General features: G+C 40.8%; 9 protein-coding genes across 16 annotated transcripts; 4 read left to right on the top strand and 5 right to left on the bottom strand.

Moving 5' to 3' along the window:
• Positions 1-66,198: 66,198 nt before the first annotated feature.
• On the top strand, positions 66,199-112,840 carry rapgef1b (Rap guanine nucleotide exchange factor (GEF) 1b). Of its 4 annotated transcripts, XM_053340383.1 has the most exons (26): positions 66,199-66,452; positions 91,661-91,806; positions 92,450-92,628; positions 94,369-94,525; positions 94,613-94,701; positions 94,787-94,945; positions 96,612-96,726; positions 96,849-97,035; positions 97,177-97,698; positions 98,336-98,538; positions 100,931-101,092; positions 103,712-103,858; positions 104,396-104,488; positions 105,476-105,561; positions 106,239-106,344; positions 107,121-107,196; positions 107,625-107,713; positions 108,293-108,381; positions 109,386-109,571; positions 110,158-110,242; positions 110,342-110,436; positions 110,571-110,649; positions 110,739-110,840; positions 110,991-111,088; positions 111,179-111,307; positions 111,563-112,840. In XM_053340383.1, exons 1-26 carry the CDS (start codon positions 66,425-66,427, stop codon positions 111,711-111,713), a joined length of 3,558 nt encoding a protein of 1,185 aa, XP_053196358.1. In that variant the 5' UTR covers positions 66,199-66,424; the 3' UTR covers positions 111,714-112,840. The 4 variants fall into 4 exon arrangements, with proteins under 4 accessions (XP_053196358.1, XP_053196357.1, XP_053196356.1 ...); XM_053340382.1 differs by lacking the exons at positions 100,931-101,092; positions 103,712-103,858; positions 104,396-104,488 and having other exon boundaries at positions 94,790-94,945; XM_053340381.1 differs by lacking the exons at positions 100,931-101,092; positions 103,712-103,858; positions 104,396-104,488 and having other exon boundaries at positions 96,852-97,035.
• Positions 112,841-112,909: 69 nt separating this feature from the next.
• Positions 112,910-115,970, bottom strand: uck1 (uridine-cytidine kinase 1). The gene is made up of 7 exons (XM_053340387.1): positions 115,816-115,970; positions 115,132-115,291; positions 114,400-114,496; positions 114,171-114,313; positions 113,989-114,083; positions 113,839-113,887; positions 112,910-113,749 (listed from the first exon to the last, which is right to left on the bottom strand). The coding sequence occupies exons 1-7, from the start codon at positions 115,903-115,905 to the stop codon at positions 113,556-113,558; spliced, it is 828 nt and encodes a 275-aa protein (XP_053196362.1). The 5' UTR covers positions 115,906-115,970; the 3' UTR covers positions 112,910-113,555.
• Positions 115,971-116,922: 952 nt separating this feature from the next.
• dnlz (DNL-type zinc finger) lies at positions 116,923-118,921 on the bottom strand. The gene is made up of 3 exons (XM_053340389.1): positions 118,597-118,921; positions 117,915-118,054; positions 116,923-117,101 (listed from the first exon to the last, which is right to left on the bottom strand). Exons 1-3 carry the CDS (start codon positions 118,900-118,902, stop codon positions 116,951-116,953), a joined length of 597 nt encoding a protein of 198 aa, XP_053196364.1. The 5' UTR covers positions 118,903-118,921; the 3' UTR covers positions 116,923-116,950.
• Positions 118,922-121,884: 2,963 nt separating this feature from the next.
• Positions 121,885-137,852, top strand: lrrc8aa (leucine rich repeat containing 8 VRAC subunit Aa). The gene is made up of 3 exons (XM_053340384.1): positions 121,885-122,025; positions 131,377-133,501; positions 134,989-137,852. The coding sequence occupies exons 2-3, from the start codon at positions 131,387-131,389 to the stop codon at positions 135,262-135,264; spliced, it is 2,391 nt and encodes a 796-aa protein (XP_053196359.1). The 5' UTR covers positions 121,885-122,025; positions 131,377-131,386; the 3' UTR covers positions 135,265-137,852.
• Positions 137,853-142,702: 4,850 nt separating this feature from the next.
• Positions 142,703-148,464, top strand: phyhd1 (phytanoyl-CoA dioxygenase domain containing 1). Its single transcript, XM_053340386.1, has 11 exons — positions 142,703-142,827; positions 143,705-143,863; positions 144,199-144,274; positions 144,376-144,423; positions 144,511-144,566; positions 144,651-144,713; positions 144,831-144,852; positions 145,191-145,319; positions 145,483-145,599; positions 146,682-146,808; positions 148,136-148,464. The coding sequence occupies exons 1-11, from the start codon at positions 142,795-142,797 to the stop codon at positions 148,182-148,184; spliced, it is 879 nt and encodes a 292-aa protein (XP_053196361.1). The 5' UTR covers positions 142,703-142,794; the 3' UTR covers positions 148,185-148,464.
• A 140-nt stretch (positions 148,465-148,604) lies between these two features.
• dolk (dolichol kinase) lies at positions 148,605-153,364 on the bottom strand. The gene is made up of 2 exons (XM_053340385.1): positions 153,231-153,364; positions 148,605-152,070 (listed from the first exon to the last, which is right to left on the bottom strand). Exon 2 carries the CDS (start codon positions 151,903-151,905, stop codon positions 150,334-150,336), a length of 1,572 nt encoding a protein of 523 aa, XP_053196360.1. The 5' UTR covers positions 151,906-152,070; positions 153,231-153,364; the 3' UTR covers positions 148,605-150,333.
• Positions 153,365-154,721: 1,357 nt separating this feature from the next.
• Positions 154,722-175,126, top strand: nup188 (nucleoporin 188). The gene is made up of 43 exons (XM_053340379.1): positions 154,722-154,747; positions 161,880-161,934; positions 162,234-162,307; positions 162,400-162,484; positions 162,594-162,674; positions 162,842-162,886; positions 162,985-163,077; positions 163,207-163,326; positions 163,437-163,648; positions 164,191-164,305; positions 164,670-164,870; positions 165,541-165,621; positions 165,708-165,800; positions 165,904-166,023; positions 166,112-166,238; positions 166,398-166,556; positions 166,857-166,983; positions 167,076-167,163; positions 167,253-167,329; positions 167,443-167,557; positions 167,708-167,828; positions 167,936-168,002; positions 168,257-168,382; positions 168,520-168,760; positions 168,847-169,053; positions 169,162-169,331; positions 169,445-169,514; positions 169,600-169,667; positions 169,769-169,964; positions 170,090-170,167; positions 170,276-170,361; positions 170,461-170,606; positions 170,696-170,874; positions 171,259-171,459; positions 171,798-171,890; positions 172,021-172,173; positions 172,536-172,673; positions 172,796-172,870; positions 173,005-173,220; positions 173,349-173,480; positions 173,572-173,645; positions 173,745-173,874; positions 174,254-175,126. The coding sequence occupies exons 1-43, from the start codon at positions 154,722-154,724 to the stop codon at positions 174,431-174,433; spliced, it is 5,241 nt and encodes a 1,746-aa protein (XP_053196354.1). The 3' UTR covers positions 174,434-175,126.
• A 59-nt stretch (positions 175,127-175,185) lies between these two features.
• Positions 175,186-213,504, bottom strand: cdk5rap2 (CDK5 regulatory subunit associated protein 2). Of its 5 annotated transcripts, none has more exons than XM_053340374.1 (51): positions 213,395-213,504; positions 207,999-208,054; positions 206,156-206,217; positions 204,156-204,266; positions 203,600-203,676; positions 203,318-203,441; positions 202,121-202,293; positions 201,871-202,018; positions 201,460-201,513; positions 197,554-197,673; positions 197,343-197,462; positions 197,095-197,191; positions 196,758-196,972; positions 196,470-196,640; positions 196,207-196,317; positions 195,988-196,125; positions 195,667-195,846; positions 195,342-195,536; positions 194,956-195,147; positions 194,600-194,729; positions 194,363-194,502; positions 194,126-194,242; positions 193,834-193,977; positions 193,625-193,737; positions 193,358-193,497; positions 191,520-191,660; positions 191,308-191,417; positions 190,976-191,119; positions 190,014-190,115; positions 189,731-189,918; positions 189,266-189,617; positions 187,584-189,174; positions 187,317-187,421; positions 186,725-186,873; positions 186,223-186,626; positions 185,867-186,099; positions 185,485-185,536; positions 183,850-184,025; positions 182,697-183,026; positions 181,986-182,111; positions 181,779-181,895; positions 181,461-181,650; positions 180,412-180,530; positions 179,096-179,311; positions 178,904-178,996; positions 178,531-178,793; positions 178,242-178,394; positions 178,021-178,159; positions 177,348-177,394; positions 177,145-177,199; positions 175,186-175,682 (listed from the first exon to the last, which is right to left on the bottom strand). In XM_053340374.1, exons 1-51 carry the CDS (start codon positions 213,445-213,447, stop codon positions 175,576-175,578), a joined length of 8,883 nt encoding a protein of 2,960 aa, XP_053196349.1. In that variant the 5' UTR covers positions 213,448-213,504; the 3' UTR covers positions 175,186-175,575. The 5 variants fall into 5 exon arrangements, with proteins under 5 accessions (XP_053196349.1, XP_053196350.1, XP_053196351.1 ...); XM_053340375.1 differs by having other exon boundaries at positions 179,096-179,308; XM_053340376.1 differs by having other exon boundaries at positions 190,014-190,112.
• Positions 213,505-215,807: 2,303 nt separating this feature from the next.
• On the bottom strand, positions 215,808-281,916 carry col27a1a (collagen, type XXVII, alpha 1a). Its single transcript, XM_053339497.1, has 60 exons — positions 281,859-281,916; positions 278,099-279,618; positions 274,174-274,227; positions 267,336-267,389; positions 264,848-264,901; positions 264,649-264,702; positions 257,872-257,916; positions 255,404-255,457; positions 254,787-254,831; positions 253,488-253,541; positions 252,641-252,685; positions 249,018-249,071; positions 247,173-247,217; positions 242,322-242,375; positions 242,002-242,046; positions 241,021-241,074; positions 240,585-240,638; positions 239,851-239,904; positions 239,714-239,767; positions 239,547-239,600; positions 239,354-239,398; positions 237,324-237,377; positions 237,171-237,215; positions 237,006-237,059; positions 236,855-236,908; positions 235,330-235,383; positions 234,545-234,598; positions 228,734-228,787; positions 228,425-228,469; positions 227,704-227,748; positions 227,486-227,539; positions 225,879-225,932; positions 225,523-225,576; positions 225,280-225,333; positions 225,126-225,179; positions 224,894-225,001; positions 224,731-224,784; positions 224,541-224,648; positions 224,384-224,437; positions 224,217-224,270; positions 223,696-223,752; positions 223,539-223,592; positions 223,399-223,452; positions 223,220-223,273; positions 222,529-222,582; positions 222,131-222,238; positions 221,718-221,825; positions 221,381-221,488; positions 221,239-221,292; positions 220,103-220,165; positions 219,972-220,025; positions 219,827-219,862; positions 219,679-219,696; positions 219,546-219,581; positions 219,420-219,446; positions 219,257-219,307; positions 218,973-219,141; positions 218,780-218,889; positions 218,438-218,653; positions 215,808-218,335 (listed from the first exon to the last, which is right to left on the bottom strand). The coding sequence occupies exons 1-60, from the start codon at positions 281,914-281,916 to the stop codon at positions 218,189-218,191; spliced, it is 5,235 nt and encodes a 1,744-aa protein (XP_053195472.1). The 3' UTR covers positions 215,808-218,188.
• Positions 281,917-288,358: the final 6,442 nt, after the last annotated feature.

Here is a 288,358-nt window from a genome sequence, read left to right as displayed (position 1 = left end):
AATTTATTTTAACTTTTAAAAACAGTAAAACTGAAGTCCTGACATGTGGGCCCAGTGGTGCCTGTGAGGCTCTGGAACCATATGTAAGACCCACTGTAAAAAATCTGGGTGTGATAATGGACAGTGATTTCAAATTGGACAAACACATACATTTATCTAACTGAGGCTCCTAACTAAGGTCAAATCCTTTTTATAGTTTAATGACTGTAAAAGGGTTATACAAGCTTTTATATCTTCCAACTTGACTACTGCAACACCCTTTAGCTCATCTTTCAACTGGAACATGCCAGTGAGAGCACATTTCCCCCGTACTGGCCTCCATTAGTTTTGTGGTTGATTATAAGACTTTACTGTTTGCCTACAAATCATTAAATCAGCAAACTCCAACTTATCTCTCTAACCTTTTGCAGCCACGTGTCCTATCAAGGTCACTCATGTCCGCTGACAAATTGCTTCTTGTTGTCCCAAGGTCAAGATTGAAGCATAGGGGTGATCACGCCTTTGCAGTCATGGCTTCCAAACTTTCTTTTTTTTTTAAAGATTTATTTTTGGGCTTTTTGCCTTTATTTAGTCAGCATCTTGGCAGATAGGCCAACAGGAAACAGGGAGAGAGAGAGAGAGAGAGAGGGTTTGAACCCTGCATGTTTTAATGTCACAACTAAAACCACATCTTTGTTCCTGGGAATTTAACTATTGTGTTGTTTGCTTTATAAATAAATCTGACTCAACATCCTACAAAGCCCGTAACGCGACCCCAAACTGAGCTAATTGATGACATCACTATTATTTAAGTAGTGATTTTTTCTTTTTTTTTAGACGGAACAAAGCTGAACAAAGGAGACATTGTGTTTTTGTTTGCTGTTTTTACAGGCTGAGTATTATTGTTTTATATCCACTTTGAAATCAATTAAAAAATAATTTATTAACCTCCTTAATTACTTACTAACCACTTCACTGCAGTCTTGGAGTCTTCTTTGAAAACTGAGTGAGTCATTATTAATGGGTTCCCTCCTCTTAGGGTAAAGTATTGAAGAACCGTCTTCATCATTTCATGTTTGTTTTATTTATCATAAGGATTATGCCTCTGTGTTTGTAGTGTGGGGTCTTTAGTAGCAGATTAGTGTAGGTTATACTTCTGTAATCAGTTTATAAACCTGGAAACAGTTGCCCAATATTCCCTCTGATGATATTTGTTGAATATCCGAGCTAACTACTGTGACTAACACATTACTCTTTCCAGCAGAAGAGACGTCTCTTTTCTCTTGTTCTGTTTCTCTACTTTGCTTTTCTCTCCCTTTTGTCTCTCAGTACAGAGCTGTAACATTGTCACATTTTAACATATTGGTTGTGATGAGAGTGGGTGGGAGCGCCGACTTTTCTTAAGAACATTTTTTTGGGGGTTTTATTTTTCATTTGTGTATTTGTGTGGTGATGTTTGTTCTCGGTGTGTTAATCTAGCAGTCAACAGTGGTAAAGCTGAAGCTCTGTATTTCAGAGACCCGGGGATCGTTTGATCAGACCGGCGCTGCCTGCTGAGCCCCTTCGCAACCCTACTGAGGCTTGTTTGCAGCTGCATACACTGTGTGTTCAGGCTGCTTCTGTTGCTGCTGGAGTAGTCGCTCGCACACAGGGGTTCATACCGTATGCTTTCACACACGTTCACACACACACACACACACCTGTCTATTAACATTTCTCACACGGGAAGAGAAAAATATCTTTGTCCACATTCTGGTAATGAAAGCAAAAAGCATTATGGCACATATGGCCCACACACCCACATACGTCCATTCAGTTTCTTGGAAAAAAAAACATACTATGGTTTAAGTTTAACATGTACAAATCCGCTCTTTGTGGGGTTTCGTACACACACACACACACACACACACATTTGAGCCCACTCACTGACACATGAAAGCAGACACAGAGACGAGCAGCCTCCGCGGGCCTCAGGGAGCTCTAATGGCCTTGTAGAGTGCAGTCAGGGAGAGTGAGGGTGAAGAGCAGAGCAAGGTGAAGGCGCACAGCTCCATTTCCAGCTAAACACACACTAACACACACACATACACACAGATGCACGTGAACATCTGTGTGCTTAGACACATTGTACACAAGCGCAGTGAAAAGTACAGCGTGCAGAGAAAGCGCGCAACTAACAAACATGCCACTACAAGCATATTTCAGTGCACTCTCACACACACACACACACACTAGACTGCATTGCTACAGTCAAGCGGCCCTGTCCTGATGAAGCTGCTGTTTCTAAAAGGAGCAGAACATGAATTATGCAGGTTCGTCTTCACATGAGGGGGTTTTTCTCCTTCTCCGCCGCATTCCTCTAAGCCAGCTGTTTTCTATTTCTCCTCTGACTTCCTACATTCCCTCTTTCACTCCTTTAAACTCATCTTCTCATCTCAAATACTTCTATCGTTTTCACTTTAAATCATGTCTCCCCAAAAAACAGCAAGTCTCTCCCTCCCGCTCCTGTATGCTGCCCCCGGGGCTCCTCACGCCTCTCCTTTTCGGCTCTCTGCTGCACCCACTAACCCTTTTTCCATCTCTTTATCTTTGTCTTCATCTTCCCCTTTCTCTCTCCCTCACCATTTCTCTGTACTTCTACTCGCTTATACCCGTGGATTGAGTGCTGAGCAGAGGAAGGGAAGAGGGCCAGTGCTGCTCCAATGGTATCAGATTCTCTTAAGTGTGTGAAAGAAGAGAAGCGGAAGTCTTATGGTTTGTCATCTGCCCCCGTGGCTCTAGTTTCCCTATTAAAGACTTCTGTGACACATGTCCAGAGTGATCTATGACCATCAAATTGTGCAATGTTTGTTTGTTTGTTGTTGTTTGTGAAGATAGCAAGCGTGGGTTGTGTTTGCGTGGTGAGAATTGAGAGAAATTTTGACAACAATAACTTGTCAGCTACAGTGCATGCATCTATATGTGCGTGTATGAGCAATAAAAGGTTGGTTAACCTCTTCCATTGTTGGAAAAAGTACCTTTTAAAGCATTCCAACAGCATGTCTCGTTCCAAGAACATGTCCTTGTTACTCCGAATAATCTACTGAATAAGGACATCTACACAGTGAATTATTGTGATTGTACCCAGTTTAGTTCATATTTATGGTTGTGAGTTAAGGGGCATTATTGTTAACTGTAGAAACTGTCGTCGGTCACCTTGTGTTTTCCCTGCTGGTTTATTATGCCAGTTGAAATTGTTGAGGACAAAAACAACATGAGAGAATTGAAAAAAGACTTGATAATAGTCTCCTTTTCAGGGACACGCAGCAACAAAAGCCATTTTCACTGCAAACCCTCAGCTCATTGCAGCCTCAGCTCTTTATCACTGTGAATCAAAGAACATAAATAGTACAGAATATTCAAATATACAGTAATGAGACGGGACAAAACATGCTGTATATCACAAAGTGATTGAAAGAATATAGACAGTTACTGTGGGGAATATAATTAAAGCATGATATGACCTGATTACATACTATACATAAATCTAATGTGGAGTTGGTGAACATCAACAGGTGAACAACATGGTTTCTATCAAGCTTCTGCAGCAAGTATACATTTAGCTTAACAGGGACATTGTTTCTAAAAAGGTGTATCTCCATTTAAGTATTTTAAAGGATTCTATATTTTTTTTATTGACAACAATAAACAACAGTATGTTAATCCATCTGTCAATACTTTCGGAGTTCCCTAACCTGTTTGTGGCACGCAGCTCCATGTTCATCTATCCTCCACTAAATCTTTAGTTCACAAATACATAGTTTAATTTTTTTGTTAAGATAAGTATTTGTAAGTAAGCTGGTCACTAGCTTTTTGAAAACAATTCTAAAACAGGAATAAATACTATATTTGACAGGGACTATTTTTAGCTGTGGATTAATACACATTTGTTGCTCTAGTAGTTACAGCAGCATGACGATGTGTTTTGGACAGACAAAGAATTAACTGCAGAAACTGATATCAATCAGTTAAACAGTGAGGCTCACTGATGTGTTTTTAATTCACTAGAGGTCTAAGGACAAACTTGTTAGCAGCATACATTTGTTGCTGTCTTTTGTCTCCTCATAGGATTTGCTCTCTGTATGGAAAACATATCACTGGCCTTATTTCATTTTTTTTTCATTTTTCTAAAGCTGTGAGAACTAAAAGAACGTCATTCACTTCCATTTTATTGCATTGAAAGGAGGAATCTCAGAAAGATCAAGGCTGCTGCTTGAATCCTGAGACACACAAGGTCACCTCCCTCCACAGTGGTGTGGTGGGAAATCACCAGAGGACCAATCACCGGGGCCATTTTCATCTCCCTCTCAAAGCAGCTGCTTTGTCCTTGCGGGATCGATCCGGAGTGGCATTGTCGGGTCGGTTCTGCTGCGCCCCTGTCAGCAGAGAATCCAGGCGTTCCTAACAGGGGCACGTCACTTGTCCTCGGTCCCCTTCAGGGTCCACCCATCTCCAGAACACATGTGGTCTGGCCCACTGCCATCTCTACACTGGCAGTACACATATGATGTGACCACAGTACTTAGACTGTGTGTGACAGTGTGTGTTTGTGTATGTGTGTGTATCCATGCAGCAGGAGTTTATGACCTTGTTTTTACCTGTGGGATGACATAAGGCTCTCTCATTGGGGAGCTTTTCCATCACTACTTGCGACAAAAAGTTTACACTCTCATATTCTTCAAGGGCAATATTTGAGTTTGGACAAGATTTTCATTCAGCCTGTGCACCTGGGGTTGTTGTCGTTACAACATAGAGGTCTTTTATACAAAGAATGATAAAGATGTTGAACAGAGAGTTTCTTGATGGTCTGATTTTTGCCCTGCCTTCTTAAGCAGGGAGGAGGGTTAAAGGGATAGAGAGATGAAAGACTAGTGAGTGATGGTGAAGATCTCTTCATTGTTAACCTCATGGCAGCCTGTTCTCCTCTGCTGGAATACAGACATGGAGCTTCCCACTCAATCCCATTACCTCAGCTGACCCTCTGCTGCCCCAACAATACTCATATAGCCTCCAACTCTGGGGAGACAAACGTAGATAAGGTGTTTACACACAGGTGAGATCAGCTGTACTGATGTACAGATCATGGAATTAACCCCCCTAGGATAAAACCTTGTTTTGTTTTCTTTCTCCACTCTTTCCCCTTATATTCACCCCTCCACTCTCCTCCCAGAGAAACCATGAAGCATGTTGCGCAATAGGCCGTAATTTTTCCAGCTCTTGTTCGGACATCTTTTTGTGTTTAATCGTGGGAGATTGAGAGGATTAAGCTGGAGATTACGTATGGCAGGATTACACTGACCCCGATATCGGAAGGCCTCTGGGATGGGATGAGGGGGAAGAGGTACTGTGAGATGAACGAGGGTGGGGGGGTGAGGGGCATGGGAGAACCATGGGACCTGTCAGGGTAGATGAGGGTGGTTAAGTGACGAGACATAGAGATGGGGGAAAAAAAGAAGAGCAAATACGGAGTTGGGAAGTGATCTGGGAGACAATTGTGTGGGATCTGTGTGAGGAATGGAAAAGCTGATGAGGTAACAGAGTAAGATTTCACTGGATGGGGGCATGAGAAAGGATTGGAGGTATATAAAAGGACAAAGTGTTTTTTGGAGGAGTGTAGCACACACAGAAAGTTAAAGGATAACTCTGCTTTATTACAACTGTGGTCTTATTTTTGAATGAAGCGACATTGTAAAGTCAGACAAGAAAAGGAGTACGAGCAGCCAGGCGGAGAAGCAGGTTTAGTCAAGCTTATCATTGTATTTGAGAATATAACAATAAAACTTATTTATACAGCATATTCCATACAAAACAATGTCATATAATGGGCTTCACAAATCAAGAACAAATGAAGGCAAATGATAAAATTATTACTCAAGCTGTCACAGATGTATTAAGACAGCTGGATACAGTCCAACAAATCAGTCTTGCTGCCAACTTGCCCCAGTGGCTAACTGCAGTACTGCAGTAAAAAAAATAATCTTTTTTTTTCTTCTTTTCTTTTTTTCTTTTTTATCCCAAAAAGCATTTTCTAGGTAGGCACTGGATTTGAAACTGACCAACTGTGCATTTGGAGATTATTACAGACATTTTGCATGCACTCACTATTAAGTAAGCCATGGCCCTGTTTTTCCAGATCTCAGAAATTACTTTTGTGAGTATAGTATTAAAAAAAGTGATAAAACTGATGGCTAAAACCACAAAAATAAATTTTAGTGAGCAAAAATAATTACTTTATAATCTTAATGATTGTCATGATTACTATTATTTATTGATGGCATTTTTATAAATAGCTATTTCATGTATTTACAATCAGTAATTACCTTTTTAGTCCACCACTCCCATGCTGGATTGGCCTACCTAAACACAGGGGAATAACAGGAAACATTACAGCTTGTAATTATGACCGTTTATCTTATTTACATCAGCTTCACTGTTCGCTGTCCACTCTTTACACCATGTCAGAGCTGTATTAAGTTACCTCTAATGCCAAACGAACACTTATGTACACACTGCTGCAGCTTAAAAGCATTGAACTGGCAACACACCAGGTGGCTGTTACTGTGAAGCAACCAGAGGAAATGCAATGTATTTGTCACCAAGGTCAGGACTGACCATGATCGATCATCATCATTTTCAGCACTTTTTCGTCAGCAGATCAGTTTTAAATATTGTTGGGAGTTATGGAAGAGCGAGCTGTTGAAGAGCTGCAGGCGACAGGCTGCACACCTCCAACTCCTCAGCAAGGTAACCAACTGTCCTGTTACTGTGCCCTGCTGTTGAGAGGAAATTACTTGCACAGTTTGCTGTATGAAATCTGATCTTGGTTGCAATTACTGAATTGGTCTGAATATAACACCTACAAGACACTTTCACAGTCATCCTGTTGAGAGTGTTTCTCTGAGGTACTGTTAATCCAAGAAGAAGAAAAAACACTTCAATACTTTCAGTAAAAACATACTCACATTAAGATAAGATGACACTTTATTGATCCCATAAAGGGAAATTTATGCATTCCAGCAAAAACGTCACAAGTAAGAATCGGACAACACACACAACATAAGAGTGCAACATACAAATGTCTATATAAACAATGCACACAAACACATAGCACCCTAAAATGTGGAAACCTGAGATGTACTACTAATGATACTGCTGTGAGAAGTAATGACTGATGTTATAGAGGCTGATTACTGCAGCATCAAAAGTTCTGTGGAACCGTTTCTTAGAGCAGGCTGTTGCTGAGGGAGCTGCCTGGGTCACACAGGTACTTGTACAGGGGGGTGGGAGGTGTTGTCCAAGATGCCCCAGAGTTTAGCCATCATCCTCCTCTCACTCATATCCTTCAAGGTGTCCAGGGAGCACTCTAGGACAGATCCAACCCTGCTGATCAGTTTATTCAGTCTCTAATTATTCATTGCAGCAGGCAACCACATAAAATACGGCTGGTGCAACCACCTACTCATAGTATGACTTTAGAAGTGGTCTCTTTGTTCCAAAGGATCTCAGTCTCCTCAGTAGGTAGAGTTGACTCTGGCCCTTCTTGTACAGGGATGTGATGTTGTCTGTCCAGTCCAGCTTGTTATTAGGATCCACACCCAGGTATTTATAGGGCTGAATACACATTTGTTTACTTTGTCTATCAGTCATGCTATCACAATCAATCCACTGAGGCTCTTGGAAGTGGTCAAAATGTTCTCAGGCAGTATTTTTCTGTCCGTTTACCTCCTTACATCATCTGTGACAGCAGTAAATCTTACCTGCATGACAGACGATTCAGACCTTGATCCATTTCTGCAATAAAGATGTCAGAGGATGCTTTCAACTTGTTTTCACTCATCATTAACTTATTTTCTTTGAGGCAGTAAAACGCGGTACACAGACCTTTAGATACTCCTGTAGGTTAAACTGACCTGACCAAGCACTTTTACTTACTACTTAACAACATTAAGGCTACAAACAATCCATCATGGAGCACTCTTTGTCGGTACTCTCTCTATTCAAGAGGACCATGTATTGTCTAGTTGTCAAATACTACAAAGCCAATGACCCCCACTTTTTCAATTGTAATTTCTAGAATGAAACGTGGTCCTTTATCCTGGCCAGTACAGTATTAACATTTTTATTAAAACAATGTGAATGTGTTTGCCTGCACTGTGAATATATACACCAGTCGCCCCTTTTTTGTATGTCTGAAAAAGTAATTGCTCCAGGAGTGTTTGCTGTCGTATTAAACCACACTTGCCATTAACATGGCAACCGCAGGTGTTACCTAATTAATCAGGACTGAAATGTTGAGGAAAGCCTGACATTAGAGATACTTAGACTGTTTCACTATCATTTAAAGCCTAAATGCACTGAAAGTGATAAATGACACGCATCATCTGATGCTCCTGTGGTGCACTGCAGGCATCAGATTTGAAATACCAACACCACAGAAGCAACAGATTTGTCCTGTTGTTCTTTGTATTCACTGCTGCTTGAGTTGGATGTAATGAATGAATAAAAAGGAGAAATGCAGAGAAGGAATATGAAACTGAAGCTTAAAGCATCTTTCTCTACAGTAAATCATCTGTTGAGTGATTATTTGGTCATTTCTCATTCTCCTCGCTTAACCAAAGTGCTGTGTCTCTCTCTCTCTCTCTCTCTCTCTCTCTCTCTCTCTCTCTCTCTCTCTCTCTCTCTCTCTCTCTCTCTCTCTCTCTCTCTCTCTCTCTCTCTCTCTTTCTCTCTGTCTCTCTCTCTCTCTCTTTCTCTCTTCCCCACTCTCTCTAGCTCGCTTGCCATCTCTCTTTTTCGGCTGCAGAAAAAACAGCTTTGGTTGGTGGGTCCTCCAAAATTGAAACAGGGTCAGAGAAGGTGATATATAACGCTTTTGGTGCACATTCGTCCATTTAGGACAATAGGTGACACATTCAATGTATTTAGCCCTTCAATTATTTTTCAGCATTTAGTGGTACATGTTAATCTGTCTTTTTCCAAAAATGCTAAAGTGTTGCACACATGCAACACTTTAGCATTAACATCGGCACTAGCTTATGAATGCTAAAAGCCTTTAATGAACTTTGTCTTTATGGGATCAAGCTAGATGGAAATGTTCGGTTTTGTGCTCTGCGTTAACATCTTAGATTAGAAGTTCTACTGGTGAACTCGTAAATGCTCTCGTAACCAACACATGGAAAACCATGTTCACACTTTTCATGTTCACACGTAAGCAATAACACATGCACAGACACTTACATGCACAGACAAACACATACGCCCATACAGAGTGGCTTATTACAAACCCACATCCCATATTGAGGGATTTATTCATCAGATTCTGTGTCATCTCTGCTTATCCATGTTTCATTCATTTATAAGTGCCAGTTTTGGTTTAACTGGAAGTCAGAACAGATTTATTGAAGCTATGGATGAGAGTCATTATAATGTGTCTGGACAAAGAGCGAGAAAGTGAGAGAACAGAGGTAAATGTGGGGATACAGTGGTTGGAGATCTTGTGTTTGCATCATTTCGCTCAGAATTGCTGCATTATATCACACTCACTGTACTGACTAATGAATAAGAGTCCATTCATAAAAGCTACCAGGTGTTTCCATTGTAACATGTTGATGATAACAACGTTCATATTTATTATTTTATCATGGTGCAATAAAACATTTCCTTTGACCAAATTAAAACCAAAAAAAACCTCCTCATGCATATTCCACTGGACATTAAATGCAAATGTGAATATCCTGTAGCATGCAGACATTGGCCATTACGAAAGCGAAGGCCACACAGGGAGACTGGCAGGCACGTCTCCTGCATCCACATCCTGTCCTGCTTGTTTACTCCGGAGGCTCTCTTTTGCATTGGCTACAATACCTTGATGTCACCCATCGATTGTCAGCAGTTAGAGAGACGTGCGCAATGCCCTGATTAGCATACAATTAGGACTGACCTGCTGCCCCTGGGACCGGACGGAGCGAGGGATGGATGGAGGGCTTTAGAGGGAGGGAGGGAGGGATGGAGGGACGGAGGGAACAGCAGCCTGACACAGTGGCTTCTGTTTCTGCTGACACACGCAGGACAGTGGTGGGGTCTCAGAGGGCACCGTGGGCCAAGGTGTGCCAAACCTGTATTGACGTCTGGGAGAGTTGTCTCGAGCCGCGCTAACGGACGCCACTATGAGGGCTTAATGACCGTCACAGCCGGGGAAAAGGTGTATAAGTGTGTGTGTGTGTGTGTGTTTGCGTCAGTGTGGAGAGTAGAGTGTGCATGTTAAGAGAGTTGTAGAGGTGACTGAGAGCTATAAAACAACAACACTTTATCAAGCAAATATAGTTACTCATATTTTTGGGTGATTCCAGGGCTGTAGCTAATCATTCATTCATTTATTCATCTATAGGAAAAAAGTTTGATCATAGAGTCACCAATTATGAGAATTTCAGGAGGTCTGTCAACACAGCCTTTGTTATGGACTTTTATTTTGGATGAGAGGGAAGACGGGATATAAGCAGAGTCACCTGAGCTGATGACATCATTAACTCTCTGGAGTGACCGGTCACCTGGCCAGAGGGACAATGGCTGTGGGACCAGCTGCGTAGTTAGCAGAGCTGAGGAGGAGAAGAGTGTCTGGGAAGTTTGCATGTGGCCCCTAGCTCAGTTAGACTCTCAAGAGGGGTGAAGAAGTTGTACTGCAGGACCTTTGGAGTAAACAGGGGGAATGAGACCCGTTTCCCCCCGTCCTAAAAACAGACGTCCAGGAGGAAGAGTGAGGTTCAGATTGTCCAGGAATATTATCAGCAGGTGGACATTCAGAGCTGCGGGGAAAGCCCCTTGCTGCAGTGCGTCAACCCGCGAAAGGAGGAAGGTAACAACACAAAAACAGTAAAGTTCAGGGAGGGCACAGAAGGACAGCTGCAGACATTGACAATTAATATACTAATTGTGGCAGCACCAGGTGGTTTAAATTTTTTAGTCAGACAAGCAGCATGGCTCTGTGGATGGCAGTTTTTATGCGTTGGTTGGTTAGTCTACCAATTGGTGATCCACCATTGACTATTCATCCATCAAACACCAAATGTCTGATGGATTGCCATGACATTTGGTACAGATGTCTGTGGTCTGCAGAGGATGGATCCTAACGACTTTGGTGACTTTTTCCCCAGTGTCCCCAGCAGGTCAATTTTTTCACTCACCCAGTATTTCAACATCTGAGAGGTTGGATTTCCGTCACCCCAGACCGGCTATTTAATGACATTACCATCAAGTCTAAGTTGTTCTTTGTGTTCAGTGCTAATTAGCAAATGTTAGCAAGCATGGCTATAGACTCTTCCTCTTGTTGAAGAAGACTCACATGATGTAAAATAGACACCTGAAATTGAAGTTTTGACCATTAGCTTCCAATAACTACATGCCCAATAGTAGAAAAATGCTCCTATTATACAGGCAATAATTTAACTGATTCTTATCGCAGAAAAAAAACTTTTTTCAAAACCTTTTCTCAGAATTCATAGAAACTCAGTCATGTCTAGGAGTAAATTATTTGAATTTGCCTTTCTGAACTGTGTGCGGGTGAGTGACTGCACCAAGCTGAACCTGTTTAACTGTCCATTAATTCATATGAGTAGAGCGTGCTGAAATATGTTCCACTAAAATGAAGCATTGCTTTGGGAAACTGTTGTAATTCTCTTGCTGGCCTCCTAATGACCTCACATGCCTGTACTTTAATGGAGATTTATATGTTTGAAGATTTGACCTTTCTATTATCTCCTCTGGTGTGATCTGTTGTCATCTCACTCCTCTTGCTTCTCTCCTCTCCTGACACACCTATAAGCTCGGACCAGGCTACTTCTGCAGCTGCAGCAGTGAAGCCTTAATCAGAGGTGCGTATCAATAGTATCGAACCCAGAAATCCCCTTGTGTCCCGCAGCGTTTATTCTGATGCATTGATGCACTATTGACGGAAACAGGACGACGAACAGTGACAAATTAAAATGTCAGCCGTGGCAAAGGTGAGCCTCGCCTCTCCTCACCGCGTCCTTAAGGTGGGGTGACAGGCCATCGGCTGAACGATTCCTGATAAAATGCTGACACCTCACTCACACAGACACACACACACACACACACATACGCATACACACACCAACAAGGACATTGGTGACAAGGGGAGTTGCATATTGAAAGGCAGAAGTCAGGTTAGAGGAAAAGGAGGGGGACAGACTGTGACATAATGGTTTAGTAATAGAATTCGGTTTAGTGATTTTTGGTCGTTATGGCGCCCATTTTTTAAATTCAGCTCCTGAGTAACAGCTTAAATTACAGATCGGTTCTTTAGCCACTTCCTTACATCTTAGTAAAATATGATTATAGAGTCCTGATGAACACTATAATTACATAAATGAGAGCTGTTTCCAAGAATCAGACAAATTATAAAACTGGTACCCACTAGTGTCATTTAGCATGAGTAGGCCTGATGCACATTGATTTCATGCAGCGTGTTTGGAGGAGTGAGATGAAATGAAGACAGAGTGACGGAGGACACGAGTGCTAGGCATGCTGTCAACATTTAAATATCATCAGGCCTGTGTGTGCGCACCCACCCATCCACCCACACACACACGACACACAGATCGAGTATATGATATCTGTATGATACCGACAACTTCAGCCTGCTCATCTCTTTTCTGACGCTCTTTTGGTTATTTTGACAGCTGATATAGATGTAATTGCGGCTACTTATAAATGTATTCCCCTGAATGTTAATCTGTCAATGTCATTCTCCTGATGTTCCAGCTGTTCTCTGAGTTGAAATGGAGCCGCATTCTTGATGAGCACAACTTTGACAGCCAACTGTCCGACCAGCTCGGGACAACAATCGTAGCCCGGCCTCAAGAGGACTGTCATCAGCCAACCGGGGTCAAGAACTGCCACTGATTGACAGCTCCGTTTAAGTTAGATCTACATTAGGTCATTGTGTTTACATGACTTGCATTCTAAACTTGCAGGGACTAACGAGCGCCTCAATTGTAAAAAGGGTGTCTAGTTCCCCAGGCCAGAAGACAACTCTACACACATATCCTGCTGGTGTAAGTAATGGATGGAGGGAGTGGTGCTGTCGTTATCAGGTTTGTTTTATTCATGCTCTCTGTTGCAATATTAAGCCTGCTATCGAGCCATCCTTGACTGACCTGTACTGACGAGAACCTCTGCAGTATGAACAGACTGACTCCTTGCCTCGCTCCTGTGTAGCCCAGATTCAGCTTGATCAAAATAAGCTTTAGTCTAATTTATGCACCGGCATGCAATTTACAGAACAACCATTAGCATAGCATCTGCTAACAACATAGTCCGACATATCATGAGAAAATTGTTTTATATAAGGATAAATCTGCATTATCCCATCTGCAACCAGAGGATTAAAACAATGATGTGAAACAATTTGAATGTTTACACAGTTAAAACATAATATGGGCAGTAAAAGGCAAATGGATCAGTTGCTCCTGCCCCCGACTGCTGCTCTAACTCATTCTCCGATAGACAAACAAGTCTTTTTCTTTGTCTGTCAGCCACTAAAAAGTCAAAGTTTGGCATCATCTACATTAATCGATAAAATAAATATCTTACCATCATAGATTAGGAAAAGCTACGTTACCATGTCTTTATTGTATTGTAAAGTATCTGCAACATTGAAATCTTGTCATTTGTGAACATTAGACAACAATCATCTAAAGAACAGTCTGTGACAGCTTTGATTGTCATGAATGGTGTTTGTGGTTGTTTTAAGCCCCGGTCACACCAGCATTTAGCTTAATTCATTTCAACAGCATCTCTGTCTTCAGTTGATTTTCTTGCAATGGTGAAGCTTTAGATCCGTAAATCCTCCTTTCGCATCATGTTCAGCTTTGGTGAACTTTGACACACGATGACCAATAGCAAATAAACTTGGCAGCAGTATTGCCAACTATTGGCAGTAGAAATAAGCTAAAGCCTGCTGGAAAATGTCACAGAAGTAGATGACATCCTGTGCTTATTTTCATATCATAACATAACCACACAAGATTTTTAAAAAGTCAAGAAAATGAAGTCAAACTAAACTTAACAGACTTTAACTAGCTCTATCAATAGCTATTATTATTTTTATGCTGCTATCATTTCATCAATAGGCATCTAAATCTACCTCCAATATCCCAAATCTATTTAAAGCAAGCTGATGGAGTCAACTCACTCTTAAACGGTCAACTTTATTATTTATAAACAAAGGAGAAGGAGTTATCTGGATCAGCGATCAGATGTTAAGTACACACACATTCACATCTCATTCATGAGGCTGATGATTGGTTGACTGAAAGTGCTGCTGCTCTGTCCGCTTCACTGAACACAGTCAGTCCAGGACGCCGCATTAGCGCTCATTCACTGAGAAATATTGGTGACTCCGATAAGGAAAGGAGTTCATTTCTGCACAAAAAAATCTCTGGGTTTGTTGCTAGCTGCTTTTTGGAGGAAAAGGTTACTAAAAGGGTCTTCCAAGTTGCCAAATCTAGTGAGAAAGTAACTAAGTTGGCAACATTACTTGACAGTACTGACCTTTGAGGGAACAGAGAGTCCAAAACAGGAGAAGCTGTTGGCTCATAGCTTATTAGCCATGTTGCACAATGTCTTTGCTTTTTTTAACCTCTTCTGCCCGAGTATACATGTTACACAACAGAGAGACAGGGGACAGGGTTTGAAGACAGTTATGAGACAGGAGCTGATGGTATAAATGTCTTTTGGATAAACTGTGTGAACAAATTTTCCCATCAGAGACCCGAGGCCGATGGGAATAATGTCATTGGTTTTGTGAGTACCATCATGAGGCCATATCTGAAGACTTGTTTAAGCTCAGCTCAATTTTGGGGCGTAAAAATGTCCATTTTGGGTGGCCAGATGGCAAAACAGAGCAAAAAAGATGTCTTGTTAGATTTAGCCAGCTTAGTGTGGACTTGGTCTAAACACTGAAACTGGCTGCGGAGACATGCAGATGGCTGTTTTTGACTTTTATACTTGCATGGCCACAAATGTATTTGTTTTCTTGTCTATTTGGTGTCCAAAATTATTGAATTGTCTTATAGTGTGTTCAAACAAAGGACCCCACTTTATGTCATGAATGAGGATCTGTTCGCATCTTCAACAGATTCTGTTTCACTGAGAGAAAGTCTAGAGTCAGTCAACAGATCCCTGGCTCATTTGCAGAAGTCACAGCTGTGATGGAGCACCGACCACGTCTATTTCTGTCTCTGTTCTTCGTTCAGTTTCAGTCTGTCTCTCCTCCGGGTGACAAATGGACACCACAATTCCATGAGTAATTTTCCAATGATTAATTTACGTTGTGTGTTTATATATATGTATAGATATATATTTTCTTTTTTTTTCTTTTTTTTTTGCAGTAATGTTTGTGTAACAGTAAGTCATTTTAGCATTTCAGTGTTGACCAGGGTGTTTATCTTCTTTTTTGGCAGCTTGTGCTTTCTCTCGCTTACACACACACACACACACACACACACACACACACACACACACACACACAAACACACATATACACACATATACACACATATATACACACACACACACACACACAGTGCTGAGTTGTCTCTCTGGGAAACTTCTCAATACTCATGGTGATTTGATGATGTATTCATTTATTCATTTATTTATTTTTGCTCCAAGGAAAACAAAAAATTAAAAAAATAATTGTGCGCATACCAAAAAAAAACTTGTCAAAACTATCATGTAATAAAAAGGAATCAGTAATATTTGATAATTAAATCAGATTTTTGCTGTTTTTAGTCAAACACTGTGGAAAGACATGTTTCAGACTGTTTGACCGGCACAGTCCTGGATAAATATTTAGCACGCCTCTTTGAATCTCTCATTGTTAACATTACGTGCTTCCCACCTTGGCACAGTAGCCTGTACTTTTGCTAGGTTGCCAAAATGAAAGCATTATACAGGACACTGGTTCGTACATTCACATTCAACAGAAAAGTGACATCAGTACAGTCAGTCTAGAGACTAGTGAGGCTGTACTTTGCAAGTTAACATGCACACAATGACAATACTAACATGCTCATCAGGGGGTTTCATATACATCATCATATGTTAGCATCCTAACATATGCTTATTGGCACTAAACACAGAGGTACAGCTGGGTGGGGGGTGGGAATAATGTCATTTATGTTGCAAGTATTTATTATTTATTTATTTATTTGAATTCATTCGTAGGGGACCATGTACAATATTAAATAATAAATGTGACCATTTGATGTATTGTGCCAGATTAGTCATAAACAAAAGTATTTGACGAATGGGAATTCAAACCAGATGATGACATTAGATCATGAATTAAGGGATCATCAAATTTATGGCAATCCATTCAATAGTTAACTTCATGGTGGTGCAGATACATCATCTTGTAACTGTAAAGCGTCTAGCAATATCTAGAGATATTTCAATCTTGAGCAAAGTGGCCAGATTGCCAGGGTAACCATGAAAAGATAAACGACTGCAGTGTTGACACGTTGTCAGCAATGAATTTCAAAGAGCATTGTGAAAGAAACTAATCATCAAGCTTGAAATTCTGTCACCTGTTTTACAAATGGAGCTGTTCATCATTGAGTAGTTTTAGCAATTCAATTTTTCAATTTGGATCTATTAAAGCATGGGTTCAAAATATGAACACAGAAAGAGGTTTTCCTCACTGTAATCATTCCTCCTGTTCATACTAGCAATTAAAATATCTTCAAATGGTGCTTTCATGGTTTGTGATGGGGGGCCAAAGTCCTCAGTGTGTTACACAGTAATTTTGTGCAAAAATACATTTAAAAGTTTATCTGAAGCTCATATATTTACAGTAAAGCATAAAATTAATTCTTTGTGTTTCCTCGGACAGTCTTTCCCTGTTGAGCTCCAGTTAAAGTATACTGTAGTAACAAAAAGAGGGACTTTGGCACTAAAAAGACTGTAACATAAAAAGATATCTACTTGATTTGACTCATTTGGACAGCTGGAACCCTCATATTAGCTTCAGAAAAACTTTTAAGTACATTTTTGCCCAAAATGAGGCTTGTGGATTTTGCCTCCCATCACTTATGTTGTAAGTGCATTAAGAAGAGATCTTCTAATAGCCAGCATGAACAGAAGGAATGATTATGGCATGAAAAAAAAACATATTTCAATGTTCATTTGGCCAGCTGACTATTGTTTTAAGACAGACTTGGATTGAAATTGTGCAGTTATCCTTTAAAACAATTCTCACATGCCCAGTTTATCTCAAGGTAATATGAGGCTGAGTGTGACTATGATATGATTTAGTGCTGTTTAACATGTCTGACAGAACAAACTTTGTTGGCAACATACTGTAGGTAAAACATTTAACTGACTGGCTTAAAATAACTCTACAATATTGCTAAATTATCCAAGAAAGTGTTGAGTAAAATTGATGTTGTCATTCAATGATATATGGCTACTCCTCTCAATTGTTCTTAGAGATATGAAGATTAGCACTAAATAATGCAGATGTAAATGGTGAGCTACATAGAATTACACTCCCAAACATTCACACTAAATCATTTGCAGCGAAGCCGGTCGTCAGTGCCGTAGTCAAAGACCATCTCCTTTGTGTCACATGTGTAGTCCCAGCCTTGTTACAGAAAGTCGTTCCTCCCTTACTTCCCTTCATCTCCATCATCTCTCATCTATTACCGTCTTTCTCTCTCGTTTTCCTCTCTGCCTCATCTTCATTATCCCCCTCCCTCCTCGCCAGGTTCTCTCTCATCTGCATCTTTTGCTCTGTACCTACATTTTCCTCGCCACCTTCCTGGTGGTTTGTGCCGCGGCCCAAACCCTAGTGGTTGTGGGGTTCCAGATGGTTTGGCTGGCACAAGGTTCAGAACTGACCCCTGGGCAGCTGATCCTGTCCTACCTCAAACCCCAGGGGGTCCAGGAGGCAACATGTATCTCAAGCACGATAAGAGGCAGAGGACAGGAGAGGGAGAATTGTGTAACACCCAAACCTGTCATTTAGCCTGCTGCATCTCATCCTCAAACAGTCTGAGGCTGTTTCTTTGAAAGTGCCTGCACTTCGGAGTTGTTTGAAGCACAAGTATACACACTTTGCTATCACTCAAGTGCTGTGTAACCAAAAAAAACTGACTTGAATAGTAGAGGGAGGGAGTGAGGATATAAAAATAAAAAAATAGACATATCATATTACCGATAGAAGTGTGAGAGAGAATTCAAGACAATGAGGGAGGGAGAATGGAAAGGGAGACTCAGCGAGGCATGGGTGACAGCTTGTGACGCCACATTAGTCATTGTGCAAGAAGACAGAGGTGTCTACACGGCCTCTTTAACGCTGTCTCCTTTAATGGCTGTGTGTGTGTCTGTGTGTGTCTGTGTGTGTGTGTGTTTGAGGAGGTGGTGCCCACAGCCTATGGCGTGTCCCACCAATGCTGCCTGTGTTTAGACAGCGGCTGCAGCAGTGTTGATGGAAACACACAGGGGAAGGGAGGGCGGGGAGGGGGAGCAGGGCAGTGCTAATTGGGACAGAAGATCGGGGTCAGGAAGAAAGAAGGAGAAGGGAAGAGGAGTAGAGGAAAGACAGGGAGTCCTCGAGCCCTCCGGTGGCTCACTCTGCTTAATGATGCGTCTCTCTCGTAATTAGCAGACGGTAATTAACGCTCGGATCACCTGGGTCTCAGTGGGTCACATTCTCCCTCTCTGCCACTCCACATCCACGCCTCACTACAAACAAGCGTCGGTCACATCCCCGCGGCCGGCTCCGCAGACCTCCCAGCAGCCCCTGTGGCTCAGACTTAGCTAAAAAAAGCATTCCTTCCATATGGGACACACATTTTATGGATTTATCTATGTCTCTGTCTAAACCAGCTTGTGTTTATTTTCCTGTTTGTCCGTTTGTCAATGCTTCATCACTCCTCACATTTGTGTGTTTGTATGCCTGTGTGTGTGTGTCTGTGTGTGTCTGTGTGCACGGTAAGCGAGTTTATATGGGAGGCAGCCAGTGTTTTGTACACATGGTCTGTCAGGCTATGTTAGAGTGGGCCTCACCTCCAGGCTGGTTTAAATATTAAGACTTAATGTGGCTCAACATGCATATTTTAATGCAGCCCTTGTGTGGATGCAAAAAGTGGCACATTACTGGTTATTCAACACAGCATAACTTCACATACCAACGTGATTGTCATGATGTGTAACCAGTCCAATTGCATGCATTCACCTTACTGTAATGAGCCAAACACACTGTGCATGACAGAAACAGGCACTTGCACACATAAACACACATTTGGTCGCACTCAAACACATGCAAAGAAAAATACACACAGATGGTGGCGCAAGACACAATATGCTTTTGCTGGCTTGCTCCACAACCGTTAATAAAACATGGAATTGGTGAGACATTCATTCCAGACAAACCCATCTCCAAACAAGGCTTTGTGTTTATAAGACAGATATAATATTCTCCATCTCTTTTATTTCTTCACATTGTGTGCCCTGGGATTGGGTCATGTTGGGCTTGGCCCTCCAGGGGGTTGCGTCGGCTCGTGGGATGTTCATTTTCTTATTAATTGAATTTTAAAGTGACCTTGCAGTAATATTGATCTGCATTTGATGAAACACACATATATGCTCATGCACACTCAGAGAGAGAGACACACACACACGCGCACACGCATCCATCCCGCCTTTATGCATCCTTCACAAGCTCAAGGTTAGTGTAGCAGCAAAGTAAGCAGCGAGTTAGAGTGCTTCGTCGTGTAGAATATTTGTCAGAGTTCTGTGATGGCTGAAGTTTGGGAGTTGTGCTGAGCCGAGCAATAAAGGCTGGGAGGGGCCGGCAGGAGAGACAAGAGGAGAAGAAGGTGGAGGAGGGGGGGGGGGGGGGGGGGGAGTGTGCAGGAGATGGGAGCAGGAAGGAGAGAGAGGCGAGAGGGAGGTTGGAGGGGAGTATACCCAAAGTGCTTGATGGAAAGTCATTGTGCTCGTGTGGTGAGGTGGGGGGTAAAGAGGAAGCAAAGGGTGTTATTGTGTTACTGGATTTAAAGCAAGTGAAGAGGAAGTGAGCGCAGGGCACAGCCAGGTGTGAGGGTGAGAAAGACTTCTCTGACCTATTTTACAGGGTTTGGATGTTGCTTTACCCACTAGCAGCTCCCTCTTCTGGTGCAAAATAAGTAATGCGCCCCTAAACCAGCTCTATTAAGTGTTCCATTCCTCATTAGTTGCAATGAAAGTCAGCTTTTTACAAATTGCTTGTGTCTGAATGCACTCATCCATCACTTTGCCTGTTGACAGAAGCTATCAGGGTGAATTTAAGTTCTCAACAGTGAAAAATATGAAAGCTGGTGATGACAGTAATTGCAGGAAATGGCTAAGATATGCCCAAATATACCAGATATATGTGGCAAAAATCTCAATTTTGTTATTCCTAGAAGAAAATGTTGTATTATTTCATCCTCAACACTTTGATTCTGTTGGATTACATGTAAAAAACATATGGGGGTTAGTGCGTTGTGTGTAGCTGTGTCACACCCACGAGTGTGAGAGTGATCAAGCAACTGTGTGTCCATGTGTGGGCGTGCACTTGCATGCCTATATGGGAGTGTGAGGGTGCGAAGAAAGACACTGTGTAATATACAGTATCTCAGTGCAATCTCTGTTTGTTTTTCTTCTTCCAGATTCGCTCATTTCTTTATATTTGTCCAGTGGGACTGTATCCAATAATTTTTTATGTTTTCATTTTAATCTGGCAGACAGAAATATATCAGACCACTTGTGAAATATGTGGAAAAAACTGCTGCATTACTTAAACCTAACAGGATTTTTCTTTTCTTTTTTTCAATATATACTTTATGTAAAAAAAGTTTTGTGTTTTTGTATCTTTTGCTATTAGTCAAGCCGGACATGGGAGTAAGGTTAAACATACTGAATCACAGATCTGAGCTTTCTGCTTGGTGACATTTAAAGAAACAGATGGATGTTAAAGAGTCTCCTATAACGTCTGGCGTTTATCATCCATATTGAAGCTGATTGTCTACTTAACTCGTACATGCAGGGGTTAATAGCAATTGATTGGTTGCTGTTAATCACTGTGGTTTGTGATTACCTGGCAGGGTCATATTGATTGACCATTGATCAGCACATCTCCGCCACTTCTACCACTGTGTGTCTGTGAGCTCACTGTCATTTAGCGCTTTGCTGGTGCAATATTGTCGTTATGGCACCCCAGGCGTCGGTGTTGCTCAGTGACTCCCTGGTGGCAAATGTCTGCTGCATTACAGAAGCAGCATCCGGTCAGCCAAAGTTTGATTTACCTTACGCAGAGGGGGAAACCAAACAGGAGATAATGCATTATGAGTTAGGCCTCTGCTGGCTGTGGTTGTGGCAATATGCTTCTTTTCCTCAGTTCCTCACAAGAATCAGGTCTCTGGTCAAATAAAAGGTGAGGGCATGGTGTGAATAAAGAATAAAAGTTTACTCTCACCTCTCCCTTCTTTTCTATCTGTCTCTCCATCTCCTTCACATCTGTACCTCTGTGTAGCCTGGCACTAGCCTGCATTAAAAACCTTGTCTAAAGTAATGAGTTTAAAGTCAGACTACCTGTCTCAGGGAGGGAATAGAAACAGTGTGTGTGTGTGTGTGTGTGTGTGTGTGTGTGTGTGTGTGTGTGTGTGTGTGTGTGTGAGTGTGTCTGTGTGTGTCTGTGTGTGTGTCTTGCACCTTGTGCAAACATGCTAGCGCACACTCAGGATTTTGAAAGTAATTGCATGTGTGTTTGTGTGTATGCATATGTGTGTGTGTGTGTGTGCGCACTAAGGCTTTGAGGTACGCTTTGACAGCTGTGAATTTAATAAGCAAACGTTAAAGGTAGGAGGGAGGGAGTTGGGTGGGTGGGCAGGTGGGGGGTATGCATAGGGCTCCGCTTATGAAATATGAATGACTGTTTCTGCATCTTCTTCAGCAGGCTTGATATCGTCTCTGGTTTGCAATTCCCCTGCTCCGCTCAGAACAGGATGCACAGTCCAGCAGTCTTGTGAGAAGGGATGTTGTACTGTATATCTTTCTTCAGCTTGTCAAACAGAGCTGCAGAGAGTTTTTAATAGGCTGTGTCATATCTTAACTTAAAGCAGTGTTTCCCCTTTGGTGGAAGACTTTTACATTTTTAGCATGTATACCCCAGTGCGGCTGCATGAGCAGTCAGTCACCAATACTAAGTAACTTACCATTTAAAATCTGTGTCACAAACTTTGTTCCAGTTTGAAAGTTTGTATTAAAGTAACAAATTACCTGTAAACTGAAGCAAGGTAGTGCAGGTGCTAAGTAGTACACCTATTGAAAAGCTTCTGATCGATATCAGTCTAAACTTATACTGTGTGGTAAACAAAAAATGTGTTCACAATTAACCTCAAAAGTAGAAAAAAGGGAATTATATCAATTTAATTCATTAGAGATAATTTGAAGCATTACTTAATGATAAGAAAATGACCAGAATTATGTACCAGATTTGTCTAGTGAACTAAATCTATATGTCCATGCTGCTCTTTGTTGTCTTCTGGCTCACTTTTATAACAAACAAATACCAAATCTACACACTTTGTGGGTAACCAATATCTGACATTAGTAATCCTACAGTTAAAGGGGTACTCTAGGAAATTACTGTTACATTTCAATAAAGTTTTAGGACTTGCAAAAGACAGATTTAGAAGATTTCTGCAGAGAAATTCAAACAATCATGACTTTGCATCTGTGTCCCAAATTACTCCCTCATTCACTCGTTCACTGCTCTCTACAGAATAGACACTCCAGTTCAATCCATAGGCTGTAAATCAAGTTTTTAGACATTAATGAGATTGACAGATCGTGTGTTCACTGACAGGAGTAGTGATGCACAACAGTAATCGTTTTGCATTTTGGGACTGTTAGCAGAAAGCAGTTTAATAATAGTATATTGTAAATGTACTTTATTTATACAGAACTTTTCAAAAACAAGTTCACAAAGTGCTTCACAGGCATATGAACAGAAAATATACAGTGTAATTACAAATTACATACATACATACATACATACATACATAACAATATTAAAATAGATCAGTAGAGGTAAAAAATGTATTTAAAACATAAATATTTTTTATAAGAGTTTTAAAAGAGAGCTCTGTGGTTGCTTATGTGGAGCCCATGAAGAAAATATCTACCCTGTGTCTTAAACCTCACTCTGGGGACAAACACAAATCTCCAAAAGTACCGAATACTACATATTCCGTAATGCGACTCAGTAAAAAAACTGCAACCCAATTTTACTTACCTATTAGGTCACCCACGCAGGAAAGCTCCTCCAGAGCCAAAGAAAACTTTATACAATTGTTTTCTGAGGCTGAGTATTACTGCTGAGTATTACTTCTTATGACAAATAAACCGGCATTAATGTATAAACAGCAGTAGAGGCTGGAAGCATTTGGCTGTAAAACAAGGAGACCAATATTTAACATCAGTCTGTATTGTTGTGTGAATCCATCTTTAGATGCAGGAAAGAAGTACGTTCCTACAATCTGCTGAGTTTTGTGGCACATAATAATCAAGGTTGTTGCTGTAAAAAGAAAGTGCCAGAGGCCAAACAATGCCTGGCACTGAAAGTATGAGGAATTATTTTATTTCATTTTGGATAACACTGCATTTTTGAGGGGATTGGGATGTTCAGTAACTCACACACGTCAGAGTTGGATAGTATTGCCAAGTTCTGTAGTGATTGGGCTTGGGCACGGCCAGTGGGCTCCATAGCACCCCCAAACCAAGAGCCATGTTGGGATAAAGCTTCTTTGATGTTCATGAAATTCAGTGTGATCATTGGTCTCATCATTATGGACAGCATTCATTTTTTTTATTATTTAAGCATTTTTGAGGCACTAGAGATGCTTGAAAACTTACGAAACTTTGCACATACATCAGAAATGGTGAAACTAGATAACAGATATGGGTCTTGGGTTTGGGTGTGGCAAAATGGCTTAATAGCACCCCCTATAAAATTTGGTAGGCAGATGTACCATATCCAGACTTAAAACAAAATCCTGTTGGAGACCTACCTTGAGTCCAACACTCAGACATTTTGAATTTACTAGTAAAGTAATTTTTGTGCAGTTTGAAACCATTTACAGGCATTGTACTTTAACAAGCTCCTTAACCCGAGTGACTTCAAATTTGATAGGTGATATCTAAAGACCTTTGTGATGCTAAATTGCAAAGCATTTGAGGTTTTGTGGAACGCCCTTGACGTGGCATGCCGGCCAATTTTGCCCAATGACAAAATGACAGTGATTGTCATAGCGCCACCTCCTGACAACCTGAAGTGAGCCTTATCTGACAAACATCATTCAATTTACATGAAATTTACATGGTGTGGTTACATGATATGCAGAAACATGACATGTAATTAGTTGTGCTCTCTAATAATAAACATAGTAAGTGATAGTTATCTCCTACATGCAATGTCCAATATTCATGAAAATTTCAGTTTCCTTCTGGTAACAGGAAATTAAAACAAAATGTATCTTAAATGTATACTTAATTTCCAGTATGCCATCTTCAGTGCCACACAGGCAATGATGTTTTACCCATTCTCACAGTGTCCAATAATCCTGGAAATTCAGAGCCGTGTCAACCGACCTTTAGTAGTGATACCACAGCTGCCGCTCCATCCGACACACAAGGTGTGAATGCCCGTTCATCACTGCTTCCAACTTTATAATAATTATTTTCCCTGAATCGAAAGGGAGCCTCATCTAATATGGCAACAAGTCCTATAGTGTTGTTTTTCTTGGAAGGACAAGCTCTTCCCCCCTCTGTGTCTCTTCCTCTCTCTCACTGAACCCCACCGATGTGCTCTTTCCACTAGTGTTCAGTTTGTTATCATTTCTTCAGATAATAAGCTTTAGTTCTACTGCACGACAACAACAGTCCTGCTCCATTCAAAAATATCTTTTATTGATTGAATATTTATTCAAATCCCCAGAAATACACCAAAGGGAGCCTCTCCTTTCAGGTGAGACTACAGAGTCAACATAAACAGTCTTACACAAAAAAGCCGTTGTTGGAAATTGTTTCTGTAGACAATATTTTCAGAAGGTGTTGCAGTTCACACAGAGGGTGTGAATCACAGCTTAGACTACAATGTATGAACTGAAATATGAACCAATTAGGATAGCAGAAGTACCAGTGCTGGTCATGTCTCTAAGCTACACAGGGCCATATACATCATCTAATACCAGGTTCAAACTACATGATATTTCTGTCTGACAAAATGGCCACTGTCTCAAATTAGACAATTACAGAGTCATAAATTCTTGCCGATCACAGGAGAGCACTCTGTGGATCTACTGGCCAGCGTCACAGATTATATTGTGGAAGTTGACATAATAGAATTGCTAGTCCCGTTGTTGGGATGTAATTAAGTGTTGCAGATGCAGCATTAGTTGTTTTCCGATATGATATGAAACAATCAATTGTGGAGCTCGATGCCCATTTTCCGTCATGACACCCGTTGACTGTTGGGTTGGGCTGTTATTGGGCTGAATCTGGCATAAGAGTACAAGAAGTCAGAGTTCCAGTATCATACATGATACATTCTTAACAAACACTTATTAATTATCTTGTAAATTAATGAAATGACTTATTAATCATCAAAACTGGTCACATTCAAACAAATGTGGATATGATTCATAGAGCAGTATAGCAATGTATTATTGTATATGTATATTGTATTATAGTTGTAGTAACACAGCGGTGGGCCTACAGTTTAAAAGTGAGTAAGCACCCCCGAGTCTGTCTTTAAACACTTTCTCCACACAAGTGAAATAAAGGCAAACAAGGTCATGAGACAATTAACTTTCTTTGTTTTCCTCCTCTATACCACCATTTCTATTGTATATTAATTCCACCCCCTCAACCTTAAGATTAGATTCCTTTTGTCCCAACAGAGGGGTCCTCCCCTCCCTCCCCGGCCTGCAACACTAAAAGGGTGATGAAATGCGAAAGAAAAGCGCAGAAGAAAAATAATCCAACCTCTGTTTCTGCACATCACTGTCCAGAGACAGAAGCTTTCCCTCATCCGTGATTCTCCCAGATGCCATGATTCTCCACAGTGTTCAGTTTAACCCCTCCATCCTTTTTCTTCAACCCTAATTACACACAGACACACACACAGTCACACAGACCTTTTACAACTCCCATCGTAGCAGAGTGCTGGCTGCAAGCTCGATAGGCTCAATAGATGAAACTGATGGGGTTACAGGCACACACAGCAGCTCTCATTAGCAGTCTCACACCGATAATGTTGAGATGAAAAGACGCTGCACCCCTGTGTGTGCTGTGCTGTTTTCTGTGAGCTTACAATATGCATTACTGCTCCACTGAAGCCATGAGAGACACACAGCAGTGCTTATGACATTGTTTTAAACTCTCTTTGTGGAGGGCAGAGAGCATCTCCAATCCAGCCAAGGGAGAATACCTTTTGTTTCCTTTACAACACTTTATGACTGACAAAAGGGATGAATAGCTTAATGAATGAATGTTGTGACAATCAATGTGAAAGATGGTATTTTTTTCTATTAACCAATCTACATATTTTGTTAATGTAAATCTTTACATAATTCTTGGTACCAAATCATCATCTTTTGGAGGGTGCTGAATGGTAAATGTTGTTAATTTGGTCCATGAAATGTAAGATAATTGATAAACTCTTAAAAGTTACTCAAGTGTACTCAAAAAAATGGACAGTGTGTGCAACCAACATTTTCCTCAATTGTGTAGTAGATTTTTTTTAAAGAAAAAGCAACTATGTCACCAGGTTGGAAAAAACAACCTACAGTTATGTTTGAGTGACAGACGCCATCTAGCAGCCACAGTAATTATGACCCAGAGCAGTGACACAGTTCAGACATTGTCAATATAAGGTGACAAATGGTGGAGGGTTGGATGGATTGTTAGATAGATAGATAGATGGTAAAGAGTGGACTTAGCTACGGGAGACTGCTGTTCCCTTCACATTTCCAAGTGCAGGGTTGGGACAGTTTCTTTAAGAAAAGGTAACTACATTGTTAGGGCGTTTACTGTTGCCAGGACGACAATGGTGGTCTAACTTTAAGGAAGTAATAACTTTAACCAACATGACGTTTCAAGCGATCATTTAAACAAAAAACATTATCTTTTCCTAACATTGTGGACAAGTGTTTTTCTTTTCTTTTTTTTTTAAAGTGATTTTTTAATGGTTTTGAAAAGCGCTGATAGAGGCAGCATATTAGAAAATGCTCTTCTGGGTCGTGCACGGTACAGTCGACCTACAGTATGTAGTCGTTTAATTATAAGAATGTATTGCACCAGGCGCATGTGTGGTTTTAATTAACCAATTCTTTGAGGAGGCAGAAGAGAGTCCACTGACACTGCAGAGTGTCCCAACACACAAGTGGCATTACAAAATATCCCACTTTTATAATACCCACAAAAATAATAATAATAATAATTCAAACCTTCAAAAGGGCAGGCAGTCCCAGTGGCTCAGTGGTTTTAAGTGCATAGTATTCAGCCATGATGAATGTGGCCCTGGTGAATGTGGTCCAGTGAACCAGTCCAGAATGAGATTTTTGCAAAGTCGAGTCATCTCAGCAGCAGAGCCAAGAGATTTTTTTCTTGCTGGGGTTTATCTGCCTGCCAGCCAGCTAAGTTCTCCAACAGATCTCTTAGGAGTGAATAGTAACGGAAGAACAGCTGTCACAGGTGGTCTCACCACGCTATTCTAAAGGCTGGTGTTAGACTCACAGGTCACTTTGCTCATAGACACTGAAGTCGAACTCCCAGCTTTTGTTGTTAAAACTTGTTCGGTAAACAATTTTTTGAGAGCTTAGAAAAAGCCTGAAGTGCAGAATCAATCCAAAGTCTTCATATTGTGACTGTGGAAGCATGGAGACATGCAGTTCACTATGGAGGACATTGGGGAGAAAGTGTCATTTCTAGTAAAGTGTGTCCTTACAAAATGTAAGGGGTGTAGATTTATTAGTAAGCATTCTTGCCCCCGTTCAAGCACTACCATACGTTTAGAAATCCCCAGAATTCAACAGGCAGAGATCTCCGATGTCTGGTATATCATATTGAGACTAGGCTGGTATTTACTCCTCAGAACTGTTTGATAGCTTCAGAAATCTGAACCTGAAATACGTTCCTGACAATTACTTTCCTCTTGAACTTGAACTGAACTTCCTGAAACAGATGATCTATTGTTCATGTTCATCATTCACATGTGGATGTCAGAAAGTGAGTCAGCGTTTGAACTCTCTGCTTTCTCTAGTTCTGTCGTCATTCTTTACACACTAACTTCTGTCACTTTTCAGGTGTGACACCGTGAACGCCTAAATATGAAGTTTGAAATGAAGGTGACATATCTGTGGAGGCATGGAGATGTTTAAGAGTGATGACTGTGCAGTTCTTAAGTAGATTGTTTAACACAATCTTAGAAAGTGAGAGGATGCCTGAGGAGTGGAGACGAGGTGTACTAGTACCAATTTTTAAGAATAATGGTGATGTGCAGAGCTGATGGATGGATTCAAGCTGGAGGTGGGATGTTCGCCAATGGTGATGGGCAGGTTGACGGATGAGATCAGGCACGAGTCTATGTGGACTCTAATGTTTGTGGATGACATTGTGATCTGTAGTGAGAGTAGGGAGCAGGTTGAGGAGAGTGTGGAGAGGAGAAAGTCGGTAGGAGCAAGACGGGAGACTTGTGCATGAATGGGAGGGAAGGACAGTTGAGTTGTGAGGATTCACGGAGTAGAGGTGGTGAAGGTGTTTTAATACTTTGATCAACTGTTTAAAGTAACAGGGAGCGTGGAAAAGAGGTGAAGATGAGAGTGCAGCAAAAGTGAAAGGGAAGATTTGTTAGTGGGTAATAAGACCAGCTATGTTGTATGGTTTGGAGATGGTGGCACTGACGAAAAGACAGGAGGCACAGTTGGAAGTGGCTATGCTAAGATTTTCATTGGGAGGATGGTCATCATGACTGGACATATTAGAGGGACAGCTCCAGTTGGATGGTTTGGAGACAAAGAGAGATGGGAGAGAAGAGATGGACACGTGTGGAGGAGAGATGTTGGAGGATGCTGAAGATGGAGCTGCCAGGCAAGAGGAAAAGGCCAAAGATGAGGTTTATGGATAGTGTGACGGAGGACATGCAGGTAGCTGGTGTGACAGAGGAAGATGCAGATGACAGGAAGAGATGGAAACAGACGATCCACTGTGGTAACCCCTAACAGGAACTGTAAAAAGAAGACGAAGAGTGCCTGAAAATGAAGTCTGAAAATGTGCAAAATGATCCCCGTTAAACCACATCTCTATCTGCATCTTCCCCAACTCTATGATGTCGGAACCTTAAGTTTCTGTCTCTCCTTGCCTTCACCTTCTCATTATCAGTTTCTGAAAAGATACAGTATTATCACGCTGCTACTGTACCAAAGCAAACTGAGTAACAGTTGTATTTAGGAAAATTCTCTCACGTGACATGAGCAACAAGAATTTACTCAGATGATTCTAGTGGACAGACGGTTGCAATTGGCAGATGGCACTTTTGGACCTGATTAATATAAGAAACAGCAGCCGAATGAAGGAAATCGGAAACTATTTTGTATGCGTGACCACAGTAGGATTGTAATAAGTCTTGGTGGGACTGTAGTTCATCCTCTTACAAACCAGTGTAGTAGGCATCAAGGCTCCGAAGATCAAGTGACATACAGTATAGTACGTAATGTCCCTTTTCTATGTGTTGTCCCTGATCTACATTTAATCTCTCTTATTAGCAACTTGTCAATCAACTGTGAAGTACTTTGAATTACATTAACCTGTATGAAAGGTGCTATATGAATAAGGTTTGATAGATTGATTGATCTTCCTTTCTTTTTTCACTTTATTTTCTCATCTGCTTTTCTTTTCCTTTCAGAAATAGAGAATGGAGAAGCCACTGTGGTGTTGAGAGGTTGCACTTCCTCTAGTTTAGAAAGTAACCTTCCATATTAGTTGGCTAGGGTTTTGTTCGGGTTTTATGATTTGGTAAGGACTCTATTAAGAAGTATGTGTGAATACCGTACATCATACACTATATATATATATATATATATATATGTGTGTGTGTGTGTGTGTGTGTGTGTGTGTGTGTGTGTGTGTGTGTGTGTGTGTGTGTATATGTATTAAATATGTATACAGTAGTGAAATTTAGCTTTTTTTTTTACTGAATCAAACAAGGCCAAAAAGGACTGAGAACAAATCTAAATCTAGAAAATTCATTATCTGGTTTAAGTTTGTGATGATATAACGAATGCTGCGGTTCAGGCGCGTTTGATATTTTGGGTCCCTTTCAAAGCCTTCAGTAGATGGGGGTGGAAGGCACTTGATCTTCCCTTGTTCATATTAAATAAGTCAGATTCCAGCCCCCACCTTAAAACCTATACTCTCATTTACGCTGGGGCTTATTGGATGTGAATATGAGCCTGTGTGTAGCTTTCCTTTCAGCTAAGGCCAGTGAGTTTGAGTCCTTTTGAACAGGCAGTAACATGAGCCAACTATGACAGGCAGTACGACCCTTGATCACTGTTAATTATCTAAGTGGACGTGAAGCTCCCAAACCACCAGAGCTCTGCAGCATGCGCTCTACATCAGGGAGGGTCTGTGCGTATGTGAGTTCAAACCAGCGTGCGGCACACTGAGTGGGTGCACTTGGTTTGTTTTGTGCCTCTGTGTTAGCGTCGTCATCATCACTATTGAACATATTGCCCTTCAAGTGTATGTCATGCTCACAGGAAGGCAATCATGTTCTTCAATATCATATAAAAGCAAGGCAGAGTTTCTCAAACCTGTCAAACACAAAAAGCACACTAAACAGCTCTTGAGTAACATGTTTTTAATGAAGCGGGGGCCATTTAAGATTTATGAAAGACTTTTGCTACCCAACTACAATGGACTGTCATTACACTTGAATTCAAAATGGTTGCATCATCTCTTAGCAAATGATCTGTACTATCTGGAGATGATGCACTGAATTCCCCGGTGATTAAAAGTAAGGAACAGGAGGAGTGCGGTATCAGTTTTATACGTGTTCAAGAACTATTATTAAACTGTTAGATCTCGTGACATGAAAAGAAGGGAAATTTGACAGTTTTCCCCCCCCAAAAAAGAAGTTCTTCACATCAACTTTAAAAGTGTCATCAGTCTGGTGCACATTTGCATAATGAGTGGTATCAGTGAGTCATGACAGTCCGGTCGAGTGCCCACTGAAAAACCAGAGATTAGCACATAGATGGTCAAAGTGACCTTGGGCGTATTGACTGGATTACAACACATCACTGATAGACAGCAGATGTAATCCTATGGTTTCTCACAGAAGCCGATCTGCCAATAATACAAGAACAAATAATTGCCTGTTTTGCACATGAAACCGGCAACCTGTGGGCTGTTTCATTTGTACTATAAATACTCTGACTGCTTTGTGCAAATACTTGTGTTGATGTAGGTGCGTTCATTTGTGGCTGAAACAGCTGTTGATGCTTTGTTTGTCATTATTGTCTTGATTCTCCATTTAATATGATATCCATCTTTGCTGAGCCAGAAATGCCCAGCAGTCTTCAGTCTTTAAGGTCCTCTAAATAATGAGTAAGTAAATGTAGATGTAAATTTGTATGCTCATTATGCTCATTACAATTAGATCTGTAACAATTAGTCGTAGAAAATTATTCACCAACTATCGTAACTATAATAATTAATGAAATAATTGTTTTGAATTTGTTTTTTTATTAATATAATTGTTAGTTTCAGCTCCTGTAATAATCTGCTTACCTTAATTGAATAGTAGAATATTTTACAGTGAGCTTTAGAGATTCTTTTAGGACCATTGTATAAACTTTAGAGAGAGCCAGGCTAGCTGTTTCCCTCTGCTTCCATTGTTTATGCTAAGCTAAGCTAATTGCCTCCTGGCTCCCCCTCCATGTGGTATCAATCTCCTCACTCAATCTAATACTCGAAAGTAAAGAAGCTTATTTCCTAAAATGTGAAACTACTCCATTCACAGCTCTTAAAGAAAGTTACATTGGAATCAATATGAGTCTGGAGCACCTTGCAGGCTAACTGCTAAAGGCAAGAGAAGTTAAAAACTCACATTTGGTCAGAACAGCAGATGTCTTGTAGATTCAAATAACTGCAAGAACAGATGTAGTAGTATTGTATAAAGTCATCAATGCATTTATGGCACTTCTGTAACATCTGGACTGTTGTCATACTGTAAAATAGACATTTGATTTTACTCTCTACATGCTGAATAAATAGTATCTTCATTATCTGCGGCTTATACGTAATGTTTTCCTCCTTGTCTTTGGTGGGGAAATAAAAAAGTCTTGCTTTCATTCTGTCAGCTCTAAACCAAATAACAGCCATTTAACAAGTGGGAGTTTGTTGTCAGTTTTCCTAAGCAGATACGTCCTCACATTAGCTGTCAGGCTGTCTGATAGAGAGAAATAACTTCTGAGTGCCTTTACATTTATTCCCCTAAGATGTACTGAGGAGAGACCAGAGTAAACAGAAATGCTCCGTGACAGCTTACACCTGCGCCGAGGATGCTGAAGGAAGTTGTGAATAGACTATGGCTGAGGGGAGATTGCATCATGGACTTCCCATCTGTCTTTCAATGGAGGGAAAGAGGGAGTTAACTATGCCACAGGCTCAGATTTTGAGTTACAGACGCTCAAAAACCATCCTTGTCTTTTTAAACAAAAAAACAACACCTGAGGGGGAGTGGTCCACCATTTATAATACAAAGTGAAATAAATAAATCCTTACAACAAAGTTTTTGAGATCAGAATTCATTTTTTCACCTTAAACTTCCTGTTCATTTCTGGCTGGTCATAATTTTTTTTCTTCTTCTTTTGCTCTGAATGAACATAAGTGTAATAGTATGCGTGTGTAATCTCACCATTGTGTAGATTAATGTTTGCAAGATACATTGTGTATGGGAAGAAGGAAAAAGCAAGTGAAAGATAGAGGGAGAGAGATGCAGGGGGAGCGCAGAAAACAACACTATCAAAGGAGGGCTTCAAAGACTATCAGCTACGTCTCCTGGGTAATTTGCGATCCTGCATTCTTTCGACTTCAAAGAGCCGCTGTGTGTTGGAATACTGCAAGTGGGAGAGTGGGGTGGGGATGGCGGAGGGGGAGAATCTGATTTCTCTAATAAATGCTGACACCAGGCCTGTTTGATATTAGATTCAGGGAACAGTTTGATTTGTTATCGCCTTTGAAACTCTTCCGATGTCCTTCAGAGAGGCAAGCTGGCTGACTACACCACCACACCCAAAGTACAAGGAGAGGAGAGCAGAGAGCGCCAGGCTGGACGGACAATTGTCCAGCTATAAAGATGACCATTAAGAAGCTATTGATTAGGAGTCTCTCTGTCTGACTCTTTGTCTGTCTCCCTATTGAGGCCTATTTTGTACACATCAACAACTCAATGCTCCTGAAAAAAAAACATTTTAAGCAATAATTCAGTTTTATTAGAGTCTGAAGCAATATAGCTCGTGATGATGATGTGACTCAACAGTTATAGTTAAGGCCACACACTGTTTGAAAGTCATGCACTTATCTTTTACATGAAACTAACCATGATAACTTCTGCAGATTGTAAATATGAACTTGAAAGAAATCTACTTAAATCAAGAAATATTCAGTGGCCTCAGGAGATTTTTTTTCTGACCACAGAGAGCTATTAGTGAGTGCAGCAGGAAAGAATATTTTCATACCTACCACAGGCTGTAGGTGAGGAGGCGAAGAGGAGGAAACTCTCAGGGGTTGTCAGAATAGGACTTTTATCAGTATAGTTCACAGCTGCAGTTTTTGCATATTGGCAGAGTTTTAGAAAGTTTTCTAGGGGGAAAAAAGCATGCAGTTTAATGATCATTGGTGAAATTTTGCATTCATGTTCACACTCCTGACAAAACATTGAGTAGGGAAAGCATGAAACAACATGGGCCCTGGTCTCACCGTACCAGGTAATCAGAGATCTCCATCTGCTGAAGTTTGGTTATTTTTTATGTACGCTGGTTGCTTGAATGGTGGTGAGAACAGCAGTTAACAAACCTAAACACCTTACAATTTGTCACCTGGCAGATGGTCTCTATGAGGTCAGCGTTTTTAGACTGACCTGTGAGTCATTGGCCCTCACTGGTCTGAAAACAGCAGCTGAGATAAGTAAAGGATAGCTTTGTCAATTTAGATGCCTAAAATAACATACTTAGGTTTAACTGACAAATACTTGTTAGAGGAATCCTATTAATTACAATACATGTCTGTCTGTGACACACAAGTGGATGTATGATGTTAGTTGCATCACCACACCTGTTAGGGAGGAGATTTTGGAGGATGGATGGGTCGGGAAATTGTGTGAAGTTAACACGAGATCACTTTCAACTATGACCACAATCACACCAAAAAAAACGTTCTTCTTTCTTTTTCTTTTTTTAAATCAAATCTTACTGAAGTGGTGCCGAGATCTGAAATGATCAAAAAAATTAACAAAATGTAAGCAAAACAATATACACATAACAATATACACCAAACATCAAGTATCACATCACAACACAACATCCCCGCACCAACCCAGGACACCCGACATCTCTCATCAGGCCTGAAGACCTAAATAAGCTACAAAATATTCATGAATACAAACAAGATCCTACTAGATACACATAACTCAATTTCACAATTATATAGGAAAAACAATTACCAAAAGAAATATATCAATTTCATGTTTCCTACATATGATTCACTGCTCGATGAAGTTAATTGTGAAATCCATCATTTACACCTGACATACAGTCCATTAGAAGACATTATTCTCCTAAAACTGGTGGTCAAACAACATCAAACACTGACAGACTTCAGGTGGATGTTTTCCACAAGTTTTTGCTCTTGGATAAAAAACATAGAGATCCTTTTTCCAACATCATTTTCATTTTGACATCAGAACACTGTGCACACTTGAAGAGGAGCACATCAAACATATTTGAAAAATATCATCATGCCCCAGGCGTGTCCAGACAACTCCCAGATAAGGTGGTAAGTTTAAGAGCAGCAGGGCAGTGTACCTTTCCACAGCAGGATGCCAACATTTTTATTTTTTTATTTATTTAACAAGAGAGTCTCTTGAGGTGCATTAGACTGTCTCTTTTATGAGAGATACCTGGCCAAAATGGCAGTGTAAAACATTCACACATAACACAACAAAACAGGACCTGAGCGATATATGACAGAGATAAAACTAGACTATTTAACACTACTGCATTCTTCATGAAACAGGGTGACATTTTTAGAAAGTTTTAGCTTGTAAATTTTTTCATAGAATTGAAATTCAGAATTTCAACACAATTCGGGTCACATTGGGCTCTTCTCAAATCCACATTCAGCATGTGACTGTAGCTCTTTATCAGAAAACAGAGAATTATTCATTCCAGAATTGCACGGCATAAACTTTTAGTATTTATCCGCCTATTCTTATGAGATAACAAATACAACACAATGTAAAAAAATAAAATATCTAAAATGTAGATTATTTTAGTAACACAGCAGATTAGGGGTCTGCAACCTAAACCAGTCCTGTACTGGTCCCCAACTGTTCCAAATATGCAAACCAGTTTGAGCTTTATTTTTTATGACATATTTGTTTTGTTGGGTTTGATTTGGTACATTGTTTGATAAAATGTTAGTCGTTTGTGAATAAATCCTCTCATACTGCCTCCCTTGTAAGACCATCCTTCTGCAGCTTCCATTACATCATATTTACTTAAACCACCAATGTCAAACTGCAGCCTGTGCTCTCAGGGCTCCCTGCTTTTATCTTTACCAAGGGTACATACAGTACAGAGCTTGGTAAAAGAGCATTTTTATGCGTGGCTCCATCTGCTTGGGCTGATCTACAAAAAACATGTAATTATTTTAAACACAAAGGCACTGACATTGCAGGGAGTGACATGGGAATGGGTGAATATTTTACTTTATAGTTCTTAGTTATTTGTTGAGAAATGGTTTGTTATTGTCTTTAATTCAAGTTTTCCGTAAGACCTCTTTGCACTGTACAATTTTGGATGAAAGTTGACAATTGCAAGAGAAATGTGGTAAAATCTTTGATCGTCAATCCAAAATGTTGGGCCTACATCACACTGTGAGACACCGATAAGACCAACAGAGTCAGAAATTTAAGGCCAACTTCCCACAATGTGACTATTGCTACAACTCACATGTACAAACAAAGCAATCAGGTTACAACATGAAATGACACAGAATACATTGGCCAGTGTGACATTTGAGGGGGAAAACACACTTTACACTCTCTTTAATACATTCATGGCACTCAAAAACCAAATGTAATAGAAGTTTATGTGTGACTTTGCTTTTACTTTTGTCTTTTTACATCAGAGGGCTAAGATTCACCATGCATTCAGTGCACAGTCTGACACAAACTGCAACCAATCTTACACAGTTTGACAAATGCAGTAAACGTACACGATTGTTGTTGTCTCACAGTCTAAAGGTGACTGTAGTCTGTCTTACTGAGAATGTGTGTGTCTGAGTATATGTGCAGATGAAGACGTACCTAAAGGTCATTGAATAATCTTTTATCTGAATTCAAGAGAGTATTTTAATCAACAAGCTAAAACATCTGCAATAAATCACCTTTTTGTGGGAGTTCATGTTTGTGATTCATACCCAACTATACATTTATATCTTCAACCCCCTCACACACACATAAATACACAGATGCACATCAAAGTGGATGTTAGCGGAAAACACCTGCGGTGTCAGCGTCTTGTCCCGCATCCAAAGTATTCACAGACCCAAGGGAGGATTTTGGTATTTGATTATTCTGCAGGTTGATTGATGTATCGTACACTACAGTGGTTTGCATGCATATGAAAGCATGCAGCACCATTGATCTATCAGTGCATGGGATTGTGTTATGAATATGCAAAACTTCTGCGCACTGCTTGCTGTACATCCGAGCTATTGGCTATCAATGACATCATCTCCAAGTCACAGGTGTTGGGCTTCTGCTGTCCAGGCAGGACACTGGAGGCTTGTAAATGAGATGTAATCTGTACATCAGTACTAACACCCCTGTATCTGTGCCAGCTGAAAAACACCCCGTCATGCCACCCCTAAATCTCGTGCCCCTCCTCATTGCCCCTGCCAAAGTCTCTCCCCTCCTTTTCCTATCTCTCTATCTGCTCATTAGCGCTGGGTTTGGAACAAAGAGCCATCTGGGCACGGCTACCTGCCAGCTCAGGTGGGCCTTTACACAGAAAAGACAGCTTCTCTTCAACATCTGTCTTCCAGGATCAAAGACATTTCTGTTTACCCCCTTAACTCCCCCTCTCTCTTTCCCTCCTTCTCTACCTCCCAGTCTTCTCTTCTCACAGTCTTATTCTGCCACCCAAAAAAAAAATTCCCATACATTAGGTAGGAAGTAGACTAAATGCGGCACCCTCCTCCCCCTTCATGTTTCTCTCCGCCTCTTTGTCATTTCCCGGCTCTTCTCTTTGCCCTCAGGGTGTCATGAATTCTCCCAGACTGCTTTGTTTTCTGTTTTCGGCTTTTTTAAGATAATTGTTTCCCTGTATGTATAATGAGGGAGACATGATTTTTTGAATTTCTCAGCGTTTTGCATCTCAGCAGTCCCTTGATAAATATATCAAGTTGTTGTTTTTTTTCAGTTATCTTCTCTTCCTAGCCTTGGGTTCTAGGTGCAAACATGTAGAGGAGAAACAAGTTCTTCTGAGAGCTTACAGAAACTTACCACATTAAAAGTAATGCTGCTGCTGTTTTTTATGGGCTTTTGAAAAAGGTATCACAATGTCCACTAAGATCAATAAACATGCTGAGCTATCGGCTGTGTGAAAACAGTAAAAAAAAAAAAAGAAGAAAAAAAAAAGGGTCAGCCAGATTTACAGCTTGTAATCAGATGCAGATGGGTCCCCAGTCTCAGTGAGGAAAGCTTATATCATGGGAAGTATTGACGTATATATATTTTTTAGGCCATCCACTTTTCAGAGAAATGATGCCGGCCTCTTTCACTGTAGGTAACCCCCTCCTTGGTTATGAGATGGTGTATTCAGCTGGCCTGGCCCTGTAGATACAGGGGATCAGGGGAAGAGTTATCCTTTAAGCCAGGTGCCGCTGTTCAACACAGCCGGTTCCTGCTGACTGAAACACTTCCCTGCACGCTTCTGTCTGCTTGTCTGACTGTGCTCTTGCAGGCTCAGTGTGTGTGTGTGTGTGTGTGTGTGTGTGTGTGTGTGTGTGTGTGTGTGTGTGTAGAGGTTATTCAGGCCCTCAGTCTGAGCTGAGTGAGTGTGTGTGTGTGTGTGTGTGTGTGTGTGTGTGTAGAGGTTATTCAGGCCCTCAGTCTGAGCTGAGTGAGTGTGTGTGTGTGTGTGTGTGTGTGTGTGTGTGTGTGTGTGTGTGTGTGTGTGTGTGTGTGTACAGTACAGAGCAAAGACTTTCTGGAAGCCTCTTCAATATAATGCTGGTGTTTCTAATGTTGTTTCAAGCCCTTTGCTCAGAACTAATAAAGATTGATTAGTCTTCCGTTCAAGATCAATGGTGACGCTATTTTGGTTATGCCTGTTTGCCAGGATGCATTCTGATCAATGCCAAGGCTATTTTTTGTGTCGAGGGCAGGGCCCAGTTTACTTCAGGCGGGAGGAGAGAGACAGGCTTGGCTGATGGACTGTTCAAGGCCACAGGAGCTTCAGCGGCTCTCCCCTGAATAGTCTGCTGTCCTGAAAGTGTTGATCGTGAATTCATTTTGAGAGATTTTGCATGCTCTGTGTCACACGCGTTACCAGCAGGGACAATTACATCACTGTCAGATTACAACTTGCCACCCTCTGTTCTGCCAGTTGATATAAACACTTCAGGAAATCTTAGCTGGAGTGTTACATGTGCCTCATCTTCTCCCTCTCTCTCTCCACCCTTTCCTCAACCTCTCTCTACCTCTGACCCCTCTCCAGCAGAAGCTTTCTCCTGCGTTGACTTGGAACTAGAGGCGGTAGGAGGGAGAGGGGGGGGGGGGGTCATTGTCCATTTTTTCCCCCCTCCAGAATCATGTTCAGCAGGAGACAGCCAACTGGAGCGTAAAACAAGGCTACAGTCTGCAGGTAGCCACCGGCTGAGCTCACCTGCCGCTAAATTCACTGTGACAGGTGAGATCACAGCCTCATGGCGGGGCACGGCACCCGACAGAGAGGGCGAGAAGCATGTGGGTGTAGCAGCTGAGCCTCGCAGGATCTACCTCTGCACTGCACCTTGGTGGCTAATAGTGAAACATCTCATGGGTTATCAGGCGTTCTGCTGAATGGAAATGATAAGGTCTGACTGCCTCTTTGAGCTAGGCAGGCTGAAAGTTATAAGCCAGATAGATAATCACTGGACTCACCTATCAGAAGGGGCTCATATTGTTTCAATAAAAGTTAATGACTTTCATTAAAGGAATGCCCTCCTAACATGAGCATGAACCATAACATAAAAGGTGTGGGAGTCATTTAATGAGTTAGAGCCGTCCTGCGAGGGGCAGTATGCCATTTAGAATATGATACACATTAAAATTATGTTTTTTTAATTGTTCTGTAAATTACGTACAAGATATCACACACATGGTACAAGCTGTTTCTGGGTGTAAATATGATTTTGTCGGTTTAATTTGTACAGAAGGGGTCTTTAAACTTTCATGACTCAGGGGAAACTGGGGCCTTCTGGTCCTAATGAGATAGGAATTAAAGACAAAGTTTGATGACGTCGTAAAGTAACGTAGGTTCATGGGAGTTGTTGTCTTCACCGTTAAACAACCACCATCCCCGATGAGGATTGATCTGACATGACAAAAGAGGAAAAGAAGAGGACGTCCCTGGTGGTCGAGTGGTTAGAGTGCATGCCACATAAGCGGTTTGAGTCCAGCCAGGGGCTTGTTCTGCAGCTCAGTCCCCCCACTTTCTCTAGCTATTTCCTGTCAGCCTCTCTGTCAGCCAGTTACTGAATGAATAAAGGCAAAAAAGGCTCAAAATAAAAAAGAAGAGGGGAAATAATGTTAAATTTATCATTTATCATCATTTGTCATTTCATTCTAATAAATGAAATAGCTGCAAGTAACGTGAGCTAATGTAAAGTTTAAAGTTATATTAAGTAGAGCTTCTAAAGGAGATATAACACCATTGACAGATGATTAAATGAAACAGGTCATTCCCTTCATTAAAATAATGGATTTCTCTGGATTTAACATTGTTGGAAACATTTGGGATAATGTAAGTACAAAACTCAACTAAATATAATATCTATCTAGTTGTTTTTTGGCATAATAATGGGGAAAAGTTACTTATGTCTTTAAGGGTATACTAAAAATAGATTGGATTTTAGGCTCATATCATTTGTTTGCCAGCAGGAGCCTCACAGCACAGTGACCAAGTTTCAGCTCATCAATGGAGCAGAAGAGTCGCAGCATCTTTCATGCTAGTTTTATCATCCTTGAGCTCTTTCCCCAGTGATTGTCGAGTATTTTCGTCTTTTTATGGGAATGGATGACTGAAAGGAAACACGAGTTAAGTTGAAAATGGCATCCCTTTAAACTTTCAGAGGGGAAAAACAAGTGTTCTGCAGAACAATGGTGTGTATGTGTGTGTTTGTCACGTTTTCCATCGGCGAAGTGTTTTTATTTGTTTCTCTCAAGTGCAAAACACACCACAGGGAAAACACACCCCTACATACACATACACACACATACCTACACACACACACACACACACACACAGACACACACAAACCTCCCTACTCAAAGTTATCCCAGCTCCACCGCTGCAACTCAGCAAATGTGGCGGGCAGGGTTTAATTTTCTGGCCCCCCGCCTCAGCCCCAGCCTCATGCATTTTTCATCACCACCATCCTGTTCCCACCCAGCCACTGCCACTGCACAATGCTATTGATTGGTGATTAAGCCATCAAACTGTTATAAAGAGGTTAATATTTTAAAGCTGTTACACTTTTCCAACCTCCTTACATTAATGCATACCCTCTAGTGCAGTTTCAAGGGTTTTTAAGAGTTTCCGCTCTTATGCCAGGTCAGGTTATGAATGTTTGATGTAATGCAGACGGCTGCGTTTTTTTGTTTTTTTTTACCCTACTCCTATACAATGCTTACTTGAGCTCTGAGGTGGTGTGTTCGATCAGCTGACTGTGCCAAAGGTCGAGAGGAAACAGTGTCAGTCAGCAGGGACACCGGGTAGGGTCATACTCTGCTCACCCCACATGTGGGATATGTCTAGTTGTTGACCAATTTGCTTATGGTAATTCTAATAGATCTCTGGAGGCCCCCTGGCAATATTGAGGGTTCAGCGTTAATTGTGACCACTGGGCAAAGAATCTGCAGTCTCATGCTATTCTAGCAACTGATGAGCATCTTGAGTTATTTTTAGGTGTTAATCCAGTGGAGGGATTCAGCTACCACTCCTTAAAATAATGCATAAATATATAAATACTGCACACCTCTTATACACCAGCATTTTTCCTGCTATTATCACAAAGTTGCTAGATTTTATAGAGGTGCTAAACTAAAGGTGTTCTATCATCTGCACTAAATCTGAGAGAGGGGAAATTTAAAGGACCATAGGGTATGTTTGTATCTTTTAGACTTGTGGTTTCAAACCTTTTTTTTTTTTATCACACACCCTGCAGCCCCTTCATTAACACCACAGCTGTCATGCCCCAAATGTGTTTATTTGCATTGATTTTAAGCTGGATATTTAACTCTATTCATTGCTACAATTATGTTATAATGTTTTTATATAACTGAACGTCAGTGTTTAGGTGGTTTGAGTTGATATTCAGATGTTTTTTTTCCATTCCTTCATTACTTTTAGCTAAATATTTTAAGTGAGTCTTTGATTTAGCCATTTCATTCAATCATTACTTTTAACAATCTATTTAAACTGCTAACAGTTAAACATAATTAGCTTAAGGTAATAAACAGATGTATCCATTAAACTAACTGTTATTTTTTACTTTGACCTAACTATTTCAGGAGCCAGCTATAATCTTATTCATACTTTTAGTTAAGTATTTCAACCATGTATTTGTTACTTTTAACTTCTTTGACCTCTCTGCTCAATTGCAACATATAGTGTTTTTGCATTGTGACTCAGTGCTTACTGTATATGTTTATGTTTTTAATCAAGTTACATAAAATAAAACAAATTAGCTTACAGTTTTTCCAATAACAGATGTACCTCTGTTGTATTCCTGGTTTGGGAATTGCTGCTTTAGAAACATGGGTTAGGTTTAGACATGGGTGCAGGACTGCAGATTTTAAATAGTCTAAGTCCCCCATATGCAGCTATAGGGTAGTGAAAGTAAATTCTTCTAAAATGTATGTCGTTCTTCGAAAACCATTAAAAAAGACAGGATTCAAAGTTAATGGACAGAAACATGCAGAGCCACCAGTTTGGTCCTGCTGAGGAAATAAAACGGGTGTGGGGTGACGTGTGAACACAGAAGAGGGCTGAGAGAGGTGAGAATGGATTTGTTTTGTGACTCTGCTTGGGAGAAAGAGAGGAAGAGAAACAGGGAGTGTTGCTGGGTGTTAGTCCAGCAGGATTTACACCAGCAGGTCTTGGGACTATAGAGGGGAAGAATGTGATGAAAGCAAGGATAAGGTTGCAGGATGTAGGTGAGCAACTCTCTGCAGGCAACCAAAGAGTTTCTCTGTGGAGCTTTATAAGCTTTAGTTCCTATAAAGGCTTTCAGTACGGACTTTTACTTTGACCTCAAGTCAAGGTTGTGCACTAAAAGGCGCAGATTCCTCCTGACATGAGTACTCGCTTCACTGTCCATGAGGAGAAATCTACGCCATTGAGATGCTACTTCTATGCGTGTCAGTCATTTCCTCACTCTGCTTGACGGTGCAGATAAGTGACTCATATATAATAAGAGTGGTGCTCTCCATTAGTGCCAGTCAGTTTGTGCTGTTTAGTCCTTATAGCGTTCTCCTCCAGGGCAGAGCTGGATAACACGCTTGAGCAGCGTCCCAATCACTGTGATCACCTGTGACAAACCGTACCGAGGCCCAATCAATACACTACTCTCCCGAGGGCTGAGGAATTAATGTAACTCTGCTGCCCCGTGTTCCTGTTTGTGTATGTGTGTTGCTGCAGTTCCCTATGGAGCGTCATGAAACTGACAAAATTAAAGTATAAAAATGTGTTTCTGTGATAAAAAAAAATGATATCCCTCCGTACCTGGAAGACAAATCAGACAGGAAGAAAAACAGCAGTAATGAAGGAATGAAGGCGAAATGAGGACACGGGGAGAAAAATAAAAATAAAAAAAGCTCACAAAATTAGACTGGTAGAGAAAGTTACAGATAACGTACACCCAAATGAAGGCAGTGTGTGGGAAATTCGGTACAGGCAGGAGGGGAAGCGCAGAGCTCAATCGGTGACTCCTAAGGGAGAGTGTTCATAGCTATATTAATATAACACAGAGGGGGTAGTTAGAGAAGCTTTGTTTGTCTTGGGCTAAATTAACACCTCCTTACCATCATAATAGTCATGTCATTATAGGAGGAGGGTGAAGAGCCTGAAGTGAGTTTATGTCAATGTTTTTCCTTCCACTTAATGAGCTGGGTTTACTCCCTGCAAATAAATTAGCAGATGAAACTATAGAGTTGTTAGTGAGGAACAGAGTTTGTTTCACTCAGTCAAATCTTTGGTAAGAGTTGGTCTGAGATGCCTAAACATAAATATACACACACATGCATACAACCAAATGTCCAGCTGTTCAGTGTCTTCATTAATCTGTTGTTAGTTTTTTTTCTTTTACTTGTACGAAGCATTTTGTTGCTAGTCTTTGTTCCCCTCTTTCTCTCTCGGTCTACTCTTCCTCCACCTTCCTCCCGGCTCATGTTGAACCTCCTGCTGCGGTTGCCTCCAAAAACCCATCCACCCACCGCCACTACCCCCATGCCTGCAAGAGTTTGTCCCTCATTATCCGTCCTTAGTACACCCCAACCAACCTTCCCACCCAGCATGGAGTCATAGCTTCAGTACAGTATTGTCTCATTATCTCCGCCGACACCAGAGAGGCAGGGCATTACGGGACATCAGACACTCCCACTCGGTTAGAGGGCTGGGGGCTGCTGACAGAGCTGACAGGTGATTAAGACAGGCCAAAGGTTTTGTCTGTCCAGCTAAACTGAACGCTGAACGCTCTCTTCCGTCTTTGCTGGTGTATCCTGATGCATACATTTGTCATGAGCTACCCTCATCAGCATCTTGTTAATGAGTCAGCAGTCAGAACTGACACACAAAGCCAACAGGTGTTCATGTTTCAATCAAAATGTAGATAAAATGTACGTAAACCTTTTTTTAAGAAAGGACATATCATGCCTTTTGTGATTTTCTGTCGCTTATATACTGTTGCAATGTCAGTTGTCTACAGGTCAATTACTTTTTTTAGTTATGTCAGATTTAAAGGGGTTCAGATATGGAAATAAATGCATGAATAACTTGTACACATCTTTTTTAGTGGACCCAACATAAAAGTTCTACTTTTAATCCATTTTGAGGGAATATATTAAAGGATTATGACAAAAATGTCTAAGTGGTGTAACAATAAAAACTTTGTACCACATAATTAGATTGCCCTAAAAATGCTAATTTCTCAATAAAACACCATATCAACTAATTTGGCATGATTTTAGATTATAACTCGTTTATTATACAATTGTTCTTAATATTAACTTTAATCTGGGGAATCATGTAAATAAGCAACCATTTCAATTTTTTAAATGACGTAACGTATTTGTATAAGTCCACTTAAATACACACTGGGTGGATAAAATATTTAATATTTATCATTCTTTTGTGGTTACACCATTTGACATCAGGAGCATTCAGTCTTACTATTGGTTAAAAAAATGGTGCAAATGTCATTTCAAATGACCAACAAACATACAAAATGTAAATTCTGACAAACCTAATGCTGCTTTTAAAATAATTTTTAAAGATATTTTTGAATTGCTCATCTTGCCAACCCTTATTTGTCACTGACCCATATTAAGTCAGTAGTAGTCAGAATAAGATAAATTAGGAGTTTTGATAACCGTAAATCATACAAAGATATTCTAGTAGAGCCCCAGAATATAAATATAGAAACGTGCATGATATTTGCCCTTTAAATAAATGTTTTTCAGTTTTCATGACAAATTAGGTCACATTGTCAGAAAGATACAAACAGGGACAATAAAAACAAGAGATAGAAGAAAGGAAACATAAATGGATGTGTGTTTGATTGGATTGACCTCATAACCCCAATGAAAAATAGTATTTGCTGATACTGTTGTAGTTGATAAATTTCAATAATTTCTTTTTATTTCTCATGTCACAAACTGTTCTTCTTCAGTTACATTTTGTTCACAGTGCTAAAATCTTTCCACACCAACAACCAACTACCTAAAGAGTTAACATGAGGTAATGCTGGCTTGACTTTGCTCCACTCAGAAATCAGTCAGCTCTGTGTTATTAAAAGAAGCTCTGGCTTTTAAGCAAGCTGAATTTAGGTCCTTATGTATCATTAAGATGACATCATTTAGACTTTTGCCTGTAACGAATGACACTCATGACACTAAATTAATTTATCAGGTTGATTTGATATTCACAGATGGTGTTGAGGTGACAACTAGAAGCAATGTTAACAGTGAGGTATGCTGGACAAAAATGTGAAATTAAATCATCCGTATTATGTAATCTGATTTTGTAATAACCTGTGGTGGTATGAAACGTGGTTTGTCCTTAACTTCTTTACATTGTCTTACTCCTCTTCTGTGCCACCTGCAGCCTTTTCTTCACATGCTGTAAAACCAAATTATTCACAGAAAATTGTGTAGATGCAGGTTAATGTTTTTATCATAAATAAATCATCACTCCATCTTCTTGATATATGGGTTTCGATGCTTTTGGCTCTCCATCACCGCCATGAGTCATCTTTCTTCAAATTCCTTCTGTCTTCCCAGATCTCCAAAAAGCAACATCCGTGTAACTGTTGGGCCTGTTTTCTTGGTTTTGGAGATGGGGGTGGCGTGGCGGAGGAGCGGGGCTGGCGAGGACACAGCGCTGAGAAGGAGGAGGAGGAAGGAGGGGGGTTGTCTGTCCTAGGAGACAGATGGCGTGGGGGGCTGGTCCATGATGGGCTGGTGCTGGACGGGCTCCATGTGCTGTAGTGGGTAACAGGGGCCCAGGGTGGAACGTAGGCGGCACTCTGATCCTTAGCGCCACAGTATTCCTCAGGCACAGGAGTCCACTTCCCCCGCCCATCTGTTCCTTCCATCGGAGCTATGGCAAACGCTCCTGTACACACATGCACACACACACAAAAAAAAATATACACAAGCTAGCATGCACATGCGTTTGCATACACGCACGTACGTCACAGACTGCCCCCTGCTAATCTGCAGCTTTGGGTTCACTTACAGTGCACCAGCAGCTCTTCCCCCAACAGTCCTCCTCCCCATCTTACAAAATTAGCCTGCAGGTTTGACTAGATTCCACCAGTTTCGGCTCCCATTTGGTATCACACTGACTGTATCTGTTACTGAAACGCTTAAGCTCTCCTGCTTCAACTGCTTGTGTAATCCTACATAATATCAGACGACTCCCACACATACTTGTAGATGGCCACAACCTTTGCTTTTAAGTCGTCCTGGCACCGTGTTTTTAATTGGTATGTTGTCACCTGTGAGAGGTATAAAGGCAGGGGAGAGGTAGATCCACAGACTGGGAGGAAAAAAAAGCCAGAAGGGGGAGGGAGGGTGAAAAATTGGCAGAAAGAAACAGCAGAAAAACATGTTGCCATAAGGTCTGTAATGTATGCCAGAGGATGATGTGTTTCTCTGACTGACTGATGCATGTCTCCAGAGAGGTTTTTTTTTTCTCAAATCATAAATGTTTTCATAATCAGTCTGGTAATAAACGTGTTAACACATGTGCAACACTCTGAGTGATAATGACTTCAATGGGAAGGTGACATCACAGTTACGGTCAAAAGACTGTTGTTGAGTCAAGGTCAGATGGAGGCAGACTACAAGCTGTTTTCTTTCTCTTTTTTTTTCTTTCTGCAATGATTGTGGTGATCAAATGTTACAAAAGGCACCCTTGTAAACATTTTCACCTGTGCTCTGAGATTACAACTGTGCAGCAGTGACTCATTTGTTAATTGTCTTCTTCTTATTCTTCCTATCACAGATTGCACCGTGTGGCCAGAAGGGAAACACCCTGAACAGGTTGTCACACTGTTACAGGTTAAACAAAAGCACACACTTCCTCACTCATTTTCATATGCAGAGTGCAAGCGATTCGAAACTATGAAAGGAAAGCAGAACAGCAGGTGTTAATCACAAAGATGCGGAGGAAATGCAAAGTCCAGACAGAAAAGACAGAAAACATTGATTGTATATGAAGACGGATGACAGGACACCAATTCTTGAAGCCAAAATATTGCGTTTATGGTACCTGTCATTTTGTGTCTGCGCCCCCTCACTTGACTCAGAGCTGCCAGTCGCTGAGAGCCAAGTGAAACCAGGAGCCACGATGGAAAGGAACACCTGCCAAAAAACAGTCAGTAATAGCTAGCTACAGCCTTAAACCACTTCTACATTATACACTTCAGGGACAACAAGAGAAAATGTTCCTTAAAAAACTATACGGTCACACAGAGTATTGAGGGCAGCTGCTGCCACATCTGACAGATTTGAGCAGCTGTCAGTCACAGCTATCCATCATGACGTTGCACAACCTTTTTTAGCTTTAGCTTATCAGAAAAATGAACATTTGAACATACATCAACGTGATAAGAACTACCTAATGTGACAGAAACCATCTTTGGTATGATTTTGTAGTTATCTAACATAACATAGAGGGAGCAGCTTTATGACCTATAACTCTACAATCTTTTTTTAGAGTATGTAAGCCTTTGTATTTAGAGAATAAATACTTCATTAAAATTCCCCACAATTAAGTCATTTTTCTTTTTCTTTTACAAAACATTTAACACACTAACAACATATATGACATTCCACTGAGCGCAGGGCTTGACATGCTTTTAGAAAGAGGTCCTTAGCCAGCTGTCTGGATGCCAGTTAGGGAAACATTAGACCTTAAATATTAATGCAGTAATATGGCATTGTTGGAATGCTTACTGAGCTGTGGGCTCCAGGCCTGCTGGGTTATTTGTCACACTCCAGAAAGCTCACAGCAGCCGGAAAAAGAAACCTCCATGAAAGGGCGAGAGCATACACGGTGGAGAGCATAGCCTCTGTGGCTGATAAGAAAAAAAACACCACCACCTTTAATAACGAGAACATTGGAATTATGTTGTTGCTATTTTCTATCTTTTTAGTCTCATCTGTGTATCCCAAGAGCTGTCCCTAATGTTATCTTCCTTCTGCATAATGCCTCTGGACTATCTCCACATTAGTTGATACTTCTTAGTTGTCTTTTGTAAGTACTAAATTCAACCAAAACCCAAATGAAATGAAGCTATTCAGTCAGGAATCCAATTGAGAGTTGCACAATCAAAAACAGGTACAAAATGCATTGAGCTCAATAGTCAACCCCCCCCCCCCCCCCCCCCCATCTCTCTCTGTGTGAATCTTCCAGCAACAGATGGCCGATGGAGAAATCAGCAACACGTTTATTTTCTCTGTCCTTTATTTTAACAAAAATGTGTCATAATTGGATAGCTACCCGCACACACATATTTTTGTATATATTGATTCTGTTCCAGCTGAGATATTTTCATCTTACATCATCCAATGAACTGGGTATGCATGCCTTTGGGAATAGGTCGCTTTTCACCAACAATAGTTTTTTAAGTTTTAGTTTTTGTGTAAACAAAGAATATGCAAATGTGCAAAAGCTATGCATAACCACTACACACACACACACACACACACACACACACACACACACACACATATACACATAGTACAGCCGCAGCCTGAGTGTTCAGTGCTTTACTGCTTGTAATGTATTACGTTAACCTTGGAGACACCCTATGGAGCTTCAGCTAGGGCTGGCAAAGCTGCCTTAAACTCTACAGGGAATGAAGACATGAAGACACGAGGGAAAAAAAGATATGCTAACATCAAGAGTTAAACTTCAGAGAAGGATGAGATCATTTTTTGGCATATGCGTGTGTGTAGAGTGTGCAGGTGTTCGTGTGTTTTTTGTGTGCCTTTGTGTCTGTGAAGAGGTTATGATGGAGCTCTACATCTGCCTAATTAGATATGTAAAGAAATGCAAATATTAAATCAGTGATAGGATGCTGGCGCAGCCTCACCACATAGAAAGTGGTGCTGTGGGTAGTGCGGAAAAGGTCGGGGACACGGGGGGCAGGGGTGGGTTAGGGGGCGCATGTGGTGAGAGGGGGTCAATGATGTGGATTCCATTGATTGCAGGCTTCCTGACAAGTGTTCAGTGATTTCCTGTCCCTGGCAGAAATATTGTGCTTGTTAATCCATTTGAGTCAGAGCAGCAAGGGGGCTCAGTGGAAGAGGCAGAGAGTCTGTGTGTTTGCCTCAGTGTGTGTGTGTTGCTTGGAAATAGAGGAGTTGGGAGGAGGGTGAGGGGGGGGGGGGGGGGTCAACGCAAACAGGATGCTAATGAGCCTGCGCTAATCAATGTGTGCTTAATCAGCTATTCAGCTCTGAGTGGACACGGGAAGGATAGAGGAGGGAGCAGGGAGAGAGTGTTGGGAGGAGTTCATGAGAAAGTGCAGGCCCAACCTCTGATTCACTCCCTTTGTTGAGAACATTGGTTCTCAGGAACTCCTTTGTGAATGCAGATTTACTTTCCTTCAGACCGTGGAGCAGCCAATGTGCTGTTGGGCTTCTGAATGAGCAGACCTGCTGCATCTTTGGAAAATAATAATGTGTTGTATAGCATCATGGTAGGTGATTGTATGCACATAATTATATCAACACATCAGCTAATGTCTATCAAAGTGCAAGCATTTTTACATTTTACACAACAAAAAGGTGCATATTTTATTGATGATTTGTCAAGAGAGATTTGTCAACACCTAAACAAACACAGTGGCGAAAATCATTTTAATTATATCAGGTTGTATCTTGCAAAGCCTGTCTCAATAATGTAAGCAATGCATCAATATGCCAATCTTCATTCTTGCTTTGGATGATTTGTACATACCAGTTCCTGTTATTATGAAATTAATTCTAATTACAGTCAAACTATAATATATTTAACACTGACAAGTGCATCCCTAAAAATAACACCTAAACAACCACAGTGGCGAAATATTTTAATTATATCAGGTTGTATCTTGCAAAGCCTATCTCAATGATGCAAGCAATGCATCAATGTGCCAGTCTTCATTCTTGCTTTGGATGATCTGCACAAACCAGTTCCTGTTATAATTAAATTAATTCTAATTACAGCCTAACTATAATATATTTAACACTTAACTGACTGTCACAGCACGGGAAGTACTGGTAAAATGATTTATTTCGGGGGGTTGAATTGCCATTAAGTCTTATGACTGTATCGGCTACTAAGAGGCCACAACAAACACTTGATTCACAAGCAAAAGAAAAGGATGCGGTTCTTACCTGAGGCCAAACTAGCTCAACTATTACTACTCAACTGATTGGTGAGCCATCCCACTCCGGTCCTCTTCTGTCTAACCTACAGCATACAGTGTCAGTTCATTTATGTTCACAAATAGACAAATTACAACTAGTGACCAACATACTCATTAGATTAACTAAATTTAGAGTAAGAGTGACAGATTTTACCGCTCAAAATTCTTAATATCAAATGTAGTGAAACATTAACTTCACGGGTTGGTTGAAAATGCTGCTTAGTTTACATACTTTTTGTTCATTTCTTGTTTGGCAAGCTTTGGCTGGGCTTGCTAGATTGCAATTTAGTAAAGTTTGTAAGTTAGTAAATGATTTGCTTCTTGACCTTGGAAGTAGCTCTCGCTCATGTGTACTGTAGCTATGAGCTAGTTAGCTGGACATGCTAATGATTGCAGCTTACGTTAGTGCAGATAAACATAATCATTAATACATTCCTTTTGCTTGTATTGTATTACACTTTTGCCCTTGCTGTCTTGGTTTAACAAAGGCAAAAAATAGAGTTTAGCAAACAGGCACAGGTAGCTTGGCATCAGTACATGTTACCAAGCACTTATTCATAAAAAAAAAGCTATTTCTCATGATCATTTTAAAACATTGTTTCACGCCCACACTTCTATTCATGAACAGTCCTTTCCATGCATTTGTATTCCCATGAACAGATCACATCTGTAAAGAATTAATAATACATAATTCTCTTGTTCATAAACTTTCATTATTTAACCTGCTCCCAAAGGACATTTTCTCTGCTTATTTTTCTTTTTTCAACGCATTGGTTTCAAGAGTTACGCATTAATCCTGTTCTTTACCCACTCAGAAAAAGGCCACAACTCAATCAGTCTCCCGTCCTAGGGAACGGCGGCCTTTAAAAAATGACTCCATACCCTGAGTTGACAGCCCAAAGATGGGAAGAGAGGAATTAATCTCACAGAAAGACCCAGAATAAAAAGGTGGGGTTGGAGGGGGGTAAACTAAAAGAAAGGAGCTAGGGGAGGGTGCAGAAACAAGCTGTGTGTTTGGTGAATGTGGGGGCAGCTGGGGTCCGCTCACAAATTGTACACAAATTCTGCAGCACACGGTAAATGCGTGCACACACACACACACACACACACACACACACATACACACACACACACACATACACATACACATACACACTACCGGTATGTGTGAAGATGAGAGGTGGGAGGGAGAGGGAGCAGGGATCAATCCATATTACGGTCTAATCTGTATCGCCCTGGGCTGCCGCAAGACGCAGGGTTTTGGAAGACTTTATGAAGTGTCGTCAACATGTTGTGATTGCAACTGGAGCTGGCCCAGGAAAATAAGGCCACTGCATTTGGTTGTTAATATTCTGTAACAGGCCGGGTCAGTGCAGACACTCAGTTTGTGGTGTTTACTACTTCGGTTAACACAAGGACACATTATTTGACTACTTTGACTGGCCACCAAAACAGAATGTGGCATTAGGGTAGTAAACAGCTGCAGGGGGAGGATACAGTAAAATATTGAGAAGTGGGTAAGTGAAAGACAGACAGAGAGAAGCCTCAAGTGTTGATTCCTGGCAGCAGTCCATATCCATGCTCAAATGGAGTGTGTTAGTGAGTTTGCGTGCGAACTGTATTGGAACTTGGATGGAGAACAGAGGCGGATAAGGAGGCAGATTGGGGAGAGATAAATGGAGAGAAAGATAGATCGCAAAGGACCATGCCAGAATCTCAAGCCTTGGGAGGACAGCATCTCTCTGAGGCTGTCCATTGTGAATCACGAATGCCAGTAAATTCATCACATCACAGCATACAGCACTCCTCATTGTATTTCATTGCTTCTCTTGATCATTCCAGCCATTCATCCTGTGAGACAGCAGCATGTACATGGTGATGTCCAATTGATTTACTGTTCTGAAAAATACACATTAACATGCCTAACAGTTGTCACATACTAAATCCGTGACTGTAATTTAAATGGCTTGGGTCTGATGCCATGTCATTTGGCTTGTGTTGGGGAATATTTGATAAGGCTACATCATTACAAACCCCTCTATCTATCTATGTATCTATTCGGGTAAATGAGGAATGGCTCTCGTTTGAGCCGGAAAGCCGAGCTGTCATTAGTCTGTCTCCAAATACACCCACCAGCTCTAATGATGCAAAAACATGCCTGGCTATGCCTGAGCACGAGCCGTTTGAAGAGAGTGGGAAAAAAAAAAAGAAATAAAAAGATTTGAAGAAAGATGGATGTGGCGGCGTGTATGTCTTCAGGTGAAGGTAGTATTTCACCACAGAGAAATAGGGAGGATGATGGGATCGCTTTCTTGGTGTGTGTGTGTGTGTGTGTGTGCGTGTGTGTGTGTGTGCGTGTGTGTGTGTGTGTGTGTGTGTGTGTGTGTGTGTGTGTGTGTGTGTGTGTGTGTGTGTGTGTGTCTGTGTTTCAGTTTTATTTTCATTTTAAAGAGGAATGGGCTTTTAACATGCAACTCAGAATCTGTCTGTCTGTCAACCGCTCTTTGATGTCCTGCTGCTTCTGTAGCCTTTGAGAGGGCTTGGGTATCATTAAGCACTTCCAATGAGTCCCACGTAAAAAGATGATTGGATGCCTAAAGTTTTTCATCATCAATAAAAAGGCGTCTGCCTCTCCTTTAGCTGGGAACTTCAGTCAACTTTAATTCATTCATTTGTCCATAAATAACCTGCTTGTGATTAGCCAAATGATATTCCTTTCGCATTGTTAGAAAATCTATCGCTCCCCTCTCTTTTTCAAGAGATGCTTCATCACAGCAATGTCTGGTATGTGGTCTTTAATGATGTGTAGGTGTCCATTGCATGTGAGTGATATGAAGCTAATATGTAGAGAACTAATATATGCCTGTCACCAGTAGCAGAGAGCACGAGCAGAGTGCACTGCATGCTGAATTTGAACGAGGGGGGTGGGGTGGGGGGGGGGGGGGGCATTAAATATTCTTTTTGATTGCATATCCAGCTGCATATTCTCACAGAGGGATTTTGCTTTTAACTGAATGTGCTGTACACAAGCACTTTGCAGTTTAACAAATATTTTTCCCCTGGCAATGTCTCAGCCCACCGGTGGTTTAGTACTTAATCCTTCCCAACAAATCCAACTACTAGATTCACCCAGGGGTGGGCGGGGAGCTGCCATCTCTACAAAGGGAATTATTGACATTATTAAGCTTTCTGTTTACAGTAGAAAAGGCATTTTGTATCATAAACAAATGTATGGTTTCAATTCCTATAAGCCCTCTGTAGGCTATAAGTTAGCTCATAATGATGAAAGTGACCTTGCTCTGGAGAGTTGGGTGGGCAGGTTTTACTAATGTAGCTGGGAATACTTAGGGGAATACTAATGTTAGTTGAGGCAACATCTTAGGCCTGCTTATAGCAGTTTTTAGCCCAGGTCTCCCCCAGAATCAAGGGTCCTTTTGAAAAAGCCCGTCTTCTCATCTCTGGCTCTGTTCTGAAAGCTCATTAAGACCAGAGATCAAAGAGTGGGGCAGTCGGCCTGTGAACTGGACACTGTGGGCTATTTCCATCTATTTATCACTCATACGGCTATTTTGGCCGTCACTGGAGGTGATCTGCATCCAGATTGCACCACAACTTTCCTGTGTAATTGTGCCATTTTGGTGACATCCATCAGCAGCAGTGCACTAAGGGTTTTCCGAACTGAATGCCCATTTCCAACAAGTGCTGGCTTGGACATGAAAAGCGTATTCACAAGTTTGAGAAACAAACAGCTTTATCCTTGTCCACATTAGACTAACATGTAAAGTCTGTACACATTTAAAAAATATTGGAATGACATTGTTCCAGATGCTTAATTATTCCTGACCTACATTTTGCAACATTTGTAACATTAAAATAGCAACAAATATGTTTCAAAGATAGACAGACATGGAGACAAAAATACAGACAAAACAATGTAAAATGTGCCAGCAACAAGATTTATCTGAGCATGTGTATACTGTAAAAACAGACTGGTCCAAGTGGGGCCAGTCAGCTGTGTTTCAGACATTTTCTGCACAGCCAAAATATATGCCATGCCAGAAATGTTTGTTTCCAATAAGATAAACATATGACAATATGAAGAGATAAAATATCAATAAAACAAATCAAAGAACCAAAAACACATCAGTTTAAACAAGGGAATATAAGTGAGATTTGAGAAGTCTCAGTTACAAATTGTACAAAGAGTTGTCCTGAATGAGCAAAGTTTATAGTAGCTCATCATGTTTTGTTTTCTTCAATGGGCACTCAGTTTATTTGTCATTCGGTTCATAAAGTTGGAGAAGATAGATTTAGGTAATGATGGTCAATACTGAAGCAGCAGAGACTCCTCAGAGATATTCTGACTTTTATTCCTAAACCCCAGGGGGTCAATCTCCAAAAGCACAATTCCCAAAATGCAACTAAATAGAGACTTTTTTATTAAATCCTTTCTGCCTGTAATGCAGGTGTTGGGTCTGTCTCCACATCTGTATATTTTCTTGACAAAACTTCTCCAGAAGACAATATATAACTGTTTTCTTGTTCTGGTTAATTCATTTTTGATGGGTAAAATTTCTCCCTTTAATTCAAATTTGCTGTGTTTTCTTTCTCACCTGTAGCAGCTTTGTGGAGATGCCAAATCGGAACTTGATCAACGTAAAACAAACAATACGCTTCCTGTCTCAACCTTTTCCGTATTTTTATTGTCCAGAGACAAACACACCTGCACGCACACAGGGCCCTGAACACACACACGTTCATTCACATACATCAATGAATGACCTTAGACAGCTCAGAGCAGGTGATGAGCAGGACAAGCAGGCCATCTGTCTGTCTGCGTTTAGATGTGTTTAACTGACATAGTCAAACAATACAGTGATGACAAGTGGGCTGTAGAGCTCGTTCACTCTGTTCTCACTCGATGCACAGACAGGACGGGTACGATGGGGGTGGGGTATGCAACATTATAACCTTTCTCTTCCTTGGGGTTGTAGTGTCCATTTCACAAAGCAGAAGTGTGAGGAAATAGAAAAAACAGGCGTCTAAAGGGGGCTAGTCTATGGTAAAGAAACCATAAGGGATAGTGTGTGACAGACAGCGTCATATTGTATTGACCTACACATATACATTATATATGACACACTTGCAGTCCACTTGCATGTTCATCTTTTCCACTTTTACAAGTCCCCTCATTCGTGCCACAACATACCAGTGCAGTGACCCGTTCCCTGGAGCAAGCAGTTTTGCTCTCACAAGCTGTCCAAACATTTCTGCCTTTGAAGGCTTGTCTCAGTCTTCTCTGCCTTTGCATGGTACCTGGCTTCTTTTAAAAGCAACACTCTTAACTACTGATTCATACTTCAGAGAGGCTGAGACTGAGTGGGAGTGAGAAAGGAGAGGGGAAAAGGGAGTGAGTATGTGTCTGATTTGGTGTGTTCTTGTGCGTTTGCTGCAGGAGAGCGAGATGTTTCATTGCAGGATTTGTTTTTTGCCAATTAAACAGACACTAATATCAGTCACAATGCCTGAGCTGAGGGGCTTCGGGGCTCCAGGTTGCTATCTTTGCAGTGTGAAGAGCAAACTAGGTTACTCTGTCTACATAAAAAAAAGAGTTGATTGCAGCACATCAGAGCTAAAGCAGCCCGAACAACCCAATGGCTGTCATTGGGGCTCAACAGATGTAGCTTTCCTTCGCTAAATCAGCTCCTGGAAAGTTGTCAACACAGCTCTGCCAGAACTGCTGCTTCTCTTCTTCTTGTCTGTTATAGTTGCCTTTTTTCTCTTTGCCTCAGTGTTTAGTGTTTGCTGACTGACTGTGGGAGAGATAATGAGGAGGGTGTTCTTTCTTTCTATCCCCATGTCCGTGTCCTCCTTTTGCACTGCCACACAAATTCACACTTCACAGAGCTATAATACAGTTTGTTTTTGCAGGGTGTAGGCATATGTGCACACGTGTGTGTTTGTGTGTGTGTGTGTGTGTGTGTGTGTGTGTGTGTGTGTGTGTGTGTGTGTGTGTGTGTGTGTGTGTGTGTGTGTGTGTGTGTGTGTGTGTGTGTGTGCCTGTATGAGTGTGTGGGGTAGGCATTTATAAAAAAAGGTTTCGATAGACTTTAGTATGACGACAGTAGCCTACACACAATTTAGCAAAAAGAAATCCCTTTTTTAACTTCAACAGGATCTATTAAAAATAAGACTGTTCATCTCAAATAGTTAATCCAAGTTGATATGGCTAACATGTTGGCAAACAGTTAGACTTCCAGCAAACACAGAGCAACATCAACATTAATTTGTTGTTCATGTCCATCCTGTGAATTTAAATCCACTCTTCTTTTAGCTCTGGTTTGGTCTCCACCTGCTCTTGAGGGAACTATCTGGGTCTTTTGCTGCTAAATACTCCACTGTGTTCACCAGCTAGTCGCTAATTATGTCTGTCTGCAATTAATGCAGTTGAGCAGTTAGTGTGGAGTGGCTTTTCGGAGCTTTTTCTCTGATATCAGCTTCCTTCTGTGGCCGAAAACGACCCTATGAGAGTGTTGAGAGTGAACCAGAAATATCAATTATAGCTGCTTTAATATAAAATGTGATAAAATATAGAAAGAACTATATTGGCTCCACAGGACACTGATGTACTAAATATGCTCAGTATACACATGTGATTCAGATATACTCTATAGACTGTACATACAAACATATAACACAGTTACATAAATTAAGACAAACTGAAAAATATAAAGAGGGAGGTGCAACACAAGCGTGAAAATGCATAAATGAATAAACTCTGTAGAAAGGTATGTCTGTTACAAGTGTTACACATTACAACCAAAGAAAAATAAAAAAATATACAACAACTAAATCATTAAATGTGTGACAGACATAAATACAGGTATAGAAATTATTTATTTCAAACTCAAAAGATTGACATGGTTGAGCTGGAGGTTAAATGGGGGTCAAGTGAAAAGGTGATTTAACCTCTAGGAATCAATGAGGTGGTGCAGAGGCTGACACTTCACCTCACAGCTACTGTACAAGGTTCTGGGTTTGATCCTCAGCCTCTGGTGCATTCTGTGTTTGTTCTCCCTCTGTTCATTTGGGTCTCTTCTAGATACCCTGGCTTCTTCCCACAGCCCACAGACGTACAATCAGGTGGATTAGAGATTCTAAATTTCCCACAGGAAGAAAATGGGGAGTGTGTGTGTGTTTGTGTGTTTATCTGTCAATCTGTGTTAGCTCTGTGATAGACTGGCAACATGTGGGAAATTAGTACCAGTTATCAGCCAAATGTTGGTAAATTATGAAAGTGGCTTAGTAGATTTCAGAAACAAAATAATGATTTACTATCGAGTGGCTGGTTAATTTGAACATTTATCTAGCAGTGGCTGCTGGATGTTCACATTTTAAAATATTCATTTCCCACCCTGCCTTCTCCAGACTGTATGCTGCTATAGGATCCTCCCCTTCCCATTATTATTAGCCAAGAAGAGAAACAAATGAGAAAAGACAGCACTCTTTTTTCCCCAGAGAAGCAAAATTTATGTCTAAGTAATTTGGTATAGGTTTCCAGTAAGAGGTACACTATAAGCAATAATAGCAATAACAAGCAAGATGTGTGCACATATGTGTGTATGAGTGTGTAGGTAAGTAGGGCAACTCTACATTAATAATGGCCTGTCACTGTGTATTTTTTGAAGGTAGTGCGAGTAATTAGGCCTGACTTAAGCTGTGTCCCAATTCCACACTATATCCTAATATTATAACATTTATACTATGAACTCCTCTTCATAGAATACCATTTTGGAAAATATGCGTGAGAAATTCATGCACTTCACTGTTTTGTTCTAACAATGATACAAGACGTGCGCCAACAGACATCAATTGAACACTGATTTCGGAGCGCTTCTGCCAGTTTCAATTTTGGAACCTTCACAAAGAGACAGAAAAATGTTTTTTCTACACATTTAATACTTATTTAATACTCCTGGAGCTGTCTCACCACCATCCAGAATTTATGTTTGTCAAGCAGCAGCGCCACCACCATCATGATTTATTTGTATAGCCCAATATTACAAATCACAAATAATGTGTCAGGGGGGTTTTACAATCTGTACAGCAATACAACACTCAATTCAAATGAGGAGGAACCCCCCCCCCCCCCCCCCCCCCCCCCCCAAAAGAAAAAAACTTTAATGGAGATAAATTGGAAGAAACCTCAAGAAGAGAAACAAAAGAAGGGATCCCTCTTTCAGGACAGACAGGTGTGCAATAGATGTGTGTACAGAATAACAGCTTGGAAAAACAGGATGACCAAATTACAAATTTAGTATGCACACTGACATGTCAGAGTATGATTTTGGCACTCTTCCAGTGTGTATGCACCACATAGTTGAAACCCGGTTAGCAATGATATGTTGCATGAAACTGGGACACAGCTTTCCTCTCAGTGTGGGACAAGCCAGGCTAAGTCCTGCTTTCATTTTCCATTGGAACACCTTGTGTATTTATGAATGAGCATTCCCTATAGACTATCACACACAAACTACTCTACAAATATATGTGTAAATTATGCTTTAGGTTTATAGATACTTTTAAAAATAAGTTTATATGACTTTATGATGTATTAAAGTCTTTTAATAATGATTCAAAGCTGCAATCATTAGGTATCATCACCTCTTGTACTCTACCCACAAACTTCCTCATCCTCTTCCGTCCAAGTCTCTGTTAGGCTGCTTTAGCTCCGGTCTGCGCAATCCTAATTCAATTACTCACACCCTTAATCACTGATCCTGTTAAATGGCCCTTGTGCGTATTGTGAGTTTGGATAGCTAGGCAGCTGAGCCATGTCGTACGACTTTTCAGACCGGCAGTACAGTAGCCCACTTACCCAGGCAGGAACTGGCATGAACTTATCTGTGACGCCCACGGACCAGACTGTCTCACTCCACACCTAGTTCATTATAAGGTGCTCCTGTCAAAGCTGGTCTGAATTGGTGTGAATAGACAGTGACGCATCCTGGCCAGCTGCCATATCCACTGATGACAAATGACCAGGAAAATTAACTAGTATTACAAGGCAATGGCGCAGTGAGTTGCATAGAGAAGCAGTCACCCAGAGAACAAGTTTCACTAAGAGGGATTTAAAACACAAAAGAGGATGTGTGATGAAATTTAAGCACGAGGCACGTCACAGGGAAGTACTTAAAGAAGTATGAGTGATATTAGACTAAATGTGTGCAACAGAAGAAAGACCCTCAAATATCCATTAAATGCCTCTGACCCGCTGAGCAGAATAAAGGAATGGATGCACACTGACATTTAGCCCTTTAAAGTGGAAAGTAGAAGGAGGAAAGGAAGCTCAGGCTTACTGCCAAGGTGATAATCTGAAAAAAGTGTAATTGTTCTCTGTGTCACTACATCACAGGGTTGGCCTATATACTCCCATGCTCTTTGTGCTTTTACACCCACAACTGTGAGTTCACCTCCCAGGCCTTTCGGGTGCCCACAGACCCCTGGGGACTCTGGTGGCTAATGGAGGTGGAGGTGGAGGTGCGAGCTAGGGAGTGGTCAGCCTCACCGTGCACCCCTGCGGCTCATATTCTTTGGCCCTCATTGCCCTGGCCTCAGAGTTAAATGTCAATCAGGAGCACTTGGAAGGACTGGCACAGAGGAGTGGAGGGTCCCGCCACTAAGGCCGACAGACTCTGCCATTTGAAAGCGCAATGAGGAATAGAGTGGAGGGAGAAAGCAATAGAGACAGGCAGAGTTTAGGGAGTGAGACCTTCACTGTCATGGTGATAGGACAGAGTGATCTTGAAAGGCGAGCAGCTGTGCTCTCCGAAAGCCGGGGCCGCCGCCCTGTAGTGCTCCAAAGAGCAGCTCAACAATGCCTGTCTCAGCACATAAATAATTCCTGTGTGTGTGTGTGTGTGTGTGTATGCATCCACAAATGTGTGCAGTTACAGTATGTGTGTGCCCTGCCCTATAAGCCTGCCGTATGTTTACTTTCAACACTAAAAACTTGTGGCTGGTTTATATGAAGTTCATTTTATGTGCGTATCAGAAAGAGTTTGGTTCCTTGCTATCTAATTTTCCTGACCTTGTCAACATGTGTCTCCATTTGTTTGTCTGTGGCAGTGACAGAGTACTCTATTCTAATGCAGTATTGAGTAGGTTATGACCTAGACATCTTGTCCTCTTCGTCCAACGCCTCTCTGTCTTCAATCTCCACTAACTTGTGTCTAACCCCTACATTGATACCTCTAGCCGTCCATCTTAATTCCACCATGAAAGCGCTCTTGAAAAATCACTCCACGCAGTGTGTTAACAGAGGGGCCAAAGACAGAGGACCCCGACTGTTGTGGAGGTATTTTTCCCCCCTCCTTCTCAGTTAAATGTATTCAGTTGTTTAAGCCTTGCTGATCCCCTCCCTCTTTCCCCTACTCTCAGATGTGAGACAGACGGAGGGGCCTGACCGCTGGCCAAGGTTAACAGAGCCTTAAACTGTGTTTGAGCTCTGCATCACACGCCCACCACCGCAGAGATCAAACACTGTTCTTCTGCCCAGCTCCCACTGACAACTCTCAACTAACAAAACTGTCTCACTTCTCCTTTCTTTGTCCTGTCTACCTTGCGTGAACCATATGCAGCCCACACCAGACCTGATCAGTTTGTAAGCGCAGTGTGAAACTTCCCCAATGCGAACCAAAATGAATCTTCCCACGTTCATTATACATTTCGATCCTGAGCATCTGAGCTTGGTGATTGATTGATGCCTGATTGCTGTGTCAATTTAGGAGTATATTTATCACTCAAACAGCACTATAAAGTATGGTTTACAGTATATAACTACTTTTTATTCACAAGAACTTTTTTTAATATATTTGTATTGACTATCACTGTAAGACTTAAGACCTAAGTCATAATGTAATCGAAATTCCTGCTATTAACTCAACAATTTTTGTTTCAGAGAATCTCATCAAGAAAACAACAGTTTAATCAGTGTAATGCCAGATTCTGTTACATTAAGCTCACCCTCTCTTAAATTACATATCATCAGCACTCTACCTGTCCATACATTACTACAGGATGCACACTTGCTGAGCTCAAAGACACAAACATGATCAATAGTTCTTGAGCACCACTCTGTGGCGTAAAGTATAATAGCAGCATTTGGTTTGCACTGTGGTGTGTTGCCAGCAGATAGCAGCAAAGACCTGAACTGCATGACTATGATACCTGTGTAATTACAAAGACAAAATTAAAACTGATGTGGAAATAAAAGCTGTCATTCATCTGCCAAACTGGGTGCAGTCAAGAGTACAACATCATTTCTGGGTATATGTTCTATCTCAGTTCCTTGTAAGAGCTAACAAGCTGTTCTCTTTAACGACAGAAAGGTTCAAGCTGCCTTGTGAAGCAGATATTTTGAAGCCAAATTGTGTAAATGACCTTTAGGTTCGACAACTGCTAGGCTAATTCAAGGTACATGACTGGCATCCCGATTGTAGCCTGTCAAGAAAAAAGCCATAACAGACCTACTCCGACTCTGCTGTGAGGCCTATCCTGTCCTGACAAGCCTGCCAATGCTTAGGGGTTCATTGTCTTCCCTTTGTGACTTTATCACAGCCTCAGGGAAAGTATTCCACTCCTTCCACTCCCTCCCGTCTACAACACACACCCATACACTATCTCCAGCGCATGCACACACACACATGCACACATACAGCAAGTACTTCTTTGCACTTGTTATATGGGTGTGGTTTCTGCTGTGCAAGCAAGAGCACAAGGGAGCAGGCGTGATGACAGCCTGAGTAAATATGAACCCTTGACTCTCAAGGCCTCAGTTTGATAACTGATTAAATAAAGGTGATGATGAGATGAGCTGCACAATGCATGAAAAGCTTGCGACAATATGTAATGAACATCTTATCTCTGTGTTTTAATACATGCTTTGGCTTTCATGAGTGCATTGCAAGAATACAAGCTGACCCAGATCACTCAGATAATGTAGATCAATCTGTCAGTCAGATTAATTATTCATGAAAAGATGACAGGGCATGCTTGCTTCTTCTTAATATACCAGAGGTATAATTTAGATGGTTGCTCCTTAATGGTCAGGATAATGTGAAACACTAAGTAGGCAAAAGCCATAGTCAGCAGTTTATTGAAATCAGGGTTAAATCAGAAGTCAGCCTCCCCCTGCTCTCTTCTGCTTCATTCCTTTAATTTTTCGGTCATGAGAGGAAGTGGTGGTATGGGGAATGTTATTGTGGATAGGTGAATAACAGAAAAGGAACTGCCTATGTATTGAATCAAGCTTTTAATTTGTCCAACAGGGGGCTCTGTTCTATTATTTAAGTTGCACATGGCTTGAAATACTTAGCAACTGCTTGCTGATGTCAACCAAAAACTTAATGATAAACCATTATATTTCCAAATGAAATATTTTTCATCAGAAGGTCAATATGTTCAATTCATTTGTATGATGTTTGAGCTTTAAACTCAAACTCAAATGAAATGATTTATTGTAATCCTTTTTTAGTGAATTGTTTAAACTCAGTTTAGTTAAATGACAAGAACCTACACAGCGCTCTGCTTTTACATAAAGCAGTTGGAGCTGACGTCTTATGTCCAGTGATGATGCATAATATACACATAAGGATGTCCTGCAGTGTTTTTACAGCAGAGGTGGACGACCTCACCTGAAACAATGACTACCTCGGCTAACATAAACATTACACTTTACACATTACATGAAATCAAACATTAACCTTTATGGGAAAAGAGCAGAGGTCCCATTTCTCAAATAAGTTAATTGTACATATTTAATGAGTTTATATTCAGGCATTAATCTACTAACTACATTGATCATGAGATGAAATGTAGCCCAAGATGTGGCTGGCTTACCACCTCAACTTAACAATATCTTGGGGAAAACACTGCCTATACTGAAAGATAGAAAAGGAAAGTAAAAGTATCATGTTAAGGACATGGCTTAAAGTCTCATGCTGTCTTATCAATGAAAGTACTGAATGGGGAATTACCTTGACCAAACCTATCAGATGAATATGAGCTTTGTAAATACAGAAAGGGTTTATTTAAAAGAAAAAAGACGGAATATGGACACCAAGAATATCTTGAGGGGAACAACGTGTATGTTAACAAGCTCATATTGTACATCCTCTCAATATGAAGATGACTAAATCCGGCACAGTCATTGAGTATTTAAAGGTTTGATGAGACAAGTAAGACAGGAAAACAAATTGATGTTATCTTCTGACACATAGCAGCTTGTCTGAGTGAGTTTATGAGTCAAGTAGTCTTGTTTAGAGCATGACATCAACTTTAAAAAAAGACCTTAAGTAAAAATTACAAGGTCAGTTCAGTCTCAACTAACAGAAACACAGACAACACACTAATGAATCACACATAATATGAGTGACTAATGCTGTAAAAGGAAACAACGGTATACTGAAACAATACAGCAGAGTTTATGATGTCCCATAAAATGAGATGCACTGTGTTACATGAGGAAATGAAAAAAGCAGAGACACACTAACCTGTCCACAGTTGGTGAGGCTTTTTAGTCTCCTCTACTCTTCATACTGTACAGCTTCTTCACCGCTACATGCACCATTTCAAACAAATATTCTTGAGCGCCCCTTTAATCTATGTATTCATGGATCTAATAAGCAGGACATTTAATTTGATTAGAGTCAGTTATTTCAAGTCAACAGGCTCCGTCATTCCATTAGCCTCATGTTGCTGCGATCAATAATGAAGACTTAAGTGACTGTGTGATGATATGGACTGCAGCTTTTATAAGTAGATACCTGGAAACACTGCTGAAATCCTTTAAAATACTTCATTTTGCTTGTTTTATTGTTGCCTTCTTTACGTCAATGCATGTATAAATTATGCATTTGTCTCAGTATTTATAAAAAACATTCAGATTGTATGCATGCAAAAGAGGGAATATTTAATTTATGACCACATGTGCAGCCATTGTATTACTTTAGCGGCATTGAATGCTGTTTATGTACAAAGCCTTATAAAAAAAAACTGTCCAGTTACCTCTTCTCATTAATTATGTTCAAACACAACACCTATAATGTCAGATCTCAGGGTATTTTTACTTTATTTGTACCACTTGTACACACAGAACTTGGTAAACATGGTTTCAAATATAATGCTGTACACAAATAGAACAAGCTTCAGAAGATTTTAAAACGGTATTGTCTTATTTCATTAGAACATTTAAAAAGGTTGTATTTGCATGTTGTCAATCATGTTTGCACACATTTCTCTTGATGTGTAATATATATTTAACTTATTTATTGTCTGTTGTGTGAATTGCGTGTTGTTGTAAGTGTGAATTTCTTGTACACAGGTCTCTTTTGAAAAAAGAGATTCATATCTCAATGAGACTACCTGCTTAAAGAAATGATTAAATAAATAAATGACTCTTGACAAGGTGTCCACACAAACACACATGTAAAGGTTCTACATAATTTAATTACAAAATAAATGTAACTGTAATACATTACAGTTGATGAGAAGAAATGTGTAATTAAATTACAGTTATTTATGAAAATGTTGATGATTACAAAGACCAGACATCTGAAGATTTTGCTCAGGAGGGGTGTTTTTCCCTCATTTTCTAACATTAAACATGTTACTGAATACATATCCTGCTGTTTTTAATTATTTTCAAACTATATTTTGTTATATTTTGTAAATAAATCATGACGTGGGCTTAAATGGTGTCACAATTCCAATTAAGCCCACTTTTTTCATAAAATAACTTTATTTTTATTCCAAAACCAACATGAACTAATGAATACATTTTCAAATGAGACATAAATCTTGCTTTATAAGCAATTATCTCCTTATAAATTACATCAGTATCCATGAAAAACACCTGAACTTAGATTTTGGTGGGCTTAATGGGTACACTTTACCCTAACAGCTGAAAACATTGGTTAGAAAATTAGAAAAGTGATCAAATGTAATAAGTTACATTACTTTGATTAAGTAATTGAGTGTGTTACATTACTTATTACATTTTAAATAGGGTTACTAGTAATCTGTAACCTATTACATTTCCAAAATAACCTTCCCAACCCTGCACATTCATAGCATGCATGCAGCCTATAAACAGACATCTAGCTCCTGGAAGGAAAAGAAAAAGAGGGACAAACACTCTTGGCTTATTGCAACTCTTTGAATTGAAACACGCCCATCCTCTTGTTGACAGATGGAAATGTCTAATTCCTCACGCAAGGAGTCGCTGTTACACTTGGATGAGGGCTTTCTCTCTCTGCCTCTGAGAGTCTAGTAGGTTCAACACATTATCGTGTGTGTGTGTGGCTGTGTGTGTGTGGATCCAGTGAAAATCACCCGGAGACGGACTGAGACAGTTTTTTGTGACCGTACCAATGTGTGTGGCCTATAAATATATCATACACACACCCAGGCGGAATCATCTCATGGACACAACTGTGGTGTATCGAAAATGAGGGAATAATCGGGAGAGGCTCGTCTGGTAGCTGATCGTTTTGTTGAACTGCGAGTGGGATCACAGCTGCTGCTGCTGCTGCTGGCTACGAAAATGTCGGGAAAAATAGAGAGCAAGCAAGGTAAGTCCTGCCCGGCTAGACACCGCCACACTGCTCCACCTTTTTTTGTTTTGGGGGGGATATTGTGAATAACGGTATTCCTCACGCACACTGGAGGGGCTCCTGTGGATGAAATGCGGGGTTCATTCACCAATAAACAAGGAGGAGGGGGCTTCATTATAACATTGGGGCGATTATATCCAGTGTATATGGAGAGAAGGTTTTTAATTGGGCCTTATGCATTGCTCTTTTTTCCTCCGTAGTTAAAATAAAGCTAACATTAGCTATATATATATATGAGCTAATGTGACTATGTGGAGCAAAAGGCTTTTTTTTCTCCCCTCCTCTATGTGGTGTTAAAACCAAAATAAAAGATGACCAAGTGAACCGACCTGTGAACGACTAACGTGGTTAACTACTCCCAACACATTTAGCAGGGTATAATAAAAGATGTCGGGTGCTAGCCTAGCTTTTAAAAAATACACATACACACTATTTAATAAATGTGCAAAAAACCGGCTTTTCCAACCATTCAGCTCAATGGTTGTAAATATACCGTGCTTTGATTGTTTGGGAGGCTGGCTAACATTAAAGAAATAATACTATTGTTTTTTTATAACCGTAGAAGAAACACAGTATGGTGAATAAATAAAAGGGCATATGTTGGTTTAAGTTGTTTTTCTGCTGCATAGTTGGATGTAAGAGAGCCTTTTTTTATATGTGTTTAGTAATGGAGGCTAGCAGCAGCTAATGGTTAGCTTTTCACTGACTAGCACTAGCTGCGTTTGTGCTATCCAGTGTCCTGGAGTTGTAATGCGTTTACGCCCAAGACCCGTGTCTATGTGTGTGTGTATGTGTCTATGTGTGTGTGTTGTATTGATTTTCAGCATTGTGCACGTGGCATATTTTGGTTGCTTTGACCCATGTGTGTATTTTAAAGGAGCAGCTAAAAAACACAAGATAAATTGAGCATTGCAAAGGAGTATTAAGGAGAAGAGAGAGAGAGTGGAGAGAGAGAGAGAGGGGGGGAAACAGGGTGGTCTGCAGGGGTATGCTTTTTGGTAGGAAACTTTATACCCGCCAGCTACACTTGCATCCCACTCCAGCAGCTGTCTCTCTGCTTTGCTACACACAGACACAGACACACTCACACACACACACACACACACACACAGACAGTCCTGTCCATTGCTGCCTGCAGTAAATGGACACACCAAACACACACTCACAGACACACACACACACACAGTCCTGTCCATTGCTGCCTGCAGAAAATGGACACACGCACACACTCACTCACACACACCCCAACACACACATCACAGCTCCCAGTAACAGGCGGGGAGGGAGTGTCATCCACCACTAGCTCAGTCATTTTTCATAGGCGTAAAAGTTTCCGATTCCTTTCGTCTCTAGCAGACAGATGACTACATATGGTCACGGCTAAATGAAAACTAGGAGACAGTGTATTTTTTTTTTTTGGTCTATTCTTTGTATATCAGGCCAGTATATCAGGATAAAAAAAGTCACCAATCCATCACCTTTCCCTCGCATCAATTCTCCTATGTGGACCTGCCTCTCCGGGCATCCTAGTTGTGTTTACTGGGTCATTCACTTGTTGGCCTCTCTGTCCTCTTCCCCATGTACCCATCGATCCCAAATACGTCCCCCAGAGGACACACAGTATGTCAGACGCCAATGAAATGGAAAGCAAAGGGGGGCAAGGCTTTGGGATTCATGGTAACGCTGAAGCTATGCCTGCTTGCAGACAGTTTTTCAGTGTCATCCTCTTAAGCTTTTTCCTCAAAGAGAGAGAAAAAGAGAGAGAGAATATGTGTAAAGACAGGTGGAAATGGATTTTTTTAAAAAGGCTGTCTTCTTTTTTAAAGCTTGACAGAAGGAGATTATTTCACTGTTGCCTCGAGGAACAACTTTTTTTTTTAAAGGAGGAGAAAAGATTCGGAGAAAGTGAAATAAAGTTCATACCTCAAAGTTGAGTGTCTTACACGTACACACTAAAAATCACTGGATAAAAATCATACTCATTTTGAGTTATTATGACATATGATATTTATTATGAAACATTAGGTTAACTTTACCTAGTAGAATTCTGTAATTTTGACCAAGCTTTACCCAAAAACTGTCAAATGTATTGTTTATTGTATTCAGATGTGCCTATGACATACAAAAGATACACTGGTTATTTACTGGTTATAACAATTAATGACAAACTGTGACATCTAAGTTTAAAAAGGTTTAGATAGGGTAAATAACTCAAAAGTAAAATAAAAAATAAGACTAAAATTGGGTCAAAACAACCCATTTTCTTGAATGGCTTTCTGGCTAATATTAACCCAGTATTGTACTGGTGCTATATTGACTCAAATTGAGGGTGGGTAAGGGTTAAAATATGATGCTGCCAAGCTGTACCATGCAAATGGTTACCATAGCACACACAGAAAGTAGGCCTATCAATGCACAAATGGACACCAGGAGACTTATAGCCCGTGTTTCTTCCAGCTCCATCAACATACTCCTTAATCACCGTGGATACGCCGTCCCTCTGTCATTGGCTTGTCCTCTGTTGGTGGGGGGAAACACTGCTTCGTTGTTACCTGTTTTAGAGTTGCTTCTGCACCGTGGTGTGTTGTGTTGTGTTGTTGTGTTGTGTTGTTGTGTTGTGTTGTGCTGTGCTGTGCTATGCTGTGTTGTGGTGAGTTTAGCGAGGATGTCACATCTGAGGGAATCAGGTGGGTGGTTCCTGCATCTGTTTCGACACCGAACCCCCTGTTCCTCTGTACGTGCGCACACACACCCACATGACTTCATCACTCAGGCAGCCCGAACTGTAATCCATAAACAGATTCAGTGTCTGTGTGTGCTGCTGTTGCCCAAAAAGCTAATGACAACACACACACACACACACACACGCATATAGACAGCCAAACTCACATCCCAATGCTTTTCCTCAAGAGGAAAGAGGAACTGGGTGGGGAAGGCTGAAAATATGGGAGTTTTTATTTGTTAGTTCACACTTGGTGTACTGTGAGCGACTTGTTCAAATGCACTCAGAAAAGAAAGCTGTCAAGATAATTGGATTGTAAAATGAAAAGGATGGCGCTGCTAGAACCTGAGGAGATTTTAAGATGTGCATCTAAACCCTTGATAAAAAAAAAGCTGAGCTAAATTTAATTTATTAGATTAACTTCATTGAATTTGAAGGGTGTTAAATTTAGACTGTACTATTGAGCATGTGAGATATACTATCACTTATGGGAGAGTCACGTAGTAGAAACTAAAACAAACACCCATGTGGTTCAGCTCAGCTAATAATGAAACTATAAAAAACAGTTTGGGGTTGTCTCTATTGTACATGAAATTAAAATAGTCTTAGGTTGTTATGTTTGACACGGCACAGTTTGGTGTAATTAATTCAGCCACTCCACGGTGCTGCTGTGTATTCCTCTAGTGTTGCAGTGTATGCTATACTGATTTTTTTTTTATTGAAATGAATGAAACTGCTCTTTTGAATGTTTTCTACTTCTATTGATTAGTTGTTACTGCTTTTAATGAACAGCGCTGGAGCGATATCACTGTTGAAATCACAAATGTCAGTGATGCATTCAAGGGTACACTGTAAAAACAGGTTTTTATCATAAAAAGGCATCTTCAAATTCAATACGAAGAATAAACTATGCACCACTTTTCAGCAAGAGAAATGTCCCAAAAAAAATAGAGGTGCATGATGTTTATTTGTTTTAATGATAGACGTATCCTTTGTATAAAGTTTACACACAAACACAATCTTAAAATGATTGGCTTGGATACAACAATTTCTGCTTCTTGTTACCAAAATATGTGCTATGAAATTAATATATATATATATATAAAATCAGCTCATGCTTTTCCAGTTAGTGCCAATACATGGATGTTACATGCACTTTTTCCTTTGAGTAGGATGCTTGTGATGCTGTTAATGATTACATTTCAATCAAAGAAATAAGTCATGTGAGTATGGTTGAGTTGCTGCTTTACAGTAACACACAAACTTTCAGTAAAATTTTAAAAAGCCTCAATTTTTAATAAATATTTGGGTTTTTTTTGTTTATTTTTTTTGCAGTTACATAATTTGTACGTCCTAACAGAGACCGGGAATCGTGACACAACAGTTTTGGCACGTCAGTGTTAGTAACAAAGTTGTGGGAGTTGCACAGTGATTTATAATTAGCCCGTACACTTCTCTCTTAGTGGACAGTCAATGGTAGTAGCCAGTCACGGCGGAACTGATCCATCAGTTCCTTATTTTAGCATCCCCACCCCCCCTCCACCTCCACCTCAACCCTATACATAGTGTGTGTGTGTGTGTGTGTGTGTCTCTGTGTGTGTTTGCCTTTGAAACGGTTTAGCCGTCATGCAAAGAGCTTACTCTCAGGCATTCCTTGACTTAACACTGAAGTGTAAGTCATTTCGACAGGCCCTGGTAGTGTTTGCCGAGCGGTTACTGCATTGCTTTGCTTCAGACTGAAAATAACTTCTTGTCTGATGTACAGAAATAGCGAGCCCCCCACATGCCTTTAGTCACCAAAACTCCCGAGCAAAGAGCTTAAGTAGTCGTGTTTACAAAAGGGTTCCCCGGACGATTAGGTTTTGCGCGTGTTGCCGATGAGCGATCCCACTGTTTTGCGCGGGGGCAAAAGCTACAGGTTGGTTGGTTTGACAAGCTGCAATTTTGAGGTTTGATGGCGGCAAGCGTTTCACCCTCCCTCTCCCACAGAATGAGAGGCTTGCCTTTTCCCATATAGGTTTAGCTCTGTTGTAATTAGTTTTTTGTGTGGGTGTGTGTGTGTACGTGTGTGTGTGTGCGTATATGTGTGTCAGTGTATATGGGAGAGCAAAAATAAAGCAAAAAAGCAAAAAAAAAGGGAGGGAACGGAGCTTAGGGAGAGAAAGGGAAGAGGGTGGAGAAAGGTAGAAGCATTGATGGAAGAGGGAGAGAAACAGGGAGAGAAATGGATGGATCACATGTTGGCTAACAACTGGCTAGGCCGAGGCTATCGATGAGCAATGGGAGGGCTGGGGCTGGGTCTGTAATGGTAGTAATTAGGTCTTGAATGTAACATGAATATTTTGAAAGCCATCCCGCCAACAACATCCTCCATCCGAGAAGCTATAGACGGCACTTTTAAAGTTTCTTTCGGGGGACCTGGGATGCAATTCAGTTTGACTTCCATGTACAGGTAGTATTCATATTCGTCTTTTAAGAAGATGTTTCACCTGATTTCACTGATGCACGCCGTAGTAGAACAGGTGGCCTCGCTTACTGGCAAGCGTTGAGCACATCCCAACTCCAGATAACTGTGGGTTGGACTCTATCCAGGACCGCAATGACAGCTTAAAAACTGCTCTTCACTCACTCTGACCTTCTGCCCAGGATTATATGTGTTTCTAGTTGCATTTAAATGAAGACTTATTTAATAAAAAAAACAAAAACAAAAAAAAAAGAAGGGGAGGAGGGACAACTTTTAAATTCCTCTTGACCTCTCTTGAGTGTAGCGCTATTTTTATGGATCTTTTTCCCTCTGAGGTGCCGCGTAACGTGGCTGAGTCAAGAGAGGATGATCATGAGGGACCAGTAATGTTTGTGACTAACTCTCAGCAGTGCCATTGAGGGAGTTGATAGCTGTGAAAATGCCAGCCTGACCAACAAGCCGTCAGTAACACAACAAAAAAAACAAAGCGTTCCCATCTGTATCAGTTAGCCGTACAATCTCAGGCCTCTTGGATGGGAAATATAAGCTGGAGGAGCCAGGCCTCCTCTGAGGACACTGAGGACTCCTCTCTGCAGGGGGACCTGGATGAGGACACAGGTAAAGAGACACACACACAGCCACGCCACGCTAGACTTTAATATCAATGTTAAACTTGTTTGTTTGTCTAATCGCTATAAACAGGACTGCTGAGAGTCATTTTATTTGGGTGTTTTTATAATTATAACGAAAAGAAGAATGATAAAATTAGATTCAACTTCTTTTTTTTCTTTAAGTTCTGTTTTTTTTCTTTTCTTCCCACAATTAAAAACAGCACAAACAAGACACTGAAATGTTATTGAAATGTAAATGAACAAACAATCTCTATGCTGCTTTTAAATGATAATGATTCAGTCTCATCATATGCACACTGTGTATTTATTCAACAGTTTCTTTCTTTGTTTAAAAAATGCATACTCGCATTGTTTTTTTGGGGGGGGTATTTTTGGTTGTGTACTTCTTTGTTTAAGGCTGCTATTGCGAGCCGTTGCCGGTTTTGGAGCTTTTAATGTGAAATAGGCTTCGCTGGCAGAGTGAAATGCAAGGGGACATTCCTCGCTGTGCTTTTTGTGTCGTGTGGCTTTACAGAAGGTGCTCATTTGCTCCGCTGAGATCTTGGGTGGACCCAGCCCGAGGAGGCTGCTCTTCAGGGCCACAGCCTGCCTCTCTTGCCTTATCACTTCAAGAAAAGAAAAAAAAAAAAAAAAGAAAGAAGTTTACAGACAGAAGCCCCCGTAGTCTCTCTCTAAACTCTGCTCATCGAGAGAGGTTCCACCTAGATGTTCGGTCTTTAATCCAGTTGCACAATACAAACATTGGTGTTGGTTACACTGCGAGACCGTAATCTTAGCGCCCTAAATCCAACCTGCCTACTTTGCATCACCGGGGTAGCTGAGCCTGTTTGTTGACCCACATTTTGGGGGGTTAAGGCTTGGATTTATTAATGTTTGCAGTAAGCTTGTGCCTACCCCACCACCACCACCAGCACCATCACCACCACCACCAGCACCACCACTGTTAAGCTGTGTGAAGAGATCCACCCTGGTGAGCCAGTAGCACATAGAGGCTCCATAATTAAGGTAGTTGAGTCCATCATTGTGTAATTACACAGTGCAGAGCGCCATAATACGCTGTTTTGAAAACACACGCTCTGTGGTGCACTGGGCCTAATAAATCTGTGCATTTAGGCTCAGCAGGCAGTTAGAGTCTCTGTTTGTGTGTGTGTGTGTGTGTGTGTGTGTGTGTGTGTGTCTACGCCTGAGTAATGTGTTTCAAAAAAGACAGTCTGGTGAATGGTGGTACACATGAGTTAGCCATGCTGCAGGGATGCTATCGATGCTTTGATACTCTTTTCTTTTTTTTTTTTTTTTATCACAGTCAGTTTGACTGCAGCGGGCTCGCAAAATCCTCTCAAAATACACACAGGATAAATCTTTTTGTCTGGGACGGACTCCGCTCTGCAATCTGGTGTAAGCAGAATCAGCTCACGCCGGTCTTAACAACAAACAAAGCAGACTCACAAAACTTTTTTCTTTTTCTTTTTTTTGGTTAAATTGCTCCAAATCTTAGTATGCAGCTGTGTTCACTAATCACACTTATTATACACACTACAGTGACTGCGTTTGCATGCATATAATATTCTAGTTTTTGCCCTTATTCAGAAAAAGACAATATTCCTACTATGGCCTGAACAATACTGGAGTTTTTGGGCTGATGATGATGATGTTAAGGAGTAAAAAAATTCAAAAAATTGTCAGCGGATGATTTTATATGTAAGAAATATATATACATACATTTTTTTGCATTGATCTCTAAAAATCAAACACTTGCACTCATACAGTAAACTACACTGGGAATGTAATAGTTAAAAATACACCCCAACCATAAATTGGTCAACTGATATTATTGGCCGATATTGGATTATCACTGATCTATTGGTATCAGTGTTTATGCCGACTGATATATTTTATATAAATTAAGTCTGTCCCATGATGTTTACTACACCTCTGAGTGTTTTTGGTGTATCGCACCAAGTCGTCACCGTCAATCCACAGCCGCATGTCAGGATCATAACCGATCCTGTCCGTCCCCCATCATGGAGACAGTTTGTTCGCTCTCTGTTTTTCCAGCCCGCTCTGAACATCTCTCCAATTCCACCCTCCTCTCATTCCTCTCCTCCGTCTGCCTTCCTGCTCCCACATATTGCCCACACAGGCCCATCGTGCATCTGTATCCCAGCCTTGTTTACAATGCACAGAGCTGACCGTAAACATGCAAGAGGATGTGCGTCAGAATAAAGCTTAAGTCTGAATATCCAAAAAGGAATCTGCTGCTCACATGACCCGTATCAAATTCGGAATAACTCTATATTCGGAGTAACACTGGAATATTAATGTGCATGTTAAAGTAGTCAGTACTCTCTTAATCTTTATTCATAATGCATACAACTCCAAACTGAAGAATCACTTTTGGGACTGGGACAAACACTGTTACTCAGTGTTCCTGGATGCACCCAGTGTTGCAGTGTGTTCATCCTACAGCTACTTAATTGTGTTAATTGCACACACCTGATGTTAGACGGACATAAAGTGTATCCTTGATTAGAAGCCGTGACCAAAACATGCAGGCCTGAGAACCACAACTGAAACTTCAAATGTTTCCGGTGAAGTTTCTGTTTCACTTCATGTTTTTGCAGGCAGAATTCAAGCGCATATTTGTTTGCGGTTATCTCACGTCGAACCGCAAGTTGTGGACGCATCACTGTTGTCATATAAACAAGAGCCAGTCATCGGTCGTGTGCTTTGACAAAAATCTGACAGGTAGAAGAACATGCAATCAGATTCACATACATTTAAATGATGAAAGGCCAGTATGTTACATGGTTATCTGTTGCACATGCTGACTATCTTGCATACATGAAACATACAGTAGTGGGCAATGTGAAGAATGAAGAGAAGAAATACCTGTTTCTTTTTATTTTTCCCTAGGCAGCTAAAATGAAATGAGCAGCAGAAAAAGAGAGAGGCGGAAATAGTGAGTGGCCTTGGTGACTGAAAGCAAGGATCTCAACAGCTGAGGAAAAAATGTGGAGATCCAGCAAAAAAAAGGGTGTTTTATGTCAAGTTGTGTGTGTGTGTGTGTGTGTGTGCTTGAGTGTGTGTGTATGTGTGTGTGTGTGTGTGTGTGTGTGCTTGTGTGTGTGTGTTCGTTCTTGTACGACTGTGTCAAATCCCTCAGACCCTGGGGTGGCGCGGCTGCGTCAGGGAGCTAGCATACAATGTCCCACAGTTGCTGCCAGTTTCCGATGCCAGTCTAAATCAGGAATGGAGAAAGAAGTTGACATTGCTTGCAAACAAGTCATCGTTGTTGTCAAGGCAGATGTTGGTGTGTGTGTGTGTGTGTGTGTGTGTGTGTGTGTGTGTGTGTGTGTGTGTGTGTGTGTGTGTGTGTGTGTGTGTGTGTGTGTGTGTGTGTGTGTGTGTGTGTGTGTGTGTGTGTGTGTGTGTGTGTGTGTGCACAAGGGTGTGAATGAGATCATAAATGGTCCAGAATATTTTCTTTATCATGCCAAAATGGTACATGACGTATTGGCATGCAAACACACGCAATGTTTATTGCAAAAGTGACTATGAGTGAGTCTTGCTGCCCTGTGGGCATTATGGGCTTTCTGTTTGAAAGTGCCTCTTCTGACCCACTTCCTCTCGAATGTTCCTCCTCACACAACCTGAAAGAGACGATTTAGCTCCTGCTCAAAACATGCTACACTTTGGATTCATGAGGTTCAAAGTAAACTGTGAACTACTGTGCCAGAATGAATTAGCTAAGTCGTGATTGATGAGCTTTGGCTCTACGAGGTCAACGAGAAAACATGTCCCCTGAAGACTTAATTCAACTCACAGACTGTGTTTTTGCTCTTCACTTATCTTCTATTCCAGTTTAAATGAATGAGCTAATGATTTTTGCTCATAAATCATGAATTGGAAGTCATTTAAATTAAATCAGACACCTTCAGTGTGAAAATATTTCTCAAACTCATGATGATTCTTTTTCATAAAGCAGCAAGCAATTAAGTTGCAATTACGCTCAATTTTTGATTTATTAAGGCCATTATGTCATAAAGGCCAAGAGTCACTATTTCATAGAAGTATGTTCCATTCTTTAGAGAAAAACCTTTATGCTTTAAACACCACATCAGTAATAGTGTTAAGTCTAAATCTTTACCCTCAGCTAATCCGTTCAAGGCTCTCCAACAGGGCAACAAGCACACGCTAAGTCTGTTTATAGCAAAGAGTCATATACAAACATCGACCAAACCTTTTTATGACTCATTTGACTTTTTTGACTAATTTAACATAGGATTAAAGTAGCTTGAATACACTAAATACATTATTATATAGTAAGTTATGCTTTAAAGGGCTTGTTGTTGTGTTTTTCAGATAGCATTTAGTATAAATGTAATTGCATGTAATGTAATTGTTTTGAAGTCTTTAACTAAGACTTTATGCTGCTGTGTTGAAAGTTAAAGATGCTGACATGTCAAGTAACATCAGTTGATCAATAAATCACTGGAAGATAATACACATAGATGCACCTTTTCATTCATTTTTCATTCATTTTTTTTCACACAGTGTGACTGCTACACAATGTAATGTGTGTAGCCTGTATAGATTTTTAAAAAACCATGTAGCATCAAAAATAAATCTGTTGTAAATGATTAAATTCAGTGAATAAATCAAATTGTGAAAAAAACAAAACAAAGGAGTACATCTAAATATTTAATCTCAAGTGATTTTCCTTTTTTTTTTAAACACAGCAATAGAGCCCTTTCCGTCTTTGTCCCGCCCTCTTTCAAACTCTCAAATCAAGGTCCTCCCATCTGCACGTCCTGCCCTGACACGCCGTTTCATGTGGAAAAATGTCAAACCAGCCACAGAAGAAAATTACAATCTCAAAGCTGTTTTTATGTGACTCTTCTCAAAAAAAAAAAAAATGAGACACTACTGTACAATGTACTGAGCTCAGTGAAGTGATGAAGTGATGTTATGCGTGACTGCAGTAAATAAAAACATATGTGATATGTGTTGAACAAAGCTTTTTTTTTGTTAATGAAAGAAATGTGCAACAAATAGATTACATAGAAAGTGTAGAATATCATTTTTTAGGACCTGCTCAGACAGAGACAGTCTGACACATTTTTATTTGTTTTTACGCCAATTTAAATCTCTAAAAAAAGAAAACTGTAAAGTTATTTTAGAGTGTAGTTGATTATACATCACTTCCATAGTTCAACCAACCACTGCCTAATTATAAGTGGCTGTCTGAGGGTGACTCTTGTCCTTTTGTGACCGACACATCTATCATCCTGACCTGTACGCTTTATTTTAAGACGCTGACAATCAGAGTACAAAGTCATTGTTTTGCCACAGTGCATTTGAGCTGCAAGATAAGATGTATTATTTGGCATCTGCCTGTCAGTTGTGTCCAAAGCAGTGTGTGCGCGCGGTGTCAAGAGGACGACAACTAGCCCGCTGTACAGACAACATCAGCTTTGTACGGCACTCCAACACGGGGGGGGGGGGGGGGGGGGGGGGGGAGAATGGTACCACTCCTCACTGCTCGAGGCCATTTACTCACAAGAACGTCGTTGCTTATGCTTCTCCGTCTCTCTGTATCTGTCTCTGTCTTGTACTCATGCAGTGAAGTGATTGGTTCTCTTGTGGCTGTCTGTGTGTAGGATCAGTCTTCTATCTCAAGTGCTTTCATAGTGTGTATACTTCTCGCTCTCTCGCCAAAACAGATGCCGTTCACTCGCTGAGAGAACGCTGAATTCATCTCAGCAGATCACAGGGTTTTTTTAGCTGTCGCAGTGTCTCTGTTCTGGTGCTGCTTGATGTTAGAGATACTGACAAGCTGGGTATTTATAGCATGTCGTGGTTCTTTAGTCTATTGGTTTCACCCAAGGTGAACCTGCTGCCTGCCAGCCGGTCTGCTCTGCTGAAACACTCAGGAGAGAGAGAGAGAGAGAGAGAGAGAGAGAGAGAGAGAGAGAGAGAGAGAGAGAGAGAGAGAGAGAGAGAGAGAGAGAGAGAGAGAGAGAGAGAGAGAGAGGAGAGAGAGAGAGAGAGAGAGAGAGAGAGAGAGAGAGAGAGAGAGAGAGAGAGAGAGAGAGAGAGAGAGAGAGAGAGAGAGAGAGAGAGAGAGAGAGAGAGAGAGAGAGAGAGAGAGAGAGAGAGAGAGAGAGAGAGCTTTAAAAGGAGTGCTAAAAAATTCAGTAAAACACTGGAGCCAGAAGGTCACTTGAAGGATCAGACTGCTTTGAGCGTGTTTGTGTTTGTTGTGTGGCCCAGCAAACGTCTTTGTCTTGTGTGAGTTTCTGTCTGGGTGTGTGTCTGTGTGTGTGTGTGTGTGTGTGTGTGTGTGTTTGCCATTTGGCCCGGCCTGTCTAGGTGAGGTAAGCTGTTAAACAGGGGAGCCACAGAAGCCGAGGTGCTGAGTCCAGGCTGCTCAGGATTGGTAAGTTTATCCAGAAAAAGAGGGAGCGGCTCTCAGTGAGGGAGACAAGGGACAGGAAATGGTGCCAGTGGCCTCGGCGTCAGGGGGGAAGGAACAGGAGGGGTACCCATAGTGGTGTGTGTGTGTGTGTGTGTGTGTGTGTGTGTGTGTGTTGTGTGATTTCCCGCTTTCAAACCTCTATATCACATGTATTTGCCCCTGCACTCTTCTTGTTAACCTCACATGAGTGGAACCATGAGCCCGTCAGCACTTTGGATTACTATTACAGCGGAGCAAAAATGACCCAAATCTGTCGGTTATTGGCTCGATTAACTGTCTGGTTATCAAAATGTGTGGAAACAGTGAAAAATGCCTATTAAAATTCCCATAAAATCCCAGCTGATGCAATCAAATTACATTGCTGTCACATAACATAAAGAAAAGCAGTAAATCATCATAATTGAGAAGCTGAAACTCAAATATTTTAACATATTTGTTTGAAAACCTATTAATGAGTTATCAAAATAGTTGCAGACTAATCTCAGTATTTGAATTTACTAAACTGGGTAACAAACAAATGGTTGAAAATCATTATTATTAATTACTAAACCTCTGGATTGGACTGATGTTCTCTGTAACACTTTATCATAATCTCAATGACACGGATACGGTAAATTAGCCCATTTGAACATACAGGAGACTTGAACTTTAACCTAATACTCAGAAACTGTCATGCTCTCATTTGAGCTCTCTGGAGGTGACTGGATTTTATAGCCTCTATTATATATTATAACTAATGTGATACAAGTTCACCTCTGGACCCTACCATCGTGCCAAACTTTGAGCGTAGTTGTTTTTGTTTTTCTATTTTACAATCAGGGCATCAAACACGTACCGCTCGTGGGCCACATATTTTATTTGTTGTCGATGCCGTTGGAAAAAACGACCCCCGCGGCATCTCCCCCTTTGTAGCCTTTGCTTGCGATTGAATAGTTTAGAGAGACTCTTTGTGTCTATCTGGGGACGTGGACGCTCATGCATTGTGTGTATGTATCTGTTGTACATAGGACAATTGAATGACCTAGACCGCAGGGCTCTCTCCATTGCTTTCAATACTGCCCCGCTGAACTCCTATGCCAAGTGATCCCATTAACCAGTTCCATTAGCTCGTCCCATGCCCATTATCAGACCTCGACCCATATTGAAACCATACTACCAACTAGAGAGCTACAACTGCTGGCACAGAGTGAAGATTATTTAAATTTTTGTAATACCTTAAAGGTCAGTCATAGTCAGTGTAGTGTGATATGATGCAATATTGTGTGTGTGTGTGTGTGTGTGTGTATGTGTGTGTGCATGGTCACTGTAAAATAAACTGATAAATTGTTAATTTAGCTGCTATTAAATAGACATACAAACATAAAGGGGAGAGTGTGAAAGAGTGGCCATCAACAGCAAGTGGAGCAGAGGAATGAATGAGTAATAATAATAATAAAAGTAGCTTGGGGGTGGGGGTAAGTGTGGCATTTCAGCCTCCAGTAGTCCCTGCAGTGCACTCAGATAAACACATTTTTTCCTTCTGAAACCTGCTCTGTGATCTGCAACTTTGGACAAACAGTGCGGTTTTCACCATCTCTTGCACACTTACTTGAAAGGAGGAAATATGTGGGGGTGCCAGTAAGAGTGAACCAGCTACAGCGGTGGTGGGGGGGGGGGGCACCAGAGACACATACACAGGTGGAAGAAAAGATGGCGTTAACTCCACAGACAGAGAGAGCTTTGGAAGAAGGAGTTTTGTTGGGCTCCATAGTTAAACAGAGGAGGCATTGAGGCTAGAGACTTGTAAATGTTTATGCCACCACACAATACACAAGCCTTAATGGTCCCACCCTCTTCTAAAACACAACCTTCCAAGCTACTGGCCTACATTTGACACAGCACAGAGCACTTTGTGAGAGTCATATTGTATATTATCTGATTTTTTTTTTTTTTTAAATTGACCTGGTGGTTTTTAGTTACAGAGAAATTTCAAATTCCCCCGAAACATTTCTCATCAACAATGAAAGTGCTTAACAAGAACAGCTCATGGAGTGACTCTCTTCTCATTAATAATGCAGTATAACTTCAAAACCTACTTAGAGATGAACCTTCTCTTTTGTGAGCTTTGAATATTGCCGTAGCACTTGTGTGTTGTGTTGTGTGGTATTGAAGACAATCTCTGCCTGGGTTTACTGTTTATATCTGTAACTTAAGCATCATCAGTAGTTAACCTGTCCTGCTTGAATGCCCTTAGTTAGCAAATAACATTCATATATTGACACAGCTCACTATTAGTTTGTGGTTAATTAACTCATTATATAAAAGCAGTAAACAAACTGATGAAGCAAGAATTTATATAGCAATCTATATCACTGTAATACAGATTTTACACACTTGTTTTGTTGCCCTTTTAATCCTTTTAAGATTGCATTTAATGAGACTGTATAAGGTTTACAATTGATAGAGAATTTAAATAAAAAAAACATATTGTGGCGGTGGTTAGCTCAGTGGGTAGAGCACCCACCCCATGTGTTGAGGCTACAGTCCTCACTGCAGGCGACCCCGGTTCGAATCCCGCGCCGAGTGGTCCTATCCTGCGTGTCATTCCCCCCCTCTCTCCCTCCCATTTCCTGTCTCTCTCTCTACTAATCTGTACATTAAAAGGCAAAAAGCCCCAAAAAATATACTTAAAAAAAAACAAAAACAAATTGCATGAGCACAATGAAAAACAACACAACAGCCCCCCCCCCCCCCCCCCCATCAGGATCCTGCTTTAAAAAATTGAATTATCATTAAAGTTTAGCTGTCGGGACATTTTAAATTTGCAGATTCAACGCAGTAGTAGTTCATAGCTTCAATCTGACCCACTGCCCCCAATATTTTCACTGCCCCCAATATTTTCACATCTACAACATCTCATATTGAAGCTGTGTAATTATGGAGCTGTGTATAGTCTATTCTAACCTCTGTGGCCTTGGGTTCAAGCTGAGCAGTTATTTAAAGAGATGTTATGACTATGAAACATTACGTTTGTTTCTCTTAACTGTTCTGCCTCAGTCCTTGTTTTTCTGTTATGATTTGAACAGCAGTCAGAGAGAGAAAAAAAAAACACAGCTCTGAGCTACTGTTTCTATTGCCATACATGACAGATGATAGATCATGCATCGTCAAGCAGTTACATTAGATCGCCGTATGTGTTTCGGTGTTGTGAAAACACACAGTTGATTTCAGCAGAAGGCCTTTTTTTTTAAACCAAAGCATAACACACATGACCTTAGATCTTAGTAACCCACCCAAGGCAATTGTCAGCTGCTATAGAAAACAAAATGGAGCAAGAAAAAAGAAGAAATCCAGAGAAGATACGAATACAATATTGAATCTGTCGTTTTTGAAAATGAATGAAAGATCAATTCCTCCTATTAAACTCTGCGGCGCTGGAAATAAGCCCCATGAGAAGCGGTGTTGTCCGACCATTTATCCTGACTAATATGAGCCATACGGCGCAGATAAACAGACTGAAGAATGTAAGGTGTGTCGCCAGGAGATCAAGCTGGATTTTGTTTATATGTGCCTCTACATGCTTCTTGTTTTCCTTTTTTTTATTATCACTTAATGCAGCTCATTTTCATCCCTCCTCATAACTCTAGTTTCAGTATACTTCGTAGGTGTGTTACACTTTATTGATTGAGGGGGTTTTTTGTTATGAGACACTTAATTAAATAGGGATCAGATGACTTTTGCATTATAAATGTTATTCTCCCCCACCCCCTTTTTTAAAATATATTTACACTACAACAATTCCTCAAAAGTGACAGAGCTATGAGTGAGCGGATGAGTGGGTGTGTGGGTGTCAGTCTTTTTTATCTCAGAGTGCAATCTCATGACTCACAGTGGTAATGATGTCAGGAGCAGGATTTCCCCTGTATAGACGAATTCTCAATCATCAGACATTTAGTCTACTGTCACACTCCTGTTGTTAGATTTCGGAGCAGATGGTGCCAAACAAGGTCAGAAGGCTGTTCTGCCACCCGACTGTGTCTCTCATTCACTTTCTTCCTCTCATGTTGCACACACACAGATGACCAAACACGACCACACCGAGCAGTTATGGATCTAGCTAGCTGTTCGGTGATATGGATTTGTGTTATAGATCTCCTGCATTGTGTGGCCTCGATGTTATCCATGGTTGACCAGGCCATCTGTTCCCATGCAACCCAGCACATACAGAGCCTTCATAACCACATTGATATTTGCTCCTGATCGTTGACCCGTGGCTGGTGGAACTGCTTTACTAGTCATTGACAATACTGAAGGGCATGTTTGTGTAAGTTGTTTATCACAAAGAATATCAGCCGAGTTGGTTTTTATTGAAGCAGAAGACGCGGGGGCGAGGGGGTGGGTGGGGTTTGGGGGCTGGGGGGACAAAAGGCAAGTGGCATTTTGTGCAAGACAAGAAATAAAATGAAAGTGAAATTGTTGATGTTTTTGATCAAATCTAAAAGACTTCCAATAACTCATTTGGGTTTCTAATCTCCTATTTGGAAAAACTCAATTGAATGTCAAATACAAATAAGCTAAGACTGAGCTGCAAAGTTTGTAATACTTCAAATGAAAATGATTTGCCCATTATGTTTATTTTAGGACTTCAGAAGTCATTTGGAAGTTAGAGGCTGGAGAAGTCCAGTGTTTGGATGTGTCAGTTTGCATTGATAATTCGATTGTCTACATGAAAACAATCTTCTGCGTCTCGTTCACTCATTTGTTAAGCGAAATACAATAGATGGTAAGTGGACAGAGCACTCAGCATCCACTGAATCTCATTTACTCATTTACTTACTCAGTAAAGTGGAGTAAGTGGACTCTACTAGATGTGCTCAGTGTTCCTGCTCCTTCCTGTGGCTCTCTGTTGAGCAGCATACTCGGGCAGCACAGCTGGAAAACTGTAAAACCCTCCACTGGACGTCTTCCTCCATTACTTCTTAAATCAACCATTTACCCAGAGCCACATTCCATACCAGGGCTTGCTGCCTTCCCTGCCATCTTTGGACAGTAGCTTGGCTCGCTGCACATGAACACAACAGTACTGCTTGTCGATAACCGAGGACCCAAATTCTAATAAGACGGCAAAGAAAGTTGCTGCTTCTACAAGTGAAAAGTGAAAAATTAAAAATAGACTGAATAAAACGAGTCGCCTCTTCATAAAGCAGTCAGCATAGCCTCGGACCGCTAAAAGCTAGTCACAAGTTTATTATAAAAGTGTTCAGCTCATTGTCACCAAACAAGCAAGCGTCATTGGCTTGCTTGTGGTAAATAACATTGACGTTAATGCTGAAGACTTTAAAATATATACAGTCCTCTGCGCTAGCTAACGTTAGCGTTACCAAGTTGGCAAGCTAACGTTAATGATGGTGTTTGGGTGATCAGATCAGTGCTGTTTGCTAATGTTACTGAGCTCAATGCACTAAGTGGAGAAAGCTTATAAATATTTTTTCAGTCAGCTAACCAACGACACTGGGCTGGGTAGTCGAGTCAATAATGTTTGATTCATGCTTAAAATGTCAGTTAGGGTTAAGTTTTGGCTCTTTTTATGGTTCTTTTGAAAGTACTTGTACCTACTAGTCTATAATTTTATGTAACACTTTAGGCTGTGGTATGCAGTGCATCCAACCCATAGTGACGAAAACATCGGAGTTAAACTGGTTTTGACTTGTAGGAGATCCGATTATGACATTAACCCCTCACCCCACCCCACCCCATCTCCAACCAGAACTATTGGTAAATCTAATTCGATCAAGCCAATTAAATATTATCACGATCTCATTATCGTTAACTTATACTGCCATCTAGTGATTTATACTGATTTATACATTAGGTGATGATTACTTTATCACTAACTGGCCCGGTTTATGACAGAATATTAATTTGCGCTAATTTTACATAAAAAAACAGCAACTTTATCCACTAATTATTTGAAAGTGCCCCCAAATATATATTTTTAAATTTACTTACTCTGCCACAGACTTTCGCATTTACTGGGCTGATGCGATCCAGCCAAAAACGTGAACACAGCCAGCAGGAAGCCAACCACTACAATGGAGAGAATAAATAATTCACTAAGCACTTAACTATTTCCTGTTGAATTTTTCTCTCTTTCCTCTCCATTTTTTTTTTCTCTCCTCTCTCTGTGCTGATCTTCTCACGTGCCTCGGGCTTGCATTCCTCTCTCTTGCTCCACAGCAGGTCTTGTCTGTGGAGATATGATACTTGGCTACTTGGCACGGCCCCTCTGCGGTTTTTGTTTTACAGTGTAGCAGGCAGTAATTCACTCGCTATGTTGTCGGTTTTATAGACAAATAAGGCGTCATAGCAGGCAGAGGCACTTATAAACAATGCACTGTCTATTTAAATTTACCCCAGGGTGGGGTTTTCTATCATTCTCAGAAGTGACTTTAAGTAAGCCAAGTATATATGTATTGTGTGTTTTGGTATTGTACAGTAAGTACAGTGAATTATAGATAACAACGGTTATAGTCAGAGCTTTAAAAAGAAGTTATATTCATTTGCATCTTCCTAGAACAACAGCTGGTATTACATACAGAACAACAAGCTGTTTTTCTGTCCGTGCACATTATTACATGTCTATTTGTGTTTGTGTGTTTGTGTTTGTGTGTGGGAGGAAGAGTCACATTTATTTTAGATATGCAACTTCATATCCTGCCCCCGAGAGTAAAGACAATTGTCACTGTGTCGCTCTAGAGTTTGCTGTGCTGGTCGGTTCATCAGACAAGATGAGTTTCGTCTTGAGTGAAATATCTCAGCTGTAGGATGTGTTATCATGAAATTGTGACAAACTCTCTGGGACAAATATCCATGTTCCCCCAATGGATGAATTCTCATAACTATAATCAAAGTTTTCATTTATTCAGTTAAATATATATGAACATCTTCTCAGAGGATTTGGACAAAATGTTGAACAGACATTCTTGCCCCCCTCAGGATACAGTGTAATAATTTTGCAGATACCTTTTAGATTACTTTTCATTAAGCTCCAACATCAGGTAGTTTTTTTACAGTCCCAGTGAAACGAAAAATACACTTGCTACCAGTTTTGATCCTATGTCCCTGTGTTAATTGTTCATTTATCTCTCTTATGTGTGTTTGGGTGTCAGTGGGCAAAAACAATGTGGCCGAAGTGTAATTCATTCATCTCTCCCTCGTCGTCCTCTTGATCTAGCAACAGGTGAGGGAGGTGTGTGTGTGTGTGTGTGTGTGTGTGTGTGTGTGTGTGTGTGTGTGTGTGTGTGTGTGTGTGTGTGTGTGTGTGTGTGTGTGTGTGTGTGTGTGTGTGTGTGTGTGTGTGTGTGTGTGTGTGTGTGTGTGTGTGTGTCTGGGGAACAAACAGTCCTCACTTTTAGCAGTTCAATCCAATGCAAAGGATTTTATTTAGATCCCTCTTGTAACTGTACACCACTCACATATTAGCCTCACAGGGACACACTCAGACTGTTATATACTTATATAGCCTTTTAATTCAAAGAGCATGGAGTACTTTCCCGTGATGAACTAAAGAAATGCATGTGGAAATACATTATCCAGAGTGTAGTTATCAAAATGTAAATCCAGCGTGCAGTATGTGTGTGCACATTTCTCACAGATTCAGTTTTCCAGGCAGTCAGTAGAGCGCGGGAACATTCATTCTCCACACATCATTTCCACTAATGTTTACTGTCCCTGTCCTGTTTTTGTGGAGCAGATTGATTCAAACATTTTGTCTCCTGTACACAAACTTTTTTTTTTTCCCTTCCCTCCTCAACAGCTGGCACCCACCTTTGTAACCCTTGCTGCAGGGTTGTTTTTTCTTTTTTTTTTTGCAGGCTCAATAAGTCCACATACGCGTGGCTCAGTTCACTTTCATTGAGCAGCTCTCACTCAGGGAGTTCAGCAGGAGGTGACAGCTGTGTGTGTAACCTTAAGCACACACCTTCTGTCCTGTGTGTCCCTCCACTCTGTTTTCATCCCATTATGAGTGTGTGTGTGTGTTGGGTGGGGAGGGGGAGGGCTGTGAGGGGCACAACCAGCTGTCCTGTATAGATCACACCTGTACTGAACAGGAACCAGATCAATCTATCCGCCTGTCAGATCGAGCTCGTATGTCACCAGTCATCAGTCGTGGTGTCAGGATCACTACGAGCAACTGGGAACCTGGGATTTTACAGTTAAACGTCTGTCATCAAAAGAGTAAATATATATTAATGCAAATGAGAAGCTTTATGTATATTTATGTATATTATTTTGTTGTTTCAGTATAATTTAGCAAACCGTACTGCAAAAGTAGGATCAACCAGTTCAAATCTTTTTTCATCATTAAAACAGGGACAGTGCCAATAAAACATTAACCTTATAAAGGGTTAGGGATAGGGTTACTTCAGGTCACCGTGGTTACCTGCTGGTTAACACGAATGCCACATAACTGCAACATCCAGATCAACACCCACTGAAAAGTATTATTCAAAACAAACACAATTGACATTAACAGACAAATCAACATTCCCATCCTCATAAAACCTTCCAATGTATAGCACACAACCCCACAGTTACACTTATAAAATAGTTTATGAGGAAACAGTTTTTCTTTGATCTTCAAGGATGAAAAGACATGTTTAACATTCTTTTGAGAGCAGAAAAAAAATCCCTGTTCATGTTTAGGAAGGAAACTGAGTTGGGACTTTTTGTAGACATGTTAAACATCCAGATTTAGAACTACGGTAGCCTGGAGGGGTTGTACCTGAGCTGCTGGGACTTTGTTGTGGTGGGGGAAACCCCCGGGACTGGTCAGATTCCCAGGGAGGATACTATCTGGTATATGTTTAAAGTTTTTGCAACTAATTAAACTGGATGTCTTGTTGGGCCCGTTGTTATCTTGAACAATGAGGAATATAAATTTAAAATAACAATTTAAGATGTATTGCACACACTTGCCTCAACTGCATGTTGATGCTGGAAGCACCCATAAATTTATGTGTGTGTTTGTATTTGCTTATTGTGTAATAAAACTTCTAGACAATCCAGCGACTGCGAGGCTCCTGGGGATGCTGCTATACTACAGAGTTGTGCGAGAACTCTCCCAGGCTTTGTTCAAACTCGAGTGTTTGTTTTTAAAAGCCCCCGAGGCTTTTTTCAGAGCGGCAAAGTGTTTAAGCAATTTAAATGCCTCCAAAAGTGTTTACTTGCGAAATTCTTCCCTATTTGTTCCTAACAATCAGATCTCGGCGTTCCCCTGATTTATTTTCTTTTGTCGTACGTCTTTCACAACACCCAAAAAATGATTGCATTGAATTGATAATTTTACTACCCGTACCAAATTAGAAAAAATAACAAATATGGAATGTTTATCACAGGCACTGTAACTGTAACCTCATCACACTGTACTCTGACTCCAACATAGAGAATATCAGGAGGGACATAGTTCAGTTTTCAAGGGAGAAGTACAGTAGTTTAAAACAATAGAGACAAACTGGACACTTTGCAAAGTTACAGTGCTACAGCTAACAAGAATCAACAAGAATAAAGTGTTTTGAATGAAAGTATTTCTACATATATAAGATTTCTTAAGAAAATATGTCACAGGTGTATAAGAGTGTTGAGGCTCTGACGTCTGACAAAAACAATCTGAAAAATGTGTTCACTGTGCGGTTTCTTCACTCTTTTTCACAGTCCATGATTAGTCAGATTCAATGTAAGAGACGTTACAACCGATGACATCACCGCCTCATAACTCGGGACAGTGGCAGGCAGGCAGGCGGGCAGTTGTGGGGAGCGGGAGGGATGGCTGGGCCTGTCTCTGGAGAGGAGGGTGGAGAGAAAGGCCTGCATGACTATAACAGAGCATTTCACTGTATTCTCTCTCTCTCTCTCTCTCTCTCTCTCTCTCTCTCTCTCTCTCTCTCTCTCTCTCTCTCTCTCTCTCTCTCTCTCTCTCTCTCTCTCTCTCTCTCTCTCTCTCTCTCTCTCTCTCTCTCTCTCTCCTTCTTTCTTTCTTTCCTTCCCCCCGCTGACTTACTCTCTTTCACCCCGTTCGTTTCTCTCTGTTGATGATGTCATTTCCCTGCTGAGCCAGCCAGACTTCCAGTGAACTCGAGAGGAGAGGGGGTGGTGGGGCTTTCTGTGTTCAGAACAGAAAGACGGAGGTGGTAGAGAAGTGAGTAGGGAGCAGAGGAGACAGGGAACCAGCACCGTGTGCATGATAAACAGCTGAGCCGCCGGGGCCGCAGCGACGTCTGAGGGCCAGCTGTATCGATCACGGCAGTGACTCATTGTGCTGATGTCACTGCTTCTCAACCCTGGGCTGGGATGCAGCTGTAAACTCGCACATAGTCCTTCCGGGCCTGTTCAAGCTGTTAGCGAGAGGGTCCAGCATGCTATGATGTCAACCACAGTTCCTGTGTGTACGCCAGTAATGAGGGGGCAGCAGGGTCAAACAGAATCAAACAACCATTATCTGCAACTAGATTCATGTGGAGGCTGCTGTGCTATCAAAAGCATATGTACACTTATCCACACATTGCCATAAGTGGAACCATGCCAGGAGAGCATCCTGCCTAGCGGCAAAACTGGCTAATGCAGGTATGTACAGCCTCAGGCTACAAAAAGTCCACACACAGTGTCAACCCCCGCAATGTTATTCATTGTGTATTTATGTGCACTGAAGCAGCACAGTATCCCCTGTGGCTAACGTACAGATTATTGATCCAGACAACTGTTGAGATGAGCAGGTTGTTGCTCTCCTGCAGGGTCTACATTGTGTCTGGTCCAAGCACAAACTAACACAGCTTGAAGCGTGGAGTACCTTTTTGAAAGTACTTGCCTCCAAATGACTCTCACTCAAAAACATCAACTTCTGTCTAGGATTACTAATATGTTCTCAATTGCTAAATGCAGCTAAGTGAAGCTCAGTGGGTGTTGATTGACAGCTGTGATTGACAGTCTGCTCACCTGCTGCTCTCTCTGACTCCAGAACTCGCACTGAGTCAGACTATTGTTGTAATTTTTTGGTTAATTTATGGTAGCTCAAATAACTCCTTTTAGCTCAAGTGTGTGTATCACTTTGTGTGCGCAGTAAGCTTCACTCTGAGGTACTGGGGTGTGTTTCCAGGGCGTTAAAGATAACACCCCCAGCACTCCTTATTTGCAAGTTCCTGGCTGCAAATGGAAAAGATGGCACCTCCCCTAAGCATCAACCCTGTGCTTCAAACTGGCTCCAGTATAAACCAGTGGGTGACATCACACCTCGCTTTGTCTATCTCCTCTGTGGTCTTCATTGATCTGACCCTCTGATGAACTCAGACTTTTTTGACTTCCACTCCTCCTCAGCCCTGCCTAGCTGCCTAGCTGATGTTTTACCTCTTTTTTTTCAGCTGATAGTTTAAATTGAGGAAGCAGAACAACACCCCCACAAAGAGGCTGCTATATCTGTCACATTGTGTTTTTTCCTCTGTAGTGACATAACTGGGCTATTAATGGTGTTTACAAAAATTCTATATTTGTCTTGCATGTCTCATAATATTAAAATTATATTGTTGGTTTTAAAAAAAAAAAGAAGCTGATGTCCTCATGTAGGAAAGTAACTAAGCCTGTGCGTGATGTTGGATGTTAGGAAGTAGGTCAAATGCAAATTTAAGGTAACACAGCGGTCATGAGATATATGTCCAGTAACTCAGTAGTTTATTGAATCAGCTATGTGACATGAATAACTGAGTAATGCTGATTTATTCATTTATTTTGCACAACATTGAGATGTTTTTTTACTTAAAAAAAAAATGCAGTGATTGCGGCCACGAACTCCTCATCACACGCATTAGTATTGTGAGGAAATTCACTGGAAGAGTTCTCATCAACATTTTTAATGAGACACACAGTCGTCCTTGGCTGCCTCAGCGAACTTTGGCTTTTGCTGGGTGTAAGGGATGATGGAGGATTAGGAGCGGAGAGAGAGAACAGTAGGGTGGATATGCGCGTGGCATGTGGATCGATGGTGCAGATGAAAGCACTGCCCGGCTGGAGGTCTAGCTGATGGTGTTTTCCTGCTGTTGATTTGCTATTCAGCATTCAGTGTTTTTTACGCTGATGGCCGTGGAATGCCAGATCCCGCTGTCATCGAGCTGAGGGGAGATTACAGCAGATAGAGGTGTAATTTTGCAACTGATTAAAAAAAAACACACACACACACTTCCTACCCCGGCTCCCACTGCTGTTATTAGTATTTATCTCCTGATTCGGTTTGGTGAGAAGATAGAGGGGGGGGGGGGCAGACAGGTGAAAGGAGGCTGGTAGCGAGCAGTCAATTCTCCTGGGATTAACGGAGTGGGATGCTCTTCTCTCCTCAGATGCTATCGGTCCTCTCAACAGCGAACATGGGGAAATTCTACTGAATCACTTTATTATGAAGCTTCTCTCAATTATGTGCCATCAAGCAATTTTCATCTCAGCACTAACTGGAGTATTTTATTATAACCACACTCCTCTGCTCTGTCTACATCTCTCTCTCACACACATGTGAGTGGACACATCTGTGCACATAATAAACAACTGAAAGAGGCTCTTTGACTGTGCCTTACCAACTAATTCATCATCAGAACTATAAAAAGTAAATGAAATGAGGATGTAACAAAAACTTGATGAAATCTCCGGTGTTTTCCATTTCTTAAAAAAGTGTCATTGTCATTCTTGTGTCTGGGTGGTGTCATATTTTTCACTTCCTGAATAACTTCAGATGAGTAGCGTTTTGTACCTGTGCCATCTGTTATTATCTCATTTCTACGCAACGAGAGTCATCGCTCCTCCTCGACTGACCGCTATTTCTTTCTGTCTTTCCCTTTCTCTCTTTCTCCACAGACTCGCAGCGGTCCCATCTGTCCTCTTTCACCATGAAACTGATGGACAAGTTCCATTCGCCCAAGATCAAGAGGACTCCATCCAAGAAGGGCAAGCAACTGCAGCCCGAGCCAGCAGCCAAGAGTACCGAGAAACCTACTAACAAGGTGTGTGTGTGTGCTGCTTGAAAAACTACGTGTGTATTGTGGGAAATATATCTCTTTCCCACCTATTCTGTGTGTGTGTGTGTGTGTGTTTGTTTGCCTATTTGTGAGTGGATTGTTTTCCTGTCAAACGTTTTGTGCTCCTGTACTCTATTGTGTCTGTGTGTGTGTGCAAGAGTTCCCCTGCTGGTTCCCACAGCTTCCCAGTCACTGTGGCGGCTGGCTGCAGCTGACAGCAGGTGTCTGAACCTATAAAGACATGAATGGAACTGGGCCATTTCCTGAATGAACTCCTGCGCTGCCTCTTAAGGCTTTCGGTGTAATGAGTATTTTCCCCCAGTAGCCCTGCTGTGAAAGACTAGAGAGACTGAAAGAGCCCGTCGCTATAGTACCAAGATGGCTACAAGCTGCATCCCTTGATAGATGAGGCTTTCAACTGTGGGCTGACTGTGAGCAGATAATAGGACTAATAGAACCAAAGTCAAAGTGCAAACTTTTGTGAAGGTCCAAATAGGTTGTTTAATGACAAATAATTAACTTTATGTGTAATTAATGGCGTCAAAGAGCTTGTTAAGATTTAATAGTCATCATATTTTGTAGTACAATTCTAACCCTCTGTGCTGTGTTACTTCTTTTAATTTTTTAGAAGGTGAGTCGGCTGGAGGAGCATGAGAAGGAGGTGGTCAGTGCCCTGCGCTACTTCAAGACAATCGTGGACAAAATGGTCGTGGAGAAGAAGGTGCTGGAGATGCTTCCAGGCTCGGCCAGCAAGGTGCTAGAGGCCATCCTGCCTCTGGTTCAGGTAGAGGCTCGGATACAGCACAGGTGAGTTTTGAGTTTCATACAACAATAGATGTGAAGTATAGCTCAGTATTTGATGGGTTTTAGTACATAAAAAATATTCAGAATCCTTCAATCTATTTGGGAAATGTGGTAGAATAGAAATATTTTGAGAATAGGCCTTAAGTCCTTTTCTCCCGAGAGATGCAATAATTCGAATGATTTGTCGATTCATGGTTTTCATTGTTGCCTCTTTATGTAATATCTAACATTGCTGGTATGCACTGACGGACATGTTAGCACCGGTATGATGTAGACTGCTTGTGAAGATTGATAACATGTTGCGACAGATGACATCCTTCACTTCAAGGCTACCTGGAAGTGTGCGGATTTGTTGCCTGAAGCCTTTAAAATGTCACTCATGTATTAATCATCTTCAGTGTGGCGCGTTATCAGGGATGGATTTTTATTTTTTGAGATATATTAACCCATAATATGACTCCATTTGTTTTCATCTTTGGGTGAAGTAAACCCTCTCGGTGAAAGAAACCTTAGCCTCGGTTGTGTTTGGACTGTCGAGACATGTTGGAACTTCTCATTCTTTGTCTTTGTGCCTTTCCCCATCCGTCAGAACAGATGAAGGTATGGAGGTCAGGGGTGACAGATCTTGTATCTCGCTGCCCTGCATTTAGAAGCGGATTGATGGATTGTTGCTACAACATTGAGAAGCAGCCATCCCTTGAGATTTGACCCCATGGAGTCAAACCCCAATAGATCACAGTTTAATAGCTTTAACCTGACACTCCACGCAGCAAGTTGAAAATCGTGTCCTCTAATTTCACAGCTTTTCCTAAAGGCCAACCCAGATGTTTTTTGGCAAATAAGCTACCTCACATTGTTACCATTGTGTTAATAGTGCTTCGATTCTTTTTTGTAATTTGAAGTGAGCTTTTTTTTCCATCTACTAAACATGCACAGCGTTCCACAGTGTTAGATTGTCTGCAGTGATTTAAATCAATATTGGTCCGAAAACTAGGTCAACAGTGGGTGTAACTCCTACCTGCTGTCTGGCCATGCAGTTACATTGATTAAAATGCTTATTTGCCAGAAGAGTATCAACCTTTTATATTCACAATATCTAGTGATTCCTATTAAGCTCCGGTGTAATATTCTAGCTGTACACCACCCCTCAAATGCCTCTGCTAAACCCCAAAGCTAGACTCGCCTCCCACTCCCCTTAAGCCTAAGCTGTGCGCAGACACTGGATGGATATTCCAGCGCTGTGAATCAACTGCAGCATGTCGGTGCAGGCCTTTGCCACACCTTAGTTTTGGGCCTGAATGCATCATTCACTACAGGCAGAAACAACACCCCACTTCCCTATGTGGTTGGTTATACAGTACATTCCCCTGTCAGCACAACCACAGACAAGCTTATCCCAACCCCTATGCTTCTAGTCAGGCATACCTGCAGCCTCCCAAACAAATGGCCCCTAAATATGTACTTTATTAGATGGTAGATAGATGGAAGTGTCTCATGTGTTCTTGTTTTAGTGTGAATTTTCTCACCCACAGTGCTCAACATGTGCTTGTCACATCACACCCCTTCTTCACACACCCTCTGGTGCATCTCTCCTCTCTACACCTCTGGTCTCCACACCTTCTCTCACCTCTTGTACACCATGTCCTTTCTGTCTGTTCCATATTATCTCAAACCACCCACAAACCTTTTTTTTAAATATATATATACTCTTACCTGGCCCTCTTTTCCAACCCCTTTCAACAGTTCTGCGCTGTCTTCCTGCCATAACCGAGTGTACCAGAGTCTGGCCAACCTCATCCGTTGGGCAGACCAGGTGATGCTGGACGGCATCGACTTGGAGGACAAGGAAAATGTGGCGTCCGTTACGAGCGTCATCAAAGCAGTGCTGGATGGAGTAAAGGTAAGCTCTTTGCTGATAAGAGAAAATGTGGATAGTATCACCGTGGAGAAGGTCGCTGAAGCTACTTGTGTGCATTTGTGTGAACAGGAACTGGTGAAGCTGACCATCGAGAAACAGGAGCAGCCGTCACCCACCACCCCTAACAAACCAGCACTACCTGCGACCACGTCAGAGAGGTGAGTACGAAGCCGAGTACAAACACACCCCGTTCATACTATCAGAGCAATTATTTCACTCACACTCTGCTTCTTATGTGTGTAGCAGTGCGCCGTCAGAGATACCTTCGATAGAGCGGGAGCCGGAGGTTTCAAATAAGACAGCTCCAGCAGCTGTTCCCGCCGAGGCCGCCTCCGACATACCAGATGAGGATGTAGCCCCACCCAAACCCCCCCTTCCTGAAGCCAAGATGGCAGAGCTCAGGTGAGGAAGTACACACAGCACATGCAGCTGTCATATTCTACATGCTCTCATAGAGGTGCTGTTTGACAGTAGATCCAAATTTTGAATTCAGGTGTTGGTTTGATTAATGTGAAGTTAAATAATGGACTGAAATATTAATTCTACAAGATAATACAATTCTTTCTCAGTCCTTGCTGAGGATAACAATGTGGTTCTTTTTTAGCCTTATTTGTTGATTTCAAAATATTTCTTCCAGATTTTTGCAAGAACGAGATTGTCTCTCAGGGAATTTTCAGACCTATAGTTCATTTCCTCTGATCTGAATCGGAGTTGGTAAACTTTTTTTTTGCTGCTTTGGTTCCTTTTCACACAGAAAGAATTGAGGTGGAGCTAAATTCATCACTAAAAGTCACATAAGAACATTCGCTCCACTTGTTGGTTAGTTGTTTCAAACTAAAGCAAGAACATAAACACAGGAAGAAGGCCCTAAAGAAAATCCTCTGGCCAAATGCAATGTATTTTGTTGCGCTTCAAGGACCTTGTTTTCACATATCTGCATCTCAGTTGACCAGATCTCACTCCAAAATTTCTTTGGGACCAAGACCCATTGACACTTTCTCGAAGGGTCTTGGTCTTTGATGCCCTGGTTTGCACATTAGTACGAATACTGTGTTCAGATCTTCCCAAATAAATCCCACCAAGAAGGACAGCTAACGAGTCTGATTCAGCCAGACTAAAAGAGGCAGGTTTGGAAACGCTCTTAATTCATTTAGAAGCAGATATGAGGGCCACTGAAATGTTTATGACCTTTTGCACTGTGGTCCTGAAAGCAGAAGTGTCCTGTTCTGTATTTATTCTTTTTCACTTTTACTTCAAGTTATTTTTAAAACATTCATTTTCTTTCAGGATGTGGGGGATTTCTGTATATTTCTTTCATTTTCACTGATTCAGACCTTTTAGGAAAAGTCTGATTCACATTTTAGGCGTATGGCACACTTTGGTTTGTTTGTTGGCCTGTCTCTTCTTCTTCTTCTTACTCTTTCTGCTGTCTCTCTCAATTTGTTTCATCCTTGGTTTCCCTTTGGATTCTGGGCTCAGAGCACAGCTGAGTGCTGACGCAGGCCAAAGGAGACCCTCTCAGAAGGAGAAGTATGTCAGCCCACAGGATCATCTGTCTCCATTATAACATCCCACCCTAGCCCTCCCATGAAGCTTCTGGATTGGATGAAAGTGTTATTTTTGAGTTGCATGATTGCATTATCCCAACGTTTGTTTCGTTTTGGGCATTTCCCCCGAAGAATTAATCATCCAATCAGAAGATCGTCCAGTGCATGAGAGTGTGTGACTGACCTATGCAGTGTCTTACCGCCAACCTCCATGTCATGGTCCTTTTTTTGTGCTGCTTTTTGTCCCATTTTGACCTGGTATTAACTCACTGAGAGAATTTAGGTGTGACAAGCAGGGCAGCTTCAAGTCATAGCTGAGTGAAGCTAACATGAACACCCTCACGTTCCTCTCCCAGTTGTCCAGGAGGGATGATAATGTGGGTGTTCATGTGTTCGTACGTGGATCGGTGTGTGCTTACATGTTTGAGAACGTGTGTTTTGCCTGACTGTCTGTGCTGACTTTACCCCAGTGATAAAGACATCTAAGATTCCTGCTCATTTCTAAATTCTCTTGTCTACAGTCCTCCACCAGCCCTTCCCCCTAAGAAGCGCCAATCAGCCCCTTCGCCTACACGGGTGGCAGTGGTTGCCCCTATGAGCCGTGGCTCCAGCCTGCCTTGCAGTGTCCACAGACAGGTGAATTTAACGTTGTGGTCCATTATTGGATACCTTCAGTTTCAATTAAGATTATATCAATACATGACATGAAATAAACTAGGAAAAAGAGAAAGGAGTGCAAAATATCTTTCTTTGTGCAGCAGCAGGACTACGAACAGGAGTTCCTACAGAGGCGTTTCTCTGGGGGGAGCCAGTCATATGGGGGCGACTCTCCGCGCCTGTCTCCTTGCAGCAGCATGGGGAAACTGAGCAAGTCAGACGAACAGCTTTCCTCCATGGAGCAGGACAGCGGTCAGTGTTCTCGTAACACCAGCTGCGAGACGCTCGGTAAGAATACAAACATAAGCCATAATATGTTAATTTTCTCCTCTGTGAAGGTGGTAGTTAAAAGCTGCGCTCCTGTCGAGGGTATAATGTGAATATATGATGATATGAATGTGTTTTTTTACCCTCTCTTCACCTTTTCAGACAACACAGAGAACTACGACCCCGATTATGACTTCCTCCACCAGGACTTGTCAGTTGGGGAAAACCTGCCCCCAATACCGGTAGGAGGGTGTCTGAGCCCCCTGCCTGAGTCTCACAGCGAATCCTCTTCCCCAGTCCCCGGACAGCATCCCTCACACCCCCGCTTCAGTGCTCCTCCACCCCAGCAGCCGCCAGAGTACTGGACCCCGCAGCCCAATCAAACTAATCCTTTACAGCCCTCCCGTGTCAGCGCACCACCTGCCCTGCCCCAGAAGAAGCGACGCAGCACCCAGACAACACCCGTCCCCGAAGGGTCAAGGGTGCTGTACGAGCGTTACCCCTCCCAGTACGACAACCTGTCAGAAGAGGAGCTGCACCCGACACCGCCGTTCCCCCTTTTCACACCCATCTCACCCATGCCCCAGACAAACGGGGGCGTGTTCGTCGCCCAGTACATTGCCAGCGAAAATGCAGACGTCCCCGCCAGCCCACCGCCACTGCCAGAAAAGAAAAGCAGACACAGTAAGTAGGCGGAGGGGGGGGGGGGGGGGGGCGCGGATGTAATGAGGGAAGCGATGAAGGCTAGGAAGAAGAATGACCTTTAAATGAGATGACTGAATAGCAGGCATGGAAGCAAGGGAAAGGGACAAAGAGACTAATGAAGGGAGGAATAAAGGAAGGGATGAAGTTGATTTAGGACGGGACAGAGGGACGTTAGCTACACTTTGTCATCAGTTCATTGAAACATAGCTTATGTCAAGGAAGTATTCCACTGTGAATAGAGGCAGGAAGGGAATACCAGGATGTGCTACAATGCGTGCGACTCCAGGGGCACGGAGGGCAACATTTGGTCATTTCCTGACACACCTGCTACATCACGTCCTTTCAAGCTACTGTATTATGTCATTCCATGCAGTCAGCCCTTCCTGCTTGTTGAAACACTTTTGTCAGTGTACAACTACATTCATGTGGACAACAGCATTGAAGTTTTAATAAAAACTGAGGAATTATTTAATTTAGTGGAGAAAAACTTACTTTAATATCCAAACCCATTCTCGGCTTAGCTAGCGAGTTCAAAGTCATAACTCTTAAGCAACATGAACAATAAACGTTATGTAAGCTAATCCATCTCCCCCCCCCACCTCCTCCCCACCTCCAGTCCTCCAGTACATGCAGTTTGTGGAGGACTACTCTGAGCCGCAGCCCTCCGTGTTCTACCAGATGCCGCAGAGCGAGAGCATCTACGAGCAGCGCAACAAGCGCTTCCAGGAGGTCTACGGCTTCAACGACTCCTTCAGCAGCACCGACTCAGTCCACGAGCCGCTGCTGCCCCCAGCATTGCCCCCGAAACAAAGGCAACTGGTAAGAAACCCCTCCATGAAAGAACCAGAAGCTAGCTACCACGATGTATCTCTAAAACTACCGGGGGCGAGTGTTGTTTGCTTGGGGGTAGATATAAACAGCTGGGTTAAGATCACCTCCAGGCATGTTTAAGATGTATATGAAATCTCTAATTTGTCTAATATAGTTTTTCCATCCTCAATATTACATCTTCTCCGTCTCCATAATATATGAATATGCAAAAATTGTTCATTTTAAAACTACTGAACACAGCATGCCTCCTACTTCACTGAAAAGTCCATTCCCAGTGTCTCGAGGCCCCACAGTACACTCACATAAATGTCATGTGGAAGCAACCATTGGGTCCACAATTGTTGAGATGTCACAAATCATACTTATATATATACACACATCTTAAACATAAAGTTTTCAGTGAGCCCAGGGAAACTTTCTACTTTCAGCAGGTGAATGTGAAAACAGTCTCTAGTGTCAAACTCTGCACAGTGAAGCTCAAACATCCAGCTGAAGGAACAAGAAAGAAAATGTGCAGGGAGACTTTAAGTAATCTGGATTGTGTGGACAGAGTGAATTTGAATTCTGAAATTGTTCAGTTCATCTCTCTTAAATGTCGATAAAACGTTTGAGGCTGTCGAGCCTTCATTGATTACACTATTTATTTATCAGACCATGTGACAAAGAGTGTGCCATGAGGACAAGGTTACCGGCCACAGCTGTGTATCACATGTGAACAATATAAACATGGGTCCTGGTCCCCGTGTCTTTTTCGTGCTGTACGCAGGCTGGGAGGCAAAGAGCGGGGGAAATATGCAGATTGCATTCTGAGGTTGAAGTACATTCCTGTGGTAATCCTCATCAATTTTCTCTCGAGTCTCCTCCTATCTTGTTATCTCTCTCACCTACTTAGCCCCTCCTCCTTACTCACTCCCCCTATCTGTCTTCCTCGCCATTTCTGTAGCATCTGCGCACACACATGGAGGTGTTTGGTTGTTAGTGGGAGATAAGACTAGCCTTTATCAGGCTCGCATCAGATCCAGTCCACTTATCTTAATCTGGGTCGGCGTCTGGGTTAATTGAGACAACTGTCAGACAGTGAGTCAGTGGCGAGAGAGAGCGAGGGACAGAGGAAGAGAAATGATAGGATTGGTCATAGTAGAGGATTAACTTTCTTCATCTGTGCCAGTCACTCATAGATCAGGATAGTTTGAAATGAAACCTTTTGATAATCAAAACCAATAAAACAGTTTTTTTCCCCAGTACAATACATGTTCAGTAGCTAGTTCGTGTTATACCAGATTTGTTATACATATGAGACAATATATCCCCCCCTTACTAATGTCTGCCATACATATTAGGAAGTGACAAATTGATCTGTGGTTGGCCTGAAGCTTTGTAGCAATATTGAAGACGGTACATTTTCAGACAGTAAATAGATGACACTCTCTCCCGGGTTACAGCGAGATGTATCAGAGCCCAGGAAAGAAAATAGACTTTGTGTCTGAGTGGCAGTCTACCCGGGCCACCTCAGAGAGAGAGAGTTTTTTCTTCTTTCTCTTTGTCCATTGTCCTCTTTCTGCCGCCGCAACTATTTATTCAGAGCCTTTTTTATTTTTATCTTTTTTTTGTCTGAGCGTGTACAGACAAACTGCACTCATCTCTGCTCCTGCTTGCAAGGCCTAATCTGGCCTCATGTTTTGGACTTGATGAGCTCGTGGCCCAGTGGAATAAGCCTGTTTGCCTCCTCTATAAACCCGTGTTCCAGGCTTACACGCTTTGGCGACTTTACATGGATTGCAAAAAAAAAAAAAAAAAAAAAAGTCATTTCAGGCTGCAGCGTGGATAAGGAAAGGGTGGAAAAAAAAACTCCCCAGCAGGTCATATCGGCCCCTGTTTAGTACGTGTGCTAGTTGGCCTGGTTTCTGTAAAGCCCCCTAAAGCTCAGGACATTAAAAGAAGGTTTATTGGACTGTCACAGTAGACATGAATATGTGTGACCTGCGCATGTCACATGACCTTCTAGTAATTGGGGATTTCTAGGAAGAAGTCCGACCATAACATAATAACAGTAGATTATTCAGTCAGTAACAGTTCTCTGTGATATTTATATCTGCAGCCTGTGAGCTGATGCCCCTCAGCTCAACCACCACAATCCTCCTCAGCTTTCACCACTTTGACTTCACTTACTCTGCTGCTAAACTTTGATTAAATCTGCTCTAATTCTGTCTTGCTTACTACAGTAATCAACTGTCCCCTTTTTTTCTTCTTTTTTCCCCCCCTCCCCTCTTAACACCCTGTTTTCCCCTCTTTCCCTTTCCTTAACTCCCATCACTCTCTTTCTCTTTCTATCTTTTCTACCTTTCTCCCACCCCCACTCCCACCCCCCCCCTCTCCTCAGGCTTCCCACTCTTCCTCCCCTTCTTCCTCCTCCTCTTCCTCTCTCTCCTGCCACCTCCAGCCGTCTGTAGCGGCCATGGAGGAGGCGGGCTCTGGGCTGGGCCTCAGCATGTCCGTCTCTAACTCCTACCTGATTGGCCAAGCATCCTTGACCACACCCACGGTGAGTCTCCCACCCCCACCCCTTCCCCGACCACCCTAACCCCATCCCTCTCATCCTCCTATCCGGCGTGGGTGCTGTGTGGTCCCGGACTGGTCCAGGGGCGTCTTGACCTGTGTTATGCTCCATATGTGATACAGTCTGTTCATCTACCCCTGTCGCCCCCTTTGAGGTCCTGATGAGGCCACCCCCTCACGGGTCGGTGGTCTGGTTGCTGTGTGGTCCTTTTAATTTTGCTCATCAACCCATCCATGTGTGCCTTTTGTTGTGACAGTGTGATTTTGTTTTTTTTGTTTAGTTTTTTTGTTTTTTTAACTGAGTTGTTTAATATAGCGTGATTAATGTGTGCTTTTCTGTGGTGCATTCACTTGTTGTGGTTTCTGCTCAGCCTCCGGCAAGCCAAGATGTGTGTTTGTGTGGTGATTTGAAGCATTCTTTCAGGGCTCCTGCAGAACCTTAAAGTCTTGTATAAGATTTCTTTTTAGAATTTAAGGCCACAAAACATCTTTAAAAGACTTATGTTTAATTATTATCGTAGGTCTTCCTCCTCAGCTGAAGACAGTTAGGCCGGGGGGGAGTGGAGGAGGGGTTCGGAGGAGACAAAAAGCTATCTGTTATTTCTGACAGTTCCTTGAATCTGGATAATAATGTTTATAATGCAGAGCTGCTACTGCCAATATTTGACATGAAGGAAAGGAGTGGACTTTTGGTAACCACTCGCTTAGCTGGAGTTTACAGATTTAATGGACTGATAAAGTGGATGACAGTTAGAGATACTGTAGCATGTATGTGTCTTAATGGGGGAGAATTAGATACAGATGACTCTGTGGGCGTGAGAACGGATTCAATTTTAAATTAAAATGCTTTTTTAAAGACTTTTATTAAATGTAAAGAGCAACAGCGGGACACAGTTCATTGGGTTTGTTATTAATTTGATTTCTTCATGTGGTTTTATCCCTACTAAAATTGTCCAATCTCAAATATGAAGCTCAGCATTAGTTTTGCTGTGGAAAGGGTGTCAATTTTACTCTTGAAAAGTATTTTAAAAAGCATTAAATTTGATTTGGAAAAGTGTGAAGCAGCCCAGACCTCCGCACGACAGGTAGTTCTTTGACCCTTTCCCTCCTTTCACTTCGCCTTTGACAGATCTAGTCAGTGCGGCTAAACTACCACACGAAACATTCGAGCCTTTTGATCGACACTTACAAATAAACAAAATCATCCTTTGTTGGTGGAACTGGAACGTTTCATCCATCAACGAAACCTTGTTAAAGAATTAGCTCGCGGTTTATCTGTGATATATTCCAGTTAGTCAAGGCCTGACCATGACCTCATTGTGGACTATATGTTACAGTCGTGTGGTCAGGGGTGATTTTGGAGGGGGGGGGGGGGGGGGGGTTGGTTTAGGTTGACCCCTAATGACCCTGTGGTGTGCGAGGCACGCTAAAACATGGCGTGGATCTCCCTCAGGGTATCTCCAGTGGAATGCAGCACCAGATGGACCTGATGGAAAACACATTCCTTCTTCTCCTCTCTCCTCTTCTTCGTCTTCGAGCGTCAGTCACTATCCGCTCTCTCGTAATTTCTCCTATCTGTGTAGTCTCTCCCCTCCTCAAAAAAAAAACATGCACACATACACTCTTCCACACCACCCATTTGTCTGTTTTCTGTGGAATGTTTGCATTCCTCAACTCCTCGGGGCATGATGTTTTTGGGGGGGATGTCACGGGGGGGAGGTAAGGCATGCCAGGAGAGCTGCTTTGCATATGTTGAGTGGAAAAAGGAGAAATATTCAGTAGGTCATTTTAATGTGGAAATGTCTCCCTCCTCTCTCGTGTGTGTGTGTGTGTGTGTGTGTGTGTGTGTGTGTGTTGCTGCTATTAGTTTAGAGAGGTTTGCGTAAGTAATATCACCAGTATTTTTTAAGACTGCCGCTATAGAAAAACGGAGAATGAGTGGCCTTAATTCCCAGCTGATCCTGCATGAACATGTGTGTGTGTGTGTGTGTGTGTGTAAGTGTGTGAGTATGTGTGTTTCAGTGTTTATCAGCGTATCTGTGTATGTGCTGTATATGCTGGTATGCTGGAACAGGGCTGGTATGTACAACGTGTTAAAACAGGTTAGTGCTACCTCCCTGCAGACAGCCATCTCCTCTGCTGGCCACACACACACACACACACACACACACACACATACACAGTCACCGTTAAGACATCTGTTGTCTAAACACATATACAGACTCACAGTCGAGGCTTATCTATGTGTTTCCTTGTTCGACATTTCCTTCCTGTCATTCTCCATATTCTGTCATTGGAGATGTTTCTGGTTTGAGTTTTGCAGTGTGTGTGTGTGTGTGTGTGTGTGTTTTAGTTTGTTAGTGTGTGTGTGTGTGCAGTGCATTTCATGTTCAGGCACATCACTCTCATAGTCCAGGCTTAATTGAAGGTGTTGGAGAATGAGGTGTACACTTTTTTTCTTCTCTTCTTCTGCTTCCTTATTGTTCAGCTTCTTTTTTCCACCTGCTCTGTCTTCACCTCTCTAATCTCTTTAAGTCCTCTCTTTTTTCTTTTTTTTTCTTTTTCTTTTTTCTTCCCTTGCTTTCCTTCTTTCCACCAATCACAGAGCTTGGACCAGGTTGCCTTGACCAATGCCACCATACTGGATGGCAGCGGGGGCGGGCCCAACAGTTCCCTGGCTGGCTCACTGGGCTCTGTGGCTGTCTGTCTTCCTTCTGAGTCTTCTCTCACTGACTCTCTCCACACCTCAGCGGTGAGCTCACCAACAGACTGAAGGATGGATGTTAAAAAGCACAAGTGGGATACTTTGATCAAAATGAGGAAATATAAATATATATATAACAGCTCTCCAAAGATATATAACTCAAATGTGATACTGGAACCCCCCTTTTTCATTAGCAGATTGGTGTTAGATTACAGTTTGGTGTTCAGTATTGTTGCTCAGATGATAATATAGTGACTCATTCACTTAGTGGCATCTTGTTGTCATTATCACTGCCCACAAACTGTCTGCTGTCTGATTATCGGGCTTAAAAGAATCCCAGTAGAGCATGTTGCACTGCATGTTCTCCCTGCCAGTAAATACTATTACCTTTAATAAGTGATGCACTCTACTGCCACCCGGTGGTCATGACAGCACTGAGCTTTGGGAAATAACACCAGACTTCGGCTAGCCCGCTATCTCTCCCAGTTTCACACTTGACTTGAGGTCTTGTCCCACCCTGAGCAAAAAACACCCCTCTCTCCGCTGCCTTACGCCTCGGTTTGTGTCCCTCCTCTCTTCCCGTAGAGCGAGAGCGCGAATGACGAGGGCGGGGAGGGGGAGTACGTCAACTTGTACTCGTCCAGCCAGGCCAATGGGGAGCTGCCTCTCTCCCTCAGAGTAAGTAGAGCTGACCGCCACGGGTGAAAGGTTAACTCCATTTACACGTCCCATCACTTCGGGGCATGAATCAATTCAAAACGCGGCAAGGGACTTGAAGCAAAGGAGCTCCATTTTTGAGTGGCAGATATGACTCGCAGCACTTTATCTCTTGCTCCAAGGCGCTCTTATTGATTCATGTCTTGAACCGATGGCGTTGAAATGGAAGGTGAATGGAAGCCAAACCTGACTGAGCATGACTTCAGGTTCAGGGGGTTTGCCTGCGAGAAGGACTCATGTGCTGTGGTTGGTGTCCATCTGTGTGTCGTTCTGACTGCCTGGCTGGTGATTGCTGTCTCTCTCTCTGGCTGAGCTTCAACTGTAACCAACATTTAACCTTGTTCCAATCTAACACATGACAGCGTCGCCTCACCATAAGGGATTCTCAACGGGTTCACCAGTTTTCAATTTTCCAATAACACCCCCTCCTCCCCATAACAGCTTATATACACGTACATGTGCCTGTGCATGTGTGACAGGCAGCTGTGTGTGTGTGTGGTTGTGTTTTTACATTCCCTTTGGGCCAGCGTGTGCGTTTTAGGGGTGTATTTTGGGCATGATTGTATATGATGTGTGTGTGTATGTAAGTCAGAGAAAAAGAGGTGGTGAATAGGGAGTTTTGGTGTGTATGGTGTGGTGACTTCTACCCTTTGGTGTCTTGTTTCGGGTCTCATCTGTTGGATTTTTCCTTGTTCATATTGAGGAAAAACTGCATTTTACATCATCAGCTTTCTAAACCAGATCAGAGTCAACACTAATAGCAATTATAGTGAGGTTTTTTACAAAAGCATCCATTCTTCTCTCCACCAAACATGTTGCATGAGATCCTGGTGGTTCATACGATCTCATCAATAACCAGCCCTCAGTTCACTGCATGGAGCCCTTCACCGATAATGTTCCATGAAACCTACAGATGTTGATTATTGCTTTTTCCCGCCCATTGATTAGGAAACGATCGCAGCCGACGATGTACTTCAGGACCCCGCCCCTCAGATGCCTTCCACTAATAGCAAAGAGGCATTGGACAAGGAAAGGTACGTGGACCTTTGTGGCGATTACATTCAAACCTCAGCAGTTCAATATGTGTCTCACTTACATACTGCATACTAACTATATACAACATGTACTGTACTAATATTTTTGGTACATGAAATCTATAACATTAAAATGATGCAATAACTGTGTCATCAGTCCTCAGTGCTTTTTACCCCCAAATATTTGTTGTTTCATCACCATTTAATTTTCTTTTCAAGATGTGAGCAGTGTCTCCATCCTCTTTGTTGCATTGCATTATGGGAGAATAGTGAGGAGTTTTCATTATGCATAGGGACTGATTTGAGCATGCTTTATTTTCAAGTATGAACACACAACAGACGTGAAATGTGATTATAATCTGCTAATGTTACAGCTCTCACAATATTGAATTTACTATCATAGATGACAAAGAAAACTGTAAAATTCAAATTAGAGAAGCTGACATCAACTAATGTGTGAGTTAGTATAGTAATCATTCAGCTAGCAGAGTGTTCAAATGTTTTTTTGCTTGAAAATTGACAGAAAGGATGAAATGATTCTCAAAATAGTTGTCAGCTCTTTCAGTTGTACCAGGTCTAGTATGCAGTATGGGTGTGGGACACAGTGATAGTCATGTATGCCTCTGAAAGTTTGCCAGTATTTCTGTGATGCTAATGCTTATTCGTGTGCTTTTTAGGAGGCAGAAGTCAACCGAATCGGCTGGGAGTGACGAGGAAGACGTGGATGAGCTCTCCCTCATCGACCACAAGGAGATTATGAGCAGGATAACACTAAAACAAGAGGTAAGACAACTGCTGATGCTGTTAAAGAAGTGTGGAGCAGCAGCAGCAGCAGCAGTAGCAGCAGCGGCATACAAAGCACATTTTATTCTATTAGTCTAGCACAGGCTAAAGGTCACCGTGAGTCACTCAGATGTGAAATCAGATACTGCTCAGATGCACCACTGATAGCCACTGCTGCCCTCTGCAGTCGAGTCTGTGAAACTACAGGGCAGAAAATGCCAAACCTGCTCCCCCTCCTACTCCACCTCCTCCTCCCTCCTCCTCCTCCTCCCCCTCCTTTGTCCTGTGTGGTGCAGTCTGACACATAGATGTGTGAAAATGCCGCTCACCACTCTCTGCAAGGTTAGGGACAACGTGACAGCTGTGATTTACAAAAAGAGATAGGGAGAGATCAGAAATGGGAGGAGGGAAGATTTATAGCTGACGTTTTAGAGCTGTTACAGGAAACATATTGCGGTGCGGTGCAGTGGCGCTGCTTTTATCACACACACACACACAAGTCTGACTTTTTCTTCTTTGACATCAGTGAACTGGTGCAGGATAGAGAGAGGTGGGGGCCGCTCAGTAAACAGGAGGCAGGAGGAGGAGGAAAGGTGCATGCTACGTTTTTGGGCTATAGACTGCATCACTCCAACGTCAACTCTAACCACTCTTTTCCTCTCTCCCCCCGCCCGCCTCCCCTCCTACGATCTCATCTACCTCTCTCCATCTTTATGTCTGCGGTTCACTTTAATTTTCTCTCTCTTTCTCTCTCTTCTTTTTTTTTCTCTCTCCAGAATGACGATGGTCCTGACGTTCGCGCCGGATCAGGAGACATTCTGTTAGTACACGCTACAGAAACAGACCGCAAAGGTACAGTACAGTGCTCGTAAAGACTCGCACTCACCCGATGTATATTTATTATGTTTGTTATTGTGCTTCAGGGTCACTGCTACAGCTTTGTTTTGCTAGCTTGACAGGCTCGCAATCATTTCATATTCAAAGACCGATGTGTTTATATTCGTCAAGTGGGATTATTTATTTATTTATGTCTTTTTTCAGTTTGACTGATGTGTTATTACTTTTCTAATCTCCTCTCATTTGAGCAGTTAGATCAGTTTTAAATAGCCTCTGTCATTCTCTCTCTATTTCAGTTATTTGCTATGTGTCAGTCTAGGATACGAAAGCTGCCGGTCTGGCTTCTCGTTTGATGATGTGTTTTCAGCTTTTTAGTGAGTTAATTAAGAACTTTGGCTTCATGTCGACTGAAATATGCTTCTTTTTCTCTTTGTGCTTGACAGATCTCGTTTTGTACTGTGAAGCCTTTCTGACTACATATAGGACTTTTATAACCCCCGAGGACCTCATTAAGAAGCTACACTACAGATATCCTTTTCAAATCACTCAACATGTCACTCTGAACTTAATCGTGTCTTTGTTGGCTGTTTTTCTTGCTTAGTGATTTGTTTTGTATGAATCCTTATTTACCCAGGTAAGAGTTGTTGATCTTATATGCTCTTTTATTCATAGATAGAGACCCGCAGTACGAACATAATCCTCCACTGATACTTTACTACTATAACCGTTTTTGTGATTGTGTTTCTTGCTTAATGGCAAATGTCATAAACTTTGCCTTCTGATATTTTCTCAGCTATAATCTGAGTAACTTGCTCTCTCTCTTCTACCAAGCTTTCTCCTCTAATGTTTTGTCACAGTTTTTACTCCATGAATAAAAGAATGAAGTGTTTAAGTTGTTGTTTTGATTTCAGTAGAAGTCAAAAGATTTGATTGATTTGTAAAAAGACAAAATACCATCACAGTAGAAGGATGTAGAGTATTTTAAAAGAGCAAAACTTCACATATCTTGATTCATTCCCTCACCAAACACCCCAAAACTGAAAAGATGTCAAATTTAGTGAAGTGTGTCACTGCATTTAGTTCTCATTGTCCTTGACCACAAAGCACATATACCCGGTTCTGCCACAGTCCGGACACCTTCAAGAAGCGCGTCAGCAAGAACACTTTCTTTGTGCTGGTTCGTGTGGTGGACGAGCTGTGGTGAGTAGGACTCCTGTGTTTTGGGTTTTTTTTTTTCCCTTAATCTGAGGAAGACCTTTTCAGAGTGTTGGGTGCGCCTCCTCGGAGAGAATAAGTAACCAAGTAGATGGAAGTAGTGGAATATAGAGTGGCAAATTAGTGTCTCAGTAAATTCATGAATAAAAGCAGTTTTCAGGTTTAGAAACGACTTTGCCGGCACTTTAAATATGAGGATTTATTCTGTTGCTGAAAGAAGTAAACCTAATTATCTTGGTTTTTAATATAAGCAATGTTTTTTATAAGAATCGTACTCTGTGAACACACTGTATTTACAAAGACCTGGAATACCCAGATATGAAATCACTGCTCTATTAATTATGCATAATGACTGACTTGTGCACTTTTTAAAATGATAGTTCATAGTCATACCTCCTCAGCTCTGTAAATATAATTTAAATGAAACTGTCTGAGAGGGAAATATCAGTCTGTGGTTAAACTAATAACAGCTCATAGTACACCTTGTAAATGTTATGATTACATGAATGAATTTATTAATTTGATGCTTGGATAAACAAATAAAATCTTAGTTGGTCTGTTTTGTGATTTTCCATTTCTGAAAAAGTGTTTAGTATGTTTCTCCAAAAATCCAGAGGAACAGAGCCCGACCCTGAAACTCCTCCAGTAACGATGACTTGCAGACTTGTATAATGTTTATTTGAAGTCAATCATCCTAACAGCTGCACTTTATTGTTCTGCTGACAGCTGTAAACAAATACAAGTCTCTCTCTCTGTCCTTGTTCTGTGTCAGTCTGTGGGATTTTAGCCAGTTTCTAGCATTTGGAAAGACTTTCATGAGCATAAATCTGATATATCAGACAGGGGAACATTTATAAATCTCTCTTTGATTGACATTTCGTGGTCATGAACATGAATATTTCATCTCCAACCAGTTCTATTGTTCTTACTTCTGCTTTTCGATTTGCTTCATCACAAATCTTAAATCTTTTTTTAAATCATTTCTCCAGTCTGGTGGAGCTGACAGAAGACATCTTGAAACAGCTGATGGACCTGGTGTTCACGCTGGTGTGCAATGGCGAGCTCAGCCTCGCCCGCGTGCTACGCAAGAACATCCTGGACAAGGTGGAGCAGAAGAAACTGCTGCGCTACACAAACTCCCTCAAGCCACTCGCATCCCGAGGGGTCTCTGCAAGGTACGGTGGGGCTCAGGGGGTACAAGTGTAACTCTCCTCTCCATTTCTATGGCTCGATGTTGTCCTCAAAGATAAGAAATAGTGTTTTGTATTGCCTGGTTGACTGGTCGTCAGAAACCACAAAGCTGCACTCAGAATTAAAATTTAAAGTCATTCCCAGATGATACTGTCATCATAACTGCTCTTAAATGTTTTATTATGTTTCTGTCACATCACAAGTTAAAAAAAAACATCACCACCATCATTCTTTATTCCCCCAAATTGTTTGCGGTTTCCTTTCATACAGTACATCAATCGGTCATGTGACTTATAGATTACTGTAGATACAAAGATTACAAAACAACATCGCCACAAGTGTTTCCCCTTTTCATGATATAAATCTTTAAGTTGTGGTGAGGTTTTAACATCAGTCCTAAAGTCTCTTTATTATCATTGTTGCATTTTCATGTGCAAAATGTCTTTGATCTTCAGGTTCAGTTTCTTTATATCTCTTTATACATTTCAGTTCTGTAGCTGCTGCCGATCTGTAATGATAGTTTTGTAAAAAAGTTGAAGACTTCCTCTAACAGTTTGTGTGTCTTTACAGACCTGGAACTCTCCATGACTTCCGTAGTCATGAGATCGCTGATCAGCTCACTCTTCTCGATGCTGAACTCTTCTATAAAATAGAGGTACGGCGCCTTCTTTGTGTTTGAGTTAACAGTCAGTCTGACGTGTATTTGTTGATTTTGATTGTAGCTAAGTTGCACTCTTACTCTGTTCTCTGCCAGATTCCCGAAGTGCTGCTTTGGGCAAAGGAGCAGAATGAGGAGAAGAGTCCAAACCTGACTCAGTTCACAGAGCACTTTAACAACATGAGCTATTGGTAAGAACAAAAACCTCGGGTCTTCATGCCCTCACATCTCGTCTGCGTGTGACTGATATTCCTGGCTTCCCTCTCGCACCATCTCACCCCCACAAACGTTGACACCACACTGTTTATTTCTCTTCATCCATCAGGGTACGTTCTTTGATAATTCAGCAGGAGAAAGCCCAAGACAGAGAGAAGCTGCTTCTCAAGTTCATCAAGATAATGAAGGTCAGTCACCTAACTCCTGAAAGTTCCAACTCTTGCATAGTTTTCTTGTTGTGTAACACTTTTAACACACATTAAATGTCTTATTACAGCACTTAAGAAAGTTGAATAATTTCAACTCCTACCTGGCAATACTGTCCGCCCTGGACTCAGCCCCCATCCGGAGATTGGAGTGGCAGAAACAGACCTCAGAGGTAAGAATAATTCACAGGAAGGACTGTGAAGAGTTACATACCAGCATGTAAAATAACAGGTGTGATGTCCAAATATGGTTTAGTAGCCTCACTGAAGGGGATTCTATTTCTCTGTCACATCACACTTCTTCTTCCTCCTTCCTCTCTCAGGGATTGGAGGAATATTGCACGTTGATCGACAGCTCCTCGTCCTTCAGAGCATACAGAGCTGCTCTGGCTGAAGTGGAGCCTCCATGCATCCCGTACCTGTGAGTGTGTGAATGTTTCACATGTTTAAACTCAGCTACAACTTGTCTCGACTTTTTGATTTATTTTGACCGTCTTCCTCCTCCTTTCAGGGGTCTCATTCTCCAAGACTTGACCTTCGTCCACCTGGGGAACCCTGACCTCATAGACGGGAAGGTCAATTTCTCCAAACGCTGGCAGCAGTTCAACATTCTGGACAGCATGCGACGCTTCCAGCAAGTGTAAGTTAGCTTGGTGAAATAAATGATGAAAAGATGCACATTATTCTGATAAATTAATAGGAAGCTTTGTTCGCATCATTCACAGTAATAAATGTCATCATTATTCCACCACTGGCAGTAAATGTAACATGTGTTTACTTTGTTTTTCATTCAATTTTAAAAGTGTTAAACATCGCTGTCATCTCCACAGGAACTGTTTATTTTCTCACTTATGAATTGCCGCATTCATCAAACTTTGACCTCTTCTTATCTTAGGCATTATGAGCTGAAGCGCAACGAAGACATCGTCTCGTTCTTCAACGACTTCAGCGACCACCTGGCGGAGGAGGCGCTGTGGGAGCTATCGCTGAAGATCAAGCCCAGGAACATCGCCAGGCGCAAGACGGACCGCGAGGAGAAGACCTAGGGCCGGCGGGCCTCTGCCCTGAGGCTCCAAGACTGACCTCCAACTGTGCTTCATGACACTAACTCCACTTTACTACAGACTGAAAGAAAGACGAATGGAAGCTATCCGCTGGAGCTAATGGGAGACTCGTTGTGGGGGGAAATGCAGAACAAACTACAGACATCTGAAGCGTGGCTGAGGTTTACAAAGAGCTCTGCTGCTCTGGGAGATTATAATTGGGATTACTGTGGCTCAGGCGTTTATAGACAGGGAGAGGTTGAGTGACTTATGGTGAAATGGGAGGAATCCTGGTGCCAAGGAGGAGCGAAGAATCACACAGAGCGGACAGGGAGACACTACGGAAAATAACCAAAGTCTGCTCCCTGGGCTCTCTGTTTTAGAGTGGAGCTGTTGCGTGTGTGTGAGATTGAGGTGAATGGTCCATTACTCTCAAGAGTTGCTCCTCCCTCTTCCTTTATGTATGTGCCATTTGTTGGTCATCTTCTGCAACCCCCTTCTCTCCCCCGCCCCTCCGACTCCCCTCAAACTACAGAACCTCAAGAGCCACCTGCCGTGAACTGTGACGTCTACAATGCAGGCTTCGGACCCGAGAGTCTGCTAGGCGAGCAGGGAGATGGGGGGGCGGCGGAGGGGGATTTGAACTTGAAGAGAGGATGACCATTAGAGACTGGAACCTATGAGTTTGTTTTGAAACATTTTGTGTTAAGAATCATGTATGGTTATGAAATGTATTATATACAGTGCTCCTTTTGTTCTTAAAAAGGATGTTTATGCTTATGAGAAGAGCTTAGCTTCTCCCAAGTGCCATACATATGTGCACTAAAAAAAGCAAAGCAAAAACACGAAAAGATAAATTACTAAAGATGCTGTGATCTATGTATGTCATACCGAATCATTGTGTGCCGTGTTAAAAGTGTAGAAAACCATCAGGCAATCACAATCATGTCCCAGTCATGTCAGTGCGTGAAAGTGTTTGTGTGTGACTGAAGTCCTCGCCGACTTGTGTGTTTGTCATTCCAAAATGTGCTGTAGTTAAATCATTTTTGATTCCTTTTTTTGGGATAATGGTCAAAACCAACACATCACACTGTGCTCTCAAACTCCAATAAAACAAACAGCTCTGTTTCTATAAATGCCGTGTTTGGTCAGAAGCTTCATTTTCTGAGTCACAATTCAAACACAGCGGACACTTTGGAAACTTTAAAACAAAATCCCCATTTATTATTATTACAGAATGGTCAGTGGAAAAATGAACTTTAAAAAGTTAAGGCATGTAATTCAGCTTTAAATAACCAAAAGGAAGCACTCCTTAGCAATCTAGGTGAAACACTACTAAAATATGCAGCCATCCGGCCTATTTCTGATTTAAATAAATTATGAAAAACAGAAACAGAGGAAGAAATATGATAATTGCAGCAGATCCATATTAATATGACTTCAATATATTAATTTCCATTAAAGCAACAAAAGGTAAAAATAACAGTGCAAAAATCGTGACTTCAACTAAACATTTAAATAACTCTTCCACACCTCCATTTCAGTAACAGGTTACTTAACCACAGTGCACACTGAAAAATCAAACTGTATGATGGAAGACTATTACATGTGAGAAGCATAATCTATTAGGATATTTGTTATGTACCAATAATTACAGGAAAATCGTGAAGTGGTTGCAGCACTTAATGCGTTCACCACTGGATTGTTGATAGCTTTTTTCTTTTAAAAAGCCGCAGAAACTGATAACACGGTTGCTGAACCTCTCTCTCCACATATCATCAGCAACAGCAGCAGCAGCAACTCAAAGCTCATATTCACAGTCTGGACTCAACCGTCCGCACAGTCTCAGTGAGGCCGACTACTCGGCTCTAGCAGGACTCTCTTTCCTGAAGGATTAGCAGTTCCGTTTTGCAGGTCGCCCTGCTCAGAAATGGCCCGTTTCAAGTTCCGCCCGTGACCGTTCATGGACCCGCGCTGCCATTTGCAGAGGTCGCCGTTCAGAATGTCTTGGATGTGCTGCACAATGAGGTTGATGGCAACTGGTGAGAGACAAATCCAGAGGTTTTGGTTTGTTAAGCGTTCATGATGCTGGAGAAACTGACAGAAAATGACCAGAAATGAGACTTACCCATATTATCAACTCCCCTTGGAATAATGACATCTGCATACTTCTTAGTCTGGGAGAGAAAAATAAATGTGAGGTGCTTGATAATGTCTGCTGAAGAAGTTTTGCTGAGTCAACGTAACACTGGAAATGAGTGATGATCATCATACTTACAGGCAAACAGAATTCCTCAAAAGCAGGTTTGACAAACGTTGTATACTGAGTGAGTATCTGCTCTAGGTCCCGCCCTCTGTTCATGTCCCTCAAAACTGGAGGAAAATAACATCAAACCATTAATGTACAGTGACAACATCTGGAATACTGCGTGAGTGTTTGTGTGTCTGAGGCATCAATACCTCTGCGAGACAGTCGGACATCTGAGTCAGTGTCCACAAAGAGCTTCATGTGAAACATATCGCGCACTTGCTGCGGGTAGAAGACGAGGATCCCCTCAAAGAGAACCACGTCAGCAGGGTAAACTGTGATCCTGTCCTCAAGCCTGTAAACACACATTTATCACTCAACAGAGGAAATCTCTTCAAAGTTAAAACAAAATGTGTAAAATGTAAAATGCTTTCTTTCTACCTGGAATGGGTGACAAAGTCATACGTTGGCACTTCAACCACCTTCCCCTCCACGATGTCCTTCAAGGTTTTGTACATCAACTTGTTGTCGAATGCCTCTGCAAGACGTCAAGCAGAAACAGCAAGATTTGATAAACTATGCAGTGCATGAGCTCAATAGTGTATGAACAGAATGATGATTTATGAACACATGCTACTTCATATGACACAGGGCATGATTCAAAATAGCTCCAGGAAACCATGGTGTTATCAGTTCTTTACAGCTTGCACCTTGGCTGAGTAAGCAGTTTCAAAGACATTTGTAGGTCTATTGAGGACAAGTTTAGCTGCAGAATACTCTGCCTTTGTCACGTGGATTTGCAATAAATATGTGACTGTGTGTATATGCAGCAGTGTGTACACTAATGTAAAACTGCAATTTAAGGTTATTTTCAAAAACAATTAATCTTCTTGTCTATAAAACATACTGTAAGAAAACACAATTTTCTACGTGCTTTGACTGACCGTATAATTTACTCACTCAGCAGCACATAATCAAATCTGAAAGGTTAATGTTTGACAATCAACTGTCAAAATGGTTGCTGATTAATGTTCTGTGAATCAACTAATCAATTATTGACTAATAGACCATTTATACATCTGTACGATCCAGTATGAGTCCAATGTCATTTTGCCAGCTTATTTTGATTTTTTTCCCCCAGGGAGTGTGGCATTAATAAAAAATGGATACTACCTGGGTGGTCAAAGTTGTACTGGCCCTTCAGAGCTTTTGCCTTCTGCTCTGGGGTCAGAACTCTGTAGAAACTGTCCTGGCTCACAATAGCCACCTTCCTTTGGCGGTGGTCCACCTTGTTTTGGCCCAGCAACTCCATGATCTTGGCACAAACTGTTGACTATGGCGCACACACACAAAAAAACAATGTCACTCACTCATGTATTGTTATTTATGAAGGGTGTGGTTGTTTATGACCTATAGATACGCTTGAAGTGAAACTAGTAAGGATGAAACAAAACCGATATTTATGGCAGCATTTATGAAGAACAGAGTGAATCAAAAGTCGCAACAACAGTGTGGACTGAAATGTGACCTTCTCTCTGAGCGTGTTTTTATCAGCTGATTCTCCTTTTGGGGCATTGAGAGCAAATTGACAAATGATGACAGCGGCTAGTTAGCTACTTGAAGCTCTTTGGGTCCTAAAAGGTCACCAAAGTGTGATGGCACAAGCATTAAAAAAAGTAGCAGAGCATAATTGTAATATCTGCTTTAGTGTTTTAGCAGAAAAGCTTCACTCAACAGAGGGGGGCGTGACAGCAGCTTTGACAGTTTGTTGAATGCTAATGTTGCTAAAGCGCAAATCTAACCCTACTTTGCTCTCGGGATGCTAATATCATCGTAGCTGAGAAAAACATGTCTGACCTTGCCGCTGGCTGTTCCTCCACTGACCCCAATCAAGAAAGGTCTATGCCGTGGCCTCTCTGCCTCATTTGCGGCTTCAGAGGCGTCCATAGCAGTCCAAAAAAGAGGAGGAAGACTGCAGAAATGTAGATAGCTCGGCTGTGTGTGAGCTATGCTATTTGTAGCAACAACAACACGGCGCTGCTCTCGCGAGAACTGGCTATCTGTCAACCGAGACTTTCGATACAGGATAATCTGGAGGTTTAAATAGAAAATAAAATTAATTTCTATGGAGGACTATTGCTTTTATACATTATTGGTCATTTATAAATCTAAAATAATGTTAGTGCTTCTAAATACAATAGTGGAAGAAGTATTCAGATGCTTTACTTAAGTTAAAAGTACCAATACAGCAATGTAAAAATACACAAGTGAAAGTGCTGCATGGAGAATCCTATTTATAAGATCCCCAGACATATTTTAAGACATATAAAAATACTCTTATTGGATCAGTACCAATACAGCAATGTAAAAATACTCAATTACAAGTAAAGTAAAAGTCCCTTTACCCTTTGTAGGTCACACCAAGAAAGTGCTATTTAAAAAACATTTCTTTGCTTTTCCTATCTCTTTGAGCCCATGACAACATAAAACATGGATTTTTTTTCTACAGACCTAATTCCTTCAAAACTGTTTTAAAAAACATAAAAGATGAAAAAATGAAACTCAACTTCAAAAAATGTTTCCAGGAGGATCTCTTATGTCAGCAGTGATTTGTGTTATTCTTCGTTTATACACTAGCACAATCTGTATCTATAGCAACCATAAGACAATCTAATGGTCTGTTTGTGCATTACATACCTCATAAAAGTGGTAAAGATTGCCCAAAAAGTTTGGGTTAAATAGATTTAGTTTTTGATGAGATATCATGACACAGTGATCTCTACCACACAGTTGAGCAGACCTGTTGAGCAGATCTGTTTTATTTGCAATAAGTAGCTGTGATTATAGTTCCAGCTTCTGCTATTAAAAAAACATTTCTTTATTCCTCATTCAGGCTACATGACAATAAACAGCAGGAATGAAAAAGAATTGTATTTATTATAAAATTTAACATAAACATCTCACAATATACATACACAGTGTAAACACATCATTATTTTTTTTTTGGGTCACTGTCTGCTGTTTCAGTGTCTTCACGGCGCTGTGACTCTTTGATGGATTCATCCAATACTACTTCCAAAGCAGTGCTTCCTTCAACCCTCTTCACCGTCTCTCCTTTAGCAGCAAGGATTTCCTCGATGTTTCTGAAGCATAAGGCAACACAGCATGAGTCATTAAGAAATACACACAAGTACAATCAATCATATCAATTTCTTAAGTGGATTTTGTACCACTTGAGTTAATCAGACATGCTTAAACACTGATCACTTTTTCCATTTATCTAGAAACTTAAGTTCGAAGATCTGTCTCACCTCATGCCTCCACTTTACTTTTTTACCCATCTCTATTTAAATATTTGTTTTTAATGAGACGTTGCTGCTTTTCACACCAGAAAATAAGCTTAATGTACAGGTTCACAATATTTAAAGTCTGTCTTAAAACAAAAGCCATATGCACAGATTAACATTGAAACATACTATAACTATAGATGTGAAAACGTTCTTAAATTCCTTGGTTAAATTCCTCTTTTCACATATTAAGCAACAACCATAAAGCTGCATGTTGTTGACCACGGCTGCAACGATTATTCGATTAATCAAATTTATTTTAATGAGATGTTGCTGCTATGTCACACAAGATAAGACTTTGTTTCCACACCAGAAAATAAACTTAAAGGACACATTCACAATCACTTTGAGACATTTTTAAAGAGAAAATGTCCAAATGATCTGATTCCAGCTCCTCAAATGTGAATATTTGCTAGTTTATTTAGTTCTCTGTGGCAGTAAACTGAATATTTTTCATAATTTTCTGACATTTTATAGACAAAACCATGAAAATATAAATAATTGTTAACTGCAACCTTTCTACATATAATAAATGAATTGACCTAACCAGTGAGAACACCACCATCACATTCAGGTTCATGTTTATAGGTTTAATAAAACACCACTGACTTCTTCCCCTCCAGGTCAGAGAACCAGCCGAGGTTATCAGCGATGATGTGGTGATTTTTACACCCCTCACATTTCACTATCACGACCCCTTTGTAGTACGCATGCTTGGAAATCTTCTGCATGGACCTGGTGGAGCAAACCTGCAAAGTTCAGAATCAGAATCAGAATATCTGTATTTTAATTTTAGCAGGTACAACGAAATTAAGTGCAAAAGAGCTAATAAATCATTTTTAAAAAAAGAACAAACACATAAAACACAATATAAAGTATAAAACAACCCACTCACTCGTCCACATAACAATATTGCACACAGTTATAATTAATTTCACATGAAGCAGGGCAACCAAAAAACAAAACATCTTAACCCTTCTGTCGTCCTCCCAGGTCAAATTGACCCCATCTCTTTTGACTGTTCCTTCTTTCCTTCCATCCTTCCTTCCTCCCTACTCCCGTCCTTCCTCCCTGGTTTCCTTCCTCCTTCCTTCCCTCCCTCCTTACCCCTTTCCTTCCCTCCTTCCTCCCTTCCTTCCTTCCTCCCTCCCTCCCTCTGTACTCCTTCCCTTCCTTCCTTCCTTCCTTCCTCCCTTCCTTACTCCTTTCCTTCCTTCCTTCTCTCCTTCCTTACACCTTTCCTTCCTTCCTTGACCTGAGGACAACAGGAGGGTTAAATCTGGTTTTCTACCTTGCATGTGTAAACCAGCTGATAATGTGTAGGCTGGATCTTCCCCACAGCATCACTCCTGAAGGTCGGACTGGTTGAAAATTGTCTGTGACTTCTTCTCAGGTCGTTTTCATTTCTGTCAGCAGGTAATAGGTGATGAGAGCTGTGTTGACCCTGCTGTGTGGAGAGAAACCCTTCAAACCTCCTGACTGAGGCCGCCGGTGCTCCGTTCAGACACCGCAACAGCAGCAGCCGACCGACAGCGAGCCTCATCCCGGTGCAAGCTGATGAAGGTAAGCGGACAAGAAGCGTCTGTAACACCGACATGATTGTTTATAATGTTCAACCCTAATAGGTTAGGTTACAAGAGATTTCATCACGTGTTTAGTCGCTGTTTGATGATGTCATGTGTTGACTTTTTTTTCTCGACAAAAACTTTATTAACACATTGTTCAGACAACAAAATGAAAGTGGTTATCGTTGACTTGGTATTTCAGCAGATGTAATTGCAATTTAGGATTAAAACTAATAATAGTCAGAACCAGGGGCCGATGTAAGAGTTGATATAAGATCCGGGGCTAAACCCAGAGCAATCACAGCCATTATGTGGTTCACATAGCCTACACATCATGTAATTTGACTGCATTGTATGACTATTGCATACATCAGTAGTAGGCCTAGTAGTGATTTATTGCGGTCCTTATTAACTATTTCCAAAAAGAGAACGTACATAAAAATAAATAAATAACAATAAGGCATTACATCCCTGTTCACCCCTGTTCAAAACCCATAAATAAAGTTAGAAAAAAAGACACTGCATTAATTTGAGTTTAGATGTAGGTACTTAGATAGACGTAATCAGCTTGGATGTCAGCTATGTTAATTGTTAGGGTGAGAGCAGGGTTAGTATAGGCCTATAGTCATACTTTTTAACTTTCATTTAATCCCCTTATATTCTTAATCGATCAATTCCTTCCTTTCAATTTGTATATGAGGCACCCATTGTAAAATTTTGGTTACAGTTTTATAGCTGATATATATTCAATATTTAGCTCACTTTACTCACATTTAGCTATTTTTTCTTTCATTTAAGACAGAAATACATGTAAAAATGTATATAATTGTTAAAAATGTGACTACGTAAAAATCTAAATCTAAATGTTAAATCTAAATCTAAATGGTAAATCTAATTATTAAATCTAAATCTAAAGTGTCGGGTAGAAATGGAGTGACCCACCTTACCCTCCTTAAGCTTATTCTGTTTAAAAGGGGTGTACTGTCAAATACGTCTTGTACACTTTTAACAACCATTTCCATTCCATTGTTTTAAAATGCAGGCAAAAGTATTTCAGTACACCCCACACAATATACTGTGTTAATCTGAAACTGTGCTGCTAGCCTTGGCATGGTAATTGGTGACTGTCCCTGATCGTTGTGGTGGTAGTCATCCAAAACGATGTGCCTGCCCAGAGTTAATTTTTACCAAAAAGAATCCACTTTAAGTTTTGGCTCATTAAGCTCTCCCATAATAGAGAAAAAGACAGTCATTCATATGAACCCAACCACCAGAGGGAGATATTAAGACTTAAAAAAGATACAGATTTCAGATTCAGTATTTCAGTTTGGCACAAATCAGCACCAAACTCCCATATTATATTATGTGTTGAGGTGTGCACAGACAGTTATCATCACTTTACTCTTTGCCAAGGCTTTAAAGGGAGTGGAAGGAATAGGGACAGTATTTATAACGAAACAATTTCCATTATTGTCCCAGCTGGCTATGGCCAAGGTTGTTACGAGAGTTTATAGCTGAGCCGAACGGGCCCAGCAATCATCACAAATGACCTTGGCACGAATAAATGTCTGAAGTTCAATTTAGTGAGCTGGACTGGACTGAAGGGTGTGTTGCTTAATCCTGCTTTGGGAGGTGAGGGGAAGCTTGTTTAGGGGAAACTGCAGTCAGTCTGACACTGGGAGGACTCTCAGTGCTGACACATTGTCTCTGTGGTGAGTCCACATGCAGTTTCTGTGTGCTATAATAGAAAAAGACATGTCAGCACAGATGCAACATTTATTACACCCTATATTCACACCATTTAAGAAATAGTGTACCCTGTATCTGATCTTCTGGTCAATTACTCTTACACAGGAAGGGTTCATTCCTTATTCATGGCCATAAACTAAAAGCCAACATTTATTATTTAATAGGAATAATCTCTCTACAAGTTTAATTACATCTGATTGTTTTGGAAATGTATCTACTCAGAGGTGAGTGTGTGACGCTTGAAATTAAGTAAACATTTAATCAATAATGTTAGTCGGATTTAGGATGAAAGGGAATTATAGTTTGTAGCTTTCTTTAACTTCTTTTCATCACATTTTTATGGGAGGCTTCATACACAGTCTCATAATTATTATCATTTTTTAATTTAAACACTAATTAAATTTTTTTTAAAATTATTAATTAAAATGTGGCATCATAAAGACATGATACAAAAACAAAACACACATAAAAGAAAAAAAACAAAGAATGAAGAGTAAAACGCTTATTTGGGCCTTTCTACATATATCTATAATAACTAATAAAGAAAACAGAGGCCTAATATCACTGGTTATATATTATATATTGTTTAAATATTGTTTGTCCACAGTAATGAAACTAATATTATAATAATAATAATAATAATAATAATGATAATGATACATTTCCACTTTATGTATTTATTTATTTCCTACTTTTAATTCAATTTATTTGACAGGAACAATGATAATTAGTCAACGAAGAAAAGCAACTTTAACCCTAACATACTGTTCATATTCTGACTCATAATTAGTCTCTATACCAATTCACACCCATAAATTCCCATCATTCCCCATCACTCATGAATACATGTTTGGTTAATCTTATGGGGAAAAGACATTCACAGTCACTTTGATATGATCCAGGAGAACATTTGAACATGTTTTAATACTGCCTTTTGTGTGTTTTTACAGTTCTTAAATGTAAAAAAAAATGTGACCCTGAAAAGTAGGGTCAAATCAGCCAAAGTCAACCTAAAAGTTTCATTTTCATCTGCTGTACCTGCCCAGATATTAAAGAGACAACTTAAATTTGTATTAAAATTACACTTTTACTCCGTTATGATTCTTAATTTTTATATAACTGAAATTTAACATAGTAAAAGTTTTTTTTTTTTTTTTTTTTTAAAGAAGCTTTTACTGTTTACTAACGCCGTGCTTTTATTCTGATAACATGAACACTTCCGGCAGTCTCGTACTTGCAGCAGCAGCAAAGTCTTGGAACGAACGCACTCTGCTCTTGCCTTCTCGTGGTTTTGTCGCGCGGGGCTCTGGCCCGGTGTCCGACCCGACACGAGCTGCCGAGGAACGTGAGAGAAATGTGTCACCGGCGCGCGGAGGAGGCGACAGACAGCAGCTTTAATAAACACGGTGAGTTTATCTCCTGTTTTTTTACCGGGGTGTCACGAGCTGCCGCAGCCTGCTAACTAACTCACCGGCCGTCGGTATGTATGAGACATCGTTTCCAGTAACGTCGCTTCTCGGTTCTCTGCTGCTGCTGTTATTATTGTAGAGAGACCACCAAAAAGGAAAAGGGTCGCTCTCAGGATTAGATTACATGTTATTTTATATGACTGCCTCACTGTCTGACTCTTTAATCCCGGATGATGAAGTAATTTAGCTAATATTCCTGAGCATATTCGTGCCAGTCAGAGCTGAAGGCCAGCTGCTTGTATTCCGATATTATGGCATAAAAAAACATAAAATACAGCAGCGGGCAGTTGAATAAAATCAGTTTTTTAAAGACAAATTGACACTCATGTGTTAAATCTGCTGCTCCTGAAAAGAAAGGAAATGCTGCTTTTTTTAATCCGTAGTGAAGCCAGGAAGCGTTACAATGTGTCTGTGGTACATTTCTGAGTTATAGTGAATGATTTTTGCTTTATGATGTGTGTTTTATAAAAATCTACTAATACAGATTAAACATGCCACTGTTATACCCTGTACTCTCATATTTGTGTTATATTTGTAATGTCTTCCTCTAAAGTGTATTGCAAGGTTACCACCATAGGGTTTTATTATAATGTTGGCCCTTGAGATTTGCATTGTGAGCAAGTGTGTGTGTGTGTGTGTGTGTGTGTGTGTGTGTGTGTGTGGTCTGTCATAGACTACTTTTAGGGGCACATTTCAGATTTAGGACTAGTTAACATGGGGAAGGCTTTTCTAACAAAGCTGTGTCACCAATCGGGGAAAATGCTGATTTTGTGGGTCAGTGGTTAAGGTTACAGTAGTGGTTATGGTTAAGGTATGTCTCCAGGAAATGAATGTAAGTCTTTGTCCTCCAATGTAAGTGTGTGTGTGAATAAGAATGAGCGAGGTGTCTTTCTTACCACCTGCTGATTAAAGTTAAAGAGGGTAGAGGGTTAACCTAACCTGTCCAGGCTCACTCAAGAAGAAGGTCTCGTCTTCAGGAGGTGGACCAGCTATATTCTCATTTAAGTATCAATCTCAATCTTGCTCGTTAACAGAGCTAAAAGATAAATGTATGGCTGCTGAGTTTTGCTCTCCTCCTGCACCACGGAAATGATGTAGGTGTTTATTTGCATAAAGAGCAGGGGAGTGAGATCCGGTCTCGAGTGGACAGTCTAGACTCATCCTAATGCCAGGTGTGAAGTGACGCATTTAGGGCTGCCCACTTGTGATCAGATCATGTTAATGGCACGTAAGAACAGGGCCTCACACCTGGTTAGGACTGAAGATGCTTCCCCTGAATGCTCCATCTCTTGCCTCTTGTCTCAAGTCTACTACAACTACCAGGGTTGGGGACATGGGCTGAGATTGGAAGCTGTGATAAATCAAGTGAAAGCGGTCTGTCCATGATTGTTTTCTCAAGGAACAGGACATGGACAATCTCATGTTTTCGGAAGGAGTTGTGGATGTTTGATTGCCAAGAATATCATCCTGAACCGACTCCACTTTTTTTAACATCCACGTATCAGGAAGTACACTCAATGAGAACAGACCTCCTTGCTAAAACCAGCAACAGGCTGATAATTGGAAATCATCAGGTTGTGAATCTGTTGTGGGTGTGACTGCGCTATGTCGCACAGGAAGCAAAGACGCACTTCCCGGGACTGTCGCTGAGCAATTTACTTTCCAAACAGCAACTTCCCGGGAAAAGCCCCAGACACAAAGAGGAAGTAAAGCCAACAGAAGTGCGTACAAGTACGGATTGTAAAATAAGATATTCGCTATAGTACCAGCAGAACCCCCACCTCCCCAATATTTCTAACCTTAATATGAAACCCAATATACTTTATTTACACAATTTCATAAAGAACATACGGACAACATATAAACAACGCTTGAGGAACATAAGAAACATGACAACGGAAATGCTAATGCACATCCTTCAGTGCTTCAATCCATATGGAATACGTCCAAAAGGTGCCACACCCTGTGCCATAATAAAACAAAACATGGCATGCACTCAATATCCGCTTCCTTCTTTTAAACCAGATTAAGGCAGCATGTCTTCTTTGAGTAACATGATGTAACACGTTGTTGTCTAGATGTTGCCTTGAAATGTGTCCACGTGTGACATTCTTCTTGCATATTTTGGCTCGGTACATGGCTCAAACGATGAAGAAATGCCAATTCTGCCAGTGGTCCATTTTGGATAGCGATCCTGGAAGAAAAAATGTCCTTCCTTGAGATATAAACAGCATGACAGCTCACACATGACTTTTGTTGATAGATTTTGGTTCGCTTAAAATTTTGTGAAACCAAACTGAACCAAAGAGAAAATTAAGCAAAGTAGTAACTCCTCCACTGATTCAGACCAAAGTAATGGCGCTTTTCCACTATACAGTTCTAGCACTACTCGGCTCGACTCGACTCGGTATGGTTCCATTACCAAAAAGTGCCTACTCAACGTGGGCCACAAACACATAAAGAATGGAGGACATGGAGGCGATGGTGTACTTGCTGCTGTATATGGCTTTCTGTCACACACAAAGCAAGAAAATTGAGCAGTATGGCCGTTGCCGGTATTTAAAAATGCCGGGTTTGATTCTTGTGTGGGACGGCTCATGACTCTTCCAGCGACAACTCTTCTGACCAATCAGTGACCGGCAGTCTGTTGACGTCACATTTAGTATCGGCTCGGCTCGCTTGGAACCTCAGCAGAGCAGGTACTAAAAAAGTACTAGGTACCAGGTACTATCCCTAGTGGAAAACAAACCGAGTCGAGTCGAGCCAGTGGAATTAATTGACAAATATTTTGATAATCGATTTATACATTTTGAGTCATCTTTTGAAGTAAAAATAATAGGAAAGCAGGTGCTGGACCAGATAACAACATCTGTGAAAGCAAATGTCTGAAGAAGAGCGGTAAGCTTGAAACGTCACTGGAGGTATCCTATTAAATGTACCTGCATTGGGAGCTGCAGTGTACAGCCTTTTGTCCTGCTTTCCCAGGCTTTGTATATGACTCAAACGATGACTGCAGTTATGAAGAAATGCCAGTTCTGCTGATGGTCCATTTTGGAGAACTATCCCAGAAGAAAAACAAGCTGTCCTTTGTCCATCTGCCAACCCCATGAGATATTCTGACCATTTTGTTTCGCTTGAAACTCAACTGAAGAGAAAATGCAACAAAGTAGAAACTCATCCACTGATTCTGACCTGACTGATTCAGAAGTAAACAAACCAAACTTAAACTACTTTGGTTGAGTTATCCCTTAAACGTATTATGCAACAACCATAAAGTAGATCCTGTGGACTAGAGCTTCAAACATTAGGCAACTGGCAACTAAAACTAATCGTTTTAGTTGCCAGTTATTAATCGACAACTATTTTGATAATCGATTTATCATTATGAGTCTTTTTAAGAAATAAAGGTTCTCCAGATTCCAGCTTCTCAAATGTGAATATTTGCTGGTTTCTTTAGCCCTATGATAGTAAAGTGAATATTGTCATGCTGTGGGCTGTCAGTAGAGACTAGCGATTGGAATCGAGAACCGGTTCCAGTTTAGAACCGGTTCCAGTATGTCCGATCCATCAGAGTCCTCCTATTAAGCCCAGTTGTTTGGTGTTGACATAACGGAAAAGGCAGAACTCATCTGTGAGGGCAGAGCCTCCACCCGACTGTTTACAGCGCACACACGCTAAAGTTATCTTCAGCTGTCTTGTAGTTCATCTTCAAGAACGACAGCGGCTGCAAGCATGTTTTATTTTAATGACTAAATAATTACATTTGTGAGGCGAATGTGAAGTGTACTGTGAACTTTCTATGCTGTCACTCAGCTAATTTTAACATTTTGCAGTGCGGCGCGCAATCCCCCTCCTCCCATTTTGTTATACAGACAGAGGCCTGTAAGATGCTTTCCAATTAATTAAGTCAGTTATTAATTCAGTTGACTTCTGGCTGTGGACCATTTATCTACTTATCTACCAATTATGTTTCAAATATTCATCAGAAGGTCATTGATAAACAGTGGAGATAATAAAACAGTTGTTCAGCATTGTCACTGAAAACCTGTGTAGGCCAACTTTCAAATAACTGATCAGGAATTGATAAGGGAATCAATAAAGCAGGGTAGATAATGGCATTGATATCAATACAATCTTATCAATTCCCATTCATGGTAGTGACAAAGCAATTTGACATTTTATGAGGTCCTCTTGGTCTTTGGGAAATAGCTATCGACATTTTTCACCATTTTCTGACATTTTATGGTCCAAGCAACTAATTGATTAATCAAGAAAATGACCGATAATGAATTATTGAGTTACCGCCCTACTGTGGACACAACACTGGAGACTGATAGCAGTGAATTACTCATCCATGCTGGGTTATAATAATATCATCATTATGTGTGTGCAGCATCAGGTTGGAGTCAGTCAGTTAATGTGTAATGCTCTCTGTTGCATTACAGTGAAGATATATTGACAGATATCCTAAACCCGAACAAAGCACATATCAATCTGATGCAATGTAATAAAAGTTCAGGCTCACTGTTAGTGATGGCAGCGCTGGCATTCATCCATCTCTCCATCCATCCATTTATTTTCTAAACACCGTTCAGGGTTGTAAGGTTGCAGGATCCCGTCCCTGCACGGACTGTGTGAGAAGTGGTTTCATATTTTCCAAACATGCGCCTCCCTAACATGTCTTTCAAGTTTCGTAGGTAAGCAAAGCAACTAAAGAAAACACACAAAGACAAAGTGGCAATTCCTCAAATGAGACGTCACAGTTGGCTTGTAAGACGCAGCGCTTTGATCTTCCCTGTGGAGCGTAACATTCACCTGTGGGTGAATTTTTTAATTAGTCATCAATCAGGTTAGGGCAGCAGCTACTGATTTTTTTTTTAACCAATTAATCTGCTGATTGTTGTCTCTGTGTTTTCCATAAAATGTCAGATGATATTAAAAAGCTCAGGGTCTTCTAGTATTTTGTTTTGTCCAACCAACAGTCCACAATCTCAAAAGAGCATCAAATTCACACGTGAGAAGGTGGAACTAGCTAATTTCTGGCTTTAAAAAAAACAAACTAAAATGATTATCAAAAAGTATTGGTAATTATGTTTCTGTTGTTTGACTAATCAATTAATCGATTAATTGTTGCAACTCTAGTTAGGTTTTTTTAAATGCTGGTTGGTGTTTAAAACAAAACGGCAGTCATGAAAGCAGCTCTGTGACGCTGTACGTTAATGCTAGGGCTGGGTATCGGTAGTATCGAAACATCTCCCGTCAAATGATCCCTGCTTTGATTTAATGCGACATGTGATTGGCCCATTGCCACAGTAGCCACAACCCATCTGTGGAGGTGAAGTCGCAATTTAATGCTTCTATTCACATGATGGGTATTGAATGAAGTACTCAATTGGTATCGGTATCACTTTAAGGGTACTTGGATTGTTACTGGTACCATCATTTCTTAAACGATACCCAGCCCTAGTTAATGCACAGAGATGCATTGAGCTAAAACTAATGTAACCATGTAAACATTGTTAAGGTTTAATGTTCACCATAGTAGTTAACATTTCCTAACTAGCACAAAACCCAAAGTACAGGAGAGGCCATAGACGTAGATTTGAATATGGACTGTATGTACATGTCATTACTAATACCAAGGTGTTGCTGGATTGTTCCCACCAATATTTTTACCTCAAACAGTCTAGCAGCTTTACCTCCACGTAACATCATTTATAAGCTAAATTAGCCACAGCGGCACAGAGATTCAGACAGGGGAACTGCAGCCTCTCAGGTGAGCTGTGAAAGATCGAGCCATACATTCAGGGGTTGAATAAAAAGTCTCAGGTGAGGTTTAAAAACCTTCCAGCAGCTCGTTATAGAGCAGCTCATTACCTGCAGGTTTCTATACATCGATTGTGATAGTCTATAAATCTTTAATTTTGGTCTCAGATTTATAGTTGTCTATCAATAGACTTAAATGTAAAAGTCAGATAAACATCATGATACAAGTCCAGATTTTATTCAAGTCAGTAAACATTCAGCAGAGTTAGGCTCTTTCCTTTGTGTATGTGTGTGAACACACGTGCTTAGGAAAGATAAGCGTGATACAGAGCAAGTACACATACACAATTATTTTGGCAGTCTGACAAAAAAATGTCCCTTCCAACTAAAACCAAACCTACGCCCTTGACCTTGAGGCTCATGGGAATGTCATTAGTTTTGCATGTAGGCTTTTTGGTCATAAACGACAATACTGGAGTGACTGAGATTTTGATAATGACACAAGATGAAAATTCAGTTCAGCCTGAGGAGAGCATGAATCTATGTACCAAATTTCATTGCAATACATTTAATAATTGTGAAGATATTTTAACTTTAAAACACAAATGTGAACCTAAGAGATGAAAAGAGTCACCAGAGTCAGTGGGATTCATCCTCAGAGGTAGTATCATGGTAGAGAAGTGTTTAATAGACACAAATAAACCCTTCATATATGAATATAACATGAAGTATAATAATATGGGACCTTTTAAATTCCTTTTGATGGATCGTGCACAGTAACAACACATATCATATGTTTCTTTATTTTTCTGTGTTACTGTCTGTAGCTTCAGTTGAGAGCCAAGAGTGTCCTTGAGGGGAAATTACTGCTGGCTCTGTTAATATATCGCCTCTCTCAGCGAGCGAGCTCACCTGCACGTCTCCGAGCCCGTGTCTCAGAGACACAAAGACCGCCCACACAAAAGCAGCTCTGTTCAGGGGGAACAAATTCAGGAAAAATGTACCAGCATAGGGATACAAACAGGAAGCCGGGACAGAGCTCCTAACCCATTTCCAAAGAAATCCAGTTTGACTTTGAAGACGCCCTGTTCCTCTGCTCCTGTTTATGATAATGAGAGTGATTCCTCAGAGGAAGAAATCCTTGGATGCGCTTTTGAACAAAAGATATCAGATTATCACACACTGCGACTTTACTTCATCTTCAATTTGTGACAGTCTGGATGCCAGTGTAAGACTCATCAAAAGACTTAAAGCTTTTATTTTTTAAGGCACGTTACATGGATCTTTGTTGTTTATTTGACCTTATCAGTGCAGCCATGTTACATAAGAGATATTATCTATAGCGTGAACCAGGGAATCCACAAGTTTCTGCCGTCTGTATGAAAGAGGGCAGATTGTTGTTTGTGATTTGAAACCATTATCTTCATATTTTCAGTCTAAACTTATTTAATGTACTTTTCTAGTTTAGTTTAATGAATCCGGTGCCATTCAATGAAGTACAGAGATTGCACTGGTGTTTAAGATTGTCTCTCGTACAATTAGAGGTGTTTTGGCAGCTGTTGGGGTCACTGTGCTGTTCTTACTGAGTTGGTTTTAAAAGCAGCGACCTCACAGAGGAGGCCCTCACACCGCCTGTACTGACATTCTGGTTTGAACTGGATGAAACAAGGCTTTTTTTGTGACCACTTGATCAGCTATCCTCTTTCATCCTTTTCCTGTAAGTCAGGGGTAAGTTGAGCAGACAAGGGTGATACAGTTTTAGGGATTTTTTTTGTAATCAACTCCTACTCTCAACTTTTTTCCTCTCAGATAGATCACTTATCTTTTGCTTTTTTGTAACAACAAACATAACTGGACAAATAAGAAATTGCTGAGTTTCTTGCATTAACCACACAATTACGCATATGGGAGGGGAAGTAGCCCAGTTGTGGTTTAACAGCTGTACTCAGCCGTAAATGGACGCCTGGGACAGTGATTTGGTTTCAAGGTTTATTTGATCATGGTCAGCAGTATGATCTCACTTGCTCACTGAAACAGCATTGAAGTCAAAGTGCAAGTTCTTGATTTGGTTTCACTGTTCCCCATTTATTGTAATCATTTATTCACGTTTTAGAGTGATATGACGCAGCTTTTAAAAATTAAACTGACAAAGAGGATCTTAAAGAAGACTGTTAAAACTGTTAAAATGTGCCGTGAATAGGCGCATACAGAGAAATCACTACACATCAGCAGTGATGGAGAAACAGAGACTTGTGTGGACATGCGTGCTGTGTCAGGGTCTGTGGTCCTCTCGCTTCCGGCTTGCTCTGCAGTCTTTGAACTGCAGTGTGCTGTCGGCACACGCAGGATGCTTGGGATATCCCTGACACACAGCAGACTCTACCCAAAAATATCATTCCTGCCCTTCTTTGTCTGTGCTACCTCTGTCTGCTAACCTCCACACTTGGCTTTAAACGTGCTGACTGGGCTGTATGTATGAAAGGCATCATAAATATGATAACTGAGTTGGAGTTCAGTGCCTAATTGTACTGTGTTTATATGCAGGGCTTATTGATTTCTCTGAGTTAGAGCTCATTTTTTAAATGAGACAAATGATGTCCTGTTCTCACAGCGTAATAAATAAAACACCACTCAACCAGGTTAAAGAAGGATTTCTTAAAACTGCACTGCAAGAGAGATGAAATGAAGAGAGGGCGTGGATGGTGATCTTGATGTGGTGTCCATTTGAAATCAGTTTTAGGGGTTACTTCATGCAATAAACATTTGAATAGTAGTATAATAATAGTATAAAGCATTACTTAGGATGTTATAATGGTTACAGAGGCAAGAATATTTAGATCCCTCAGCAAATGTAGTCTTTGCATCATATACCACCTGATATACTAAAGTGTTGATTAGTGGATCATCATAAAAGTAATGAGCAGCTATTTTGATAGTTGATTTTAGTCTTTGAATCATTTTGTAAGCACAAATACAGATCAGTCTCTGGTTCCAGCTTTTCAAATTTGAGGATTTACTGTTCTATGTTTTTATGTCATTGTAAGTTATATATTTTTGGGGTTTGGATCGTTTGCCTTGCTTCTGGGAAATTATGATTGTTTTGCTTTTTTCATTATGATTTGAATACTTACTAGTTGCATTTGAAGTTGTGTGTTGAAAAAAACTGCGTAAATTGTCAAATTTATAAATTTAATAAACTCAAATATATTCAGTTTCCTATCATAAATAAACAGCAAACATTTGCTTTCAAGAAGCGCAAATCAGATTTTTTGGCATTTTCGCTTATAATTACTTCAACAATTCATTGGTAGTCAAAATAGTTGTTCCTTCATTTTCTTGACTAATTGTATCATCTCTTGGGACATCTTAGAGGCCAACATACAGCATATCCTGAATAACATTTTGAAACAATGGAATCTTCAAGGTTTCTGTTGTTTATTGTAATACTAAAAATTGTAATCCATTATTTTTTAAACACATGCATCACCAAATAATTCCCTTGTCTTGTCTTTGTCTCTCCAGATAAACCATCATGATTCCCATCACAGAGCTCCGGTACTTTGCTGACACCCAGCCAGCGTACCGTATCCTGAAGCCATGGTGGGACGTATTCACCGACTACATCTCAATCGTCATGCTGATGATCGCAGTGTTTGGTGGCACACTGCAGGTCACGCAGGACAAGATGATCTGCCTGCCTTGTAAGTGGGTGATCAACAGGTCGTGCGAGACCATGCCCGTCTCGAACGTGACTGTCCCCTTTGCACCGGAACCCAAAGGCATTCAGTATGACCTCGACCGTCATCAGTATAATTATGTGGACGCTGTTTGCTACGAAAACAAACTACACTGGTTTGCCAAATATTTCCCCTATCTGGTGCTACTCCACACTCTTATCTTTCTGGCCTGCAGCAACTTCTGGTTCAAGTTCCCACGCACAAGCTCCAAACTGGAACACTTTGTCTCCATCCTCCTCAAATGTTTTGACTCCCCGTGGACAACAAGGGCTCTGTCCGAGACCGTGGTCGAGGAGAGCGACTCCAAACCTTTGGGGAAAATGAACGGTTCAATGGACAAGAAGGCCTCGTGTGTGAGCGAGGACGTTGAAGCGAGTGTGCCCATGCTCCAAAGAACAAAGTCCAGAATTGAACAAGGAATTGTAGATCGCTCTGAAACTGGGGTCTTAGATAAAAAGGAAGGGGAGCAGGCCAAGGCTCTTTTTGAGAAAGTGAAGAAGTTCAGGATTCATGTGGAGGAGGGTGATATAGTGTACCGTCTCTACATCCGTCAGACCATCATCAAAGTAATCAAGTTTATACTTATCATTAGCTATACAGGGTACTATGTAAGCTACATCAGGTTCAGTGTAGTGTGCGCGGTGGAGATTCAGAATCTGACAGGATACAGCACGTTCTATTGCGCTCACCCGTTAGCAACTCTTTTCAAGATCCTGGCCTGTTTCTACATCAGCTTGGTGGTGGTTTATGGTCTTATATGCATGTACACTCTCTGTTGGATGCTCAGCCGCTCACTCAAACGATACTCCTTTGAGTCGATCCGCGAGGAGAGCAGCTACAGCGACATCCCTGATTTAAAGAACGACTTTGCCTTCATGCTGCACATGATAGATCAGTATGACCCTCTCTACTCCAAGCGCTTTGCTGTGTTTCTGTCAGAGGTGAGCGAGAACAAGCTGAGGCAGCTGAACCTCAACAACGAATGGACGTTGGAGAAGCTGAGGCAGCGCATCACCAAGAACTCGCAGGATAAGCTGGAGCTGCATCTGTTCATGCTCAGCGGGATCCCAGACACAGTGTTTGATCTGCTAGAGCTGGAAGTGCTCAAGTTGGAGCTTATTCCTGATGTCACGATCCCTCCGATCATCGCTCAGCTTTCAAACCTGAGGGAAATGTGGCTCTACCACACACCAGCTAAAATTGAGGCTCCCGCTCTGGCTTTCCTGAGGGAGAACCTGAAGTCGCTCCACATTAAGTTCACAGACATAAAGGAGATCCCACTGTGGATCTACAGCCTGAAGAACCTCAGTGAGCTCCACCTCACTGGGAACCTGAGTGCGGACAACAATCGCTTCATTGTCATCGATGGACTCCGAGAGCTCAAAAGGCTCAAAGTGCTGCGTCTGAAAAGCAACCTGACCAAGCTGCCACAGGTGGTGACAGACGTGGGCGTGCACCTCCAGAAGCTTTCTATCAATAATGAGGGCACTAAACTGATGGTGCTCAACAGCCTGAAGAAGATGGTCAACCTGACGGAGCTCGAGCTCGTTCGCTGCGATCTCGAACGCATCCCGCACTCCATCTTTAGTTTGCACAACCTGCAGGAGATCGACCTGAAGGACAACAACCTGAAGACGATCGAGGAGATCATCAGCTTCCAGCACCTGCACCGGCTCGTGTGCCTGAAGCTGTGGTACAACCAGATCGCCTACATCCCCATTCAGATCGGCACGCTCACCAACATGGAGCGGCTGTATCTGAACAGGAACAAGATCGAGAAAATCCCCAGCCAGCTTTTCTTTTGTCGCAAACTGCGCTTCTTAGACCTGAGTCACAACAATCTGACCAGCATCCACGCTGACATCGGCTTCCTCCAGAACCTGCAGTACTTTGCTGTGACGGCAAACAGGGTAAGAAGAAAAGAAAAGTGCCCTTATGCTTCTTTCTGTTTTCATTTGAGTGAAAGTTTATTTTATTTCCTATGTTCTCCACCCATCTTATCTTATCTTATCTTAGGGCAAAGGCCAGGTAAAAGTGTCTACAAAGGTCAGAACTTATAAATGCTGAGATGTTCATAGATAGAAATTCAGAGAAAACATCCAAGGAGTTCAGGACATAAAAAGGTTGAAAACATTAATGTGATCTTGATTTGTTTATCCGGGAAAATCTCCATTGACTGGAATAGCAGAAGACATGATTCAGCGGTATGTTGTAAATGCATTATTGTGCTGTACACAGCAGTTAAATTATGCTAACCGCTGTCACACATGTTAGATAAAAGTCCTCCTGTCTGGAATGAAGCACAGATTATTATTATTTTTTACTGCCAGTTTTCTTTTCATCTTTTTGGACCAATAAATAGAAACCATTAGAGATTTTCAAAGCATAGTCACATTTATGGTATAATTATACTTTTTTTCTCTCTGAAACCACATTATGATTCTTTGAGCATGATGTACTCCTTTGCCTTTTCATAGTTTCTCCCCTTTTTTTTTCTAAAGAGAAGATGATCTTCTGGTCTCTTATAGACGTCCCCTCAAATGCTGATTATTTAGGATGTTGTTTGTTTTAGTTGCTTTTGAGGGCTTTGCCAAATCCTGACACAACAGTCATGACTTCATTAGTCTTTTTTGGCTTTCAGTCTTTAAATGTGCCTTATTTGTTCATTTGCAGTGTAGTTATTTCATTTAGAGAGAGGCAGTTTGTTTACCATGCAAATTTAGGAACAACAACATTCTCCTAAAAAGGCTGTTTTTAGAACTCAAAGGCATGTGTACGGCATCATGTGTTTTCAGTAAAGGATGCTATTATCGTCGTTTTACGGTGGTTGCACACTGAAAATAGGTTCCAGCAGGTTTATGTGCAACCAAAAATAGCTCCATTAAAAAGGACCCTTCTGGTGTCTCTGGCGTTTTTAAGGCCTCTCTCACCTAAATCCTCTTTACACTCTTAATGTAACACATTATAAATTCAATGAGTTGTGTAATTGTGAATATTGTGTCCGTGTAGGAATAATACCCACCAGCTTTTTAGAGATGTGATTTTTTTTTTTTTTTAGATGCTACAAAAAGGACTTGGCAGTCTGCTTTTAAATTGTTTGTTGAGGCCTTTGAAGCCATTTAGCTGTTTTCTTTTTCCAGTAACCTAAATTAGTTATGCGAAATCTCTGAGCAAATAAAAGAATAATTGGGTAACATCTGAGGTAAACAGGATCTAGATCTGAACTAGTCTCCAGTGGAGACAGCCGCCTCTCCTTCCTGATTGCCCTTTGCCCACATCTCAGCTCTCCAGTCTCATCTGGCCATGGCATACGGATTAAAAATTGAACAACTCAGCCTTTCTGTTAACTGGTAACTCACACTTCTCATCAATCTTCCTCTTATCCTCTCCACTTCAGATTGAGACTTTGCCCCCAGAGCTGTTCCAGTGTAAGAAGCTGCGCACTCTGAATCTGGGTAACAACTGCCTGCAGACGCTACCATCGCGCTTCGGGGAGCTCACCGGGCTGACCCAGCTGGAGCTGAGAGGGAACCGTCTGGAGTGTCTCCCGGTGGAGCTGGGCGAGTGTCGGCTGTTGAAGAGGAGCGGGCTGGTGGTGGAGGAGGACCTGTTCAACACGCTGCCAACAGAAGTGAAAGAGCAGCTTTGGAGGGCCGATAAGGAGCAAGCTTGAGCCAAACCTCTGCGGAGAACTGCAGAGGAAAGAAGTTTGATTTTTAGAAACAAATAAGCAGTGATTTTGTTCATAAAGGTAGGCGTTGATCATGCGGGCCCAGAAAAGTAATGGTTTTGTTGTTTGGTTGGTGCTTGGGGTTTCCCTGTCAGGACCTGTATAAGCACCAAAGTCAAATTTCATAACCTCCAAGGATGTCTTTTTGGGAAATCTCATGATCATCAAGGAAAAATGTCAAGCTCGGTGATGAAAGATGGTTTATTAATGTGGCTTTTTTCTGTGTTTCATCCTGAATGTGAAGCTGCCAGGATGCAAGCAGGGTGATGTTGAATATGCATGCCACAGTAGGATCTTTGCTACGGCAAACCTGTTTATTAGAGAGAGCCAAAAAAAACAAAACAAAAAACAGTTTGCACGATTCAGCCTTTTCAGTGAGCTCAATGTGTTCGCTATCACTCCTTAGCTGACCATGAAATAAATGCACAAATTGAACGTGCTCAAAGCAGTTTTTGCCTGACCTCCCTCTGGCCTTGAGACTCAAAATTTTACTTTTGAAATTTTTACACTTACATTTGCAGTTGAGGCGCAGTGTGGCTCCAGATACTGGCAGATGTTAATAAACACATCGTGGTGCAACTGGCAGCCGATTTGTCGAGGCATGAAGGTTCAGCTCGTTTTATTTCCTTCAGGCTGCGTATGCTCAACATGCTTGGAGGCGTCTTACTATGTGATCAAAACGACTCTGTGATGACGATCAGCAGATGATCCCACAGATGAACTCACAGCTTTGGCCTTAACTCAGTAGACTGATGATGAAACTACATCAAAGAAAAGCTGTCCAACATTCAGCGGAAATAAATGGGAACAAACTCTTAAGTACGTCTAAATACCCTACACTCATTAATTTATAACGTCGGCTTGTGTGGAAGGCTTTTTGTCAGCTGTAGTGGAGAAATGCACCGTTCATCATGGACTCTTTACGTTCTTTCACTAAACATCATGTGTTATTTAAGCACGTGAAACGGGCTTTACTTTTATTTTGCATGATTTAACATCACACACATTACTAATGTGTCTTATTTAGATATGTAAGATCAGTAGGATTGGGCCTGTAGAAACCAGGTCAAGAATTTATCTCACTCCAAGATACATTATTTGGCACTTACATGCACACGCCAGTAACATGTACATGTTCATGTATCATTAGCCTGTGAAACAGGCTGTATTCTGATCAGTTCAACATTCAGAGACTATGTGATTTATAAGTCAGTGAGTGACTGAGTGCCACACAGTCTGTACAGCCATTCATTTGTCATTTTGTGCAAGAATTCATTTTAAGCTTCTCATGTCTTATTTCAGATGGACATACAGTGCATTCAGACCCCTTCACTCTTTTCATATTTTATGTTGCAGCTTTAAGCTAATATTGTTAAAAAAATTTTCCCTCATCAATCTACAGTCAGTACAAATGTATTAAAAAGGAAAAAAGGAAATGTCACATTGATATACGGTAAGTATTCAGACCCTCTGCTATGGTAAATCCTAAATGGACTGCACTTACATAGCGCCTCTCTAGTCTTCCAACCATTCTTAAGCATTTTTACGCTACAAGCCACATTCACATGCTGATGGCTGGGGCTGCCAACCTGCTTATCAGGATCTAATCATTCACACACTGATGGCGCAGGTGCGTGAATGTGTGTGCTTGTGAGCAATTAAGGGTACACTATCTTTGCCAAGGACCCTTTAAAATGTGGACTGCAGGAGCCAGAAATGGAACTGCCAATCTTCTGATTAGTGGACGACCTGCTCCACCACCTGAGCCACAGTCCCAGTCTGGCTTCTGTTTGGCAGGGAGGATTCTCAGACTGAGAGATACAAGATTATCTGGTCTGATGAAACTAAGGTTGAACTATTTGGCTTCAATTCTAAGCGTCATGTTTGGAAGAAACCAGGCACCACTCATCACCTGCTCAATACCCACCCAACGGAGAAGCGTGGTGGCAGCATCAGGCTGTGGAGGTCTTTTCAGTGACAGGGACTGGAACACTGGTCAAGGTTGAGGAAAAGCTAAATAGAACAAAGTACAAAGCTATCTTTAATGAAATGGTCCAGAGCACTCAGGACCTCCAACTGGGCTTAATGGCCCTAAGCACACAGACAGGATAACAAAGGAGTGACTTAAGAACAAGTTTGAATGTCCTTGAGTGGCCATCCAGAACCCTGACCCTGACCCTAACCCTAACCCTAACCCAATTGAACTGAAAATGGCAGTCCACGACAGTCCTCATCAACGTAATAGAGAAGAATGGCAGAAAATCCCCAAATCCAAATGTGCAAAGTTTGTTGCATCCTACTCAAGAAGAGTTGAGTCTGTAATGGCTGCTAAAGGTGTTCCATTTAAGTACTGAGAAAAGGATCTAAATACTTATGTCAATGTGATATTTCAGTTTTTCCTTATTAATAAATTTGGGAAGTTAAAATTCTTTTTTCACTTTCTCATTTTGCGATATTGAGTGTAAATTGATGATGGGGAAAATGAATTTAAATGGATTTGGCATGCAGCTGCAACATAATAAAATGTGAAAGGGTCTGAATACTTAAATGAATGTGCTGTATATCTTGTAGTCAAAGGTGACCTTTGTTCAATTGGAGACTAATATACGTTGCTTCACTGATTCAGTCACAATTACACAATGTCCCATGCTGACGTGAAGTTTGCTCCCCCTATATTAAAGCTACAGAGTCATAAATGTTCAGAAAACTCCCACCACAGTTGATTTCTCTTTCATTATGAAAGTGAAAGATATGCACAATGCTAATCTTACCACTGGTAGATGATAAAGTGATGATAGTCTATAAAACAAGCAAGAAACAAGGTACTTTTTATCCTGATTTGTAATTATGAGACCTTATATGATTATTACCTGGCACCTCCAAGTGGATGAACTCTTGCACATGTGACAGGGGAGTTTTAACTCGGTGACTCAAGTTTTCAGCTGTTTGTATGCTTGGCCTTTTATTTATCATGCTCTGTTTACTCAAGGGATACTGGACATTTGTCTGCTCCGTGTTTATCCACGAGAGCAAAACGAGGAAAAACAGGAAATTACAGAGTAAAGGAAACTGGTTCTACACAAGGGAAACATTTATTTGCAGAAAGAGTATGCAGAATATGTGATTTCCACATCCATGGTCCAAATTAGTGCAACATGCTTTGTCTGCTTGAAACACTTTTCTTATTAGTACTTTGGATTTATTAGCATCATTTGGAGTAAACCTGCTATGTTTACTCCAGCCAGGCATCCATTGTTGCTAATATGGCCTTACCTTTTACAAGCTGTATTCCCCTTTTAATGATCACAAAACATCACATTCACAACTTGTTTTTCTGTGTGTTGTAAAAATGTATAGCAGAGATGTTTAACGTCTTTGTTTCATGCATATCAGTCGTACGGTATGTGGTCTTATTGTTACCAGCTGCTTTTCTTTTTGATTTTCGGCTTTTTTTGTTTCACTTTTGCGATACAATCGCACCTTTTGTTCACAGTGAAGGTTTTTTTTTCAATGAGGCCTTGGCTAAACCCAAATGCCCCTCTAGGGGTCACTAGTAAAGTGCTCGAACACAGTCTTAAAAACAATCCTGTTCTGAAAGAAGAGCCTCGGTCTTGAATGTGTCGACAAGCAACCGCTTTTAAAGTTAGACTCAAAGGTCACAGACAGAGACAAAAAAGGGAACAGATGACATCATAGAAAGGAAAAGCTGAAATGCACAACAAATCTCAGCTTGTATACAGTTTCTAAACATAGAAGTAATTTTCAGGGGTGAAATGTGGTATATCATCCCTGGTTTGAACTTAATAGTGCCATGTTGACCTGTTGGATGCCAAATATTAAACACAAACAGGCAAAAAGATTGAGCTTTTAGCACATTAGACTGCAAAGGATATATACCTTTAAAGTGCAGTAGCTGGCCATATGTTTAGGGACAACGTGTAGGACCATTTTTACGTCACTCCAATGTAAATTTGATACAGTAACAGTAACAGGTCATTGTGGTGGTGCAGTGCAGTAGCCAGGGCTGCTGACACAAAACATAATCTCCTACCTGCAGGACACCACTGAGGACCTTTAAATATTGCTTTAGTACTGATTGTTTTAGTGTGTTTTGGCCTTAAATTTGCAGTCATGTAATTTGAGGTTGGATAGTCACAGCTGAATGTGTATTTTTGATTCTTAAGGGGAAGTTTTGACCTTTTATCTTTATTTTAACTCTAAAGTTGTAATCAACATAACTCTTAAAGTTCAAGAGTGACAAAGAAATCTGTCTCAGGGCGTCACTGGGAACTCTTATCACAATATTTGCTAAAATTGCTACATACATATTGATATATTCATATATCAGACCTTTCTCTATTTCAGCTTTATCATGCTCAGTCCACGTCCGAATCAGAGAACTGTAGCCACTCAAATGTTCCCCATTTCGTCCTACTAACATTTGGATTTCCATCCACAAATATTTTGGACTCAGTCGCGTGTCTGACCTTCAGAGCTTTGACCACAGTCCTTCACAGTCATTTCCCTCTGAGTCACAAGATGAGCACATTTAACCTGCGAGCCCCACTCCCTTTTCCTGCATGTCAGCGTCAGTGAATCAGATGAAGGTCTGAGATGAGGTCAGTCAGATGTTAGCGGGGGAGCGAAAAGGAGGAAGTGACTAATCGGATGCCCCTTGGTTACATGAAAACACTGAGCTAGCACTTTAATAAGTATCATTTCAGAAGCAACCTCTTCTGGACATGTAAATGAACCTCAATCATGCATTTAAAAGCTTTTTTTTGTCGTTTTGTTTTTTAATTCTGTGCTAATGCGCCAAAAGTTTTGTGTTCTCTCTCATGAATGTTAAAGGATAGGGTCACAACTGTTTAAATATGAGTCAGGAGCCCAAATTAACATTGACACGTCTGTCTTGCTGTAATAATTCCTCTTATTCATACTGGCCATTAAGAGGTCTCTTTTAAATGTGAACAAAATTAGGCTTGTGTATTTTGTCCCCCATCACTGTGTTAAGCACATTTGGAGGGGATCTAATGGTCAGTGTGAACAGGAGGAATGATTACAGCAAGAAAAACCTGCTTCAATGTTCATTTTGGCATTTAACTGTTTTAAGACAGTTACAAATCATGAACGTTTCCTTTTTTAAAGTGCAAAATATCAACAAAGGTCTTCTGTTTTTCTGTTATGTATGCCTTAGGTAGTGTAGATTGTGTTAAGCAACATGGTTCATCAGTTTACTCTCACACATTAACTCGCTTAGATCCACAGAGGGTTTTTTTTTTTTTACAGCAGACACCGGGTTGCTGATTACTTTGAAACAGGACTCTTGACAATCTAACATACTGTAAATGGAGGCGAGCTCGCCCCGCCAATGTGGGCATTGTGTGTAATAGTACACATCAAGCTGTTAATATCTGTAATATTTCTGGAGATTGTACATTTCTGAACAGTCACATACCGTTTCACTCGGGCACTAACTCCTGAAAATCGCATTATTCTTAAACTGCCATGATTGCATTACGTTGGCATCTAATCATGTGTGTATAAAACTATTTTTGTTTCTTTTTTGAAATACATGATTGTATTAATTATGTACAGCAAATTCAGATCTATCTCTGTATTGTGATGCCTGTAGATCAGGGATATATGGAAACAGTTTGTTGGTTTTCGTTCTGCGGGTTTCACATCCGTCTCATCTCGAAGCATAGGTTTGTTAACGCTGAACGTCGGTGCAGTATAGCCATATCTAAAGCCGTCCATCATAACCCCCCAAACAGCAATCATTGTGGAATATAAATTAAAAAAAACGAAAAACTGTAAGCTGGATGGACAGACTTGTTTTAATCAGCACTGTCTGTATCACATGTGACAAGGCCTTTATTAATTGTTGCCAAGTGGACTGAACACTGGCTTTTTAAGCGGGACGTCTGTAACAATGGACAACTGAACTTTGATTTCCTAATGTTCAGACCCTACTTTTTGTACCATTCTGACACATGATAATAAAATAAACACTTAACACTGAGTCCTGTTGCAAAGTTGATTCCTCATCGGGTGGATTCAGTAGACATTCCTGTGGTTGTCACTGAAGAAAGAAGGTCTAATAGACTTTTTGTCACTGCTGGCAATTGTACATGTCTTAACAGGAAAAGCTTGCGTGTAATTAATAACAATAACGATTACTCGGGTCTGTTAGCTGTCTCAGTAAGTCAGCAAACAATACCAGTACCCTGCAGCTGTTATTGACTTATTCTTGTTAATTACACCTGTATTTTCCCTGCTGTGACACATCATACTGTCTGCTGTTCATGAGTAATTTTTCTCAGAGGGAATATTGGCCAACCTAATGATCTATCACTTCCCCATCAGGCACAGTCAGGGTATCCAAAACTATTTTCTCCATTCTATCAGCACAGTGTGTTCCCTCATTTACATAGACAAGGACACATTTTATAACTTTTGAGGGTGCACAAGTTTGCTAAATTGAAATTTTGGGCCTTCCACTCAGCTCTAACCTCTACATATACAAAATATTTGTGAGGTTGACACTTAATACATGATTGGAGCCTATTTTCAAGATCTATACCAATGATTCCCAACATTTCTTGATCTGTTACCTCTTAAAACAAAGCATTGTCTGCTTATGACCAGTCCAAAAAGCGATTTTTCCTTCCCAGCTTTGAATGCATTTTAAGATTTAAGTCATTGTAATTCATGAGGCAAAAAGCTAGAAATAAAAAGTTGAAGTTACAAAAAATATGTTTTTTCTGCTTTCCCATGCTGTTAAACATCTTGTGACCCCCTGGTTGGGAGACATTGACTTATACTTCAATTTAGGATTCAGTTTATTCTCTTTCGAAGAAGTCACGGGTGGTGCCTGATGGTTAGAATGACGAAATCACTTCAAAAAAACTCAAATAACATCATTAACCCCAACCAGCACTGGTCCTGGACTAAACATTCAGGCCTATTCTTGTATCCGGAGTGGCCGCAGGATGGTGATGTAATTAATTTCACTTCCATGTTACACCAACGACAGCAGTGACATCTAGAGGTCATATCGGGCTACTACAGCACACAAGGCTGCAACGAAAGAGTTAAAGTCCAAAATCCTATTACAGCCTCTGTACTGTTACTCTTTAATTGATTTAGACATGTCACGTGGTCGGAAATCAGCGCGTGCATCCCACGAGATTTTTTTTCCTAGGATGGCGAAGTAATATCCCGCCACTCCTCTGTCTCTGATTGGTTTACCCTGATATTCTCACCCTAATCCTAACCAATCATATTCCTCATACGTAAACTCAACCAACACAAATAAACGAATGCAACGAAAACGAGCCAATCAGAAGCAGAGTAAGGCGGGCTTCTTCATTTCGCCATCCTAGGAAAAAAGAGCTCCAGAGTGGAGTTAAGGCAGATGAGACGCATAACACATCCTCCCATGAGCTGAACCTCTACGAGCAGTACAATATGGATTTCATGACAGATCGAGATGTACAAAAGGTGAGCAGTACATTCAAATCAAAGCGAGCTGCAGCTTTATGTTTTAAACTTAAATTATAAATGCTGAAAATAAATCTGAGTGACTTAATCAGATTATTGAATGTTCCAAAGGTATCTCTATCTCTAATAAATGTTTCATCATTCTTAGTCTACTGTATTATATTCATGCAAGATTATATTTGATCACATTCATGTAGTTTTTGTGAAAGCATTTCTCCACATTTGCTGTCTGATTACATAATAGGCTGCAGCCACAAGTGGCAACATGCCCAATAGCCATTCTCTTTATTCTGCTGTGTAAAGCAACATGCGACAGTTGGATTTGAATCTTTATCAGTGTGAATTACAGCTGAAACAATCAGTTGATTAAACGATCAACTTGAAGTATAATCAGCAACTAATTGGATCTAGTAATATTTCAAGTAGAGATGTCAAAACAGTCTCTCTTTCTGCCTCTCAGTTGTGAAGATTTGCTGCTATTCTTTATCTCGTGTGATATCATTGGATTGGTATTTAAGGGGGGGAAACAACTTAATAACATCACTATGAGTTTAGGAGATTTTAATGGACATTTAATAGACCAAGACCAAGAGATTAATAGATAATGATGATAATTGTTAGTTATAGGCTTGGTCTAAATCTCTTCCTGTGCTCTGTTTTCCTTTAATCAGCCTTTAGTGTGTAAATTAACTACATTTGAGCAAAGATTTGACTTAATTAGGGAATAGAAAGATCTCTCTATTGCTTGAGTTGCATCTTAGTGTGAGAAAGTGGAAATGGACATTTAAATAAAATGCAGAAGAACAAGTCTGGAGTCCTCTGTGAGAAGTGTGTATTGGTGGAACTAGCTGAGCAGCACTATCTTCCCTGTCGTTAGTACATGGACGATGGGTACGTGGTTCTAGATGGGCTCCTGACCTCCCAGGAGTGTGATGAACTGAGGCAGAGGATGACGGAGATAGTGGACCGTATGGACGTCCCTCAGCACTGCCGCACCACCTTCTCCACCTACCACGACGAGCAGCTCAAAACACAGGTAATCTAATGTGTACTCGTCGGTGAGATGAGTCTCAAAAAAAGTGTCAGTGACTCACAGTTTTACTCAACGATATTTCTTTCACATGCTTGCCATAAAATTTCACTTAAAGATGCAGGTAAGGTTTCTACTTGTGTTCATTCACTGCAGAAAGTAGATACATAACCTCTCCTCTGCTTCACTGTGTTTACCTTGACCCTAAGCGTCCTTCCTCTCAGGCTAATAGAAAACTCTTATGTCAACAGCCTAGTCAGTGTCAGTGTCTCGCCCCCCTTTGTAATGCAATCAGCTCTGGGGTGGATCAGGTGACCAATGTTAACCTTTTTGACCTGCAGGGAAATGCTGACTATTTCATCACCAGTGGAGATAAGATCCGTTTTTTCTTCGAGAAAGGAGTTTTTGACGACAAAGGTGAGCTATGGTTTGATTCTTTTCATTATTTTTCTAAAACAAGTAAAAAAAATGAAAAAAGGCAAACTAGATTGGTAAAGCCCCATTTTTTTGCCTTGCAGGAGAATTCATCATACCAAAACAGCGTTCGCTCAATAAAGTCGGACATGGTACGATTTTCTAATTGAAGTCTTCTATCGACATCTACACATGGCTTTTGAAAAGTCTTTAAATTAATCACAGTATTCTTCTTTTAGCACTGCATGCTTATGAGCCTTTGTACAAAAAGGTTACACATTCACCCAAAATGCAGGTAAGTTAGCTGTCAAACAGTATCAGAGAATGATGTACTGAGTGACAGAGTAACTAACACTGACGTTAAATGTCGTTGTCACAGGGCATCGCCAAGAAGCTCAGCCTTGTAAACCCGGTGATACTGCAGAGCATGTATATCTTTAAGGTAAAGCACAGAGTCCATCTACAGTATATGTTTATATATCTATCTGACAGTGTTAGATGATGCTACATGGGGAGTTTAGAGCAAAGTATAATTCCTTGTTCTCCATCTTTTTCTCAGCAACCAGGAATTGGTGGGGAAGGTAAGAACATAAGTCAGTCATTGATACGATTAGCTCATGCAGTTAGGTGATAGGTTCATAGTTTTTGCTTGTCTTAAAACTATAGTCAGGTGCCCAAATGAACATTGACACGTTTTTCTTGTTGTAATCATTCCTCTGCAGTCCACCGTGTGTCCTGTGGAGCATATTTGTAGGGGCTTGTCTAACGGTGGAATGATAACAGCGAGAAAAACCTGTTTCAATGTTCATATCAGCACTTGACTGAATCTTATTATCAATCTATCTTTTAACATTCTTGCCATAAATCATTTTCAATCATTTTATCAGGAATGTGCAGCAGATTCTTGTCTGTTTCATAGTGACGCCTCACCAAGATGCCACTTTTCTGTACACGGAGCCCTTGGGCAAAGTTTTGGGGATATGGATAGCCCTGGAGGACGCCACTGTTAACAATGGCTGCCTGTGGTTTATCCCTGGGTCACACAGCAGTAAGCTCACAGTATAACTATCCTCACACTATTACTTCAAACATCATAACTCAATTCAGTATCAAACACTGTATATAACAATCATCTAGTCATTATTTTGTTTTCTCATTATAAAGTATGAGTTAGTATGTTTTTAAATGTTATTTCCTTCTCCTTTTCCCAGGTGGCATCACCCGGCGAATGGTGCGTACTCCAAAAGGCACCTTTCCCCTGACAGACTTTGTTGGTAAAGAGCAGAACTATGATGAAGATAAGTTTATCGCGACACCGGTTAAAAAAGGTAAATAAAAAATTAAATTTAAGTAGGTTGGTATTTGTAGGCACTTTCTGACTGAGGCTCTGTCAGAGATGTACAGTTTTTTTTTTTTTTATTATGCATAAATAACCCACACAAAAACCACAAATTGTAATTTTTACACTTTGGTTTTTGCACAAATAAAACAAACAAGACATAACAGTGAGTGTTTATGCTAAGCTAAGCTAACCAGTTACTGGCTGTAGCTTCATACTTAGCGTACAGTCATGAAAGCGTTGTCAATTTTATCATCTAACTCTGAAAAAAGTTGTTGTATTTCCCAAAATTCCAAACTATTCCTTTAATGAATCAACAGAAAATTCATCTATTAATATAGTAACTTTTACTCGATTACTCAACTTAGTAACCTTAAATATGAGACGGAGAACAGAAGTCGTCGAACAGCCAACTGGGATCTTTATTACAGTTATTCAATACAACAGCAACGATAGACCAATGAACGGTAAAACAGCCCCGAGGCACGCCCTTACAGACCCTTTATACCATTGATTGCGTATGGTGTCGTGCGTCATTGTGTTTGTGCATCAGGTGAAGTTGACCTGGCATGTTCAGGCTAATATTCAGTTCCTGGAATTCTATTCCTTAGTGATGGTGGCCAGATCTTCCTGGAAATACTAGATATGGTGAAAAACAACTCCTTACAAGGAGTTGATGGAATAAACATGGTAAGGCCTGTTGAGCAATCTACTAACCTTTCGCCTCTACTGGTGTTTTCCTCGTTCTCCTTTCTGATACACACAAATGTAGGATTTGCTCCTACATTAACAATTTTGTTAAACAATTAAATTTACCAGCAGAAATGCCAAACCATCGCTGTTTCCAGTTCAAATCTTGTTGGTCATTGGTCATTTTTATATTTTTCTGAACTAAATATCTTTGGGTTTTAAACTTATAACATCCTGTAAACAAAATGATTAGTCTGAAAAATAATTAACTGATTAAAAAAAAGAAATGTCCAGCCTTAGTACTGTGTAAGTAAGTAAAGCTGTGAAAGTGGGTCAGCTGCTGCCCATTCCCAACCTATCCGTCCATCTCTCTGTGTCCAGGCAGTGTAGTCCTGATCCACGGTCAGGTGGTGCATCGCAGTGCTGAAAACACCTCTGAAGACTCTCGCCATGTCTATGCCTTCCACATCATGGAGTCCCAGGACTCCCGCTGGAGCCCCGACAACTGGTGAGAGTTTTTGTGCTGTTAGCATTTAAGGGTAGTCAGGTGGGGGTGTTTTTACAGCAAATATAAGAATCAGCACACATGGGAGAATAATTCTTGCAATGGTGGAAAAAGTACTCAGATACTCACAATATAAAGCTACATCATTATCAGTGAAAGTCCTGGATTTAAAATCCTACTCATGTAAAAGCATTTAAGTATTACCAGCTACATTTACTTGAAGTACTAAAGTAAAACAACTTTTTGGAGAAAATCAGAGTTTGACTGATATATTAAATAAACTGAACAAATTACATTGTTAATACTGACAAATCAATGCATAAAAAGCATTTTATTGTAGCTGCTAGAGGTGGAGCTACTTTGAAATACTTTTGAGATTATTGGGTAGGAAAGAAAAAAAAGCATAGGTGTGCTACATACATTTTTCAGAACCGTACATCATCTCAATCTTTTCACATTTCATTTTTGTGAAATATTCAAAGTCAAAAGCCTCAAACTGTTATTTATTTGAAACCATGAGGGGGGATGTCTTTGGTGGAACTGCAAACAGTTCATAGTCATCTGAAACATGACAAATCGACACAAATACATTACAGTAAGGGCCCACAAGCCAAATGGATGATTATCATTACTCTATTATGTTAGAATATTATAATTATTATTTTTAATCCGAGGAGTAAGTAAGTGCAATATTTACCTATTAGTATCAATTAACATGAAATGAAAATACTCAAGTACAAGTACTTTAAAATTATACTTAAGTGCATACTGTACATTGTTAAACCTAAATCTTGAGATGTTAAAGTGGCACTATGTGTACTTTGAAAGAAGAAATAGCAAATTCTTCCTGTTAAATTCCTAACTATTACAAAACCATCTTGCGCAAGTCAAAACACTCAGATGTTGTGTTGCAACAACCTTTCTTGGTCTGGTATGATCAGCAGCAAATGCTGGCATGGTGGCTAATGGTATCAAACTTTACATAACTTTTTCTCCACTTCTGCTACTGTTTCGGCATGTCACAGTTTCATTCAATGGTTTTATTACTAAAGTAAACACTGTTTGTTGTTTTCTGCTCTTTACAGTCTTTAAATGAGAGGAGATTTGCTGCTGTATTTATATATAAAGTTAGCTAACAGCAGCCACTTTAAACTACAGGTCATATCAGCCAAAGTGCTACTGTAGCAGCATGTATTGAATTAAACAAATGTACTTTTTTATAGCTTATTAATTCAGCTTTTCATGAGTGATATTTCTTTTTTAAAAGTCACACAGTGTCACTTAAAGACTTATCTTTTAACCCATCTGTCCCTTTCTTTGGTCACTGAAGGTTGCAGCCCACTGAAGAGCTCCCTTTCCCGTCTCTCTATACTAAATGAAGGATGTCTTTGATGCACTTCATGGAAAAGACAGACGATCTTTTCTCCCCTGAAGAAGGACCAACATGTACGAAGAATGTTAACTGTAGCAGATGTGCTGCCATTGCTCACAGCTTGTTTTATGACACCATCTGTTCCTCTAAGCTACCCAACAGAAAACACTATTTCCCTAGCAGCAGAGTCATTAGTGGCTTAATGATGGCTAAAGCATATTTTTGATGAATTTATCAATGTTTTTTAATGGACTAAAAATTAATTTGAATAAACATTTTAAACTTTTTGAACAGCTTTCTATGGACACTCAATACAGCTGACACATATAGTCAACTTCTACTCTTCATCATTGTCACCAACTAGTTTGATTATTCTTTAAAAAAAAAGGTCATTTCCCCCCATGTTTGTGTGAAATCAGGATGGAAGATTCCTATTCTTTTAAACAGACAACAGTAGCATTTCTACTTTCAAGTGTGATTATTTTTAGATGCAATTTAAATTAAAAAAAACTAAACTTTATGTAAGTGTTTATAAATCACAACATAACATCCAAACTTTTTAGGTTAATCTTAAAATCAAATCAAATTAAGAAAGCAAATGATTAATGTTTACGTTGTTTTATTTAAATCAAAGTGCGTTACTCACACAGCTGCCTATCTTCAGTTTTCCAATGAGTATGAAACAAATGGACTAATTGATTGGAGGTGTATCAATTTAATCTCTGATGCACTTAACATGCAATATTACATTTTCAAAAATGTAAAGATGATTGCAAAAACAACATACCAGCAGGATCATGCAAATAAATGGTCATCACAACGTAAAAACCCCCCCACCAAAGATACATAGATGAACATAAACCAAAAACTGTTCATGCTGAAAACATGTTTCAGGTTATAAACTAGTACCATCCTCCATCTCAGAACAGTGAGATGAAACCTTGATGACAAGTGAGAACATTAAGCAAACATTAAATAATAATTTGGATCATTTGTAGGAAGAAAAAAAAAGTTGCTTAAAAGGAAGGGTTTATGTTCATCATTTGGGCCCGAAGCTTATCTACAGACTATACAGACCGAGGTTTGAAGGCTCAGTATCACAATGAAATGTATATATATTAAGTTTACCTATAAGGGGTCCCATCAAACCACAGAAATATTGAACAAAATTAATTTACCAAACAAAAATATACTGTTTGGATAACCTGTGTACATGTTACAGTACTGGAAATTCACATTAGTGTCATGCAGGAGCATAGTGAGTTTCTGCCATATCGAAGTATAAATCAGCCCTTATAAAGAAGAGTTGAGAGGTGTTCTTGACGTCTGCCATGCTTTCATCTACAGCGTCTACAATACTAGGTTACACGTGATAGAAAATATACTTCTTAAGGCAAATATTTTCAGCAGTAAGTCTTTATATATTGCCATTGGGGAGGCAAAATAATCTAATAAAACATGTTGATTAGAGAAAAAGACATTATTATCATCATCATCAATAAGCTAACTTTAAATAATGTTCTTCAAAGGCAATACAAAGGCATGTGTCCGTTTGCAGGGAAGGAAACAAGGTACAAGATAAGAAAACCTCTTCGACAATGATCAAAATGTGCCGTTTAGCAGCATCCGTACCCTCTACGAGTCCAGAATTCGACATGATTACAGGACATTTTACCACTTTGATAAACTTAATTTCCTGTTGCATAATTCAGGAATTGTTGGTCGAGTACCCTTGGGGTCAGGTCGGTGGCACGCTAAGAAACGTACACCGCTGTCACTAAATTTTAAAGACTATTTAGCAACACTTTCTGGTATTTCTTAGTATTGTAACACTCATTTCTCAAAGCAACTGATACTGAAACGACTTGTGATCTGAAAACGTCAGACTCTAGTGTCATGCAAACATCAAGTCTGCTGCCAAATAAAGAACGGAGCAGATTTTTTTAGTACCTCATAGGTTTTTGTTGCGATAACAATTACCTGGCTTGATTTCTTTCTTGTGCTAGTAAAACAGCTCTCCTTTCCAGTGATTACTAAAAGGGGACTTCTATGACTTCTACTATCATAATTATTCGATATTTCCATTCTTGCATCCCCTTAGAGAGGGGTGAGGGGGATCTGCAAGACCCCTGTGTTTGTTTGTGCCATCTGTCCGGTCAAAGCAACAGCAGGATGAAGAGGTAGAGTGGGAGTAGGAGGTTGTCTATTTGGGAGGTGTAGGCCTCCAGCATGGCCACCAGAGTGATGGAGCCAACAATCCATGAATAGGTGGAGTTCAGGTTGATGTTCCCATCGAAGATGAGAAACATGGCCACAGCAATAATCTGGGCGAACACAGAGGTTGCAGTTCCTTCCATTGTTTTCTTAGTGCCGGGCCAACGGATCTCCCCCATAGTGCTGCCAAACACGGATGCCACAGTGTCTCCGACCCCCACCGCCAGCACACCAGCATAAGGCACCAGGCCGCCCGCACCAGGAAGAATCCCTTTAGGGGCGCAGGGCCCAGGAAACAGCCAAATGGGCAGAGACATGCCTAGCAGCAGGTAGACATGGGTCAGGATGAGAGGTCCACAGTCCCGCTCATCCAGAAACAGGGTGAGCAACTGCCTGAGCAGCTGACCCACCGGCCGGATCCGAAAGTAACGAACATATTCCAGGAACAAGAAAACCGCCAAGCAACCCACAGACGCAACATGGAGCAGCTGTCTGTCGTATATCAGCCCCGGAACGTACGTGGCCACTACAATAAGGTGGAAGTACTTCCTGACAATAGTTGAGGCCTGGTACTTCTTGGATCCCGACTGGCGCTGGTAGTTCTGGTGTAACACAACACAGATGGCCACTACCACCAGAAACACCCAGTACCCCAGCAGACATAGTCTTCTGTCATTTAACATGACAAAGTCCAAAAGCCACATGAAGGGGTGCCGGCCGATGAACAGAGACAGCCACGGCATGAGGATTCCCAGACCCAGAACGGCTGTCATCATGTGAAAGAAGAGTGATGACACCCAAGTCTCGGACTCCATGAAGCAGAAGAGGAGGGCAAAGAAAACACCTAGTAACAGTGAACCCACCACTATGACCGGCAGGAAATAGTTCACCGGATCACCTTTGACCTCTGCCAGGTTCAGGGAGCGCTTGATGAGCTGGTTGACAATGAAACTGATCCCACCGACAATGAGGAGCGCCTCTCCCGGTGTGAAGCATCGTGGCAGCAAGTAAAGCACAATCAGACTGAGATAGACGAAGATCAACAGAACCTCTAACACCTCGATGACCTCAGACACCGTCAGCGTCTGCTTCGTCGTGTAGAGAATTGCACTGGCAGCCATGCCTGCGATCACACAGGTATTTGTAGGTACAGGTCTGGTGATGCCCAGCGCAATCAGGGAGAGAAACAGAGCCAGCATCATGCCCGTGATGGTGACCACCATGGAGAAGCGCTCAAAGTAGACATTCCCTGAGGCGAGGCACTTTTCCCTCAGAGCCAAACCCAGTAAGGGCATCACCATGGAGGCCGGGACGATGCCGCTGTTTGCCGCAGGACGAAACTGGAAAACGGCGCCCCCCGACCTGAGCAGACGGTCCCATTTGTGCTGCACGTAGAAGGCCTGGATGAAAAGGGCTATGCTGCACCAGGAGTGCTGGTTCCAGACCGCCATGTGGACACACAGCACCACAGCCAAAACTACAGCGGACTCCACGAACACCGGGTTGATCTGCATGGCTGCAGGGTGGAGGCTCACAGGGAGGGCGAGGAAGGGAGGGATGGTGGGAGGAGTGGTGTTGATCTGAACAGATGGTCTGCAACAATGAAGGCCTTCGTCTGTCAGTTCCTCTCTCTCGCACTCATCATCATTTAGCAGGCACTCTTCACTTGCTGAGGGAGTCTGCAAAAATGGAGAGAAATTGAATCAGCCAGGGGCCAAAATCCACAGTTCAGTATAATTCAAACATGTCAATTTCTTTAGTGGATTTTGTACTGCTTGAGTTCCTCAGGCATATTTAAATAATGGTGACCAGTGTTTTGTGATGAATTTCCATTTACTTACAAACTTTAGTTGCATCCTTTGCCCAAACCAAAATCTGGGGTCTGTCTGACCTTATATCTCCCAATAAAGAGCCTATTCCTGTTCATACTGACCATTAGCCGATCGCTTTTAAATTCACTTTCAATGTAGGTGATGGGTGCAAAAATCCACAAACCTCCTTCTGTGCAAAAATGTGTTAAAACAGTTGATGCTAATATGAAGCGTCAGCCGTCCAAATCAGCTAAAATGAGTAGATATCCTCTTTTTGTTACTATACTTTCACCACAGCTCAACAGGGAAACAAAGTGGAAATCTGATGCTAAAAAGACAGTGGCAGATATCCACTTGACATGACTAACTCAGGCTATTGTAGCCTCATAAGCTTCAGATAAACTGTTAAGTGCACATTTGCTCAAAGTAATCACTGTGGATTACATGTAGGAAAACCTTTTATTAAGACAAACTTGGAAAAATGTTGAACCTGTCCTTTAAAGCAGTAATAACAGTCTGTCTGAATGAATCACTGAACATGAGTCATCTCATTTCAACACTGAACCTTGATCCTAGTCTATGTGCTGCTGCTGCTTTCTGTCCTGAACTATGGCCACACTGAACATTCACCCAGTCAGTGTGAAATCCACACCGCTGTGAGACCAAAGTAAGGAGACTGAAGGACAAAATGCTTTTCCCTGCATTAAAAAAAACCCTTTTGTGTGTGCGTGTGTGTGTGTGTGTGTGAGGGGGGGGGGGGGGTGGATGTTCTGCTGGGGGCTAATAATCGAGCAATCTGAATCAGTTAGCGGATTACTACCATTTCTGTCGGATACAGTGCAAAAGAAATATGTCTCCATGTGTTTTCTAACATGCATGTCTTAATGAAGCCAAGGATGCTGCAACCCTCAAACAGCATCGAGCTAACGGCGGACAAAAAACAGCTGACTCCACCGAGGCAAGCATTGAACACACACAGCGGGAATAACATCCCATAATAAACACATAATAAAGACAAGCGTACGTACCACATAAGTGCAGCGTTATCTGGACGGAGGTGAGCTGAGATGTGAATGGGTGCAGTCCCTTTTTAGACAGATTTGTTCTCTTTGTCAGCTGCTGTCGCCTCTCTCACACCCAGAAGGAAGGGGCCATATTTGACAGCCGGGTCACGTGGTACGCAGCAAAAAAAATGAAAAATCTTAACCCTGTAATGCCAGATGAATCATATGTGATACATCAGACCTCTAAATCATCAGTGTGATCATATTTTATTACTAAAAAAACTTGCAATCAGATACATGTAGTACATAGATGAACCAATGCAATGTTGAATAAATATTTTGTAGCTATATATTTTATGCTAAATTCCTGTTGAAAATGTGTAGATACAGTATCTGGCCAATCATCTGAAAATCTGTCAATTTTTTTTTATTTTTATTGCATTTAATGCATTATGTATTATTATCATGCATAAAAAAGTTGAAGGTAGTGATATGAGCTTTATGCAGGACCTTACAAAAATGTTCTATTCAATATGTTTTTGTGTGTTTAAAAAAATCATAAATAAATTGCCAAAAATTCCCAACATATCAAATATGATACAAAACAAAACAAAACTCATAGATGTGTAAGTGTGTTTAAGTCTTATTTATTCTTATTTTTTAAAAATACTTGTCAGAAGGTCTAATAAACTCTAGTTTCAAAGAATTAGAATTTTCTGGCAATTTATTTATTGACTTAGGCCTACAGGATCTTTATTTTTTCATTACATTGGCAGAAATGGGCTTTGATAAAAAAAAAATCTAAATTTAACATTTATATTTATTTTTACGTATATTTTTAACAATATATGACATGTTGTTTTACATGAACTTCCGTCTCAAATGAAATATAAATTTGCTACATGTGGGTAAAGTGAGCTAAATATTCAGAATATGTTCTGAAATCACTCAGTTTCAGCACATTACAGCATTATTTCAGTACAATGGGAGAAAAAATTGCCGCTTTCATAAACAGAAAAACATTAGTGCACAATATTCTACTTCAATGGGGGAAAGGCAGAAATGTGTTATTTATTGTTTTTGTTGATGTTTTAGCTCCTTTGTTTTGCTTGTATTTTTTGTTTTATTTGTGTTTTGTTTGTTTATTATTCTTCTATGTTATGTTGCTATGCTGTGTTACAATGTTATTGATCAACAATCTAAATAACAGTAAAAAAAGATACAATAAAATAAAATGAAAACAATAATAATAATAATATGAAAATGAGCTTTAAACAGGAAAAAAAATAAAAAATAAAATAACAATAATATAAAAATTAGCTTTCAACAGGAAATTAAATTAAATGAAAAAAATGAAAAATAAAATAGAAAACTTCTGTAGAGAAACTTCGACGAACTCCACAAGATGGCGGCAACGGAGCAAACGGCCGTTAAAACCGTCTCTAAGGAAAGACGAAGAAGCGACGTCGGCGATGACGACAGAGCATAACAACCAATCATAGGTCAGGAACGAAGATGGCGGAATCAGAGATGAGCGTCAGGTAGGCGACTGGCAATAAACTTTAAGATAACGGTTGTAATGATAAAGTCACTTTTTTAAAATACATGCTAGACAGGAAACATTTGTGCACAGCTATGTCATCTTATTCAGCCCTGTCAAAAGTAACGTTTAAACTCGACTGTGTGTCTGTTGAGCTGTTAGCGCCACGCTAACTTAGCTTAGCAGAGCGCTAGCAGTGACTCGTTTGAACGCTTTGAGCAGCAGCGCTGTGTGTGTGTGTGTGTGTGTGTGTGTGTGTGTGTGTGTGTGTGTGTGTGTGTGTGTGTGTGTGTGTGTGTGTGTGTGTGTGTGTGTGTGTGTGTGTGTGTGTGTGTGTGTGTCAGTCAACCAGCCGCATGTCAACAACAGCATGTGAGCTGTGAAGTTATTAACGCCGCTTATTTAATTACAGTAGGAGTGTTCGGTCATTTTTTCGACACATAAAGGTTTTTTATTTAGCTCCAATAGTCGTCGAGACTGGACAGTTGTTATTTGGTGTTTGTGACTAGTAGCTACCATGTGGGGACAATAGCTAACATTCATTATGATTATTTGAATGGGAAACGTCACTATGAGCATTTCGACAAATTGAAAATACACTCAGGAGAGAGAGAGACAGAAATGAATGTGTCACTGTTACAGCAGCAACTTGACATACATCACGAAACAGATACAATTAAAAGCTAACTTAGTTCATATATATTTAAATGGAATAACTTAAACAGGGTTCCTACGGTAATGAAATTCATGGTTTTGAAAAGTTTTGAAATGAGAAACTGTGTTCCAGGCCTGGAAATGGTTTGGAATTAGGTGAATGTTTTGGAAAAGTTTTGAATTAGGGATGATATAAGACAGGCTGCATTAATTAATTAATTAATTTATTAATTTAATTTATTAATTAATTTAATATGAATATACTGATCATCAACTTCTATACTTTTAGTTTATTAATATCTTCTAATATGTGATCTGGGGCCAAACACTTCCTCTGGATGTAATTATAAAATGTATCCATCATTTGTTAAACCTTTGTTAAACTACTTAAATTAAGTCATGGAAATGCGGTAAATATTATAGAATAGTTATGGAAAGGTTTTGGAAATTCAGCGATAAAAATGTGTGGGAACCCTGTATTAAGCTCAGAAGATATACATTTTTACTGTAACGAAGCCTTTAAAAGCAGGAAAAAGACAACACTTATTCCATATGATGATATTATGAAATTCCAAATCTAAGACGATATCTATAAAATATCACAATATCGATATAATATCTGGTAAGGTACCTAAAAACATGTGCAGTGTTAGCCTTTTTTTTTTTTACTGTGGGTGAGAGGTGTATGGTTTGAGTCTTAATCCCAGTCCTAGTCAGTGGAGTGGGAGGTACTGGGAGCTGTGGTATTGTGCAGTCTGATGGCTGATGGTATGAAAGAGCCCCCCAAGCACTTTGAGGCACGTGGCTGGATGAGTGCGGCTGAACATGCTCCTGAGCCACCACAACTCTATTATACTGTCATATGAGTGTTACACAGTTTAATTATGTTAATATGCTATATACTATAGTACACTGTGCATTAGTACGTTAGTGCAAGCCAGGTGGACATACATAATAATCATAATGAATAATTATACACTTTATTTAAAGAGCAAATAAAACACAATAAAAAAGAGAGATTTAGTAATATTAGACAGATAAAAAAAAGACATTCAGTAAAAGTAGGTTCAAATTACATTAATTAAAATCCATATTAAATAAATATGTTCTCAGCTGTCGTTTAAAAATGTTCACAGAGCTCACATGTCATACAGCTTTTTGTGTGACTTGGAATAAGGTGGTACAGTCCATAGATGTTAGAATTAAGTGCACATTGATACTTGAAATGAGTGACTACTGGATAAACTTAAAGACCGTGTAAAGTGAAATCAGACATTTTCTTCTAAACACATTAAATAGGTCATAAATGTATTTCTAAAAAAGGTGTAAAAAGCATTTCAACCATTTAGATTTGAATTGTGGAGCTAGGCTTCACAAACTGTGTTTCAAGATTTCTGTGTCAGGATTTAGTAGGCGGGTCTGAAATCTCCGCCGCGTTACGTAACGCGGCGGTAATTATCATAAACCCGCCCCTGCTGCTGTTGCAGTATAAATACATTCAGCGCATTAGCCCTCAGTCGTTTTCCAGCTCGCTCTCGGGTTTTGGATAGCATCAATTACAGTAATTTTCAGCTAGCTAACTAGTCATGACTCCTCGTGTGTGCATCTTCACTGGAAGTCTGGATTTTTGAGCAGTCCGTTGTGTCTGGTTAGAGGTGCCGCACCGACCGTCTCCCTCCCCGGCTTACGTCCTCTCGTCCCGCCGGTGCTACTGGCATTACGTGCCCGCCACCGACCGTTCCCCTCCCCGGCTTACGTCCCCTGTCCCGCCGGCAGCAGGTGCTACTGGCATTACGTGCCCGCCACCGACCGTCTCCCTCCCCGGCTTATCCTCCCATCCCGCCGGCAGCAGGTGCCTATATCACCGCCACCAGCCCGCCACCGACCGTCTCCCTCCCCGGGTTACATCCTCCCGTCCCGCCGACAGCAGGTGCCATCATCACCGCCACCGGCATTATGTGCCCGTCAGAGAGTGTAAGTAACGTTATGTGCTTATAAGTTATAATACTGTACATTTAGGCAATTAAATGCATTTTGCTGAATGTGCAAATCCTGAAAGTGATTTTAAATCATGCACCCTGTCATGCCCGTGTAATGTTAGCATGCATGTAATCGTGACATAATTTGGCCTTATTCCCTGAGCGTCATCCATCCGACAACACAATGATAACCGACAGGTAATATTTTATGTGCACCAATATAGCTATGACAAGGAATTATATGTAGACTGAGGTTTTACGTTTGTGTGTAATGTAAAACATGGACCGAGGGACACCTAAAATGAGTGTCAAAGTGGCTTCCGAGGTACCCACGAGGTATGTTGTGTGTATGTATGCAGTGGTCATGATGACAGCCTAATGTCTCTTTTCCTTATTCCTGTTTTCTTTTCCAATGTACAGGTCTCAGTGTCTTCCTCCAGCATATCTGGCAGCCACTGTTCCTGTGACTTACCTTGTGCCTAGACTTGGGCGGTATATATATTTTTTTTCAAGCCTTCATAGCTTCCAGACATTTACCTTGGTGTATGGTATTTATTACACATTTCTGGCGACTAATTTCCGTGGTGACTAAAACATTTGAAATTAAACCACTATAACAGTATGAAGCACTCAGAAAGCACCTTGGTATACTGCAACACCTTTATACCGCCCAAGCCTACTCCTGCCTCAGCCAATCTCAGGACCAGAGCTCCACCAGCCTCCATTGTAAAAGAAGTAAGTTGTGACACACACAAATATATCATTACTCAATAATACATTTATTTTACACATTGGACACATTTTATAAACAAATAACAATATAAGTAAGCAATAAACTATGAATAATAAAACAATCTAAAGGGGAGGTTTAAAACCTGTGTATTCCCCATCTTCATCAGGGTACTCCTGATGAATGCGGAGGACAACACAGGAGGGGATGACAACCCGGTTGTCCTTTCCCAGGTATCCCCAGCACCAGGACACAAAACTCCTGTAGGCCAGGTAGCGAGCACGCCTGTAATAAAAAATGTAGAAAAATACTTTGATTTATATTTTTATGTATGTTTCTTTTTGGTATGTTGTCCTCTGTGTAATCAAATTTGACACTGGAGCTGTCTTTCACAAAACATTATTGACATGTGTTGTCTTTTAGAAGAACCTATCCCAAACCAAACTGAACTTATTTGTTTGATTGATGTAATAAACAAAAAGCCTTTCCCTCCACATTTTTTGTCATGTCTTACAGATTGGGACCTCGGAAGATGAGTTTGATTCATCAACCTGCAGTCTACCTCCTCATATTGGCTAAATGGATGGACAAGAAAATGGACAGCAGTTTTTTTATTCCAAGGAATTTCCACGACCACACAGCTACATTTTCAGAAATAATAATAATAATAATCTAGTGATTGCTTGTATAAATGTCCAATCATGTGCATTCAGTTTATACATCTATATATCAAGGTGATGTACATGTTGGTTGATTTACTATGTAGTGAAAAACAGCTAAAGAATGAACCAGTATTTATCTGTCCAACATGAGAGTTTATATATAGCTCAGGAAGATGAAGGATTAAAATGGATACAGTCAAGCATCACTCATGTGCTTTAAGTGTAAATGAAATACACTGTATACATTAGTCAACTATAATATGATTGTATAAATGATGTAAGTTTATTCCCGGGTACTAAACCTTACCTCTCTTTGAAAGGCATGTCATTTGATCAACACAAGTGTAATTTATAAATATCCGAAATCAGTAAAACAAATATTATATTGTCTACGTTACCCAGATCTTTCCTTTTCCGCCAGTGGTCCATGGTCTGCCTGATAAATGTTTAGGGCATTCTGCAGGGAGTAGGGGTTCAGGCAGACTGGCTCCAAGCCTGGATGAAGAGTCATGCAGCGTGGCTCTTCAGGCAGCTCTCCACATCTACTCTGAACCTATAGGAATATGTGTAATAGGTGTTTTAGTGCTAGACATCTAGTATGCTGCTGCTTATGTATTCATTATTTGAATTATTATTGTGAAAAACAGTTTTCATTTACATACAGCATTCAGCTCCTTGCAGCAGACATTTTCAACCTCTGTGGGCATTGTTCTGCATTCTCCACACGTGCACCTGCACAAGTACATTTTTAATCACAGTGTGACAAATGTTAACCATTTCAGTTGTCAGTTCAGTATGAAGCCTGGTACAGCAAAATGACCTAATCAGTTGAAGCATATTGTCTTATTCAGCCTGTGTAATGATGACATTCAGCAATCCACAAATTAATCAGAAGACACAAGTAAGTAACTGACTAAGTGAAACTGGCTAGTGTTATATTTTACTTTTTTGTAGTCTAATTAGTTACCTAATGCGTTTCCCCACATTTGTTGAATAATGTGATCTGAAAAAACGAGTAAACTGCCTCCTTTCAAAGCTGGACAAACTGAATTTACTTGGGTTTACCACCCACTACAGTCTAAAACAAATACTAGTACTACCTTTATTAGGTATAAACAAAAGGAGTAATTAAATTAACGAAACATTAATAAAAATCAAGTGTTGTTTAATCTGTGAACAGACAAAACAATCACAATTCTTCATTACATGAAACCCTAACGTTTTTGCTAGGCTATAATAGTCAGTGGGAGCGTAACTCGGTTGCTAGCTTGGCGGCTAACTCGGCTAACTGTAGACTCCCATAGTCAGTAATACATATTGCTAACTTGCATAAATAGGAGAAATACATTACCATTCTGTTGCAGACTGTGAGGCACGAGATTGTGCAGGTTCATTGTCTGAGTCAGTGTCTGGCTCTGATGGCTCGAACATGTAGGGCTGGGTCACTGCAATGCTGTTAGCGCGAGCGTCCATTGCTACTGTTGCTATGTTACACGGAGGCGGCCCCCTTCCGTGCGTAGGTGTGTTTCCAGCGCCTTCAGCAGACACGCCCCCAGCGTTTGGCAGCACAGAGAAGTGCTTGATTTTTCATGATTTTAAAAGATAATTTTACATACTTAGACAATTTTTCTAGCATTCAAATTTGGAAGGATGGTTAATAACACATCTGTCTGTGATGTGACTAACTCAGAACACAAATATATTTTCACTTTACACGGTCTTTAAGCTTCACCAGCCTCAGACCTGACATTAAATCAAATTAAGTGGTCATTTCAGTAGTCAGCGTTAACCCTTTAACAGACAGGAGTGGAAAATGAGATATGAAGATTATTCCTTTTATTTACTTTGATGTTACTTGTTGTCTCATTTGCACCTAAGTGGACATTTCCACAAATAATTAAAAAAAATATTTTGTGTATTTTGGGTTTCATGAGTTGTATCTCCACCAGGATATGTTGTCCCAATTAAGGTATTTTAAAAAAAACAGAAATATGTATGTGTCTCCTGGTTGCCTCTCCACGTTGCCTGTTTAAGTGTGAACTGACAGTGTTTGTATTTAGAAAAATGAACTAATGCATCTACGAGCGTCACTATCTAGTTTTGAGGGCTGCAGCACACACATGTATCTGTATGTAATCATCTAATCTGTTCATCACAGCGACACACCGCAGCTGCTTTTTAAAAATCCTTATCAGTGTATACTTACTTATCTTAACGTTTATTTTTTCCATTTATCGTATCACTGTTTAGCCAGTTCTGTGTCACAAATAGGGGAACAAATGCACATTGCAGCTTCACCATTACAAACCCGAACATATTCAGTTTACAGTGATATGTGACTAAGAAAAGCAACAAATCCTCACATTTCAGAGGTTGGAGCCAGACGCGGTGTTTGGCAGTGACGAATCATTTCAGCTTGTTTATCTTTTAAAGATAAAATGACCTGACAACTACAAGAGGAGTAATCTATTCTTCTATTAAAAGAAACATAACCACAATATAAAGTAGAGGCGACCAATATATCGGTATCAGTGATTATACTGTCTGGTATGTGCCAATATTTTTTTTAAAAGATACTAAATGTATCTTTTTAAAAAAAAGCTTTTTATGTACATTTAATATTTTTTCTAATTTAAGTTTAATATTCATATTAAATTCTCAGTGAAGTTTACTGTTTCAGAGCACTGATGTCATTTACATTAAAATTGAATTTATTCTTAAACTGTAAAATATCACAGTGTGATATTGAAGTGTTTTTTTTTAACAACATATGGAGAAAAAAAGTGTGTGATGTACATATTCTGTAATAAGACGGCCAATATATCGATATCAGCATCAGCCCCAAAAATTCAGTATTTGGCAGTATTGATCATATTGCAGCATATTGTCCACTGTTAATCTGCCTCGGTAACCAAAATGTGTTTTCACATGCAAATAAACTGATCACTACTCTATAAACTACACTGCTGTGCATTAGAAATAGAAATAGTAAGCCTTTATTGTCATTGTACAAGAATAGACAACGAGATTGGGAGTGCTACATTTGAAACAAGTGCACATTAATAAATGTTTGAATGTTTTGTTGAAGTGTGCCTGTTCTTCTTTCAGGAGCTGTCGAGAATTATGGACCATATTGCTGGGAAGATCGGCATTGCGAGAGCCGGTATGTCGTCTTTTATTTATTTTTTTACTTAATTTTTATTGAATTGTATACATTATAGGATACAGAAAATTTCTTTTCGAGTCTTAGCAATTTTACATAGATACAAACATTTGATTGAATCCTCCAACTTCTCCCCGGGTGGTCCAATATTACATTGCAAATCCGAAACAAGTTAACTGCTTTTAATATAGAAAATATGATTAATTGCCCACTGAGGTAATATTCTTTGATTCAGGGTTACAGGAAATGACACCAGCCCCAATAATCCAAATGATTTTCTCTGTTTTTATTATCTACAGGCTCAGATAGAAGCAGAACTCGACAGACACTGGGACAGACTACATCAAGGACTCAGTTACTACAAGTCACCCAGGTATATTTACAGTTATTTTTTTATTCTGACATCAAATGCATAATAATTTATATCAACCGGAGGAGTAATAATGTCTGCATCCTCTGTTCTAGCTCCTCCTCTGCGGGGAAAGTGAAGGAGAACAAAGATGTCGCACAACCATTAAAGGATTTTGGTCTGAGGATCAGTAAACTGCTGGTAAGGGTTAAAGATTTCACTTTTAGAATGAAAGACGTGACTCACTGTTGATCTTTTTGTGCGTTTCATGATTATTTCATTCTGACTTAAGACTTTAATAATGTTACAGGGTCTTGATGAACAGCAGAGCGTGCAGCTTTTACAGTGTTACCTACAGGAGGACTACAGAGGAACCCGTGATTCATTAAAGGTGTCGGCTCTCACTTTTATCGTTCAGCTGTGTTATAAAATAAAGTAAAATAACATGAAATAAAAGACAGTAACAATAAAGAAATACATATTTATAATGTCTAAGTGTGTATTTAGATATTATTATAAAAGATTTTCAGATGGTGACTAACAGAATCTCCCTCACAGGTTGTTCTCAAAGATGAGCGACAAAGCCAGACGCTGCTGTTGAAGGTCGGTATCTGATATCTGCAGCCACTTCCCTGCAGTATAGTGTACACTTCCTTATTTAATCTAGTGAGTTTGATGTATATGTGTGTTTGTGCCCACAGATTGCCGACTATTACTATGAAGAGCGCATGTGTCTGCTCAGATGTGTCCTCCTATTGCTGACATACTTTCAAGATGAGCGACATCCCTACAGGGTAAGAAGCAGCCAGATGTGGATCATGCTGGATAATGTCATAACATAGTTTTAGTTTTGCTTTCCACACAGAAAAAAACAACATTTTTTAGTCATCGTTATTCTAACATATGTATTTGTTTTTGTCCAGGCTGAATACTCTAACTGTGTGAATAAACTGGAGAAGGACCTGGTCAGCAACTACCAGTCACAGTTTGAGAAGCTCTTTAAAGCAGAAGCACCAACATGGGAAACCCACGGAAACCTCATGGTGATAATATTGTTTATATGTTTGGTTCACATTTGGTTCATAAACTGTGTGTTGTAACCTAGATCTAATGTCACACATAATTATTCACATTTTGTCTGTTTGTTCGACAGACGGAGAGGCAGGTGTCTCGGTGGTTCCTGCAGTGTCTGAGAGAACAGTCTCTGCTGCTCGAGATCATCTTCCTGTATTACGCCTACTTTGAGATGAGCCCGTCCGACCTGCTCAGCTTCACCAAAATTTTCAAAGAGCAGGGCTTCGGTCTGCGGCAGACCAACAGACACCTGGTAGACAAGAGCATGGATGCACTGGTTGACCGGATAGGGTGAGAGAGCTTTGAGAGAGATTGTGTGTATGTGCCTTTTGTGTTTGTGAGCTGTAACGCAGGAAGTGTATATATGTCTTTTTGTGGTTTGTGACATAATGCACTGCAAACTGAGCAGACACAGCATGCATCTATTAAACAAATGCTAACCACAAACACCTCTGACATCATATAGGTAATTTACTGGATGCCTGAGGCTGATATCAGTGTTAAAAATAATCCAATAACAATACTTGAGCGGATATATATTCATAAACATAAGACATTCTTCCTTAAAATTGTTATTTAAAGACTTGTGATGATGCGTACTGAATGAGACAGACAATGCAATGATGTCACTGTTTCTAAATTATCTTTAACATGTCTTAGACATTAGAACATATCACACTTTAATTTCTGTCAACATATACAATACTCCAATAGATGTACATCTGTAGTATGCTAATATTGGGTGCTTTATCGACCTTGCTGATTTGTGGTTGGGTTCTAGTTCATGTTTTATTATTTGGTCTTCAATGTCTTGTCTGTTCTCTGATCTTTAGGTACTTGAGCTCTCTCATCCTGGTCGAGGGAATGGACATAGACTTCCTGCACAAGTGTGCCTTGGAGGACTGTACAGAGCAGCATCAGTTCTCCAGCGCTGCTGATGTTGTTAAGGTTTGATTTTATTCTCTAAATATAGTAGACATAGAATTAAGTCATTTTTATATTTGTGTAAAAATGACATAAACCACACAGGGGTCTTTAAAATCTGTATATTCATACAACACCTTCTGTCATTAGACCCTCAGTTCTAAGTTCAATTTGATCATTTTATTTTTGGTAAAATATAGACTAGTCATGACTAAGATATTCCTCATTAATATATTAATATATAATTTAGTGCTTTCCAGCCATCTGTCTGAACATAGCTATTAGATCTTGAGATATTAGCGTTAATCCACATAAATTGCAGATTATTATCAGTTATAAATAAATCAGACATCTTTCTGACCTTGAATATTTTCTCTGTATCTACCAGGAGATGGATCAGCTGCTGGTGACGTTCGGTGACATCCCTCATCACGGGCCGGTGCTGCTGTCCTGGGTGCTGCTGAGACACACACTGAGACCAGACGAGTCTAGCCCTGTGGTCAGGAGGATAGGCAACACCGCTCTGCAGCTGGGGGTGTTCAAGTACCTTTCTACCATGCTGAAAGGACTCGGAGTCTCTGGAAATAATGTAAGAGAACACGGATAGACAATTGAGTCAGATGAATTGCAAACACATGTTCTTACAAAGTGAAGATAAAAAAAAAAGATAACTATTAGTTGAAGGAAAACAGTCTCTCTTTAATGGTTACGGCCTTGCCTCTCTGCTGCTCTCAATATTTAATATACTGAGATGTTTTCCTGTTGCGTTGTGCTTTTGAAAGGAAATACATCAACTTTCACGAGGTCTTAAGCCACGCTCTAATCAAAGGCCATAGGCCAGTGGTTCTCATGTCTTTATCCTCTGGGTTCTGCTACTGGGGTTTCTCTACCAAGTAGTTAAATGTAATCACATGGTGCCTCAGACCTAAATCAGTCCTTAATGAGATGGCTGGAATAAAAACCACTTGGCAGAAGGGAAACATGCTCAGCTGTGGATCGGTTTTATAGTCATAATCATGACCCTTAAACTGTGGTGTATAGCAGCAGTGAAGCCAGACATTGTGCTGCACTCGTACTTGCATTCATGGAGTCAGAAACAGTTTTTAACAGGAATAGATTTATAATATCTTAAAATTGACTGAATTTTAAGCACCAAATAATTAAGCACATCCAGAAAGTATCATCATTTTATTCTTAGATTTGTATTTGTATTATTACACTAAATAAAACTGTCATTCTGCTACTCTTTGTCTCTCCAGTGTACAGCGAGCACAGCAAAGATGTGTATCTACGGCCTTCTTTCATTTGTCATCATTTCTTTTGAAGAGGAAAGCTTACAGGTATGTAGGCGGTTTACTATTAAATGTCCTTCCTCACGTTCATATTTTTCAGATTTGTAACCCGTGTTGGTGACTTGCTTTGACAGGCTGACGGTGTGGCGACGCAGTGCTCCCATCTGATTGATGCTGCCTGTGAGGTCCTCTCTGCTCCCAGTCTGGCTGAAGTCTTTTGGGAAATGGTGAGGAGAAAAAAAACCCGAGAGAGGAAGCCTCTAATAAGATAATGAAATAATGAGTGTGAACTGTAAGTAATGTTTCCTGTTTGTAAAATATTTACTCTAGAAACCCAACATGGGATTGGGAATGATCCTGGACAGTGCAGTCGGGATGTTCCCTCATAAGATCGGACCACTGTTACAGCTTCTAACTGCACTTCTGTCAAACAAGTCGACTGTTAAAAAGGTGAATTTCACTCAATCACAGACTTACACACTGTATTCTTCTACTTATCTAAATTACTAAGCAATGCATTTTTACTTCTGTGTGACAGGTGTACAACTTTTTGGATAAGATGTCCTTCTACACACAAGTTTACAAACATAAACCCAATGATATCATCGCCAAGGATGATGAGACACTATGGAGGAGACAGACGCCAAAACTGCTCTACCCGCTCGGTTAGTTTTTTGGTCATTACTGTGAGAGTTTAATACACACTTAAAATATAGTGTGTCCATGAATGCTCAAGGGTCTGGTTAATGACTGTTTTTAATTCATATTTAAACTTTGATAATTGTATTTTAAAGATTTTTTTTTTAACATTTCATGACCCTCAGGCTCGGGGCAGACTAACCTGTGGATGCCTCAAGGAGTGCTTGGCCAGGTGATGATTGGAGGCGAGCAGGGCTACGTGGTGCGCTGGGATTACTCCTACAGCTCCTGGACGCTGTTCACCTGTGAGGTGGAGATGCTGCTCCATGTTGTTTCAACTGCAGGTACAAAATACTGTCATTTAATAAAACTCAGTTACACAGTGTTTGCAGTATTGTTGTAAGTAACCATGTAGGTGAAATTCATGCAATAAGTATTATCAATGCAATTTATTTATATTTATAAAATGGAAAGAGCTACAGTCATCATAAGTTACCCTCAGAGTCCAAAGTAATGTAATGAAACTGGTTTCTTAGTCTAAAAAACAGCTGAAAAAATTCAAATGAAACAAAAACATTTATTACCATTTTCATTGTGGATTTAATCAGTTAATTATTTTTGTGTTCTGCTTTTTCTTGCACTAGACGTCATCGCTCATTGTGTCCGTGTGAAGCCGATCCTGGATCTGGTGCACAAGATCATAAGCACAGACTGGACCGTGTCAGATTGTCTGTTGCCTCTCACTTCACGCATATACATGCTGCTGCAGAGGTGAGTTCACCTTATTCATTCTTAAGTGTATTTATTATTTTGTTCTTTATATTTGGATTTGTCTTTCTAATTTGTGTTTATTGTCTTGTCAGGTTAACATCTGTCATCAACCCTCCAGTGGATGTGATCGCCTCTTGTGTGAACTGCCTCTCTGTCCTGGCCACAAGGATGCCAGGGAAGGTGTGTACGCCGGGTACTTCCAGTGTGGACAGTATTGAATCTTCTTTACACACATCTTCTTATTGTTTTTTTGTTTTTCTAACTTTCAGGTGTGGTCCAGTCTGCACCACACAGGTTTCCTCCCCTTCGCCTCCAACCCTTTGACCAGCATGGCTCAGTGTGTGAGGTAAAGTAAAAAGCTCAAACCGTGTGCTCAGCTGTGTTTAATTTCACTGGAAGATATCAAAGATTTTAAGATTTTGGGGGTAAAATAGTTTTATTTTCTTTTTTTTTTTGTAGTGCCGAAGGGATGAAAGCAGGTAACTATGGCAACCTGCTAGTCCAGATTGAGCAGCCCAGGGGAGAGTATGCTGTGACCATCGCCTTCCTCCGTCTCGTCACTACCCTGGTTAAGGTAAATGCAAACAAATGTTTTCTTGCAGCTGAACATTTCAGTTTTTCATAAAAAAAATTTTAATTTATTTTTTTAATCTTTAAATGTGTTGCCCTGCTGCTGTGATGTGCGTCGTGACTCTCTTTCATCTTCTACTGTTGATTATTTCAGGGCCAGCTCGGCAGCACTCAGAACAAAGGCCTGATCCCCTGTGTACTGCTCGTGTTGAAGGAGATGCTGCCCACATACCACAAGTGGCGTTACAACACATACGGTGTCAGGGAGAGGATAGGTAAGAGCACTTTTCTGACAGTGCTGACAAGTTACTTTCCTCCAGAAACCAGACTGAAATATTAAAGAAGCAATTGAATAAACACTGGCTGCTCTGTGTTGCTGCAGGTTGTCTTATTTTGGAGCTGATCCACGCCATTCTTAATCTGAGCCCAGAGGGAGAGGATCAGGGCAGGTGAGGATAAATCTTTTGGGATTACCTGCTCTTATTCCTGCAAATTAAAGTCCTATTTATTCCTGCTCTTCTTGGTTTGTTTATGATACTGAACAGAATACAGTGTGTGGTCAGATAAAATGATGATTTAATCTGGAAAATAAGTAATGGATAATTAAAATGCTCAGTTGCAGCCCTGATTCATTTATTGTCAGATATTAGGTTATTAATTTACTTGTTAGGTTATTGATTGGCTCTTTTCTTCCTCGATGCAGCACTCCCACCCTGCAGTCTCTGTGCATCTACAGCCTGGCAAACACCGAGGCCGGACAGGCAGTCGTCAATATCATGGGAGTCGGAGTGGACACCATAGACATGGTCCTGGCAGCACAGCCCAGCAGGTGTTCATATCTACTTTTTCTGTTCCAATTTCAATATTTCTGTTATAATTGGATAACCCCGAACCCTTCCATCATCTTTCTCATATTAAATCAATTTGTTTTCCTTTTTTTCCTTCCCTCTATTTCATGCCGTCCAGCTGCGGCTCTGAGGGTCCCGGTCAGATCCTGATCCAGACAGTCAAACTGGCCTTCTCCGTCACAAACAACGTCATCCGCCTAAAGCCGCCGTCCGACGTCGTGTCCCCGCTGGAGCAGGCGCTGACTCAGCACGGCGGTCACGGCAGCAACCTCATAGTCGTCCTGGCCAAATACATTTACCACAAACACGACCCGGCGCTGCCTCGACTCGCAATCCAGCTGCTCAAAAGGCTCGCCACAGTAAGTAACCGCCAACACACACACAGCTGTACTTGATGGGTTTGTTTCTTGTACCGCCAACGCTCATCTTTTTATTTTGTCTCCAGGTGGCTCCCATGTCCGTCTACGCCTGCCTCGGCAGCGACGCGGCAGCCATTCGGGACGCCTTCCTCACTCGGCTACAGAGCAAGACCGAAGACATGAGGATCAAGGTCATGATCCTTGAATTTCTAACCGTTGCCGTGGAAACTCAGCCTGGCCTCATTGAACTTTTCCTCAACTTAGAAGTCAAAGACGGCAGCGAGGGGTCAAAGGTGAGAGCTGCTGGAATAAATATAGTAATTGAAAGAAGTGAGTTTGTTTTTTGGGTTTAGTGGAGCTTCAAGATGTCTGAATGTGTGCCTTTATTTTTTGACTCGAAGGAGTTTCTGCTCGGGGAGTGGAGCTGCCTTCATGTGGTCTTGGACCTGATCGACTCCAAACAGCAGGGGAAGTACTGGTGTCCCCCCCTGCTCCACCGAGCAGCCCTGGCCTTCCTCCTCGCGCTCTGGCAGGATCGCAGGGACAGCGCCATCTCTGTCCTACGCACCAAGTAAGTATATTTCATTTCAAGACAGTCCAAACCTCGACCCAGGAAAACAAACAACTTGATGTTTGAATGATTGAATGTGGAATCTTATGAAAATATCGCCGCTCTTTTTACAGAGACAGGTTTTGGGAAAATTTGACAACACCTCTCTTTGGAACGCTCACCCCACCGTCAGACACCACAGAGGTACTTTACTTTTTACTCTGCTGTAATGATTACACGATTACTTGGATGTCACATATGTTAACTCGACTATTTTTTTTCCCCACAGCCTTGTGTCTTGGAAACTTGCGCTTTTGTCATGAAAATCATCGGCCTGGAGATCTACTATGTTGTCAGGTATTTTCCAAACCACATAAATCCACATTTGTCACAGTCATTTACAGACGATCACTCAAAATTTCCAGAGATTTATGCTGATTGTGTCCGAATGGTTGCAGCGGTTCCTTGGAGCAGTCTCTGAAGGACAGTCTGCAGAAGTTCTCCAACGCGCGGCGGTATGAGTACTGGTCCCAGTATGTCAAATCTCTGGTTTGCCATGTGGCGGAGATGGAGGAGGAAGGAATCTGTTACTTCGCAGAGACCCAGATGTTGATCTCTGCCTGGCGGATGCTGCTGATACTCTCAACTAGTCACGTATGTCACTGTACATCCAGTCATGATTTGAAGTGTTTTTAGTTGTGGTCTGAAGATGATTGTGTTTTTAGGAAAGTGACAGTTCAGAACTGTATCAATGAATCTGGTTTATTTTGTGTCTTCAGTCAGATGTGATGCAGCTCTCAGAGGACTCGACCAAGCTGAAGCTTTTCATGGACGTGCTGGATGGAACTAAAGCTGCTGTAAGTCATCTCGACAATATATTTTGCTGAAGTTTATGTCTTTAATTTCTATTTTTTACTACTTTTTGTATTTGTCTTTTCTTTTCTAACCATTTCTGTCTCGTTTAGCTCACTACACCCATGTCTGTGCCTTGCCTTCGCCTTGGATCCATGATGGCCACTCTACTACTCATCCTCCTCAAACAGTGGAGAAGGTGTGTGTGAGAAACTTTATAGATTTATACGAATGTCGTAGCCAACCACTCTTATCTCCTGTATCCCAAATAAACTTCTGCTACTCTTCCTCTCTGCAGCGTGGTAGCGACAGCTCCTGACATCCTGTCCCCGCTCTCTCTGATCCTGGAGTCTGTCCTACAAGCTGACCAGCAGATGATGGAGAGGACCAAAGCCAAAATCTTCTCTGCTCTCATTTCTGTGTTACAGATTCAGGGACTCAACGGTGAGTTGAGCTACATTTGAGACGCTGCTGAGATCTGATGTTCAGTCTTTCTTTTTTTTTTGCTGATGATGAAATTCTATTTCAACCAGGTGGGGAGACTTCCCAGCTGCCCCAGCTGTTGCTGTCCGTGTGCGAGACGGTGAAAGACGAGGCTCTGGCGCTCATAGATAATACTCGTCATATGAGCCAGACGGGAGATGCTGGGGAGGAAGAGGACAGCATGGAGACAGACTCTCCCCGCGGCCCTCAGAAGGACAAAAGAGACGGGGTGAGCTTAGGCAGCGATAATGTCCAGAGGAGTGTTTGTAGATGCTTGTGTTGGTTGTTTGGATGTTTTGGTTCCACACTTTTTCTTTCAGGTGTCAAAAAGTCAGTTATATATTTAAACTAGTGATGTTTATTTTCAAAATTCAAATGTGGTATTTAATGGTCTGGGATAGTGTTCAGGAAAGGTTTTGGTTATTAATTAATTAGTCTTTTATCAGTACTTCAGGTTAAAGAAGTTATGTCTCTGCCACAGTTACTGATACTGCTGCTGATTGGAGGAAAACTTTCACCAGCACCATTTATTTTTACAGTTGTAAGTAGGAGTGCAAACAGCCACAGTGTAAATCTTTTAAATAAATGTTTTGTTTCCCTCCATGTTGTTCAGGTGTGTGTGCTGGCGCTGCACTTGGCGAAGGAGCTGTGTCGCACCGATGAGGACGGCGAGCACTGGGTCTCAGTGATGAGGAAGGTTCCTGTCCTCCCCTCGGTGCTCAGCGCAGTGGAGCTCAGCCTGCGCTCCAAACACAACCTCTACTTCACTGAGGCTGCGCTTCACCTGCTGCTCACACTGGCCCGCACTCCTCAGGTAAACACAGAAACACACTTTGAAATTTTAAAGATGAGCCTGGTCTTATTATATGTTTTTGTTATTACTTATACATGCTATAAAAATACCAAAAACATTCTGCACTGACTCAGTCCTAGACCCATTTGATCCTATTGAAGATGTAATTCTTTAAGTAGGTCTCAGATATATAGTTTAATCTTTAAAAGCTCAGTCATTAAAAAAAACACTCTGCACTAGTTTTTAGCAAAATAGAAGTAAATATCATATTTTTGAGAAATAATACACATTTTGGTATATCAATCAATCTTTATCACCAGTTTAGTGTTCAGTTTTTAAATCAGTTGTTTCTCCTGCAGGGGGCAGCAGCTGTAGCTGGAGCAGGAGTCATCCAGACAATCTGCCTCCCTCTGCTGAGCGTGTATGAGGGCTCCTCAAACGGTGCATCACAGGTAATAGAAATGAAATGACAGTAACTCTCTCATATAAAGATTTTTTTTTCTGCCTTTCATGTAACACAGCAGTACTTTTGTGCATTAACATGATATAATTATAACATAGCATATCCATGTCCCTGAGCAGAGTTTCTCCCGTAAGTCCCAGGACTCCGCCTGCTGGCCGGGTGTGTACCGTCTCTGCATGTCTCTAATGGAGAGTCTGCTCAAGACTCTGCGCTACAACTTCGTCAACGAGGCCCTGGACTTTGTCGGGGTGCATCAAGAACGTATACTACAGGTACGACTGGAAGGGCAGGAAGGTTTGCCTGTTGGAGTCTCACAGTGAAAGATACCGTCAGTAGGGCAATAACTTGATACTACTAAACCTGGAACCAAAGCCTTTTATTATTTACCTTAATTAAATGAATTAACTGTTTAAGCCACATCAATAAACAGGCTGTAATTTAAGCCATTTTTGTATATTTCCTAAAGCTAATTTTAAAGTAAAAGGAGGAAAAAACATCAGATTTATGCAGGTGAAATTCTCACCTGTATTCAGCCACTGTGTTTTATTGCTTTCAAAGCTTAAGACAGATTTAAGCAGGAGATACGTCAGGGTCTTTTATTAACCGTCATGTCTTCCTGTCCTCTCTTGCCCAGTGTCTGAACGCAGTGCGAACCGTGCAGAGTCTGGCGTGTTTGGACGAGGCGGACCACACAGTCGGCTTCCTGCTGCAGCTGTCCAGTTTCTGTAAAGAGTGGCAGTTTCACCTTCCCAAACTGCTCCGAGACATTCAGGCAAGTCCAGCACAAAGCTGCACATCAGCCAAGATCAGAACAACACGACTACTTCACTGTCAGTCACAGTTAACAGTTATTTATTAGCATTTTTTTCTCTCTCCTCTCTTTCATCCATGCAGGTGAATCTGTGTTACCTGTGTCAGACCTGCACATATCTGCTCCACAGCAAGAAGATGCTACATCACTACCTCCAGGTCAGAAACCAGCCAGTCGCCTGATTTCTTAACGACAGACACTTCAGCATTATTATCATTATTATTAAAACCAATGTGAGTTTCAGTGACCACCACCAGAGAATAAACACTTTTTTTCTGCGTTTTTTTCTCAGGCTAAAAACGGTGAGGCGTTGCCCCCTGGTCCCCTCCCTAGGACACAGCGCCCCCCACAGACCCCATCTAAAGAGGCACCAGGTGGAGGGGAGAGAGAGGAGGCCGAGCAGAAGGCCCTGCTGGCCGTACAGTGCAGCCTTCTGAAGATCCTTAGCAAAACGCTGGCGACCCTGCAGCACTTCACTCCAGACTGCTGCCAGATACTCCTGGACCAGGTCAGCATGATGATGATGATGATGATTAGCTTTATCATCATAAATTATAGTGCTTGTTATGTAAATAGGAGGGCATAGAAAGATAGAAAAGAAACTGAGCTGCTGGTGTGTGTTTCTGCTTCCATCAGTGTATGGACCTCGCTGAGTATCGGACCCTGTTCGTGCTCAGCTTCACGACTCCAGCGTTCGACCCCGATGTGGCTCCTTCATTCGGGACCCTACTAGCCACCATCAACGTGGCCCTGAGCATGCTGAGCGAGGTAAATGTTCAGCATAGTTATGAATAATTTCAGTTACAGTCAGCCAAGACCCCTGACTTACAAAATCTGTATTTGTGTTGTTTCTGTGTAGATGGAAAAGAAGAAAGAGCCCGTCTCCTTGAGCATCGCCTCACTTGCTTCATCAGAGGAGCTCCAAGCGCTGAAGTGAGTAAATCTTTAACACAGAGTCATGATTGAAATTAAAATTGTCTCCTAACTTATTTGTTTTTCTTTTGGACAATCACTTATCTTCTTTTTCCACAGGTCATTGCTGATGTTCACCATGGAGAACTGTTTCTACGTGCTGATCTCTCAGGCGGTTCGGTGTCTCAAAGATCCCTCCATCCTCCCTCGAGACAAACAGAGGCTCAAACAGGAGCTCAGCTCTGAACTGGTGAGACGTCACAACTCTCTATCATGATTTTTAAACTGTTATGTCAGATTTATACGTTAAATGTGGTTTAATGTTCCAAAACCTGAGGCAAATGTAATAAGAAATCCTGCCTCAAAGTCAAAAGCCTGAGTGCTGTTTCAGTTACCTTTTACTTTCTTCAGACTTTTCATTCAGCCGTCCCTTCTGTAGCCTTTAAGTGTTTTTTAAATATTTTTTTACTTTATATCATGCAAAGATGTTCCAGTAGATTCCCAGAATATAAAATATAGTGGCAAATGTGCATGATGATGTCGTTAAACTATTCTCTGTACGCTTTTGATATGCCTCCAGAGTATCCTCTAATCTCTTTGGTCTCTTCTGTCCGTTCCCCCCCCTGCAGAGCACTCTTCTCTCCAGCCTATCCCGTCACTTCCGCCGGGGCTCGCCGTCGTCTCCGGCCAGCGGCATCCTCCCCTCCACCCAGTCCAAACCCCCCACGCCGGGCTCCAAGGGAAGCCACGAAGGTCAGGAGCCGTTCATCCAGCTGGTTCAGGCATTCGTCAGACTCGTTCAGAGATAAAAGCGCAGACTCACAAGACTCAATGTTCTTTTATGAAGCCAGCAATTTTTTTTTTGTTTTTGTACTTCCAGTTTTACCATCAGGGAAAAAAAAAACCTTTCTGGTGTCATTGTAAAAGTTCAAAGTGATGACAGTAGTTCAATTAGTAAACATTTGTGACCCGGCGTGAGTGTTTATTCTAATAATAATGTGGTGTTTATTAATGATTGGAGCCAGATTTTTTTTGATAACCTGTTGAACGTTTCATTTTGCCAAAACTGCTGTTATGACAAAAAATTTGACCACAAGTGTTTAAAAAAAAAGAAAAAGGAAAAAAAAAGGCCAACGAGAAGCCGCCTGGTTTCTAAAGAAATCTCGGTGCTACTTTAACATCAGTCGCTGACTGTGGTTCATCTTTCTGAGGCCTAGTTTTATAGGCCACTTTGACAACATAAAACGACCAGACACGTTTCAAGTGCTACTTAGAGAAAAAAAAGAAAAATTAGACCTTTCAAATGTAATCTTATTTCATCTACAATGTACTAGAAAAGCTTCCTTTGTAAAACTACAATATACTTTTTCTAATTCTTTTCATTCTTTCTCTTAACTCTGCTATTTTCTTATCTGTGCTTTATTCTCCATGTACACATACCGAAGCGGCTGCCAACATTTGTACTTTAATGTATATGCTAATAAAGGGACTTTTGTACCACAGTTTCCTAATTGGATGATTGGTTTTTGTGCTGAGTTGAATAAAACAATGCCAGACACAGTTGTGAACCATTAAACCTTTTCTTTACTGCATTTGCACATAATTCCTGAAACACACCTCGAACCATCCTTTACATAAACTGACAGGTAAAAACAAAATGTCAGTAATAAAATACATTTTCATGTTCTTATATGCATCATATAAAAGAATAAAAGGAAAAATATTTAAAATGCAGGAATTACTATTTACAAAAAGGCATTTAACTTCTTAAAAGAAACTTTTACAACTTCAGTACCTAAAACAAAACAACTTGTAGGTAGGTTTTTGTGCAATTAAAGTACAAAAAGGCTTCGATATCTGGGGAGTAAGGTGACGGTTTTACAGCAGGACAGGAAGGCGGGATAAGGCCTGACCAACGTTACGTAGCTACATTATCAGAAGCAGTGCAGGTTCAGTAGCTGCAGTGGAAAGAGGCTTCGCTGTTCTCCTCGGGGGATTCGCCAGCGTTTATCTGCTGAGGGTCTGCGGCGTCCCCTACTGGCCATTGACTGGGACTTCCTGTAACAGAAAACAAGGTCAGTCTGGAGACACTGATAACACTTCATATCTTTGTTCTCACACATGCAGAGGAAAAAAACCACAGTTGATGATGAACACATGAAACAGCAAAAATGAAAGAAATGTTTACAAGCTACAACTGATTCATGCACCTGCTGTCTGATTTATAAAAGGAATCATTTGATTTTTGAAGTTTGACACCACTCTTATATCTGTTTATTAAATATGAAGCTACAGGACACAGGCAGGTAAGGTAAGAAAATCTGTGTGGCAGCATTTCTGATGAAGCAGGCTGGAGGTTTTCAGGCTATTTACACATTTTTAAAGAACAAAACCATTTTTAAAACCTCTAAAGAAAAAATAACATTGCTGCTTCTTGTATTAAAATTGCTCGACGAACAGTGATGGAGGAAGTATTTAGATTCTTTACTCTTTAATGTCACTTCAGTAATAGTATGCATTATGAGACGACATAATGCAAAAGCAAGATTTTACTGTTGTAGAGGGTTGAAATGGAGCTAATCATTTATTATAGGACTGCAGCTAATGATTAGTGTCATAGTTTCAACTGCTGATTATCTTTTAGTTGAATTAATAAGTTGATTGGTTAATAATCAGAACATAATGATAATACTGATATATAACAAATTAAACAACTATAATTATGCTTAAATCAAATTAATGCCTTAACTCCTTCTATTCCAGATATTTCAAGACACTTTAAGGACCCGTCGGGGACTCTGGGTTTCTGGCACAGTTTCACCGACTTCAAAGGTGTACGGAGAAGGGAAGAAAGACTGAAGAAAGGCTCCAGCAACACTTGTAGTAGTATAGGAGAACTTTATAAATAGATTAACACATTTTCAGTTTGTGGCCTTTGGATGACCCTGATGTTCTCCTATACCACAAGTGTTGCTGGAGCTTTGACTTTTTTTTCTAGCATCTCTAAAACTCATTAATGAACATGTTTTATCTTGATTATTTAATGCATAAGAAAACTGATTTTAAAACAAGCTGTGGGCGTTTCTTTCTCTGCTTTCAGTCTCCTGGTTGTAGCTTCACATTAAACACACAGACATGAGAGTGGTACCTTCTCATCTGACTCTCAGCAATAAAGTGCATTAATAAGCATATTGCCTAAAGTCTCTGCTGAGTTTATTTGCTTTATCATGCATAAGAAATGCAGATTTATCCACACTGTCACTCAAAAACACACACACACACACACACACACACAAAAGAAACATCCTAATACAATTCATACTGCATCCAAGACTGTTGAATGAACTGTATGAATGATGGGATTTATGACCTGGCTGTTAAAGAGCAAAAGTGAACTCGATAATCTGTCATAGTACACTGGGGTGTTTGCTTCATGCAGCAGATAATAAAAATAAATCAAAACCAGCTGAGTCTCATGCATCAGATCGCTGTTGAAAACCTGAACCTCAAACTCACTGACCTCCGTCTGGTCCTCCAGACAGGCCTTTCAGCCCAAACAGGGTACAGTAATTTGTCTACCATTATTTCACACGGAGAGGATGAGAAAGGAGGAGAAGAAGAGCGATTCACTGACGGAGAATTCACATTCAACGCAGACGAGAACATTACTTTGACATTTTATAGCTGTGATGTGTCTTTTTTTTGGGGGGGGGGTTAACTCACCTCTAAATTCCCCCTGGCTTTCTTCAGCACTCCGTGGGTGAGAGACACTGCAAGAGAAAAATAAAATAAAATCACATACAGGGTCTCCGTCTGCAAGTTATGATCAATCTATTAATCATTAATTCTATAAAATGACAAAACTGAAAAGTGCTCAAGATCACAATGATATTTGGGTCAATGATGTTTTTTTGTGTCCATATGGGTTTTAGAATATATTAGAGGATTATGGCAAAAATGTCTAAGTGGTGTAACCATAAAAACTTTGTACAAATTAATGTTTAAAAACACTGAATTATCAATAAAACACCATATCAACTAGTTTAACATGATCTTAAATTATAACTTTTTTATATTAAATAAAGGTATTGGAATACAATTAGTCTAAATTTAATCTGGGAAATCATGTTAATCAGAAACCAACTACATTTAAATATTTAATTTGACATTTTCAGGCGCAGTTTTTGGTTAAAAAAATGGCACTAATGTTATTTCAAATGTCATAAAACCAACAAAAATACAACATTTTAACAAACCCGATGCTGTTTTTAAAACTATTTTAAGAGATATTTTTTAATTGCTCATCTTGTCAAGAAAGAATAAAAAGTACAAAATCCTCAAATGTCAGTTCTTAGTTCATAGTATAAACAGTCAAAGTAAAGTAAGATAATCGTACATTGGTCGATGATGACCCTCTCCATCCCCTCTTTGAGCTGGTTGGTGGTCCGGAGGCGTTTCACGGCTCCACTCAGCATCTTCTCCTGCTGTGAGAGTCTGCTCTTCAGTCTGGCTATCTCGTTCTTCAGCAGCTCATCCTGACCGGCGGGATGAAAAGATTTAGGATTTGCACTGCAGGATGCTTTATTAGATACAAACGGTAAGTGTGTGTGTGTGTACCTGCTGGTTGCTGCCACTGCCGTCCCCTGCTGCGTTACCAGCTGGTAAAGATACTCTCCACACCAGTTTGAGCAGTCGACCAGCCTCCTCTAACACCTGCTGCATTGTGTTCATGCTGCCAGACAAACCCTTCAGATGCTGCTGTTCCATTACCTGATTAAACCCAAACACACACACACACAGTGATGTTTACTATTAAAAATGTTGCTATCAGACTGAGATTGAAATAAATCCACATTAAAAAAAACCTCAAAGCAAATCAAATGATCTGAAGCATGATAAGAAGTACCCTGTTGTCAGAGCCGTGCTGTCTGAGCGACTGCAGACACTCATGCAGTTGTGAGTCCATGCTGCGCGACAGCTTCCGGCCCTCTGAGATCTGCTTGCGGAGGGCACCGTAGTCCTCAATCAGGCCCAGAAAGTGGCGGCCGTTGCGGTTTGCCCACATTCGGTGTCCCGGCACCAGGCGAGAGGGGGCGCTTGAGAGACTTTCCCCAGAGCTGCTGCTAACGGAGCCACCATCCACCTCTGAATGAGCTTGACGTTTTTCATCTGGAAGGATTTAGGTGTTTTAAAATATGAACAACATGTATAATCTGTGAATATCTGTTTCATACTGCCGCAATTAAACATTCACTGTATTCTCTAATGAGGCGTCTCACCGTAGAGGATGCTGGTGTGTTCTTTATGAGTCTGAAATGACTGACTAAAATGAGGATCACAGCTATCCCGACCTGGTGACCTGCCTCCTTCATCTGTGACAAATATTTTTAAAAAGAGAGCGTTAATGTGACCTGGCGGACTCCAACTTGTCTTTGTTTTAGTGTCACAGGTCGTTTGCGTCTCGTATTTACCGGGAGAGGACAGCAGGTAGTTGATGTTGATGGTTTCGGAGCGGTTTTGTCCTCTGAGCAGCTGCTCCTCCAGTCGCTGTCTCAGTGCCGTGTTGGTCTGGATGCTTCTCTCCAGCTGGAGCCTCAGGTGTCTGATCTCCGACAGCAGCTCGCTCAGGTCCACGGAGCCGGACGATGGGACGGGGACGGGCTCCGGAGTTGTCCCGCTGGATTCTGCTTGGAGGGGAAAGGACAGGAAAAATGTCTTATTTGTGTGGCAAAATACTGACAGGAAATTCAGGTTCAGAAAAACTTTGGGAGCATGGGCTGGGCTGTTCATTTAGTCAGTGAACTGGTCTCAAACTGGTCAGAACGGTTCTGGGGCCTTTCATTCACGTAGAGTTCACTGAGTCAGACACTTTGTGGGTTGTAGTAGCCGTATAATTGAAGAGGATTGTCATTAGCCATTGCACAGTTACCATTCTGCACCTAGATTTGGTTGCAAATATAACAGAAATAATAATAATATCTGCCTACCAAACTAGTTCTTTTGTCATAATGTCACGTAAACCCTACTGTCACTCTTAATTGATGACAGATTCCGTACTTTCTGCTCTGAAATGTCCTGTCATTAAAATCTTAAAATCAACACAATACACACAGATTAAAGTGAAAGAATGAAATCAGTGATGCTCAGTGTGAGAACAAGTTTCACCACTCAGATATTTGCCCCAGAGCATTTTATAGATGGCTTCATATGTGGTGAAGAATATTCAGGTGGAGGATGTTTGCAGCACCACTAGATGGCAGCGTGCAGAGTTTAACAAGCTTGTTTCTAACACAATGCCTCAGTAAGCTTCATTTAGCCAGGAATCACTAAACAGCCATGTAGTATTCCCTAGCTAACAGTATTTTCCATCTCACCGATTCACTTCATATAACTCACACCATCTTTACTTATTACTTTCCCTCTGAATGTAGTCCTGCTTATCTTTTCAATCTTTTTTCCACTCACAGTTTGGACCTGTGAGTCTCTGAAAAGGACATTTTTTAGCCGTATCATATACCGAGAGTCAAAAGTGTTACACTGCATTGTATATTTTAAAATCAAGATCACGGTGTCAGAGACATCCTAGCAGTAATATCATAAGCAGCTGTATCACAACTATAATTAAAAGAGTCTAAGATAGAAATGAGATCAAAGAGCTTCAAAGACTGACTTCACTGCGTTCGACTGTCTCAGAGTTGCAATGTTCCACATAAATCAGTTATATGAACAGCATACATAAATTGAGCTCTTTCTTTTTCTTTTTAAAAGGAAAACAAGCTTGTCGTACCGTATTTCTGAGCTTCGATCTTAATGTTTTCATAAACTTGCAGCTCCACTCGCAGCGACTGGAGAAGATGCTGGGAGTCGGACAGCTGCTGCTTCTGGAGCTTCACCTCACACTGAAACCTGAAAACACAAAATCCAACGATCAGAGGGTTTAAAAGATAAAAGAGAGCTATACTATTAAAAACAATGACAGTGGATATATAAACATCTAGGGACAGGCACTGCAAACAAGCTCCTCAATCTACTCATGTAGGACTCATTATAGTCACTATCTGTTTATTTAGGGTTTTTTTTAATCCTTGAGAAAAATCAGATTTTAAAAGTATAATTTACATCTTAAACAGTAGTTTAACCAATATTGGTTTTATAACTGGAGGTATAACTGGTTTCTCTCATAGCAAGAAACACAACTTTTGCATGTGTGACATAAAATCAGAGTGAACTTCAACTTCAACCATTTCAGCTTCTGATCATTTTTGGTACATTCCACAAACACAAATGTAGATGGTCTCACTCAAAAGCTTGTTTTAATCCATTTGCTGTTGAACTGAAGCAGCATGGCACCTTAATATATAACAATTCCCATTATTATTCAGTAAAAATCAGTAAAAACAAGGAGCCTTATGTATAGAGTACACACCACCACACGCATACTCAAGAGTGACAAGTAAAGGAAAGGGAGAGGACAAGTGATCTGACAGTAAACTAGACTCCAGGTTTCATGTGTCGGCCTCACTCAGCTGTGTCAGTGGGACCCGTGGGGCCGAGAGGTCACATGCCGTCGTTATGATATGTGCATTCGTGTGCTCACGAACGAGTCTTCACATGGTCGACTCTCATGTTTCAGAGTTGTACCAACGGTATGGAATAATGGTGATTGTAATGACTCTTTAAAATGGTAATTAGCAAGTCTGTGTGGTTTCAGGTTGCATGGAGGAGAGTCGTAATCACGGGATGTGTTTGTCTGTGTGTGTGTGTGTGTGTGTGTGTGTGTGTGTGTGTGTGTGTGTGTGTGTGTGTGTGTGTGTGTGTGTGTGTGTGTGTTCATACCTGTCCAGCTGCTCCTTGCTGTAGTGCAGTGTCTCCTGCAGCTGAGCGTTTTCTTGGCTGCTGAGCTCCAGCTGTTCCTGCAGTCGGCAGTTTTCCTGCCTCAGAGCTTCACATTCCTTCCTGCTCTGCTCCAGTTTGGCCGTCCGACGCGCCAGAGTGTCCCGCAGCTTCTGGTTCTCCTTCTGCTTGTCTGGTGGGATTAAAGATGTTTGAGTTAGTGAGATGTGTGTGTTTAATATCTCTGTTGATCCAATGACTGAAAAGGCCTGTCCATGATCCTAATTATAGGTTAAAGTGAGCTTGTGATAAACTTTTTACCTCTGGACCCCACGTTGAGCTGCTCCTTCAGGACTTGGTTTTGTCCCCAGAGGAATCGTACCTCGTTGGCCAGCTGACCCTGCTCCTCGTTGCCATGGATGAAGATGTTGGTAGCTGCTGAACACAGGAACATACATACACTCATCAGTCAGAAAATAACAGCATAAGTAACTAACTCTTCACATATGTAACACACATCACACATACCTGGGTCTTTGTCCACCTCGGCTAGTCTCCTCTCCAGCTGTTCCCTGAGATGGTCGTTGGTGCGGATACTCTCCTCCAGACGTTGCCGCAAAGCTCGGATCTCCTGTAGATGCTCGGCCAGCAGGTCTGACAGACACACAAGCACAAAGCTAAATTCAAGGGGTACTTTGTGGGGATCTAAAATTTTAACTTAATATAAAAGATGGGAGAAATATCCTGAGTTTTAGTGCCTAGTATGGGTCCAGCTAGAAAAACACAGGATCCTACATTCCCCATAATTCAACCTAATAATTAAGTTAGATCAACCCTGCAGAGTAAATGTCTACAGTTTATAACTCAGGCTTTCTGCTCAAATTGCATTCTTCAAACTCAAGCTAGATAACTGATGAAATCACTAGGTTTATTCTTTTCTCTGATTTTGGAAAGCTCCCTCTAGAGTCACAGAAGACATAGAGTAGCGCTCTATGTAACAAGTGAAACTGAGCTTTAAGTGTAACATTGGTGGAGCGCCCCTTTAATAATTAATGCTATGTTTACTCAAATAATGTTGCTACACCATCAACACAAAGTACAAATCATAATTTGTCTCACAAAAAGCTAAATAATTGGAGTTTTTCAGAGTATTTTGCTTCTTTAAAGTTTTATCTTCAGGGTGTTTTATAACAGGAAGTCTCTAACATGGTAATTAAGTCACCAATGCCCCACATTTACCTGAATTCAAGTTGTGAGGTTGTTCAGAAGCATTCTTTTGTGAGCTCATATCTCCATCACGTTTATATCCGTCATTCAGAGACCCCGACCCCTCCTGGTCATGGCTGTGATCTTGTTCCTGATGTTGGGAGCTGTTCTGGGCCATAATGGAGCGATGCAGGTCGAGCTCTCTGCGCAGGGTGGTGTTGAGCTCCTCGCTGCCCCTCAGCTTCTCCTGCAGTCTCCCGTTCTCCCTCTGCAGGCCCTGCAGTCTGCTGGCAGCCTCCCTGTGACCGGACACATCTTCCTCCTGAGCTCCTCCCACCGTCCGATCGGCCGAGTGTCGCTGGCCTGCACATGCACAGGAAGACAGAGACGGTTAGACACTGTAAATATATAAATATGGGCATATCCATGACATTTTTTTGTGTAAAAGATATTTCTGTTTCTCCTCACAAGTCATAATTCAACATAAAACTAGATGATGCTTCATAAACTTTAGTTAGAGTGGGTAAACTAGAATATCCTCAATTGCTAAAGCTTCCATGTTAACACGATGATTGTTTTGGTAAAATGTGAGTTTGAGTCACATCCACATGCCTCACTTCTCTCTCTCTCTCTTTCTCTCTCTCTCTCTCTCTCTCTCTCTCTCTAACAGTCTTCACTGTCTCTTTTCCTCCGAGGGATTTTTCAATTTGAAGATTGAACCTGATAGGTGCCACTGAATAATGCATCATTAAGTGGAGGTGGACTGAAATCTAATCCTAATCTGCCCTTGGCCAGCATGCTTTGTTTTACGGGACGCCTCACTGCATCAGAATGGATCTGAGTGGAAAATAAGTGCCATTACAGGCTGCGACTAGACTGGCCAGGTGCATGGACAAGGACTCAGGTAATCTCAATGACATACCTCTGAGGCAGGAAAAAAAGGAGGAAAATATGCATATTTAATGGAGCAAACTGAGTTAATCCTACTGTGAACTTAACATGACCAGAGTCTAGTGCCTGCTATACCTGGCTGGACCATATTCTGTGACACTTAAGACTATAATTGAACTTGGCTTTCGACCGCTTCACAGCTTGATTTCATTTAAGATTATATTTAAGTATTGCATCTAAGTTTTAGCAGCTTTTACACACATATTGTTTGTCTTGACCTAATGTAAGCACTTACTGTGGGCTCGATTGCCACCTTGTGTGGTCGGGCTACTGTGGCATGAGGAAGAGGTCCTGTCCAGATCCAGTAACAGATCAGAGTGAGAGCTGTGGTGGCTGCTGGGACCCTGGCCTCTGAACTGGCTCTGCAGGCTTTGGATGAGACGGTTCTTCTCCTGCAGCTCTTTAGCCAACCTGGGAGGAGGAGGAAGGAGGAAGAGGAGGAGAAGGAGGAGAATTAGTCATGTTAATCCAACAGCTGGATTTGATCCTAACACATCATCTCACTTTTAAAGGCAGAATCACACAGAGCCATAGAAGGAGATGGTTTAAGAGGACAATCCCCCAAAACAAGAGAAACAGCTGAAGATTAAAGAAGTCAAGAAAACGAATGTTCTGAACCGGAGGGCTTGTAACTTTCAGCAGAAACACACAGCTGGAAAGTATGAAAGAGGAGTCCACAGCAAACGTCATGCTGTCCATCTGGAACAAACTCCACTCACAGGTCCAACTGCTCCCTGGTGCATTCAGCCAGGGTGAGGTTTTGCTGGACAAGGAAGCTGACATGCTGCTGCAGCAGCTCTCTCTCGCCCTCTAGCTCCAGACGCAGGTTATCTAACTCCTGCTGGATTCTAGCCGGGCTGTCGGGAGGATCTCTCACGCTCTCCTCAAAGGACAGCAGTGACTGTGATGCCTGCTGAAACTCCCCAAGACTGCCCACGTCAGTAATAATGTAGGTTAACGTATGTCACCATGACTGTAGAGAGCAACTTTTACTCTGTCGTTCAAAAGTCATGTTCCAACTTTTTTTTTGGGGAAAAAAAAAGTATATATATATATATATATATATATATATATATATATATATATATATATATAAAAAGCCACAGACACTAGCTTTACTATTAAATGAATAAATAAATAATGGGAAATAAAGTTAATTTTACATCCAATCACTATTTCACAATAAATCAGTGTGTTTTTTTTAGCAAAGCCTCACAGTTTATTTTATTGACGTCCCGATGACTGAGAGACACCAATGACCTAGTTCGGTTCGCTGTAACCTTAATGTTTTGGTTGACACAAAGGACAAAATTAGGTCAACAGCAGGACGCTATTCAAAATCAACAATACAGCCCCAGGGTCATAAGGCAATTGGCTGGCAGGAGGTGGGGGGGGTGGGGGGGGGGACTTTAAAGGGGGTCACGAGACAAACAAAAACAGCTCAGCTAATGACCCTAAAACCTCAAGCAGTAATGAGCAGTGTAACCTCAAAAGCACAAGACAGGAAGACTATAATACATTACATAAACTTTTATAAACCGCTTCATCAGAATAAACAACAAATGAAGAAAACATGTGGTTACATCTAGTGTAACAGTAAAGCCCAAAATGAATGAATGACTGTGACTTTAGATGAGTGTAAAAATGATGTGAATGACTGCTCAGTAGTTGGTAAAATCATGTTGTTAGCATTGGTTGCACTCGACTTTAATTAAGTAAAATCTGAATGACTGAAAACAAAGAGAAGCCTCATGGTGTGTGAAATGATTCTCTGTAATTCTTTACATCAAAAATTATATAATACTTAGTCATACCTAGACAATTTAATTCACAATCCCAGTAACCTTCCATATAGGAGGTTGAGACATACCTGCGAGACAGTTCCAGAGCCGCCACGTCCTCATTATCCAGATGAGACTCTCCTAGCAGACAGAGGAAAAGATGCTGTCAAGGACCTGTCTGTAAAAATCAGTTATGATTGACTGCTCTTTTGTGTTCATCCCTCCCTGCTGCTGGTAGTTATTAAATCAAGACATTTCTATACAATAAAAAGGTCAATGCTGCTGACTCAAACACAGCTGCTCTTTAAAGTGGTTCTACAGTCAGTCCCCTATGGCGCTCTTTATCATTCAATTAGCATGCGTGTTTGCTGGAGTCAAGTGTGTTTTGGTACGTGATTCGGCTCTGATTAACACCATTCATCAAAAGATAAGGAATGCAAAAACCGTCGAGGCAGCAGCAGCAGCAGCTACCTTTGTCCAGCCGTCCTTCCAACTTGTCCAGGATGCTCAGGCTCTTGTCCAGCTGCTCTTTGACCACATCTCCCATGTAGTGGTCGACTTTACTGGCCTGTAGCAGCTCCTTGAAGGCCTTGTTCAGCTCCTGCAGTTGCTGACGCTGCAGGGCTCCCAGCCTACGGCTCTCCTTGATCTGCTGCCTCAGTTGTGACAGCTCCCTGGCCTGAGACTGCACCAGGGAGTCCAATCTGTGGAGAAGACAGAATGAGGGCAAAAAGACAGAAGACAGCATGAGTTAAGATTTCCGAAATAACTGTGCAGCTCAGTGTGTAAAAATAGTATTATATTGATAAATGGAAAAGCATGTTGACCTTGCAGGTGATGTAGAGCGGCTGCGGGTCTGCTGCAGCTGTTCGCTCATGCTTCTGTTCAGTGTCCTCTCTCTCTCCAGCTCTACATTCAAATGGCTGGTTTTATCCTTCATCGCCTGGTTCTCCCCCTCCTTTTTCTCTCTCAGCTGCCCACCTCTGTAACTCTTATCGTGGGCATGGTCCTCTCTATGAGTCCCTTCTTGATCCCTGACGATTGATGGGTCGGAGATGTTGGCAACGAGGTCGCTGGAGAGGGAGTTCCTGCGCAGAAGACTTTGCATTTGGAGAATGAGCTTGGTCTGGCTTTCCAGCTGGACCTTCAGCTCTCTGACTTGCGTCTGGAGCTGCAGAGGGTCCTCAGAGACGCCGTAGTCCTCGTACACCTGCAGGCTTTTCAGACTGACCTGAAAACAGAGAACAGCAGCATCAGTGTCCGTTTTGTTTTTGAGGTAGCAAAAAATTGTCGCTGAATGGGATTAAACTGAAAGACTAAATTGAATACCTTGGCTGAGCTGAATGCTGGAGAACTGGGATATGGCGTGCTGGAGGTTGAGTCCAGGTTTTCTGTAGAGGAGAAAGCGGCCTGCTCGTGTTTCAACAGCGAAGGCAGGCTAGAAGCACTGCAGCTGGGTTTCACACCGACCTCTAGATCTGGCAACACACAGGACACAAAAATTGTCAGATAAGGAAAAGAAAAAGATTACAAAGTGTAGAAAACAAATGGTGACAGTGCCGTGTGAGAAGAGATCAAATCATTTAAAGTATAGCTTAACTGTAAAATATGATTTTTTTAAATAAAATATAAAAGTGAGAGGTTATTGAGCGCTGGATAGACATTCCCAAACGTCAGAGTGGTAACATGCAAGATTTTGTCAATACAGAATATTGACAGCTCATTCAAATGAGTGAAAAGTGCCAAGACCAGAAGAGACCGTGTGGTTATGAGACCCAGGACAGGAAAAATTGAGACAGTGTTACAGTTGCCTTTGTTCAGTCCTCATGCAGAACATATATATAGAGAGAATCTATCCAACATTTGAGATTAGTGTCCACTCAGCAGACAGACATGCAATGTCTGTCTAAATGCCGTCTACCTGTGCTACTGCTCTCTTCCCTATCGTTCTCACTCTTGGTCACACTGGTTTCGTAACCGAGGTCCTGCAAATCCACCTGCACGCCTTTGTCATCCTGCTCCAGAGCTGGCATTGGAGGCAATATATGTTGGGTTAGGAAGAAATCATATAGCGTGTACAGAATCACGTCTCTCTTCTTCATCATCATGTTCCTGATAAATCGGTTTATGTCCAAATCAAAAAACATAATTGTACATACTCGAAACAGCTCAGCGTGAGTAATCTTACCTCTCCGTGCAGTTTCAGGCGACGGTGTCTTGGTAATAATGGATTGAGCAGTGGCCAGTTTCTCCTCCAGGTTTTTACATGTTTTTTTCTTCTCCCTCAGCGCCTTATGGAGAGTCTCCAGCTGGAGTTGAACATTTGGCGGTAATCCTTTGGCATCCTGCGCTGCTGTACGGGCCTTGCTCTCCTCTCTACGGCCTCTGTCCTCTTGCAGGGAAGCCTGGAGTTCGGAGATCCTTTGACAGTGATCGCTGAAGATCTTGTAGAGGAGACACAGATTGTGATGGAGCTCTTGGTGAGGTTGCTCCTTTGCTCCAGCTGAAGCGGCAGACTGATTGCTGCTGGATTTGGTGGCCGTCTGCGTCGGTTCTGTGTGGTTTCGCAGTTCCTCTCTTTCTTGCAGGGCCCTCTGAAGTTGGTCTAAACACGTCTGCAGGTCAGGGTATGTCTGAGATGATCTACCAGAAGCCAAGGAGCTAGTGTTTGTGCAGTGTGCAGCCAGAGAGGCGACGACAGACTCAGCTGCACTAAGGCAGTTCATTAAAACTTTCGTCATCTCCTCATTTAAACTAACATCATCAGAACTTCCCATCATGCTGTGCTGTCCCTTTGACTCTTTTTCCTCAAGTGATCCTGCCACTATTTGCCTTGAACATGGACCATTCTGGTCAGCACCACTGTAACCATGTTGTGCAACAGCAGCTGCAGCCCACAGTTTTTCTTGCAGCTCTGCGTTAATCCTATTCTGCTCCCAAAGTGCCTCCTGCAAAGTGTCTGCATGTTGCTGCAGCTTGTGCATTGAATCTTCCGTGTATCCAAACATGTCTCTCGGGCTATCTGAAGGTGTACTCTCCTGCTGTAGTGCTGTCTCCATCTTCAGACGTAGATCAATGATTTCTGGATTCTTCTCCTGGCTTTCAAAGGAGGAGATGGCTTTTTCTGCCATGTTCAGAAGCTCTATAAGCTGGTTATTGAGATCCTCCTTCTCCTGTAGGGCTTTCTGCAGCTCTATGAACCTGCTGTGGAGGACAGCATCTGAACCACCAGAACCTGGACAAGAATTTGAGTGTGACATAAATCCACGTTGGTTGTCCAGACTGCAGGCGGTCAAGTAAGCAATGGTGGATTCTGCAGCCTGTAAGGCCTCTGCATACTGGCGATTGAACCTCTCCTTTTCCTGGAGTTGAACGTGGAGCTCTTCCCAATCACTGAGCTGCTCACTCAGCTTGTTGATCAATGCCTCTTTCTCCTGGCACTCCTGGTTGAGGAGCTCTAGCTGAGTGAAAAGAGCAGAGGTGGCCTGGGTGTCACTTGGTGTCTCTCTGGCTCTGGAGCCATTGTCTGACCCTTCAGGACTGCTGCTACCATGAGCATATCTGAGGGTGGAGGATGGGGATGTGCATTGTTGGAGTGACGCAGGGGAGCTGGTGTCTGCATGCGGCTGTTGGTCAGCATCGTAGACATCATCATGCTGAAGTGCATCAGTTTGTACATGATCAGAGTCATGGTCCGACTGCAGGTTTTCAGACTGCCTGCTGCTGCTCGAGTCCATTTTCGGCCTCACGGGAACCGGGAGACGAGATCTGACACCAGCCTACAATTGAAACAAGAACAGATATTAAAAACTCATCAAGCAGGACGTAATGACATGCTTCTTTAAACTCTTTTCATAATATAAAACTTACCCCGTGCTTTGTGACATGCTGCTTTGCACTCTTGCTGTATGACTGGCCTTTAGTTTGCAGACCCTCCGACCCCTCTTCAGTGCTGACAATTAGGCCCATGGTGACAGGGATCTCCTCATCGGGCACCTCGTTAGAGATCTTTTCTCCCTTGTCCTTCGACAGCCTGGTGACCTTAGAGTGACCTTCTGCTCCGGCCTGAAGTGTTTCCAAACTCTGTCTCAATTCAGCCTGTCCATCACTGCTGTTCCCTGAAGCATCTGTGCTCTCTTTCTCTTTACATTCAGTAGATGTTTGTTCTTTCAGGAGTCCCCGCAGCTCCACGTTTTCTGATTTAAGTCTGAGCAGTTCCTCTCTGCAGGAAGGGACATTTTGATTAGTCTACTGTCCAGGCAGCTCACTCTTATTAGTGCAAGTTATATTGAAAATAAGGAGTATAATGTGGGTTATACAAAAGAAAAGACCCACCTAAGGTGCAAGACTGATGTGGCCCCACAATCAGTCAGCAGGGATTTAAGTGCCATTACATCTCTCTTCCTCTCCTTAGAATCTCTCTCTTCAAGATCCAAACTGTTGTTGCCAGACTGAGCATGCTCTCTACTCTGGCTGAGACCACTGTCAACACTCTCATCATCAACCAGCTTTACAGGAACCATCTAAAATATAGTTAGAAATACAAATATAGTTAAAATGGCTTAAAATGGTAAAATGTTTCAGGTACTAATGCAATAATTGATAATTTATGTCATACCTGTCCCAGTGTCATGTCTGTCTGACTCTCTTTATTTTGACCAGAGCGATTCATCCTGCTACCGTGAGTCGAAGTCTGAGCCTCCCGCGTCTTCCCTAGCTGCTAGAGTAATGGGATGGGAGGCGAGTATGACACACATGGCTCGGTAAAAGAAAAACTTAATGAGGGAACAGAATCCATAAAACACTGCACAGCAAGAGCAGAATGGCATGACGTGTCTAATGTGGTATGGCGAAGAGAGACCGTTTCATGGAACACAGAGATAAAAAACAGGGACTGGTTAGGAAAGGTGAAGGATAGAGAAATAGGATATTTTCTACTACAGGCAAGAAATACACTTGTTAGAAAAATAAGACATAAAAGTATCACAAAGTAAAGAGACATTAATAACAGGCTAGACAGAGTAGAAGGTTAAAGGACCAGTGTGTAGGATTTAGTGGCATCTAGCAGTGCAGTTGTAGATGGCAACCAACTGAATACACCTCCCCTCCTCTTCCAAGTGCGTAGGAGCATTTGTGAAGAATGCAAAAGGCCCTCTCTAGAGACAGTGTTTGTTTTGTCTGTTCTGGGCTACTGTAGAAACATGGCAGAGTAACATGGCAGCCTTTGTGAAAGAGGACCCACTTATTCTAAGGTAACGGAAATACAAAGATTTTTATTTTCAGGTGATTGTAAAATAAATAAAACATTATTATTATTTTCCATTTCTGCCAAGTCTATTCTGCTAGATGCCACTAAATTCAACACGCTGCACCTTTATGATGTAGGTTCAAAGGTTAGAAAGGAGCTTCTAAAGGTGGATGTTAGACAATGACTCAGACATGATTCATTGAATATTTGCTAAATGAAATAACAAAACATTGTCTTTTGCTGTAAGGTTTAGAAAAGTAACATTGAAGCCACAACTTCAAGATCGACTTTTTCCATTTAATGTTTTGCAGCTGTCTTTTGTAGACTCTAACCTGCTTCCAAGGGCTGCTGCCGGCCAGGTCCTGGTCATCCTTACTGTAAGTATCACGATCTGACTTCTCCAGCAGTGACAGTCGGTTTTGTAGCTCGTTGTTTACAGTCTGCAATCTGCTGACACAATCCTGCAGCTCCAGCACCTAATATCCAGAAGGACTAATTTTAATCCATTTGCATGATTGTCTTCCTACTTTAAGTGTTTTGGTGACATACCTCCCAACTAATACAGTCATATTTACACAGGTAATTACTTAAGCCTATATATTCAAGAGCAAGGGACAATATTTATTTATTAATTTAATTTTTTTTAGTTTGAAAAGGATTTTACCTTCTGTTTGAGTTCCTCAGCAGACAGTAGAGACAAGCTGTCATCCTGACCCTCTCCTACACAAATACTCATGTAGGAAGTCTGATCTCCAATGAAACTCAAAGTGTCACCTGAAATGTCACATGAAGAGTCAATTGAACATAAGCTCTTGAAAAATATAAGAATAAGACATTTAATAGTGCATTTAAATAGTGTATTTTTGCTGGTCTTACCACCATCAGTGGCTCCACCAACCCCTCCTCCACGGTTCTGGATGGCTCCTAAACGAGCCTGCAGAGAGGCATTCCAGCGCTGGGCATCTTCAAGCTGATGTCTCATACTCTCCAGTTCTTTAGGATCAATTAGGTCCATACCTGAACAAAGACACACAGAGTTACACACAGTCATGTCTCTAGTGTGACAAGACAGTCCATTCATGCTTCAGTAACGGTGTCGTGAAGCTATTGAATATATGGGAACATCAAAATGTTTAAATTTAAATAAACAGTGATTTATATGCAGTATCATTTGTAGTGACATCTTAGTTAGTGCATGTGAATTGTCAGTAGGATACTGTAACAGTTTTTCACAACAATAAAAACGATGGGGTCATATATGCATAGACTAGCACAAATGCACAGATTTTTACACAGGACTAGATGCATCTTTGGAAAAAAATTAGACCAATTTCAAATCGAAATTTCATAGTTTATGGGTCAAATATTAAAAAAGGATGATCTGTACTGTATGACCAGACCTAGTTTTGTGAGAAAACATAATTTATTCTGCTCTTTGGGATGCTTGTTTGTTACATAATAAGTGACCCATAGATTAATTGGGTAAGCTAGTGGTGGAATTTAATTAGTCAAAAGGCTGCAATATGCAAGAAGGAGCTTGGGATTAAAAACACATATGGTATGTGTTTGTCTACATACAGCATGCACGCACACACATTATATGTACATAATAATACTTATATAATACAACACATAAACTAGGGAAATGTAATCAGTGATACTTGGCTGCATCCATCTACCACTTCCAGTCAGTGTGAGTGTCAGCCTGATACTTACAGCTGATCTATTTATACACCTCTGTAGACTGGCGCGAAGGATGAGCATGCACACTCATGCGCGCATATACACACATGTGGGCAGACACTGAGGTAATTTGGCTTAGACGACTACCTGAGCGTACGGTGACATTTTCAATCAGTCTCAAGCTGGTGTTACACTACATCTGAAGCACTGACTGTGCTGAATTCACCATGTCATCAGATAATAAAATAAGGATTTTTATTGTTTTTTTGGGATAGGGATCCATTTAGGGCAAGCTACACTATAATAAGATACTCTGTGATTCTGCATCTTATTCCATCAAACAGTACAGTAACCTTTAATATCTTTCTTCATGTTGTTATGTAATGACATGCTTATGCGATTAAATCTAATTCATGTGACAGATGGTTGGATGAGTTGGATTAATAACCAGAGGGGAGTTAGAGAGGTGATGCAATCAAGAGGCAACCAGATGTTTTAATAGGAAAGTCAAAACAAGCAGACAGCATGTTAGGAGTGAAAGACAAAAAAGACAGGCCAACAGCAGCCTTTATTCATGTTTTTTTCTCTTTAAATAAAAGTGGACAGACAAGTTGAGAAACAGAATGGATGAGTGTGAGACAATTACATTTCAAGGGTGACAGACAAAAAAGTAGAAACTCCGTGAGAATGGACAAAACATGCAGATGAACAGGTGATGATGGAAAAAGCAATGAACAGAAGGGGAACCGAGATGATGACAGGAGGAACCAGGTGAGCATGCTGAATAAAGTGACAGGCAAAGAGAGGATGTGAGCTTGTCAGCAGGGGATATTATTAGAGTTCACACACTGGACAAAGACAGGTGTGTTTGTGTATGTGTGTTTCCCCCAATGTCAATGAACCTTGCCACTTCCTCCTGAGATTTAGTGTTTTAACTCTTCTACCAACCTACGTGATAAGCATGTTTCCCTTTCTTTTTCTTTCATTCAGTTTGCAGTTTTGATATAAAACCTAGTGTGTTTTCACTGCACCTTCTCTGAGCTTGGCTCTGTCTAGCTCTCTCTCCAGGTCATCCCTTAGTTCCTCATTAGTTTTGATGCTGTCCTCCAGCTGCTGCCTGAGGAGCTGCACCGCTGTCAGCTCCAGCTGCAGAGCATGGAGACGCTGGGCACTGCAAAACACACATTCATACACAAAGAATATGTTTTATTCATTGAACAAGTTAACCCACTCAAACTAATATTTTCATTTTCAGTTATACATAGCAATGACTGTTTATTTCATTATCGCCTCTGTACCTGTCCTGCTCCTTTACGGTCCTGACCAGACTGGAGTAAAGCTGTTGTTCGGCTCTCAGAGCTTTGTTCAAAGCATTTTGCTCCTGTTGCAAAGCTATAAGGTTGGGCAAAGCCTTAGGGGAGACAAGAAGTGAGAGGATGATGGTCTTAATGTCAGAGCATTGAGAGTAATATGTGTTCATTTTTGGTATTTCATTCAGGAGACTTACTTCTTGTTGGCTGTCTCCACCAATCATGGTTCTCTCTCTCTGAGGGAGGCCGGGGAGTGATCGTTCCATGCCGCTGCCAATGACCTGATCCTGGATATGATCAGCCCGATTCTCCCCTCTCTGGCCAAGGCGCTGGTGAAGAACCTGCTCAGAGACATAAACAAAACACAAGGTTGCTGGAGAAGAGGCAACACAGTTCAAATGCAATCAGAATAGAGGCTGCTTGCGCAAAGCTGCAGTGTGTTGTATTGAGTGATCAGAGTTTGACTATGTGAAACGGAGGAAACCTTACATTGATAATCTCATCCTTTGTCTTCAGAGTGGCAGTCAGGGACTCGATATTAGCAGCCTGACCTTCATTCCGACCCTCCAGCTCAGATAACAATGACTGTAGCTCTGCCAAAGAAATCTGGGCATCAAGAAGACAATGTAGGGGGATTACACAAAAAAATAACACACCTGTTGGAAATAGTGTCAAATTTATACACACAATTAGAAGCTATATATATTATATATATAACTAACAAACCTTCAGTTCATTCTCTCTCTTCAGTGCTTTATTCAGTGCTTCTGTTTTTTGTGCTAGCTCCTTCTTCAGGATGACAACTGCTTTCTTGGAGTGAGGAATGTTCTCCATATTATCCTCACTGTTCCTCCTGGACAGCTCAGCTTCAGTGCAGACAAAACAGAATCAAATGTAGGACCAACATGTAATCTAGCTTATAAATATCCAGAGAGAGAGTATAAAAGTCAAAAGGCCTCACACCTTCCCTCTCGTCCAACTTCTCCTGCATGATTTGGATAGTTTGTCTGAGCTCCAGCACGCGATCCGGCTCCTCCTTCTGCCTCATCTCTGCCAGATACTGGTCCCTCTCCTGACCGCGCTGAAGAAGCTTCTGCAAAACAACAAAGATAAAAAGTTAGCACACTTGTACAACTGATACCTTAAACTTTTTCCACATTTTTTAAATAAGGTACAGGTAGTTCACTTGGTAGTCATTTGAAGTCAAGAGAGAGGAAATGAGTCTTTGTTATTCTCCTTGGGAGTTATGATTTCCTCATCTTGTTAGGCCAAGTGCATTTTACAGCTGAGTAACTGCGTTGTCTCCCAGAGGAACTTACATTGATGAGGCTTTCTTTCTCAGCAAGCAGTGCTCTGAGCTCTGCAGTCTCTAAATAACCCTCCTGGGCTGTTGTGGAGCTTTGCTTCTCAGCAGCGGCAAGCTGCTGCTGTCTGTCAGACAGCTGTCGCCTCAGTTCCTGAATCTCCTGAGTACGTTCAGACAGCATGCGGTTGTAGTGCTCTGCAGACTCCTGGGGAGATGAAAGTAATGAGGAGCTGAGTGAGGACATTTTGAGTTAGTGATGTTTGCACACATTGAGAATGTGTGTGCATGGCTTATTGTAGATCTGTCAGTATAATGAGAACAAGCATTGTGTTTTTGTACATATTCTATAAATTTAGTTAACTGAAACCACTGAACATTCTTTGTTAATGAAGTGCAGACCTTGAGGAGTTGGTCTTTGCTGCTAATTGTAGCCATCAGTCCTTCCACAGCACTCTCATTGTCAGCAACAAGCCTTTCCCTAGCCTTCACAGCCTCAGCCAACATAGCCTCTGTGACCTTTAACCTCTGGCCCATTTGCTCAGCGAGGTCACGTGCATGAGTCTGCGACTGGCTCAGCATGGATTCTGCCATTTCCTACAAACAAAGGTTAAGAGAGACATCAGGATAAAGAGTCGGCATATGTTAATGGGTTGGGTCATAATGGAGAGAAACCATAAGAAACATGGCTCAGGGTGTGTGAAGGTGACTGTGTTTGTCAACTAACATCCATGTCCTTTGTCTTGCCCTCCAGGGAGAGCTGTAACTGGCTGATGATGGCATCCTTCTCCCTCAGTGACCTGTTCAGGTTATCTTCTACATCTTGCTTGGCTCTCTGCAGGTTCTTCAGTGTGTTTGCAAGATGCTGCAGCTCCACATCCTTCTCCTTGATCAGACTGTCAAAATTCTGAAAGGAGAAAAACAGGTAGACAGATGCAACAGATTTGAGTCAAACATCCTGAAGAGAATTTCATTACAGACTCCTGATGGCTAAATTTAAAATGATGTAAAATTTTTTTACCCCAAATCAAACATGGTAGTTACTCACATTAATAGTTTCCTCGTTGTGAGAGAGCAGGTTATTGAGCCTATCCAGGTCTCTTTCCTTCTCTCTTAGAGACAGCTGCAGTTGATGTATTTCATTGTCCTTTTCCTCAATGGCAGCAAACTTCTCATCCAGCGCTTGCTGTGAGAGAGAAAAATGAAGAATGTCAGACTCAATTGATAGTTCACCGCAGTGCGAAGATTACACAGAAGGAATGCTCACCTCCAGAGCTTTCTCCTTTTCTTTCAGCCTTTGTCGCAACTTGGAAAGTACGTTATCGGTTCCTCCTGGGCTTTTGCTTTGCTCGAAGTCTCTGACCATATTTATGTACTCCTGATGAACACAGAGGAAAAAACAATGTTAAAAAAAAACTACAAAAAAAACCCCATAACATATATAAAAACATTTGATGGCTGGTTCTCCTATGCAAATAAATTTAATTAATAAAATACTACACAAAAAGATATCTTTTAACTTCTGGTTACCTGCAGCTGCTGCTCTTTATCAGCCAGAGTGGACGTGAGCCGCTGTATGGTGACCTCATGGGACTGCAGTTTTCTTTTGGTTTGGTCTAACAGCTCCTGGTACTGCTGTTCCAGAGCGCTCTCCCTCTCCCCGATCTCACCGCTCTGCTTTTTGAGCTGATTGTTCAGATCCTGAAGGGGATATTACAATTTTATTATACAAAAGCCAATATTTGAGGGACAGATAACAGAAAAGAGGATTTAGAATGCCTGATGATTTCGTTCCAGAGACAATAATAAACGTCTTACATTCAGGGCCTTGTCTCCCTTTTTCTTCTGCTGTTGCAGGTCCTCCAGTTCCACCTCTAGCTGGTCCTTTGCCTGCTGTAAGTCAGCCAATTCTTGCTCCTTTCTGTCCAGGCCACGTTGTAGCTTTTGAGCTTCAAGCACCTTGGCATGGTGTTCCCCTTGTAGTTGGGCCAGCTCTGTTTGCTTTGCCATTAATAAATTTTGGTGCTCCTCTACTCCCTGAGGGAAATATGAAAGCGATATTTATCTTTACAGAATCTGCAATGTGTATTTGTCAATGAAGTGGAGATAAAAGTACTCCTGTCTCTTTCTTTAACAGTCTAAAAAAATGCAATACTTGCCTGGTATTTCTGCAACTGGGCTTTATGAGCTGCCTCTCTAGCCTTGGCCAGAGCGTCATCCCTGTCCTCAATCTCATGACACAACTCTGCAATCTGTGTAATACAAAGGGAAGACAGATGGTTTGTTGCGCACTGCGTTATGCAGAATAGTGAGAGCGCAGACAGGTGAAGTCCTGTCATAGTTAAAAGCAGCTGTTATGAACCCCACAATAAGTACAATTTGTTAATATATGTATTAACCTACCTCTTTTTCCTTTTCTTTGAGTACTTGAGTGAGCCCCTGGATTGTTTTGTCTCGCTTTATAGCATTTTTCTTCTCAGAATTGAGTTCATTCTCTTTCTCCTCCAATTTCCCTGACAGGGTCTGTGAACATAAATTAGAAATCTTATAGCACAAAGCAACCTCTCAAATTCAAAACTATTCATCAGAATTAAATCTCATGTACTCTGTGTACCTTGTTCTGAATCTGAGTGTCATCCAGTGTTTGTGTCAGGTTCTCATTAGTGCCTCTTGTCTGGGTGAGCTCTTGAGTCAGCAGCTTATTGACGGACTCCAGTCGGCTAACCTCACTCTTCTTCTCAGCAAATCCAGAAAACATACAAACAGGAAAAGGGAAAAAATTATTAATACCTTAAAGTATGTTCAGTGACAAAGCGGTTATCTGTAACAGCTTATTACTGGAGCTATAGTAGTTTTCCTGGTTGGGATCACTGAAAAGAGCTACCTCCACTCTAACAGGGGTGTACACATCATCAAACTCCTCTGTAAGATCATGCAGAAACTTCAATTCTGCCTCTCTGTGCCTGGGCTTGGCTCGGGGATTGATGTCGCCAACACTTAACCTCTTAAGGACTGGGATGCGGCTCCCTGCAGGGGCAGACACTTGCTGTCTGGAAATGCAGCGCAGGAGCTGGATCAGGTCAGAGATCACAGACGGCTGACTTAAGGAGCTCTGCAGCAGTGCTCTGGCCTGGACTTTTCCTCTTTGATCTTCAGAGACACCAAGTCTGGAAGCAAACACCCTGGGCTCTCTAAGTTTTGGTTTGGGTGGAGTGTCTGGAGGGGTTTCTGAGGAGCAGTCTCTATTGAGGGACTGCAGAGATGTGGAGAGACCTTTGAATCCAGATCTAGGCAGGGTGCCCTGACGTTGGACCAGATCAAGGTACATGCTCTGTGAGTGGTGGCGTGTACCTCGGAGACCAAAGCTCTTCATCGGACCATCCAGCCCAGCTGTTGATCCCAGCCTGCTTTTCCTGAGGCCCGGGCGCCCTGGGAACGCCCCTTTACTAACAATTACATCCAGACTCACACATCTTCTCATGCGACTCTCCGCACGACTGCCTCCACTATCCCTGAACCACTGTCCTTCAGAGGCCAGCTGACATACAGCCTCATCATCAGGACTGCCCAGGTCAGGGGACCTGAGTTGAGTCTTGGAGCTGGTGTTCTCCTCGTCACTCTTTAGTGGTCTTGGGTTGTGTTTGTTGTAGATGTGGACGATGCACTGCATGAGTTGGTCTTTTTCCGCATGCAGCTTCTGGACCTGATTATTGTGCTCATCCTGCAGCTGGCTGATGTTAACGTCACACTCTACCACCTTCTCCAACTGGAACACACATTTCCCACAGAGGAACTCTCCATGACCGTCACGAGTCACCTCCCGGCCCAGAACATGGGACAAGACGACTTGTAGTTTCCTCTTCGCTAATGAGCTGAAAATCCAGCGACACTGGTCTCCCACCAGGCGAACACCACATATACGACACGGGTCCTTCATGGCGCCTTAGATCTTCAGACTCCAGACTCACCCGCTAACAACAAGTCCAAAAAAGCCTCTTGCTGACACACAAACTGTCCAGTGACCTAATGGTCCGCAGCCTGCCAGCCATGAAATAGCGATCTATCATTTTCTCTCACTGCGTCAGTGAGAGAAGCACAGAGGAGAATGAATGAGAGCAAAGCACTGTAAGCCCTAAGCCTTTAATAATCCTTGCTCCCGCCTCTTTTCTACTCTCCCCCACATTCAATTAGATTAAATCCTCCAGGACTGCTGCAGTGATCTGTGTTGTGGCCAATGCCAAACCATCTCTTGAAAACCTCCTCCCAAATGCCCTGATAAGGACATCAGGTATGGAGACCGGCCATGTACAGGTGCCTCTCCAGGAGACTGGTGATGACGGCAGCAGCCAGTCACTCCTGTGGAGTCCATCTTGCTCGAGTACATCAAACAGGTGTCTTCTGGCAATCAGTGCTGTCACATATTCCATTACAGCTCTTTCCGAGAGAGGCCACTGTAAGTCCAATTAAGCAGCAAAAGCATCCCTGGTTTCACCCAAACTTTAAATTCACCTTTATTTAGTTGTATAAAACTAAATAATATAAAGTCTTATGAGGAAGAACAGCTTTATTTATACTTTTGTTTTTTCCCCTTTTGGTTAATAGATATGGTGGTGATAAAGGACACGGAACAGGGAAATATGATTGTTTGCTCTGTTTGTTTGTACATGAGTGTTTTGAGTTCATGTGACCGAAACAAACTAAACTAAACTATTCCTTTTCACATAGAGCATGTCTAGATCAGACTTTAAAATCTACAGAGGCCCAATTTTGCCCCATGAACAAGCGCTTGGTGACAGCAGCAATGGAAAAACTCCTCTTTAACAGGAAGAAACCTCGAGAAGAACCGAGCATATCTTTCAAAAATCTATGCAACACAAACAGTACCTTAATTTGTTTACCTTCATCTGATGAACACTGACGGGTTACAATGTGTTTTTCCTTTTAATTAAGAAGGATAGCCATAAATAACTCTCAGAGGAACTATCTCCAGACAGCCTGGTAATCCAGTCTTAGCACTGTGACCTGAGTTCAGACGCCAAGGCGTGATGAGGAATCATGGACACTGACCAACTAACTGCTTTCTACTCTGAAAGTCAACAGTGCAGTGCTTCCAACAGTATGCTTAATACCTTGATGACTACTATCAAACTGCATCGTAATTTCTCAATGAGATGGATGTTTCTAAACGTTTACAATTAAAAGCTGTCCCAGAGAGACATCCAACATTAAAATACATCATCATATCCAGTTAATTCACATTGAATTTTGAGGACTTATGTCATAATATTCAGTAAGGTTGAGTCCAATCATCTGTCAGAAGTGCACATGGATAAGTATTTAATTTGTTTACACTTAACATTATTTACTTTCATTTCAAAGTGAAAGACAGCAGCCTAAAAAGTGAATAATACTGTGAAAATGTTAAACATTTTCAGGCCTACTGTTTTTATTTTCATTTAAAATGTTTCAATTTGTTAGTTTACTCTTGTTTAGATTTATTTATTTATTTGTTATGCTTAAAGAGAGATAAAGAAGTCCTATCCTGTTGTGACTCTGTTGCATTTGATTGAAATCATCGCTGAAAATCACACAAATATATTTCCTGATTGCCAGATAGTCCGCCAAAACAAATAGTTTAATCTCATATTAAACAGCTGATCTGATTTGACACAAAACAAATTCATCCCCTAAACCCACTGAATGTAAAACCATATAGCTGGAAGAGAGATCAGATAATCATTTCCAGTAAAATCCTCCCATGCAGGTTTACTAAACTCTTGTGTAAAGGATTATGGGAAACTGAGCAATAACTCCATAGGTTAAAAACAACAACCAGGCAAAACAAGGACCACCCGCAGTGGAAACAGAAACTAATACAAGGATGCATTTATTCTGCTTATTACTTTATGATGTTTTCAGACTTGGGATAATGCTGACTACTCTAAACTCCCTCCTTTCCAGAGTAGCTCTAATGATGTTAGCTTCCTATCAATGCTAGACGATCCATTATTGCTGCAAGCTTAGAACAACAAAACAAGAGTACCCTGACTCTTTACTGAGGCGGGGGAACAAAAATAAAACCGCACCGGGAGGCACACGGAGGAGAAAAAGCAAGTCATAAAACATGCCAGAGTACATTTCCTGAAGGTCACCGGAGTCACCGGAGCAACACAAGGAATCCTCCAAAGCTGCTTTTGTGGCAACAGCACTGAAAATAGCCTGTTGGTCTGTGAGTATCTGAATGACTTAACACATTAATACACACTTAAATGAGTTAGCATTTGGCTTGAGGCAAGACTCTTACTAGAAACACAATAGGAAAGAATGACATAACGATCATGTGAATAAAACGTCTCCCAGGGGGCCAAAACAAAAACAAAAGGTCAAAAAGACACGGACAACTGGAAGGAAGCCAAAAATGTCTATGCGGTCAGCCAGAAGTCACGTTCATTGTGCAGTAAGTTCTTTTACGGCACACCACAGAGGGATTTCATGAGCAAATATCCAAAGAGCAACCAACCTGATGGTCCGGCTGTAGTCTGTCCTTCTCTCTGTGCAGCTCGTCCCTCAGCGCCTGAGAAACAAACAAAAACAGACATGGAGGTCAGTCCATAGCTGCATGAAACCTGATTCATTATTTTAACTTTAGTTGTATCTAGTACAGTATAATGAAGTGAAAAATGAACTCTATTTGCTTTTCATATATCAAGTACATCTAAAACTTTTTATTTATTACTTTATTTGGTGGTAGGAAGAAGAGAGCCAGTACATTTAATTTCTCTGGATACAATATATACTATCAATACATGGCAAAAAACAACTTAAAACATTTTGTAACAATGCACTATTGAAATTATTCTATAATTTATCAATATACTGGAGATAGAAAACTCCTTAATTCCAAGTTTTTAGCAAGATATGAACTTCATACCTCAAGTTCTTGATCTTTCTTGGCGATGAGATCTGACAGCTGTTTTACACACTCAGCTGATGGTGCATCTGTCTCTTGGTCTCTGTTGTTCTTCTGATGGATCGCTGCTTCCTGGTTCTTCAAAGTGATCTTGAGCTGCTCTATAACACTGGTGTGAACAATAAAATATCGTAAATACTTCCATCTTTATACAGACAGGGTCAAACAGGTTATTATGTATGTTATCTATCCTGATCTGTTGTGTCCTTACTTGTCTTTCTCCTGCAGAGCCTGCTGCAGGTCGTGGACTGGACTGGGGAGAGGGGTGATGACGCTGGGTAGACCCAGGGCTTGGAGCTGCTTCTCCATGTTGATATTCTTAAACTTCTCCTGCTCAGCGATGGCTGCCATCTTCTCAACCTCTTCTTCCGCCGTTCGCAGAGACTGATGTGGCAAAAAGGACAAATGAGCTATTGTCACTTTTGTTAATTATTGTGACTGTCCAATACTGTCATACTTTCTTCTGTAGTACATACAGGATTACTAGGACTTGTATCACAACTATTTGGACACATCTTTCCTCTGCAGATTAGCAAAGATTCAGATATGTTCACAATGAAAGGTAAACATAGGACTAACGAGTGGTTCACACTCAAGAAAAAAGGAAGTGAAAGTAGAAAAGAAACTGCTGGACTGTGGGACTTTTACATATAAATGAAAGTCTGTTACCTTCAAGCTCTTGCCAAAAGAGTTCACAAAATGTTGATTAAGCCTATCACCACCAGAAGAAATTTCTCTCTATTTTACAGCATAGAGAATTTTATAAACTGGTGTCTGGTATAACATTCCCGAGCTAGTGGGCTGGTAGTCATGCATTTTATGTTAACCAGCAATGACTTGTTTCCCCACAGATCTGACAGGGAAATTACGTCATGTTCAGCATCTTGACCCATCCCAACGGGTCCTCAGCTCTCAGGCATCTTCGACAGACTGTGAGTATGCATGGCTAAAAGCTATTGTAACTTTTTACTATGTACTGTTAATATGTGACTTTATTAAGTTTTACTACTTTTTCAGGAAAAACAGCAACCATTTAAATTCCAATCCAAATATGTGGTCAGTTTACCTAAATAACACATATTTGTCAATTTGCTCTGATGTTTTTGGAGACCAGCCAGTCTGCATATGTCATAGCAGCATGTGTCAACAGTGTTGTTGTATTCACTGCTGGAGGGGTGAAACAAAAGTTGCGCACTGCAGGCTTAATTTGATTATTCAAATATTAAAATGTAAAAAGGTCGGGAACAGAGTTTTCATGATTTTTGAGATCAAGAGAAAACACATTCACGGGAACAAAAGAGAAACTGACTCTCTCTCAGGGAGTATAAAAGAAAAATATATTACCTTATCATATGGAAAGTAATTTTTTAATACCAACTTTAGACTGAAATCACTTGTTTTGTCTCACCTGTTCTAAGTCAGCTATCCTCTTGCTGAACGCTTCTCGAAGTGCATCCATCTCTCTCTGAGCTTGCTCTCTCACACGTCGAGGTTCTCCTGATTCTCGACCAGCCAGACTCTCCAACGCTTTGCTGAAAAACATCCACAGGGGGAGATTTAGGTTAGTGCTCATATACAATTGACATATTATATTTGTGTGAATTCTTAAATCACCAAACATTACACAAACTGTGATGTCAGCTGACACTAAGCTTCAATAAGGCAGGACTGTAAAGGGCCTGATGCTTACGATGCAGACACGAGTAGCTCCTGTTTCTCTGCAAGGTCCCTCTTCATGGACTCCAGCTCCACTTTCAGCTCAATATTCTATGAACAAACAACATTGCGTCCATTATAGCACAAATGAGACATCTGGAGCCATCACAAAATCATTGGCACAAACTACATACATATTTATACACATATGAAAGGTTTATCTTGGAGTAAAAACATAAAAAGTGAACATAAGTGCATATAAACAAAATATTTTGACACTTCACTACTTTAATTCAAAGGAGAAAAAAAGAAGATAAAGAAACACAATTAATGGCCGAATGAGATGAGGAAATTCCAATGTGCTTACAACTCTCTCAGAAAAAGCAGCAACAATGAAAAGGCAACGAGGCTGCTCTAAGAAAAGTAGGACTGTGGTTGAACAAAACCCAGCTGTTGCCCGGGTGAAGTTGTGATCTCATTTAGTCCTGGGAGGAACCGCTGAATCACATGCAAGATTAAGGCACTGAGGTCGAACATAAACGCATGAAAGAAAGACACATTTTGGCATTAAAAAAATCTAAATACCACACCGTTTTGAATATGTCCTCGGTGGAGTCGTCACACTTCTGCTGCATGCGCTCCTCCATGAAGTAAATGCGCAGCTTCAGATTGAAGTTCTCTTTCTTCAGAGCTGTGATTTGCTGTAGATGAATATAACAAAAAAGACTTTTATGCAGGTAGATACTTTGCTGTTGAACAACAAATAACACCAAAAATTAAAAAGAAAAGTTGTGGTGCAACAAAACTCACACAAACCCTGTGACATGGCTCATTTCGCTATCAGAATTTGATCCATTCAGTCAGATAACATTTGGAAAGTTCAAGTTCAAGTTAGCAGAGACAGTTGGCTGGCCAGCCAGAATATGTCTCTGATGTAAATTACCATAACTAGCGTAATGCAGTAAAAAATTAACAGAGCAAACAGAAGCTGATCAAATAGCAAATGTGATTATCAAATAGGGAGAATTAGAAATATAGTCCCCTCTCTATCATAAGCATGTTTCTAATAAAGGCCTGGTACCCTCTGAAGTTAAAGTAAATAAAAGGCCCAGCCACTATTAGAGGAAATACGGTAATTTTGGTATATTTTTATTTACTTAGTTAATATGTAAAGTGGTCCTCAGCAAAAATGTATTGACTTATTTATTCACTGAGGTTTTTTTACTTACTTAATTAATGTGAAGTTAATTTAAAAAATAAATCTACCTTCACAGAGTTCTTGATATTCCAGTTTGTAGTTGATTTAATAAAACCCAGACTATACACTAGGGCTGGGCGATTATGGCAAAAATCTAAGTCATGATTAATTGAACTTTTAACCTCGATTACGATTAATGAACGATTATCTCCACCCTTTATGAACAATTATGTATTTTCACAGTTTCTTTTGTATTGTGTTTTTTGTGTGTATCTTTAGGGAGTGAAAATAATGATGTTTTAAGGTGTGAGGCTGTGGTTAATGTCTAGCTTACTTGATTAGAACTATGTAAAGATCATGGTTTGGGTTCAAATGATCACTGGAGACAAGTTTTCAAACTCCTTAAAGATATGCAACCTTTACTGTCATGGCAACAGTTAACACCACGATTAATTGACATGAGCAAGATTAAGTCGATTAGTGTTTCTAAATGTCGGTTTCGATTATTTTTCGATTCATTGCCCAGCCCTACTATACACCCAGTATAAACCACACCATGGCTCAAAAATCGAGGTCTCAACTGAACCAGGGATTCGTAGATGATTCCCCTAATAACAAACATCACTGTGCAGCCTCAAATCTATGCATTTCTTTTACTTATGTTAAATGATAAGAAAACAAGGCTAGAACAAATAATTTAGGTCAGAGAAGTAAAGCACTTTATCTGCAGGAAGACATGTTTACACGGCAGAAAAGGCCGTATGTATGGTTATTGTTAAAATGAAGGGAGGCCTTCATGCTTGTACGTGTGTTTGAATGCGTATGTGTGTGAAGTAGACTGTGCATCATTGTGCTGCGGGCTCCCAACAGCATACATCTGGTAATGGGGGGGGGGGGGGGTTGGGTAGACGGTTAAAGGGAGGAGGCAGAAGTCTGGACCCCTCTGTAAACCTCTAATCATGTAGCCAGCCAGGCAGCACAAGCCAAAAAATTTGAGCATGCATTCCTCTCAAATGCTGAAATATAGGCTTCAGCCCACCTCAATCCTCCTCCTACACACACACACACACACACACACTCACCAAATCTCCATAAATGGTCAGTGTGGCTCGGTTTTACTCAGACTGAAGATCAGATTTAATAAATCAAAATATTCTTTGTGTTGTGGTGGGGTCAAGTTAACTGCATAACCTCATACCGACAAGCTCGGTATTTCAATTTATCTCAAATCAACAGAGTTAATAAGCAAATCACAGTAATGTGTAATTATCCTTAGTTAAACTTTATATTATATATATATAAAACTGGCTTTAGAAGATCCAAGAAACTTTATATCCTGACATTGCAACTTCAGTTTAGGAAACATCACACCATTTGATACCGATCACTCACATTCTCATAGTCCTTCATGGTGAGAGCTTTGATAGGGGACATCTTGCCAGGGAAGGACGGAGCTGTAAAAACGACAAGAAAACAACGCATGTTCACAACTTTAATATAATCCATAGCATTAAAAAAAATAAGTCTTCCCCCTGCTTACAAGAACAATCCATTCTCTCAGCTTTCGGGGCACTGCTCTACATCAGTTTATTTCAGACAGATGGAGAAAAAAGAGAAAGAGAAAGCGGTCGTGATTTTTTTTTTCAGGAGAATCAGAGGTGAGGGAGTTTCTTGGATGGCTGCCCTGTTTAGACCAGTTGAAAGCAGCACACAGCTGATCATGTAACACGCGTCAACAACACATTTCACAACCCTAACTCCTGACACATGAATCAACAGCTTGACATGAAGAGCTCCTGTCACCCCCTTCACTCGTGCAGTATCGTGCACATGTATCTAGAGCTCTACATGCTGTATTCATTACCTATGATTCATTTATTCCCTTAATTCCTGGATCTTTTAACTGCTACTGAGAAGTATGTACAAGCAAGCAAAATTCACTCAAAAGTCAGCGAGAAAGCAGCAAGAGAAAAATAATGCTTGTTGTTGTGGATGGAAATAAGTAAAGCTGCCATTTGTCCTTTAATTGATTGAAGGTACTCGATACCTTCTAAAATACCAGATAGTATTGAAATGTCTCCCGTAAAACGACACCTGCAATCGATCCTTTTTGCACCCAGAGGTAGAAAATATGACTATTTTTATGGACGCAAGCGTTCTTTGATAATTAAATATTAATCATTTGAAGATTTTCAAAATGTATTCGTGTAAAACTCAAATAATTTAGATGTGGAAAAGTGGTGGCATTTCATACAATTTAATGTCACGTCATGGGTATCGAATGAAGTACTCAGTTGGTATCAGTATCACTTTCAAAAGGTACTTGGATTGGTGCTGGTATCATAATTTTTTAAACAGTACCCACCCAGCCCTAGCAACCACTGATAATCAATTGATCATTTCAGTAATTTGTTAGCCAAATATTTGATGGTCCCAGCTACTGAAAAGAGACAATTTGCTGCCTTTTCTTGTCATTTCATGTATGACACTAAATTATTACATTCAATTTAAGCACTAAGTTAGACAGAATCAGCAAACTGAGGACATAACTGTGGCCTCTGAAAAACTGTGTAGACTAATCAACAGATTAATCAACAATGAAATAAATAATTAGTTGCTGCCCTAGAAATGAGAGAGTTTGATCTAATTTCTATCATTAAAAGATCATTGCGGTCTTTTTCCAAAGTGGGCCTATTTTAAGACTCAGCAATCATGATAAACTTTTAAAACTTTCCTCTCTGGCTTCATCAGGATATTTTAAATTAAGCACTATAAAGAGGGTTTCAGCTTTAATACATTTTGTTGTTTTTTTATATTAAAAGATTTGTTAATGATAATAACTGTAGTTTTTATTTGCCCTGTCTGAGCACCCACTGAGCTGACATTGCCAACATGTTGCCTAGGTGCCTCTGTGTGTATCTGTCCACACAATACACTTGACAGAAAGTCACAGATGCTGACCTATATATCTATAAATCAGTCGCTCGCTGGGCTGTTTGTGTTGGTCTTGCCCTTTGTGTGTGTGTGTATACTGTCAGCACACATACAACAAGAGCTTGACAGTGAATTAGAAACGGGATTAGCTAATTAACATCACCCAGCCAATCCCTCCCTCCCTCCCTCCCCACAGATTTGGAGACACGACTGTGGGGAGGGAGGGAGCGGGAGGTCACGGCTACGATTCAACAGCAACGTTAATTAATACACACGGGGAAACAAGAAAGCTTTACTGTACCTGTCATGCTGTCTGAGGAAAACTCTCCAGCATCTATGGAGTCAGCCAGTCTGCAGCTGGGGGGGGGGGGAGATTATTTCGTTAGAGATGCAGCAGAGTCACCAGTAATATTTGGAGAAAAAAGAATCACAGGGTTACATTTTCACCACATTCAACAAAGACAATTTACATTTGTTAAAGAAATTACAGAGGAGCAAAGCATTCTCTGCTCTTTATCCTAGCTTTGCAAAAAGAAAAAAACTCATTGTACAGTTCACGCATACTCTGAAAATTACGTTTTTTTGTCGACAAAACACAAAATGAGTGGTTTATGTATTACTCACGCTGGGCCAGCTCCACTGAGCCCTAAGGACGCTCCATAAATAGCTTAAGAATGACTCTCTGCTTCATTTACATCCACTCTGGCAGAGCCTCTTTCTCAGTGTGTGTGTGTTTGTGTGTGTGTGTGTATTTGTGTGTGTGTGAGAGAGAGAGAGAGAGGGAGAGAGAGAGAGAGAGAGGGAGAGAGAGAGGGAGACAGAGAGAAAGGGAGAGAGAGACAGAGAGAAAGAAAGACCATGTGCCAGTGACAGCCTCGCTCTCAAGTTTTCAGACAGACAGGAGGAGGCGAAAAAAAAAAAAACAGACAAACCAGTGGAAGCACGGAGGAGGAGAACACTTTCATTGGTGGACAAGTAGACTACTGTGGCTCCGATCAGCTAAGCATCACACAGCGATGGGACAGTGTCGTCACTCGCGGACGCCGTACAAAGCACCAAACATCAGCAACACACATCTGGATCACAATGACACTAAAGCGACCGGGGACTGCACTGCCACAACACATGAACTGTATACTAGTAAATAAGATGAGATAACATAAGATAAGATATTCTCTTATTAGTCCCACCATGGGAAAAGCAGCAAAGTGGAGAGTAAGAATTCATTCTTTTTCCCTTTTATTGAACAACTCATTTTCACTGACATTTTACATTTAGACTTACTATATTATACTATATTCTGAACGATGATTTTCCCTGCTGTATTTTATTTTGTAATTATAGGCTCTACTATTGTTTATTTTTTGTCTTGGTGTCTGTATGTGTATGTTTGTTGTGCTTTTGTTATATTTTGTCTTTTGTTTTAATGTATTGTGTTTGTCTTTATGATGGTATTATTCATTTGGTTTGGTTTTTTTCTCTATTGCTTTTGCTGTGTTGTATTTTGTTAAGGACCCCCATCGAAAATGAGATGGGTTATCCTAATTAAGAATTTCAAATAAGTAAGTACAAAAGCAATAAAAACAACAGTAGTAAATAATATAGTAAAGTCTGACCATCTAAGGGGGTCCGGGGGCACATTTTTAAGTCAAATGCATCATTCTATTAAGAGGTTATACATATAAAAAAATTAAAATTAAAAGTGTTGTAAACAATTGAATGCTTTTAACTACTGGTTGAACTACTGGTATGGATGGTGATGACACAGTAAAAAGGTCACACCCACAAAGCATGGCAAAGAAATGTTACTAGTTCATACATGTTCCAAACAAACCATCAAAAAAGGACTAATGTCTATAATATATTTCTCATTGACAAATAAACAATTTAAATAAAACACAAGTATGTTGTTCTACTTCTGCATTTGTGTGATATCAATTTACTTTTATTTCTGTGTTTTTATGTTTGTTTGGGTTTTTTTTAGCAATATATTTTAATTTAATTTTTTTATTTCATTTATATTTATATACTAGAATTGCTTCTATTCTTCATACTTCATTTTTGGTGAATGATTGTTTATAATTTTACTATTTATGGTTGTTATTTCTATCTATTCATATGAGGGGGAGAGAGGGGGAAAACCTTTTACAGTTATTGCATTACTGAATATTATAATTCATACTTAAAGTAGAACTGAAGTGACATTAACAGTGACAGCACAGTTGAACTGAAAGAAGTAGACCTAAAATGCTGATAATGCACAGTAGTGAAGATTAAAGTGCAGTTTGTCACACTGTCCAGGTTTAGTGGATATCAGCACATTTAATCATGCTGTTCAACAAAAATTACCTCAATTAAATCAGGACAAAACTGAGGTCATTGTTTCTGGCAATAAAGAGTCACTCTCTCTAAAAACTAGGGAACAAGTCTGAAACCTTGGCGTGCTGATAGGCTCAGATTTGACTTTCAGCAGTCACATCAAATCAATCACCAAAACAGCCTTCTATCAGTTTAAGAACATATCCAGAGTGAAGGGTTTTATGTCTGAAACTGACCAGGAGAAGTTGATTCATGCTTTCATCTCAAGTAGACTCGACTACTGTAACGGTCTTCTGACTGGACTCCCACAAAAAAGCATTAAACAGTTGCAGCTCATTCAGAACGCTGCAGCTCTAGTTTTAACCAGAACAAAGAGATCAGAGCACATTACTCCAGTTCTAAAGTCTTTACACTGGCTCCCAGTCAGCTAGAGAATAGATTTAATAGTTCTGCTACTGGTCTACAAATCACTGAATGGTTTAGGTCCAGACCACATGAATGACATGTTAGCAGAATATAAACCCAGTAGAGCTCTGAGATCTACTGACTCAGGTCAGATAGTTGAGCCCAGAGTTCAAACTACACATGATGAAGCAGCTTTTACACAACTGGAACAAACTACCAGCAGAACTGAAATCAGCCCCAACTGTGAACATTTTTAAATCCAGGTTAAAAACACTTCTCTTCTCCTGTGCTTATGATTGAGCTCTTTTAAAGCACTTTACATTTTAATCTTTCATTTGCACTCTTTCATGTCCTTTTAATGATTTTAAAGCAAATCATTATTTAATGCTGCAACCTTATATTTAATGCTCTATTCTAGTCTAGTTTTTATTATATTTTTCTCCCTCTCTCTATTTTTCTGTACTTTGTTTTTATTTTTGTATTATTAGTTGGGGTTATTAGTGGGGTTTTTCAAATTTCATGTTTTTATGTTTTTTGTTTCCAATTCTCACTGTTAAATGTTTGTTTTATGTAAAGCTCATTGAGTTGGCCCTGGGTATGAAATGCAATATATAAATAAAGCTGCATTGCCTTGTCATTAACCGTTTATGTTCCTCCTAACATCTATTCAAGTAATTTCCTCCTTTTAAAAGCAGAAAAACAAGAACTATTTGGTTCTGAGCTTGTGTCCTTCAACCTTGACCCTTGTGTCTAATAATATAAATGTCCAGCTTTGAATAACTTCCTCTCATAGCTCCCCTGACACCGACAGCACAGCAGCTCTAAAGCTTCTCTGGCGTATCCATCGACAAAGATCTAAGATTTCAGCGTTATAGGTTTGTGTTTCATGTCTAGAAATGTTATATAGTCTTTGTGTTCAGAGCTCGAGGGATTGTTTTTTAGCAACATTAGGGTAAATATCTCATATATTTTGCTCAGTTTCATTCCTTTTTCAGATTTTCTGTGATTCTGAGGAAATATCTCTTCTAGAAATACACCTTATTTATAGTTTCCGAAGTGTTAGGCTGCAACTATGATGCGTAATGACACTGCTCTTCCTCATCTTTGTTTTGTTTGACACCCACCAAGATGACACGATAAATCAACATGACACCATAACACAGTGCATTACATAGAAGACAATAAGCTACAATGTAGAGCCCGACCCATATTGGATGAAGTTTATTGTCAAATCCTGAAAATACCATGCCTTCATTACATATCTTTGCAGCCTGACCACAGTAATCCACCTTCAAGATGATGAATGTCACTAAAAAATGTGTTTGACAATTATTGCGTCACTGAGATTTCACACGCCAAACAACCCTTCTTCCTGTGTAGATGGAAAGGAAGCACTCAAACAACACGAGCCATGGTAGTAGTAAAAAAAGCCAACACACACACTAGAAACAGCTTCCATTCGGCACCACCACAAATAAACCACTAAAATGAACAATATATAACATTGTGTCGGTGTTACTGACTCAGTTATTAGTCTGTGCTACAGTTGTAGTAACCCCTCCAGCTCTCTGTGGAAACAATGTAAGTAGCTGTAAACAGGGACTTCCTCTTCTCTTTTTTCCCTCCCTCATTTTGTATCAGCTGCCAGTAACAAATATGAAGTTAGCTCAATAACAATATCACCTACATTAAAGAGGAACAAAAAAAAACAAAAAACAACTGGAGCAACTCATATGATCCACAGCGATATTTATGAAACTGCATTAGTACACTGAATCAGGTTTCAGAATTAGAGAATAAGTAATTCACACCACACATATCAGCTAACATCTTGGATTACTGAGGCACGCTTACCACCTGGATGACTGCTTTTACACAGCACACAGCTGGGCTAGGTCATGTGTGTTTATACAGCATAAAAAAGGAGGACTAACCAAGGACACTACAAACTTACAAAACACAGAGAGAGATGCTGTAACTAGCTTTTCACTGGAGCAGAAAGAGCTACAGACAAGCTATACTCACTCAGCAAACACTAGGTAGCAAAAGCAATGTAGAGCATGTTTCACCTACCACAATTACACTCTTCTTTCATGACATGGCGAGCACACGGGGAAAAAACAAGTTATCTCCACATTTTGGATAAAACATTGCGAGGTAGACGTCGCTCGCGCAGTCTGAACCCCGCTAAAAAAAAAAAAAAACACTGACTCTGATAATTTCCGCTTTCTTTCACTCTCTGGATGACAGGTCACCAAGCCGTCCTACCACAATCGCAGAAGTATCAAAGCAACATCCAATGAGCACTATATGATTAATAACGGTGATATAAGCAGTGGTAGTTCATGCATGACAGGATTTCTGCATTAATACTGCACTTTTTCTGCAGCAGTGTAGGTTGTGTTATTATGGTCTGTTTTGAAGGTTAAATCAAAACTTGCACTAAAAAATATTATTTAATAGATAGGAATGTTACACATTTAGATAAAAGCATGTGTACACACACAGTCTAATGCAGGCACAAATGCAATTTAAACTGTACGGTTATTGATGATATTGATCCTGAAATAGCTTATTACAAGCTGACTAGCGTGAGTGTAGTTTATCCTTAACGCATTTAGACGCTGCTATTACAGGTAGCTACAAAACATGATCTTAGATGTGGAATTTTAAAAATAGGTTAATGATCAAATATCAAATGACCCGAGGCTATAACCACAATAAACAAACGAACAAGAGTCATTTACTTTTAGACATAACAACATATGAACTACATAAAAGAAGCTATATATAGCTAATCATTCTGTCTTCACACTGAATTTAATTCAATACACATCGAAAACATGACAACATTAACCGCTGCTGTGTTGCTCCAGCTAATAGTCAGAGCCCACACAGCGGTAACTAGTAACTGCCTTCGGATTACATGCTAGCCTTAGCCCACTAGCTGTCGTTGGGTTGTTTTTTTTTTACCTTCCGTTGATGTCAACGGGAAGCGTAACGTCGTCGCCCACAACAGAATCCATAACAGCGGTTGACTTGTGTTGTACTCTCTTCAGAGTAATATTACATTTTATAGACAAGACGCGGTGTAAACTTCGAAAAGCGGGACGGAATTCAAAATAGTCCAGGCTACCGCCATCATGATATGGTAAACGTCACCAGCGTTATTTTCGCTCACCCGCATTCGGTGAGGACCCGCCCCTACTCTGCCTCTGATTGGCTCAGACCGTAACCATTTCGCTCCTCGTGCCTAAACATAACCAATAAAAGTAACGATGACAACGAGTACAAGCCAATCAGAGGTATAGTAGGGCGGGTCTTCGCGTAATGCGGGTGGGGGAAAAAATAAGGCACGTCACCATTGTGCACGTTGGAAACTGGCGTTGCCTTCAGGGGTGTGTAGGAAATATTTGAATTACCACCTGAATCACCACAGTGGATGAGAGACAGTGGGTGCAATAAAAATATGAATATTATCATGTAAAGTTATAACAACAAAAATTAATCTGTGATATTTTTTACGAGTTATCATTGTACTTATTTACAGTAATGCTAACATGCAATACGTGTTCAAGTTATGAGAATAAGGAATTTTCGAATATTTTCAAAGGCCGCATAGAACTGGGACAAAGCGATTGGCCAAAACAAACACTTTGGGGAGGTTCATAAGGATCAAAAATATGGAGCTGGATGAGCAATGTCCTCGACATCCAGCCATATGTTTATGTTACCATGTCAACACATTTTTAAGAAAAGGTGATTTTATTTAGCGAGTGCAAAAAATATCTTCTTGACATATGAATATCGTCACTGTCAGACAGATTACATACAATACACTAAATAATACCAAAACTTACTTTAGCCTAATTAAATGTACTTAATTTTATTCTCTTTATTTATTTCATTTGGTTTTGCCTTTTTAATCTATTCTTATCTATTTATTTTTTAAATGTAGTCTTTATTTCACTATATTTTATTATTTCTACTATTATCATAGCTTTTTATACCATATACATACATTTTCATCATTTTTGTTTCTCTTGTTTTAATTAGATTCATTTTTGTATTTTTTTTTTTTTTTTTTACAGTGTACACTTGTTCTGTCTTATTATTGGTTTGTCAGTCATGTATGAAGCGCTTTGAACTGCATTAACCTGCATGAAAAGTATTCTACAAATAAAGATTGATTGACTGATTGATTGATTGATTGATTGACTGATTTAAAACTGGAAGTCTTGCTGCAAAAATGTGGCACGCATGAAAAAAAATCATGCCAAATATATTAAATAAATAAATAAACATGGCTTGTATCTGGGCCTTGCTTAATTTCCCTGAATGACTCAAACTGAAGCTGTGACAAAGTTGCCTTGTGTGTGTCTGTCTCTCAAGATGTAAATGCTTCTCAACATAATTTGTATGTGTGTGTGGTGAGTGAAATGGTGGGTGTGTTGCATGGTGGCTCAAGTGAATGGGTTAATTATAACATTTGGTAGAAATGCAGTCCGCAGTAACGACTACAGTCTGTATTTTATCACCAATTTAGCTAAGTTCAAGAAGGGGGCCCAAACATCTGACTTCCACGTAAACAGTTGGTTCAGCTGCACATAAAACGGATCCAGACAACAATAGCGACATCAAGTGGTGTAAATCTTAATTTCAGCAGGGCAAGAAAGAAAATCAAAGACAGTTTGTCCCGACTGTGGTGGACAGTCCTCTTAAAAAGTCATAATTGTAGTATGATGGGTCACCAGGCCAATTGCATAATTCGATGTTGCAAAGATTAACCATGTTATATTCTTCTCTAGATGCTGCAGACTGATGCACCATATATAGTTTTAGTTTATTTAATTCAAACCATGTTGCAGACCTCTGTCGTTTGTGTTACACATACACACACACACACACACACACACACACACACACACACAGGTGCAGGTGCAGGTGCAGGTGTCCCAGCCCACCATCAGGAGAAACTGGTATGTTCAGGCAATTATAAGAAAAGAGCCACTCCCTTTTCTCCTGACTGTCTGAACACATCTTCAACCGCCATGGCCTTTATCTGATAAAGGTATTAGCTATGTGCAGTAACATGCCTTTTGCATTTTTTAAGTCAAATCAAAAGTACAACTGTTAATTGTAAGATTCATAAATGTCAAGTTATGGTTTAGATCTTTTAATCTTTCTTAATCTGTCTTCAGATACTTGTGTAAGTGACAAAAAAATCTTTATTTTACATGGTCTTTTTTGCTACTGTTTTTTAGATATTCTTTTCGCCTCCATCAACATCATCACTGATAAGTGCGACATAGGGTGTGTGTATTGATTACATTAATGAAATGTGTATTCTACTTGTCCAAACAGTTGAAAAGTAATAATCACCACACAAATTGAAAGTATTTATTGAACAAATGGACATTGAACAATGAATAAAAAGTAGACAGAGAGAGGATGTTGGCACCAGATATGATCTTGTTCAGAGTTTGATGACTTGCTGTATTTGGCTGATATTCCCGAACAGGTTTTAATTATAACGGTAACAGAAAATCTTTGCTCCAAGTCATGTGTAAAATGTGAGGTATTCTTAGCTCGTTTTAATGTCTACAACAGATTTACAAAAAGAAGAAACGATTTTCACATATTTGCATATCTTTTTTAAAACACAAGTTATAGAATAGCACAGAGTCCTGGTACAGTACATGGTTGATTATCATAGAGGAGAAAAAAAAACAACATAAAGCAAAAATAACAAAAATTATAAAAATAAAAGATAATTAACATTGCAATAAATTTGTTCTCTGGAGCCCCAAATTTACACATAAAAAAATCTATAAACTCCAAGACCAGTTGGGCAAACTGATATATAAAGATGTCAGAAAGAGTAGTATTGCTTCAACCAACAGAAAATTTGCTCAGTCGGCAACCACGTTTAAACATTAAATAACATTAAATTAGCAGGAGGGGATCCACTGTATACAGCACGGTTTGCACAATTATACACACGTGTGTCCAGCTACAACAAGGAAACCTTTATTTAATTAAAACTATCTCCACTAGTTGTGTTTCTAAGAAATATTACATACAGCTGTGTGGGGCTTTGTACAAAGAAAAAGAAAACTTTATCCTTAACAAATATTTCAGACCCTGTGATTTATACTGGATACAAAAAGGGAGAAATGTTTTTAGTTTCTATAGTTATCTCTAAAATAGTTTCCCTCAGAATAAGCATCTCTGTAAGTTGCAGCATGAATAAAAACAGTTTTGAATAAACAACAGATGGATGACTATTAGGGAACTATGTGAAATAATCTTGGATGGGATTATACCATTATAGTGCATTATGGAAGCTATGGCAATATATTATTTGGACTTTGTTTTATTAATCTAAGCAAGCATGCACTATAAACATCAGAATATTTTTGCAGAGTGGTGTAATTACAGCACTATGGTTAGCACCTTATATATTTACTTTTTGTAGCACCATGCATTAAAGAGAGGATTGAACAGAAGATGGAGTTTTTTTTCATTCCTGGATCCACTCTCCCCTCTCTCTCCTGTGGCTCAGTTCTCCTCTAAGGATTGCCGCACCTGTAGTCTGCCTACTGTAAGTGGGGGAGAAGAGACTCCTGGTCCCATGTGGTAATGAGTAAATAATATTTACCCTCCTATTTTTGTATCATAAGCAAAGAAATTATAAGTTTGATTTCAAACTCCACAGTTGCAGAGAAATAAACAAAATACTATTGAGAACTAGAGCTCCATACACCAAAGCTTTTTTTTTTTTTTTTTTTTGGTGCTCTGACCCCCAATCTCCACAACAGATATTCTCCCTAATCATCAGTGGCATCCGATCAATCCGTTCAATAATGTACGCGTAAGTAAGTACCGTGATGACTCCGTGTGTGTCCATGTGAACGGATTGTGTGCATTAGTTTGTGAGCTGACTGGGTGCCGCTGGTTTTCCCTAATTAGGATGAAAACTGAAAACCATGATCTTGCATTTTGGAGCCCCAGTAAGATAAAGATGTGAATTCTGCTCAAATGAGCCTGCCTCCGGAAAAAAAAAATTCACAAGGAGATGAGCACCAAAAGCAAATAAAATGGCACCCCTGAAAAATCCTTCCATATAAGTTTAAAATATCAAATTATCTTCTCATTTTCTATTGCACTTGAAGATTATTTCTTTACATAAGATATACATGTATAAAAGTTAATAATAAGCATACTTATATATGTACATTTAACTGATCCCAATTATTTTAATTCTTCTCTTCTGACAGAATTGAATTCCTGGCATTTCCAACAAAAAAAAAAGTACACACAGTATACAGACTGTATACAAAAATAAGTTACTGTCATGTCCGCTGATTAACTTGGCCTTGGTCTCCCTTCACTTAGCAATGTTCTAGAGAGATTGTGTGGCATAAAGCCTTTTTTTTCCTCCAAGTGGGCGTACATGTGGAGATCCTTCTTGACGAGTTTGAAGAAGCTATTGCCATAACAGTGCAAGAACTCCCCTGCTCCTTCTCAGCTCTTCCTCGTCCCCCGCTTTGTCCCCCCAGCTCCCTGTGTTTCCTCCCTCTGTGTCTGCAGTCAAATGGGAGTTTGGCAGAGTGAAGCAGGGCTGTTTGGGGGAGGCTTGTTCTCGCTTGGACAGTGTTTGGCCGCAGATTGGAGGAGACTGCTCTGATCTCCGCGCCCGCATGAAGGCGTCATCTAGGGGTGATGATCCTTCCATCTATACTCAAAAGACCTGCACTGCAGCCCTCACAGGAAGCATACAGGGCCTACTTCTAGGAGGTAATGTGAGCCAGGAGTAGTCTTTGGAAGGTTGTAGATGTCAACCACAGGGAGCAAGGTGGGGTCCAGGGAGTGGAACACAAAATGGGTCTGGTGCCAGCGACCATCTTTTATCTGAAACCCAGACAAATGAGACATTTTTTAAGCCATAATTATGGAAACATGTATGAAAGTCAAGAAAGATGACACTAAGCCAAATTAACATGTTAGTCATACCCAGCAGGAGTCCTCCAAGACTTCTGGCTCGAGCTCCCCTCCCTCAAACACCTCCCCATTCCAGGCCTTGAATCTCACAGACCCCTGGGCAGCTGGCTGATTTTCAGCTGTCCTCCAAACTGAAACGTTCAGGCAGTGGATGATGATGTGCTGGACTGCCTCTGAGCTCAGCAGATGCAGGAAGTTCATCTGGACACGACCAACACTGATTGCTGTCTGCTCAAATAAACAGAACAGGTACTGGTCAACATGGCTGTTATGGGATCATATGTGTAATATTTACAATTTTATAATTTTGTAGACTTTTCTGATGTAATTTGGATTTTATTGCATCTCAAATACCTTGGATACAGTTATTGGTTTCAGGCAAGTCTGTCCTTCTCCGGTAAAGTTGCAGGAGACTTCTATCATATCTGATGAGCAGCCCAGGTTGGGGTCAATCCAATAAGTGCCTGAAACACATTTGGGACCATTACGCTCATGTAAACATAAGATTACTCTATTTCTCTGTCTCTGATACAGCACACACACACACCATCGTTTAACTTCTGTTCACAGCTGTGCAGGTCCCTGCAGATGCGGGCGGGGTTGTCCCGAGTTCCCAGTGGGTTCTTCAGGCTCTGGATCAGGTTACTGAGGTAGTGGAGGGTCTTAAAGATCTCTGCGCCCTGGTCCAGCATCGGCAGGTCCATCACTGGCTTATTCTGCCAATGGAGGACAGAAGAGAGAAGAGGGAATGAAAAAGAAGATGAGTCTGTACAGTTTGCAACTCATTAGAGGACATAACAATATAAAGACATGTTGAAGTCATGCACTTACCTCAGTCCTGAGTGGAGTGTGTGAATCCATAAACAAAACACCATCTTCTTTCTGCAGCAAAATAACAAAACCTTATATTATTTTCTTTTACACATTACTCTATATTTTACCTACTTAAAGCCTTATTGGATATTATGAATTCATCAAATATAACATTTCTTACAAATGACAGAGGGACACCCGTACGACCCTGAGAAGAGGAAAAAGAGTTATTTAGACAATGATTAACTCAACTTCAATATTATGTTTGTATGACATGTGGTTAAACCTGTAAAGATGAAAAACTTACTGGGGGTCCAGGGGGTCCACGGGGTCCAGGAGATCCCTAATAAAAACGAAAAACATACATGCTGGATGTCAATCAAGTGTCTACGGTACAATACAAACGTACACACAAAAAAGATAATGCTATGCAAACATACCCTTGGTCCTTGGAATCCCTGTCCAGAGAAAGAGAGAAGACATACTTTAAGGTTGGATATTGTAATTAAATCTGATTTTCGCACATCAAACAATAAGCATAAAACACTTAAATGTATAGACATAGTAAGGGAGACGAGGAAGACTTACAGTCTCTCCGCGATTGCCCTTTTCTCCTCGAGGACCCTGTAAAGAGATGTACACAGTCAGTTGGCTGAAGACACAAATGTTGACGCTTATCTCAATCTGTATGTATGTATGTGTATATGTATATATATATATGTGAAATACATACTGTGTTTCCATTAGGACCAATAAATCCCTCAGGGCCAATGACCCCTCCTCTGCCCTGATGGAGAGAACCAGTTAGAAGGAAAATAATGATAAAGAGAATTTTAATAGTGTACTATAGATTAAAAGTCTTACCATTGCGCCCTCTGGCCCCTTTGGTCCCTGTATGCCTTTTGGCCCAAAATCTCCTGGGGGCCCCTGAAAACAGCAGTTACAAATATTTAGTCATTATACACTGTACACCTGTTTAACTGTAATACTTGATGTCGAAAAAATGTCTCTACTCATTTAAACTCCTATCTCAAACTTTATCTATGTCTCATCATGGAACATCTGAGACCACTAACTGTTTCCATATTGAAGAAAATATTTCCAGCTGTTCTAACACATTTTGGCTTTGGGATATGTGTACTGATTTCAGTAGAGAACAATAGATCTTTTTTGCCACACAACCAGATACAGCTGGAATGTGTTTCTAGTCAATGATGGAAACTGTGCTTCACACTCAGATACGGGATGGATGTGTGTGTCATTTCTCAAACTGTTTTTAAAACTGGTGATTGTGGGACTGTGCCAGAGGGGAGCAACACATCAGGTCATTGGGAGGAAGTGAGGGGAGGTTATGTTGGCTTGATTCAAAGTGTGCATTTTGTAATGATCTGGTGACTGGACAGAGTCTGTTATTCAGGAAGACTTGAGGACAATAAGCTGGAGCCCTCAGCTGTCACTGTTTCCTCACTAAACAGATAGACATGAGCTAGTGTCAGTTTCCTTGATGTAAGTGTGAAAAGTGATACATAGTCACGTAATGGCAACAGACATGCATGCATGTAATCAGTTTACCATGACAAGCTCAGTTTAGCCAGGACCACATGCTCTAATGTCCAGACTACGTCTAAATCTGAAAGCTGTAGTAGAAATTCACTATACACTTCCTGAATAGACACCCAAGTTTTAATTACTAAAGGGAATGCAATAAAGCAAATTGTTCAGAAATTAAACCTCTATTGTCTACCTCTATCTATACTGTGTTGTTATCCCTCAAAGTGACAGCTAAATAGTTTTTATTGTTGTATATGTTGGCACCTATGTACATGGCATGCATGTAACTGTTAACCCATGTATGAAATCATTGTTATCATCACAATATGTTCGTAATTTACAGTGAGTGGGCCATATTTAAACAGCTATGTTTGGCTACCTTGTCTGAACTTCTATATTCTAATGGTGAACACAGGCAGATGTGGTGCCAAATATGGTACTGAACATACCTTAGGTCCAAAAACTCCCAGAATTCCTGGAAAACCTGGCACCCCTGTATCACCCTGCACAAGAATTAACATAATGTCATGAAATAATATCTTTCACTGCTTTATCTGTAATTTATTGTCAGTTCGTAGATATTCTACTCACAGGTTGTCCTTTAGGTCCTTGGTCCCCTTGTTTCCCTGGCAGTCCCATTCCACCTCTAAAGCCTCTTTTCCCTGGAGGTCCACTCTGGCCTCGAAGACCCTGCTCACCCTGGATAGATGAATAAATGATCAAATGACTGTATGAAGATAAGGTACTGTATGTGCAGTTAGATCATTCTTTTCTCAAAATTAAAGCTGTCATACCAACATATGCTTTTGCATAGCATCACATTGTATCTAACATTACATCTTGCTCACTCACAAGCGTTACAGTGCATCCACTATTTATGCACTGTTAAGCTCAATGCACAATACAGCATTCTAGCTTTTCATCTTACCTTTGGTCCAATGACCCCTTGATCTCCTGGGAGTCCTGGAACACCAGTTTTACCACGTGAGCCAGATTTGCCAGGAAGACCAAACTCTCCATCATCACCATGCTCTCCCTAGATACATGTTGAGGAGAAAGATGAAGAAGAATCATCTCTCAAACCATCATTACAGACATTTTTATCCTACTGGTAGTTGAGCCTTAAAATGGTGATACTGGTCTGCTCATCTGTCCGCTTATCACTTTGGTCCAGCACACACTAGAGGCCAGGTTGCCATGACATTTACTTCATGCATTCATGCTCTTCTTCTAGTGCTGCCACCAGGACAAACCAAGCATTTCTTTTGCACCTCTACACTTGAATTTGTTGTTTGATGTTTTTGAAATAGGATTAATAGGATTGATGAAAGTTTGTCTTACCGGCATGCCTTTGCTGCCATCTTTCCCTGGGCCTCCATCGATCCCGGGCACACCCTCGTGCCCCTCTCGACCCACCACACCTTTGGAACCAGTAAGACCACCCACCCCCTGAGGAGAAAAGAGGGCTTATCAGGAATCTAGGCTGAGCCTGACAATGTGTATACTGGCTTCTTTTTCATCTGTCTTTACTTGAATATGTTTGTACAATCAGTATTCCTCTGTCTAGGTTAATCTACTGTATTTATGACTTTTGTTTATGCCTCGTTTCCAAGTATTTTAGCCATGAACACAAACTTTTAAAAGCATAGTTGGAAGTACACACACCATCTGTCTTTAGTAATGACTGAATACTGTAAGTCACTAACAAAGAGTGGATGTATGGAGAATCCCTAACTTACCTCTGGTCCTTTGGTTCCTTTTTGTCCCGTTGGACCCTTTTTGCCTTTTTGACCCTTAAGAGAAAAAGAATTTTAAAGATGCAATGAGTGAGTTTATTATAGATTATTAATGTCCCACATCTGCTGGTGATTGCTTGTCACTGATAATGTCCTCCAGTAACACTTTGCCACGCGCTGAAATTTGTTGCCTTTCCCCCCAATATATTATTTATTTTCTTTTAATTGGTTACAGCAGTTTGGAAAAAGGTAGTTACAAAATGTAGTCGCAGGAAATTTCACTTACATGCTTTGAAAGATGGAAAAATATTATATAAAAGATACCAACATGGAATTTGTACTGTATTATTACAGTACTCGGACTGAGTAATGACCTTTTTTCACTTTCTGTTGGATCAATGCTATAATAGCTAAGTTATTCACAATGCCAGAGACCTGCAGATGTTATTGCAACCCTGGTGATTAATGTAAATAAAACCTTCCTCATGAAAGGTTGAACAATTGGAAAAGTTTAATATAATTAAATATTTAAGTTATAGTTACAGTTATAGCTAATTTGAGTATTGACTTAGTTAATATAGTACAAATACAGGACTACATATCAAAATCCTCATAGAGTACATGCACACAGACGTACAATCACCCTCTACCACACGCAGCAGACACACAAATGTTTTTGTTTTGATATCCTTACTTGATCTCCTTTGGCCCCTTTGGGTCCTTGTTGCCCACGAGGTCCAGGGTGTCCCTGAAATTGCCAGTTATGTTAATGAAAGCTATAAAAACAACCTGTGTGAACATGCCTGCTGGTTGTTTATGTAGACTTAATGACAGAGCTGTGTACGGAAATAACAAGTCTGTTTTGACACTCACAGGTTGCCCAGGAGCGCCAGGTCTGCCTCTCTCTCCATCAAAACCAACTTGACCCTAAGAGAGAATAACAGAATATTAAACTCTTCAACCTAAATACTTTACATGCTGTGGGTAAGATTATCTGGAGTGATGGTACTTACTTTGTACCCTGGGTCTCCTGACTCCCCTCTCTCTCCTCTGTCACCTGGAGGACCCTGATAAATCAAGAAATATATGAGTAAAATTCAAATGATTTCTGCAACATTATAGCAGACATAAAATCGGAGGATGGAGAAAAGTAAGTCAGGTGTGACTTACTATGTCACCTAGAGGACCAGGAGGACCCTCTACCTTCCCATCATCCCCCTGCTCGCCCTGCACATAAAGAAAAGAAAAGTTTAGATATTTTACATAACACACACATTCCTGATGTTTCAGTACTGTGTATCCAGCTTTCTTAAAATGTTACGTAGGTTGGAAAGTTAACTTTGTGTGTGCTCTGCAGGCACATGGCTTACTATGATTTGTTATGGCAAAAATAAGTACTATCTTCTTCTGAGTTAAATTAAATCCATGATATTGTATTTACAACGTGGTGTTTTAGATGAAGGCACTGAGATATCAAACAAGGTTGATCAGTACAAGATGCTTGCAGAGAGGTTTTGTAGCTCAAATGAAAGACATCAGGAAGTCACTTTTAGGTGAACTGCAACCAATAGTAAACAGTATGAAGGTAAAGTACTTGTTTTGGTGTTGGGATATGCTGGGAACAGACTGAGGACTGAAGATAAAGAAAAATGACAAGAGTCAGTGTTCCACATAAAATGAACGAGGTGTACCTTTTCACCTTTTGGTCCTGGAGACCCCATGGGGCCCTGTGGTCCCTGATGGCCCTGCAAAGACAAAGTATATGAAGTGACTACACCAACTGAAAATACCCAGAAAAGGCTTGTTTAATGTAAAACGTCACATCCACATCCAGGCACTTATAATAATGAAACCATACCTCATAACCTGCAATGCCAGTTTCCCCCTGTTGACCCATTCGACCAGGAGCTCCCTAAAGAGATAGAAGAGTTCTTCAGTCACATTATCCATGACATTATATGGCATTCAAACTTAAATGAGAAATATCTACATTGTTCATTAGTGATCTTCTTTACCACATGTCCAATGGTTCCTCTGGACCCCTTCTGACCAACGAAACCTGGTGGTCCTGTCTTCCCCACTGGTCCAGTCTCCCCAAGGTGACCTTGGTGACCTTTAGCACCCTAAACATACATAAAGGATAGGTTACAGACTAGCATCAGAGTTTGGGTTTCAGAGGGATTAAACAGGTGTCACCAATAATACCTTTGATCCTAGTTTGCCTCTTTCCCCAATTTTGCCAGGTTTCCCTTCTGGACCCTAATGAGAAAAACAAAACGAAGAAACAACATAAGGTGGGGTTTGAGGTTCAGTGAAAGTCACTGTTAAAATAACATGAATGTATGAATTTGCACAGAAATCCACTTACTCTGACGCCATTGAGTCCAGGGTTTCCAAGTGGGCCCTCTTTTCCCTTTAGCCCAATTTCACCTTTTTCTCCATTGTCGCCCTCCTGACCCATGTCACCTTTTTCACCCTGAGCGCATACACATAAAAACGTAACTCTAATTAATATTCTGTACCTTGAGCAGATAAAAAACAGATTAGAATTATAAGTCTCATCTATTACTGTGTCGGGACATTTTGAGAAAATACCTCACCTTGGTTCCATCAGGACCAGCCGGACCTGGCTCACTCTCTAGTCCTGGCTCTCCCTATACAGACACATTTAAGGATACATACAGGTGAATGAAATGGACAGCTTCACCTATTAGAAATGCAAAATACAATGGAGCTTAATGCTGACAAACATACCCGCTGCCCTATCAGTCCCTGCTCTCCGATGTTCCCAACAGGTCCAATGGCTCCCTGATACACACAGACACACATATGAGCATCAGGGCACAGATAACACACTTACTGTCTTTTATTTTCTCTCAAAGCACCAATCAAACATTACTTTTATCAAATCAGACAGGCGACAGTTCATAACAATCAGTGATTTAAACTAATATCTTGGAATGTACTGTATATCTGTGTAAATATTACATATCTCACCTTCTCCCCTGGCTCGCCCGGCAGTCCTGGTTCACCCACCTTACCTGGAGGACCCTTATAAATACAGAGAGGATGGAAAGAAAAAATGTTTTATATTATTTTGGACAAAAATGTATTCTAATGATTCTTTGGCATAAGATATGAATAATATGTCAGGGCTGAGTTCCATTACGTATTACCATAAGAGAGGGTTAATTTGTTTAATTGGGCAGATTACAAGAGATGTTACATATTTAATCATTTAGTCTTCACAATACACTTTGAGTGCGTGCAGATGTGTGACCTTATCCATGTGGAATATGCGTGTGTATGTCAGTGTGGGTGTGTGTGTGTGTGCGTGCGCCAAATTCTCTCACCTTTTGACCAATCTCTCCCAACAGTCCCACAGTCCCTGGTGGCCCAGGTGGTCCCTGTAGAAGACAACACAAATATTTCACCCTCACCAGACTTAAAATGTAATCAGAGATACATTAGATCTTTAAATAAGTACAAAAAAATAGGAAATTCTGGGTAATGTTGATTGTGGATGAGCCAATGGCAGATAAATGTGTAAACTGTAGATACATAGATTGACTTGATGCGTAACTAATTATGCTTAGAAAACACTGACACACTCCTGTCATAACCTCTCAGCTCGAATAAAGGTTGCTCACAGGTTGCCTTGCGTCCAGTCCAAACAATAGAAATGGTATAACTAAAGTCACCTGTGTGGTCTTTTATTCATATTGCTGTCCAAATAAAGCTAACAGCAGGGATCAGAATTGAATCAGTGAAAGCAGATGTGCAGCACAAGAGATGGATGGAGATCATTGGAGAATAATTAGGAGGGAAACATGAATAATACATGACTATATAAAAATATAAGGTGTGATTCATATTTATGAATGGCTGCTGGGAAACACTTTGTCCAAGATCTATAATCAAATCTTAGTTTCCAGGTAACCACAGTAGCCCCACTAAGCAGTTGTCAAGCAGACTGTTAACAATGCACTACAACTGTCTTACATGCATTACACGATTATTTGATTGTTCTATTTCAAATGTTAATTAAAGTGCCACAAACTAAAACAAATCTTCAGCATATTTCAGCATTGCCTGTCATTAACCCTCTCAAATTCATTCTCTTTTATATTAGAAATACTAAAAAAACATAACATATATATAATAAGTATGAAGTACAGCACATTTGAGTGTCCAGTTGGAGTAGTAATGATCCAGATTTATGTAACAGCAAACAGGAGAATGTCAACCTGTGATTCATTCATACAAATGAAAATAATGATAAGAGGGCATGGGTGCCTGTCTCTAATATAGCTGAGGTTAAATCAGCGTGAATGTAAACTGACACATTTGTTTTATCCCTCTTTTTCTGCACTTCCTCTCTCATTGCTCATAAAACAAAACCACAAGTGGGATAGCACATAGTTTACAGTGACACAATTTGATCAGTTACGGCAATAATCACATCTCTTTTCCTAGTGAGTTCAGACATGTTGGACTTCTTTAAATAATTTCTGCCTCTTCAAAAACCAATCTATTCAGTCAGTCACACAGCACGCCAACAGCTGCAGCTTGCTTTTCACTCTCCTGTCATTACAGGACAGATGTGTAAAGGATGAGACAATTCTCTGGCTATTCTGCAGGAAACATTTAATACAGTGGAATATGTATTTTAATAAGTACTAAAATATGTCTTATAAACTACCTCCTGGCGGGGATATTTCGGAGCTTACAGGGCTGAGCAGAGAGAACCAGGCTGCTGTTTGTTGCCAAAGGAAATCTAATGAAACTAGTAAGTTTTGTTATGAAAAAGGGAGAGGAAATGTTTGATGAGTTTGAGTCAGAATACTGTCTGGGGCCTTGACAGAGAAGATAGTAGGAGAGAGATAGAAGGAGATGCAGGGAAGATGAAGGACCAGGAAAAAAAGATATGAATGGATGGGAGTTGGGTGGAGGGTCGTACCGGCTCGCCCGCTATTCCCTTGTCCCCTGGAGGTCCTGAGGGCCCTTGGACACCCTGGAGATAGATGGGTCAACAGACAACAGAAATCAGCAATGTAATATACAGTAGGTCAATTATAGGTCAATTACAATAGGCTGATTGCACTGAGCACTTCAACAGAAATATTTCTCTTGCACCATTTTTTGACAATTTCAGAGTCATGTAATTTAAGGACTCACAGGAAAACCTTTAGGCCCAGTTTCCCCTGGCTCTCCAATCTTCCCCTGCAGGGACACAAGAAAAAGAAGAATATGTAAGACAGGGTAAATTAGATCATAGTTCATCAGCATGAGAATTGTGATGCTCACAAAAACTTGAGTAAAGAATACAGTAGGGTCTTATTTACTAAGGCCTTTCTCCTTGCTTCAGACTTATTCAGCATGTAAATAAATTTAATTTGTCTAATAATAATAGACCGTCTGATTATTGTAAGACACAAAACAAAGGGGGGCATAGATTATTGTGTCTGATTGGTCATTAAACTTCATCTTGACTTTCACTAAGTAAAAACCAGTTACTTTTATTTCCTTTCTCTCAATCCCATGTCTTTCTTCATTTCTTTCATCTGTTTATATTAACCCTAAAGTTAATTTAGTCACCCAATTTACACACCTTTTCTAAATAAAGACCATTATATTTGTCAGCGATGCATGCCATGCAAAAAAGCATTTGCAGTCAACTTTCATGTATGTAAATCTGGTCCACAGTCTGTAGAAACCTCCTAAGGACAGTAATCTCCCCTAAAGTAATATGTTGTTTCTGAATGTGTGCCTCTACATGCTGGTATCATGCAGGTCTTTTAAATCATGCTGATGGCTAACCCTCTCCAGAGGAACATAAGCACCAAAATATATGCGAGGGGGAGGAATGGAAAAGTAGAAAAGTAACCCAGTGTATTACCTGTGGTCCAGGGAAACCTATTTTTCCTGGAGGACCATCAAAACCCTGTGGAGAGAGAAGGATGAGAGGTAGCCGTGTGTTGAGATGTGTCAGTTTACTGTATATTTCCTGCCTCGTGAGTGAGTGGAAATTGATGCAGTAGATGTGCTGCTTGCTATTTTTGGTGCATTAAATCCATTTTCCCTCTTGGAGGAAAAATGTTTGTGCTATTATGTGCCATTTTATGGCCATTACTCTTGTGAATGCACAGTTGGGTACTGTTGCCAATTTTTAAAATATATTATATGAATAGCTCGTCAGAATCCTTACCGCCTTGCCCTCTATCCCCATCTCTCCTGTTGGACCATCAGGCCCTATCGCTCCCTGAAACACAAGACAATTGTCACTTCACCAACAGAGGTCACTATAACACAGTCTGACAGCCACAACATACTGTAAATAAACAATCTTTGTATAGTGTGACACGAGTAGTACCCCCATGTCAGAGGCAGTGTGAGGGTTCCTGTGTCTACAAGTGAGAGTTTTCAGGGTAAATAAAGAAGTAAGTTATGTATAACTGTGTGTGTACAAGTGGATGTGAGCATGTGTGCATATGGTGGTGCAACACTGTAGATGTCACACATATCACTCATGCTTAGAAAGTTATTGGTGTTGCATTATTGTAAAGCCAGTGTCAGGACACAAAGTGTGGGCACACGCACAGATACATACTGTTCACTCTTAAACACACACACAATGTCAGAACAGTCTGACTGTTTAGATTACATTGGTGCAACTGTCAAACATAATCAATCTAAAGTGCTTAAAAGGACTGCTAGTCCAGTGAGCAGTGATAATAAATGGGAGCCAGGCAGTAGACCAGTGCTGTCCATCTGCTCTGCACCTGCATTAGACAAGTTTCTCATCTGAACTTTAAACGATGCTGACATACTGACACTGTGAAGATCCTCAATGGCTGGTAATTACAGACACTCTATTGGTCAAATTGTGACAGTATATGATTATGAATAACAAGTGGTTAATAGTGATTTTTTTTCAATATTATTAATAATAAGCAGATATAACATGGCGCAGCCACACAGGCAGCCTTCTTGTGCGAGTGGTTGATGATCAGGCACAGTAGGAGTTTGGCTCGTGGAGAACGCCGCTAGCTGAAGTGCTATAAGCCTATTATACATAGAGCTGGATGAGCAGCACTCATTAACATTCCTGTCTGGGGTACCTGCTACCCACTGCTTGCGTTTACATAGCCTGATTAGCCTGTGTGTAGGGAAAATATTTCACTGCATCAGGCTACAGAAAAACAGTCAAATATTATGTTTGAAAGTTCATTAATTACACTGAGTTACATAAATGTGTAACATAAGTGTCTGGCCCTTTTCAAACAAAGGGACACCAAGGGCATGAACTCAAAACAATCAGACAGATCTATTTAAACTAGCTTAATGATAAACACCGGCTGCTGAGAGAGAGAGAGAGAGAGAGAGAGAGAGAGAGAGAGAGAGAGAGAGGGATGATAACATTAATATGCTCTCTAATATGGAAACATTAACTGAGGATTTGTAGGTCAGACGTAATGAAAAGTTATTAGATAGAAAGTCGGATGGTGATTCCTCATGGCTGATGTCCACAACTTTGAGTCCATGAGTTCAAATATGCTTTTTACATGAAAATAAAGCATGTTTTAACTTAATCTTTAATTTGGAGGAGACATAATAACAGAGAGACAAGAGTGGGACAAGCTTTCATACTGGTTTGACGCCAACATGTAGTCTCATCTCTCGTTTTTTATTCCACAATATTCCCATGGTAGAAAACAGTTGAGAGCCATGTTTCTGGGAGTGAGGCCAGATGTTATGTTGTTGTCAACATTAAGGCCCAATGCCTCAAGCCAAGTAGTTTACATCTTAAAGACTGTGTGAAAGCTTTTAGTGGTATATAGTCTCTTTTTATACAAGCTGTGTTAGTGGGACAAGGCAATGTAGTCAAATCAAGTCAGTTTAGTTAAAGAGCCCCTTTAAAAAACAACAAACATTAGTTGACCAAAGTGCTTTACAGAGAGATTAAATTATGGGATTATTCGATTGATGATCACAGTCAAACAATAACAAAGAAATGGTCAAATATAAACACAGGAAGGATAAAAATAAAAACTTAAGACATAAATAAGAGGATGTAATAAAATTAATGAAAGCATAGAACATCTTGATAAAATCACAATACAAACAGCGTTGCACGAACCACAAATAAAATACAAACAAATAAAAGCCAGACTGTGGTCAGCCATGTCTTCATGATCACAATTAAGAGGCTAAAGAAAATAGATGGGTCTTTAGACAGGTTTTTAAAGATATAAAGCTACCCAAATATCAGTGCCAAACTATTCCACGGTTTATGAACACACACAACTGAAAATGTTCAACAACAACAATCTGACAGCTGACAACAAAGTTGATTTCTTTATCAAATTTCAAACCAGAATCAGAGATAACACTGAAATTTCTTGTCTGGGACTTAACATTCAGTGACAGAGGCCTGAGGGCTTTGATTGTGGTGTTGTCTGCAGGGCCAAAAATTAGGACATCAGTTTTATTCTGGTTTACCTGGAGGAAGATTTTTGCTATCTGGGATTTTACATCTTCAGTGCAATTTAGAATTAAGTTAAGACTGCATGGATCACAAGGTTTCAGTTGGAAGTACGGCTGGGTGTTGTTGGCATAACAGTGGTAGACCTCCAGAGGAAGCATATATAGAGAAAATAAAATAGCCTAATATGGAGCTTTGTGGTACTCCACAGGAGTTGGAGGTACTGTAGGAGGCAAGACCAAGGACATATCTTTGTATGCCAATAAGTAATCGACTACATCAAAGGAAGCCAAAAGATGTAAAAGAATTAAAATAGTATAATTTCCTGAATGTAAAGACAAGGAGACAAGTCATTTGTCATCCTCAGGGTAACTAATGCTGTGGTATGGAGCATGCTAAATCCAGACTGAAATGTGTCCAGTATGCTAAATTTGTCTAAGAATGAGATGAGTTGAGAGAAAAACAGTTTATCAAGAATGGATTTGGATAAAAACAACAACAATTACAATTGGCAATTATTAAGAATAGACACATCTAAGTTATATTTTTTGATCAGAGGGTAAATGAAAGCATGTTTAAACCAAGCTGGGAAATTGCTTTTGACCAGAGAGCTATTGATTATTTTTAAATCCTAGGCCCAAGAGTGTCCAGCACTTCCTTAAGTAAGCATGAGGGAATAATGTTTAAGGGATTATAAGAGTTTGTATGTGAGATAATATGTGCCAAAAAAAAGATAGAAATTAGTTTGAAGTTGATGAAAACTGAGGAGTATGAGCTGAACTCTGACAGATCATAGGAGAGCAGTGAGATCTGAGATCGTATAGGATTGCAGGGTTAAGTACTGCATTTATTGCATTAAATAAAACTTTGGGTCTATGGTCATGTCTGAAGATGATATCAGAAAAATATTTGGTTCTCTCTGTTTTGACACATGTTGGTATGTAGCCAGACAGTATATCCCAGATGCTGGTATGACACTTGGAGTTTATCTTTTTTTCCATTTAATCTCCCCTCTCCTGCATTCCTCCTCCATAAATGCTCGACTTATGGAGTTAAACCAGGGCTGACCTTTGATTTTGTTTTTCTAACTTTGTAGTGGGCAGCTGAATCAAGCATATTGGTGCATCTGTATACTGTGACCAGTTCTTCTCTTGCCCAACCAGCAGAGGGAGCTTTAATGAGAGCAGAGAAGGCATCTGAGAACTGCCTGGCAGTGAGAGAGATAATAGACCTGGAATAGTTTCCAGGCAGACTGGGTTTAGGAGTCTAAGGGGGGGAGTGAGGTGGAAAACATTATGGGCCAATGATCAGATAAACTGATGCCAGAAGCCAAAAGTTAAAATAAGGTCAAGAGTATAACCATATAGATGAGTGGGACCAATGACTAACTGGGTAAGAAAAATCCTCAGCAAGTGGGTTAGATGGACAGCTTATGTAGATTTAATGTATCGTGATGAATGAAAAAGTCTTCATGTCCCTCTCCATTTTTCTTTATCAAAAGAAAAATCTGTCTGTCTTAACGCTGACTTTTCAGTGTTTTGGACAGACAATTCAGGGCCTCTTAATTTAATTTCTCTTTTACTTATTACATTAAACAAATATTAATTTTGTTTGTCCAGGTGAATGCAACTTTTTGAGACAAAGGTTGTGTTTGTTTTGGATGAAGGGGGGGAGGGGGTTGGTGTCTTAATGTATGACGAGAGAACCACCTCTGTGTCGTCCAGTTTGTTACACTCAGGTTTCTAAACTTGGGTTACTCAACATAAGTCATAAAGCATCAGGCAGATTTACTGGCAGTGGAAGCTGCTGACATTAGTATTAATTGAAAACACAGCTTGAGACATGAAAGCGTGTCCAGGCCAACCACAGCGAAGGCCATCTCCCATGAAGGCCTCAGACAAAGAAGCTCAATGATATTTTATCCTGCTTTCCACTTTTTAGTGGGGAGTTCATAGACCACAGCAATAAAAGACATCCTTTAAAAAACTTTGAAAAGGTCAGTTCCAAACTTTGCACTCCCCAAGAGAGCAAATCAAGGACAGAGGGAACTATATCATCAGCAGAAGCTGAGATGTGTCTGGAAATGTCAAGTAAAAAAACAAAACCAACACAAAAATCCCACAACAAAATAGTGCACAGCACAATTCATCATTATCATAATCATCATCATCATAATCCTCAGAAGTCATTATTGTCATTGCTGCTTAATTCTCTTTAAATCCATTTATGAACTGTAAGTGTTCAGTAATTTATTCGCTGTATGTTATTCCAGACACCAAAATTTATGAACAGTACTTTTACCAAGAAAGGTCAAGCACTCCACACATTTTTATCAGAGCTAAAATTTCTATGGGTTGTATTTAGCCAGGCGAAATTCCAATTGAAAGCCCTTTGTTTTCATTTCTCACAAAATACTCTGGAGTTGTAAATGCAGTCACTTTTATTATGACTGTAAAAATCAAGTTTGACAAATCCTAGGGTGGTTACTGGCATTGCCTGTATCCATATTCATTTTCTTTTTGCTGAGTGTTCTTGAGTTATTTTACTGTTTGGTTGACAGACTTTTTCCACTTTAACAGGTGTATCTAATTTAACACTGATTGATCCTGTCACTTAAGAGCCTCCAGTTAGCTACCTAAATGGGATGAGGCCAGAATTATTGTTATGAGTTCAACCCGTGTCAGACATCTTAAAACGGACACAATAGGAGGAACAATTTGTCAGTTGTAATTTTCAATAAAGGATCTGCAATGTTTTTGATACATAATAAAATCATATTGAGTTGGTTATTTATTTGACATGGAGATCATATTAGCACTGAACCAAGAATATACAGTGACTTTAAGTACAGGTATATTGGTCAAGTGGTGGCTTTCAGACATTAAATGTCCAAATCAGGGCTTTATTGATCTGATAAATGTCATGTTATGAAAAATAACCACAAAAAAGTGAAATCCAAATCTTGTAAAATTTTACCCTTATCTAATAGTTTTTTCAGATGTTAAACACATTGAACAGAAGAACATAAAACTTAGCTATGGTTGATTCTAAAAAGGTCTCAAAGCAGCTATTGTGGTTTTTTGTGAGTGATGTCTTATGGGTTTGGATTCTTCTGCTAACCCAAAATGATTGAAACCCATGAACAAAGCTCATTGTTCCATTTATATGAGTTTTTTTCTTCAAAAAAAAAAGCTGTTTGTTTTACGTCACTGGAGCTCTTCCAGCAGTTATAATAAGCACTGACTTTAAACAATGATGAACAAGAGTCATTCTTTGACTCTGAACCCCAAAATGTGTTTTGCAAGCACCCGTGTCCATATAACACACATGACATCACTTCAGAGGCAGCTCCCTATTACTTTATTATTATGCTCCAACAGCTTAACAACAGAAATGGCACATAGCTCATACACATACACAAAAACAGCAAAGTGATGTGTATGTACACTATTTTTCTGAGCTGTTCCTAACTCAGAACTATAATACACCAGTCACCACTTAAGGTGCAAAAACAGTATGAAACATCAAACTTACCCGCAAGCCTTTGGGCCCTCTGGTACCGGCTGGCCCAGACGCTCCAGGGGGGCCCTGACGAACAAAAGAAAATGAGAATAAGAGGAAAAGGGAAGGAGAACTGAAAAAAGAAAAGAAAGATAAAACAAAGGTTTGCACTGACAGAGCACAGAGCCCCCTGGTTGTTGACCCTGGGGGAAGCAGCCTGACCTCGGGAACACACTATGGGGTTTGTTGTTAGATCTGTCACTCACACCAATTAAAGGGCCTGCTCTGGAATCCTGTTCTGCTGCACCCCAGAGCCCCATATTTATGTTTGTTTTGGTGGCTCAGTGGCCCCCACCTTCAACCGATGCTAGGCCCGTACTCTGTCAAACCTGGCCATGGCAGGGCCACAGCAACAGGAGACAGGGAGGGGGCAGGGGCAACTTCTAATTGGTTATAGGTGTTTGGCTTTTGACTGACAGGAGGGTAATGCAGGTTCAGCAGGAGGCTGCCGGCTCTCATTATGCTCAGAGAAACCTTTGCTGCATACTACTGTCATGTGCTATGAGAGGATACTGCCTACAACGACCAAGAGGATACCTTTTATAAACAGACAAAGTTACTCTTTTGTTGCCTTTTAACAATTATTAGACATCAGGTTCCTCTAGCAAAGCCACAGTTGTCACTTAGTCTTTGACAAAATCTATATGGAGCACCTGTGGTTGACCAAACAGCTGATTGATCATACAACATCACATGCAACAATGATTAAGTGAAAAGAAGGGAGAAAGTGCATGATGAGTAAAAGAGCAGTGACTTACTGGCCTTCCCGGTGGTCCTGAAGGCCCGGTTTCACCTGGTGTCCCTGGGTGACCCTATCACATGTACACAGGCACAAGCAGAGTGCTTTTAATACTTTAACTCGCATTAATGTGACAAAAAAGTACTTTACTAGAGTGACATTACAATCACAAACTCACTCTAAATTCGATATTACATACATATATTTTGAGTTTGAGGTGAAAAGGTGGATTTCATTCAGACACACATAAGCACAAACATGCATCTGCAGAAATGCTCTGAATATTTTGAAGCAAATCTACTGAAACAATAAGAGACAACGGGGAAAAGAGAAAAACAGACAGCCTGTGGAGATGATTTTATGGCTGAAAACATACTGCCTTTGGCTGCTTTTCTTTCTCCTTTATTTGACCTGATTTTTTTGGCCAAGCCATTCGAAAAATCATAACAGTAATGGGGAGTATCTTAAGTCACATCACTCAGATCAGCTGAGTGCAATAAAATCTGTCATATATATGCAAACCTATAGTGCAGTAGGCAGCTCTGAACTGATGCGTCTGCAGGATTAAATCATAAATGACTTCAGTGTGAGCTCCCTGTTAGCAGCTATAGATGTCTGCTGGTCAGCTCGCTTCACTTTGTGTGATGCAGTCTTTTCCAGAGGGTCTGTTTCTGTTTTGCAGCTGTGAGAATGGGCCAACAGAGAACTTCCTTATACTGTAAGTGTGTGTGTGTGTGTGTGTGTGTGTGTGTGTGTGTGTGTGTGTGTGTGTGTGTGTGTGTGTGTGTGTGTGTGTGTGTGTGTGTGTGTGGTTAAAGCCTCAGAGAAATCTAACTGGCTGTCAACCAGCAGGAAACCTCTCTCTGTTTCAGCAAGAATGATGACTAAATTCTTATCCACTCCAGGCCAGTCGTATACATTGGATGGTCCATCAGATACAGACACTACACAACAGAGAAGCCACTTGCTCTGTTTGAAAAATGGTACAGTGGTACAGTAAAACCTATGAAACTTGTTGTGACCTTTGAAGGCATTCAGATGCCCTTCAAAATGAAGACAAAACATGGATGGATAGCTGAAAATTAAGCATTGGCTCTTTTTCCTTCCCTTCATCCTTTGAGTAAAGCTCTGTATCATTGGTGCTTCCTGCTGCCAGATGCTGTCCAGGATGTAAATCATTCGAAGTGATGAATTTGAACTGATCTCTTCCTTTATTTAAACTGCTGTTGAGCATTGTCTAGTTATCAGATCAAACACACTAAAGGTCTCCTGCAAAGTGCCAAATCACTGTGAATGCCTGGTCCTTAGTTATCCCTGTGGTCATGTGCCTCTTTTCTGCTTTAGGATATTCTTGCTGTATTGACCTAATCCCAGACATGAGTATATTCCCATGGGAATAACACACACAGTTTAGTTTAAGATGATTATTCTTTAGGATTTCCTTTAAGACAAACCGCCATGCCAAGAAAATCATGTGTAAGCCCATATTTTAGCATTCTCAAATTTGACTCTTTACTCTATCTTCACTCTTGCTTGTATCTTACCAATATTCCCTTTTCTCCAGGTGGTCCAGGAAGGCCCATCTCTCCTCGATCCCCCTGAAAAAACAGAATGGCATTCAGTCTTCGAAGTCACCTTGTGACGGATTGTAAAATCTCATGGTGAATTTACAAAGAAGGGATCCATTATTTTCACCTTCTCTCCTGCCAGCCCTGCCTCTCCCACAGGTCCAATGAAACCCACCAAGCCCTAAAACACAGAGATTCAACATTGGATAGATGGATGGATAGATATTTGGATGAATGGTTTGAAAAATGGCAACTACTCCACACAAGAAGTGTTAACGTCTTGGTTTCTTACTCTTTCTCCCATGGTTCCAACTTTTCCTGAGATACCGAGCTCTCCCTGAAAAGACAAATATGCTACTAATCACAATTATACTTTGCAAATTCAATATTTCTTATATTATCAGAAAAGGAGTAAAAGTCATATCTGATTATTGTCTTTATTCACCTTAACTCCCTCTGATCCAATCTTCCCAGGAAAACCTTTTCTGCCCATTCTACCCTGAAAAACGACATAATACAGAACACAGATATGAACTTTAGTTATACATCATTAATATTCATCACAAATTCTAGATGAATTTAAAGGATCAGCATCCTCTGAGGTGACAGTTTGAAGAGAGTGCTAGAAAGTCATCTGCAGCTGTTGCACCTCACTGTACTGTGCATGGTGCTGAAATATGTGATGGCGTGTACAGGTAATGCTGAAAGTACATTTTGGCAGGCTGTGAAAGTCAAAAGATATTACTATAATGTTCCTCTTGCACAGACAGTAATTCCTGGGGTTAAGAGGAGGGCTAAGTGCTTTTTTACCAGCAATAGCTCCAGGTCAGAAATGTCTAAGACAAACTTCTAAAGACAGAGTGAATTAAATGACTCAACAGTTCCAGTTTTACTCCAGAATGTTTGGCAGGTATCACAAGGTAGAGCAGACACTTTATTTTACTCAGAAGCACACAGTAAAGCAGATTCTTGTCGTAACATGAGAATTAATATGAGCTGTCTGGGATTTGTGACCTCTTATCACCTGGTTTACATTTATGTTTGTGTCATTTGAAGACAAATGTAATTCTTAGAGAAAGAACAGAAATTGCACCAAGAGAGGTGGAACAAGAACACCGGAGAAAGTGTGAAGGATACGATTGTTTTAAAAAAGAAAGAAAGAAAGACTAAGGTAAAGTGTTGTTCTGTGCAGGGCAGTGGAAGCTAAAAGACAGCTGGTTGAGGAGGTGGACGAGGTGGAGGAGTAGGAGGATCTGTGGCACCTGGCCAGAGATCACTCACAGCTCCTGAAGGAGTCATACACCACTTCCCCTCAGATGGGGGATAAAGGGGGTCGGAGAATGAGACGGGTGTGGGGGTAGGGAGGTGGTGGGGGGGACTAGATTGAAAGAAACTACTGCATTACTGGGACTAGAAAGAAGTAAAAGATAAGACAATGAAGAAAAACAAGTTATCTAGGATAATAGGGTTGATATGGTCAAACTCCAAGAAAAAAATCTTTCCTATAATTGAAACAGTCCATTTTCTCAAAGAATTTGTAAAAACAAAGTCAACAAGTCTTCTATTTCTGTGGTGGCCCATTAACATCCTCTAGAACTTTATGGCAACTATAAATCTCACCACCTGCAAACATGGTGGTGGCAGTTATCACCCCCTAGTGGCCAAGCACAGGGATTGCATACAGCCCTTCATTGTGAATAATCCAAAGACGTGCCTCAACCTCTATAAACCCCAACTTTACATATCTGCAGCTTCTCTCTAACACAAACCGAGACGAATCCATAATAACAGCCTACTTTATGACCTCAGACAAATTCCAGATTAACTCTCGCTGCGGCACAACAAACTTTGGGATGCATAGTTGAACCTACAGTAGGCAATTAAATTGTATTGCGTACTGTACATGTTGCTGAGTAAAATTCAGTTACATAAAAACTAAGGCATGTATTGGCTAGTAAAGCCCATCCAGTGCGTTTTTTGCATTGGATAAGCTTTCACTGAAGACCAAGCAGCTAAAACCATACAAAGATGTCGTTGCTCAGCAAACAACAAAGGAGTGAAGTTGTTTGCAAATGGATTAAGCTGCATACTGCAGTCAGTTGGTTTTTCAATACATTGTGATATTTCTATCCCTTTCAGTGTCTGTCTTTGATGACGAGTTTACCACAGATATAAAAGGGATGAATGAAACCACAAACATGCACATGATAGATGGTTGGATTGTCATGCATGGGATACAGTTTAAACAAACATGCCAACTTACATAAGTGCACACACAGACCCAAACAAATAAATAAATGTTTCTCTGTGACTAAACACACATAAATGTTGTTTTTTCAAACATCACACTGGTGTGGTATGAACAAGCAAGAGTTTAAGGTCTGTGCTGCCTAAATTAATATTAATGGTGATCCCAGTTATCTACTCTTCCTCTCCACCAGCTTAGCAACATTAGGTGTTTGTCTAATAACTCACCTCGAGTCCTGTTGGGCCTGGTGGTCCGATTGGGCCCTCATCTCCCTGGAAACAGATGATATTGATCTTACCATGAATCATGCTTAGGAACACAAAGCGGCCCTTAGCATAGAGAAGCTTTGTGCCGTAAAACTTTTAATGCCTTTTCGTGCTTTGGGGTCGCTCTGATGTGGGTGGTGTCTGACAGTCTTACCTCCAAGCCAGGCACCCCACGTGGGCCCGGTAAACCCCTGGCCCCTAGCTTTCCCTGGATGGGTAAAAAATATGGTCAAATGAATGCTAAGGTGTAAAGATAAATGAGATAGCTATACATTTTATTCTGTTTTGAAACAAGAGTCAGTAGATGTTGTTTAGTCTCACCTTTGGTCCTTCAAGGCCGTTCTCTCCTGGTGGTCCCATGTCACCGGGGAAACCCTGTCATGATCAGTTAACAGATTTTAAGCTTGCCTCTCTAAAAGAAACACATTCAATACAGCAATGAAGGTGTAAATACTAACCTCGGGGCCTGGAGGTCCAGGTGTACCATCAGGGCCTCTCTCTCCTTGCTTGCCCTATAACAAAGATGAGGAAGAATATGCTTACCATGTTAAAATAAATAGAATAGATATGTTGGGAAGCTCAGCTCTTCTTGCAGAGAGTTATATGAGAAGATCAGTACCACAGTCCATCAGTTCAATACAAGGCTACAACTGGCAGCTGGTTAGATTAGCTTAGCATAAAGATTTGAAACATACAGCTGTTCTTGCTCTGTCTAAAGGAAATCAAATCCACCAGCTAAGTTAGCAACTCTAAGGCTCACTAATTAACATGTTATCTCTTGTTAGTTTAATTTTTACAAAAAATGAAAAGGAAATACTTTCCAGTGTCAGCTAGCAACCTTTCAATAATAGCAAGACTCAAGAGAGTCATTGCACCCTGCCAAGAAACAGTCCTGCACATTACTCCCTGTAAAACCGCAAATAGTTGTGTTTACACTGGCTGAAAAAGGTCTGAGTTAAACTAATGAAATTTAAAGTGCTGGTAGCGAGATTAATTAATTATTTTTTTTACCTTTGAATGGAGCCAGACTTGCTGTGTCCTCCTGTTTTCAGTCTTTATGCTAAGCTAAGCAAAACCAGCTAGTGACTAGTGAAGTATTTCCTAAAATGTCAGACAAACCCTGTAAATGAAACCCATTGTGTCCACACTTCAGCATATTAATGTATTCCTGGTTATTATAGCCAAAACTAACCTGTGGTCCTGGTTTCCCACGGATGCCTGGTAACCCTGGAACCCCCTGGATGCCCTGTCCAATACAAACACAATCATAAAAACTAAGACAGACAGTTGGACAAAACTCAGAAGCAAAAAGCAGAACTCTAATTTCTCTTCTACAGAAACAGACATTAGACATGCACGACTCTGCTCAGAATTCATGCTATCTCATGGGACCACTCTGTTCTATGATGCTAAAAGGGTTAGATTTTTGCTTACACACAAAGACAAATGAGGAAGGTTTACATAAGAATTTCCATAAGCTGGGGAGCACACATCTGGCTAAGTCATTCTGTGAAGGCACAGTCTGTAAGAAAGGCTGTGTAGCTCTTGATGTGTATGTTGGAGGGCAGGAGCTGACGAGGGAAGAGAAGGATGTGTCAGGATGAATGTGTGCTGCAATGATGATCTACCTTGTCTCCTTTGTACCCGACCTCTCCTTGCTCTCCAGGAATCCCAATTTCACCCTGACGAAGAGAGGAGGAGATGAACACACGCAGGAAGATGGATGAGGTATGGACAGAAAGACAGAGAAAAAAAAAACATTAGGGGGAAGGGTAACTTTCTAATTCATCAATCACAGTCAGCTTTTTCCAACAGACAATACTAATTACTGGTATGTACATTATAAATATTCACACACAATGACTCTAGCTCATTGCATTTGCCAAGTTCTTCATGTGGTGTCAATCTGCCATATGAAAGTCACTGATGGCTTTTACTCCTTACTCTGCACTCACATGTCTTTGAGAATAAGCCAGTGTTCAACTTACAACTAATACAAGACTATAATTTATTTTAGCTCTGGTGCGAGTCATGCATAATGTCTGCGTTATCAGGCATATCACTATGATTTTTCTTTGCTGATGAAGGTCATTTATGAATTATTTCATCCAGGTGTAATTATTAATTATTTTTATTTTTTTGTTTGCCTGTTCTGTTCTTGCTTAAATCTCTGATTATATCTATGAGTCTGAACTTTTTCACTGTTTTTTTTTCTTCTTTTGTACAGTAACACTTACTAACGTAAGAGCTTCCTGCTTAAAGTTTCATCATCTAAAGGAATAGTTTTACATTTAGGGAGATAAGCTTATTTGCTAGTCTTTCCAAGAGCTACATACAACGGCAGGTGTAGGTACCTTTAATAATCAACAGATTTCAAAGAAATAACACAGGAAGATCCATATTGGTGGAAATAAACAAACCTGTCAAATCTCATGCTTGATATGGGTAACAACAATTATTTGAAGTTTGATTCGGTGTGGTTAAAGGTGGAACCAAATGGAAGCATGCTCTATATCTAAAGGTTGGATAGAGATAACTAGGATGCAAAAGAGTACATATCCATCACATGCTGCTCAAACACAGGCCAATAACAGGAATATTCAGATCACCTTATCACCTTTCAGTCCTGGTTCTCCTGGATTTCCGGGCACCCCCTGGAAAAAACATCGACATGTGTTAGTAGGGGACCCTATACCCAAACCTCTTCAAAATTCACCTTCATAGGAACAAACTGAACTGTTTTCTGCAAGAGACTGCGTGACATATTTGCCACCTTTTGAATGGTATTAACAAGCAACTCCTCCAAACTCCACTTATTGGTTAAACTCTTGTTTTATATAACACATAACATAACTAAAAGGCAGTAATAAGACAATGCAAGATAACACAGTGGAGTCAACACTTTCCATCTATGTCTGTGTGAGATTACCTTCAGTCCATTAGGTCCTGGAAGGCCCATCTCTCCCACAGGTCCCATATCACCCTGGTGCCAGAAGAAGGGACAAGTAAGAGACATTCATATTCAGTGACATGACATGTCAAACCGGTATCACACCAAAGCGTGAAATACACACGCAGGCCAACTGTGCCAAAACATTAGGAGTTAATATAATTATGTTTTATGGTCTGACAATGCTGTTTTTAAGAAATGGTTAGGTTTAGGACCAAAAAAACACTTAGTTAGGGTTAGGGAGAGATCATCCCACCAAACACTGTTCAAACAGGGTGGCCATAAAAACAATTTCTTTTTCTAATCAATTATCTGGTACAATTTTGATTTAAACCCTTTTGTGAGAAGATGTAACAGGATGTCATCCTTTCCATGTCCATGGTCTACGTTGACCTGACTTCAAAACCACTTCAAATACATCAAAGTTCCAATGTGCAACACATCTATCATGCAGTTCAGCACATGAAAGATGAGGTGAGAGCTGAGATCAATGAGCTGAGTTTGAAAAGCAATAGTGACAAGAGGACAGAAACAGTCCAGAAATAATGTGCACAAGTTTGCTTTTAAAGCTTTTATGTTGGCATGTTCAGTGATTTAGAACCTTATTTTCCCCATAGAGTTCAGATGAGGACTGTCAGGGGTTGTTTACATCCTGGAATTAGCATTTGCATCCTCAGTGGAAACTGGAGAAAAGTGACTCAAATGGAATTAAAGGACTTAAGAATTTAAGCCGCTATTTATCTTCAAGAAGATGAACTGTTGCTGATCATCTTTTTCTGAGTTGTTTATTCAAATAAAATATTATTGCAAGCATATTGACTAAGCATGTTTCTGTAAAAAAATATGCATGTGTCTTCTATTAACTAAAATATTTAATGTGTTTGCCTTGTGTTTGATTATATATAATATGTTAACAGGATTATTTTGAAAGTGATATGTTTTTAAGATTTATAACAGATGCCCGGGTCAGACAGGATGTTGATTAGACCATTTCAGAAGATGTAGCATATGAAGCTGTTGATCCAGACATATAGGATGTAGCCTATAAAGCTGCATAATGCACAGTGTGTGTATAAACCTTAGTAGAATAGATGAATAGGACTGATGATGAACACCCAGAAAGGCATTTGGTGTGAAACATTTTACCGTTATTTGTGACTTGGATGAAACAAGTGGGGCAAACTAACAATTCTTAAGTGTTACATTAAGTAATTTAATAAAATCCATGGATGATAATTATGTAATGCTAGAAGTCTCTCTCTGTCTCTCTCTCTCTCTCTCTCTCTGTCTCTCTCTCTCTCTCTCTCTCTCTCTCTCTCTCTCTCTCTCTCTCTCTCTCTCTCTCTCTCTCTCCCTCTCCCTCTCTCCCTCTCTCCCTCTCTCCCTCTCTCCCTCTCTCTCCCTCTCTCTCTCTCTCGTGATTTTAAAAGAAGGACAAATGCTTTGGAACAGTAGTCAGACTGATGTTTTTGCATTCAAGTATAAGAACCTAAAAGTTCATGTTCAGAGTAAACAACAAACATCACATCAGTATGTGTTGACAGACATAACGGCTCATTTGCAGTGGCTAAATCTTTCTTAGGCAATACAGTACTCATTCATATTGTGAAAAAGACGTGGATACAACCCAATGGTTGTGAATCAACAACATGCCAAAACAACAGGGATAATGTGCTTTCCAGTGGTTTGTCAGTGCTGTCATTTAATGTCTGTGACCTACTGTACTGTGACTACACCCATTCATTTTCATCTCCAGGAAGACGTGCTGTCTGATATGGTGAAGAACAAGTGGTTTGGCTATGAGAACAAAAGTTGTCTGATTTACCAGAAAATAGCTGAAATCACAAAGCCCTTCTGAGTGAAATGATAATATATATACGTTTCCATTTTTTAAACCAAAGTGTCATTCTAAAGTAAACTACGGAGGGTTATGTACATGTATAAAGTGTGCGTGTATATAACGTATATTCCCCACTAATAAAGTTTTCTAATTAAACAGAAAATATTAAATGAACGTATGTCTGTAGTTGGCTGTACAGTGTAAATAAACTTCAGTTCTTGGGTTTTTTCTATTAGATTTTTATCAGAAATCCACAAATTTTTAATGTGAACCAAATGGGTGTGAAAAGAATCATTTTAAAGATTACATCTGTCAAGTTTTGAAAATAAAAATAAAAATAATTTGTGTATTTATTTATTGTTTGCACAGAAATACATCTGTAGAAAAGTTGTTTCAGAGGAAATTGACCACAAGATGGCCACGAAATTGGGCAAAAGAATGCAAAGTAGAGAAGAACAAAAAGAGGATTCTTGTTCTTGTTCTCTTCTTCAAAGCACTGGACCGCACTCAGACTCTATTGTCCCGATTCCATCTATCTATCGATCAATCTATCTATCGATCTATCTAGCCATCCACCCAACTGTCACCTACTAATAAGGAAATTTCTCAGCTTACATAGAGGTCATCTAAACTACATCCCTTCTGGTCATAATTACTACATGTATTCATGTGTAGGTGAAGCAAAACGTAATACTGACAGAGTATCTGCTAGTGCAGAGGTTTCGGGGCCTGGTTTTACTGTTTTTCCCACTTTCAGAAACCAATAAATGCCTTCAGAGTTCATACAGACCTTTTTCTGTATTTGATGTACTCTGAAGTATGTCAAACAACAATATCAGGCTATCATGGCTCAATTGCTGAGTCTCTATGGGATCATATAACATAATAATGATCCCATAGGCATCTAGGATTTGAGCGAAACTAAGCAAGTAAACTATTGGGGGAGCATCTTTTTCCAAGCTTTGTCTGAGGGGAAGCCCACAGTCTCAGACTTGAAAACCCTTGCTCTATTGGATTGGCGTGTGTATTACACGCTTTGGCTTGATCCTGGGCTGCACATGCACAAAGCACAGACAAACAAATGGTTCTCTCTGTGAGTACACTTCCATTCACTTTGGCATTCATTAAATGCAATAAGAATAACTGTCATTGTCTTGCTTCCAGATAATACATGCGGCAATCACATTGCACACAACTCAAAACAATAAATGATAATATATTACCACAATTTGAATGATAAGGCATAGATCATACAGACTGAAGCCAAGACTGTGCTTCCTCTGAGGCCTGAATCAAATGCTTTGAATGTAATGATTAAATGCTTGAGGCAACATCTGTTTCATCACTGGAAATGGAACCAGCACTGTTTTGAGAAAGACAGATCAAGACTGCTGTCACAATGGCAAAGGAGAACTGTATTTTATTAAGGACAGATTCAAGACCTGATTGGATTATCTGCTTTCTTGTCAGTGTGTGAGAGGAAGAAAGACTATATTGTGGCCACGATTATGAAATCACCCAAGAAATGTGTTATCTCTCTGTAGAGCTGAGTAGAGGAGACAACTTCACAGGCTGCTTGTAGTTATCCCACTTTCTTACTCTATTGCTTTGCATTTTCTGCTTGCAAACACCTACAGGGAGGCCTTGGCTTGGTGAATTGACTATTTATCTCTCTGTCAGTGCTGTAGTACCTCCATGTGTGACAGAGGATGTTATTGAAGTATACATAGCAAACATGTCGCTTGCAATAAGTCACTTAATATGGTGTTAAGATTAGAAACCATCTTTGGCTCCATTGCTGCAGGCCTCTAGGGGGCTCACTGACTGTCCCTATCAAGCAAATGTCATGCTTACCTGTCCAAATTGCAGAAATGCATGAATAAATATAATATATTATACTGTATAATGTTTTATATAATTGATTTCACATTTCTGGGTTTGTTATCAATGCCTGCCACTGTTCCATCATATCAAATCAAGATAAGATGAGGATGGCTTATGGCCCAGGACAAATATTTTGCACTGCTACACCAGTTGCAGAATTCCCAAAGAATGAAGAGAAAAACATTTTGACAGATAGAAAAAAAATATTTAACAAATACTGCCATTCAGAAAGGCCCTCTACTTCTTCTTGATTAATTGTCTACTCTTTCCTGTTCTAAACAGCGACCTGCCTTCACTCAAAGCTGAGGCTTGCAGTCCCCAGAGAAGGGTGTTTGTATATTTATATCTTTGAAGTGCAGCTCAGTGCTGCTGCTGTGTACTGTATACTGTCGGGGTCAGATGGATGCAGAGGACACGGAGCTTAGAGCAGAGCTGTAATCAGAGAGTCCTCCAATTACAGGCCTACTACCACCACCGGTGGCCTAGAATAGACCGGGAGGAGCAGCAGCGACGGGTGAAGACGGGACACGACAAGAGAAACCAGGGAGACATTATAATCAGACACAATTATGTGGCTGTCGGGCTGGGGCAGGCATGGAGGGAAAGGTGATGGGTGGGCAGAGGGGTGTTCCTGTTCAAAAACAGCTAATTAGAGAGAGAGAGAGTGATTCAAGAGGAAAATAAGATTCCTTATTAAGGTCTACTTGATTGACAATTGATCAAACAGTGGATCACTGTCATGTTTGTCATAACAGGAAGAGGGAAGGACAAACTATGCATAATTCAAGCCTCACAGTCATGGTGAAAAATAACTTTCTCTTCCATCTTGGATTCCAAAAACCATCCACTTTCACTATTTTGAATATGTTTACAGTGGTAAAGAACCTACAGTGTGTGGTTAGATTCCCACCAAAGTGTCTGGCAGCGTAAATGATGATGAGAGCTAATTGAAAGTGTTTTTTCAATTAAGCAGTCATATTCTGTTTCATTTAAATACAGTCCTTTACAGCTATGTATTTATGGAATCAATGTCTGGGAAGATAGGTTGTTTAAACTGAGGAGAGCTTGCAGACTACACACAGAAACACACGCAAAATACTACTTACAATAAGTCCAAGAACTCCGTTTGGACCGGGGGCTCCCATCTCACCCTAGACAGAGAGGAGGAGAAAGAGTAAGTGAGATGAAGGGAGAGGGTGAAGGAGAAGGAGCAGGTTTCTGGGGTTATTGGCTCTTTTTTAAACAAACATGCTCAGAAGAGTGGCTCAGTGTTCATCACAGCTTATGAGAGGGGCCTGTGTGCATGTGTACGTGTGTGTGTGTGTGTGTGTGTGTGTGTGTGTGTCGGAGGTGAAGGTGGAGAGGGATGTGAGCCCGATCGTCCCACTGTGGGGCTTTTCAAATGCAGGTCCCTTCTCCCTCAAACAACAAAAGGGTGATCTGTTGGTCCACCACTTTGTTCCAGACTGAAATATTTCAACAACCACTGAATAAATTACCATGAAATTTAGTACATTCATGGTCCCTAGAGGATAAGGTCCACAGACTTTGTTTATTCCACAACTTTTCATCTAGCATCATTGTGTGATTGACATTTGTGTGTTTTTGTAAAATGTCAAAAACGAATGGATAGATTGCCCTCACAGCTGCTGCACCGATTAGTCAGTCAACAGAAAATTAGTAATCAACTATTTTGATAATTGATTAACAAAAATGCTGAAATTCTCTTCATAAAAATGTGAATATTTTCTGGTTTCTTTAGTCCTCTGTGACAGTAACATGAATATCACTGGGTTGTGGACTGTTAAAAAAAGATATTTCAACTTGTATCTTGGGCTAACATACTAAACTAAGATGACTGTCATTGTCAGCATCATTAACATTTACTTCAAAGCATGGCTTTAGTGAGTATACTGTAGCCTCACAGAGCTGCTATACTATGGCAGTAGACTGCAGACTGCATTTAAAAGAAGGATTTCCTGCTTTTTCCTACTTTTTTATCTCAGAAAAAAATCAAGAGATAGAAGACAGTGACAGTACAGCCTCTTCCCTTGTGTGCCCTTATGTTTTTTACTACCTTATATGAGCCCATTGTACGAATGATTAATGTATACTACATACTATAAAATGAAACTGATGTTGAATGCACACTATGTAAGATGAGGCCTTATAAGGAAAAGAAAAGGAGCATCAGGGCAATGTACTGTACTAAATTGAACCATCGGAAAAGTCAGGGATGTGTCAGTAAAGCGTTTCTTTAATTACTGAACATGAATGCACATTTTTTATTTGAAAGTTTTCCGCTCTGACAGATGAAGTGGTCCATTTGCAAAAGTGACAGTGAATTTCCAAAACTAGTGAAAATACTAAGATCAAATGATTGAATGCCTTCCATATGGACAGAGACATGTGACAGACTGGCTAATAGTCTCTGCTGACCAATCATTACTGACTTTGGAAATAATTACTCAAAACGACATCCTATTGCATAATTTACTGTTCTTGGATGTCACCGCCCAATACTGTATGTGTGTTGGTTGCCAGTTTACAGTGGTGAATGGAAAAGGTTGTGTGTTCAAAAGCCAAGCCAGCAGGTTTTGAAAACGTGTGCCAAGTAAAATTATCTGCAACAGAGGAAGAGATGGGATGAAATTAAATACGGCAGTAAAGCTTTTCCGGAGCAAACAACTGACTTCAAATAAACCAGAAAAACAGAGGCAAACTGCTCGACTGCCAGATGATTTACCCACCAGCACGGCCAAAATGTCACAGTGCTACAGTAAAACACCAGGGGGGTGTGTGCATGAGCGAAACCACCGCTCTCAGTTTATGTGTGTGTATGTGGGTAGACTCTGTGTATGTGTGAGCGTGTGTGTGAGCATGTTTGTGTGCATGAATGTGGATAGTTCAGTTTTTATGTAGGTGTGACTGTGTGGGGGAGTGTGACATACTGGCTCTCCATCTGGTCCAGGTGGTCCTCTCTCCCCAAAGTCCCCTGGAAACCCCTGAGGACAGAGACAGAGTGGCTTTTACGTTCAGCTGCACACACATAACGACAATCAAACTCATACAGCCAATAAATTAAAGTATCTTATTGCTTTAACCACTACCTGATTTATAAAACATGCAATAACTCGTTTTTTGACCAGTTGGGGGCAGCAGAATAACAATAATTAAATTGTGAACACAACACTGACATATTATCACCTTTTAAGATTCTGGTCACTCCTTTTAACTCAATATATGGTCGCCAATAACTCCTAAGGGAAATATCTAGCTCTTAAACTTCTAAGTCCTCCACTAAAGTCACCAGCTAGTCGCTAACTGTGTCTCTCTGTTGTAGGGCAGGTAGTGACCAGTAGCTTTTTCAAGAGCTATTTTGTCTTAAATACTATGAGAGACATGGAAGTGAACAAAAAGAGTAAAGTTACAGGCAATCAAAAAGTGAGCTGAAAGAAGCTTTAAAGTTCTTATACTTGAGGTTAAAAGCAGAGCCAGGTGATAATTCTCTGTGGGGTCATAACTAATCCTTTCACATATAATTAAACTTGTGATCCATTGTTAATATAAAAATATGGATTATAGCCACATTATAAATAGCAAACATAATTAAATGCATTGATTTTGCATAAACTGCTGTAATAACAAAAGAAAAAAAACAAACACATCACCCAATCACATGCCACATTATAGAAACTCATGCATAAAATATGAAAAAAATGTCTTTCCTCGGGGAAGGAGGGGTTTAAATTATGGTCTTTCAGTGCCGACAATGCAAAAAAATTAAAATTCTTCTGCTAAACCATGGAGTCAAATTTACAAAGCATGTTTTCACAAATACCACTGTTACACGACCAGGTGTGCTGCAACTATAATTGCACAGCAATTATGACAATTTCCCTGAGTCAAATATAACATTAGACACTAAGTAATTTGAAATATGTACAAACTAAGAACATAATGGTCCCCATTAAAAGCATTAAATCTATCAGCTGTAGTGTGCGGTGGTAGCCAACTATTCTACTTAGGCTAAGTATACTTTCAAAATGTAACAAGAGAGACCAGCAGCCAAGTAATTATTGTGCCCATTTAGCGGTAAACGGGAAGCTAATCTGAGCTAAACTAAACAGTTGGTGGTGATGCAAAGAGAAACCACATCTGCAGAAAACACGAAGGCCTACGCATTTTAAACCCAGACCATCCAGAATCACTCATAATGGCTAGGTTCTGCTAGTGTGGCCTCCGCACATTGTTTCTAAAATGATAGTTACCGTAGATACCTCCAGTAAATGGCTGCTATTTCCGTAAGAGTAAAGATGTTTTAGATATATTGCATGTATACTTATTATAATCTCTGACTTGGTGTAGAAATAGAATCTGCTGACTAAATGAAACTCTTTGTATTTGAGGGCATCCGGTCTGACATTTTAACTTCATACTCAAACAATAAATCCTTTGGACTGATGATAAGTTCACCTATCCTTCAATCTACTGACTACACTGAATGCTGCAATTGCACAAAAAAGTCTCTTTTCTGTTGGTACTAAGCTATTGGAGGACATTTGTGACTCCTCCAAAATGCATATCCGAGTGGGGCCAATATTATGCATGGGTCTGCTTTATGGTACTAAGAAATTATGCGCACTGGGGGAAACACAAGTGCAACAGAAATCAATGACGCATGACAGTGACCCAAAGGATGAATCACACAGTTGTCATCGCTGCCGTACATACTAAGGACAAATGTGGGAAACGTGGCTCTGCCAAGTACAGCACTTACAAAAAAGTCTTTGAAGAGAGTTATATGAGCCTTAAGCTTATGTGTGCTTTTACATGATGTCACAGAGCCCTGTTCTTCAGCTTTAACATCAAAAAAGGGGTCACACACTATCGGATCTTAGGGTAATGTGAAAGAGGTGCAACTGATCAGCCTGATGACCTCCAAAATAAAATAAAAAAAGACTGCATGATTACAAAAAAAAAAGTTCAGCTGCAATTGGCGCTGCACGTCGGAATTTTTTGTTTTTCACGCTCTTCAGTGTGTTACATATCTATTCCCTCATCAATTTTGTTGGCTGTGTGTGTGTGTGTTTTTCCTCGACAGAGTACAAGCACTGTTGGTATTGCCATTAAAATGCCTGGCTCTGGTTCAGGTGCTTCTTCTGTTGCTGCTCCTCTGTATAAGTGGAGAGGGATGATCTCTCAGGGATCCTGTTGTAACTGTCCTAGCTTTACATTTTCCATGCAGGAGCACTGCAATCAAATGGCAATGATCACGATGATATGTGTGTTTTCCACTCACATTTACAGGTCAGATAAAAGGAGCTGGAGCAGTTAAGTCCTTTTACCTTAAGACCTTTTACAGATGTTGAAATGATTGAAATCAAATGACTCCCCTGTGTCTTTCGTCTTATGACAATGCTTTTAATATGAATAGGCATCGTCAGCGTATGTGCGTGTGTGTTTTGTAAACAATGTTATGCATGGTTACTATTTTCTTTTTTGCCTTGAAAAGCAGACCTGCTGCTGTCCTAAAATCATCCAGGATATGCTATGGGCAAGAAAAGACCAAGCTGTGATGGCAGCACTTACATATGAATACTTTTAGTTTTGCATGACCTGTGCCAAAACTGTGAAATTGCTTTGAAAAGGGTTTTTGTCACAGAAAATACTCTTATAAACATTAATCAGCTCATGAGTCCTCTAATGCAGCCCTATGGGAGTGAGGATAACACACACACACACACTACAAAAAGATGTTTAAAAGTGTCTACACACATGGTGAATTTGCATCCACAGCTATTTCCTAAATATTTGTCTAATTACAGAAAAAGCTGCAGTTTTAAAAGCTTCAGAGTAATTGAACACTGGCTTGCGTTTGTTTCGGACATCTTGGTCTATAAATGCCTTATTTACCAAAAATCCAATAAGCAACAGCTGCAGAGTGATCTCAGCTGTGTGTTTCAGGGTTACACAGTCTTTCTGAAACACTGTCAAACTGACTTTGAACACTATCTGACACACACAGCAGAACCGACAGCTTCCTCCAAATGGCTTGGCTCCATGCTGGGGGGGACCAAAAGCCCTTTACTCCAACAAAAGCCTTTTTCTTGTTGCATCCAAGACCCCGACATGCGGCTGGTGGGACTCCATGGTGTTCATGCTGCAGTTAACCCTTCCAACAGCCATGGAAATACTGAGTTGACTCAAACAATGACGTAAATGCAGACCCTATAAATTTTCACATGTGTAGGTGTTGAAGTCCTTGCACCAAAAGGGCTCAATACAACCCAAATAGAAGATTAAATAATAAAGCTACAACATAATGTAAATGTATATCATTGCCTCATTTGAGTGGGCTTATAAGAATATACTGTAGCAATGATATCTTTAATCAAAATGTTGAGGACGAATATAGTCATTTGAAAGTTGTTTGACATGTGTCACCTTCTCCCTAACTCATCTCTTGTCATTCAAAAGTCATGGAAAACACATTCAAGATAAACCGAAGACACACAATTCATCATCAACTTTGGAAAGATTATCTGTAAAGTATGTTGAGACAAAACTTTACCGGCCTACCCATCTTGCCCCTCTTCCCTGGTTCACCGGGAATGCCCTGGAAATCAAAACAAGGAGACAGAGAGAGCAGAGACGGGATAGAAAAGATAGCAGGACGGGGGGAAGGAAAAGGTTCAAGGAAGGCAGAAACAAGCAAAACAAAGAAGGAAGAGAAAGACAGACATCATGTAAAAACAAAAACATATCAAAACCAAAACATGACACTCTTGGGCATGACTGATTCAAGCCTAAAACACACAGTTAAAAAGCAATAGCTGTAAGTCTCTCAACTCTTAAACAGATGTGAGGAACAGCTGACTGCAGCCAACTCAACATTTTCCCAGCCTATTATGAGGGATTAATGCTTCCATCTTGTACATATATACTGTATGTCAAATAAACAACAGTTCCTCCTGGGAGAACATGGGCAGACGCTGTCTGCTGTGTGCAACTAAAATGCGAGCCAACTTGCTGGCCGGATGGCTGGCAGTGAAGGGGTCCTGATTACAGCCTGCCTTGCGCTGCTGACGCAACCTTCTGGAGCATGTCATAAGTACGCTAATCACTCCATGTTTTAGAGGCTGTACAGAAGAAGGAGGTCTTGATGAGTTCACTCAGTTCAAAGGCTCTAAGATGGGGCTTTTATCATATGAGTCATCAACACTCCCAGGCGGCCTTATACAGCAGCATCTCGGACAGCTGGGGATTGTTCCCGCATTATAACAACACAAGACAGCTGAATGAAATAACAGGAGAGGCAACTCTGTTGTCAACTCAAAAGGCTGTTAGCTGGCTTTATTTATTTATTTTTTGCATTTTTGCACTTATAGATAGAAAATATACATTTGACCAGAACTCACTCTTTCGCCATCAGGCCCAGGCAGGCCAAAAAGCCCTGGGATTCCAATGAAACCCTGCAGGAGAGGAGAGGAGAGGAGAGGAGAGGAGAGGAGAGGAGAGGAGAGGAGAGGAGAGGAGAGGAATATGGGATGTGAGTATTTGGATGCCATAAATGCAGCAGGAGGAGCAGCAGCTTCTATTGGCTCAAGGTCTGGGTTTCAAGGGTAGATGGTCCAGCATGGATAGGGTGGGCTCCCATGAAGAACCAAGCCATGAGGCAAGTGTATATGCCCATGGACTGCATGGTGCTGGCTTCCACGATGTAGTCCAAGGGCACATACCCTCACGCCAGGGATCTCTGAAGATAACCAGGGCATCACACTGGGCTGTCGGTGCAGGGGGAGACACACAAGGAAAACAAGCACAAACACCACAACAGTTTGAACACTTGAGATGCTCGTTTCAGGCGAGCACGAGTTGAGTTGGACACAATATGGAGCATGCTGCAAAAGAGCGTGCAGAATATGTGGATAGGTGTCTCAGAGAGAGAGAGAGAGAGAGAGAGAGAGAGAGAGAGAGAGAGAGAGAGAGAGAGAGAGAGAGAGAGAGAGAGAGAGAGAGAGAGAGAGAGAGAGAGAGAGAGAGAGAGAGCTAAAATGCCTCCTTAAGACAGCAGGGCCTCATACAGAGCTTAAACAGGAAATTCCAGCCAGTGGGGGCAGGGGAGGCTTTGGAGCAGCCAAGGGGAGCTGATAAAGAACCTTTATTGGAACGCAACATAAAAATCACAGTTTGTATGTGTGATCATGTGTTACTTTGTTTTGTGTACATAGAGGGTGTGTGGATGCTTATCAACAGCCAGTCTTTCAGTAGGTGTCTGTATACAGTAATACAATGTTTACGCTACAAGTAAAGGCTCCTAAGTTTAGCATACTCTTAATAGTGCCAAATCCCAGTAGAGTGAATGTAAGGGTGGGTGCTGGTCCACCCAAGTACATGGGGCAAAACATGCATGCATATACTTAGGCGTGGTTGCATGGAAGTGTACATATACATGCATACATGCACCTTGCTGCAACTACACGTTCAAAATACCACGTTGTTAGTTTGCAACCTTTAATTTACAGCTTGCACTGGGTTTTTAACAGTGATTTACAACCTCCTATAAATATTGTGTAGTAAAGAGTGTCAGTGAGCTGTCAGGCTGACAGCCAATAAACATATTAACCAGTCCTGTCAAAGCACCAATGTTAGTAAATTGGACAGATAAAATCAAAGTTGACCAGCACTTTTGAAGCGGGGTAATTGAGTGAACTTACCCGAACGCCTTTTGGCCCCAATGGTCCTATAGGCCCTGGTAAACCCTGAAATACAGAGAGAGGAATATTATAATTAAGCAGCTCAACATCTTCACTAGTCTGTCACTGAATTATTTAAATGTTTACCTAAATACACTGTCCATCATGATGGCATTTAGAAATGTAAGCCAAAGACTGCAACTCATAGTTTATTATCAAAATAAAGTGGTACAATTTAAATTGTGACCAATTTGTTTAATTTGGAAAATTCAATTAAGTTCATAAATCATTTGTGTGATTCATTGTAAAGATGCCAGTAAGCCTACATATGCAGGGAGGAGACCACAATAACAGGTACTCCTCTGCAATATAAAACTTTCCACTACAAAAGACAAATGCAATAAATGCTCCATTAGAGCTTGATAGGAATTTTTTGATGCAGTAGCTGCTTCTGTTGTTGTTGTTGTCTTGGACCACTTTATTTTTGAAGGCATTCCAACTCCTCTATACCCAAATCTATCCCCCCCTAAACAGAGCTCAGAGTCAGCTGTTCAGCATAACCTAATTCCACTTGGCCCTTTGCCCTTACTATGGCCCTGACTACAACTGTACCAGTCACAGCAGAGGATTTACTGCACCTGCCTGCCAGGATAACCTTTGGCACCTGGGCTTCCGACTGGACCTTGCTCTCCCTGCAGGGAAGAGAGAGGGGGAGAGAAAGAGAGGGGAAGAGAGAGAGAGAGGGGGGGGGGGTGAGTTATCAAAACGACTGCGCTGTAACACAAACACACAGGCAGGCTGCACAGTAGCCAACACTTTTCAGAGAGGGAGACAGACCAAAGGGGATGAACTATAATGAGGACAGGAATTGTTACTTTAGCTGGCACACCGCCACTGTCATATCACTGTCATGTTTTTGGCATGAAGCTTAATATCTCTGGCTGTATTACATGAATAAAGAAAATGAGCAACTACTTCATGACAGTGTTGGATTTTTTAGGATTTTTGCATGAACGTGGCTGTGATTTGTCAGCGTCAAAACTTAAATCTTAAAAAAATCTTGACTGAGGACTAGTTTTTTGAAGAGACGGTTTCCCTTTATATTGGAAACTGCATTGAAAGAACTGTAATCTGGAATTTTGAATTGTGCAATTATTGCGCTAATGAAATTGTATTGAAATGGTATAATATACTCTATACCTTCCACTGCACTTGCTGTGTTTTGTGTGTGTGTCTTGGATTTTTTGAGAAAAACTTTATTTATTTAAAGAAAAGATAGACTTGCAGCCTTTGTGCAAAAAACTACACAAAACAAAAATACCTAAAATACAACTGGTTTGCATCCCATTCATAGTCAAACTTTCACAATATGTAATTTCCATCTGGTTACTTTATCTATAAATGGTTTCTCAATTAAATTTTCACAAATTGTAATAAATCAAAACATCTTGTATATTAATATTGTGATATAAAATTACATACTTGCTACTCCACATTTAGTATTGTGGTTGGATAAATGATTCATCAAGCAAACCTTTCAGATGTGGTCTATATAGAAACTAATTAGGAGGGGTGTGTGTGTGTGTGTGTGGGTGCATAACACACGCACAAACAGAGGCAGGTTGTGTCCAAAATGTGTCCATGTATAACTTCCTTTGACACACTCCGGACATGAAGCCATGCGCAGAGCTTGCCGTTCACTTTCTTGGATAAATATAGTGCATAATGCAGCCAGTTAAAACCAGACAAGAATTTGGCTGGGTCAGGTTTGGACATTTAACTGTCCAGCAGCCAGGAGAGGCTCTGTGTATGGCCCGTGGCGTATTACAGTAACAAAGAGTCATCAACACTTTATGCAGACCAGCTGGCCTTTGCTCGCAATAGCTGGAAAGCACACACTGCCAAACAGTTGTGCTTATTAGTCAGACACTGGTGCTATGGGGATTCAGACTCAAGGCTAGAGCTGTGATCAACAGCAGAGGCTCTGTGGGAAAGAGGGGGGCGTTCAAGGATGGACAAAGTGGAAGGACACGATGTTAAGAGAAGAAGTACTCCCTCTCTGTGATGAGTAGTACGGGAATTCCCTGCACTGGTGATGTCACATTACACAGGGACTTACTTAAAACTGTGTGACAATGAGCAAAATGTTCCACTCTGCTTTCCATGAGTCAGGCCTTTCCTTAATACCAACAGTAGTATGACCCGGTCCGACTGAAAATAGCTCTGGATGCGGAACTGGATGCTCCATACTTAAAATAGTCCTTTTGGGCTGGAACAAACAGCTAGAGTCATGTCTCCTCCCACTTGTAGCAACGAATAAAGGAGTTCATTGAGCTGCGTTTCTCCAGTTTAAAGACGGAGGGACAGATAGAGGAGTAGTATGAGAAATGACATGCACGCTTAAGATTAAAATGCTGTAACACAGAGACTGAACATTTAATGGTAAGTAGCAGGGACAGACCCACAGAAAGAAACGCAGGCAACGTTTCTAAAAAGCAGCTGTAATGGCTGTGAGTGTGTCACTGTTGGCCTAGTTGGCTTGTTTCTGTTTCTTTTCTCTCGGTTTTTTCCTCTCTTTGGCATCACTTTCTGATATCCTGCAGAGCATCGCTGCAGCACAGCGCTTTGGCCAGATGTCTGTCCTCACCAGTGCTTCATAACAGGCTAATCTAATCTGGCTGGCCTGCAGGCATGCTTGGTGTGCGGACACAAACACATATGTACACAGATTTGAGAAGTTAGTGACCTGGGAGTGGGTGAGCTTTTAAAGAATGAGGCGAGACGGGAGAATGTAAGGGATTAGTCATTGATAAGGACCTTGATGGACACCATAAGAAATAGACATTTCTAGCAAAGTCATGAAGATAAACACATAGTCATTTTATGGGGATAAAACGGGTTGAGGCAAGCATTTTTAATGGATGTTAAATACACTTTGAAATATTTATATAGTATAGCATTACATCATCAGCATGTGTTGTGGGACGAGGGAGTATTTGACATTATTCAATAATGATGTAAGTGTGAATAACAGCAATAGCATGAGAGAGCAACATTTATCAAAGCCGTGAGAAAAAGTAGCTATGAAATAGATAAAGATACTTACAGGCTCTCCAGGGAGTCCAGGTGGACCTGGGTACCCTTTCTGTCCCTAAAGAGACAAACACAGGAGATGGAGCATAAAATAATGGCTGAAAATAGAGAGGTGAAAGAAAACACACAAATTCACAGTCGAGGAAAAACTTGACAAGCACGAGAGAAGTTTTCCCTCAGTGTGTGGCTGACAAGTGGAGTTTTGTGCAAAGTAAAATATGCATGTTAACGCTAACAGTGCCGACAGACAAGTTCAGTGCCATATGCAAGGAATCAATCTGCCCGACTGTCAAGGGATCAGACTTTCCACTGGCAGTGTTCACAGAGAAATGGTGCTGAGGAGGCAGTGCCAGGATCATGGCATGTTGAGGATATAAATGCCTTCCTGTTTGAGTCAGATAGCAGGTTCCTCCCTCAGCCTGCAGAGCACACTACACTGTAAACAGCCTGGCGTAGTGCTTTTGCTGACTCCACAACAACACAGACCCCCCCCCCCTCCCCCCCAACAGAGAGAAGAGAAAATCTCAATCAAAGGTGGGAAGACATTCCTTTCCAGACCACAGTTTGATGGAGTGAGTGAGCATGAGAGAAATAAAAGAAAAGGGGGGAGGTGGGGGGGGGGGGGGGGGCAACACAATAAAAACAGAGGGGCAAAGAAAGCAAAGACTCCTGTTGTCCCATTTTCCAAAACCACAGCTCCAAAATACCAAGCCAAGACTCTCGGAGTTCCTGTAAATCATCCTTTAGCCCTGTCATCTGACTACAGCAGGGGGAAGAGGACACAGCTTCCTTCCACTCATTATGTTACATGATCACTCTCACTGGCTTCCACCTACATGCCAGCAATTTAAACATCATTATACGCCACATTCAGTGCAAATACAGCAACTATGTCCTCAATTCTTTTGTTTTGCAGTATTGTAATTTCAATAAAGAAATAACATTGTCATAACAGACCTAATCTTTAGATATCATACTATTCTCTCTGCATCTAAGATATCTCCAAGTTTCCTTTTGGAGAACCTTTGTATCTCACTATAGCCTCACATTATCTGTTGCACATCATCCAAAGACCACTAGGAGGAGACGCTCAGAGTGCGGGTGAAAACACATGAGCAACACACATTAAACAAACAGAGATGTCAACAGGCGCTTACAGACTGCTGCCGTAACACAGCAAAACTTGCAGAAATGTGTGTGTCTGTGTTTTCCATTTTTTTGTGCAAAGCTCTACTGGTAAGCAGTGTTTTGGAGAGAGCAGGCATGGATGCATTTGCAGACACATGGCGCCTGTGCCTGACCTTTTAAAAATGTTCCATTTGTAAATTGAACCATCATGATGATGATGTTGGGTAACTATGATACTCTGCGTTGATGAATTAATGTGTCTCAATCTGAATGTCCATCTGATTATAGGTACCTTTGCTACTAGCCAGAATATCTCACTTAGATCCATTTCTGTTCTGTTTCAATACATTGTAACATGTGTTTTCAGGAGATGCATTGACCCAGTGCCATTCTTATGGCATGTGAACATGTGTGCAGATATATGAACAGACAGGAGAGACACACACACACACACACACACACACACACACACACACACACACAGATACATGTACACCTACATCTTATTACATAGCTTACTTATAGTACAAACATGTGTAGTGGCTTATGTTCTCAAGCTGTGCTGTGGGGTCCACCACACACACACACACACACATACACACACACACACACACACACACACACACACACACAAACACACACACACACACAGACACGCTATGTGGGTCCTGAGTATTAACCATAGCCTCCCAACCCCAGCAAGACCTTCTTGATAATGAGTGAGATCCTTATCTCACTCATTATAAGCTTGCTAATGAGAACGACCATTCCCACCCGTCCGCCTGTGTTTACAATGCCACTTGCTTAATGAGCATGTGTGTTCAATCAGATAAACCCACCAGAATGCTTTTCATTTACAACAGCTCCCAGGTAGCAAGCACCCTGTAAGCACTTTTTACCCTCATCCTAGCCCACTAAGCCAAGGAGTGCCTTAGGGAATGCTAAGCGCATTTTGGTAGACATAAAATAAAAGACATATTGTGTCTACCAATGACATGTCATTCCTCTGAGAGGGCACTGACTTATTACCAGCTACTCTGTACATACTTAACTTTGTGGGTGTTCAAATAAGCACAGGCCTCATGTCTGTTAGCACCACTGATGATGAATATTTGTCTTCCACTGCCTCCACTGGGCAGCATCCTGGTAGCTTAAATATACCCCTTAGCTCATTAATCTCTGCTTTCATCTTTCTGCGCCTCTCCTTCCAAAATCACTCTTTAGCATGGAGCCAGATGATTGCTCTGAGCAATCGTCTGGCTCCATGCATGGCGTTGCATGTACAGCAGAACATAAACCCTGCATGCGGATGTCTGGCGGCTGCAGACGTAACAAACAACTGCATGAACATAACAGGACAATTTTGTTGAAATCTATCCGGCGGAAAAACATCCCTCATCTCGTCCCTGTCTGAACCGCAATTTCAGCAGCACGTTTGCTTGCATGCAGTATCACTATGAGCATGTCGGTAGACAGGGCTTGCATGGACATGATTTGTTGGACTTTTTTGAAATATGCAAAGAAAATGATGGTTGATTTGAATTCTCCCATAATTGCAGTGATGATGAGCATGTGGAGTTGTTAGTTTGAACTGTGGGCAGGACCTAAATGGAGAGAGTTTGGTTTGGAGCTGCTCTTAGGGAGCTTCAGACAGATTAATGTCGTCCTATAAACTGTCTTGAATAAATGAAGGAAAGGAATAAGATTAATGCACTGTCTGGCCCCTTAGTATTCTTAGGATGTTCTTGTCAGGAGAGCTGTGGTTTAGACTTTGTTTGAAAGGAAAATTATCTGTATAAAATCTAAACTGGGGGCAAAACTGGACTATCCACAAGACTAATTCATAACACATTTGCATACACACTACACACGTACATTCTCATCAAGTTTTACGAAGCAAGCAAATTCAGTAGTCCTCTATGCAGTGTGTTGTCTGGAAACTGTGTATGGTGTACCGGAGCACATTAGAGATCACTGTCAGACATCACTGACCATTAAACTCACACATGTATGTGTGCCACATGTATGGCACATATGTGAAAAGCACATGGACATACATACACAAGGATCCAACATAATGTGCCTCCAGACAGTCATAATTTCCCACAATGTAGCATACTAACCACTGAGTCTGCATGAGACTGCATCTAGCTGCTTATTGACTCTGCAGTAACAGACCTTCTGGGACAAAACTGAAATCTCACTCTGCTTTTGTAGTCTTTGTAAAGTAACTCTCTGCAACTCTCAGTGACTCTTTTTTCCCAGATAACTTGATGATGAAAATGGACATGGCCATGACAGATATGTCTATGCTGATTGATTCATTTAGAGAATTAACCTTTCACTTCACACTGATGAGATACATTAGTGCTGTTTCACCCACAGTAGCTGTATCAGCAGCATGACATTCATTCAATACTGTGTGTCTACATCTAACAAAATTCTTCAATACAAAGGCAATGTTGATAACAACGATGCACTGCACTATTATAGTGCGATAAACTACACCACACCCAGAACCGTACTTGCACCGTAGGTTAAATTACAAGGGCACCACGGCAAAATTACAAGGAACAAGTGTATTTAAAAAAATCTAAACTTTAAAGGAAAGGTTTGGCAAATATGTGTGTTTAGATGAGAACATCAATACCATCCACATGTCTGTATGTTAAGTATGGAGTTAGACCCAGAAGGCAATTAGCTTAGCTTAGACTAGTGGTATGAATCTTCTCAAGAGGGTGAATTAACATAGTTCCCAAAATGTTGAAAATGATCCTATTATTGTAAAAACTTGCAAGAAAACATCAACAGAAGTGCACATATACATTGACACAAAATCTTCTAAATCAATTTCATTCTGATTGAATTTCACCCTGATTTATTGCTTCTTGCACAGGAAATCTGCAAGCAACAATAAATCCGAGTGCAAGTACACGGTTTAAGCAGAAGCACAGCAAATCTAAGCACAAGCAGGGGCTATTTAGTGCAAGGGTAGGGTTTTGAGAGACAGATTTATAAAATCTGAACGTGAAATCAATAAATCATGCTCTCAAATTGGAAGACTATGCTCTTGAATGAAGAAAGGAAAACAGCCCCATATACTGGACAATCCTGGATTTCAGAATGAAAAAGCAGAGACAGCGTAAAAGACAGATGTAGAAAAGGCAGACAAAAAGTGAGAAGAGACAGATCAACTCGCAGCGGGAATAGACTTTGACGAAACGAGTACGGAGGCAGAAAGGTAAGACGTGTGGCCTGTAATGTGGCCTTGTAGATGACGTCTGGCCGTGTGTGTGTCCCCTCTGCCTGACCCTGCCTGCCATACTGAAAAGCCATTCACAGCTTGCATGGTAGAACAAATGTTGTACAGAGCGGAACATGCTTGGCTTGTCTGACGGTGTAAAATCACACTTTCAAAGCACCACTGCTTTCTCCATTAAAGTTTTCCATGGAAAACCAGCAGCCAAATTCCAGAATTCCCCGTCGAAGTGTCAAGCTAAGGCTGATTTAGAGCACGTATACAGTATCTATGCGTGTGTGTGTGTGTGTGAATGAAGGAGAGACAGAGAAGGTGGAAGGGAAAAATACAGAGGAGAACAGAGAAAAGGCTGCTGTTGTCCCGTTTTCCTAAACCGCAGCTTTGGAGTAATGAGCCAAGTAAGTGAGACAGAGCAAATCAAACAGCTACAGAGAAGGGAAGAGGACGAAATTACACATGGGTGTTTCAGGGTGGCCCACCACTGCAATGTAATTGTCATTACTGCTTTTCAACATAGCGTTGACCTTGCACCAGGTCCTAGTGTTTCAACTGGGAGGGTTTCATCAGGACAGAACGAGCCTGGGACTTTCCACCTGAGTGAACTGAGAAGTCTGAGCCAGTTTGTGCTACTACAGCACAATGCAGACATTGACTCACACCTCTGTCATAGCAGTACGTGTGGGCATGTAGCATCAGGATTTATTATAAGCAACAGCTAAGACCTACAAGAAGTTTATGTACATTGTTTGAGAAAATAGGTTAATAAACGTCTCTGTGTTTTGTGTACGGAAAGGAGTTGACTCCATGTGGTTAATTTAACAAGTTTCCTCCGCAGTCATCATGTCTGTGGTTCACTGACCAATACCTGAGGCATGCTCTGATGATGGCAGAGTTTGTGTTGATGAAGTTGCTATGGTAACAGCTTCCCAGACATGGGGTGTGATGTCATTCTGATAGACTTCTCAAAAGCAGCTGTAACATGGCCTTGGGTTTTGTTTTGAAGATTTCATGAGCATCTGCACCAATCGACACAGTGTAGGCAGGTACGAAAAGGATGAGCGGTGGTGAGGGTGTTTACATAAAGTACATGCCCTGAGTGATAATTTGTGTCAATTCTCACAGACAAGAGGTCAATATGCTGTCTGTCCTGGACCCGGGAACTCTCACCTGCAACTCCAATTCACATGTCACTTTCTACCCTTACAAATGGCCAAGCCAAGAGTTATTTAGTTAGAAGGAAATCTGCACATTTTTTCCACCCGCTTTACATTTTCCATTATGATTGAGTGTGTGAGCATATGTGTGTCTGTGTCAACGAGTATGAGAGAGACATACAAATGAACAGAGAGAGAGAGAGAGAGAGAGAAATAGAGTGAGAGAGAGAAGCAGACTCCTAACAAAAGCCACATGTTAAGCACAAGGCAGCCGTCCAACTGGAGTCTGACACTGTGTTTCAGAGCACTGTGGCTCTGGAAGACAGTGAATACATGCAAGTCCACTTTACACCTCTTCTAAAATGCATACAATCTGCCTACTATATTTAGCTACCTCTACTTTGTTTGAAATGTGCACATGGCTCAGTTTTATCTAATTAAATTATGTGATTGACCGAGGTGTATTGGATCTTCTTTAGCCCTCATGAGACGTGTTCTTATATTAAGTTTTCTGGGAAAAGGTGAAAAGGCCTGGGGAGAACATAAGACAATTCAGTTGTGGTGATAATTTTTTGTTTTTATATCTAACTGATGTCTTTGAAAAGCTTTTTTGGCTGAAGTTGGAGGCTGGAGCAGTCTGCTATAAGGCTATGTTTTATGTGCACACACGTAACAGGACAGCACGTACACACAACCTAAACTTTTCCTTTGGAGCCACTCTTGGTCTGTGTATGTTCCACTGTTGTCGACCAGAGGCTCTGCCCACAATTTCTGTTACTTAAACTCATGAATCACTCAAGTTACGACTACAGGAACATCTCAGACACTGGTAATTTTGTGTTTGAGTGTAAGCGCATGGTCCTCATCCTTTTTTCCCTGATGATAAAAACCTCCCCCTCCATCCCTTTGACATCTTTCCTGCCAACATTAAGATCCCTCTGTGCTGGATCCAGCTGACACAGATGGAACAAATGGTGAGCGCAGCACAAAAGGAGACAGAGGGACAAAGAGAATGAAAGGGAGATATTTAGAAAGATGAGTGGGTTACACACACACAAGGGTTATGAAATGGTGACAGTGACTCATGCAAGTTTTCTTTACTGGGCTTTCCCAAACTTTTCAAGGGCCTCGCTATTCATAGTTTGCAGATCTGGATCTAATTTGTGGAAAAAGCAACACTGATTTTCATTTTTTGGAGGGAATTTGGTGAAAGGATATTAAGAAGCTTTAGAGGGACTGTCAGTCTTACCTTTCGACCTTCTTGGCCAGTCAGTCCAACCGGGCCAATAAGTCCTAGGTCTCCCTAGAACACAAAGCGAGAATGTCAAAAGGCAAATAAATGTAAATCTCTGGTTGCAGAAATAGAAATAATAAATGTGCTAGGTACATGCCAAGCAGGATGTCTTTACAAACTAATGACGCATGTAAGAAAACGAAGCATTTAATACCTTCTCTCCTTTAGGTGCTGGCCCAGGTGAGATGCCAGGGTCTCCTTTTCTCCCCTAATAGAAGGAAAAACACAAAGACCAACTTTGTATGAGTGACAATTACCAGAGTCATTCAGTGATTTAAATCTCTGAAAGTGTCTAACTAACAATCACATTAACTAAGACATTTCACACCCAACACGTTTCATTTGGACTGCACAAGCTTGTCTCTGTACATGACAATTGTGCTATAATTGACCAAAAACAATTCCCATAGAAAAACCAGTGCAGATGTGTTTCTTAGCTGCATTGTGTGGGTACTCAGCCCCTCCAGCCTCATACAGCGAGCTTCATTGTCAGCAGGTAACAATAACGGGGCTTCAGCACATCAAAGCAGCGAATCGGAAATTACACTCCCTCTCTTCCCCGCGGCGACCCCTGCTATTTACAACTTTGTTTCATTTATTAACGATGAAAGAGCAAAGATTGGGGAGCATCAAACACTTCTCTCAACACACCTGACAGGTAGAAGGAGCCGGATCTGCCTAGAACTTCCTGAGGCATTCACCTCGGCAGGGTTTGCCTTGAAGAGTATGTCTTAACACTTTTTTACTGATGATCATTCCACTTAAATCCCTCAAAGCTTTTGAATCTGACATGCTTGAGAATAACTGACATTTTCTGTCATTTTTTGCCTTTATTTGATGGTGAGAGGAGAGATACAGAGGAGAGAAGCGGGAAAAACGAGGATGGTTTTAAGATGCAGAGAGTTGTGTGAAAAGATTGATACCACTTTCATGTCTGTAAAGTAAAAATGAAGATAGAGCCAGCAGCCTGTTAGCTTAGCTTAGCATCAAGTCCGGAAACAGGGGAGAACGGCAAGTCTGGCAGTGTCCAAAGATAATAAAATCTCCCTACCAGCACCCCTAAAACTCATCAAGTTTAAGCATTAGTTGCATGACGATGAGAAAACGATTGTAAAAAATTAGGAATTTAACAGAAAAACAGAAGGAGTAATATAAATTACATGGTCAGGGAGGTATGGGTGACCTGGGGAGGTCAAGGCTCTGGTGATGGGGGTGGGCTGTGTGACCGCATGCTGCTTCACAGTTGTCATTTATGCAAGGCATTCTTATAATGCACTTTAAATACAGCTATTGCTCCTTGCTATGTACCTTGAGTACACAGAGCCAGAGGTCAAGGGTGTTTGCTGAAGCATATATCAGGGCAGACAATCAGTCTAGGGATGCAGAGAATTTGTCTTGTGCAGGGTCATCTCCTGTTCATACGTTAAAATTAGACAGATTTATTTGGAGTTCTCACTTTCTGTCTCATAATGTCTTTCCCTGGATAAATCACTTTGGGTTCCCCTGGTGTCTTACAACCTTTTTCTCCCCTTTCCGTTCTCCGATTGCAAAGCAAGCACAAAGACTCAGATTCATTATAGATAGAAACTATAGATAAATGCATAAAAGCACACAAACACATCAGACAATGTGTTTACTCTTTATCTCTAATACACAGAAAGTCCACTAAAAGGAGATCTCCAACAATCTTCAAAACCGACATGTGGGGGAAATCCTGACAGATGTTAAAGTGATACAACTCTTTAGTTTTGTAACGTCTCAATCTCCAGGTGTGGCTGCACTACCATGAACTTTCTAGATGGGGCTGCTAATTCTTCATCCATAAAACTCTATTACCCTTGTTGCTCTTTATTGATTCCAGCTGAAAAACTGACACATCCTCATAGGACTGTCATTCCAGTTAGAGGGCGGAGAAGATCATAAATGTTTCATCAAAGGGGACATATTGTAAAAAGGGAGATTTACATTTATTTTTTTGATCATAAAGCACATCCAGGTGCTTTATAAATACTGAGAGAGTATCACAATGCTCAGTCCTCAGAGAAATGCATGCAGTCCATATTCAGAAACTATGACTTTAAACTAGCCGTAAGGTTGTGATGTCATGGTGTTTCCCACACCATCACATTGGAGGGGAGCCTGTCCGTCCAACAGGACCCCTCGCTCCTCCTGAAAGAAACTAAATGTTTATTTATGATGTTTACCTAATTTATGTGCATTCATTTAAGCTCACTGTGAGAGACTGTAATATGTTTTTCTGTCATCTATAGTTGCGCTAAATTCTCTTCTCTACTTTATGTGTGCTATAATCTGTTACCTGTGGTTGGTGTACATGTGCGTCACTCAGAAAATCAAAAGAGTGGGATATTGAGCAGCCACAAAACAGCACATTTCAGGCTTAGTGAGGCCTTGAACAGCTGCAACTGGGTACTTTTTGATCATAAACATGCAATTGTTTGTAATTAGACCACGAAAATGAAAATATTAAACCGGTAATGGGGAATAATATGACCTCTTTAAATGATAAACACAAGTTATGGTTTAATGTGGAAAAGTCAACAAGGCTTTTGGGTTCCTGGCAAAAAACAGAAAGGCTTATTTGTGATCAAGAGTTAGACTAAGAGTGTGTATGCAAAAGATACCTTGAGCCCTGGTGGACCAGGTCGGCCAGGGTTTCCATGGGGACCAGGGGCGCCCTGTAGAAAAGGCAGAAAGAGGAAAACAACATCAAACCGTGATCGAAATCTCAATCAATCTTCATATTCTGACAGAGTTGATATAGACTGCGGCTTTGCTACTGTTATTAAGACCAGAGAGAGGATGGGGGCACAACAACTGTCTGGAGAACCTCAGCCTTCATGCTACTTTAACCTACTTTCCTTTACATTAAGTGTTTGTGTGTGTGTGTGTGTGTGTGAGAGAGAGAGAGAGAGAGTTGGGTGGTAAGGTATTTGGGTTTGGTGTTGGGGGTAGAAGCTTATGGAAAATGGGGCTCTGTGGAGCTGCTTCACCATATGGATGTGGTTTTCCTGCCCCCTGTTGCCTCACACAGCACAACCCCCCTACACCACACACACATGCGCAAACACACACAAACACACATTTGTCAAGCATCTTAATGAGTAATGCAGATCGTCTCATAGCATAACATTTTGAATTCCTCTGCTGGTGTGTGTTTCTGTCAGCATAGGCTGTTGCTGAGGGAATGAACACAACTGTGTCTGAAATCAAACAAAGTGAGATCTACAGTAGCAGCATATCGGTAATGTGAACCAACTTGGCCTATCCAGCAGCCCCCATGGGACGTTTTAGCCAAGGCACTTTGGAAGCCAGAGAATAAATCTACACCAATTTTTCTTTAGTTCAAATAGCAGCTGTCAGACAGAAGCACTGGCGAGTTTTGTTGGTGTTGTTATAGGCTTACATCCCATCCATCCATCCATCCATCCATCCACCCATCCATCCATCCATCCATCCATCTATCTGTCTACCTCCTCTTCCTCTGAGTGACTTTTTCCTGTGAATCTCTGACCTCACTCCCACTCTCCACGTGGTATGACACCCATGGGCCCCTCACCTTCCCCCTGTACTGGGTCAAGGGTCGAGCTAGTCAGAGAGGGCGGAAAAAGAGCCACAACTTCTTTAAGAGCTGGGTCAGCGGGTTTCACTGAGGTGAGTCAAAACAAATCAGGAAACCATTATGTCGGTGATCTGGTCTGCAGCATCAAAAAACAGCATCTACAACGTCCAGACAGGCGGCTCTCTATTACCCAACAGAGAAAAGGTTATCTGGGAGTTGAGCTGCAGTTCAACAAAAAAGCCCTTTGAGTAAAGTTCAAAAACGGGCGCCCTGGTCGGGTGCAGACATGACAACATAAATGCCTTTTGCCATAACTCCACTTCCTGTCGATGAGCATGTTGCTGACAGTCATGTCTGATTCACTTGATGAGAGTTTCAGAGACAGGGCTTCTCATAAATGAACAGGACGTTACTAAGCATGTGTAAAAGTGTAGTTATCTCTGATGTGACTCACAGAAAATTCAGGATTTCCACACAGACAGATGATATAAAAGTTTTGTATATTTTCCTTAGTGTCAGCAAATCTCATGTGCAGAGCCAAAGCCAACAATGAATCCCGCTTACAAGTATTGTGTGTGTATCCAAAGCTTGATATATCTTATTCCTCTGTACTGTAGGCCTATGTTGTTTTCCAAACGACTAAAAACACACCAATGAACCGAATTGTTGCACTTTATGATATGATTTTTCATTATGAAGAATTTGGGCATGGTAGCTTGTTCAGAAATGGCTCCAAAGACTAATAACAGTGATCACATTTTTATTCTCTGGAGAGTAGTTAATTTTTCTCTGGAGAACTTCAGTACATACAGAACTACTCTCTTGGGACTGAAAATGTGATTCCTGTTAATAGTCTTTGAAGACATTTCAAAACAAACTAACATGATGGCAGTAATCCACAGGAATTTTTAAATATGGTTTTAAAGACATTTAAAAGAAGTGTGATCTGTTTTTTATTTGTTGTGTTTCACACTCATGATATTGTCATTCCAAGTTTTAATGATCTTGCCTCTTTTCCTCCCACATGGTCTTCCCCTTTCATTTTGTATGCAGCTGGTGATCCCTAGAGAGTTAGTGTCCAGACAGTGTTATGAGGTGCTGTTGTGCCCAAAATAAACTTAAACAAACTAGACATGTTTGAATTACATGCTTCAAAATTAACCCAGCGGTTTACCGCAGATTTGGGACGAGCTGGCACCAACATTTGGTACTATGCTCTCTTGTCTCCATGTTGTGTCCCTTTCTCTTACAACAGGTGTCTAATTAGAGAAGGCGAGGGTGGGGTGCACTAAAGCTGAGGGCTATCAGAAGAAAAACCACCAACCTCTGAACCGTGATGCAGGGCGTTACTGTGGTTCCTGTGGTAACAACTTTGTCCATTTCATACTGATTCTAAGTTGAGACAAAATGGTCAAAATCTAAACAGATGATAGCTCCTAATGTTTCATGTTATGGAAACATGTGTACTGCCTGTTTTGAGGTATATTTTTTTGCGCTTGAATCTACTAAATTTTAGCCCATACGTGCAACTTTAAACCAACCAGGAAAAATCTAGATGCATGACATCATTCCTGAGGTTACATTCCCACACAGAATATTTTAGACGAGCCCTTTTAATGGGCTTTGCTGTAAACACAGTCTGACACTCAACACTAGCTCGTAAAGGCGGTTTAAATGTACAGTATATAAAGATGAAAGAGATTCTGTATGATGCTGTGCCAAATGAGTGCCCCGAGGGTCAAAATATGATTAACTAACATTAGATCAAGAGAGCAAGTGCAGCCCCTTCATAATTAAAGTTCCCAGTTTGCACACACATAGAACTTCTGCCTCTGAGGAATCAGGAAAATATCTCACTGTTCGTTAAAGTTGCAACAGCTTGCCTCACCATCGCTGAGTGAAAAGAGCAGAATTTACAGCCAAATACCACATAAATTACAGTAAAACTTCTTAATAACAGAAGCAGACGAGGCAAATGAATTCAGCTGTGCCAAGGTTCTTTGGGCTAAATACATCATGTGGTGAATAGACTACATGAAAAAGGAAATATTAAGTAGTATTTAAGCATTTGCAACAATAACAGTAAAAGCTCATAGTGGCAATGACAAGTTTGTAAATTAGAAAGGAAACCTAAAGCTAATCTTGTGCCAAACATTTAGCCTAAAATCTGGTACTCCCTTAAAGGAAGCTGCAAAAATAGTGAATTGAAGCATAGTCTGTGCGTTTGGATGTCCTGGAGCTTATTACAGTAATGTTCCAAAGAAGAGATCCACAGCTTACACTGGGGATTAGACAGACCCTTAAAAAGCTGCTCTGTCGCCTGGTGTTACCAAAACAGCCCAACACACTGCCCTGAGCAGGGCTTAACACCTTTACTCATTTGAAATTTCTTTACATTGACAATTTTCCAGGTTAGTTTTCTATTAGAAATATCTGGTAAACTTCTGTGACCTGAATTAGCTTCAAGTGTAGGTGAAGCAAGGTGGTTTTGTGACAGAGCAGCGGTTTGGAGAGGAAGCATGAGGAAAGATGGGCGACAGAGTTTTTTTTCACCCAGACAAAGACCCTTTTGACCCAGCAGGCTCCAGACATATATGCAGTCAGCCTTCAAATAGATACATGCCTGTGTAGCCGCGATGCATCCACCACACGTTTCCTCTCACACCCTTCTACCACCGCCGTCATTATACACCTACAAACACACTCACCCTGACCATTCCTGGACACCAGCTCCTACCAAAAGCTTTCTGTACTGACAGTGGTTGCCATAGCGACAGCGTCTCACACTCACATGTGTGGGATCAGAGGTCAAGGTTCATGGGTGGTGCTTGGTGGGCTCAATGGTGCTCTGTGTGTCATCATACAGTCTTCCAGTAATCCAAGGCTACGGACAGTCATGCAAAAAACTGGCAGAGCTGCAAACAGCTCTGTCTTCAGCAAAAACCTGTGACTGGAATTTATCTTTTCCCATAGGAGATGATGCTTATGAATGGATTGTGCTATTCAACCTCTGAGCCTGCAGCTAAAGAAACCTGCTGTGTAAATGTAGATGTGGAGTTCATTATTTCACTGATCAATGAGTGAATTTCTTTTTCCCAAATTGAAACCACACTCTTATCCAGGGAGAGTTTGAACAATGTGTTTATGAGCAAATGTTTGCAAGTGCGTATATGTGCCTCAATGTTTGCACACACATGGCTTGCGTACTTGGTGGATCTTAAATCTGGATATATGACATCACTCTCAAGGTTACATTCCCACATTGAATATTTTAGACGAGCCCTTTTAATGGGCTCTGCCGTAAACACAGTCTGACTTCCAGCACTTATGATCCAATCATGCTATGCCACCTGTGGGTCTGCAGCCAAAGAAACCTGCAGCGTAAATTCAGATTTGGAGTTAATTATTTCACTGATGAATGAGTGAATTTTGTTTTCCCAAATTGATACCACACTCTTATCTAGGGCAAGTTTGGGAAACGTGTTTATGAGCGCATGTTTGCAAGTGTGTATATGTGTCTCAGTGTTTGCACACACATGGCAGCAGCAATTAAACTTGATAAATGCTTTTGTTTACAGGAAAGCGTCACAATATGTCTCACTCTTTATATAGGCAGGTCATAAACACAACCGCATATGTCTGTGCTACACGCTGTGGGATTTGTGTTGTAGTGTGAATACACGTCTGTGTGAGCTCTGATGTGTACTTGTGCATGTGTCAAACAAAATGACTTTGAGGTCAGAGTCAGACACTGGCGGCATGTTTGCAAGTGACCCCCGTTAGAGCTGCATCAAAACCGATGGCCTTTACAAGTACTTTTTTATTGGAGAGGCTTGTTTTCATTGTTTGCACTTTGCAAACCAACCACTTCCACTGACAATGCCACATGCAGTTCAACAGCTGTTTCGCTGTGGCTGACAAAGGCCACGTCTAAGCCACCAGGATGTAAATCAGTGCGGTGATTGGTCGATACATACTGCTGATGAATGAGATTTGAGACAGACATAAAGGCCTCACCAAGGACAAGTTTGAGTTGAGTTTTATTTTTTTGTCAAAACACCTTTTGGGCTCCAACTGAAACAGGAGGAACTGATTTTTCAGTTAATATGTAAGGAAATGATCCAGTTAAATATGAGCCATATTTTCAGAAAAGCTACTGCTTTGCTTTACAAAAATAGTTCCACTCATAATCATGCTTATATAATACTTGGCATGACTAAGTTCAGGCAGCTCTGTGCTTAGAATTTTTAAGCCCAATTAAAGTTTTAGTCCAGATAAGTTTGATTTGGATCTTGAGAAATCCAACTAAGCGGGATTGATGTTGTGGAACCGCAACTAGAGACGGGATGGGAGGTGCTGCTGGGGCTTAAATAGCTTTAATTAGAGCCAGACAAAGACCTCCTTATACATCTATAGTGGTGGGGGATCACAGAGACTTTAGCTTAAGACTCTCAGACATAGACAGACACAAACATTAAGTAATCATTAAAAATCACACATGAAAATACAAGCGCACATGCTTCCAAAATATGCATGCACGTGTCCGTGGACATCAATAATTTATACCTGATGTATTTACTTGTTTTATTATCTGAACTGTGTGGGTAGCGTGAAATGTTTGTTTAGTAGTTGACAAAGAACCAGAGACTTATCCAAGTCTGTAACATATATTAAAAAAACAAGCTCTTTGAGGCTGCACAGTGGTGATTTGAGTTAAGTGCTAACATTAGCATGCTAAGATGTTGAGGTGAATGATAATGCTAACATGTTGAGGTTTAGCAAGTATAATGGCCCAATATCTAAGTTTAGCATGTAAGTGTGCTAACATTTGCTGAGTAGTACTAAACATTAAAAGCAACTGAGGTTTGGTTGGGATACATAAACAAATGTGGTTGGATTTATTAGCTCATAAACAAAACATTTGAGCAAATTTAACATTTTGATCACTAAATTAATTATTACAAATCATCCAGAGGGGAACTTAAATGTCTGCACCAAAATTTAAAGCCAATCAGTCTAATAGTGAAATTTCACTCAATCTCGTCGTCTGCTATATGAAAAATCAGGGGATTCATCCATACATCAGAGGCAGAGAGAGAAACAGAGGAAGGAAAAGAGAATTCCTAAATGAGGATCCACGAATGAGACTATATCTGTTTAACTGCCGTGGAGAAAGAGGCCTTTCATTAGTCCAGAATGGGATTCCTATGAAGTGTCGCTGCAGCCTGCTGCAACAACTCAGGCAGGAGAAGAAAGTCCAGTGGAGCCATGTGTTCTCTGTCTGTTTACAGTGCTTTTATTAGGCATCCTGTGGCACAGGCAGCCTTTTGAAAGGCCGTCTTTATAGGAGCTTTCCTGTTTATGCTTAGGGGTGGGAGGTCAGCACTCGCAGCCCCGTGCAGAATATGGTCAATCTGCCGGCATAGGAAAACTTTGTGTGTGAGTATGTGAGAGAGAGTGTGTGTCAGCTGGGTGATGGGAGGGGTTTAAAGTGGTGTGGGAGCCCGGCCTGGCAGGTTATTATTTTAACTGCAAAAAATGGTCCAGGACTTTGCCTTTTAGGCTGAAACACACAGATACGTTCCTCTCTGTCCTTGTACGTCTGTTTGTCTGTCTGTCTGTCTCTCCAAATCACCTTTCTGCCAAGAGGGTTATTTCTGTCTGTTTGTTTTTGAGCTTTCAGTCAACATATACGTCAGGAGTGGGGGCAACACGCAAGCAATACACACAGACACATGCAGAGAGATACTTAAGGTTATTAACATAGATGCATAAAAAGCATTTTAGAGACTAACACTGAAAAAAGAAAAAAGAATTCTAGAGGTTACCATGGGAGGTGTGTTTAATGTGGCTAGAGGTGTTTGAGGGCAACCAAGAGGAAAAAGAGGAATGAAACTCACCCGAGGACCCCTCTTGCCTGGTAGGCCTGGCTTCCCTGGAGGTCCGAACAGTCCCTAGAGAGAAACAGTATTCAGTCAGTGTTGTGTTTTGACATGTCGAATGATACCATACGATCATACTCTCTCAAAGCCATCAGATCTTTAAAGACTCCTTTCTGCATTTCCACAGTGAACCCAGAGACAGGCTGGGTAAAAAAGTGACACCTTTTCATTCCCCGGGTGATGAGAGTTCAGCCTTATCCATCAGGAAGTACTGTGCTAGTGTGGCAGGAAACTGTAGAAACACTAGACGTAACAGGTCATTTCCTGCGACAGTCAATGCCCCTGTGTGCCTTTATCAGGCTCAATCGTTTTCTTTTAATCAAAAAAGAGGAAAAGGAGAAGTCAGGAAAAACAGTGGGCTTGTGGTTGCTGAGGCCAACTAAGAGCTACCTGCAGGGCTCTGGATCCTGATGCAAATGTGTGTTCAAGCCTGAGCGTATAGCATTTCTAAAATGCTTTGTGCACCGCAAATTGCGTTACAGTATTTTTACCATGTTGTTAAATCTGATGCCTGAGATAACACAGATATGAAGATCTAGTAAAAAAGCAGCAGAATCTACCATAAAGCATTGTTATTGACGTGTGAAAGTTGTGCCCTTTCTGCAGTTTCCTCATCTCAATTTTCACAAGGCTATGAACTTTAAGAGACAAAAGGGAAAACTTCAAAAAACAATTTACACTTCAAAACAACCCTAGCCCTCTTATATACAGAGACCTCCACCTAAAGGTTATAGTGATCACAGCTCCTACCTGTGTAGTGGATACCTGTGTCTCTGTGTTCTGGTTTATATTGCTGAGAATTATAATTGGCCTCCCAACCAACTCTTCTAGGATGACCTCCATGGTTGAGACCACCCCTCTTGTTACAGGTGGTGGTGCACTATGGTGGCCTAAGGACCTGTCGACATCAACACACACCCCCTGTCCATCTTCACACTTCCACCCCCTGCTTCACCCCTCCTTCCTTGTTTGTTTATTCCAAGTGTCTTTTTTCCTTTTTGCACCTGCCTGTCTTAAACATATATTCTTTTCTTTGTTTCTGGGAGATTTTGTTTGTTGACTGCTCTCTAACCCGGGAGGTTGAAGTCTCACGAAATTCGCACATCAGAAAGCATTTTCCAGTCACCGCATTTCAAACACAGACAGATGGCAAAGGCTGTTTTCTGTTATGAAGTTTAGACTTGCTGAGTGTGCCTATGAGAGCATGATTGATGCCGCCTGACAACTGAATCCAAATTACAAAGTGTATTGAAAGTGTATTATATAATTAATTACAAACTGATTAAAAACTACTGGATTAGACATTAAAAATGTGCAAACTCTCTTCTTTTCCTTTATTGCCAAATGTAAAATTAATCTCTTTAAAAGCTTTTTAATAGTGGAAACATTCAAGTACTGGAGCAGCTTGCAGGTAGCCTCTTACTGAATACAGAAGTCTAGATGTGCAAGGAATTCTGAACCCGTCACTTCATTAAATTTGATCTCAAAGTCAATATGGCTTCAATTAATAAATAATCATATTAAAAAATTCAGAACATATAAATCACATTCAGAGCAGATCTTTGACAGAAAGCACTGGCAGCCAGAGTGCAGATTCTGCACAGTGGAAACAAGAGTGCAGATTATGGTTATAGTGTGTAAAGATACTTAAGGCAGAAAGAGTAATGTCAAACAAAGCTAGTGACCAGAACCTGAATGAACGTGAGGTTTTACATTGGCTTCTTAGTTTCATATTTGTCAAAATGTGTGCATGTTTGAGATAGAGAGAAACAGAGAGAGTATGTGTGTGTGTACAAGACTGTGAGAAAGAGTTTATGTTTATGAAAGAAAAACTAAGTGTGACTGGGTTCATCTGGCATCTCTCAGTGGCACTACATGGCAAGACTGAGACATATCCATACAAATACACACATGTACGCCTGACTTTCTATAGTTGTAAGGACACTTACATAATACATTCCCTTACGCCTTATCCTAACCTTAACCAACAATTGAATGCCTAACCATAACCACTTAATTCTAACCTTATCCTTGAAATCAAGTCTTGCCATACATGCCACATTACCACAATGCCCGTGGTTTGATTCCGGCAGTGGACCTTTGTTGCATGTCTCTCTCACTCTCTCCCATCGTTTCCAGTCATCTCTAAACGGTTACTATCCAATAAAAGGCATAAAATGCCCAAAAATTCACAGTAAAAAACAAAACCATATCTCACTATGTATAAATGTCCTTACAACTATGATTCTCACAATGAATAATTCATCTAGTCTAGCCTATTTGATTCTTTCCTATCACTCCATTTAGGTTTTTAAACATTTATCATTTTAAACACATGTAATTTAAGGTGTGGTGCATGTTTATGAATTCAGCAAACCCTTGAACAATAACTGGACCACATGCTACAGTTTGTGTTCTGTTTCTTTGCTCTGGATGAATGGTAAGGCACAGATTTGTATAGACAGAGCTGCTTGAAGATTGGTATAACCTGCTGCATACTGTATTTGGCATATCATGGCAAAAGTTTCTTTCTTGGGTTCGGCATAGTATGGCATTTGTAAATGATGTCAGTCACTGTTTCAGTAAATTACATTATAACACCCCTTACTCATTCGTCTGCAATCTCCCTTTAATGGTGGATTACAGCACTCTATATTGAGATTGCAGTTAGAGCTTTCTAAATGGCAGTAATTCAGGTGACAGTAATGACAGTCGTGCTTGGTGTGGACATCACTACAGAGGAAAATTAGTCAGCCCTAGACACACCGCACTCTGCAATCTACAGCAGTAAATTACAGGCCACTACAAAGGATAAGCAAGGCACACGTATCAAACACGGGCTGTGCTCAAATCTAACACTAAAAATGACTCCTGGATGATTCAATCACAAGGGTGGCTTTAAAATACAAGTACAACACACCCAAAACATGCCAAAGAGATGGACAACGTGGTTTTCTCAGGCTGCTTTTGTAGAAAAGGAACTGTGTTGTCAACTGTGTGTAGTTCCCAACACAATTCATTTGCTTATTCCGAACAATGTGAACAAAACTCTGAAGTTGTTAACACAGTCCTTTCCCCTGCTCTGTGGTCATAAGAAAATAATCAACTATGGCCCAGGGTGCTCAAGTTGTCAGTCAAGATGCAAATGAGATGCTCCCTGAGGCTTGGTGTGAACTGTAATCTATATAAAAAGGTGAAAATGGATCTGTCTGTCTTGGTGTTCCCACTCCTGGTCTACCTTTGTGCCTGCATTGAGAAGCGGAATGATGGTGTTTACTGACTGTTTTGACCCTTGACCTGGCTTTGAAGGAGGGCCATGTGACCCCCACTAGCCCTTTAGGACAGAGGAATCTGGTGGAGAGACGGCAAGGCGTCAGACCTGACACGTCACACCCAGCCTGGAGGGTTTTGTGCACAGAGGAAGGAGGAAAAGTAGGATTTCTAACCTGTGTGGGAAAGAAGATAGTGCTACATTAACCCACATATCTCTGTGGTGTCTTATTTCCAGCCTTAGAGCACTAGAATCAAACCTGGCCTTTCACTGGTGATAAAAAAAACACTTTCACCACTTTACCAACATAAACCACTGAACTCACCACCTACAACTGCCAGCACAAATAGCAGACGTAGCCTGCATGTTTTGCTACTGCATTTTAGTTGAAGTCTCACCAGAGCAAAAAAAAAAGGGACCATATTATGTCAGTTTCAGCTGTTTTACACTGGTTCCCGACCAGTCCAACAGGCACCTTATGTCCTTCAAGCATGTGGTGCTAGCTAACCCTTGATCCAAATCAAAAAAGAGTGCTCTAGCCCATAAATATAAATTAAGGGCACAACAACACAGAAACACTTACTTATCAACTCAGTAGCATAATGTGCTTACCTGGGGGCCTATTTCTCCTTTTTGTCCTACAGGTCCAGCCAGAAGGGAGAACTGAGTTGGTGCCACCTCCCAGCTCTGGAAACCGTCAGTGGCAGGTGGTGTTGCTGGATTGTATGACGATCTGGTAGGTCGTGGAGTAACTGGAGCCTTGGGGTTAGTTCTGGCCTGCTTTGTTGGCTTGGTGACCTGTTTGGAGTCTGGCTTGGAGGTTTTAGCAGTTGCAGTTTTGGAGATTGTTGATTTGGAGGGGTAGACTTTGGATATTGTTGGTTTAGAAGGGACAACCTTGACAGAATTTACTTTGGATTTGGACAGAGTGGCTTTGGATGTTGTAACTTTTGGCTTGGGAGATGTTTTCTTGGCTGTGGTGGGTTGTGGTTTCTTTGGGACTGCACTTTGGTCTGATAAGGAAGAGTCAGGTTTTGTCTTAGAGGGTTTGGTGCTGGAAGTGGCAGAAATAGTTGGTTTCTTCTTGTTGTCTGATCCTGCAATTGTCTTTTTGGGGCTGCTATGAGGAGTGGGCTTAGGGGGAGTAGGTTTGGAGGATTTCTGATTTGAAGCTTTAGAGGTGGAGGGCTTTGCGGTTGGTGGTTTTGTGGGGGGAACTCGGGTCCTGAGTGGTGCTGTGACAGTTTGGGTCCTGACCTTGGGAGGTGGAGAGGCCAGCCCAACCTGGACTGTGATTGGCATCACGGTTCCCAGCACAGGTGTAGGAATGGTCCCAGGGTTGGGTTTTATTGTTTGGGTGGGGGCCACATATCTGACAGCCGAGGCAGCAGCGGCAACACTCCTGGCTAAGCTTAGCCCTGTAGGCTTCCTGGCTGTTTCCGGGCCACCACGTTTTGTTGTAGCAGTGGTAGCTGTGATGTTTGTTTCTCGTGTTAAGATAGGCAGCAAGGGAGGAAGGTTAGGCCTGTATGTATCAGCTTCCCTGCACTGTTTCTTAATGTACCTGCAGTAGTTGTGAGCTGCCTGTGCAGAAGGGACTAGGTCAAACTGGCAGATGGCTCCTTCAAAGTGTGCTGAAGCTTGCTGTTGGCTCGCCCGCCCCAGCAGGAAGGAGCCCTGGAGCTCTGGAGCCAGTTTATCCTCACTGTCCCACCCAAAGTCTGCATGAACACTCTGCTCTCCGCAGGAGGCATATAGAGTCACTCTCTGTCCATTAATTCCCACTGCCAGCTGGTGCCACTGGCCATCATGGGGCTCATAGGGCAGTGCCACTGAGGTGTTTGGTCCTGTGTGAAGGACCAGTTTGCCCGGTACAAGCTGCAGACCAAGAAGGAGCTTCCTGCGGCCTGAGAGCAGGGTGAAGAGGAAAGCACTGCTGACACGGTGTGAGCGCACACTCAGGACCAGTGCCACGTTGGGCCAGACGGCCGCTGGGAAAACTGAGCGCAACGGAGCTTCGATGTGCGCCCGCTGGTTGAGGATGATCCCAGATCTGAATGGAATAACCCCTGCTGGCACCGAGCGTGACGGCTTCTCTCCCTTAAGCCCCAACTTTTGGAGGATGTCCACATCTAGATAGAAGGGAGAGTGGTGTTAGAGGTACACATAATTAGGACAGGCTTGTTAACACACCAGTGCAAATAGAAAAAAAAGTTAAAAACAAACGCTCATTATCATATTAAGTACTTGGAAGGTATATTTAAAACTGAAGACATTATCTTTCTGATACATCTGTTTTGTTAATCTGTGATATTCTTGCATATTTTAGCTAAATAACTAAGTCCGTCTCAAATGTTTTGTAACCTCTACCTACAGAAATATGCAGATTTTTTTTTGCCATAATCAGGAATCTGGAAATACAGCAGCAGGAAAAAATGGGCAAACAGTGAAGAAGGGTTTCATAAGACAAAGGCTACTTCAGAGTCCACTTATTTTCTTTCTCCTTACTCCTCCAAGTAGAATTAAATGATTTGGAACATCCTTAAGATGTCAGATCTGATGGGTTTCCAAAACTGATGACAGACGAAATATGAGAACTGAGATACCTCAGCGGTTGAAGCCAATCAGGAAGCATCAGCAAAGAAAATTGCAGCTGAATGAAAAAAAATGTCATGGGGGAGTATTTTAAAAAAGTCAAACATCACTCAAAACAATTGTAAGGACACATGAGAGCAATAAGTTAGCAGATATGGATGAGAGAAATCATACTGAAGGAATCTGTTAAACATCTTTAAATTATTAATAGGACATTCTGGAGTCATTGTGAGAATTTTGTCTTCCTGAATCAAGAGAGGCTCAGCAAAATATTTTAATATGTTTTTGCCAGTGGCTGTTGGATTGACTATTCTGACGTGCGAGCCAATTTTCCAATAACTTCCCATCAACAAAATAAAAACAGTCCATGTATTGCTATCACACATGACAGACATGGCAGCATCACGGCCATACATCATGTCATACTGATCTTTCAGCTAACACAGAACAGCAGTTCACAAAGTGGTGGAACTCAAACACCGTGAGATGGAAAAAAAAAGATGGTTTAAGCAAAGACTGAAATACAAACAATAATAAGCTTGCTGGGTTTTGCGGTTACAAAAATGCTTCTGTAGGCTGTCTTGTGCAACTTCAGGCCAAAACAAATGACTATGTATAGATGCAAGCAGACATAAATCTAGGCTGATGGTAGGGAAGTATGGCAAGACCTTGGATGGTTGCTTCATGGGTGGGTAGATGCTGCACGCAGGTGCTGTGGTGGCTTGTTTTAAATGCCAGTCTTCCACAGTCTCATCCTTCTCTCCAACATGGCAAGTTGTGGCATCATTTTGAGGGAAATAATAGCTTTGAGTATTCCCAAAACAAATGGCCTCAACACTTAGTATATTTATTGCTACACAAACCCGCACATTCTTAAAGGAGCAGTTCACCCCAAAATGTGATCTTGACTACAATATGTCTATAATCTATAGTCACTCACTTTTAATTTAAAACCCCATTGAAGTTGGCAGTACCACAACACAAACAGCAAGCATATCCTACTTCCTTTTATCCTTGTATTTGCTCTACTGACTTTGGTTACTGAATTGGGTTTTGTCCTAAAAATGAGGAATTAAACGCAACTACAGCCACTGTATTAAAATATGAGCACAAATAAAACACCTTTGAAGCAAACTCTAACTGAGATGTAGCTATTTAAACGAGAATTACATCCACCTTCTGACATAGTGGTAGCTTTTTTCCTACTGATAAATTCAGTGAAATCCAATTACCTATGCAACAAAGAACACAGAAAATATATTCATCCCTTCACTATATCACCATATTTCTATTAGAAAATGACTCCATAGCCCTTAACTGGCTCCTTCATCCCCAACGTCTTGTGGAACGGAGCAAGACGAGACTTTGTGGTAGGTGTTCACCCTGTGCAGATGGAAATGTGACGGCTGGTGAAGGTAACAGTGAAGGGGCTCAGGCAGGGCCAAAGCAGCCAGTACCAGGAACACACAATCAGGCTAAAGGACCTAATCTTCTCTTGCCCAACCCTTACAACAGAGAGAGAGGCTGTTGGATACTGTATAAAGCTAACAAATATGTGTTTGTGAATTTTGAGGCACAAGGTAGGTCCAGGTTCTAAATATACATTTGGTGTAAATTACATTACTTCCACAACAATTGACACATCTGAATAAAAGAGTCATCTGATTCTATGTATATGTGCTGGAAACATTTGCTTGACTGATATGAAGGCATGGCGTCTTTGTTTAAAGGCTTTAGAGGGCTAATGAGCCAAAGGACATCGGCATCATCAGACAACCTCCCGTTTTCCCCTTCTCCTCTATGCCCTTCTCATCAATAGAGTCAGTTGTGGACATTTAGAACATGACCACATTAACCACAAGTGAGCGCAGCATCTTCCTGCCTGGGGGCTTAACAAAGTTTCCAGCATACCAGCCAATTTTTACTCCCTGTTGTCAGGGGTCCCAGCGCTCGTTCTCTCTGACAGAGGCCCCTCAACATCTTTATTGTCTCTGGACTCACTTTGACCTGTGGTGACTGAGCCTTGTCTAATGGGGACATGTGTACAGAAGCCCTGCTTGTGAAAAGATGGAAATGTGTGCAAACAATGTTGATGAGATGACAGAAAGATGAGGGGACAGACAGATGGTTCCTAACAGTTGCTGTATTGGTAAGCTATGGAGAGCAAGGACTTCAATGAAATGCTTGTCTTTCTATAATACAAGGCTTGCTTCATTAGACCACTAAAGGGGTTTCCAACTTTGGAAATATGTGATTGCACGGAAAGTTTAAAAAAAGTTGGGCAAGGATTTGATTCCTACAGTAGCAGCGCTGGTAGTTATCAAGCAATTAGACCTGAGGGAAGAACTTCACCCAAACTAATGTGTCGAGTGTGGAAATATTGAGTGCTAATGTGCCAGTTCTTCATACAACATTGCACTCAAAAAACTCATTCAAAAACACATTTTTGCACATTAAAAAGTACCAAATTGAGGCATGCCTCTCTTATACAGCCACGTCTTTATGGTCTTTCCATGTTCTGTATAAGGCTGTAAGACTTTCCTTTACCTCAAAACATTAGGGGTGTATAAAATAGTCTGAGAAAACAAGACCTACTTCGGGCATAATGTATACCCATCCACACTGAATTCTCCTCTCTGTGTGGTCTCATCTGCAGTAAAGGACAACAGGACTTGGCAGCGAGAGCAGGGGGTGCATTACATGTATCTGTTCTATATTCTTCTGTCTCCAAACTTTACTGTACTTTAAATACAACTTCTATTATAACTGTGGCATACATAACCATGTGGTTTTAGATAGGCAGTGTATTGTAAGGATGTAAACACACATGCAGATCCGTGTTTAACACATGGCTGAGTTCATTGCCTCACTCTGTGCCAAGTCACTCAAGTACAACAGACAGAAAGTCCAAGGCTCTTCACTCTAATGCTATCCTGTAATGTTATCCCTTGTAGAGGATAAAGTCACTGATTCACTGAGACACACTCAGGAAAATCTCTCTTCAACTGGGCTAAAATAGTCTACAGTGAGTCATTTATGATATATCTGAATGGAAAAGTACTCCTCAAAGCAATAGATTGTATCTATTCCCATAACATCAGATTTGCGATTGAAACCTTCAGATTCTGAATCAGGGATGTTGTGGATGTTGTGGCAATTTAACATCTAACTTAAACATTAGACAACATTTTACTTCTAAATGTATGACTTTACATGCCTGTTATAAAAAAACTGTGTAAATGATCTAACAGTACAATATGCAACGAATTGGGAAAATACTCCAAAAGGGAAACTTAGGGAAAGCATTTGGTCAGCACTAAGCCAGGTGTCTGTCAAGTATACTATGGAATATGCTGCTTCTTAACGGCGTTATGAGAAGGAACTTTTTCCTCCATAAAATGCAGTCTGGCACTGGTTTTACCCTTTGCTTCTTTCTTCAACTTAATGTCCGTGGTATTGATGGTAGAACGGAGAGCAGTTGTTGGCACAGAAAAAATGTATGGGCAACAACCTCAGCTATCAAGATGATACACCACAGCTGAGGATGGAAAAGATCAAAAGAACCTCTCTCTACTCTCTCGCTTGTCTGGGAGGCTGAAAGAGTCAGTGAGTCCAATTGTGAGTCCAATTGCCCCTAAACAAGTGCCTGTTGAATCCACTACAGATATGAAAACACTACGATCAATGGCCTCTGAGAAGAAGAGCATGCAATTTTTATCATCAGTGCTGCAGCAGTGACTGTAGACAAAACTGTGGGAGAGACTCTCTGGGAAATTACTGACAAACTAGCCATACTGAATTACTGTGCTGTGGGTTTGAAGATGCCTTCTTTCATTCACATGGCTGCCCTCTTAGAGAGTGCACACCAGCAATTTCAGCCACTGTGTGACAGTGATGCCGGTTGCCAAATTTGACTGATGCCAAGTAGCCTGATCAGAGCCTAAAACCCGCTCAGCTGATTTTTTACTCCCATTTAGAACACAAATGTTTTTTTTTATCCATCTGACATACTTGTTTTTTGGGTGATGATATTTTCTTTAAATAACACACAGTTTGGTCACAAGTAACTACATGGAGATAAATCAAGATCTAGGCAAATCCAAATGCCTGATTACAGCCATGAAAATAATCTCCTTCAGGACTTTGGACATTATATTAAAAGTAATTATTTAAAAGAACAGTTTTTACAAAGCTTATCACAGAGCTTTGACTTTGTAACCGAATAACAACTTGAATGGGGAAAAAAAGTTTCCACATTTTCAGTTTCTGGATTTCAGACTTATTGAACTCTGTGTCCTGTCAGTTTCAATCACAATAACAGAAGAAGAAAAGACAACGGGCCATTCACAGGAATCTCTAACTTTTTATCGGGGGAAACAGTCAAATTGTACAAAAAAGGTCCATATTATAGAACAGCTGACCAAAACTATTTTTACACCCAATAAAGAAAAAAAGCTAGCTTGAAAGGGTGGCAATACGCCCAGTCTGGCAACCTTAAAATAAACGCTGACAAGTTGACAAACTGTCAGTGGACATAGTAACACCTGAGCTTGCACAATGGATAAAAAAAATCAGATTGTATTTCATATTTGCACTATTATAATATACCCTGCACAACTTTAAATCTCTTTGCCAAAAGAAACTTCAGCAGTACTTGAGACACTGACTTTACAGTGAATTTACAGCTGAATGCTGTAAATTACCCAAGTTTGACAGGACTGTCTGGAGAGTGAATTTTCTCTATCAGAGTCAGCTTTCAATCTATGAGCTATCTGTTCACTCAATTTAGCTTACTCAACACCTGTCGTCATAGCAACAGTTGGCCCAATTCTCAGAGCAATGTGTTTACGTGCTTAAGCAATGACCAAACAGGCAAAGAATAACTCCAAAATCCCCCCAGTGCTCCAATAAGTTTTACAGTTTTTCCACTGGTAAATGTGCAGTAAGGCAGAAGGGGGTGAGGATGTGAAGTGACTGAAATGAGGCGGAGGTGACTGGAAGCCACGTCTTACCTTCAGAGTGTACTTGTGTAAGTCCCAGGTAACAAGTACAATATAAAACGGTACAGAGCAATAGGACTCTCCTAGGGAGGAAGAGAAGAGAGGGAATTAGAGAGGCAGTGGTCACACAGTCATGAATCATACAATTACTGATGTTTAACTGTTAAGATGATTTAACCACCTTGTTATTTACAACTCAAGGGGAAAACCTTATGCTTTAACGAGATTAAAATGTGGTCACTAAGGAATCATCTATATAGCACCACATACTCATGTAATAGACCAAGATTACAAAACTGATGTTTTATGAATCAATTAAGGATATGATAGCTATCTGTAACCATTGTTTGGAGTTGTCATTAGAGGTTTACATGACACTGAAACGACAATTCAAACAAACCCATTTACTTTGCAACTGAGCCGCTGCTTCCACATGAATAACAAATGGGAACTGGATTCTGCTAAAGCAATTACAACTCCCTCTCTCTCTCACACACACACGCAGAGCTTCAAATTGTGGTTTTTAGGACACAAATACAATAGTAGACATATCCATCAACTCTCCTCCCAAAACTAACATGTGTATGCACACACACACACACACACACACACACACACACACACACACACTCTCTCTCTCTCTCTCAACTCCCTCACCACATCCAGGTGTGGAGCAAGCAGAGCTGAGGCAACTGATTGGCAAGTGGACTGAGAGCTCAGTGGGGGACCGAGATCTAGTGACAGGCTGGAAGCCACTGTTTACCGCTGGAGGTCATCCAGACACACATAGTCACACACGCACACACACACTGGAGGAGGAAATGTGTATAGCAGCTGTAGCTGGACAGCCACAGGCAAGCAAGCAGACAGGGGCTCCAAATACATAAATGTGGGGAAGACGGTAACTATTATATAAACATGTTTACCTGCACTATCTCATGCAGAGGTTTGTACCAATAAAGGCACAAACACATATTTTCTTTCTCTATACAAATATTTTAGCCTCTGCATTAACCAGTGGCTGTTTCCCCCACAGACCAAAATGATTATAATCAGAGTGTGTGTACTTATATCTAAATGTGTGTGTGTGTGTGTGTGTGTGTGTGTGACCGTGTGCTTACATGTGTTTGTGGCGTCTATGTCTGCCCCTTGTTGCTAATAAAGCGTCATCACAATCAACCCCACACACAGCTGGCTGTGGTTACTCAGGATGCTTAGTTTGTGTGTGCTTTGTGTGAGTGTGAGTAAGTGTGTATCTCCCAGATGGCCAGCTGGTTACAGTCTCACTCAGTGACTTATCAGCTGAGGAGAGATCCGCTCTCTGAAAATGAGTCATAAATGCTGTTTTTTTTTCTTTCTTTTACAGCAGTGAAAAAGACTCTCATTCTCAGTTTACTTTGGCTTTTAGTTCCTGGTAATTTGTTTAGAATTTAATTAAAGTGTTTCTGAAGCATACGTGACAAGTAAGGATTTTTCATTCTGTGAAACAGTTGAAGGTGGAGGTAGATTTGTGCACCGTGGACATTTAAATCAGTTGGGCTGAACATGAACCCTGCCTGGTGTGGTTTTCATACTGCAACAATGAGCAATGACATGACTCCCTGAGGGAAATCTCAGCTAAGCTGAGTGGACAAAATACAGGCCAGCTGAACAATACCTCTTCCCATGTAATCATTAAACCAGCCAGTCCAACCTATATATTATGCTACAAACTACAGAACTCACATTTCAAAGACAGGAAGGGGAATAATGCTGCTCTGTATTGCTGAACGTGTGATTCATAATTGACCTACTCATCTGATTTTTGCTCCTAACTGAGATTAACACATGCTTCTCCTTTGGCACCAAACAGCCAAGAATGGAAGTAAATAGGGAGACATAAAATGGGGTGATTAACAAAATAAAAGAGTGACTGAGCAATAAACTGATGGAGAGAGTGAGTCACCACATCTGGATGTTTGTTACAATGTTTTCTAAATGTCCTTGAGTGGGAAAGAAATTTACTTTAAGTTTATCAAAGCTATTTAGTGCCACATTATGCAATCTGCAGTATCACATGATACGCTGTTATATTTCTGCAGTGTTTCTCTTTTCCTTTTTAATTCATAACTCTCCTGTGATTTGTTTTTGCCATTATTGTCTTTATTACTTTTTCCAAACACTGACTACACATCCATGTCCAGACACTGATTCTAACCTTTCGACACCCTAACGGCCCACACATACACACACATGGACACACTGCCAACCAGTCAAAGGCTGAGAAAAAAAACACTGAGAGGCGAGTGTAGTTTACGTTTCTTTTCACAAGCTTGGACTACTCAGTGATTCCTGAAAAGATTTCCCAAAGGCGATTCTGCCCCCTGACCGCGCACGCACGCACGCACACACACACAGAGCGGAAAATTCCTATGGATGTGGAGACACTAACAGAGGTTGATGAGGAGGACACAGTAACTGGCATCTTATAATATACTTGTGTGTCAATCATATGTTCTTTCTGCAGCAAAATTATCTTCGGACTGTTTACTTCCTGATTAATTTCTAAGAAACAAACAACCTATGTCAGTCTTGTTTATATCTGAGAGGAGATGAAACAATATCATGATGTCCTGCTCTGGATTTAGAGGTTAAAGCTGCTGTAGTTAACCAAGTTAGAGTGAAACTGATGAACTCAGAAAGTGTCTGTGTGGCCAAATATAACATTTAAAATGTAGTTTGCTTGTTTTTTTCTCAATGTAGAAACTGTCAAAATAAACTACATTGGACCAGAATAATTGCAATGCTTTACAATGGAGTGAGCTATAAAGAGCGACACCGTGTGGATGTGTGGTGAATGATGGTCGGTGCAGCAGACACCTCGCAGGTAGACTTTCTTCACTTTATCATCAACGCACCATGTAGTTGTACCACTGTTAAAAAGTGCTATGTTTGTCTGGACACACGCCTCCTTAAATATGTGTATATATTTTTATTTTTTCTTAACGCATAATAATTTCTGCACAACGTCCAGGCAGGTGGGATAAATAAAGCTGACGGAAAAATTAAAAACAGGGGGGCGATGGCGGGTCATATCTCCGGAGTTTCCTTCTCCCCAGTTGACTGTATCGCTTCTCATCAAGCCACTGAACCATTTACCAAACCAGATGCTGACTGCGCAATAAAAACAAATATGAATCTGAGGTACGACTGACGCGTGCACGCATACATGAATGAATGAATAACTTTTTTTTTAGTATGAACTGGACAGCTGGCAGCTTCACTAGAATAAAACTGA

The sequence above is a fragment of the Scomber japonicus genome, chromosome 19 (assembly GCF_027409825.1).
Source record: "Scomber japonicus isolate fScoJap1 chromosome 19, fScoJap1.pri, whole genome shotgun sequence".
Taxonomy (NCBI): domain Eukaryota; kingdom Metazoa; phylum Chordata; class Actinopteri; order Scombriformes; family Scombridae; genus Scomber; species Scomber japonicus.
Note: the sequence above shows the minus strand (reverse complement) of the source record. Positions and strands in the feature narration are given on the sequence as shown.

Excerpts from the sequence above, each read along its gene's own strand:
- uck1 (XM_053340387.1), bottom strand. The coding sequence starts at position 115,905 with ATGGACGCCTCTGAAGCCGCAAATGAGGCAGAGAGGCCACGGCATAGA. Across the intron at positions 114,084-114,170 it reads TGTCCGACTGTCTCGCAGAG|TTTTGAGGGACATGAACAGA; the intron begins GTATTGATGCCT and ends ATTTTCCTCCAG. Across the intron at positions 113,750-113,838 it reads AAGGGGAGTTGATAATATGG|TTGCCATCAACCTCATTGTG; the intron begins GTAAGTCTCATT and ends GTCTCTCACCAG.
- cdk5rap2 (XM_053340374.1), bottom strand. The coding sequence starts at position 213,447 with ATGGATTCTGTTGTGGGCGACGACGTTACGCTTCCCGTTGACATCAAC. Across the intron at positions 202,019-202,120 it reads GCTCTGCAGGAGAAAGACAA|TGTTATAGAGCAGCTCAAGA; the intron begins GTAAGGACACAA and ends TGTTCACACCAG. Across the intron at positions 196,973-197,094 it reads GTTGCAGAAATACCAGGCAA|TAGAGGAGCACCAAAATTTA; the intron begins GTATTGCATTTT and ends TCCCTCAGGGAG.
- nup188 (XM_053340379.1), top strand. The coding sequence starts at position 154,722 with ATGGCGGAATCAGAGATGAGCGTCAG. Across the intron at positions 162,308-162,399 it reads AGTTACTACAAGTCACCCAG|CTCCTCCTCTGCGGGGAAAG; the intron begins GTATATTTACAG and ends CCTCTGTTCTAG. Across the intron at positions 172,174-172,535 it reads ATCAAGAACGTATACTACAG|TGTCTGAACGCAGTGCGAAC; the intron begins GTACGACTGGAA and ends TCTCTTGCCCAG.
- rapgef1b (XM_053340383.1), top strand. The coding sequence starts at position 66,425 with ATGTCGGGAAAAATAGAGAGCAAGCAAG. Across the intron at positions 106,345-107,120 it reads GGATAACACTAAAACAAGAG|AATGACGATGGTCCTGACGT; the intron begins GTAAGACAACTG and ends TTCTCTCTCCAG. Across the intron at positions 110,437-110,570 it reads TTTAACAACATGAGCTATTG|GGTACGTTCTTTGATAATTC; the intron begins GTAAGAACAAAA and ends TTCATCCATCAG.
- dolk (XM_053340385.1), bottom strand. The coding sequence starts at position 151,905 with ATGCAGATCAACCCGGTGTTCGTGGAGTCCGCTGTAGTTTTGGCTGTG.
- col27a1a (XM_053339497.1), bottom strand. The coding sequence starts at position 281,916 with ATGTCCACAACTGACTCTATTGATGAGAAGGGCATAGAGGAGAAGGGG. Across the intron at positions 255,458-257,871 it reads CTGGACTCCCTGGAGAGCCT|GGAGAGCAAGGTCCAGTCGG; the intron begins GTAAGTATCTTT and ends TCTTCCCTGCAG. Across the intron at positions 242,047-242,321 it reads CAGGACCTAATGGACTGAAG|GGGGTGCCCGGAAATCCAGG; the intron begins GTAATCTCACAC and ends TGTTTTTTCCAG.
- dnlz (XM_053340389.1), bottom strand. The coding sequence starts at position 118,902 with ATGTCGGTGTTACAGACGCTTCTTGTCCGCTTACCTTCATCAGCTTGC. Across the intron at positions 118,055-118,596 it reads AGCTGGTTTACACATGCAAG|GTTTGCTCCACCAGGTCCAT; the intron begins GTAGAAAACCAG and ends TGAACTTTGCAG. Across the intron at positions 117,102-117,914 it reads TCTGACCTGGAGGGGAAGAA|AAACATCGAGGAAATCCTTG; the intron begins GTCAGTGGTGTT and ends CTTATGCTTCAG.
- phyhd1 (XM_053340386.1), top strand. The coding sequence starts at position 142,795 with ATGGATTTCATGACAGATCGAGATGTACAAAAG. Across the intron at positions 142,828-143,704 it reads CAGATCGAGATGTACAAAAG|TACATGGACGATGGGTACGT; the intron begins GTGAGCAGTACA and ends CCCTGTCGTTAG. Across the intron at positions 144,853-145,190 it reads ACCAGGAATTGGTGGGGAAG|TGACGCCTCACCAAGATGCC; the intron begins GTAAGAACATAA and ends TCTGTTTCATAG.
- lrrc8aa (XM_053340384.1), top strand. The coding sequence starts at position 131,387 with ATGATTCCCATCACAGAGCTCCGGTACTTTGCTGACACCCAGCCAGCG. Across the intron at positions 133,502-134,988 it reads TTGCTGTGACGGCAAACAGG|ATTGAGACTTTGCCCCCAGA; the intron begins GTAAGAAGAAAA and ends TCTCCACTTCAG.